General features: G+C 31.9%; 5 protein-coding genes across 10 annotated transcripts; 3 read left to right on the top strand and 2 right to left on the bottom strand.

Moving 5' to 3' along the window:
• Window positions 1-11,008: 11,008 nt before the first annotated feature.
• Window positions 11,009-49,554, top strand: LOC148618915 (RYamide receptor-like). Of its 2 annotated transcripts, XM_088578280.1 has the most exons (3): window positions 11,009-12,395; window positions 46,384-46,596; window positions 48,955-49,554. In XM_088578280.1, exons 1-3 carry the CDS (start codon window positions 11,580-11,582, stop codon window positions 49,225-49,227), a joined length of 1,302 nt encoding a protein of 433 aa, XP_088434406.1. In that variant the 5' UTR covers window positions 11,009-11,579; the 3' UTR covers window positions 49,228-49,554. The 2 variants fall into 2 exon arrangements, with proteins under 2 accessions (XP_088434406.1, XP_088434407.1); XM_088578281.1 differs by lacking the exon at window positions 46,384-46,596.
• A 17,853-nt stretch (window positions 49,555-67,407) lies between these two features.
• LOC148618914 (guanine nucleotide-binding protein G(o) subunit alpha-like) lies at window positions 67,408-87,908 on the bottom strand. The gene is made up of 9 exons (XM_088578278.1): window positions 87,519-87,908; window positions 81,713-81,804; window positions 77,438-77,530; window positions 75,460-75,620; window positions 72,362-72,490; window positions 71,609-71,738; window positions 71,178-71,249; window positions 70,638-70,725; window positions 67,408-70,350 (listed from the first exon to the last, which is right to left on the bottom strand). The coding sequence occupies exons 1-9, from the start codon at window positions 87,640-87,642 to the stop codon at window positions 70,160-70,162; spliced, it is 1,080 nt and encodes a 359-aa protein (XP_088434404.1). The 5' UTR covers window positions 87,643-87,908; the 3' UTR covers window positions 67,408-70,159.
• A 2,034-nt stretch (window positions 87,909-89,942) lies between these two features.
• Window positions 89,943-101,469, top strand: LOC148618913 (thymidine kinase 2, mitochondrial-like). Its single transcript, XM_088578279.1, has 10 exons — window positions 89,943-90,407; window positions 91,878-91,942; window positions 92,604-92,678; window positions 93,468-93,521; window positions 95,031-95,120; window positions 95,727-95,800; window positions 96,548-96,636; window positions 97,179-97,258; window positions 98,536-98,616; window positions 98,992-101,469. The coding sequence occupies exons 1-10, from the start codon at window positions 90,224-90,226 to the stop codon at window positions 99,073-99,075; spliced, it is 876 nt and encodes a 291-aa protein (XP_088434405.1). The 5' UTR covers window positions 89,943-90,223; the 3' UTR covers window positions 99,076-101,469.
• Window positions 101,470-103,031: 1,562 nt separating this feature from the next.
• On the bottom strand, window positions 103,032-148,701 carry LOC148618912 (cadherin-87A-like). Of its 5 annotated transcripts, none has more exons than XM_088578273.1 (41): window positions 148,557-148,701; window positions 147,385-147,447; window positions 146,257-146,325; window positions 145,015-145,157; window positions 144,276-144,332; window positions 142,266-142,355; window positions 141,921-142,028; window positions 140,934-140,948; window positions 138,641-138,775; window positions 138,124-138,237; window positions 133,534-133,609; window positions 132,037-132,063; window positions 130,593-130,705; window positions 128,505-128,711; window positions 127,958-128,113; window positions 125,423-125,587; window positions 124,904-124,977; window positions 124,262-124,672; window positions 123,061-123,130; window positions 122,633-122,705; window positions 121,861-122,045; window positions 121,381-121,507; window positions 120,907-121,049; window positions 120,276-120,408; window positions 119,628-119,825; window positions 119,160-119,317; window positions 117,666-117,815; window positions 116,857-116,979; window positions 116,242-116,428; window positions 115,769-115,989; window positions 113,667-113,861; window positions 113,111-113,224; window positions 112,427-112,547; window positions 111,071-111,319; window positions 110,585-110,832; window positions 110,302-110,390; window positions 109,512-109,619; window positions 109,109-109,256; window positions 108,449-108,599; window positions 107,480-107,505; window positions 103,032-104,238 (listed from the first exon to the last, which is right to left on the bottom strand). In XM_088578273.1, exons 2-41 carry the CDS (start codon window positions 147,443-147,445, stop codon window positions 103,942-103,944), a joined length of 5,535 nt encoding a protein of 1,844 aa, XP_088434399.1. In that variant the 5' UTR covers window positions 147,446-147,447; window positions 148,557-148,701; the 3' UTR covers window positions 103,032-103,941. The 5 variants fall into 5 exon arrangements, with proteins under 5 accessions (XP_088434399.1, XP_088434398.1, XP_088434400.1 ...); XM_088578272.1 differs by lacking the exon at window positions 140,934-140,948 and adding an exon at window positions 140,396-140,410; XM_088578274.1 differs by lacking the exons at window positions 140,934-140,948; window positions 148,557-148,701 and adding exons at window positions 140,396-140,410; window positions 148,408-148,537.
• Window positions 148,702-152,844: 4,143 nt separating this feature from the next.
• LOC148618911 (cadherin-87A-like) lies at window positions 152,845-199,658 on the top strand. The gene is made up of 41 exons (XM_088578271.1): window positions 152,845-152,925; window positions 156,489-156,544; window positions 157,538-157,567; window positions 158,262-158,339; window positions 160,524-160,654; window positions 161,790-161,855; window positions 164,717-164,818; window positions 166,051-166,161; window positions 166,708-166,842; window positions 167,812-167,952; window positions 168,283-168,358; window positions 173,506-173,633; window positions 175,502-175,699; window positions 175,881-176,045; window positions 176,732-176,893; window positions 177,717-177,784; window positions 178,216-178,459; window positions 178,634-178,785; window positions 179,874-179,952; window positions 180,884-180,956; window positions 181,825-182,003; window positions 182,748-182,874; window positions 183,350-183,498; window positions 183,864-184,002; window positions 185,171-185,401; window positions 185,936-186,093; window positions 186,658-186,816; window positions 188,247-188,378; window positions 188,892-189,072; window positions 190,046-190,278; window positions 190,620-190,805; window positions 191,883-192,002; window positions 192,269-192,422; window positions 192,763-193,047; window positions 193,762-194,042; window positions 194,351-194,442; window positions 195,059-195,145; window positions 195,795-195,918; window positions 197,215-197,339; window positions 197,806-197,837; window positions 198,350-199,658. The coding sequence occupies exons 2-41, from the start codon at window positions 156,511-156,513 to the stop codon at window positions 198,361-198,363; spliced, it is 5,361 nt and encodes a 1,786-aa protein (XP_088434397.1). The 5' UTR covers window positions 152,845-152,925; window positions 156,489-156,510; the 3' UTR covers window positions 198,364-199,658.
• Window positions 199,659-225,912: the final 26,254 nt, after the last annotated feature.

Here is a 225,912-nt window from a genome sequence, read left to right as displayed (position 1 = left end):
ATAATTAGTTCAGAAAACTTAAAGGTGTTATGAGCTTTCAGATAATACCTAGGTAAAAGTCTTTTGCGTTTTTCGGTTAAATTTGTACATTCAAATGTATAGTGGTATTCGTCTCCTAATTTTTGACATGAGAAGAGATGACAATGTCGGCTTTCTCGATAAATAGTTTGCCATCTGCCTTTTTCTATTGGTAAATGATGGTTTGTAGTTCTGAACCTACAAAATTTTATTGCGTCAGTTTTCTGCAAAATATTAAAATATTCTTCAAATTCAAACCCAGTCTTAAAGATTCTATAATAGAAGAAGAGAGATATATACCGGTACTAAACAAGTCTATCAAAATCTACCGCGAAAGTCCCATGATTTATACAGTAAACAACAAGGTATGAAAAATCCTTAATTTTCAAATATTTCAGAGTCAACATAAACACAGTGTTTGAAGTTGAAGGGCACTGATGATAAAGATATGTATAATTAAATGATATAAAACAGAATTAAACAACATTCAAGATATTGGCTGTCTGTCAGTTTACGTTATCATTTCTTAAAATTCACATCTTCAAAACGTCGATACTATCACAAGTAGTTCAATTAATATTTTGATAACGTTCTTGTGCGCGCCCGTGCTTCAAAGGATACAATTTTTGCAATTAATTACGCATCTCCTGTGCGGTTCAGGCAATAGAAACAACGATTTCGCCGTGGGTAAATACCGTTAATCGATAACACTTCAGTCATATCTGACTTTTTCTTCAGTTTCTTTGTAGATCCAAACATTCAGTCTAAAAATGTTGTTCAGACTTAGGAATTAAAATGTTTACCTCCAAAAAGATGTGTTATGAATGTGAAGAATTTTACCATTAAATGATGAATAAATAAGTACTGATTTAAAAGAGGACGAGACATGTGTGATTCCTTATTTATATCAAGCAGGTGTTTACATCAACGGGTCAGTTAGTCATACCGCCAAAATGGAAAGCGAGAAAAAGGATAAATAACAGATCGGTTATGAATTGAAATGTCGCGTCTTGAACGGGAACGGTTTTAAGATTTATAAGGAATAATTGTGTCACCTTTTCAGGAATCTCATTAAAACTATTACAATTAAATCAAGGATTTCTTTCAAATCTAAGATATTGAGTAGTAGATGCATTAACAAACACTTCGCTCTGCATATTTAAATATGCCATTAGACACATTATATTTTCTCAATTCATTTATTTTATTTCTGTAAAGATCCACGATCTAATTGTGTTGCATATGCTATATTGTTCATTATTTCTTCAGTGTGTACGAACATATCAAATTATATAGGTCTTAGTATTACATTTTGCATATTTTTAAAGGAATATCTTGACCATAAATTCCCGTTTAATTTCACTGTATACAGAGAATATTTTTGTTGTAATTTATATAAATCGTAAGATTGCTCATTACAACTAGATTGGTCTAGGTAAATGCACTTTTACATGGTATAAACAACTGCTTTCTTGAACAAAATTCCACAAAGTTCAAAATACGTCACATGCCGCACGACTGATAACACGTCAATTGAAATACAAACATTATACACCAGTGTTAGTAGAACTATATTGGCTACTGGACAAGTTTTACTGTCTCTACAAACCTCTAGTGCATGATCTCTATTCACGACACAGCTCCGAAGTACCTACAGTTATCTAGTTATACTGTCTATAGACCAATGAGACTGTTTCGATCGGAAAATTCTATGAAACTTCAAACGCCATGGGAAAGAACAAAAACATATAGTGATCAAGATTCGACATGGCTGATGCCAACTTGTGGAACAATTGCCCTTTTAATTTAAGAATTGTCCATACTATTGACATTTTTAAAAATCTCGATTAAACTCTCAGGGTATCATATAATAACTTTTGTTCAAGACTATTATGAGAATGTAATAGCATTAAAACCTATGATTTTTCAACACTGTACACTTCTATTTCCCATACTCAGTTAAAATTCCGACTCAAAAACATTATAAATCGCTACTTTTCCAAAAAAAGATGGTACGCGTAGACACAAATATATAGTTCTTGGTAGAGATTCCTTATACTTTGTAAGAAATAATTCCAAATCATCTTCCAAATATACAGAAGAAGATGTTTAAAATTTGCTGGAATTTTTAATCGACAACATATTTGTCCAGTGTGGTGAACGCGGTTTTCAACAAACAGTCGGCATTCAAATGGGAACAAATTGTGCTTCTCCACTTGATGACATATTCCTTCACTCTTATGAGGCTGACCTGATCTGATCTGATCCGAAAGAAAGAATATCGTCAAGCTAGATCATTTAATCTCAGTTTCCGCTATATAGATGATGTATTATCTTTAAGCAATCCTAATTTTAAGGATTTGATACATCGCATCTACCCCAAGGAACTTGAGATAAAGGATACTACAGACATTGTGAAGTCAGCATCATATCTTGATCTACACTTAGAAATCGATGGTAAAGGAAAACTAATGACCAAACTCCTCGACAAACGTGATTACTTTTCATTAAGAATTGTCAACTTTCCTTTTATCTGTGGCAACATCCCTTCAGCACCTGCGTATGGAGTGTTCATATCACAACTCATACGTTATGCCAGAGCTTGCCGAAACTAAGCAGACTTTTTGTATCGTGTTAGAATTTTAACAAGTAGATTTCTGGAACAGGGTTATGTTGCTACAATATTGAAGTCATCACTACAAAAGTTATATGGTCGTCATCATGAACTCGTGGATCGTTTTCGGTGTATTCATATCCTCTTTCGTCTACCCAGGGCTTGATTTTTTATGAGCAACTCGGCAGGTGTTTCTAGAAAAGCAGTGGAGGCTTACCCTACCGGAGCACCTGGTCATTTCGAGTTGCTCATTTGCTTTTATTACTTTGTATGTATGATTTTAGTTACTTTATGTTCTTTGTTGTGTATGTCTGTTTTCCATGTCGGGTCTTTGTCCCTGGATTACATTCTTTTGATTACCACTATAACCTTGGTTCCCTTGATTACTCTTTTGATAAGCATATAGCTTTAGTAGAGTCTATATTTTCTTATAGTATTCCTATTTAAAATTTTAGGCTAATTGTGAAGATTTATACAATTTTTTTCATATTTTATTGTAATTATGATGTTATATCTATTTTAATCTTAATATCTTAATTCTAAGTAAAGCAATTGTACTCTTTATTCAGCTAGATATTTATATATTTTTAATTCATATTTCACACTTCCATAAGTCTTTGTAGTTTGTTAGTTTAGTATAATTTTTAACTTTTAGAGTACCTTTTTTATATAATATTTAACCACAATAAGTAAACTGGAAAAATGACAATAGACGCAGTTGACGATTACACAAGAGCGTGGAAAAAGAAAGAGAAAAAGACTGTACTGTCCTTTGTACCATTAGCAACCTTAACACTGCATAAATGATCGACCAAAATCAGTGTTTAAAGGCAATAAAGCTGCAATATATCTCTTCTCCCTTCATGAGAAATATGTTGTCCCTTCAGACGAAGCTTCAAACAGCATTGTTTTTGTATGCAAAGTGCACTAATACAAATGCTTAATAAATTAATTAGGATCAACGAAAATTTTATAAAAATGTACAAAAGCAGTACATGTGACAAGGATGAAATCCAAGCTTTACACAAGTTCTTTATGGTCTCGTTGAGTATTCCTTCAAGTTGGAAGTCTGAGGACTTACCTTTTTGTATTGGATTTCAAGTAAAACATAAAAATTCATTAAAAAAATCCATAAAATAAAGAAACATAGAAGTTACATAACAGGAATAACTCCGTGTTCAACAAAAGAGCTGTCTGTTTTTTACGTAGATTTTGTACGCTGAGAAGGAGGAGGGAAAATAAAAATACTATGTAACTGTTTACTCACGCTGAATATGTTGTTTATATTTCTAAGTTGCTAAAGTATACCGATTTGTAGCAATTGTTCTAACTTATTAACACGCAATCGTTGCTTGCGAGGCTGGCGTTAAACAAGAATAAAAGAAAGAAAATTGTCACATTCTCTACCAAAAAGTTTATTTTCGGTATTCACATCTTATTGAGAAATATTCTGTTTCTGACAAAAAAATATTATACACGATGGATTTTCGTTATATCATAAATATATATTCTGTACTTTTTTTACTGCAAATTTTTGACTTTGCTCAGGAAAAAAATGTTTTGCTGCTTGTTTGTATGACAATATGCCAGAAACAATCAGCCGCGGTGTAAACCTGCTTTAAACCATTATTTCCATCTAAAATGCCTGCAGTAAGTTCCAACATTCTGGTTTTTGCCTTGACATTGTCAATTGATATATGAACTTTCTCCCCCCCTATTTTTTTTTTTGCATATGACCTAGACTTTATCAGGTTGGTAATTTTGTTATTACCCTTTATTAGTTTGTTCTGGAAAAGGAATTCATTTTCTTCACTCGGACAACACATCGTGTGTTGCTTACCTTTTAAATCAAAGAACGCATTATTACAAGTTGTTCTTTTTTGAGCAAGTGAAATTACTATTCTTTGCAATCATCTACGTCTTCGAATTCGTCATGTCCAAAAGAAACATAAAGTCATATCAGATTCTCTTCCTAGAACACTTGCCCCAGTGGAGGCAAAATGTGAACTTCAATTTCCCAGACAATGACCTTTCATTTTTAATATCCTGTTTGCATGAGACTCAACTGTGAAGTCCAAATGCCCATGTCTCTAATAACACTAGTATCATACATATTTGTCTGTGTATATAATGGTAAGGTTTGCTTGCGCATTCCTCCCTACAGATTTTTGTCGGCAGTTCTTGGGAAGATTTCAATAGAACAATATATGATAATTCTCATTCCTTCAGCGTGGTAACACGAATGGTTTCTAGATCTAGATCTTTTTTACCTTTGCTCGTCCTCTCATTCTTCAGTTCAAGGGCAAAATTGTGCATCCTGACCCAAAGAACTCTTCACATGGCTCCTCTACTCTAAAACATGATGTATTGCTGTAGGTAAGATTCTGTGTTTAACTGTGTAATTTACTTAGAACTAATGACGTTATCGTATTTATTTAATAAATTTATGTAAAAAATGATTTAAAAAAATCAATATCCTTAAATAAAAGAAATAAAATAACGGAATGGAAATAACAACATGCCACCCTTTTAAATTACAATTTAATTTGCCGTTTGAACTATTAATTTAATAGATAAACAAAGAAAAATATTACCAGATATAATACACTCCATATAGTTGTCTAGAAATATAAAGAACGCCTGCCCTGTCAGGCTACTTGTGTATCGAGTACGTGCTACAACAAAACTTGAACCTGTTGTTTCTAAGGATTATTAACGCTTAGAGGTTTAATATGTTGAAAAAATATTTCAACCTGGCAATTGTTTTCTTAATAGAATAAATCCACCACTTTATGAGTACTTAATCAAGTTGGCCACTAAGCTATATCCCATGGGAAGAGGTCAAGAAGAGAGCAAATGTACTTTTAATCGACTAAAGCAATAACTATATTTGTTGAGTTGTATGAACTTTCAAATGTCATTTAAAGTTTTATGCTACTGTAAAGATGACAGTAATAACCGTCTCCATGTATCTATAAATAGAAACGAAGCAATTGATAATATGCACATGCCTTGACATGGTATGGTTTTCTTACGAAGCAGTAAGTTACAAATAAGTGGTTTTTCATTCAAATTCTCCTAAATTTAGCTTCGTGATAAAACAAATGAATTTACGATCACACAAACAATTATTAATTTATCGGAAAAAAGAGCTTGAATACTTTAAGATCAACTTCATCTGGTCAACATCATTTACCGTAAAATTATCACATGACATTACCGGTATGGTAGTATTGTGAAAGTCTGTATTACATTTGACAAAATATGCTCTTATCGGAAAATTCTTTCATGATAGTTTCAGCATACCTTCAACACAAACTTCTTAGACAGGAATATCGTCATTACAGTTTCATTGACCGTTATAAAATGTCTACCTTACAGATGGTACAAGACACCATCAGTTAACGCGTACCCTTCACACAGGTAATGTGACATGTGCCGCTGGTGGAGCATACTTACCCTTGAACACTTTATGTCACTCCCAGTTTTTTTGTCTGTGTTCATATTGCAAGTACTTTTGTTTGTTTGTTTGTTTGTTTGTTTGTTTGTTTTTGCTTCGTTTTTTGCGTGTAGTCGTTATCGTTTTTCTTTATTATGTCTACACTGTGTATGCAGATCGTCTCTGTTTTCACGTTTTTGTAAGTCTCTGGATTATGGTGTTTCTAAGTTGTATTTCTGTTTTTGGTACTTTGGTATGTTTTGCGAATATCATGTAAGTTTTGTGTGAGTATTTTTTGTTATTGTCTTATCTATGAGTTTTATCATATGATAATAGCTTGGATAATGCAATGTCTACCGTCTTGCTTTATGGTTCTCGTGCTGAAATCTATGACCATAGATAAATACAAATTTAATGTCTCAGAATAATCTATATCAAGCTAGAAAGTCTCTATTAAACCAGGATATTACTGTTTATGTTCCCTCAAGGTTACCATAACTATGTTCCTTAATTATTTTATAATTTAACCCTTTTTGAATTAAGCCTGTTTGTTTTACTCTTTCAAATAGACAAATAAATATGCCCGGGTGGTTCTACTTATTTTTCTCCCATGGCACCAAAACGTAATCGCACATTGTGTTTTTGGATCAGTTAATAAACACACTTTGTAAATATAGCTTAAATATCAACATTGTGTAATGTAAAATGCATTAGTACAACTTATTTCTGTTTTTTTTTGGCTTGTCTGTTTACTTGGGAAAAGCCCAGTAGTATATTCAAACAGTGTATTGTGGTTTTTTTTCTTGGCAAGTTTTCCTTGAGCAAATTAATTTAATCTTTAACCTCTAATGAACACATGACCCTATAGGCAGACTGGTCTGACCACGAACTATATATCATATATTAATGAGCGAAATATATCATGCAAAAATTTCGAACCTCCTAAACCACTAAGGCTTAATCCGTTGTATAAAACAATAGAACTTATTTGTGCTTGATGTTGTCTTTATTTTGATACCTTTGGTTTTGAGCTTCTCTAAAGTACAATCCACTTTTAAATCTTGAACGTCGTAAGTAATTGGTTCTAATGTGCTTGTGAGAGGTTACTCCTTGAAACACGTGTACAGCACACCGAAGTTTAATTGTTATTTTCGTATTTGTTTAAAAGTATGATATGTGATTTTTTTTCAATTTCGATCATATTTTCAGGAATCTGTAAAAGGACCTTTCCTAATACAGTCTCAACATACAAGTCTCGTGTTCTCACAAGTCTGTTTTTGTTTACTTTTTCCTCAATATTCTTTTGAAATTAATCTTTAATGTCTTCCGAATTGTCAAGGAAACATTTTAAAGAAAGCGATATGTTGGTGTTGGAAGTAAAATATTCAAACTTTCAAAGAAAGTGGTTCAGTGTCCGCGGTGTTTTGAAATGAAAATTTAACATCAATTCCCTATAAACATCAAAGAATCAGTGACCAGATCAATATTCAAAAGTAAGCTGACACTGCAATGCACAATAGTGGAGTCTATATATAAATGTAATGACATTTGATGAAACGGTTCAACAACTTGTGATATTGTAGTTAGTTTGAATGAAGTTTGTTTACACGTATGAATAACGGTAATTTAAGATAAATTCAACATGTTTTCATTATAAAACTGGAAGCATTTTGTACAATAACCACCTAATAATACAGGTATTGATCTAATATTTAGTACTTTAAACACAAGCTTGTAGCTAGGCTATGTAAAATATACATTTGGCATTTTATCTTGCATCTGGTACAAGTAGTTTTTGTGCAATAAATTATGTAACTATTGAATTCTTTAACATTGAACTACTCTTGTTACTCACATCGGAAGTATAATCTGTAATTTACCGATTAAGTATTGATTGTTGGATGCACATGAGCAGAAAGGTTAACATGATAAAATACAGATGGGAGTATGAGTAGAGGAACAACTAACAAAAATATAATATACATATTGTTATATAGCAGCAACATGTGTTTAAAAAAGGGGGTTGTAAATTTGAAAAAGCAAGGGTGGTGTTTTTTTTAAACACTAAATTTCGGAAAAGCTATTTTACATGTATAAACGAATGAAAACATGAATAATAGAAGTGTAATGATTCGTAATTTATATTGTAGTCAGAAGGTCGCGTAATAACATTGTTTGATGGAAAAATTCCAATAATCAAGAAAGAATCCTATAATACTGCTAAAGAATGATTTAAGAATTGTGTGTATATTTCCAGTAGTTTTAATGGAAGGTTTACATGTGGTCGCGATCATAAAAAAAAATATGAGTGTTTTTTTTTAATTATTTTTTTGTTTTTTGTTTTTGTGTATGCAAGTCACGATGGTAAAATATATATTTTAAATTCCATGATGATGTTGGATAACAATTATAAGGTTTACACCCTTTAAAGTACCATTGTTTTAGGTGTTTATTCTAGAATCTCAACAATTACTTGTATGTAATAACAATACGTCTTCCTTTTCTATCAAGCAATGACAGAGTGATGGTTATTTAAGATTCCTTTAGATAGCAATTACTTTAGAAATAGTTTTAAGCTATTCTGTTGATTTTTTTTATCCTGCTAATATTATAACATAAACAATAATGCATCACTTCTATCAATTGATGACATTGAATAATATTTCCTGGAACTGTTAAGTATTAAGAGGCGTATATCTATAGAAATTAATCATAAACATATTATTATATTGTGTAGAAGAAGGGCTTCTGTCTGCAATTTTCTTATCAATATCAGGGATTTATGCACGTTGTATATACTTTAAAATGAAAATTGAAAAGCAATCGAAAATGTGAAAATATTTTTTACACGCAATTTGTAGCAGCTTTTCAATATTTTTTTGTGTTTAAATTAGTCAGGCTTTTATGATACATGTATACGTACAGATAAATAAATCTTAAAGAATACGTACAGTTATAAAGATAGAGTGTACGCAAATACATGTACTACATAATTTATTACCGAGTTCATTGGCTAGACGACAATATCATAAAACAGTAAACACACCTAAGAACATCAGATTTCAGGTAGTTTTAATCTCAAATACTATTATACCGGTATCCCGTCAACCCAGAACAATGGTAGAAAAAATGTTAGTCATATAATGGTACTTATAAAAAACATGTTCATGTTACAAAAAACAAAAACCAAATGCCAACGTATATATTGTAAACTAAAGAAAGAAGAAAACTGTTTTATAAACAAAATCATGGACCAATCAAAATACCCTAATAGGAACCAAATATAGAAACTTATTATCACGAAATGATTAAACTATGTCATAAGGAATAAAACAAACCACTTACCCGTGTATCCATAAGGCTATTAAAATGCTTAATACTTAAATGCTCACACTAACCATGTGACATAGTCGAGACATAGACTAAAAGTTAAAAAAAAAGCATTAATAAATGTATGAAATGCAATAAGATGCAAATATCATATAATATTTTTGAAGAATGTATAGACGGCTCTCGTGTACAAACATGACAAGGCTATCAAGCTACATTTAGTTCTGTATTGTCGTCACACAGATCCAACAAAATAAACACTAAATTTTCTATATTGAAACTACTATATTCAACTATTTATATTATATACGCAGTATACAACGGTTATCAATATTGAAAAATTCAACTCATCATATCGTGTTATACATCTATAAAATGGAGTATTTTAATAGGTTTGTTTTATGATACGAATACATTAATTCCTCAAATCTTCAAAAGTGTGTTACCAAAAGTGCACAATAGATGTACGAAAATTATAGATTATTATCTATTAGTATGACCAGTAAGGATCTGTGTTCTTAGAGTTTTGTTATTCAAGAATAGCTGATTTGATTTCGTTAATGCAGGGCCTTATGCTTATAAACTAAATAAATAACCCAGCGCCCTGTTCTCCCTAATATCATCAGTCCTGACTTAATTCTATCAAAAAAAAAAAAAAAAAAAAAAAAAAAAACAACAACAACAAAAAAACAAAAAAACTGATGCAACTTTAGGTCAGTAAACTTTTAACATTGACCGACAGAAGCAAGGTTTAACACGAAAATAATGTTGAAGTCAAGGAATTTTGATAGTATTAACCGACAATTCATTACTTACGGGAATAGTGAAATAGTGAAAGGGTGTTGAAATGTTGCTTAACTTGAGAATGAACTAAAGAATGGGTCAGAGAATCTATGGGCTCAATTGCTTCAAAGTTCCTTTGAAGTTCAGTAACCGAATGTCTTTTACAAACGTGAATGCGAACAGCCAAGAGTAGTTAGTCAGGCGGACAAAGACACAATTAAAAGAAGAGATAAATATTAACATAAAAAATTAAGTTAAATTTCATTAGAAAATAAATCACGAAAATGCATTTTCAAAAACAAATTTAGCATGTATTTTATATAGCTATATTCTGCAAATTGATTGCTTTTTTTCATTTTTTGTAACCAAGCGTGCATAGTTAAAAGTATATCCATTGAGGATTGTCTCTCTTAAACGTTTATACGTATGTATGGAAATAATATATTAATGACGTTTTGAGTGGCATGAGTATATTTACTCACATTTGTTTTAACTTTGTAACCTTGAAGACCTTTAATACAGATCAGAGATGAAAAGTACTATCATCATGAATAGTCAAAACATGCACATATAAATCTACAAAATACAATCAATAGTCATATAGCATGTCTCATGAGTATAACAAAATGATCACATCATCTGTATCTTTGACAATACATAGATCCTGCACACAGATACATTTCTTAAACGGTTCGATTCAGATTGTTATCTTGGGGATTAATTCTGAAATTATTAATTCTCAATAATACAACATCATAAATTATGAGCAAGCCAAATATTTATAGGTTTTGTAAAATACAAAGCGAAGAATTGAACACAAAATTACCAAGCGTCCATTTTACGGGAGCTTGAGTTATGACCGTTATGAAAATGAGAAAAAGCCTTAGTTAATAGGTTGGCATAATTCTTTAATTAAGGAATCATATATATAAACTGTATAATGAAATAGCTTAAGTTAATTATGAGGATAGATGAGAAATATCGATGATCACTGATCTATCCAATAAATGAACAAACAGCTGAATGAAGAAAAGACTATAGAAGAGATACAAGAATGATATAGAAGTTAATGAGCGGTGTGTATTGGTTGGTTTGTCGGAGATAATTATATTGATCTATCTTTTTGTACGTTGAATTCGTCCCGCCTTCAAAAGAGAGTTACGGCAATATTTCAGGAAAATAATTTTTATTTGTACTAGGATGTTAAGTGAGCGCAATTTAGAAGTATTTTGTTTCATTACACGGAAGAAGGAAAGAAAATAAGTGACAATGTTTTAAAGTCAACTTAAAGTCAAAAATAAAAGAAAACGTTGATATAACAAAGTGTAATTTTCATAATAGGAGCTTTGTATACATGCTTTGGAACAATTGCTTTTGGTTGTGTTTTAAAACACTATGAGTTTAAATATATCGTTCACATTTAAAAATGAATCTTTTTCTTTAAACATGTTAGCGATGAATTCAATTAGCAAAAATCAACAAATGAGCAGTGACGTGAACAACATATCTACGGAAAATTTCTCTATACAAGGAAACATGTCCGAAGATACTTTGATTCTTACTGACGAATCCCTAGTCGGACTAGTTGCGCTTTATACAATGACTACGCTATTCTCTGTGACTGGGAATATTTTTGCCATATTAGTTTTTACTAAAGGTAGACGATCAAGAACCGATCTGAGACATTTTTTAGTGAACTTAGCATTGTCAGATCTAGTGATGGCAGTATTTTGTATGCCATTTACCTTTGCTGATGTTATCTTTAAGGACTGGATATTTTCAGCTCCTATGTGTCCGATTGTAATGTTTGCCCAGATTTTGGCTGTTGCTGCTAGTGTCATGACTAATATGGCAATAGGAATTGACAGATTTCTTGCTGTCACTTTTCCTTTACATTTGCGCGTAACCTACTCAAGAGAAAAGTACGTTATTAGCGTCATATGGATTGTAGCGTTCTTTCTTGCGTCAGTGCAAATTTTTGTTGGACGTGCCGTTGAAGATAATGGTGGTAGGTTACGATGTGTGGAAAACTGGCAAACTGATGAATCTCAACATATTTATTCGATAATAATATTGCTTTTTACATACATTATTCCTCTTTTTATGCTGGCTATTACATACGCTATAGTAGGAATTATTTTGTGGAAACGCACAGCTCCCGGAAATGAAGATTATGCACGAGACAGATTAAGATTGAAATCAAAGATTAAGGTAAGTTAAGAAAACAAATTCATAGATACATTTATTGAGAAGGCAATCGTTTAAATTACATATATCTGACAATTTGAAAGTTTTCATTTCTACCCGAAACTTTCATAGTGTTTTTACTTTAATGTAATTACATTACTTATTTTATTGCAAGTTTTCATGTAAAAGAAAATGTCACGTGCCATATTTGTTTAGTACGCACGGTTTTTTTTGTTCGCGTGGTTGTTAGTTATATTCCATTCTTTGTAGCTGATAGAACGATGAGATACTACATATACTATTTTGTTAAGTATTATAAATCGTAATTGTTCAGGGCAGCTAGATGTAAAACAGGCGATTGCATTCTATTACTACAAAGGCAGATTGATTTGTCCTATAATAATTTGATTGCGTCTCACAAGCAGACTGAGTAATATGTCTCAAAGTTATATTATACACTTGAATTTTCAAATACTTAATAGGAATAAAATGCCTTAAAATATAAAAAAAAATAAAGATATGTGGTAATCTAGTGACTGTATTATTAAAACCATCTCCTTAATTTACAATAGAAAACATTCAATATTTAACTGTAAGCTTCACGTTATAATAAGACATACTGGTGGTAAAAAAGTAGACAAAATATACCAGAACTCCTTACATAAGTTGAAAACTATCATAACCAAAGAGTATCGATATAAAACAAACTGGGTCAATATAACCTTTGAGGCAAGGGATGCGATATTTAAAAGGTAAAAATAGACTGCAGTGATCCTCAAAATACCATGATATTTCAATAACGTGATATGATAGAAAGTAAATTAACACATGCGAGGAGTCACAATACAAAGCCATTGTAGAGTTACTAATTTCTTACACCGCATTGATTAAGAAATAAAGAAAAGATAAAATGTTGTTTCCATGAGGGGCGTGCTGCATACCTAAACACAACTGAACTTTGTTTCTTTTAATTTTGTAATAGGCGAAAAACTAAAGATAAAATATCGGAGAAATGATGTAAAAATCCTAAGATACAAACAAACGTCGTGAATAACTCAGTCATTAATGATTAACATTAGAAATACAAATGTGATATAAACTGATTATTGCATGTCATGATCTATATGATAAGTCAAAATCCCAAAACATAGGCTAAACGTGAACACATGGAACGAAGACAATCTACACACAATGTAACGAACCGAAGGAAATAGATAAAAACTGAAAAATAATGGAAACAAGACGTCACACATCCAAACCCACACATCACACTAAAGCACTAGCAATATGGACTTCCACAAAAATTGGGAGTCATATCAGTTTCTCTGGAAGGGAAAGCATGTCCTCCTCCGCCAGCCGCATCCGCCATATTGCGAGTGATTATAATTCGTTAATAATCTAGCAACAATAATGAAAACGTCACAACCAAACAGTAATGAAATATATAATTGGGATGAAAGGTTAATGCCTAATATAGTGGTAATGAAAAAGATGGAAATGGTACCAATGCAATGTATTTGATAACATTTTGTATACAATACAGATCATCATATTACTGCTTTATCGATCAACTATAAAAACAAAGTGAAGCCAAATACGTTTCGGGAACGCACACATTGTTCATTTTAATGGAAATTCGAATATTTCTTTCGGTATTCAAGATTATGATCATTTCGAAAATCAGCACTTTATATTGGTTTGTAAATATAGTTTGAAAATGTCATTTTCATTTTACAGTTTTTATTAGCACGATGTCATTGTTCCGAATACCTTGCTTCAAAATAGTATTTTAGAATATTTTTTTGCATTGGTAGACATTTTTTAATCTAGAAAGTTATGATGACATGGGCTATTATGTATATCGACCTAAAATGGCTTGTTAATGTAGATTTATGAAACAAACTTTTCATTATCATTCTGTGTTGGAAATTCTGAAAATTATTTTTTATAAAGTTCTGCTTCAAAATTACTGTTTTAATTGCACTCCCAAAAATCTAACGACAGAAAAAATACACATTATATTAGTTAAAAGAGGCTATACGATAATCACAAGAATATATTCAAAGGTAACGACTAGACATAGAAAACAGACACACACAACAAGAACATGAAATAACCAAAATAATAAGTTAATGAGCAACCTGGAGTCCACGAAAAACTGGGAGCATGTGTACCGGTAGGGTAAGCGTCTACTGTTTTTATGAAACACCCACCGAGTTGGTCATAAAATTTCACGTGCAAGCTCGACGAAAAAGGAAAGGAAAAGCATGACATGGTGACCAAATAATGCCATATAGTTGTGCATTTATGATAATCTTGACAATTTGCCCTTAATGGTGTAGTAATATTTTATATACATATACTATATTTACGTTTGAGAATGTTGCTCTTTGTCTATTTAAGTTCCATGTGAAAATATAAAAAATATGATTACCAGTTTCCAAAATGGGTAAATTCCCAATGAGAGAACTATACTAATCAAAGAGCTTCAGCAGGAATAGACATTGAAACAAAGTTTGCATTTTGTTATCAATATTTAACACATACATCATCTGTTATTTTGAGTCCTACTATTTTATCAACCAAGTGTCATTAATGTCTGTAATAATAGAATCATTGGCGACTTACTCTAAGATTTCGATAAAAAGATAGTTATTATACTATAAATAAGATTTGATTGGCATAGACGATATTGTTGTGTTACCCACATAACTACCAAAAATATATCTAAATATCGAAACCTTTTTCTCTTGTATTTTGTATGAACTCAGTAATAAGACACTTGATTTGCTCATTTGTATAGACAGCAATCAACAAAAGCAGTCGCTTTTGCTATGTTTTTCAGTATATAAACACTTCTATCGTTTTTCTTTTTCTGTAATAATATTAATGTAATGCGACTTCTTGTCATATCAAGGTCGTTTACGGTCTCAGCGTTATCATCAATTCAAAGTCGTCTAGGGACACAGACAATTAGAAGGGGATCAGTTATAAATGGAAAGGAAACACAAAATCTGAGCAATTCGAACTCCATTGTTAAATAAATAAGAAAAAAACCACGTTGCTCCTCGTATTTCCCTTTGTTATTATACCCCAGAATGAACGGAGTACAATGGATGAAATCTACAGTCATGGTGACATTGTTCGCATCGTATCCGTCGACATGCATGCTTATATTGTTGTAATGGGGTTACCACTAATCATTGGCATTAGAAACAAATACAAAGGGAGTCCTGAATTAAATTGTATACCAGAAGTACTCAAAACCAAAAATATTGAAAAAGGAAGCAAAATCCAGCTACGAGACGTTTACCAAATTCAATGCAGGGAATGAAGCCGAAGTGCTTTAGCGCTTTTGAATTTCATAATACTGAACATTTCAGATAAAAGTCTATGCAGTAAATCTACATGGCTAATGAATATACTCGAGGACCTTTGGTCCATCAACAGTGACATCGGCTCAGTTGTTGCTTTATACAAAAATACTACTCATATCAATATTGCAAGTTCCGAAATGTTGTACACGAGATACCCCTCAGGAAAGGATGATCACTACTACATTGATATCTAATGTAAAAAATCGAGAAAATAATAATCTGAAACTTTTCTGTCTCATGACAGTGCTTCATTTAGTTTTCTTCATTCATATCAATATCAAAGGCGTCTCTCAAGGTTGTTTCCTCACATCGATGATAAAGTACTGATTGGAATCATAAATGAAGATAAATCCAAAATATGACCTCAATCAAGATATTAAAGGCCGGATAAACACTAAAAATGAAGTCCTCATATAAACAAATGCGTGGTTTACATGTTCATAAAAAGGAGCTTTTCTTTTATGCAGCTATTGATAAAAAGTCTATTGAAGTCTGTTTGATAAGTATGAAGTCAGCAATGATCACGATATGGTGCAGAGTAACTAGTTAAAAGAAGATAAATAGCCATGTGATTCCTTATGATGGTGTTTCTAAAAGTTCTTTACTTAGCACATTTGTTTTTTTATTGAAAACAAACGAAAATCCTTTAATCTGAGTGTTTTGCATTCTTCAGAAATAAATGCAAGTTTGGAATTTTAAAATGAAATATATACTTAAATATATTAATGATTTGTGTTACTTATCAAAATTTGACACGAAAAAAGAATTATTAAGTACATATTCACATAAAATTAAGACACTGCCAATAGTAGAGTATGGTATAGAAAAACCCATCACACAAATAAGGCTTTTTCAATTTGCATATACTCTATATTTACATAAGAATATTTATTTCTGTATTAAGATCTGCACTTTTGAGAAATCTTACATTTATCTCTCACTAAAATGAGACAAAATCAAGAACGATAACTCTTACAATCCATGTAATTTTTATCTCAAAAGCGCAACCTCCAATTGAAAAAGTAAGACGGGTTATGTGATCATTAATGTTTCTGAACAAAGAACAAAACTGAATTCGGTGAGTTTTTGACATGCATGAACCACCTTATATTTGATCTTTATTAACACTTACTTTTGTGACAATGTATATTTTAGAGGAGGGTAAAGTAAGGATTTTATTACATTAATGTTATCCAGTTCGTAATACTAAGAGTAATCAAAGGAACCGAAATTCTAGCAGAAAGAATACTATTATTTTTCAAAAGTAGTGTGTTATATTCACCATCTGTGAAAATTGTTTCGGATTTTTTGAGCCGCCTCACACTTATTGAATACCTTTCGGTGTTCTCTAGAAGTATTGACTATTTTATAAAGGTTATGCAATTGTGCATTTGTTGCGTTTCGCCATATCTGTTCATTTTTCTATTATTTTTAGCATAACACAAAATAATCAATAACAGTCGTTGTTCGATCACGTCACTTTAGCAAAGCGATTAAGAACTGTATCAGCAGTGATATTAGAAATAAATATAAAATACGTGACCTACAAACCCGTTTAAACGTATGTGATGTATCAGAAATTGAGTACTTCATCAGACTGACTTGGAACCCCTTTGCTTTCTTAATAGACATTTTATATTTTGTCTTGTCAGACAAAATACAATTGACATTTCCAGTATTTAATTAACGTGTGTCATGACAACAAGGAAAACCCTTTGAGACATTTCGTACAATCTGAAGTATATTTGTTTGGCGTTTGACAATATATTTACGACTACTGCAAGTGGAAGGCTCATATTTTTTGTTCCTAATTGTGTGATTTACAACGAATGAATGGGAATATTAAATAACAATAACAATAGTAATAAAAGCAAAAATAACAATCAGTGAAGGAATGATTCGGATATTCAACGTAAAACTTAACGTGTATGCTTTGTAATTCCATTGATTTTAAACTGCACAAAAATTATTTGTTTATGTATTGTTCTGTATTTTCTTTCACAGTCTATATAAAAAGTCAGAGCTTTACAAAAATCGATTTTATAAATAAGACATGTTTGTGGTCATTTAAGGAATCTTGAAGACCCTTATAATACAAAGTTCAAGTTCAAAGTATTTTATTATACCAATATTTGGCTCACAGGGGCAATAGAAAAAATATACATAATTCAATATACAGATACATGTATACAGACATACGATAAACGTTTTTTTGAACAATAATGTACGATTATATTATTTTGCAAGTGATCATTCATATGATGGTGTACAGATGATATCTGTTTCTACCTCTTTTGAGCGTTTTTGTTTTTTGTCAAAAGAATATATGACAGTTCCAGAGTCAGCTCTTCTGATAGTTATACCAAAGCTGGTCCTAAAACTATTCTCGTCTCGTAGAGCTGGCACTTGTAGAAAAGTTATCGATGGGCAATCTTTTCTGACTGTTCTCACAACTAACGTTTTGTGTACGTAAACTGTTGTGAATACTTATATTATAGGTGATGATATGACATTATACATATCGCCCTCGGTATCAACTCGAGACACCCATATCACACCTAAGAAGCAGTGGAGACTTGGTACATTGACGATATAGAAAATGACATGTAATAACCTTATCATCACATATTTATATCTTAAAGTAAACAATTTGATCAATTCCAATTTGGAAAAAAATAAGTAGATAATCATAAATAAAAAAAAACATTTAGCTTTGCTCAAGAAATCACTCTTGGTTAAACTATAAATATTAGAATCTAATTCTTAATGGAAGCATGTGGAAGAATTTAAAGTATTTTTATTCATATCGTTATTTGAGGTTTTTTTTACTTTTATTACTTGTACTGTTCACTGTTGCAAGTGCAATTCGTGTTATCATATTATCACTTCCAACCTTCATACATTGTATGGTATAAACTTCCCACTCGTAACATATAACCATCCCCCCATTACCAATTCCCCATTGTCCCCATTCCCATCGATAATTCTCCATTCCCTATCGAAAAATCCTCATCTCCCCTAATCAATCCCCATTATTATTTCTTATCAAATATTTACATTTTCAAATTAGATTTTATACTTTTAAATTCTTAAACAGTTTAGCTGGTACTTCTAATTAAATTTAATGTATTTCTTCATATCAATAAACCTTATTTCCCCATTCACAATTCCCATCACCCCATACGCCATTCCCATTCCCCATCTCCCCATACACGATCCCCATCTCCCATCATCCCATACACCATTCCCACCCCCATCTCCCCATACACTATTTCCATCCCCCATCACCCCATACACCATTCCCATCACCCCATACATCATCTCCATCTCCCAATACACCATTCCCATCTCCCCATACACCATTACCATCACCCAATACACCATCCCCATCACCCCATACACCATCCCCGTCACCCCATACAACATCCCTATCACCCCATACACCATCCCCCATCCCCCATCACTCCATACACCATTCCCATCTCCCCATATTCAATATAATGGGAGGCTTTCTCAATACAAGTACTGTAATGAAAATGCTAATGCTGACTCAATAACCATAATTGAAAAACGATTATCAGCCCCATGCTGATAACTAGATTCTCTCACTACGGGTAATGTTATTGCCATGTACTGATAACTTACTTTTACACCCGGTATTATCACATATGCAAAAATGTACGCATCTATACTAAGATGTAATAAATATTTATATACATGTACCCTGTGTGATGTCCTTTTGCATTTAATGCTTTACATCATTGATATTTCTGTGTACTATTTGCTGCAATGACCGATTTTCTTTTTTATTCCTGTATAATATAAAATACAAAGATTTGAAACTATCAAAGCGAATTGCAGCTTACTTTTTTATTATGTAATAACTATAACTAAATATTAACTCCCATCATCAGAAATAAATCAAAAACAAATTCCTGATAGTGTATGCGACCATAATGTTTCTGGGAATATGTGGTGCAACTTCAATATGATGTGAATAAATCCATTCGTAAAACTTGATTATACTTGCCTTAATGTGTTTGCAGCCTTAAACATACTAAACGTTAACAAAGTGGTTTAGAGACAAATAGACTTTATTTAACTTTGTAGCTTAACTCTGCCCTGTATAGTTCTAAGCATTTATTTTGAGTAAAACATGTATTTTTTAAAACCATGTCAAAAGGAATGAAAACTGATGACGTCATATCTTGTACCAGCCGCCGTGTATCTCTAACGTGCATTTTCTTTAAAACAAACGGCCTTAATGACTTTTTTCTTTCGCACAGAGTAATCAAGAGATTCGAGCGAAATAAAAAGAATATATTCCAAGGATAAAGAATAGACAGGGAAAATAGACACACACAATTAAGAATATGAAATAACCAACATAACACGTTCAGATATACAAAAGTTAGTAGGCAACCCATAAAATGCCATGTAAACAGGTATCTAACAAATCGTACTTAAATAACTATAACTACCCATGAAAGCATATTTTGGTATATTTTATCGGTTAAAGCGATATTTAGAACACAAAGATAAAGTCCAAATACAAACTGAGCCATGAACTAATGACAATAAATATATACTGACCTAGAAAACATTTTCAACCTGATAAATAAAGATGAAAAATACGATTGTATGTTTGTAATTGTCTATACTTATCACCCATGCTGACCCCTTTAAACGGAGAACAAAATTGTACATTTGTACCAACCATAAAAATGTCAGGAAGACTGTCCAGTTGTGATTGAAATAAAAATTAAGGTTCCGACTTAAGAAAGAAATATCCGTATGAAACGCCAGAAAACACAGAAAGTTAAAGAGATGCACATGTAAGAGAGTAATAGTTTTTTTTTGTGTGATTCGTTCCCTTTACAACCACCACAACTTTACTGTAACTAGGATTTCTTTTGATGCTCCTGGTTTTAGTATAGCGGAGTTGTTCTGGGGAATCTCACCGAAGAACATGCGTATCCTTCCGGAGCACCTGAAGTCTCCTTTGTTTTTGTTTGTGAAAGTTCACACTGTTAAAATTGTGTGTTTGAATATTGTGCATATAAGCCAGAAAAAGGTAGAAAACAATATATTTATAATAATGACTCGTGAGGGGCTATGGGAGTGCAATGTAGTGTCCTTCCCCGTTAGCAGTCATTCTTTAATTTTAAGAAAACGCATATGTCATTTTTAGACTGTAACGTCAGCAACTTAAGTAATCCCTTTTGCATGAATTATCGTCAAAGGATGGGACAGCCATCATATTATTTGTTCTTAAATGGAAATTACTTGTGGAACTCCGCGCTTTGATGTCGATATTTACTACTTTAAACCAATTTGATCCTTATAAATATTACTGCTTGTCATCTGCATTACCGACAACACATTATTAGTCTATGTTTTCGTGCTCTTGACCATTTATTCATGATTTTGTTATGCCAATGTTGAAACAATAAATAACAATATCACATTGCATCTAATATAGAGAGTGGGAGTGGTAAATAAAACATGTATTTGTCTTTACACAAGCACAAAAACGTCTGATCTACTAAAATTTAATGAATAGAAATAAGTTATGAGAACACGAAGTGTGGCTACTCAAAGTAAGTGATAAATTCATTCTTGTTGTAACAAGCCGATCCTTGGAGATGAGATTGACCAGCTGAATCCTTTCAAGGGAAAAAAGTGCTACCCGCCTTTTTGGTATAGGATTTGGTTTATATTGGATGTGTCACAGAGATAGGACATCAATCGAAACCAGTAAAATAAATTGATAGACACGATTATGTAGCAATTGCTATACTTAGATAATTTCGCAATTCATAATTCGTCGGCAGCTTACTGATTCATATCATGTTCTATAAGTGATACTTACAATACACGTCTGTCTGATAAGAACAGGAAGTAATAACCTGTTATCTGCCCCAGGAGAATAATTGTTACATGTATTTTATAGTAACCTCTCCTTCATACAAATTATTTGAAGCGTGTTAGTGTTATATCCTTTATTATCGTAAGTTCTTATAAATACAAAGATAAAACAAAAATCATAATTCTATTCAATATCTTGCCTGAAAAAGGTGTTTTAATGGATATAAGATATACTGAATAAACGTTTTTGAGTCATTTGCACTTTGTTTACTTTTTGAATTTTTTGTAGATTCGGCTGGTCATATACAAATTCTATAATTTACTGTAACATGTCATTATTTTGATATCAAACAAAATTACTAACAAGAAAGTATAATTCTATTTTGAAAAAAAATATATATTTTCATTTCTAAAAAATGAATGTATGAAATAATATCCATTGTCAAAAAGCCTATCTGTTGGATTTCAATAATTGCAAGGAATAGATAATGATATGAAATTCCGAGAATAAAATCTATTACTTATGTTAATAAAGACATACTAGATCATACCAGAACTTACATCACTATATTTCAATAATCAAATCCGGAGTCATAAATAAATTGGGTTTATCCAAAGTCGTTATTTTAAATGTGATACGCTTTTAATACCTTAAAATCAAGAATAAATCTGTTCACAAATATTGACCTATTTATATATTTTGGTATATTTCATTTCATTGTAGATAAAAAGAAATAGAAATCCAAGCAACAAATCAAAATTTTGACGTTTTTATTGCAAATGCAACTTATGAAAATAAATACAAAACCAAATGAGATGTGTTCGTATATCCTGATCATTGTTGTATGATTGTGGTTGGATACATGCAGTATACATCACATAGACGACAAAATAACAGAAAACATAATAAACCGTCACATGTCAAAGCCCCTGTGACAGTTTGCTTGATAACCTTGCTGTTTTGTTTATGGTATCACATCTGTGTTACTTTATTAGCCCGTTTGGTGACTGGTGTTTTTAGTATGAAAATAGGACATATAGCATGATTGCCAATAATACAGCTCTCCACAAAAAGTCAAGCAACGAACAAATGCACTAATACAGATCACCACAGTGCAATTTAAACAAAATGTTAACATAAAAAAATTTAAGTCTCACCTAGAAATCAACAAAAAATTAAAGTTATTCAAATAACTGGATATGAAATGATATCATTCGATAGATAATACTTAAAATGAAACCCAATCGCATTTATTTTGAAGAAATGTGATGGGTAAATATCCTTACTCCTATGAAATGTGACTCAGTATGGAACAAAGAGCTCCGATTTCGTTTGTTTTCATGTTATCTGTCCTAAATAGCTTATAGTTAGAGATACTACAGTAACACTGAAGGAATCATCAAATATTTTCGTAAGTGACAATATCACGATGAGGACATATTTGATTACACGGTTTGGATATTTCTTTCTTTTTTACTTATAAACAATTTAGCTATATAGGCAGTGGATACATTAAAACCATGTTTTTATTAAAGTGTTTGGTTGCTGGGTCATACTTCGGGATATCAATTGAATTTCGATATTTTATTTTAGAACCAATCTTTAAAATATTCTATTACACATGATTAAATCAAATAGTGATCAAAAAGAGACATCCGATAAAATTAAGGAGTTATTAATGTTACTACTCTATCACTAAAAATCCACATATTTTTCTAAAACATCGTAGAAGGGCAAAGTGTATTACACAGAAAAGCAGGTTTGCGATATGCTTCATTTCCTCATGGATAACATATTTGTCACATTTGGAGGAGCTATTTTTTCAACAAGTTGGCATTCCAATGGGCACTAACTGTGTTCCTCTCCTAACCGATGTGTTTTTATATTCATATGAGACTGAATTTTTCAGAACCTTGTAAAGAATTAAAAAAATTAGAGATACTAAATCATACAGACTTTACATATAGATATATTGGTAAATGGTTACCGTCAATATATCCACCAGAGCTCGAGAAAAAGGAGACTACAGAAACCGAGTTTTCTGCATCTTTTTTGGATCTACATCTCGAATTTGACAACAGTGGTCATGTCAGCACTAAGATTTATGAGAAAAGAGACGACTTTAATTTTAATATCATAAATTTTCTTTACCTGTGCAGCAATATCTTTTCATCTCCTGCTTATGGTGTTGATACTTCACAATTGATTCGCTACGCTTGAGCAAGTACTAAATACTCTGATTTCCTTGAACGCCATAAATATCTGCGTAACAGACTCCTGAATCAGTTGTATGAGGAAATGCGTCTTAAAAGGTCTCTTACCAAATTATATTTTAGATATCAGTCCTTGGTTGAAATATACTCAGTTTCTTATAAAACAATGAGTAATAATTTTTTGGGTAAATTGTTCTGTGGTGATGTGATCGCTGATCTACGGATTATGACACTAACTAGTATGCAAATGCTTTTAATCACCACTTATATAGTCACGCCCTAATGGAAGAGAGAAGTTTAGCGGGCTGTAAAACCTAGATTTAACCCACCATTCCGTTTGATGTGCCTGTACCAAGTCAGGACCATTGCAGTACCAGCTGCTCCATTGGTGTAATATCCATTTTGCCAGATTTATATTGGACTTGAATTGAATACGAATCGGATTAGTGTTTAGTAATTTTGTTGTTACCCTTATTGTAATTGCCAGATAGATAAGATGTTTACGTACATTAAGTCGAATATATGCACGAATTTGTGATATGTGGTGGGTTGATTGTATGTTTCTTCCAAATATACAGAAAAAGATGTTTTCAAAATGCTGGAATTTTTAATCGACAATATATTTGTCCAGTGTGGTTGACGTATTTTTCAACAAACGGTCGGCATTCCAATGGGAACAAATTGTGCTTCTTTGCTTGTTGACCTATTCCTTCACTCTTATGAGGCTGACTTTATAGCTGATCTGATCCGAAAGCTATATAGATGACGTATTATCTTTAAACACACTAATTTCGGGGATTTGATACATCGCATCTACTCCAAAGAAGTGAAGTCGGCCTCATATCTTGACCTACACTTAGAAATCGATGGTGAAGGAAAACTATTGACCAAACTCTACGACAAACGTGATGACTTTTCATTCATAATTGTCAACTTTCCTTTCATATGTGGCAACATCCCTTCAGCACCTGCGTATGGAGTGTTCATATCACAACTCATACGTTATACCAGAGCTTGTCGAAACTACACAGACTTTTTGTATCGCGAATTCTAACAAATAGGCTTCTGGAACAGGGTTATGTTGCTACAAGATTGAAGTCATCACTACAGAAGTTTTATGGTCGTCATCATAAACTCGTGGATCGTTATGGTGTATCCATCTGCACAATGAGAACATATTTATTGAACGGGTTATAGTTTTCCTTTCCTCGTTTGTCTACCCCGGACTTGACTTTTTATGAGCAACTCGGCGGATGTTTCTAGAAAAGCAGAGGGCGCTTACCCAATCGGTGCACCTGGTCCATGCTCCCAGTTTTAAGTGGAGTCTGAGTTACTCATTTGCTTTTGTTACTTTGTATGTATGATTTTAGTTACTTTGTGTTCTTTGTTGTGTATGTCTGTTTTCCATGTCTGGTCTTTGTCCCTGGATTACATTCTTTTTATTATCGCTATAACCTTGGTTCCCCTGATTACTCTTTAAGGTTAGGGACGAACATCTAGAAATTTCAATAATTTGAACCACCTGCACAATTCAGTTAATATTCCATTCAGTGCAGAATCCGGCGGATGTACTTGAACTAACTGATCCAAGAAAAAGAATCACGCGGCAAAATTAATCAACGAATGTCACGAAGATGAAGTGATTAATTCAATGGAAATCTAACTAATTTGTAATTTACATTTGTGTTTATAAATCAAATGTCTTCATTGACACACAAAGAAATGAAATTCAATCTACGCAGTGCTTTAATTTGCTTCAATAGTCGCACTAAATGCGCAGATTGGTGCAGGACATTTATTGACGTTTGTACTTAATACTAAACCGTTTACACAGTACAAATATAGCTGATACCAATTACTTAGCCCTTATACATAATAGATTTTAAATGTTTACTGTTACTACTTTCAGGCTTAATTCATAAAAAGTGAGTTTAATCGAAGCATAATGAACCAAAGAATTGTTGCTAGACAAAGTTGATTATTTTGAACGGTAATTAATACCAAAAGCATTCAAACTAAACACATCATAAAAAGGCATTCAATTGGTAACTAACTGTGCTAAAAATTCGCCGTTTTTTCTGCTTTCTTCCTTTATGCGATATTTTAAGCAGTTGTTTTAAAAAAGAGCAAGAAATGCATTTGGACTTATCTAGCTTTTTGTGTAATAAAATGTATAATGATCTGTTTTGTCATCGTACCCATCAAATGGATTTTAAATAAGAACATAACCGAATCTCGGACTGTCTTACAATGCGACCTGCTCGTAGTAATCAGAAAAGATATCACGTGACAAATGATTTGTGAATTTGTGAATTTCCCCCTGGTTTAGTCTTCAGTCTTTTATACTAAAATTTTGATAAAGTTTTATGAAAAGGTAGCCACCATAGCAGAATAATTTGTTTCATTGTAATGATTCTGCTGTCTTCTTTGACCTTGAACTTCTGATATTCCATAAAATAACTTGTCATAAGTTATAACCACTCTGTCTTTTGAAATAAATTGGAAGTTATATAACCTTGAGTAGTGATTTATAGTCTTTCCAATAGATTCGGTAGAATTACTATTTACACGGTATGATGTTTAAACAATTGGGAAATAAAGTATCAGAAACAGTAGTTTGCTTCGTCATATTAGTTTGTCAATCTCTTATAAATGTAATAAGAAAGCATAATTCAATTTATTGATACTTTCGTAATTGCTAAGACATTATCAAATAACCCTTGAAAGAAAATGAGATATTAATTGTGCCAAAGACATTGTAGTCAATTACAACCACTGTGACATTTCAAGGATTGTGATAGGTGATAACAATCATTTGTATGGCAATAAAACATTGTTGTTAAGAACAATAATTTAATCTTTAACTATTGAAGGATGGAGTCTATATTTATTAACCTTTTTATAAACGTAATGTGTATCTGTAAACATTCAATAATTCCGTGTACTTTAGCAGTAACCACTCATGTAACCATATGTGTACATCATCGGATGTTTTCTGTGAGTTACGCATGAATAAAAACTCGCAGACAAAATCAAATACACATATTATAAGTGTTAAATAAAAAACACTTGTTTTGATTTTTAATTACTGTCTTATTCCAAGGCCTATTATTGATTTCTATTATACCTACACCAAATAAAACATGGACCAATTTTGAAACAAAAGCAAATATAAGTGCGTAATGTGGAGTATGCAAAATAATTGTTTAAGAAAAAGAAATAAGTACAATATAAACAAAATACATGTAATACTAATTTTAAAAAAGCAGATATTCATTAAAATATAATAGTCCATACAATAATTCTAGAAACAAGTAGAATATCATGCCCATACATTCAGAGACATTGGCTTTTATTGGCACAAATAATCATTACCTTCAATACAAACATATAATCCGATTATGACAGTTGGTGTATTGTCAATTATTTTTAGACAATTTAAGATTGCACACAATAAATATCAGATATTAAGCTGGCAGTACTATCTACACAAGTCCAATTGAATGACCAAACGCATTTCTTATCAAATGTCTTAAAGTTGTATCTTTCGCCTTCTTTTGTAAATAAGCTCAGTTGCATTAACAACCACCATGTCTAGTATTCTGCAAGACATATTGCTCTTTTGATATGGTGTTTTTGAGATGTCCGTCTCTTAAACAATCTCAATGAAGCAAGAACGTTTGGTAAGTACATTAAAACATGTGAGCTTTTCTTTATAAGCGGTCTAAGGCTTTTGACATGCTGTCTTTTGTAAACATTAATTATCTGAAGAAAGGTTTAATTAGTACATTCTGCCAGCTTTAAAAAAAAACCGGACAAACATTTGATAAATATGGCACCATGTTATGTAATAATAAGATAATATAAAACAAAATATTTACATACTATTGGCTATTTAGTTACAGGAAAGATATGATTTCTTGCATGAGTTTTATAGATTCTGTCTTTAATGAACAGTTTACTTCTGAAGAATCTTTAATGATGCAAGCTGATGCTAAATATTGGTATGTAATTGAACAATTCTATGACGTCATATCAATTATATTTCGATTGAACAATTTTGCTAAGCCCTTAACAGGTCATAGAAAATACTTAATCTTTTTGCATTGATAGATCTTGCAGAAAATACAGCCTAGAATTGAATAATATATCGAAACTTGTTCTTATCGAGCATTAATGAATGGAGTCGAATTTGTTTAAACTAAAGCTGAACGTATACTTCAGGATAATAGGAATAAAGTATAAGATATTGGAACTATTCATGGTCTAGTTTTTTTTTATTGTTTCAATTTTGTGTTCTTCGGCGGTGTATTGAAAATAATAAGAGACCGTAGAATATATAGAAAGATACAATGCACCAATCATCTTGCAAAAAAAGTGTTATTATTGAACAGAAAGATATGTGAAGTAAGAGTTATATATCATAGATCTTTGTAATATTTTTTCCGAAAAACCAGAAATTATCTATAATAATTGCTTTGTGATTAGAAAGCACAGAAAAAAGGACAAAGTGCAGTACCTTATTAAATTTCATTATCGTTAATTTTTTTGACAGGTTTCGAGATACATTATGCCCTATAACAAGTTAACGCTGAAGCCATGGCTTTAAATATGTACTTAATTTAACTTTTAAGGAAGCACTTAAGGTCATATGAAATCATATGTTGTATGAATATTTGCCAAATACTTGATAAATTACATAAGTTCTTTTGGTTTACCTTTATTCATCTATCTTCTCTCTTTGTATTTCTCTTTATTTGAAACCATTTACTTTTTGATCACGTTACCTATTTTAAGACTTTGTAAAATGACTTTAAAGTAGGAACACAGTAAAGAAAGAAGTAGTATGTCAGTGTTGATGTCAAATGTTTGATGATATTCTTGTCGGTGATTTTAATAGCAATATTTTACCTGATAATAAATATTTATCAACAATTTCTGGCCCAAATACATTTTACTCACTCTTTTCCCATCCTTCAATTGTTTCACATTTATTGTATCGCCATGATCCTTTCATACTGATATTTATCAGTTATTCACGAACTTCATTCCTATGTGTATCCTCAATATATCAGTTACAATTGAACCGGAGGGGAATGTTTAAAAATCAATTATTTCAACTTCTCAACCATAAAAGATTATGTTTTTGTAGTAATCAGATAATTCAATTCCAGACGTTTTTTACAATGATTGATTTGTTATCTGATTACTTCCAACGGAAGAATCAAAGAAAGTAGGAACAATATAAATTATTTAGAAGCAATTGGTCGAATAAAATATCTTATATATGTTCGTGAAATGATTGATGTTCAGAACCATTTGATGTTCTTGAATACAATTAATTATGTAATAGGGATATTTCTGGATAGAACTATAATTTAATAATTGGTTTTAAATATGAATTTAATTGTCATTTTAGGTCGTCTTTCCCTTTGAATATTCCAGGCCATCTAAAGAACAGAGTTAACAATAATAATTTATGTTTAGAAGTTCATATCAATTTACGTCACAATGTGCCTTACTCTTTTTTACCACAATGAAATACATATTACATGCCATTCTTACGTCAATAATTATATCCTTTTTAGAAGTTTTAGGTGAGGTATCTAATCCTAGAAATTCTGCTTTCTGTTTGTTTTTCCTTTTGTTATAAAACAGATTTTTTTAAATCATGTATATCGAACTGGTAGATATACTGTTACATTAAGTTTTTTTCTACATATGTCTTTTCCAAGATATAATTGAATGATTTTAACCACAACGTTGGTTACATTTTGTCCTTATATTTTTTCACAAAATGTAATAACAAAAACAGTGGTGGAGAAGTCCATGTCTATTAAGCTTATATAAAACTCTCGATATTCAAAGCAAAGAAACAGATAAAGATATAGAAATACAAACAAACAAACAAAAAAAAGTGGATTTTCACCTAAAGAAAATTAATAATCCCGGCTCCATACATCAATCTAAACCTAAAATCTAAAAACACTGACTTCCCCATATTCCAATTAATACAATTATTTACTTATGTTTTGTGTATTGCTATTTTGGCTGTTTTCCTAATGATATCTGGCGTGTCATTATCTTAATTGACATTGTTCCGTCTAGAGTAGTTGTTTAACATACAATTTTAAGTTGAAAGTTATTTTTTTACTTAAACAAAAAAAGCAAAAATAAAAAAAAATCTTGTGGTGTACTCAACAGTCGATAGTGCAATAAACATATACAACGTAAAAACACAAAACTAAAAAAGGGAAAAAAACACAAATCATCAATAAACAATAGAGATACCAATGAAAGTAAATTGGTGGGTGCATATTTTAAGCCAAGCAGAAATAATTGTCCTTCATTGATCATAAACAATATGTACTGTATCAACTTTCATTCATTCACAAATGTCAAAATGACGTAATTTGGTATAATGAAATTAAGTGCTTGTTATATAACGCACTTCTTGTTTTTCTGACTCCCAAGATAATACTTTAATGGACAATATTGAATGGACTTGTTTTTCTATTGAATAAGTGCTTGTTTAGAGATGTGATGAGCATTTTCACCACCTGTCAAAATGTTTCATCATTTGTAATTAAGTTTACTCGAAGGTTATTATTCTATTAGTGTCTAATGTTAAAAGACTCAACTGAGCAGCATGAGATGGTGATTATTGTGTATCTTCTTTGTATTCAAGTTACAAGTGTTACGAGTCATTTGAATCAATAGAGTCATGGTATAAGTATTTGGTAATTTTTGTCCTTACTGAAAACTCGGTATTATGCCCAGTTTTGTTTTAATATACATGCACTTTATAGCAAATGATATAGATTGTTGCTGAATATATTCACGAGAAAGAACACGTCGTGGCTTCCAATTTTTAACTCTGTCATGTCCTATTTATAAGACCCCTTTATTTTTCTCAATTAAAAGAGGACATAAGCCAGTAAGGTCAACAAAAATTGACGAAATAATGATACAATTTCCATCTATTGGAATCGACGGCAAATGTAGATTATATATGGATTTATATTTTCAATTTTGTTTCTTTTAAAATTAATGAACAATAATGAGTTATAGGTGAGACAAAATCAATTGATTTAGGTAACAATTAAGCAGTGGTTTTGCCTAATATTGGTAAAAATCTGCACCTAATGGTACAATTTTTCATGATTTATGATTGATTTATTCCATTTCGTCCATGGGTGGACATAGGGCGACTACAGTTTCTCTCCATTCGCTTCGGTTTTGGGCGATGGTGTTACAATTCTTCCACGTTAGTCCTACTCTCTTCAGTTCAGAGTTCTAACCCCTCCTCCAGGTGTTCTTTGGTCTTCCTCTTTTTCTTTGCTCTTGGGGATTCCAATCTAAGCTTGCTTTGTAGTGTTTTTATTGTTCTTCCTTAAAGTATGACCAATCCATTTCCATTTTCGGGTTCGAATGGTGTTTTCTATTGGTTGTTGTTTTGTTCTTTGCCAGAGTTTCTTGTTTGTTATTTTTTCTGGCCATCTGATATTCAGTATATTTCTTATGCACTTGTTAACAAAGACTTGTATAGATTTCATGGTGTTTTCTGTTTCTCTCCAGGTCTCGCAACCATATAACAGGACAGACTTAACATTGCTGTTGAAAATTTTGATCTTAATAGTCGTTCTCAGTGTTCTACTTTTCCATACTGGCTTTAGAATGGAAAAAGCCTGTAATGCTTTCATCTTTCTGGCTTGTACATCTTCGTCAGTGCCTCCAGTTGTACTCATGACACTTCCAAGGTACGTAAATTTATCTACATTCTCTATCTGTTGGTTATTTACCAATATTGGATCCATCTGGTTTTGTTGGATTCTCATGGCTTTGGTTTTGGCTGTGTTGATATACAATCCTGTTCTTTTAGCTGTTTCTTCGAGATGGTTGACCTGGTGTTGGGAATCTTGAAGACGATGCGATAGTGTGCATATGTCGTCTGCCAATTCGAGGTCTTCTAGACGAGATGTTAGTGTCCATTGTATACCATGAGGGTCGTTGTAAGCTGTTGTTGCTATCCAGTCGATGACTATGAGAAAGAGAAGGGGAGAGAGAATGCATCCTTGCCTTACGCCAGTTGTTACAGGGAAAGGATCCGTCAATGTACCAGCATGTATGACCTGACAAGAGAATTCTTCATACAGTAACTTAATCATGGAAATAATCTTAGGAGGAATCCCATAGTGTCCTAGAATGTTCCACAAGACCTGATGATCTATGCTGTCAAATGCTTTCTGGAAGTCAATAAAGTTCAGATATAGGGATGACTGCCATTCGATCGTTTGCTCAATAATTATTCTGAGTGTTGCAATCTGGTCGACACATGATCGTTCTTGTCTAAATCCAGCTTGTTCATCTCTCAGCTTGCTATCAATCTCTTCTTTCATTCTTTGTAAGATTATACTGCATAGGATTTTACTAGGAATGGACAAAAGAGTTATTCCTCTCCAGTTGTTGCAATTGGATTTGTCCCCCTTTTTAGGTAGTTTTACCAAGAGTCCCTTTTGCCAGTCTTTTGGAATTTTTTCTTTTTCCCATATCTGGTTTAATAGCCCAAGAAGATATTGAATGGTAGTGTCATTCATGGACTTGAGGGCTTCTGGTGGTATGCCATCGATTCCCGCTGCTTTCCCATTCTTAAGATGTTTTAGGGCTTTTCTTACTTCATTTTCGGTAATTTTGTCAGTCTCTATGTTAAGTGTTGGACCTTCTTCAAGTATTGGTGGATTTGTTGGTGGTGGTCTGTTCAATACCTCACTAAAGTGGTCTTTCCATCTGTCAAGCTGATCTTCTAGCTTTGTGAGGGTATTGTTGTTTTTATCTTTGACTGGTAAATTTTCATTTTGAGAGATCTTTCCACTGAGTTGTCTTGTGATGTTATACAATGTTTTGATGTCTCCTTTTAAGCAGGCGTTTTCAGCTTCTACTGCTAACTTTTCAGCATGGTTTCTTTTATCTCTTTTACAGCTTTTCTTCACTTCTCTGTCTTTTGCGCTGTAAAGGTCTTGCAGGTTTTTCTTTTGCTGTCTGGTTTTGGTACTCATCAACTTTTCTTTTATTTCCCTTCTTTCAGATATTGTATCCCATGTTTGATCTGACATCCATTTCTTTCTTTTCACTTGAATGAAACCAACTGTTTCTTCGCATGCTTCCAGAATGGCTGTCTTTGTTGAGTTCCAGATGTCATCAATATCATTTTTCATTTCTTCGTTGTCAAGATCTAATAAAGTACTAAATCTGTTCCTGAGTGTAATTTGGAAGTTTTCTTTCACTTTCTGATCTTTAAACTTCTCAACATTAAACTTCCTTTTTGTAGTCTCTCTTTTCTTTGTTGTTAAAAGCTTGAGTTTAATTTTTCCAATTACAAGGTGGTGATCTGATGCTGCGTCTGCTCCACGTTTTGTTCGTACATCTTGTAATGAAGATCCCCATCGACGGCTTATTGTTATGTGGTCTATTTGGTTTTCAGTGTCTCCAGATGGTGAAATCCAGGTGGTTTTATGACAAGATTTATGTGGAAACCGCCAATTACTAGACTGTTTATAGCGCAAAAGTCAGCAAACATCTCTCCGTTCTCATTCATTTGCCCTATTCCATGTGGTCCTATCTCCCTTTCTCTACCTCCTCTGTCATCACCTACTTTGGCATTCAGATCTCCTAAGATGATAAGGATGTCTCTTTTAGGAACGGCATCAACAACTGATTGTAATAAGTTGTAGAAGTCATTTTTATCATCTTCGTCTGCGGTGTTTGTTGGTGCATACACCTGCATAAATGTTGTTTTCTGGAATCGAGTATCAAATCTAGCTGATATCACTCTTGCAGATATTGGATTCCACTCCAAAAGCGATTTCTTGGCTTTCTTTGTAAGCATGAATCCCACGCCTTTGTCATGTATGTCGTCTTCATTTGGATTTCCTGAGAATATGACCGTATGACCTGAAGATAGTGTTGTCATTCCAGCTGTATTCCATCTTACTTCGCTGAGTCCTAGAATTTCGATATTGTATCTATCCATTTCGTTCGCAATTTGCAAGCTTTTGACACTTTGATACATTGTTCTAACATTCCAAGTGCCTATGGTTGTTGGTTGTTTTGGTGAGAACAACTTCATCAGCTTTTGCGTCATTTGCTGTCCTCGATGTTTGGTTTGGTCCTCTTTCTCTAGTCTTGACGAGTCCGAGGAATGACTTTTACTGTAATCGTTTCTGTAACCATTTGTATCCACTAGTTGGGGGTTGGCCCTCTAGCTTCAGCTTTATTTTAATGTGGTGGTCAGCAAGTCCCTCACATGCTTTTGTATCAGAGTCAGCTCTCCTAGATAGGTTCCCTACCATGGGTGACGACTCCTTTCTAGCCGGGTTTTACATCAGAGTTTCCTCTCCTAGACAGGTTCCTTTTCAAAGGTTTGATCCCAGTCTGACCATCGTTTTCTGTCTGGGTTGTCTCCCGTAGCCTTTGACTCAACAGTCCATCACAAGGCAGCGATCTATTTAACCCATAGGTGGGGCAAGGTTGGTAAGAGCCAGGGCGTGTTCCACGCGCCGGTGGGCCTGCACTCTACACCTCTAGGGTCCTTGTTACTCCGAGATCCCCTTCATGTTAGCCTTGAGTACTAGACCCAAGTTACCGTGTGTTACCTCGGGGAGGCAAATTGAAGGAGTCTTGGTAGTGTAGAGGCTATGTACTGGCAGAGGAAGGCTTCTGCTTACGCTGCTCCCCTTTTCGTCTACACGTAGACTAGCCAGCGTCAGTAGCGATCTAGAGACGTTCGATCACTACTGCACTAGACGCATATCACTACCCTGTGGTTATTAAGCCACCAACACACACAATTTTTCATAACATTTCAAAAATATTTATATTTACAAAAAGGAGTCATTCTGAACTTAATCATGGTACAAGTGAAGAATGAAAATGAGAGAGTTAAACTTTTTGACTTTTTGAAAACCAAACATTCAATTTTCTGTAAAACAATATTTAGTCAGCCTTTTATAAAATTACAAAATACAAAATCCCAATAATAATTTTAGGAATATTTAATAACAAAAAATACCGAAGAATAAAAAAAGGCGAATTCAGACGCATCAAAATCCAAATACATCACCAAAAAAAATGAAAATTGAAAACAAAAGTCATTATATAGCACAATAATATTCGCCATAGACGGTAGGCAGAGCGCGTGCACTGTTATCATATTGTAGAGTTAAAAAGTCATTACGTCATCCAGATTACAAAGATAAAACTTTGAGCTTTGCTGTCAAAGCAAGGACATTGCATGATCCGTTCGGAAATGCATCCCAAAAAGCGTTTATATTGCACTTACAAATTCATGCATTATTAGTCTACCCTGGAAAAATACCTATATTAATTGCAATATTAAACTCTTTTTATAGTCCTTCAAACATCTTTCAACCCAAACGATACACTAAAATAACTATTTATAACACTCAATGTCAAATTTTATTTTTCATTATTTTTTTTTTCTATTTTTGATAACTGGTTTGGGTAAAATAAAGTATATGGTATAAATCAGATATATTATGTGTAAATTGAGCAGAAAAATATTTTGCTATGTTATGTTTATAACAAATAATAATCAAAATTCGGCGATGCGTTTCTTCCTGTGTGTTTATATCTTACATCACACGTTAATACAATTAGTAATGTAACAAAGCATTGTTCTTTTATGTTTTATCAATTGTTTATGACTTAATTACATGTTTGCCATTTCGTGATGCATCTGAAAATGATGCCATTATCGCAAACTTCTACGATTTGCAGCAGCTGAACATTCGCTACTATATCTCTGCCAAGTAGGGCACCATTAGGTTAAACAAGAGAATAAATCCAACGTCAATATCATTGTTTGGCCAGACCTAGTTTAAAAAGCGAAACATATAAAACGAGAATAGGAATGGTGTATTTGTCAAAAGACAACTACCCCACCGGGATGAAAATGTCAGCCCAATGCCAGCCGTTGGTCATCAATGAAACTCTCATTCCTCAGGACAAGCCGCAGTTAGCCCAGATTATCATTACACACAGGTACAACGAAAGTGCTGCCCCTATATGCTGAAGTCACATAAAAATAAACTAAAGGTAAAAAAAAGATACCGTGGGAAAAAATTACACTATTATACACACCTAAATTCAGCTCAAACAGTCCGAGCCGTTGTTACAACAGAAATAAAGAAACTGAATGTAAATTACACAAATATACAAACACGACTACTAGCAGTTAACTGACATACCTGACATATCCATTGCTGCGTTTGACCTTAATCAAGTGTACCAAGGCTTAAATACGGGTATTGCACATGTTAGAATTCTAGATTTTGCTTCCTATTTCGACATTTTGTCGTAATATTCTGATGTATTTGATCTTAATGCTGCTGATGAGAGTTTACACATTAAAACATTTTAAGAGCATACCAAAATTTGCAATATCCTCAAATGATATTTTTATTACATGATAATACATTCAATTATGATTAGTTGTGTTATAGATTTCCTTATTTCTAAGAACGACATTAATTAATTTTGTTTTATGACATCAATTGCTACAGTGTAATCCATGACAGCTAGAACCCATTGAACACTTTTACCATGCTCATATTAAAACCAATTTTAAGGTTACTGGCTTAAAAGATACCATTAAAATGCTCAAAAGTTTTGATCATGACAAAAATTTTCAGCATTTATAAGTAACGAACTGCTACTTGAATGGATGTTGGAAGTTCATAAAACAACCATTACCAGCGTACTTTGTAGCACTAACCTTGAACATTTAGGTAATATATATAAAAAACATCATTCATGTATTTGTCTTACTATCTTATTTTTTGTTACCACATGTGTTCAATAATTGTTTGAAATGCACTACAATTAATAAGTGGAGGGCGTTTAAAATGTTGAGCACATGGTTATGTGATGGAAATTTTAGTCACAACTGTTTCGTAGAGTGATCGAAGTAATTAGAAGAGCACTATATTCTTTCGTTTATTTCAACTTTTTAACTTACGGAAAGAAAAACAAGCACGACTGGAAGTTTAAAATAAATTGAAGACAAATTAACCAACAATGGACTTTGAAGTGCATTTAAATACTTGTAATGCTTTATTTCAATGCATATTCGTTTACAGAAATGTTTTAAAGAATCCAAATCATTCGTTGACATAATTAGTGTTTTTCTTTCCCCATACTAGCAGAAGTAGTCCCATCTTCAACACGATAACGCCATATGTATACTAGCTTGCAGTAGGTAAAAAGTATGTAGACTGTATTTTTGGATTGATTTTCTGTTTTCTTCTCATGAATTATACTAATATAATATCAAATATAATATAAGGCTGAAAAGATTCAGTTTATTTTATTAACATGACTTTCAATACACATGCATATATTGTTCCGAAATATAAAAATAAGAGATGTGGCATACTTGCCAATGAGACAGTCATCCACTAAAAGCCAAGCAACGTACAATTAACATTCTACAGGTTATCTCATGATCTTCAATGATAGGCTAAACCCATACCATAAAGCAAGCTGTTAGATGCCCCAAATAAATGAAATGAAACTATTCATAAAAGACATAATCGACCTAATCTAAAAGCGTAAAACAAATAACAATGAACATAAAAAGCAACAACATCAGTGTACGACAGGTTCCTGGCTCGGGACATGCACATAAAGTATGTGGCGTTGTTAGCTGAACAATTTTCGTTTGAGAGGGACAATTTTTCTTTTAATCCGAGTTGCTCATTTACTTTTGTTACTTTGTATGTATGATTTTAGTTACTTTATGTTCTTTGTTGTGTATGTCTGTTTTCCATGTCTGGTCTTTGTCCCTGGATTACATTCTTTTGATTTCGCTAGAATCATGGTTCCCTTGATAATTCTTTCATACTACTGGGGAACATGAAAGTTTCTTTATCCATAATAATTGACGATTTTTAAGGTATTTATCTCCCGAACTGAGAATTACCATACTATTTAAACGAAGGAGAGCTCTTGCTATAATTATCACTTGCCTTTCTTACTCCGACAAAAGTATCAAAAAGCAAGCACATCAGAAGTAGTAAGGTATTTTTCTGCCATAATTTGTATGTGACACACAGGAGTGTTTTAAAAAGTAAACGGTTAGTACAAATAAATTGAATTCAAGATATACTTTTCTTTTCAGTAAAATGTTATACAGAAAGTTGTTTTAACTATTTAACAATTTTAACTATCGAACTTTATTTAATTATTACTTACCTTTGTTTAAAACTTGCTTACATACCCACCTTCATGGTGGTTATATCAAAACAGATGCCTAGAGCAACCCGCAAAAAAAAATAGGAACAATTAGTAAAATTCAATTAAAATGTCAAAAGCGCATTTAATTGATGAACATTCAATTGAACAGGGAGGCAACATGCAGAAAGCAATTAGAATAGACTAATGAATTACAACCAAGTTCACGAGTAATCATTACAAGACTAGTTAGATAGCATGATTCTCTTTAATTTGCTATAAGTATTAAGGGCTTTTACTTTAAAACATGGCATTTTCAGAGGAAGAAAAAAGAATGTAAATGCCACTCACAGATGTTGAATTTGTGAAATAATAATTGTTCTGCAGATTGAAGTAAAATATTTTATACGCATTAAAACATGCATTTTTTTTACTTAAGAATTAAATTTTTGAACCATATTATCAGGCACTACCAAAGCCTGGACACAAAGACTTTGTGCATCGGTAGGCTGAGAAAAAATACCCGGTCATGTTTTATTTCATGTACGGTATACTACCAAAAAGGCAAACTATAAATTATCAAGAAGGTAATTTAATATACTGCGTGCATGCACTTACCTCTTATCGTTTTCTTAATATCAAGGCCTGAAATTTGCAGTGTTTTTAGCACTCTGTAACCTTTTACTCGGGTGCAACTGAAAGGTCATATGGACCAAAGATAATAGGTGAAGGCCAAATGTTTCTACGACTTTCGGTTATCAAAATATGTACTTTCAAAAAGGTATGATATTTCAAGGGATATAACTCCTATAAGATTTGATAACAAAATACATGTTTATGTTTATTCATTAGGTCATCTGCTTGTGTACTCGTAGCCGTTTCCATATTGATTCTATCTATTATCATTTTTTAAGATATGAGCGATTGAAGATATTGCTTCTAAGGAACATAACTCTTTCAAAAATATTGAAATCCTAATCAGGGTCATCTTCTTATGGAACATAATATCATCCACGTGCTAAGCATGAAGAGAGAGGACCAAGTTGAAAAACGTCAATAAAAGGGAGTATTGTATAATGATTTCTTAGATGTTCACGTTGTGTTTTTGATTAAAAATACAAATACATACTGTAGTTTTCGACTTCTCATATGTCGGGAAAGACCTTAATAATAAAATTAATGTGCCCCAATAATGTAGATACACACAAGTTCTAAGGTATCAGTCGTCTATTATATATCCCTGAGCGGGTGTACGTCAAAACATGGAGGCTAAAAATATAATGCGCTTTCTTTTTGCCTTTTCCGTTTTTTGTTTCTTCGCAAATCATTTTTCATCAAAAGTACAGGGTAAATTTCAAGATATGACACAAAAAAAAACTTGTTTTTGAGGAAAAACAGTATTTTCATGAACAATAATGCTTCAGAAAAGGGGTCTATTTTATGAACTCACAATAAAAGTGAAAGTAGAAAGAGTCTATTTTTAGTTCGACCTGCTCTTGTGTACCAAAGTTCGTGCCTTTTTTCTACAATGGACCTAAAAATTATTTTTGACATTTCCGTAAAGAAAAAACATGGTCTAAAGTTAGATTGGAACTCCTGGTCTATTTTTTTTAATCATGAAAATTGAAGGTTTATTATAGAAGCGTATGGGGCAAAGAATACAAGACTGAGATCAATAGAAGCATTTCAAACGAATTATTTTCCTTATACGTCTATTGAATTCAAAATAAAAATACATCAGTAGATTAGGTTTGTTATAGGCAGAAGGTAAAATAATTGCACGTGGAGTCATTTCACAACTATGTTGTTTGTGTCTGAAGGATCGATCTTTAATGAGATCGATTCAAAAATCGACCTTTACACAAACTAAACAGAAAAGATCGATTCGGTCTTTAAAAAGTCTGTCTTTATACATAGTCCTTTACAGATCTTTAATTTTAATCGATCTTCCTTGAAGTGTGTACGCTCGAATTAAACAATGTTCAATAAGATATACAGATTTAAAAGCGATGTTGCGCTTGTTTGTGGCAAACAATTTACGTGTGTAACATAACAAAAATCGGGGATGGAAAGGAGTTGAATTTTACAAATACTTAAGATATAGATAATTAAACAACTGATTATCTGTATACCCTAAAGATACAATATATTTGCAAACACTATTATCTGCACACATGTGACAAATTAAAATTGAACTGTTTGTAGATATTTTGAGCATGAAATATTACATTTTTTTTAATTCCGACCGCCAATCTAAACGTAGTGAGTGTAATATGGTCCTTTACGATAGATCACCAAAACGACTAAACTTTCTGCAAAAGTAAACGCGGTTTTATTCCATTAAATAGTAATCAAAGGAACCAAAGCTATAGCAGTAATCAAATGAATGTAATCCAGGGACAAAGACCAGACATCGAAAACAGACATACACAACAAAAAACATAAAGTAACTAAAATCATACATACAAAGTAACAAAACCAAATGAGCAATTCGGACTCCACTAGAAACTGGGAGCATGGACCAGGTGCACCGGTAGGGTAAGCGTCCTCTGCTTTTCTAGAAACACCCGCCGAGTTGCTCATAAAAATGTCAAGACCGTGGTAGACGAAAGTGGAAAGGAAAACTATGACACGTTGAACAAATCAGTTTTCATGGCGCAGATGGATACACCGTAACCATCCACAGGTTCATGATGATGACCATAAAACATTTGTAGCGATGACTTCAATCATGTAGCAACATAACCCTATTCCAGAAGCCTAGAATTCTAGCGCGATACAAAAAAGTCTGCGTAGTTTCGGCAAGCTCTGGCATAACGTATGAGTTGTGATATGAACACTCCATGCGCAGGTGCTGAATGGATGTTGCCACAGATGAAAGGAAAGTTGACAATTCTGAATGAAAAATCACGTTTGTCGTAAAGGTTGGTCATTAGTTTTCATTTACCATCGATTTCTAAGTGTAGGTCAAGATATGAGGCTGACTTCACAGTGTCTGTATTATCCTCTATCTCAAGTTCCTTGGGGTAGATGCGATGTTTCAAATCCTCAAATTTGGGATTGTTTAAAGATAATACGTCATCCGTATAGCGGAAAGTGAGATTAAAGGATCTAGCTAAACGATATTCTTTCTTTCGGATCAGATCAGCTATAAAGTCAGTCTTATAAGAGTGAATGAATAGGTCAGCAAGTAGAGGACACAGCACAATTTGTTCCCATTGGAATGCCGACCGTTTGATGAAAAAAATGTCCACCACGATGGACAAATATATTGTCGATTAAACATTCCAGCATTTTGTAAACATCTTTTTCCTTTTCTTCTGATGATTTGGAATTATTTCTTACAAAGTATGAGGAATCTCTACCAAAAACTATATAATTGTATCTAGATGTACCAACTTTTTTGGAAAAACAACGATGTATAATGTTTTTAATTCGGGATTTTAACTGAGTTTGGAGAATAGAAGGATACAGTGTGGGAAAATCATAGGTTTTTATGCTATTATGTTTTGATAATAGTCTTGAACTGATTGTCTCCAAAAGATCTTTCGATCTTTTTAGGATCCACATTGAATTAATACCACTACGGGAGTAACAAGTGTTGTGGTAGTACTGCAGATCCTCTTTGACAGCTGTGAGTATAGAAATTAAAAGTTTTGAAAAAGGTTTGGTGGTACATTTTGCAGATCCAGAAATGTAACGTTGTTTGTATGGATTCTTGTGGAGTTTAGGAATCCAGTACATAGACGCTGAATCACAATCATCGTCCTTGGTAGAGAGACCAAAAGAGGATAGCACAGATTTATGGTTTTCCACAATCCCTTCTTTGGAGAGTGTGGTAGCAGTATAAGTCTTATTACTGCTATTATCTTCTACTTATACCTCTGATAATAAACATTGGATAAAAACGTTTTGCGGAGACAAAAACGATGTTGTTTTGGGCTTTGTCTGCAGGTACGACAACACATTTGTTATGTATAGTGGACAATGTTTTTGCTACACCGGGGTCTTTGAAAACTGGTGTAACATTGGCACCCATTGACCTACTTAGAACTTTCATTCGTTTCACTTGGCGGATGTTTCTAGAAAAGCAGAGGACGCTTACCCTACCGGTGCACCTGGTCCATGCTCCCAGTTTTTAGTGGAGTCCGAGTTGCTCATTTACTTCTGTTACTTTGTATGTATGATGTTAGTTACTTTATGTTCTTTGTTGTGTATGTCTGTTTTCCATGTCTGGTCTTTGTCCCTGGATTACATTTTTTTGATTACCGCTATAACCTTGGTTCCCTTGATTACTCTTTCAAAATTAAACCTAACGGCCTTTAACCACTTTGACAGAAAATCAATGTCGAAAAGTACGATTATTGTCATATGAATTTTGCAGTTTTAACTGCATTTTTATCTGTACTATGTCGTGATCATATGAAGACATATTTAGTAAGTTTTATTGTTGCGTTAATAATTATTAGTTTACTCTTGATTGAACAATGTGATCAAATGATTAGTAACATACATTTCCTTACATAATAAGAATTAGTATGATATTTGATAAAGTTTTACCAGAAATTCCAAAGCTTAAACTGTAAGAACGAGTAGGAATCGTTGCATTATAGCACATGATTGTAGCCTGTGTAACTGAGTATTTTTTTACCTTATTTTTGGGCAATATATCTTGTTCCTCTTAAATTAGCAGTAAAGATTCCTGACATGTTTTCAAACACAATAAAAGATGTTAGTCTTATCTATCACATTCTACCTGATTCCAACAGGAACAAAAAATAAAGTAGGTGTAACTTAAATTGATAGAAATATCAAAATAAATGATACAATATGGGGAAAACTTGTAGTTTTTTCCGTATAATATCGGTAAACTAATGTAAAGAGATTCATCTTTCAGCAGGTGATGTGTGTATATTTAAAAGTTGGTATCAATTTATTAATGAAAGTCATTTACTATCGTTACTGAATGATCTTTCTTTTTTTCTCATATGTATAGAATTTAACATTTATTGTCTTACTGCAATTAACCAGTTGTATGTACATGTATTTATAGACAAAGAATTCAATAAATGTCATATAGATCTTATTTTGTTACACTGTTAAAGCAATTACAAAAAAAGATGCCTGGTCTGCAACTTGTAATTTGTACTTGGAAAGACTTAAGTCATTTTTCTTAGTTCATCCCAAACTTGAAATCAAATAAATTAAGAGAAAAAAGGCCATATTTTAAACAAGCTGAAAGTGTTGGATAAGATTCAAATATGATAAAAGTCTAAAAAACTTTAAAATTTGAAGTTTTATTTTAGCAATAAGCAACTTATACAAAGTTGAAGAAAATGCTTATTTCTTATCCTTTGGTCCTTAATTTCAAAAGGTAAAGGTTCCATCAACATCTTGCAATAGTGGTATAATACTTAGAAAAACAATTTCATAGATAGAGATTTACTTTTACATAAGTAACTGCCAGGAAACCACAAAACAATGTCTGCTAGTTTGTCCATGTTACCAAATGTTCCTTTATAGACATGGTAATAGCCCCTAAATCAACTCAATCTTTACTTTTATGGTATGGAACCTTGTGATTTAAATTAACAAAGATACGAAAGCAAACAATATATATAGTTTAGTGATATAAACTGATTTTATTTGGTCCCTTACATACTCCCATAACAGTAAAAGGTTATCAAACAAATCAATCAAAAACTTTTTTGAGGTATTGCATCTTATAAAGTGCAACTTCACAGAGATCCATGATATTTTTACTGATGTCATGATTTTAAAACAACCAAAACGTTTTTTTTTGTTTTGCCGTTTTTCGCCGTAATTTCTCATACGATTGAGTTCATGATATCTTAGATTAATCTAAGTCGGTGTACGATTATACAGTATTGTGGTGAACAAGTGTATTCAGTGATTGGGGTTACTATATATTTCGCTTCTACGACTATGATTGCTGCCAAAACCGAGGAAACTGTATTAAAACTTAACTCAAATATCATAAGACAAAATTTTCTCAATGCAGATCACATAATTACATGCATATCTACTTACTAAGCAACTGGAACTAATTTTTAATTAGTGTGGTAGTACACCAAAAAAAAAACAGTTATATCATCTTCCTCCATTTGAATAGAAATCAAAAAGGTAGAAATACACAATAACTGGTCAATTTAGCTTTCAGAAATATTTTGCTATTGTTTCCCTCCTTGGACTGTCGATATCAATTAATTTATTTATGTAAAGGAGAAAAGAATATTTGTCATGCATATGGTGAGGAAAGTTAAGCACTATTTTTTTTTAAGTTATTGTCATTAAGAAGAAATAAATCATTGACATATTTTTTTTTTCAATTATAACAATATCATATGATTATACAGTAAATTTTATTTCCGAAGTCCCTTTTTTCTATTTTTAGTACGAGCAAAGCGTTTTCGAATAATAAAAATAATAATTCAAGTATATAAAAGAGTAATCAAGGTAACTAAGATCCTAGTGGAAATCAAAAGAATGTAATCAAGTAACAATGACCAGACGTGGAAAACAGACACACAGAAAATAGAACATGACATACTCAAAATAATATATACAGAGAAACAAAGTGGGAGCATGGACCAGGTGCACCGGTAGAGTATGCGTTCTCTGCTGTCCAGAAACACCCGCCGATTGTCAAAGAGTCAAGTCAAGGGTAGATAAAAGAGAAAAGGAAAACTATGACATGTTGAAGATGTCATAGTTTAGACCTTTTAATATATGGATTTATACACTACACCATTATCTTCCAGTTAATATTGGTAATCAGAATGGTAAAATGTTATATTAAATTCACTAATGGATATTTTTCGCTTTGTCTTCGGTAAGCGGTAACATACTCTAATTGTTTTGAATTAATTTTATGTAACTGCAACAACATACGGAATTCTCTAGCATATGTGTTTCTACTTATGTGTTACCATGATACGCAAGAGCCAATAGCCGTCATGATAATTTTATTATGTGGCACCAATCTCTGACGTACATCTGTTGAAATCAACTATTAGAAAGTATACTTCATACAGTACTTGAAAATGTTTAACGCGATATCAAATCATGTGTTCAACAGGAATACTTCTACTAAGTAAGGACCGTAACATAAGTTGACGTTTGCCATGATGTTTCCTATTCTCTTGACGGTTTTCATTAAAAATTTCGATTATACTCTTGCTTTTATCACCTGCTTTAAATAACATAAAGAGAATACTTTTTTCAAGTTAGTATACTTTTTAAGAGAAAATAATGATATTTCAATGATTGATTATTTGAGATAAAAATTACGGAATAAAAAAGGACGATAATTCGTGTTCAGCTTTGGACAAGCTACTAGTATAATTGTTTAAATATAACTGGTTCAATTGTACATAATCTTTATATTTTTTTTTAGATTTGATTGAAAGGACCTCTTGAATCTTTTTTTATAATCGTTACTAGAAAGAACTGATATGAAGTAGTTATTTTCGTTGACTTTCAAACATACATCAAGCAAGTCTGATGTTTTATTGTATAACAAAAACAGGCGTTATTTTAACAGAGTACTAAAATTCTTATACTAATTTATCTGTTAATAGTTTGTAACAGAAATGTAAAAAATGTTGTAAACATTTAAGCAGACACTCAATATTAACAGAAGACTTATCTTACAAAATAATAATGCAATATTTATCAAGTAACGAAACTTCACGAGTGAAATATCTAATAGCGATACTTCACGAGTGGAAGAGGTATCGAAGTAATCAAAGACGCAGTTAATTAATAGTAATTAAGATATGCAGGGGCGGATCCAGGATTTACGTTAAGGGGGGTGTTAATTGAATCAAATTTAGAGGGGGCGTACGCCCGACATGCCAGTCCTTGGATCCGCGCCTTATATGTATTTGTTGTCATAAATCATATTAATAGCTGATATGTCTAAAATATACTTATAATTGAGAGGTTTTCTTTAACGTCTTTCTTTTTACTACCCCATTCAAGACGTAGAAGAAGAAATCTCTAAATGCATCAACGTTCTATGTACCACAGTTGTAACAAAGATAAACATTTGAAAAGTACAGAAAAAAAATCATTTTTAAAACAGAAATTTAATTTATTAATTATTACGTAAAAATGTAAAGATATCATTGGTATAATGCGCATTAACTGATAAACTTATGTTTTCTGAAAATTGATCGATAAGTGAAAACAAACACGAACTAAATGTTCATTTTGAGAGAAAAAAAAAACAAAAACTGTTTGCTCTGCATTTTATGTAATAAAAGTCTGTTTTGTTTCAGATTGTGAAGATGCTGGTTATAGTTGTAGCGGTGTTTGGTCTTTGCTGGCTTCCACTCCATGTATTTAATCTAATCCTTGACTTTAAACCTGAAATATTACATAAATATTCTCCCATAGTGATGATGACGTTATATCTCTGTATTCATTGGCTGGCTATGTCCAATTGCTTCGCAAATCCTTTGATATATGGATTTACAAATGCAAATTTTAGGGTGAGTTTAAAGTTCATACCGAACACGAATTATATTAAATGATAAACATATTATTAGGAGTTCTGTTCATTAATCTTTTGTGTAACCGTGTACTTATATGAATTTTTACGATATGACCATTTCTCATTGCTCTGCAATACTTCATCCTGTGAAGCATTTTGCACCTTTTAACTTATATATCCAATGGATAAAACCACCTCTAGATTTTTTCGTTTTTGAAACTTGATGAGATTTTCTTCACATGAAATTCAAGCATTGACGAAAAAATCACTTTTAATTTAGAATTATTTGTTATATATAAAAGAAGGAAAGTATCTTACATATTGATACATCTTTAAATAAATTTCATTTGATACATTTTAGCATTATCAGTTCTATTGTTAGAAAAGTGTCAATATTGTTCAATTATGAATAACTGCAAAAAGCAGTGATAACAGGCTAATTGAACTCTTTAGTTTTCCATAATCTTTAATGATCTTGAACATTATAATCACTATGTATACTACTACGTAGTTTCTGCCGTTTCAATAGGTTAATGTAAACAACCCTTCAAACCTGACATAACACCGATTATGTTTTTGCGCAATACTTCAAAACTGAGTTTTAATTTATTTATGTTAAAATATTAAATTTCCGGTGAGAAGTTGGCCTACTTAGATAAAAAATGTGGTCCTTTTAATCACGTCTTAATATCAAAATATAACTTTAACAAAAGAAAACTTAATTACCATTTGGTTAAATTTATCGTGAAAGGGATGAAATCAGTTTACAAAGTTTATAGTTGGCATTCATAGACATTTCGTTCGCTTAAGAACTTGTCTGAAACGTATAGAACGTCGACTATTCTTAATGGTCGGCCAAATTTATCAGATTAACAACAACGAAAGAGTGGTACCCTGTAAATTGCGACATCATTCATACACGATGTATGGTAGTGCGGGACAGTTCATCTAGGTGTTATTATGTGGGATAGAGGATCAAATTAACGACACGTCACAACAAATCAATATTATACAAACATCTCAGAATGTGACGACTCTATTCGCTACACTGCTCCATCGGATCAGATTGATACAGGGAAGATAATGTAAACGTATAGAAAGGTCTGAAAAATTCCCAACAATAGTACTGTCCCGTACTACCATACATTGTGTACTAAGTTACAGCCCTAGATTAATCCTACGAGGATGAATGAACAGTGTAAAAAATACTAGTTGAGTTGTTTTAGGATAATAACATTTTCAAAAGTGAAATAAAAAACGGAGTAATGAGTGGTGTAAATTATTTCTCCAGTCGAGATTGTAAAATCTATTTTTTTTAACAGGCATGTTTTAGCGGGCATGTTTAAATCTTTCTTTTCGCAGTAATTTAATCAACACCCGGTGACTAAAAAGTCACGTAGACCCATTAAACTTTTTCAGATCAAAGACGATCTAGTGTTCAAGGTTACTTATACATTTTATGCTTAAAACATGGCTACAAAAATACAACTGTAAAAATAGTTAACACGAAGCAAGTATTCTTCTACTAACTGAGCAACAAATGTCTTCTCAAAATATGTTTCAAGCACTTATTTTTTGTTTGTTTGTTTGGTTTTTTTTTTTTTAATTATTCCTGTTTCAACAAACTATTATCGGTATTTGTTATTCTTTACACTTTGTAGATTCCGTACATTTCTTTGTTTTTACATTTAATGAAGCAAGAGAACTAATGATCGTTCTAAAATAAAGATGAAATTTTAGACATCAATTAGCCTATTACAGTTTAGGATAAATAAGTTTCCGCTGCCGTTACAAGTTACATGAAGTACGTCAGAAATGATATTTCAGTGATGAAGCTTTACTATATTGTAGATTTATATGTACCGATAGTATTAATCAATTTAAGTAATGTGTAAAACAACACGGAAAGAACCATAAATCCGTTCTTAAATGTGAATAAAAAATAGACTTGAAACAAATAAATCGTTTTTGTAATTAACTGTCGTAAATACGTATGCTATGATAGTAAAAACAAAAAGGTAGGTTTTATGAGTAAAAAGGTTTCATACTGGGTTAAAACTGTGGGCAGTGTATATCATTTAAAGTAAACTATCAATTTGCATTTTTGTGACGCACGAAAGAAAAATCCACAAAACTCATTTTGCTTAAACTCATATTGCTTAAGCAGTATTCTAAATTCAAATTTTCCAATCATATATATTGCAAATTTCAGTATACATCTATACCTGTTTCAAAGAATAACCTCTCATCAGCAGCATTATAATCAAATATAAAGGAAGATCTAAATCCAATCCTTTATTGTATATAAGAAGTACTCAAAACAAAAATAACCAAATGAATATATTTGTCTTTGTAGGCCGATTTAGCAGCACTGTTGTATATGTGGTTTCCATGCTGTTCATGCCTGCGAAGAGCCATTCCTAAAAGACAATACAGTTCTAGTACACGTGACAGTGTCATCATGAGACGCCAAAGTACAATAAGGTCTGCTAGAGTAGGAAACGGCTTCTATTCTACGAAGCATGACGTCAGCCGTGTAAATACAAGTAGTTCAGCTAAACAAAAACAGTATACAACATTAAGACAAATGAGTAGAGAAAGTAACCTTTCAACAGACTGTTCATGGTGAAAAGATAATGTAGTTGAGGCTTGTTAATATTAGATTGGAGGGCAAAATTACAAACATTTATATCGAGGGAACAAAGGCCTAATTATCAGTTGTCATGGTTAATGATACAGAAAGGATCGGGATGATCCGATTTTGATTGATAAAATCATTTTTCTTTTCATTTATTACGAATAGACAAATATATGTTCGTTTACTTATTTATTTTTACATTTTGTTTATATTTTATTTATTTATTTTGTCGAGTAAATGTACATTGCATGTAATATGTCACAAATTTCTGTTTCAAAAACATTATTCATTGTATAATAAATTTATGATCATTCCTAACTGAACTCCAGATAACATCTATGGATATTTGATTACGATTACAAGGTAAGAAAACGACCTCAAATTCACATTTACAGACGTAATATATTAGTAACATAAAGAAGCCACGAAACTAACAGAGTAATAAAGGAAACCAAATTTGAGCGGAAACCAAAAGAGTATAATCTCCAAAGTCAAAGACAAGACATGGAAAACAGACGTATACAAAAGTAATAAAATAACCAAAATAACACGTGCAAAGAAACAAAAAGTAAATGAACAACACATACTCCACTAAAAGCCGTGAGCTTAGACCAGGTGCACCAGTAGGACAAGCGTCCTCTGCTTTTTATTTAATATATAATGAAGCGCACAAAAACTTACACTTTGAAACACTGTTGTTGTAAAATCATAGACAATCACGTTTGATTAAAAAAATTATCATCATCTCATTTTATGCGTAACGCTTCGTGATGCGTAAATTGTCCCTAAGTTGGTTACCAGTTTTTCGCATAAACATATCAACAATTGAATACAATCCTTAACTATCATATCTATTTACTCGATAAAAAAATTCCATGGTATTCAATTGTAAGACACTGCTATTTTAATTCATGTCACTCAAAAGTTAACCGGTAGTCGAACACTTGTTACCCCAAAACTTTTTTTCTGCATTCCCTTTGTTGTTGTTGTTGTTTTTTTTTTCTTTTATAACATTGTAAATATTTTCTGTTGAATTGTTTCTTGATTTTCAAACGACGTTTACATTCATCATTAGTTAGTACAGGATTGCATGTTTTGTGATAGAACCTCATAAAACAGGTTTACTTGCCATCCGTTAATGATACAGGAAAGCTGAAAGCTTGGTTATGTTGTCATTTAAAAAGCAACAGCAGAAGGTGTAAATTGACTGTACTATCACAAGAAGAGCGATGACTCCATTATATTATTTTCTGATATGACTTTATTCATAACTCTTTAGACCACAGCAATAGTCAAAAAGTGATAAACATTTGACCAACATTTCATGCAATACATCGGCTGCGTCCTGTCAAAAATATGAAAAAAAACTAAACCCATTAGAATCGAAATAAATCATGGAAAGTCCATTTTACCATTGTTTTACCACGGGCTGGTAATTTATGTCGTTATTTAACCCCTCGTAATCGCTAGGGGTAACACAATGCGGCATAAATCGCCTGCTCGTTGTGAAAAATGATAAAATGGAGTTTCCGTGATGTATTTCTTAAGTAAGAGCTATCTTGACATCCTTATCTCTTATAATATTTATATTGACATCACAAGCATGGAGAAAACATATTGTACCCACTAGGATGGAAAATAAATTATTGATATTTATTAAAATGAAAGCAATAATTGGTTAGTTCGACAGACAATGGACTAAGACAACACAAGTCATTTTTACGATACATGTGTGTACGCAGATTATTAAAATCAATTACTTATGTTTCAAAAGGATGATATGTCATTTTTCCCGTCTACCTCTACATTGAAGATTCTTATCCCCATAAACAACTTTTTTTTATATTGGTAGATTTCAGAGGACGATTATCATTTTATGTAATGTTGCGTACATTATTGTTGAAGTGTTTTTAATGAACTCGTGGTCCATGAAGCTCAGCGTGTTTTTAATAAAACAGTTGTAACCCTATGTTTCTACCAACTGCTTTATATATGTTTGGTTGATTCTGTCTGGAGTATAATAAATAGTGGTATTTCTTTGCCTATGAAATTCGATCAATAAGTTTTAACTGTTGATGCCTTTTTAGTGTTTTTTTTTATACAATAACCTATACGAAAGCAAGTTGATTAAAGGAGGCAATTATTAAGACATATGAGAAGGTATTGACCAAGGAAAGGCCGTAACAAAAATTCAGCTATATAGAATGATTTCCTTTCCAATTTACGCAGCTCTTGGTTTGTTTTCAAAATGAATTGAGTAATTCTTTTATTGCTTAGGTTTGTTTGCATGACCAAACAAAATAATTGATGGAAATACAATGCAAAATATGACACATAAACTCATGAGAACGACGCACTGCTGGGTACGAACAATTCGTGATAAGGCCGGCGTTGCATTAAATGATGGCATTAAGAAAAGATTTCTAAGAACAGGGCAAACTACTGACTTAGAAGAGGCTGTGGTGTCGTTAAGATATGATGGAGATAAAAAATTTAAAAAATTAACCACTGCAATTTTTCATTTTGTTTTATATGATAATTGCATGAATTCTGCAGCCAATTTTTATTTCAAACTGCTGTTTGCCATTCAAACAAATCACAAAGATGTTGAGTCAGACGGAAAACCATCATATTGGAATATATCATACATTGTTCATTGCTTTATGTATTGGTGTTATTTCCTCTAGCTCGATTTCACGACATCAAGTTTGAATATATTTAACGAGTTTTGCATAAAAATCTGTAAATATCTTAATTGCTCAAAGATCGTGTTGAGGGAAAAGCCAAATAAATTACTAAAATTTCAGAAAAAAACGTGAAAGAAACTTTCAGACATCAACTAATGAGACTTACAATTGAATTAAGCTTGTAACATCTGGTCCTGATAAGTCAGGTGGGTATCTTTTCTGTTATATATGAAGACATATAAAATCTCTTAACGAAAGATAATGTTATTATGTCTATGTTTCAAGAAAGTACGGAGGTACTTGGGATAACGAAAAAACCCATAGATATAAATTGATTTCCTTACGTCATCAAAAGCTGATATAAATAAAACACAGTTTCACTGATCGGGACTAATGTACATTACTTATAGTAAATTAGCCCGACAAAAATGATATGATTAAATATGACACATCTTAATAATTTCTTTAGATCCTTCTTAAGGCTTTTTATTTAATATCAATCGACAACAGGTAGCAATAAACTCATTTGATGGGTTTTAGTGGATATTTTGCAGGTAGTTTTTTTCTCAATTCTAATTTTTACAAGAATAAAAACTGTTGATAAGGAAAATAACTACCTATTCAATACAAAAATAATGTGTCATGAAGCCAGGTGAATATTTCTTAAGAGGTGATACAACGAAAAGGTGTAAGTATATTTTGAGAGCTTAAAGTGAGATGTGAAGGCAATAAAACTTCAGGATTTTGTTCATTCTACAGCTTGATTCAATTAACAAAAATTTAACGCTTAAGAAAGAATTTTTTAAAAAATAATGAATGAAGCAAGAGAAAACACAATTTAAAAATCACTTAAGAGTCATTCGAATGTGAGTTTTTCACATACAATAGATGTCAACTGATTGTCCTTCTCTGATTTTAGTAGAAAGGAACAAAGCAGTTGTTTACATGCCGAACATTTCACTAAGATGATGCAACGTTCTTATACCAGTCTAATAGCTAATTATTCAGTCCTATAATTGTCATGATTAAATGAATTACCAGTGGGAGTAGCATAAAATCACTACATGATTGTATGAATAAATAATTAAGCTATGAAAAGCAATGAATTTGTAGTTCTCTTCGTATGTTAATACAAACAAGTAGAAACCAAAGTTCTCAAACAAAAAATAAGCATATGTCATTATCCATGTATAAATGTTCGGTCATGTTTATCTGAGTACCTATGTAATCTCTATGTCATCGGAGTTCGTGCTTTTTTTTTAATGTTTATGAAACATAAATCACCTTGACGCTGTTAACAACAATTAAGACATGCCAAATACTATGTAAAAATTCAGCTGACTTATACGAACAAATGTCAGAGAAAAGTATCTAGTTCAGTCATATTTAAATAACATGAAATAAGTATTGAGTAAATAAATGTATGTGCTTTTCTTACCCTTTTATTTCGTATAAAACAACCCATTCATTTAATAAAAAGTAAAAACAATTGACTGCAGCGTTTTGATGATAAAAATTTATACTAAATACCGTTCGGTAATTGCCAAATGTGAGCTGAATAGTCAATAATGTAACGCGTATCAATTCACTAATTCCCATACAACTAGCAAAGTCACTCGAGTATCGCTTATTTTCATAAATTGTTGTAAATGAGCAAAACGTTTTCATATCAGTTGATATATGATGCCATTACTCAACTACTCGCTTATTGTAGAAAAGTAATCAAGAGAACCAAGATTCTAGCGGAAATCAAAAGAATGTAATCCAGGGACAAAGAACAGACATGGAAAACAGAAACACACAACAAAGAAAATAAAATAACCAACATAATACAAACAATGTAGCATAAGTAAATGAGCAACATGGATTCCACTAAAAACTGGGTGCATTAACCAGGTACACCGGTAGGGTGAGCGACCACTCTGCTTTCCTAGAAAGACCCGCCGAGTTGCTCATAAAAAGTTAAATCGAAAGAGGAAAAGGAAAACTCTGACACGTAGAACAAATCAGTTTTCAGGTGTAGATGAATACACCGTAACAATCCACGAGTTCACGATTACGACCATAAAACTTCTGTAGTGATGACTCAAGATATACAATTAATTCCTTTAAACTTTGACAAATATTTTAGTCAGTAAAATGAAACAACATACATAGAAACACACTTGGCTCCCTGAAAATAGTTTTTTGTCGTTTCATATCACATTATAGTTTAAATTCATAACAAAATTAAACATACATATACATGTACATGTACAAGAAAAAAATAAATGTAACCATCATTTAACTGACAAAAGCTATGTAGCCATGACCTTGTTTATTATCATTAACCAACCTTATTATGAGAGAATTATATTAAGCTAATTTAGAAAGACAACATTCTGTATTACATGTATAACCATTTTAAAGGTATTGTATATTTGAAAGCTACAGACATTGTAATCAGAATTGTGAAAATTCGAAGCTCAAGGAAGGCTACTTCGTACCAATGGGCATATTGGTTTATAAATATGCACATACTGAACAAGGCCGATGTTACATATATTTGTTTGAACTGCTTAAAAGGGACATTGTTTTTTCAAAGCAATTTAAATCCTATTCGTAACATCATCCTTGAGTAAATTATCAGCATAAAAAATGTAAAGATTTTTCAAGAGTTTAAATACTTATCGTTATAATGTTCCTTGTGGTTATAAGCTAGTGGCCCTTCTGTTCATATTTATAGGTTGTCGAATGACGTTTCTATGAATTGATTCAAGCTACGTAAGTGGGTCTTATTAAAAAAAAACAATGCCAATGTTCGACTTCCAACTTTCTTAAAAAAAATCAAAATGCTTGTAGGGAAATTTTGATAACTAGAAGAACATTATGAACATGTAAAAGGACAAATCGTGAAATATGCCATATTAATCACCAACTATAATTTTTTTACGCGATAGTCGAGATATTCCACGTGATACTGACAGTTTCAACATCGAAAGTAATTATTATTCTGTTTATTGTAATCCATTAATTGCATTTTTAAATCATTTTAATGTGATTTTAGCAACAACAAAAAAGCAACTAATAGTGCGACGACAAGCAATTGGTGAATGACTTTACACTCACAAGTTATTCATAACGTACTTTTCAAACTGATGATTAAGTATAGAAAAGAGGCTTGATGAATTGTCTCTGGAACCGAAAATGGACATTTAAAAAAGACTCAAATAACAAACATAAGAACTTCTTCTTCATCTTCCATAGAAATGACATTACCAATAAAAAAAAATTTGATTAGTTTTACCATAATATGATTTTAGGCTATGCCTATGGCGGAAGGCGATCAATGTGTGTCCTCAAATGTTTCGTTAAAGCGCACTTCACTAACCTGTTGTGGATGGTCGCCTGTTGTCTTTGTTTACCGTAGGCCGCCATGTTGCTATGAGCGAAGTCTCTTCAGGTGAGGAGAATATGTGAGACTTTATTCTGAGAAAGCTTCAACGCCAATAATTTCATATTATTATTAAATAAGTAAATATATATAAAATCGTACCCATCGACATATTAAAAAAATAACACAAAACAGCGCCTCCGCGCTTGCGCAATCGTTTACTTCCGTGTCAACAAATTTCGTCACTTCCGTCAGAATATTTTTAGCCATTCGTAGTTCTGGTCATTACATTTTATATATATAGGAAGTCACTTACGCTCCATCCATATTATATTCAATATGAAATGAAAAGAATTAGGCAGCAGGCAAAGCCCATGCAAGCCCACTCCTAGTTGCATACTGATATCCATAGTTGACAGAAGGCATTTTATTCAGTTCTGTTGATATTGGTTCACTGTTAAATTCTGTAGTATTTTTCATGGTCCAGTTAGCCGCACATTTCTTCTATTTCTATTGGCTCTCGGGTTTTTGGCGGTAAATTCTTCTTATTCATTCTATCACACGCACTCTTATCCTGGCCTTCAAACTGTGAATACTGAATGAGATATTTCACGCTGAAACTAATTTCTTTGGTGGATAACTATTTTATAAATACATGTTAGTTTCTTTTGTTTTCTTTGCTAACTTTTCGCTAATAATCTGCAGAGTAATATTTTATCCGGTATGAGTAATGTGTGTGTTTTGTGCCGCACGACGATTGACAGATGTGTGTGGCATGAATGGTTAAAATATTAAAAATGCTCTAGTATAAGATAAATTTGTCTTAAACTCAGCTTTCAGATAAAACATACTATTTTTGTATATAACTTGGGTATTTGCAATTTTTTATAGGCTATAAATGAATTGGCGAATGAATGAGTACGTAGTCGAGCTCACCGGCATGTATGTGTTAAATAGTTTTTAAGTTCAGAGTCTTATAATAACATTTGTGTAATTGTGGTCTATGAGATTTTTAACTGTATAAGTACAAATCAATTGTTACGGTGATATAACGGTTTCGTTTACTCACAACCAATTATCTTGTTCTAGAGGTATAATTAGCCAAATTTGAGGTACACTAAGACGAATTTAGCCTTTTGCACCTTGATGCAAGGTAAGATAGGTTGCTATGATTGTAACAGTTTTTGTCATTTTGTCTTTGCTATAATAATGACCCTTGCCTAATATGGTATGTAGTATACCCTTCAGTTCAGTAATTTACTGAAATTGCGGAGTTGTGCATTTCTATTGTGATTGTAAATGAAGTAGCTTCCAATCAGTATTTTATTTTTATTTTGGTAATATTTCCTACATGAAGACACTGTACGAGTTACAAGTAGTCATAAACATATAGAACATGTAAGCATACACACTTTGTTTTATTTGAGCTAATTAGGATCACTTCATTATACGAAACACGATTTGTATACACAGTTATTGTTGAAATGTAGATATTTGATATATGGTTACCAGATATCGTATGATTGTACTTATTTTAACATGGTTTTCCTCCGGAAAAATATTGTGAATGATCCTGCCGTCTTACGAATAAAAACTCTGAAACTTACTGTATTTGATTGATCACTCCTCGGATGAAATGAAAAGATGGGATGAAACTTTAAACAGTAATCAAAATACAACATTAATACCTTTTGAATGAAAAGGAAAAACATACCTGTGAAAGATATGTACTATGAAAGGAAGTGAATTGAAATTTTAATTTGTAAAATCGTAATCGTTATTAAAGAGAAGAGGAACGAAATCACATTGACTGCTTGACAAGTTTGCTTTGACTCAATCCCTCAGAGCATGACTACAATAATAATAATAATAATAATAATAATAAATTAACTAACTATATAAAAGGTCATATAATAACATTACTATTTAATATTTAAAATAGAAATATTGATCGTAGTGTATGATTTTTTTATCAATTTAAATACTGGTCAAATGTGTGACCTTTTTGCACTTGATATATACAATAAATAAACAGAAATTACAGATAATCCTGGAGACAATAAGATCTACAACTGAATCAGTGATTAAATGAAGTCGATTGAGTCAGGTTTTCCATACTATTCCTAAATTTTAATAGATTACCGAAAAACATTTCACTTTGAAATGCTTGTATCAAGTCAGGAGCATAGCGGTTTTTTATTATTATTATAATTTTCCGGTTTATTTTAGACTTTGTATGTCCGTGTCGCTCCGATTTGTGATTGTAAGTTATATCAAATAAAACATGACGCTTTTAATAACAAAAACCCTAAAAACGCTTTCTTTCGATGATATTGAAATGGGAAAGGGTAAATTGTTTGTGACGCTGTTAGAGATACTGGCGTTAAACGGATTTTGAATTTCAACGCTGAATTTGTATAATTAATGCAGTTTATTCAATAAAATGTTTGTTCAGTAAACTTACTTTTGTTTTACCTACACCATGCCATATACGAAAACAGCATTTTACAAACCTTTATGACGTTGTTTTAATGAATGGATTGATTGTGAATTGTTTATTTAATATATTAAGAGCAATAATGTAGAAAGGTGCTTCCCGATGATTTTCAACTGATTAAAGCATAGAATGGAGAAGGAGATCACAAAACATTACGTGATGTAGCATCGGCGTTCGGTTATGTACGACTTTATCCTTACAGCATATAAAAACATGAACATAATCTGGTAGGTAGTAACTGTTTTGTAGGGTTGTCGATTCTATGTATTTGTCTTGGTATTCAGAGTCATTCTTTACCTAAATGTCGCAAGATGACTTGAGAAATAATTCATGGAGGGGGTAGATTTGTACTCATTTTAACATGGTTGCGGCATTTACATTCGATTTTGTTAAATGAGAATTTAAATCTCAAACCCATGTTAAAATGAGTACAAATCTACCCCCGGAAGGGATTATTTCTTTCCTATTATGACAAATACGGTAATTTTTGTGACAAAGCTTTCCCTAGTCGTAGCCAAAATAACGGCTGTTCCGTTTGATCCTCCCCGTATGGAAGTTGGGTTAATTAAGAAATAACATACATATCCAAGTAAACGATCCATTGAATAAGTATCTTATCAGTATCAGTATAAGATTAGATAACCTCTCAGCCATTAAATCATCCCGTAAACATTTTTAAATGAGTGTTTTGTCTCGAAGCGACAGCGAAAGTGCGCAGATGCTAAAGGTGGGGTTGTACCCACATATACTGTTTGACGATATGGAGACGTCATATTAGAATTTCGTATATATTTCCTGACTGGAAGATGGAATCATTGGAATATTTAAGCACTCTAAGTTATCTCACACAAACTTGATCATCAACAGTAATTGAATATGAAACTTGGCATATTACATACGACACAATGACTTTGTAGTGACAATAACAAATATTTGTATCTGTAGATAGCAAGTGCAGGGAAGGAAATTTCTGTAATATCATTAAACGATATATGGTTGTCATTGTCTATACGAGATTTCTCCTGAATGATTTGTGTGTCAGTAGGGGAAGCTGATTGATTTATAGATTTCTCTATAAGTAACAGTATTATCAAATTCATATAAACTGTTTTTCGAAATATGTTCAACTTATGATCAGATATCACCATACAATATCATGTTATAAAAGATGTATAGATATAAATTACGTCTGAGCTCTCGTACAATTTTGCATCATATCAAATGAAACCATGAACTATTTTTGAGTTCTATATCAGATGGTATCAACTAGCATTGTATTGTAATATTTAATGCATAGTAATGGAGTCAATTCCGCCATTCATCTAATTACTGTTATTAATGTCAAGTGATATTTTGTCGAGATAGACGTAGCTCTCAAAACAACAACCACGTTTTGTTTTGTTTTGTTGGTGTTGTTGTTGTTTTGATTTTTTGTAGTTGTTTGTTGATGTTTGGTAATGTTGTTGTTGTTTTTGTTGTGTGGTATCTTATTCAGGTACTCGTGATACTTCGTGTTTTTTTTTCTAAAAACTTCCAAGTTTTGTTTTTTTTTTATTCTGTTTTGCTTTGTTGTTTTGTTTGTATGTTGTTTATTTTTGTTTTTGTTTTTTGTTTTGTTTTGTTTTAATTTTTTGTTTTGCTTTGTTTTTTGTTTTGTTTTCTTTTTCTTTGTTTGTAACTCGATTTCATTGGATGTTTACGCATAAAATGTATTCAATTTGAACAAGCTTTCTGTTCAGTTTGAACAAACCAAGTTAGTGTGAATAAGCTGGTTTGGTACTGTCGATCTATCTGCTTTGAGGTTTTTTGTTCTTTTTTATATTATGTTGATGCTTACGGCGTCTTTAAAATGCTACCATTTGTTTTACAAAACATGTAGTTTCGTTCCTTGTTGTGATGTTCAAAATATTGATCCATATATACACTTCAAGCCTTTTTACGTTTGAAATCAGTCTGTGTGTTGCTACATTCTAGCCCAAAACGCAAACCGTGTAACGTTTTCTTCTTAATAGTCATAACCTTACTAAACGTCTTTGATCAGGAAAATATCAAAATCCTTGCAAAACATAGTAATTGTGCAGATTTTACTACTTCTAAAATATACAATTTCATAATCAAATAACATTATGCATAAATAAGAAAAAACAGTAATCAAGGTAACCAAGATTCTAGTGGAAATCAAAAGAATGTAATTCAGGGGCAAAGACCAGACATGGAAAACAGACACATAAAATAACCAAAATAACACACACAAAGCAGCAGAAGCAAATGAGCAACTCGAACTCCAATAAAAACTGGAGGCATGGACCAAGTACACAGGTAGGGTAAGCGTTCTTTTTTTTCTTTTTTTTTTATTTAGAAACACCCGGCGAGTTGCTTATAAAAAGTCAAGTCTGGGGTAGACGAAAGCGGGAAGGTAAACTATGACACATTGAACCAAATCGGTTCTCATGGTGCAGATGGATACAGGGTGTAACGATCAACGATATCATAATGACGACCATTAAACGTCTGCCATAATATATTAAGATTTTATTTCTGTTTTTTGTTAGAACGTATTTTCGTTTATATTTTTTTAGTGTTTGTTCAAATTTCATAGTGGAAAATTGTGGATTTCTTTTATCTAGAATTTGAAGTTAACACTCAGAAATTAAAAGTAAAAAACGCATTTAAAAAAAAACCTGCTTTTGTTATAATTTAGAAGTGTTTACTTTGAATTGTGATTGATTGTCTTTGTCTAGTATAAACTTTTTTCATAGCAATCCATTTAAAAGACAGGATTAGTCAAATTCATCACCAAATCTCTCTTTTTAAATTGTTAAGCCCAACAATTACTTCAGGTAACACAGATACACTCTTAATTCCAGAAAGTGGTATCAAATCTCTGTTAAATTGGAGCAACATGAAAGATATTTTATCAAATGTCAACTCGTAATTGTACATTTACCAATAAAATCCTAATAAAAAGAGTAATTTAATTTTAACTTGACACATATTACTAATATCTATATCTAGCTATTTGTTAAAACTCCACTAACTCTGTGAAAAACTAGAGGCTCTAAAGAACCTGAATCGCGTGATAAGCGTGATATTTTTGCGTAAAAGCAACCATGTTTTTTTCATTGATGGAAAATCTCAATAGACATTTTGTGCAGGAAGTTTGTAGAAAGTGGCAACCACGATACTTTTATTTATGCGTAATGGACATGATTTCAACAAAGAATCAGTATTTCGATGAGAACAAATTGTGCTCCAATTTTTATCTTCATTCCTATTAAACAGCAAGGGCAAATACATAAACACACGATGTGCTATCAATAAACAATCCTATATTCATCGATTTTCTCCATGGAATTATTCAAAATGATAAACAAAATGATTTTTTATTTCATTTCGTAAATTTCCCTTTAATATCTAGTTACATTTGTGTGAACCAAATCTACCGGTTCTGGTGAGGTAAGTGTCCTTCTAGGAACCATTGGCGAGAACAATTTATTTTAAAGTTTGTGGTAGGTTTTTTTTTGTAATAACTTGTATATGCGAACTATTTGATACAACATTTATGAATTTTATTCACAGAAACAGTAATTTGTAATAATTTAATTTCAGATGTAACTTGCTTTCTAATTGGATTAAAAAAAATGTATCATCTCATAGACCAAATTTTGCAATCTGACTGTGGCGTCATCAACCTTTTGTGCTGATTTACTCCTTAATTTTTTTCGGTCTATTTGAAATAACTTCAATGTCCATGGTAGACGCAGATCAAAATATTCAAAATATATACATGGGAAATCATTTGACAAACCAATTCCGGGGAAGGGACACCTGAAGAACACAAGAAAACCCACTAAAACAACCTTTTTATACTTCTTTTTCACCTATATTCTTATTTTCCGTATGACATGGTAAAAAAAGAATAAGTGAAATGAAAACCTTTGAAGAAAAGATAAAGTCTTTTGTACTTCCACTGTTCTTAGTAGGTCTACTATCGTCCGGTTTATAAAAGTCGGAACAACTATTGATTACTTTACTAATATCATATGTAATGAATCAGTGATTGGCATTTTATAACCATATTGATATTACTTCCTTGTCGAAAGATTTATTTGACAAAAGAAGGAAAGGGATTGATTTCATACAACTTATAAAACCTGCGAAGGTTTTCATACTTCGTGCTTGGTAATATACCGGCATTCCTTAATAACACTCAAGACTACATAGATAGCAGATTTATTACAGCTTCAAGTTGTATGTACTTTTGGTTTTCTTAATGCATATATAAACGTCATGCAAAAACTCGTGAATAAAAGTACAGACTTAGCAATCTCTATTTTACTACTCCTAGCCTTTTGATTTTCTGACATATCTAACATCTGTGACTCCCAGCGCTCCTTTATATGAAATAAAAGCATGCATTCAGCATCTAATGTGTCAATGCAGAACCACTTAGTCATAAAAGTGCATTTGAAATGTATACTTCTTGGATAACGGTTATTGTTAATCCGAACATAGGGTAAAATTTAAAAGGAAAAAGACATATATTGTCGGTCCTGTTAATTATATCACTATCAAGAAAACGTTTGTCACGTTGCGTAGTGTAGTTTTGGTGATCAGCATGATAAACAATTGGTGTGGAAAGTTATTATTCCTATACGTTTAAAGCAATGATAGAGTTGCTTCTATTTATGATCAAGATCTGTAAAAGAAAATATACACATTTCTTCAAGCACATGTACTATATAATATTATGCAAATGTTTTAGAATGTGAATTATTTGCACCAGATAAAACTAATAATGTGAAATAAAAGTCAATATTTATTAAATTAAGGTGTCACAAAGAAATGTCACTGAGAACAATACAACAGACACCAATATTATTTGTGAGCTTTGGCAGTTGTATAGATTACTTTTATTTGAGAATATTTCATTTCAAATACATGTTTGAATACTGTGCCATAAAATGTTTTTAAAATTGCAAAAAAAAAAAAATCATGAATTCATGAATTACAATAAATGCGTTTTTCAACAAATGGTCGTCATTTTAATGAGAACAAACTGTGGTCCTCTTCTCGCAGACCTATTCCTTCACGCTTATGAGTCTGCCCTTGTAGCTGATCTGATTCGAAATAAAGAACATCGTTTAGCCAGACAATCTGGTCTCAGCTTCCGCAATACAGATCACGTATTGCCTTCAAACAATCCTAGTTTCCTAGGGTTTGATACTTCGTACCTATCCCAACGAACTTGAGATAAAGGATACTACAGACAGTGTGAAGTCAGCTTCATATATTGACCAGTACCTGCATATGGCGTTTTTATATCACAACTCATACTCCACAGTTTGCTGTATGCGCACATTTTGTGCCGGTGCACCTGGTCCATGCTCCCTGTTTTAGTAAAGTCAAAGTTGCTCATTTATTTTTATTTTTATTTATTTTTTTTTTTTACTTTTAATTCAATTTAATGTTATTGTTGTTTGTTGTGTATGTCTGTTTTTCTTGTCTAGTCTTTATTCTTGGAAAACCGCTCGAACCTTGGTTCCCTACATTTTTCACGTTCTATACTAAGCTGAATCTTCATCACATATCAATTACAATTATAGTTAGCAAGTTAATAAGATAATGAAATGTTAATGAATACAAAAATAGCAAGCACAAATTGTCATTCGGTGACCGATTAGTATCGAACGTCCCTACGGTTGGATTTGTAGAAGATGTTCGAGTTCTTAAAAAAAAAACATGCTAGAAGGAATAACTAATTATGCATAAAAAATTACCTTTGATTTGTTCAATGTGTCATAGTTTTCCTTTCCTCTTTCGACCATCCCGGACTTGACTTTTTTTAGCAACTCGGCAGGAGTTTCTAGAAAAGCAGATGACTCTTACCCTACCGGTACACCTGGTCCATGCTCCCGGTTTTTAGTGTAGTCCGAGTTGCTCATTTGCTTTTGTTACTTTGTATGTATGATTTTAGTTACTTAATGTTCTTTGTTGTGTATGTCTGTTTCCATGTCTGGTCTTTGTCCCTGGATTACATTCTTTTGATTACCGCTATAACCTTGGTTCCCTTGATCATTCTTTGTTAAGGTATTTCAGAACTAGTGGCGTCTGTTGTGACTTTAATACGCCATCACTGCCTAAGAGACCGGCTTTTGAACCAAGATGATAAAAAAATTTCCCATACGCTGCCTTCCTAATAAGATATCTAGATCTTACTGTGCAATATTCTGTTTTTGTCAAAGTTTGTTCATTAACTTTTTATATTGTATTATCTCCTGTGTGGTGTTAGTAACATTTTCTTTGCTTGGTCTTTCGAACTTCAGATTTTATTTTGACGTTGACTGCTAATGAATAATAGGATAACTAAGGAGGTAGATCTAGGGTAAGGGACACAACTCTTAAAAATCATTGGAACGTTTGTATGCAGCATTTTACATCAATCTTATTTAATCATCTAATTAACTTGGATTCATTTTATTCTGCTTCAAACGAATGCTTGAGAGCCTTTGGTGAACTTGAATATAATACAAACATATCGCTGATTCCATGAGTTATGTCCCTTATCCTAGATCTACCTTTTTTAATTGGAAGGAGTGAATAACCAAAATATGATCACGAGTGCCGAAGAACGCCTAGATTTAACGAGTGTACGGAACCTGTTCGGCGCATGAGTTAAAATCTTACTGCGTTTTTGGCATGAGTGATCATATTTTGGTTATTCACGAGTGATCATATTTTGGTTATTCACGATAACCAATTGATTATCCTATTTATTATATATATTTCCTGAATTATTGCTATTTTCAACATAAATTTCAAATTTTGTAAACGGCGGATTGATTTCAAAGTTGTGACGTTTTGGCGGGAGAAAGTCCGAGAGTGAAATTACCGAATTTATTTCACAGTGTGAATTATCGAAATTTATTTTACTGGAACATTCGATAAAACACTGCTATCTATATAATAAATTGCTCTACTCGTATTATTTTGTATCATCGCCTTTTTTATTGCTTTCACGTTGATAGTTTCCTTTCTAGTGAGAAAAGAAATTAACGATGGAAATCAAGGACCACGATGTACTGTCGATTTGACGATCAGTAACACCATTCAATGATACGCCGATGTGTTCATATATGTTACCTCACTCGAAATGATCCACTAGCGTTTGCTGTGTCAGCTCAAGTGGAAAAAGGTCAAGCAATGGTTAATAATTTAAAATTCCGCTATCTGTTCCAACTTTCTCCGTTCAAATTTACGTCAGAGGATCGAAAATTTGCATTGAACGAAATGATTCCTTCGATTTTTTTTTTTTTTTTTTTTTTTTTTCGAAAATACATATTAGGTCAAGTATGTCAAATTCATTGCTATTATCAAAACGGAAAATTATTGTTCGCTAGTGCGCTTTGCGTTTTAAAACAGACAGGTCCTAAGTCAAATTCTGTAGCATTAAATGTTTAATATAATGTGTAAGACAGGTGTTCTTGTGTCAATGCCCTCTTTTTAAGTTGGAACCAACAATCAAAACAAATACATAAACAAGAAACGAATTGAATAAGGAGAAAATAATTATGACTTAGTATTCCATCTCGACTGTAAATAGAATGCAGATACAGCATTTTGTATCACATGTTATATTTTCGAGTGATACTCAATTAAGTTTAGAATGGCTGTAAATGGTTCTTTAAATAGCATTTCCATATAGTTAATGAAACACTTTCTCTGGTTTTACCTGAAGCCAAGTAGACTTGATTTCATGATCCGTTTTCAACCCACATACTGTTTACTCAATGCATAATTGCTTTATGATAGAAGCCTAAGCGGATCACTAGTAATTTGCACTCCACACTGAATTCTGGAGATGTCAGTTAGGTTTAAAATGGAAAAAGTTGGAAACAAATTAGAATAAAGATAAGGACACTTATTAAACTATTACGATATAGAGCGACAAATGGTCAATGTGTAGTTTTAATAAATGAAAATGGGACAAATTTCAAGATAATCTAAGTAAAAACTTATTGGAAGTGTATATGATATCTTCTACTCATATTTTTGAGTTACAGCAATACTTAGCAAAACTCATAAATCACATACCAAATAAGTGATTTTATCCTGAAGTTTATACTGATGTTTGATAATGACTTTTTATATTTCAAAGTTTGACGTAGCGAACAATTTCGTGGTGTGCTTTAAAAAAAACATTGAATTTTAAAGTGATGTCGACCAAGAGGAATGGCAAAAAGAAAGATATCAAAAATATAAAGGATTAATAAGTATTCATGTTTGATATGGACACACTTTATAAGACAACGAATGTGTGAATTCCTGTTGTTTAAGAACGTGGTGTAGGAAATGCAAACTTAACGAAGTCTTGTTTTTTTTTGTAAAATAAGATCGAATTTCAGAGTACGACAAAGAGGAATGGCAAAATAGATATCAAAAATACGAACGGAAAATTCAGAACTTATATTTGATATGAACATTGCATACAAGGCGACGAATGAGCAAAAATTTCCACAGATTATTACATTTGTTGTTATATTTTCTTGTCAGTTGATTTCATAAAGAAGTTTATTGGGAATTGCAAACTTCTGTTTACTATGGATTTTTATCATGTGTTTAGTTGTTCTCATCTTATGATATATTGTGTCAGCTCTTTATATTTTAATAAAACAGACAAGAATGAAATCAACAGCCTCAATTTCATCATAAGTAATCCTACTTCAACCAAGAACTCAACGGTGGGTAAGTAAAATAGCATAATAAAATGCTTCGCAGAGGACAGCTTGATACGACCAGAGAGGCCAAACTCAAAACATTTCAACCAATGTGAACATTCAAGATTGGTGAAGCTCTGAATTTTGAAGTGTGATAACGTGAAGCAAAGCATAATTTTCTGAACGAATATAAAAAACGAAAGAACATTCTGAGATAAAAAAAATCCATTTATACAAATTTGAAGAAATGCTTGTCTTGTATGGTGCATTTTCCTGTATGATTAAGACCAAAACACCATAAATCTATCAAAACCTTCCATTTTTTGGTAAGTAATATTGTATAATTTCTATAGATATACTACATACAGTCTTTCAAGTTCCCGGACACTAGAAATATGTTTGTTTTATCCTTTATTTCTTCGTGGTTAACGTCATAACCATGAAAATAAATACCAGCTTGATCTTTGTAGTACAATAAAGATCTACACAATTTCAAGCAAGTAGTAATATAAAAAGGGAAGAAAATTGTGACCGGAAATCTATTCAAGGCTCGAAAGAGAAACAAAGTGAATTTTCTACCTGTCTGTTAAGTTGTTGACATTGTTGTAAATCCTTCCTTTAAAAAGTAGCAAGTAATGACATATTTCCGTTAATAAAAACTTGCTACTTCATTTTGGTATTTCAGTATACAAGGTAACATAAAGACCAAGGTTTCTCTTCATATTGAGTTGACACAGAATTAAAATGTTCAGTGCATCTAATATTGCTCATTTTTGTATTGTTTTCTACATGTATTACTGATGGACCTCATGCCACACATTAATGAGTGTGTAAAATTTAAATCTAAATATGTTAGAAGTATATTGTACTTTGAGAAGTAACAAATAAAACATTAACTTGTTCATTGTATTATTTTATTTACATTATAGCTATTGCATAGCCATTCTTCAATAGTACAAATATAACAGGAAGCACCAACAAAGAAAGATAACTCTGTGTGCATTAACGAATGAAATGATAAGTATAACAACGAATAATCCCATAAAACTGTTACAGTTCTAACTTCAGTACAAATTGTAAAAATATAGTGATGCCTTAATGTATAAAATAAAATGAGTGTAAAAGTCACCTTTATAAATGATCTTTGTTCTACACTTCTAAAAAGAACCTCACTTATTGAACAAATATATTTATTAACAAAAAATTATCATTTATGTCATATGACCATCCAGAACGTTTGTGTATAGTACAACAGAACATTTCATCTAGGATATTACGGAAGTTCTTCACCAAAAAAAAATGTGATCGAAAATTTGTATTTAATACTAGAAAATGGTGTGTAGTTGTTTATTATTGTTTATAAATACATATCAGTATAATTTTCGATGATATCTGTACCATAAATAGATAATTATACTATGGAAGTATCTAGGCTAGATAATATATTCCATGCTTTTCTATATTCCTACAAATTTATTCTCTTTTTCTTCACAAAAAAAAGTTGTAAATTGTCTGTAAATCTAACTGTACTTAAAATTGTAACTGTTTGTAAGGCAGTATCTACATGGGAAGACCTTGATTTAAAATAAATATTTAATAAAGGAAACTATTTACAGAAAACAATAAAATTAGCACTGGGAATAACAACAACAAAAAACTGGACACATACAAACAGTTGATGAAATATTATTTTTTTTTAAATCTTTCAATTTAATACGCTTTTTTCAAAGTTTACTCACTGAAATTATGCAGGTAAATTAAAATGCCAAAATATTTCTACCCAATATTTTATATTGTCTTGCTATTTGAAAAAAAAATTTTTATCAACAACTACTTATAGCGTAAAATTTCAAAATCCACTGAACCCAAGCTTGATTGGTATTTCTAATTTTATATTACAAAATACAACTTGCTAAAATTCATAACAATATAACTCATAATAAGTTTTTAAACATTTTTTTTTAAGTTTTCTATTTTAATACCTGTGCAAGTCTCATAACACAACCTATAAATGAGACAATTTATAAAAGCAGTTATAACATTTTACAACCATTAATAAAACTAACTTATTGTTCTATTTTCAAAGACACTGAGAAAAATTAAAACAATTGTTTTTATTTGTGAGACACCATTCTAATTACTATTTGGTGTACATAAAAAAAATAAATGTGATTTATCAGAACATACCAGTAGAAAAATCACTTCAAATAACTTCAGTGTTGATAGTAAACACTACTGCATTAAATAAATGTTATTTACAAATGGCTAATGAGATCAAAGAGAAGGGAGACAACTTTTGATTTATATACCGGCAGTGTTTAGTTGTAGTGATATCAGTGTTTAATGAATAGTCTCAAAAATTGTGTGAATGTTGATGAATATAACATGTGATGTAGAGTTCACAATACATCAGAATAAAATATACATATAAAGTGTTGTTAAGTTAGTAAACCAAATATGAGAAAAAATATGAAATGAATAATTAAGGTATTTTTAACAAATATCATTAGTTTTCATACTGATACAGAAATATGTAAGAAGTCTCTTATAATGTATACATGTTAAAAGGTATAGAAAAGATAAGATATTGTAAAGTCAGTGTTTTGGAATGCTGTAATGTGAACTAAAATCTTAATTTGTCTATTTTTTTAAATGGAGAATAAAATCACCATAATTTATACATATCATCAAAATAATTTCAAATTACCATCTAATATTTTAAGCAATCAATATTAAAATATTTCAAAATTGTACAGAAATTTTAAAAAGTTAATTGTTTTTAAAGATTTATATCAAAACTTGTTCATCAAAGTGTTCTTTAAAAGAAATATAAATCAAATGAATGTTTGTTATTAATTAAAAGTAGAAATCAATGTCAGCCTACACAGCACGATGTGGTCCAACAAAGTAGTGACATATAACATACACATCTCTCCAGACAACATGTGCACACCTTAATACAGTTTCATCATGAGAGTAAAATGAATGTAAGGCAAGTTAAAACTGATAAGAAACTTAAGTCAATATTATGTTTATGACAAAATTGCACTCTATAAATATATACTGATAAGTTTTAAAACAGTTATTGACACTTAAATTAATGCTGATAGTATAAAATGATGTACATATTTCACAGTGGATCAATGCTTTGTGGCATGAAAGTGTATAACTTAATGATAATATTGTTTATAAAATTTTGAACAATGTTGAACTAATTGATAATGTTGTGTAAATGTTTTGATGCTTTGAGATCAAAATTTGACTTTTTACAACACAATCTTTACATATCACAGTTTAAAGTTTGGCAACAACATATACAGAGGCTCTGTAACAAGGGAAGTAATTCATTTCTACTGTGATTTTGACACGGTTGTTTCAACATTTATACAGCTATACAAAAAATATGCATGTTTAAAAAAAAAACAAAAAAACTCACATATCCATTCGAACAACCCTATTTTGTCTTTCCAAAATCAAGATTATTGAGATTACTTTTGTAATGAAATAAACAAAATAAAAATGTAACCATTGGCCAGCAACTTAAAATGGTACAAATTATGCCACTGAAAATAAAGCATTCAAATGAAAAAGTTCAGTGTTATAAATGAATTATTTCCCCTTACATAATAATCCCTATGACCTTGTGACATCATAATAATGTGGTACTCCTGAGATTATCTTTAATGACAGAGTCCAGGACGACTTGGAACACAACCTGAATATTGCTTGTGTCTGTGGCAGTAGTAAAATGTGGATAAATTACTTTAGATTTGACATTGTTCTGTTTCTCAAATTCTCTCTGAATGAACATTGCAGCACTGTCAACATCTCGGTCTTTGCCTGCAACAAAAAAAATGATGCATATTAAAGTGCTACAAAAAAGTAACTTTCTTCATCTTAAAAATATATATATGCATTAATAGACAAGTGGAGGATTTTTTAATTTCTCCATACAAACTTACTTACGATAACCTTCTTAGTCTATATGTCATGTAAAAAGCACCAAAATACTTTTATATGTAGTTTAAAAAGCTATTTTCAGAGTTGCCTTAAATCAACAGTTTTGATCATTTAGTAGTAATAGTTACAAATTATCTCCCCTTTGACTATTTTTTTTTATACACTACCTTGATATCTTGGGAAGAAACTTCTTAAATGTCTCCCAGAATACCGAATTTTATCTTTAAAGAGATCAACTTTGTTCAAAAATAAAATCTGAAAAACAAAAAAAGAATTCAATATATAAATAAAGATTTAAGCGGTAAGTTGATTTATTTCCTGTCTGGAGAATTCTAAGTTTTCTATACGTGCAGTAATACTGAAACTCTTTGAATAGAATTTTAATTTGTGTGTAAAAATCAAAACAGTAAAACCCATCTAAACAGAATTCCTGTCTACACCAGACACTTCTTTAAATACCCTCATGTCAGTTTAAATGTAATTTGAACCTGAGTAAACCAAACACCTCTCTAAACTGAACAAATTCTACAGTTCAAAAGGGATTCCATTTGGACAGGTATTACTGTACATATTATACATAGTGTACACCATTAATCATAAAATATACAGATATAATTTGGTTATACTGTAGAATGTTAATGATTACTAAAGATATCATCAACTGTAAATGCCACCACTTCATTACCTCCCTTTATATCTAAACATACCATACAAGTCTCCCTGAAGAATCTGTTGTTACATATACCACTGAATAAGTTCAAACTTTCTTCCAATCGATTCTGAAATAACATCATGATGTAAAATATTGGATACTTAGTTTATAATACATGTACCACTCCAATGGTAGAATGATAATTACAACTATACAAATAGCTATATTAGTTTGTAAATGTATGATCCTTATATAATCACATCTACCTTGACTTTATTTAATTTTAAGGTGTTCATTAAGTAAGCATTAATCAAAGTTATTATTGTACAAAGACCAATTCTCATTCATCTTATCATTTTAGAATCTACAAAATGTAATACTAATGAACAGTCCTGCTAAAAATTTCCATTTCATGATGACTGACCTTGAACACTGAGACAACTATCTATATGTTTTCAAGATATTTATTTCACTGAAATTACTTACAACATCAGGATCTTCAAATAGAAACATGTCATAAGCACTAAGGGCTGCTACAAATAAAACGGCCTTGACATCTCCAAAACAATGGATCCACTTCCTTCTTTCTGACCTTTGACCTCCAACATCAAACAATCTAAAATGACATAATGTTTCCAATGTTATGTAAGGATAAACTCCTGATAGAAGCAAATTTTAATTATGTTTTCTCAAATATAGATATTTAGATTTACCTTGCAGGACTTGATAGAAATGAATTAATAAAATAGTGGTTTCAAGTTACTTTGAAAAGGATCTAAAGTGAAGTTCTTATATTTTATTAGAAATTCAAGAAAGAGTTAGTTAAAGGATAAGTATACTGTACATCAACATGAATGTATAAGTCTAAAGTACCAGGAAGTAGAATATTAACATGCAAAATATCAACAAAAAAATGCATTGACTTCATTGCATTCTATTCCTCAGTGAGATAAATGCTATCTTACATGTATCTATTTTACATTGTTTAAAGAATTAACTATTTATTTCTCATGGCTATCTGTTTTCTTCTACCTTTTGTATTACTTTTTCTAAGTTATGCACATCATAAATCAGGTAAGAGATGATAAAGGCTATAAATGGCTGCAATATGAAACTTACAGTCTGTAAGATACAAGAGCCATCACGACATATACTTAGTTAATAAGTAAAATCCCTACTCTTTGTGGGCATCTTTTGTGACAAAAAATATGACTGTATTAAATAAAGCAGGTAACAAACCTAATCACATAGTTATTGATTTTAAAGCAGCTTTCAAGGATGCCTGTTGTCCTTACTCTAGCTCGTAGTACATCTTTAGCATTAGGTACAAACTGGGGATGACATATCCGATCCATATTCTCAAAATAGCTAAAAAGGAAGGCAATGCAAATGAATATATTGATTTTTTTTCATCTATAAAACAAATGAGTAAATAGAAAAAAAAACACATAGGTAGATAGGAAAAAAACATATATGTAAGTAGATGGTAAACAAGATTATACACTGTAACAAATGTCCATAAAAAGATACTAGATAGAGATCTCCTGGTTGTGAACCAGAAAAGTAGGAGGTACCACAGTATTTCTGCTGATGTAATATTCATTGCCTCTCCTTTAAATTATGCAATGGACTCTATGAAAAGATACAAACAGAAAACTTTCAAGTAGCACTAGCATTCTGATTTTTTTTTAAATTCAAGAGTTTCCAGACAAAAAAAAATTTATTTCTGATTTCTGTTCTTAAAATAGGGAGTAAAGTGGGTAAAATAATGAACAATCAATATTCTACCAAAACAAGCAATGATTGATATGAAGATTGGTAAAGCAAACAAGCTAGTCCTTATTTTAGTATATACCAAATATAAGGTTGCTATGATACTTTGCCATCCAATCAAAGCATTGATCATATTTGACTTTTTAGCAAATAATTCTCATATCTGATATTTTCATTTTTATTTTCTGTATAAATCTGGGTCAGTATAGGGATTTACATGAATATATTACAAGCCTGAATGAAATCAGATGATGCTATAAAAAAACTGGCATATCTTATGTCACATTGTGTAATAACAAGACACACAAGATAAATCATAAAAGTGGATTTTCCTGATGAATATATGAAGGAAAAGGTTAATGAACTGTCATCATTAATGTCACTCTAAAGAGCATTAAATGTTTTGTACTGAAAACAAATACTATCCTTTAAATTCCCTTAACAAACATGGGCTATATCAAATGTATAAAGTTCTCACGACATTTACTTGAGAAATGAAAAAAACATTACCTTTTTTTCTTCTCTAAACAAGATTGTGATACTAAGTGCCTGCTTTGAAAGGAACATAAGGGAGTAAGAATTTGACTTTATGGGTTTAAAGACGGGGCTAGAATAAATTTATGTCTTTTTATGGCATGACTATGGTCTCGATTTTCTATTTATCACTATAAGTCTTTTGAAATACATGTACATGTACTAGTATGACAAATAACTTGTTTAAGAATTTTGTTCACAAGTCTGGTCTTGCCTAGTCCATTTTCTCCTATAATGTATATGTAAACAAGTATGGATCAAGAGATTTTGAAAACTGGGCTACCAGACTATCATTTGCTCATTCTTGCATGTTATTTTTCAAAAATTAATCAACTTCTTCAACAAAAGACCCTTGAACGCCATCTCCCAAGTCCAGATTTGCCATTGATGTATAGCAGTGATATTAGTGAGAAAGTTAGGAATAGGGACCCTGAGATCAAATCTTTAGACAAGTTCCCTACCACATATGAAAAAAACCAATATGATAGTTTTGTTCATCAAAATTATGGTAAAAAGATATCTTAGACAGACAGTTGGACAGACAAAATCAAAGCCTCTCACAATTTGAGCAGGAGTTAATTCACCTGACATTAATGATGTACATATCCTATCAAAATAGGCATACAAGGAGTTAACATAAAAGACCAAGAAACTTGATGCAATAAATAGTTATCAGATCATACTATAGGTATTATAATACCAATATCAGTGAAGAGGGGGGTTCCTTGTAGATATTTACAAAATAAAACTATGACAAAAATCTGATAAATAAAACTCCTTTCACTTAGTTTCTTTGGGGTATATTCAGTAGCCAGATATTTTGATGACAAACATGAAACTATTGATATACAATGTAGTGAAATAAGCCTTGAGAATATCTATAAATATCCTGTGTTACTATGAGGTAATATGACCTTAAAGCCAGGATTACTGAGGTCATTACAGAGGAGGTCATACCTTAGGCCTTGATTATAACAGATAGGTATAAATGACCATTTAAATTGTAACAAACTTGTCAATACACAAAATCAAACACTTCACACCTGGTACAGGTGAAAGGAAATACCTGCCAGGTTAAAATCACCATCTTATCTATTATCCAACATTATGTCTCATCAGAGAATCTGGTAGAGGAACAAATAAGGGACTGGGTTTATTGGAGATGGGGAAATTATAGTTGGAATAATAAGTGTTGTCTGAATGTTTAAGTGATAAAATGTTCACTTTTATTAGAAGTTTTCTATTCCTATTGAATTTGAATGAATTAAAAAAATTTAAATTTGTGATTCCTAATATAACTAATATTGACTCAGACTGTTTTTGATCCCCTCCTTAACTGTATAGTATGTTAACCCCTTTTAACTGTATAATTTTCATTCATAAGACATATAGTATTACACCAATTATGGTGAACCATTTGAAGTTGGTTATTTTTACCTGCCCATGTCATTCTTATTGATCACAACACCTGGCACTTTAATCAGTCAGATGTATCATTAGAAAAGTTACTTCAAACAGAAATTTAACAGTGTCCATGAATCATTACTTATCATTAAACCAATTAATTATCTATTGACTGATGGCATCTAATTCTCTGATTTATAAGGGAAATGCCAATGATGTCATCAGCTTAGTATAGAACCATTATCGACTCCCTAATAAGATTCTCTCAATTAATGTAGGACCATTTTCAGAGAAAAAAACTCCAGTGCTGAGTTTTAGACTTTATAGTGCATAAAAAATCTTTTATTAAGAACAAAGCTGCATATAAAAGAGCTAAATTATTGAGCTACTTAAGTTTGTCTTAAAAATAGCAACCTATAATGGACTACTGAATCTAAACTTGCATTGAATGCATCATTTAGCTTTAGAGAAGAGTCCTTCACAGATGATCCATCCAATGTAGCATTTAACAGTAACAGGGAGCAAGGAAGTATGTTCTATGATACTGAAGTAAATAGATTTGAAATGTTCTCAGTTAATCCTCATGTTTTTATAAACTATTCAGGATTTATCAAGTTTGTACTTACTATATGGCTGAGTCATTCAGTTCATACTCGTACCCTCTTGACACAGCGAGCCGTACACCTCTGTCCTGCCAAAGGGTGTTCAGTGAAGTATGAACATCCTGATACATATTCTGGTTCTTGTCAAAACAACAAATACAGGTCAAAATTCTCTCCGCATGGACCTGTAATACATCAGTTTATTTTTAAATAAATCATATAAATCTGTCTAGTAAGGCCCAACTTTTGAGTAGGTTGTGTAATCTATACACTTCATACCCAGAATTCAGAAAGCTCATCTTTTTTTTGCTAAAGGGTTGTTTGTGCTTGTACAGTTCATTTCTGTTTTACTAGATGTCTGAAGTTCTGACAATATAATCTACTCTGAAGTGCTTACATCTTCTTTATATATTGGTAAAATATACAACAATAAATAAGATGACCTGAACATAATTTATGTACCTAGATATCACTATCCATATATCTATGTAAATCTCCAGAGCCATTCAAAGTGGCTTTACATTGTATTACTATATCTATCAAAGTCTCATCAAATTCTAAAATTGGAACATTTAAGTAACTAATGAACGTAAGCCAAATAAAATGATTACATATACTGTCATATATTCACCCTATCTGGAAATCTTTGATTGAATTCATAGGGATTGTCTTACATGTAATAATAATAAAACAGCTATGCATCAATGACCCCACAGTGCATAGGGCAGAATGGTATATCTGATACTTAGAAACATATTTGAGAATATCTCACGGCAAATTTCACTATTTTAAATTTTATTTTTGGTTTGACATAGTTACATCAAAATGATATGATTAGTAATGAAGTCAGAAAGACATTAACCCACAGTTAACTGGTTCATTGAACTGGGTATACATAGCAGGTATTACTATCTAATGCATTCATGATACTAGTATATCCAATAAAAAATGAATTTACATGCAATGGGTTATATTTGACCCTAAATATGAATGCCTTCATGTCTATGTGACTATTTTAATTGTTCTAAATTTTACTCTACAACAGCAAAATGAATTATTCAGAAAAGCATATTATATTATATTATATTGTATTATATCATATTATATTTTTAGAAAATACATTCCTGATTTTTATACTTGTAGTAATAAAAATAATAAAGCAAAAAAAAATTATACCAAGAAGCCTAACATTTAAATGTTGGATAAAAACAGTCATGTACTATAGGGCTATTGCATGAATACTGGTGAATACTGTCCTGAGCAGAATACTATATTGCACGAGCTTGCGAGTAATTATATATATATAATAATATAAATTACTACTTAAGGTAATATTTTATTAAATATTGATTAATATTTTCCTATTCAAATCAATAGAAAACAAAGCATGCAATATGTGCCGGTATTTGTACACAAAATTTCATTCATACATAGAAAAATTCAGAGACGTTCCGAATAGGTTTTTTAATTTATTGCACAGTTGTCGTTTGCTAAAAAAAATGGTCGAACGGAATATTGACAGGTTGTTATAAAAATGGCAATGACCTCTTTATATGGGTCAACATATTTCCGTGTTTGGTGACAGTTATTGTGATTTCATTTTTTTTTTTCAAATAATACAAACAAAAAATGCATTCCTTTCAATTTTACTACAATTTATCAAACATTCATAAATTCATATTGCACTTGTTCATATATTTATTAGGCATCATATTTGAATTAGTGCAATAAAACACATACAACATTGTCAAATGCATTATATCCAACAAATTAGTATAATGTTAACTGAAATATTTATTACTATAGAATAAAAGGGTTATTGCAAGAATACTGGTGAATAGCTCGTGCAATATAATATTCTGCTCGGGACAATATTCACCAGTATTCATGCAATAACCCTATAATGCTCAAGCAATAACCTTGTATCACTACATGTAAGATATAATACTTTATGAGTTTAGCATTATTTTTACAGCTATTTTAAGGGAGAATTTATACAAACCCTGTTTTTAGGATTTTCCAGGTTGATCCGTAACAGTCCCATACCTGTGAGGACATATTTCATAGATCCTAAAAGATTGTCTAATACTGCAGGCTGTAAGTAAAAAAAAAACAAGTTGTCAACAGAAAACCAATGGACCATATGCACTAAATCTATATTGGGGAAATATTGTATATGGTCAGTGTCAGATTAAATTAAATTAAATTAAAAAATGGCCATGTACACAAGGAGACTATAATTTGATCCAAATCTGACGAGTAGTCTCACTAAGAGCTGTTCCCTCGAGTCCAAACAGGTAGACCATTATTACAAGTATGTCCCTCTTATATGAATAGGCCTGCAGCAGCGCTAAGCTTGTCGTAAAAGGCGACTAAATAGTGCTCAGAACCCTAGCCGGGACTAGGGCGCTTTGCCCACAGAGCAACTGGGATGTGTGCCCCAGGTGGTGGAATGGGGTACCCCTGGCGTGTTACATGTTCGGGTTGTCAGGCTATAATACGGAAAAACTGAACGCAAACCACAGTAGTGCACCGTGTTGGGAAAGATGCCACACTCCTCGCATGTTAAAGAACCCTACTGTGGTATTCTCCTGGAGTAGGAACCATAGGACTCCGCCACAGGAGGCTAAATTGCCCGACCCTACCCATCTCTCCCTATTTCCAGTGGCAATCAAAATTTGTCGACCCCATTGTCCTTGTGTCCCATCCCTTTTTCATTTCATCATCATTTCATGTTCATTTTATCATCAATTTCATGTTCATCGTCTGAATATAGCTGAAATATTGCTGCTCGGACGTTAAACCCCAACAAACAAACAAACAAACTTATATGACATTGCAATATACATGATATAGGACAATCATCTTTTCCTTATTAGTCACATACTTTTAGAGGAGTGTAGATTGCCCTACAAACTGTACTTTAATATAGTATGTCTACCCTAAGACAGGTATATGGCTCAACTAGATCTAAAATTCATAGACAAGAATGAACGTATGAAGAAAAAAACCCTGAAGATTTTTATCTATTAAATCAGACAAATAATATTGGAATATCTCAATCAGAGTTTAGAAGGCATGTAACCTGACTATTTCCTACTAAATATATATATGCATTATCTTGTACACATTATATCAACACTCCTCTTATAGACATTTAAATATTTGGGCTAATATGACAAATTCTGACATTAAAACAGTCTAGTCAGAATATTATCTAGTCTTGTCTTTCATCAGAAATAAAAATACCACAGAATTCCAAATATGTAAATGAATGGACACTGTATATGTAAATGATTCTAAATGAAAACCACACAAACCTTTCATAATTAGTTAGTTTTAATGTAGGCGTTATAGATCATTGATAAATATAGATATCTCTAAGGCAAAAAAAAAAAATAAATAAATAAAACTAGACTTCATCTTTTTTGAATTTCTAAAAATGTATATGTAATGTTCCACTGTTTATAAGAAACCACAACAGTACCAAACATGATAAAACAAATCTTACAGTATTTCTCAAAGAAACAATATACACACATCTTTTCAAGGCCTAGGAAAATATCTTCCTGAAAGTGATTTTGTTTACCTGTTTAGTATTTAAAATTTTTTAAATTAAAAAATATAGATAAAGCGTGCAGACAGAAATCTGAAGAAAAATTACCTTATCAGATGAAAACAAATTAAAATATTATTGAACATTTAACACAAGTTTTACCTCATGCCTGCAGCACATACAGGTACATTTTTACCCAGGTGAAGAAGTTCGCTATCATTAAATTAGGTTTTCTATTCATAATTTTTAAAATCTTAACCACAAATAATTGATCAGGCTGACGCTATAACATATTTCCCAGTGATCTGCTTTGATGGATTATTAGTATTTACAGATTTATAAAAACATTTCTGATGTGGTAGTTATGGCAAAGACAAGAAATTCTTGTCCTTATTGTGGCTGCTATCATTTGACTGATGTGATGATGACAAACATTATAAATTATATGGATCAAAGATGTCAAATGTATATTTCTGTCAAAATAATTGAAAACAATTTTGCTAATATAAGAGGTAGAGCACACAATGACCTCTAACCTGTTTGTGACTGAAACAAATCACCAACAAATGCTCTTCCCATACCTCTCCTGATATTAAAACATCAAATGGATACTTGTAAGATGGGACATATAAACCTTTCTGCAACCAATAATCATAGAAAGCTGAACATTTCAAATGGTTTTTAAACCAATATATCAGAAGCTAAGGTAAAAATATGAACTGAAAAAAAAAAACAAATAAAAATTCTTAACATTAGACTACAAACAAGATGTCTTTGACATGCAAGATGACAGTCCAGTGTTACCTGAAGGACAGGTAAATTAGACTGCATTATCTACCTTGTCAGTTCAGGTATGAAAAATATTTACATGTTATTTACATGATACAGAAAGGAATGTCATTGTACATATTTACATGCTTACTATTGGAAAGAAAATCTTCAGTAAAATGGGTTCCTAATCAAAGCCTGGCAACTAACTAATTTAAACATTTAAGTGTGTGCAAAACATATATTGTTGTGATGTTTTTTCCAAGCAAATCTTCGCTGTCATCATCTTGTCCAAGTCTTACAAAAACATTGATGTCCTCGTCTCATGCTGTCCTTGTCTCATCCCAATCTTACCAAAAAATTGCTGTCCTTGTCTCATCCAAATCTTACCAAATCATTGCAGTTCATTTCTTTTCTCAGTATAAACCAGAGATTGTTTGATTCCTAATACTGTCCAACAGCCAGTAGTTATTGTCCTTAAATTGTCTTCCCCATCTTTGCAAAGCATTGTTGTCTTTGTCTTGTCTTGTCTGGAAGTTGTTGTACTTGTCATTCTCAGTCTTAATTAGAGATTGATATTGTTGTCTTGTCCCTATGACACTGATTGTCTTGTCTTAGTCTTAACCCATCATATTTATCTTTGTTGTGCCCCAGTTAAAGGCTGTAATTGTTGTTTTCATAATGTCTCAGTCTTAACCAATCCATATTGTCTCAGTCTTAACCAATCCATATTGTCTCAGTCTTAACCAATCCATAATGTCTCAGTCTTAACCAATCCATATTGTCTCAGTCTTAACCAATCCATAATGTCTCAGTCTTAACCAATCCATATTGTCTTTTTTGTCCCAGATAAAGCATGTTGCAAGGTTTTGTCTCAGTCTTAACCTTTTGTGTGCCCAGTTAAAGCTATGATTAAAAATGATAATTGAACCATGTTTAGTCCCCATAAAAGTAAGTTATTTTTGTCCTTAACTTTTAACCATGCTTCAACCATTAAATGATCACTTTTCTTTAAAATGTTTGATGATAGTTATGCCAAAAAACAAATGTACTACAAGAAAAATTCCTCAGTACAGATATAAATAACTATGTACATATCTGAGAAATTATTATATAAACACAGATTTAAATATGTTTTCTGATACAATAAGAACTCTTACTAACAATTTATACTAATCTTTCTTTATCTATCAATAAGAAAATTGTTATGACTGAGAGAAAGTGAACAATAAAATATGCCTATATCAGTGTCAAATTATTCCAACACATGGACAAATATGTCCTTATTCAGGTGAATTCTATTTTCTTGCATAGTAATATCACAACCACTGGTCTATTTGATCATGGTTATAAAAGACTGATAAAATGAAATCAAAGCCAGGTATTTATTTGACTGACATAAAATCTTTAAACTGACAATAAAACAGATTTCAAAGGCCATACAAACTGGTAAACCATTTAAGCTTGTAAGACTAATGTATATTACTATAAAATTGTGATTAAAAATAACATCATGCAGGTCATAATTGAAATGCTTTTGTAAAAATCAACATGAAGAAAGACTTCTTTGTCAATTTTTTTCTTTTGCAAAGTATTAAAAGCAGATTTTATTGTTAGAATACTGTAATAACATTGTATCATGAGAAAAGTTAAAGAACTATCGACCCAGGATATCTTTCATGCACTTATTCATTAAACATAGAACTATAGTTCATATTTTTTTTTACAATTTATTCATTTAATATTTTTCAACCAATGTAACCCTGGCAACACAGCATATCTTATCTTATATACATGTAATATACTGGTCCAAATGTGTGGACAGGCACACCTGTACCTTCATTAGAACAAATGTCTTACCAAGGTGTATTTTTCCATTAAAATTTCATCATGATTTATTTACTATATAACAAGATGATGAACAATATTGCTTGGAGACAAATATGGAGATACCTTAAATGACAATAATTCATCAAGTGAAAATCCGCTATGGTGGATAATCTTCATCTGTTTTACTAAGGTACTCTTTCCACTCTCAGCTGCTCCTGTAAAATATAGTTATATGATAAAAAATGTATAGGAAGACAATGCTTCCACAGTATTTGAAGATACAGTTGACTGCTAGCAATATTGCAGGTACATGTACATGTATGTCATTGAAGACCCTACAGGGGTAACTTGATCAGTGCTTGGGTTCTTTTGACAAAGGAGATGTGTAAACACTGGTACTTTCCTATTATTACAAAGGGAAATAATCTATAATTCATTAAGGACTTAAACCAAATGCACTACTTAAAGACAACTACAGCATATACTTGGTATAAATGTAAAAAATTATGTTAATATTTAAACATTTGAAGACTGAACCCTCAGCTTACCAACTAACCAGTAAAACAAGCAGTGATTTGGAATCCTCTTTACATAATATCTCCTACAAACACCCAACAAATTGTATACAGAACATCATGTCTACCTTTCATCCATCTTAAGTTTTGCAGAGTTCAGCTTGATACGACAACAGAGATCAAACTGGACAGTTGGGACAAGCACTGAATTCGGATTCTGACTAAATGATTGACAAAAATGTATGTTAATAGTATAGTACCTTTTGGTACATTTTCATAAATATCACTAATGCTCAAATTATTATATGGACACATTTTTTATGGTCATATTTAGGGAAAATATATTCTTCACTTGCTTGAAAGTATAGTGAAGGTACCTTACAGAATAGACCCAGTGGCAGTTCCAGGAAGTTCCATGCTTGTACCCCTAATAACCCTTTTCTGATTGTGAAAATTTTGTTAACTTTGCACAATGAGCAAATATAGTGTGGGAGTTACGTTCCTAATCCCCAAACTTTCTAAAATCTCTGGATACACCCCTAGGACCTTAACCATAAATTTTTTGAATGGTACTTTTTGATGCAAAACATGATTAGTTTCCACAAGGTTTATAAGGTATTCTTGTGACTAAATCAACAGATTTTCTTCCAGCAAATGAAAAAAAAAAATACAAAAAGGGGATACCACCTGTTGTATTTCTAGTTGCAACTTGAACTTATTAATCAAAAATTAATTTATCAGAAGTACATTGACAGTGTCTACTTCAATGGTGATTTTTTTACTGTAAACCTTGGTGTTTAGTATACAGATGGTCTTCAATAAAACATGATAATATAAGTCAATGAATACAATATCCTTGATCTTGTCTGGGTACAAAAGGCTTTAAGGAAACAGATGTATATTTAAACTGCTATTTGTCATGAGTAGGCGTGAACAGTAAATATTTAAAATATGTATCTCTGGAATGTCTACAAAATTTAAACATGATGCAATTTATCAGACATATTCAAGAATGACTGAATGATACAAAAAAAATTTTTTTTATCCAAGCACCTTTAATTCCTACTGATTCAAAGGTTCTTTTTTTTCCTAAAATACAAGTACTTGAATTTGAATATAAATCTGCTTTTATAAAGAAGTTTGACTTTTAAAATGAAACAAAATCTTCATGACATTTTGTGACTTTTCGTTTAATTAATGCCTGTACTATTGTGCCGCATTTAATTTTCTCTAAACTTCTTTGGCATTTGTTTTGTTATATCATTAATTCTCAATACCCTGGAAGATTAACAGGTCAATTAGAAGTATGGAATGGCATTATGACATAATTCTTTGATCTCATTACAGGTACAAAGACAGGCAAAATACTTCAAATTCTAATAAGAAAATCTTCTTTACACTTATCATTACAAGTAGCCCTTTTACATATAAAATTTCAATGATGTATTACATTTGCACAATGGAGCATTCCTTCATAGACAATTCACAAATTTGTACTTGGGAATATAGAATGATGCAAAAGTCTCAGATTTTATGATTTCAAACAAACATATCAATTCAACACATTTTAATGACAATTTGAAGTCTGCAGTGCAACTCTACCCACCCTTTAAGAACATTTCTTCATTAATGGAAATATTTCATCTAAAAGTTAGTACATAACATGAAGCATACTGCTCCACTCAAACAGCCCTGATTATGGGCCTTGAATTTGCATAGTTTTAGGGTCAAAAACAGGCTCCAGTGACCCTAATTTACATGTCTTAAAGGAAGAACAAAAGGATACATCAGTAAGGATGTGAACAATTAGCTTGAAAAGTGACAAAGAGGGATATTGAATTTTTTTGCCCCAAATGTAATCACCAAGTCAAGGACTTGTCTTCAGAAATGGTCCTCTTAAAATATCAGATATATTTACATGTACATGTAGCACATTTTATTTTACATGAAGAAATGCACAAAAAAAATTAATTAGTGATGAATGGTAAAAAATAATTTATCATTCATCGACCAGAAAAAATGCTGGTAGAAAAAATCATCAGTTACACAATTGTTCATGTCTGAAACCATCCAAGAAAATTTTGTATTTAAAATGTAGGTTGATGAGATCTTGGTGAAACAAATTATAATTTAAATCTACCACCGGATACAAAACCTTTGGTAAACATGACCACCCAATAGTACTGGTTGATCTAAAATTTGATGCACATAAACATACAGAAAAAACACAATGCATGTAATTATGTATCATTAAGGTGTAAGTTGTAGTCAGATCAAGCAGAAATAAGTTTAATGATATCAAGACATAATCTGAACTAAAGTCTGCCAGGCAAGGTTAGTTAGGAAAAGTTAATCTTAGTCCTTTCAACTATGAAAGGTAAAATTGATAATTTTATGTATTTTAAGGACTTTTAAAATTAAAGAACCTAAGTGAGCAAGCTCACAATACCCCATATGCCCACAATTGCACTCTTTAGAAAAGTTTAGTCCCAATACCAAAAAAAGTGGTGTCTCTTAATTGACTTTTGCTAAATCAAATGTATCCAAGACTTGCTTCTAACCATTCACAAAAGGTTGAAGAAAATCCTTCAAAAGATGGAGGTGCTATCAAAATGACAAGTCTAATTTTTTTTAAATCAAATAACCCCTTTCCCAAAAAAGTAGCCCCCTTGAACAATTTTGATGCCAAGCTAATTCATTCACCAAAGTCTGAAGGAAATCTGTCAGAAAATGGAAGTGGTATCAAAGCCACAATAAGGTAATTAATGGACACACAGACTGATGGAGTGACAGATCAAAAAATATTATACCCCTGAAACTGGTTCCATGGGTTATAAAAAAATATCAATATAACTACATGTATATGCTTCCTTATGACACAGGTACTTGTGTATTTACCAGATCCTTTTTGCACTATGACTATATGTGACCAATGAATTACAAAGCTATAAAATACTAAATAGGTGTGTATTTTCATGCTGTGTATAACAGAGAGATACCCTCCCCTAGTCAGTATTCTTTATTGAACAGGGGATTAGGACTCATGTAATTGAAGCTGTAATGTAAAACCAATTTAGGAGTCAAGAAGCCTGTATCTACAGGGCTATCACATGTCACTAGACAAACAATACATAGCTCAGGACAACAGGCCAAACTTTTGTTGTTAGTGAAATTGGGCTGAAAAATTAATGACTTAAATTCTTATACTTTATACTTCTGGAATTTGGTTTTTATACCAAGTAATGAAAAACTTCAGATTAAAATTTTTCTTGTTTATCCATGTAATTTATAGTTTTGAATACACTGGAGGGTCAGCTTTCTTTCCTGTAATCTTCTAATGACAATTTATGTGTATCAGAAGTTTTCATCCATGTATTTTTTGTATTGTCAGTCATTATTTAATCATTAAACACCTAAGCTGGGCATTAATGATTCATTTTCGAAGCAAATCTAAATCTGGTAAAGGGATTACTGAGGATCCTGTATACAGTCATTTATATTGTATTTCATGCTGATCTCTGACTTTGGTACAAAGTTAATTCTGGTCCTAAAAAGATTTATAAATCTTATGAGTCAGAGCTGTTTAATGACATTAACAACTTTGATCTCCTACATTTTGATTATTCATGGGTCAAGTTTTATTCCATGTTCATGATCAACAAGAGCTGATCTACCTGAAAACTTCACTTTTACATGTTACTTACATGTAGCTGCCAGGTGTTTTTTAAAATAGCTCTTGAGTCAGTAAGTCTCAAACCAACAAAGTACTGTAGTATACACATGCTAGGTTTTTTTTTAAGAATATATATACTTACATGTATTTTCATATTGCAAGAAAAAATTCTATAAGAATTCAGGCGGTTTCTGAAAGTAGGAACCTACCCACTTTTAGGATTTTTTTTTCATTAATGTCATGCAAAACATTTTGCAGATATGATCAATGAAAGCCTAGATACAATTCCCCCTTTCCCAAATCTCTAGATCCAAACCTGGAGAGTACAATATCATACATTTTGTACACAAATGTCATTGCATTTGAACATAATGACAAAATAATTGGTCAAATATATTCAAACATGTACAATGTACACTTGCATTTTAAAACTGCTATAAGGTATGTCAGTCTGAACGCAAGAGAATACCAGTACTTATGGCCATGCATTCTGCAAATATCTACACATAGAATGTTATATATTTCTTATAACTGATTGTTTATGACCCCTTCATCCAGGGTCATTAGAGTTTAACAGGACAAAATGAACTTTGAATAGAACCCATTATAAAGTCTGAGAGGGTTCTAACTGAGGATCATTATTGTTGTTCATCACTTTATCACAGTGTTTATAAGACCATATACCATATTTAACAAGTCTATGATAATAACACTTTATATGAGGATAAACATCTTACTGTGTATTGATGGCAGGATGAGAAGTTATGATAGGGTCAGGATTGAATTAGATATCAGTGGGTTGGATAGACCTGAATTATTTAATTGATAAAGGATGTTTATTTTGTTGATTTATTACTTGAATGAACTTTTCAGCCAAAATAAACAAATTAGATTGTATCACATCTCTTATATATTGTGTACCTGCAATTTTTCAGCAAATAGACATGTACAATATACAAAATGTATTATTCATTTTTTTTCTATTTTAAACTTCTGTTTTATGAGATTTTATTAGCAGTCTGGTATGACAAAGAAATATAAAAATTCCAAATATTGATATATCCTCCTGTTCATGCCTGCATTATGACAATGTACAATCATTTTGGTTCCCTATAAAAATGAAGTCTTTATTTCCACAGGCTGGTAACTATATAATTGTCAATATTGAAATTATGACTTTACAGACAATTTTTAGTCTATTTAAAAGGACAATTTTTTAATCATTTATGATTTAAATGACACTCAATACCAACTTGTAAGAACTTGATCATAACAGTTAATTTTTATTTTAAATATTTTGTTTTTGGGTTGAAGTTGATTTAATATGATAATATGTCCTGTAATTAAACAAGGACAAAACATTGATAGGGAAACATAAAAGTGTCAAGGCATGTGTTCTGTATAGTGTAAATCAATTAGAAAAATAGATTATATATGTACCCCCATTAAGTAAGTGTTATAGTCAGCCTGAAGGCCTAGATAGACTTGTGTCATATCAATAATAATGTCCTTCCTACATGCCATGGTTAGTAGATTTATATGTCAGGAGACTTGCTCTAATATCCTGTTAGTACATATCTTATATTAACACTGTAACATTTATAACTGTCCCTGTTTTAAGTTTATACAATTGTAATTGAATCCTTTAGCATTATATGTCTTTAAGAAGCCTATATATACATTTATATACATCATATATAACAAAAGTAAAAATGCTGACACACATTTTGTAAATTCTTACCAAGCAGGAGAATTTTGATGATATCTTGCTCTTGTTTAGCCCATGTCTGGAGTTGTCTGTCTATCCCTTCACTTTTAGCACGTGCTTTTAACTCCTCCTGATCTAAGCTTAAACACTGACCCATAATAATGATAAAATGTTCATTTTCACAAAAATACAGAACTTTATAATTTGATATCCGAACTGATACTAATTAAATTCCAATTACTAATGAAAACTATTTTAAAAAGTAACAATTAAAGATAAAACATACTATAAATCCAATGATAAAAATAAAACGGATAGTTAATCACTTTTTACATCCTTCTTGTCATGACGATATATCTATGCCGAGTTGTCACAACTTTTTTACTACACAGACACCCGTCAATATTTGTTTTGTGTAATGGTAATATGTCATTTGTAATGACCTAAAAAAACATGCAAATTATGTCACGTGAACAGAGTCAATTATCACGCCCACTTTTTAACGGTATCGGTACAAAATTCTGGTGTTTTAAAAAGTCTGCGTTCGAACTGTGCTTGAAACCCGGACATTCAATAATTATGCGCGCGAATTAGACATATTTTCGTTTTTTTCTCAGATATAAATACCCAAGAAGTTGCAAGTATTCACGAAATTGTAAATGCACAAAATAAAAATAGTACCATTTTTATTGAATGAATCCGTGTGGCACGAGTGTCAAAATTCATGGTTTGTGTATATTTCATATTATTTTTTTTAATTCCGTAATATTTAACATGTGCAATCATTATTGATGTAAAGTCGTATACTAGTATGACAGGTACATGTGCTCTGGAGAACCAATAATAAACAAACGATAAAAAAATGATCTAGAAACATACATACAACATACATATAGCTTTCGCTGGCCGGGTCATTCCTCCTCGTAGGATTAATCTAGGGCTGTAACTTAGTACACGACGTATGGTAGTACGAGACTATTATATGGTAGAAGATGCTTTCTTTAATTGTATAGAAATGTCCTAACATTATTTGAGTAATAAAAGAATTCAAGAAATACTTATTGAATACATAGTTACCATATACAATCACTATGAATCGGGTAGAACTTTAATACTTAACACGGAACTTGCAACCTCTCCAATAACACATGTCAGCACGAGTCATCGTGTTTCATATCTGTCAGTCAGCACTTAAACATACATCTTCAATATATTTACACTGCAAGTTTGTAATTACAAACAACTTTCTTAACAAAATGTACTCATTGTTAATATCATCCGAAAATTACATTTATATACTGCTGGAATGACTACAAGTTCAACATGCTAAAAATTCTTACATGCCAAGAAATTCGCTCCAATCAAAAGTGAAAGGAACCCCCTATGATTTAATGAACTTTTATTAACTCTTGTTCTGCATTATCCCATTATTAAAAGATGAGTATATCGCAGGGAGCAGCCCGGAAATTAATTTTGTCGAAGATTTCTTACTATTTCTTGGCCTTGGGCTGACGTTTTCTTCCCGGGGTGTTGTTGTCTCGTTGACATATACACCATACCTATTCTCGTCATATTTTTTTTCTTTGTTTCGTAAAAATCCTATCCCAGGTATAAATGGCCTGAAAGTTTTAATATTCAATTGCGAACTAGCATCTGTAAAACAGTATTCAAACACATGTTTCTGTCTCGGCTTCTGTAAAACTTTTTAAATGATGTTTATTTAAGTACCACGTGATTTTTTTAGGCATGAAATATTTGTCAAATTTTCCCATAAAGGAGTTTACAGATTAACATACTACTCAAAGTAGGTACAACGTAAAGTGACAATGCAGATTTTACAGGATAAATATATGGGATCTTTCCGTAATCCGGGTCCATGATACGCAATCTCTGGAACAGAGGTCCTTGTATCTCCAACTTTAAACAAATAGGGACGAAGGAGCGACAAACCTATTTCGGAGGTTGCATAATACGGTGCACATCTTCCCCTGGTCTGCCATGAAAATTGATGGGGTGTTATAGCAGTTAAAAACCCTGACCCCAATTCAGAATTTTTTAATGGACCTATATACCCCATGATATGGTAGATAAATGAGTGATCTTATAGACCTTTGCGAGCCGTATGGGAACACAAGATGTTAAATCTTGTGATAAAACTTATTCAGGGAAAAATATTATATATTATACATGATTTTTACAAAATTACTAACTTTCGATAAAATCAAGCCCCATTTCAGAAAATTCATACCCCAGTTCAGCTGAAACTGCACCTTCTTTGTCGGAACGTATCCGGTACAGATACTATGCAAAGTTAGTGCCCCCGTCCGGGACATCTAACACTGTGATTAGTTTAAAATAGATACCAATAGGTGGACAGAAGTACGGAGTTGTTGGTCCCAAAATCTGATATAAATGCATAATGATCTTCCATGGGCACAGAACCATTAATACGGGATCATTTTCGATTGGCACCGTTTCTCTTGGACTGGTCCTGCGCCTTGGTTAGTTGAGAGCGAAGGGTTACTGTGAGTGATGTAGAACGTGTTGCGATAATTGCGTAATGATCTAACTGTTTCCTTCTGCTTCTGTTAAACTTTCTCCATTAGCAACAGTACCACATTATTGTAGCAATATGCAACTTGATCTACGTTCCGTGTGATACATTTCAGCAGCTGATAGTTTAAGAGAAAGGTCAGGCCATGAAAGGTTACCGATAGGTGTCCGTCTAACACGGGGTCATGTTGACGATTTCTTCCAATCAATTTCGACTTGTCTATAGCGCGGCAGATTTGATGCGATCTTTTGGTGGGAAACTTCGTAGCGCCCGTTCATTTAGCTTGACAGTACAGAAAAATTTTCTGGAAGAAGCCAATAACCTCAAGATGTTTGGAAGAAGACCCTTGAAACAGTTAGATAGCAACGGTAAGTATATCTACGCATCGAAAATGTAAGAAATTGACAAGTTAATCTTATTTTTAACCGATCTTTAGCTTGATCTCTTGATCACGAGCCGATTCATAGGATCAAGTGTGTCCGAAACGAAAAACAAACCAGTACTATTACAAGATGTGCATACCAAAGAATGCTGGAAATATATTGATAACTGGTAAAATGCTTAGGTGATTTCCTTAGTTATAAAATTGTATTCAATTACATTACATGTTTTTGTTCCTCTATCCCTTTTTTGCTTCTTCTACTTCATCTGCCATCTATAGTCCAGATAATCATGAGGACTATATTCACTAATTTGCATATCATTAAGTGTCAAATTGGTTGGCAAATAAACAACTAAATAAACAATTGACAATTTCATGATTAGAACACCTATTTTCAAAACTTTATTACTTTTTTATTTTATATCCAATTTTGGTTTTGTAAAATGTTTCATTTAGATAAAATAATTCATATTTTGAATGTGAATTTATAAATCTTTTACTCGAAAAATAAATTTGTAGTGATATTTATATGTAAACCTCTATTTTCATATAAAATTTCAATTAAAATCTTATGCACATATAGTCTAATTACGGAATATTTATTCTAAAATTCAGTGGATAAAAAGAATTTTATTAGCAAATTTGGGAACCAAAAGAATTTTTCAATTATCGTTCAAAATGAAAAAGTTATGGTAATTTAAAGTTGATACCCCATACCACTCGATGGATTTTTTGCCAACCAAAACCAAATCACAGGTAAGTGATGACGACACGAAGAACTCTTCTATAACAGGGGTTTCATTATTTTTTTGCAATGCAGGTACCTTTAGTTTTGTAGGAGGTACTTTTCATCATTTTGTTTAATGAAAATGTATGAAATTTTAAAATTCTGGAGGTACCTTTCAGAAGTTTAGAAGGGTTAAAGTACCTGGTATCATCTCTTAATGATAGGCCTGCAATAAATTTGTGTAATGATAACTTACCTTACTTCATATATTAAGTAGTTGATAGTTCTTTCTTACCCAATTTACAACCAGGTTGTTCTTAGGTTAATGCATAAATGGTAAAAAAAAAAAAAGATAAAATTTGGTTGTCTATTCAGCAAATATTGAAATTTCAGTCTTTCACATGTCCAAATGGTAGTTTCACTTGTCCAAGGCATCCTTTATTGTCAGATCCTGATATATAAAATTTTCATTGTACAATAACTTTATATTGTTTATAAGTATCAATTTTATAAAAGGTTCTAATTAAAGTAAGACTGGTTTCATTCTTTCATATAATATTTTCTTTCTTTGCCAATTTCTTCTTTGTATATATACAGTTATGGGGCAGTCCTCAATTAATCATTCTGAGATGAATATAATTATTAAGATTTGTTGACAGTAGTACTAAGTCTGATCTATTTAATGTGTGAATGGCATGGTTGATATTTCACACTTAATTTTTTTTGCAGTTCTTGGAAACAAGTTAAAAGATGAAGTCAGTGCCTTATTGCCGAAGGGAAAGAAGAAGTATACGGTAAAAGAGATAGAAAATTATAACATAGCATGTTACAGAATGTAACAAACATGTAGTGATAGATTTTTATTGATTTATGCATCAATTTGTTGAAATTTGTGAAATCAGTCGATTTTGATGTACATTTGTATAAGGTAGAAACTTCTCTGTTTTGTATTTATTCTTGACATTCTGTGTTTAAAATTGTCATTTTTAATTAAAGTGCATTTTATTACTGAAATACAAAATGATGAGCTGAAACAAGGTTTGAATTTTTTGACATTCATAAAACATTTCCTATTACACACTGTTCTTTGAAAGCACATAGATTGCTTTGGCTGGTTTTTCACAGTCTGGTAGGAGTGTTATCTGACAATATCTTTGGCTGGTTTTTCACAGTCTGGTAAGAGTGTTATCTGACAATATCTTTGGCTGGTTTTTCACAGTCTGGTAAGAGTGTTATCTGACAATATCCTACATATCCACTGAGGGAAAAAATCATGGTTCACTTTTTTCAACACCAACATGTAGTCTTTAGCTTGGTAGGTAGTTAATATTGATTTTGTCATACATGTACATGTATACAGTATAGGTTTACATTAGGAACTTTACTGTACATTTTGAATATTTTTATGTATGGTTATACTCTGCACTTAATGAATTAGTTTTCTTATTTTACCAGGTCTCTGTGGAAGGAAACATTGGTTGTGGGAAAACAACATTACTAGAATATTTCAAGGCTTCTCCAAATGTGGAGGTAGATATTTTTGTTATGATTAGTTGTGAAGAAACATTATTGAACATTAAGCAAGAGAAGGCATTGTAACCATTTTAGTGGACATGATATAAATGCACATTCAAAGTTTTTTTTTTAGAATACAATAATACAACCATTTGTCTGTGGAATTAAATGAAGATAATATAAAATGCCATCTTGATGGAAAGAATAAGGCCAACCTGGCTATCATTAATTAGCCAGAAACTCCAAAAAGACAACAACCAAGTATATGAAAAGTATACAGAAAAGCCAGCAGCACTAGTATATACAAATCATCTCATCTTTCCATTTATGTCTACATACATGTATTTTATAAGCATAACATGCACATCATGTGAAGTAATATATTATTGTGCAAATTAGAATATAATTATTGGGTAACCCCTTTGAAGGGAGATAATTCTACTTCAGTTAAGATATGGAAGGTTCAAACCTGGTGGGATCCATGGCTTAAGTTAAGCCAGGAACTCCAAGAAGACAACAACCAAGTATATAAAAAGTAAACAGAGACACCAGCAGCACTAGTATATACAAATCATCTCGTACTTCCATTTACATGTCTACTTACATGTATCTTATAAGCATGTTTGTAACTTATGCATCATGTGTAGTAATATATTATTGTGCAACAAGAACATAATTATTGGGTAAGCCCTTTGAAGGGAGATAATTCTACTTCAGAGTTTTGCACATTTACCCATTGATGGCCTAGCATAGATTTATTAAGTGAAATATGATCAATAAAGCATGTTTGTATGAACTCTTCAGGCAATAAAGGAACCAGTTGAACAGTGGACCAACATTCAAGGACACAATGCTTTAGTAAGTGTTGTTTATTTCTCAGTCCAGCTCTAGTTCAAATTATATATATACAGTCATTTTTCTAAGCTTGTCATTTTTTATCGTTGACAAAAGACTTTCCAGAATGAAAGTCATAAGCCCTCGATTGGTTCATGTGGCAAAAGTGACAATTTTATTACTCCAAGCTAATTACAACTTTCAACAGGTGTTGAAATTTGTTTAAACAATCACTTAATTGGCCAGTTACACTAATCAGGCACATGGAGTCAACAACGATCTCTTGCCCACTCATGCATGAAATTAATGCACTTAGTGGTCAAATGCAGATCTAAATTTCTGCTGTGAAATTCCTTTACTTCTTGTTAACATGGCATCAAAATGACATTAATAGTTTATTATCATTTATTATTGTACAGAAGTCTGAGTATAAACCAAATGTGGGTAATTGGTCACTAACCCGTGTCACTATATTTTGTAGTTGCATGTCGGCAATATTTACAATCTTGAAAATATCATTTATGCTATTTATGAACTTTACTAAATATAGCTGTAAAATAATGACATCAATTAGTTATTGACCTGGTAATGCATGTAGTATTAGTGCATATTCAGGCTTCCTATTAATCTACTTCATAATCTATATCTACGCTGTGCCACATGTATTTTTGTGTTTATACAAAGTGTGAACCTGCACAAAACGGCCTTTTTTTTTTTCCAAAATTAAAGAAATTTGAAATCAAATCAGGGATGTAATGTATGCATGTATGGTCCCTGATAAGGTAGAAGAATATAGGCAGTATAGTTCCTTTTTGAATTAAGGCTTTGGGAATTCCTATTTAAATTGTCTGGAAAACATATATGCTTGCATTATAAGTGATCTTTGATAAAAAGTTAAGAGCTTTATTCATATACAATTTACATTAAATTTTATTTAAGGTCCTTACACAGTGTTGTAAATAACAAATGATACTGAAATATCTCATGTCAGATGTTTATATACTGCTTTTAAATATATTCTATTTGTCCCCATTTTCTCACACGAAAATGACTAAAGCTTTCATAATCCTGGAATAAAAACCCTGTATATATTTCAAATTTGATGGGCTAATTTTTTGTCATACAGCTGTGACATCTATGGCAACACCCCCTGCACAAAGTTTTAAAGGATTACTAAACGATCCCGTTCTAAGTAGTGCATTCTATGTTTAACTATCCTGTGTACAGAGACCACTTGTCTTATGTTACCATGATCTTGCTCTTCTTTTAAAGCTATAGCAGTGAAAGAAATTAGCAGTAGACCTACGGACCGAGACTATGTAAAATCAAGCCGGTCTATGAAGATATTGGCTCAATTTCCTTTGAAATCTACAATGCGGTCTACATAAAATTATGGTGGGCCTATGTTGACCAAAAATTAAGTTTCTAACACTGCTATAGTAGACAATGCTATACAGAAGTTTTCACTTCAGTGACATTATACAGTTTATAAAGTTTTTTTTTTTTATTGTTTCTCTTTTCTATCCATTGTAGGCTTTATTATATCAAGATCCTAAGAGATGGAGTTTTACATTTAATCTATATGCACAATTAACCAGAATACAGATGCATGTTAAATCTCATGTAAGTTACAAGACAGAAATTAACATAGAACTATTTTTCTAACAAAGGGTTACTTAAGGCATAGAAAAAGTTCCTGAGAACATGATTCATTTACACTGCATTTTGAAAAACACAAAACTGCATTTATCATCACAAGACTTAAATGATGACAAACTACATGTGGTAAGAAGCAGGAAAGAAATTGATGTGTATAGGTTACAAACCACTGACCTGAAATTTAGAGTAAAATGGTTTAATGCTGTAGAACCAGATGTACTGTTAGAATGAGGATTCTTCTCTTCTTTTTCCAACATTTTGTAAGACATTGCAGAATAACCACAATTTATACATATATGTCACGAAATGAAAAAAAAACAACTGTTCAGCTATAGTTAATGTCTTCTGATTCCTGTCATTAATTTCTTTAAAAATTGGAAAGAAATTATACTCAATTTAAAAGAATATGTGCATCTTTTGACAAATCAATAGAAATTATGCTGTCCATTTTCTTCCAGACATGAAAACTTCAACATTTATAATTACTGCATTTGAAGTATCCTGAACATAAATGTAATTTAGTAAGCTAACATAATTGTGGTGTTAATGGAAGATTAATGATTTTTTCAGACAAAACCAGTAAAAATGTTAGAAAGGTCACTTTACAGTACCAGATATTGTTTTGTGGAAAATGATTACAGAAGGTGAGTATAATAAAATGAACAATGATTTCAATCTTATTTTCTATTTCATCATAAATATTTAATGTCAAGTAGAATAAAAAGCTAGGTTTTAATATAGAGGAAGTTTAAGATAGGAAGTAAATGCTACAACTTGGGGTAATTATACCATACTAATACATTACAAGTACATGTATAATGATGTGATTTATTATCCATGTCCACCTTTGATTTAATGCAATTTTAAGATGAAAAACAGCAATAAAAACGATGTTCCTTTGATGCTGCTTTGCAACATGTATGTACTTATACATCTGGACTAAAAATACAATTATAATACAGGTATTAAATGAATAGAAAATCAGACTAGGCATAAATATTGCAGTTCATTGCAACTTTAGTGAATCATTTCATCCCTAATTGCTACTTTTTTCATGCATGTTTTATCACAGGATAACATGCCAGTATAACTCACCCATGCCTTATAAAAAAGTCCCTGCTCCAGTATTAGTAAGTTATATTGAAAAATATAAATTTTGTGTATGTGAATATTTTTGATTCTGTTCACATCTGTATCAGTATTTGTAATTGTAAATATTTAAAAGAACAATAAATAAGACTATCTATCAGGATGAGTGCAGTACTAGCTATTGCCAACTAATAAATATTGAATTGAATTGTGTATAGGTTACAAACCACTGACCTTATAAAAAACTTCTGTTGCCTACTTACAGAATTGAAATAATCATAAAATTATTATTCTATTTTCAGTAAAACAATAAATGGCTTAGAGGTAGCTATTCTGAATGGCTGGTTTGATTTCCTAATGGAAAGAGAAAATACTGATTTAGATCTAATTAGTAAGTAATTGTGATATTTTGTGGTAATTAATAATTGAAAACAACCTTAAGCTGCTCATTATCAATTTTGTTTTTCATAACTCAATGGAATATAAGATTTTGTGTGATAGTGAAGAAGAGAATGAATCATTAATGCACATTGTAAAGCCGAAAATAGTAGTTCACTATGGGAAGGGATAATGATGACCTTTAATTCTGACTTGGTAGATAGGGAAGTCACATGTTTTTGTTGTTGTAAAAGGTTATTATCACAGTTCCTAAAAATCCTTTTTCTCCAGATTAAAAATTAATGGTGTTCATTTAAGCTTTAAACTTGCAAATTCAACAAAATTTGGATGAAGTGGGGTTTTTTTTCAGTATGTGGCAGCTGAACAGAACTGTTTGGGGAACTTTTTCAAATGCATTAAAAGTTGTATTGGTTACAATGTCCAATTGCTAGTAGTTTAACTTTTTGGAGTGTTTGTTAAATATGATGGTGGACCATAGACTTGATAAAAATGAAATAAAACTGATGTGTAGTTTTGTACCTTTTCACCTTGCAGTATACCTCAGGGCTGACCCAGAAATTTGTTTCGAAAGAATTAAGAAGAGGTCAAGAAAAGAAGAATGCTGTGTTCCATTTGTAAGTACAAATGTAACTCAAAAATTAAGTTATACTGCAGTCCAATTTTAGGATTTTTTTTAATTTATATATTTGACTTTATATATTTGACTTCAACAAGAGAACTTTTATTTTATATTTGTAAGCTTTTCTGCGGTGCCACATAACCTAGATCAGTTATTGTAGGTGGTTTGATGAAGGACAGATGATATGGCATGATAACTTTGTTCCCACCTTGTTGGGACTTTTAAATAATACATTAATGAAAAACTCATGTAATGAAACACATAGCTTAATCTTAATTTTGGACTGAATTTTTACATAGTGAAAAAAAAATGAATTTAATTAAAGGTGCTCCTTGTCTGGAAATGGAAGACGTGAAAAATAGTAAAAATATTTTAAATCCTAAAAAATGGAAGTTTAATTGAATTTTACCTCCTTTACACCATTGTCCGTTTTGTCCCATAAAATTTTATCCCCGTGTAACAATAATGGAGTATTTAATGAACATTTTTTGGCGGGAGTTTTGTGATGATGTAATCTTCGTCATCAGGGTCTTTGTTATGTTTGATGCAATTGTTTTTTGAAACGCATTGGTACTGATTGATATTGACTGAGACAAAATGCAGTGCACATTTACAACAGGTGTTGGCGAATATACAGTGACAAAACAATAATTCGGCCATTGAATGACAACAAACCAAGAGTTTAATGTATTGCAAGGAAACATCTGGGGATATGCTACAATATTGCCTGCTATTTTTTTATTAGTAGAGCAGTACATTTTACATTGAAGGAAATTTTTTGAAAGAACAAGACCTAATAGGATACAATAATGTATTATCTTAGGGAATAATGCATGTAAAACATAACAAAATATGATATACTCTGCAATTTCTTGTTGGTATATATCCTTGAAAACTTCGGAAAAACCTTGGAAAAACCCTTGAGTTTCAAGATTTAAAAAGAGTGGCAACCCTATATCCAGCATCAGGTATGGGTCCCATATTGTGGATCCAATTTCAGGCCTGTTGGACATTTACTTCCTGATTAACGAAATTAGGCCATGTCTGACTTGGACTTATTTTTTACGGAAAGTTTCTTACCCATTTAGAGTTCTTTAGAAACTGTTCAAGTAATTCATTCATAAGCACCTTATTGATACAAAGGCATCAATTCTAAATCTTTTCTTTTAAAATAGCAATATAATACTAGCTTAAAAAGTTTAATTTTTATTTAATTGTTCTTTTTAATTTGACTTTGTTTAATCTTTTTTTTTCATTTTTAATCCTCCCCAGGAACTGATTCAGTCCCTCCATGATTTACATGAGGAATGGTTGATTCAAGGAAAGAAATTCAAAGTCCCTGCTCCAGTATTAGTAAGTTATATTGAAAAATATAAATTTTGTGTATGTGAATATTTTTGGTTCTGTTCACATCTGTATCGGTATTTGTAATTGTAAATATTTAAAAGAACAATAAATAAGACTATCTATCAGGATTAGTGCAGTACTAGCTATTGCCAACTAATAAATATTGAATTGAAGCTTTACAAAAAAAAAAACATAGCAATTTGTATTTGATGAATTGTTCAAAAGTAAAGTAAATTAACTAAAAATTAAAATTTTGTTAAATTGTGTGCTTTAAAAATATGTTATAAACTATGATTCATCAGTAGATATCAACTAAAATGTTAGGGTGAGGAATTGTGATCTTCCCATTTTTGTCGTATTCTGTTATCACTATTTTTTCAGGTGCTTGATGCCAACAAAAATTATTCAGAAATAACTCAAGTGTATGAAGATAAAAGGAGAGAGATTTTATGTGGATTTCATTGATATTATGTTTTATGTGTGTACTAAGTGTGTGTTTGTGAGAGAGAGAGAGAGAAAAAGGACATAATGAGGATTGTGCAATTGATAGAACAAGTTGAATGTTTTAGATGTTCATGTGTAACCAATTTAATTAGACTTATAAGTCAAGTACTTTTTCAGAAATAATTGTAAGGAGGTTATCAACAAATGTTCTTTTTTGTTGAACAATTTCACCATGGTAATGTTTGTTAAATTGGCCTTGTTAAAACCAATTGGTAATTGCTCTTCCATATGATTTTCAGATGAATAGGGGTTCTACCTCAACATATTTTTTTGTTATTGATAGAGTATGTTTTTGAAACATTCTAAACCCAGTTTATTAAGTGAATGAGCAAGATCCTAGTATTCTTACTGTATAATAATTACAGGGATGCCATTTTCAGCACATTTACAGATGTCTGCTTTTACGAATCCAGAATTTGTTGTTAAGATTCTTTTTACAGTAAATTTACTGCAGATTTTGCCAGTTTTCTGCTTCCCTGTTGTTCCTTAGTATATTGTCTTTTGAATTCTTAACAAACTCAGTTATGTCTCTTTGTTGTTGTTTGATCTCTGTTAAGTCTCTTACCAGACATGATTTTTTTCCCTCTTTTTAGTGGAATTCCGCTATTTTAAATTCTGATTTTACTGTTAGAATTCTCTCTTCTTTTTTTTTTTTACTTTATATTTACTTCTAATTTTGCCAATTTTTGCTTTGTTTGTTGACCTCGTAAAATCATCTCTAGTTAAATGTTAAGGATTTTTTATTCCGAAATCATTGGTTTAGAATATACACTTTCATGGTACTATATGTTTGATGATTTTTGTCAAGAACTATGATTTTAATGGTCTTGTATTGAAAACATGATTTGTTAGCCTCTTGTTTCTTGTATATTAATGAACCAATTGAGTAGAGTGGTAATATAATGCTTATCTGATAACTATCCTTTTCACCAATGTTGTTCAAGAACCTTTAGATCAGAGTCTCTTGGTGCTATGATGTACGAGGATATAAAAACGGGTTAATATTTAAAATATTACAGTGAATTATGGGTATTTATTTTTTCTGTAGTTACAGTGTTTTTGGTTGTTTTTTAATTGTTTGTTTCTTTTTATATAAAATTAATTTTGTTGAAAATATAGTAGGTTATCTACATATGTTCTATTTGTTGGAAAATGTTTACATAGAATTTTGATTCATAAACCTCTTTATACCATCTTTACCTTGTTCAGGGTATTTAGTGTTTAGGTAATGATTAAAAAAAAACTTGAAATTTGTACTTTCCCATTAAAAGCACCTTCCGTCTATATGGTGCAATTTCCTTGTGAATTGGTAGGATTCTTTTTTCAGTTAACGCTCTGTAAAATACAGCTGCATTTGATTTTTTATACCATCTAAAAAAATGGTGTTTCTTTATTTTAGTCATATTTAAAGTTGTCTAATTCAAAATATTTTGCTTTTTAAGAATGATATTTTGTTTGTTAGTATCAAAATTACAATTAGGGAAGATCAGATTGAACTTGGACATTATAAAACTTCATAAAAAACTTGTATATATTCCTAACTTACCAGGTTACTGCTATCTAAGGCTTGGAATTTAATGTTACAAATAGTTCGGAATATCCATAGACTTTAGTAGTTTTTAAAGTTATGTAACACCAGGTCGTGACCTCTATCTAATGCATTTAAGCTTACATACAGAAAGTGATGTGTTCATAATAAATCGAGCGGCATTTCTGTTTAACAACTTATTGTTGTATATATATAAGTAGTACTGACTTACTGCCATCTCATTTTCATTACAGCATTTCAGTGTTCCTTATATCTCAGGTATGATCTGTAGAACAATATCAGTATGTTTCATTTTGTCAGAAATAAAGCATCTTTTTTATTGTATAATTTAAAATAAGAACTAGTGTATATCCCCATGTAGTAGAAGAAGTCTGGCTAACATTTTTAACAATTTTTTGCAGTGTTTACAAGACTGCTGTAGAAAAATTTGTTTAAAATTGGTCATTGTACACAGGAAAAATTCTATCATATGTTTTGAATGTTTTACATATGTTAAGGATCCCCATGAAAAACATGTTTCTGACTAACAAATTATTTCATGAAAAACAAACAAAATTCATGGTATTTAAATGTTTCCATTACGGTTGTATACTAAAGTCAGATGGTATTTATGTGTTTTCAGTAGGGTTTCATATATAAAAAGGGTACTGTTTACATATGATTTATGAAGAAAAATATGTTGCAATTTTTCCTGTGTAATGTTTCCAGTCATCATCCATTTCCTTAAAATCCTTACGTCATGTGTTCATTGTATATGCATGTTATATTTTTTACATTATATTATTGAATAAATTATTTCAAAAAGATGGATTTTCTATTTCATCATAAAAGGCCTCGGGAAGTGTACTTTTCACTACACAGTAGCAGGGTAAACCAATCTAAAAATAGATAGAACTGGAACCCCTTTTTATTCAAGATAGCCCTCTGAAGTTATTGCATTCTTTTATTAACCTGTAAACTATAATTACTGATATAAGTGGAAAGCATATTGGAATCACCTTGTCCATCAGTCCAAATTCCATTGCAATTAAAACTTGACTCGATGGATTGATTTAAAATTTTGTAAGTTGATTTATTTTGGCTTTTTTGTGGATTTAATTCAGAATTTCTGGGTTTGGCATTGGATTCTTGACAGCTGCACACAGGTATACAGACAATTCAGGGGTCTTCAATAATGCCGACGGTACAAAACAATATCAGAATGATAAACTGATCACTTTAAGAACCTTTAACTTTCGTCCAAAGGCTATCAAAATCCATTAACTCATGTTGATTCTAACAGTGTATCTTAACTCTCGAATGAAAATAACATTTCATCAAAAAGTAAGCTGACCAGCACAAAAAAATGTAAATATTTGTTGTAAATCACAAATGTATTAAGATATTTTGCAACATGGAATATATAGTAAATCATTGATGCTAAAATGCCAGTACTCCTGAATTCAACAAAAGTATGTAAAACCATCACAACGGAGATTTGTAACACCTAACATTCTTATGATAATCTGAAAATGTAAACTACAGATACACCTTTTCAATACCATAGTACATCCCATCAAAGATATGTGTATTATGCTACTAAACAGAATAAAAAGCAGATCAGCCTAACCGAAGTTCTCTAGTTCCTATCAAGGATAAATAGGAACCGAGGTTCTAATGGTACATCCAAAAAACCTAGGAAAGGAAAAGTTGAAACAGGGTGAAAATACCCTCATTAAACAGGATGAGGAAATATATCTCTAACATGGAGAATGACTCAGTAACTTGTCCTTTTTGGTGAACATTGAATCCCTGTTGATGGAAAAGATAAGAATTTGAATGTGAAATCTGTATACTTTTTGTACAAACCTCAGTGTGCAATGCAATTAGAACTTTTAGCCTCTGTAACAGGTGCACATTTGGGTAACTAATCAGTACTTAACCTCTGACATAAACTATGTTCTTGATAATGTTTGTCAATATCAAATCTGCTGTATTGAGATTGAAGTCTGGAGGTATATTTAATGACATCCCCGTCGAGTTTTGAAAAGCCTTAATATGCGAGATTTGCCAAAATTTTGAAGTATTAAAAGTAAATTGCTGAAATATGGCTTCTGACAGTCTGCAAGCTGTGCAAGACTGGACAGGACTCTTATGGTGTCAATCATCCAACAATGAGAAGGTTGCTCTCATTTGATACCTTATTAAACAAGAGGTTAATTCTGACAATTCAAAGACAAATGAGACAATAAAAAAGTTCCTACCAAAGCCACACACAAATGGCAACTGCACAAGCTGAGAAAAGTATTACAAACTGACAGAAAGGTTCCGTGGAATAAGTCTCTATGTGTTTAACATTGTAATATGGCAAGAAATCAATGAATGCAAGTTCTGTTTTATTGTTCTATTTTGTATAAAAATATTGTACATAGGTGTATAAATATACAAAAAAAAAAACATCACAACCAAACAATATCACCATAAAACACTAACATAAATCGTAAACACTTCTAAAATTTCCAATGGAAAATATTTTCATTAAACACGTATAGATCTGTCTGCCAAGTATAGATTGTAAGAGCATGAATGTCAGACACAGTAATCTACATATCAATACAATAACTAGGTATCACATGTTCAGACAAGGTTTACAAAATACACTCATTTTTATTTCTTTCAATTTGGAGTATTCTTTGAAATTAGTAAAACATTTTTACTAAATTGAATTGCAATTTTACTCAAGATAAATGTATAAACTGACATGGTATGTCAGTAACGGAAACATGGTCAGCAGCACATATTTTTTAAATTAAATGTGAAATGACATTTTTTACTCAGGATTAATGTCATAGTATGTCAGTCATGGAAACATGGTCACACATCAATGTACCCTGTAACACATACCAAGTATATAGCACTATGTACTGGGAGTAGGAGTAAAAATCACTCATGGTATACACAAACATTATACAACGTGTAGATTCTAGGAATGATCAATGAAACATGTTTTCTGTACACATATTTTGATATATCTACACTATCAATCTGTACAGATACAGTAATGCTGAAAGTGTATCAAGGTCAGGCATGCCATCTTTCAAATGAAAACTGAGAAAATTGATAAAACTTTGGTATTACAAAACAGTACATTGATTTTTCATTTAAACCCTTTACAATTGGGACAATTTCACAGTAAATTACAAGAAACTGTTTCAGAATTATCAATTAGCAAATATATGCCCATATTAATATCATATAACAAGTTTCCACAACTTTTTATCATGGCAAGGAGTTTTGAATCACTGTTCTACTTCAGTTTCTATTGTGAAGTCCCCAACCTGAGGTTCAACTGGTCGTCTTAGTGATTCAGGTGAGGATTCTGGTAAACTACTATCATCACTCTGGTCATCAGATATGACAACATCAATAGCAGCTGATTCTGTCACTTCATGAGGAATAGGTTCTCTCGGACGTGTGTCTATAAATGTCTTTTGAACTTTGGCATATTGAACTTCGGGTGGTTCATCGGAGATAAAACCTTGATTATCATACATTGGGTTTAGATTTGACACTGGTATGACTTCTTGTTCCTGTATCTGAAAGTAATCAGTAAGGCGAGAAAAACATACAGTATCCTATTGTCATTTGAAGAGTAACATATCTTTATACACAATGATAAACAGAATTCATAAAAAAATACATCCTCTCCCCTCTCTGTACTTGATCAGTTAAGATGGATTATCTCCCCATATGCATGCTATAGTGTCATAAGTGGTTACATCTCTGGTCACACCAGCACAACAAATAATTTGAGAAAAAAAAAACAAAAAAAAAACAATCATTACTCATTGGTTGATAAGAAGCTGAGTATTTTTCAACCAAGGACTGAAATCTGAAAAAGAATTTGGTAAGAGACCACAGATAGGAGCATGATCATATTACAAATTATTTGATTGCCAGATTATGATAAAAGTTATTCATAAAAGAACACACAGGGTTAAAATATTTAAGTCCAGTATTTTACTAGGTAAAATCCTGGGGTACAATATTCCAAAAACAAGCATTCTGACAGTATTGCTGATGCAATACAGTGTCCCCTTTCGGCCTTTGAACTCATTGCCTTTATGAGATTTTGTTTCTATATGTGAACTAACAATGGATGGTGTTATTTTTTAACAATCAAGAGAAAATAACTCTTGAACAACAAAAGCAAATTCCATCAAAATCAAACCTGAGCTTCATTTTACAGTAGATAATAACGTTTTTGCATCACAGAAGCTGCATAAAGACATTCTCTTTCTATCATCTGGAAAGTTGAAAAAAACTTTATTATGAATTAAAGGGCAAACAACTCTAGAATGACAGCAGCAATTTGCATCAAAATGATGAAACATAAAATTTTATGTAATTTTCTATGTCAAAGGGCCATAAGTTCCATATAAACCATTCTGCCGCAATAATATTTAAATTTAATTTGTAACTTGTCATGATAAGACTAGCTAACAAATATGAAATCAATTGGATGAGGCATTACAAAGAAAAGTCCGGAAAACAAAATTTTATGAAATTTTCTATGTCCAAGGGACACAACTTCTGTAAAAATCATTCAACCTTAACATTATTTATACTTAACTTGTAACTTGTCATGATAAGACTATATACCAAATATGAAATCAATTGGATGAGACATTACAAAGAAAACAAAATTTCATGAAATTTTCTATGTCTAAGGGCCATAACTTCCGTAAAAATCATTCAACCGTAAGGTCATTCAAACTTAACTTGTAACTTGTCATGATAAGACTATGTACCAAATATGAAATCAATTGGATGAGGCATTACAAAGAAAAGTCCGGAAAACCAAGTGTGACTGATGGACTGACAGACAGACGGACGGACGGAGTGAAAACCTAAGTCCCCTTCGGCATTTGCTGAAAGGGGACAATAAAGAGCTTTGCAGGGCACAGCATGATGTAACCACAGTGGTCAAACCCTGAACAGCTGGGTAAGTGTGAACACAATATCTGCTTTGACACAATTAAACATAGGACTTATAGTTCATTATGAACACAACAACTGGTTTGGACACAGTATAACACAAAATTTGAAAATTTATTAAAAATTTTTAAAATTGGACCAAAAATTAGGTGTCAATTTTTTGGGGTGTGGCACCTTTGACTCTATTTTACTCAAAATTATAAGAGATATTTGAAATCTGACTGAGTAATGCAGGCAGGGATTTTCATAAAGAATCTGAAGTAAAAATCAGACCAAAAATAGAAAAGTTAAGTTTTTTTAGGTGCTGCCCCATTTTTTCCCCATTTTAACTCCAAATCGGTTAAAAATAAGCTTACCCTATAATAATTTTCAAAACAGAATTTCAAAAGGAACACATTGACATCTGAATCATATTGAGAGGCCTGAATCACTCACCTGGTTAAAAATTTGCCTTTCAATGGCAATAACTATAACAAGGTGTTGCTTTCAAGGGCAATAACTCCAACAAGGAGTTGTCCAACAATATTGACTCAAAGAAGACTTTGGTAGGACTTATCATAAGGAACATTCATATCATCAATTGAAAGTTTCTTTCTGTCTATTACTGTTTTCAAGATATTGGCTAAAAATTGCTCAAAAACATAATTTTTTCACCTTTCAAGGGTAATTACTCTCAGAAGTCGTCCAACAATTTGGATTACCACACACTTTTATAAGCCTTATCATAATGATCATTTCAGCAATTGAAAATTTCTTTCTATCTATCATAATTTTCAGGATTTTGGCTGAAAACATAAAAAAAATAAAAAATTTCACCTTCCAAAGGCAATAACACTAACAAGGAGTCATTTGACATCTTTGACCCAACACAGACTTTTGTAAGCCTTATAATTAAGATAAATTCAGCAAAATATACAATTTGGGTAAACCTAACAATTTTTGAGATATGTATGAAAAACTTCTGTCTGACCTGTTTTATTTTTAGTAACGGTGGCCATGTTCTTGAACAGATCATGAATCCCTAAATCAGTTCTATACAGAACACCCTAACATTCATACTAAGTTTGGTTCTGATTGGTCCAGTAGTTTCAGAGGAGAAGATTTTAAAAAGAAATAACATTTAAAATAGGGAAAAAATGTCTAAAAATGACAATAACTCCAACATAGCTTAACACATTAAAATCAAAATTTGACCACATATAGATCTCATCATGGTGAACACTTTTACCTTTTTGTCAGAATTTGGCTAAACTTAACAGTTTTGAAGATATATGGGAAAAAATTCTGTCTGATCCCCATGTTCTATTTGTAGTAAAGGCAGCCATGTTTTTCAACAGATAAAAAAATCCCCACATCAGTTCATGTTTGATTCTAATTGGTCCAGTAGTTTCAGAGAAGAGTTTTGAAAAATTGTTAATGACAATGGACAATGACAACAATAAACACCAAGTGATGGCAATAGCTCGCACAGCCTTTGGCAAGGTGAGCTAAAAATCAGATCAATATTAAACTTTTTCTATCAATTAGAATGTAGCATCTATTTTTCCCCTTATAGCCCTAATTTTCAAATGGGGTGGGGCAAACACCTCCAAAAGCTATTGGGCCCACCACCATGTTCCTAGGAACAATGTGTTAAAATTAAAAAAAAAAAAACTGGATAAGTATTTCTCAAGTTTTCGTAAAAAAACTAAAGTAAACAGACCCCAATGACTATGACAACCAGTCAGGGTGATACCAATAGATCCCCGAAAAAGAATTTTTGCGGGCATATAAAAAAGATCTTGTAAGCCCCAATCTTAAGTGCTAGATACAGTTTATACCAGAAAAAATAGTACTTACAGAATGTCTTATAATTCTCTTATGCTCTGAAAAAAAAATAAAAATACATGCAGTATGGTGTACACACCATATCAAACAGTATGACAAATCTTACAAGCTTATCCCTGAAATTTAGGATTTCATTTATTGTAAATATATTCTCAATAAAAAAACTAAATAAACCACGAAAATTGATAACCAGCAAACAACAGTTTTTCCAGTGTAAATGTTGTATAGTTTATATTCTGTTAAGGTTGTGTCAAGGTACAAGTAATTTTATTACTATTTTTTTAAACTTAAAATATTTCATGAGGCTTTTTGGAAAACTGTTATTTAAATTAGGTGTAACTGCATGTACATCTGAGAAAGATAATCAAAGCTTTAAAAGTGAACAAAAAAAAGTTTTAACATTTAGTTCAATAAAAAAATTAAAATATACTCCACAAAAAAAGTTAAGGGCCACTATAGAAAAGTCAATAAATTTAATTTTATCATTATCAGCATATCTGTAAAAAAATCTATAAATTAATCACTATAACAATAAAAACAACCTTCTTAAAAACAAATGACAGTTTAATAACATTTAAAATCACTGTCGTAATGGTGGAAATCCAAATTCTGAATATAAGGGGGAAAAAACTCAGTGACCCTTAACATTTTTTTTGTGGAGTATACATTTTAATCCATTTTTTTAAGAAAAGTAAATAATGTAAAAAAAAAGTGAAGAAAGTGTACATGCTCCCTTTTGAGAAAACTAAGACATTTATCAGATGTATATTCACAAAGATTAATACACTACATTCCATACAAATCATCTCTTCTTGACTAAAAATTAAAATGACACATTTTGAGCAGTAAAATGATACTTTTGAACATATACTGTATTCTGTTTTAATGAGAATAATAAAATTATTTGGGATGTTCAATGGTTTTATTGTTCACCTCTCAAGATATTTTTTAACACTAATATATAAACGTAACTCTCCCTACCTAATTCTCTTATCTGCTGTTGTTTACTTCTCCTGATACAGCAACAAGCCGCACATATAAAAATAATCAGGAAAAACAAGAGAATAAGAACAATTATCATAACCACCATAGCTGGTGTGTCATCAACGTATGTAGGCTCATCATCAGCTACCTAAAATAGAATTCAAATAGACAATAGATTTTTGGTTAATTTTGTACTTTATATTTTTAATTACTTAACTGGAAAGTTGAATTTTCCATCAAAATGAAAGTTATATTTTGTACATGGGGTCTTACGCATAAAAAACACAAATTTTAAATTTCTAATTATGTATGCTGATCTGATTTGATGTCGGTCTCTGGTATCTTTAACATTACGAGTACTTTTTGTGGAGTATGTGCACTCATTTTGCTACTTTCTATGACGAAAAAGGTGATAATAATAGTTCTGTGAAAAAGCTGGCACCAATTTAAAGAAAAAAGTTGTAAGTGTAAAATTTATCATAAATAATAACATCATAATAGCAAATAGTACCACGACGTCATAAATATTTAACATTTACAACTTTTAGTGAAATTGATGCCTGTTCTCTACAAAAGGATGTTATTTATAATTCCAAAACTGTGAACATCAATACAAATTTTATAACCTTTGTCCCTTCGACAATACAACTAACTTACATCTAAAGATTTGACATAGAGGAGATCAAATGGATCACTATTCTTAGATTTTTGTCTGTTAAGGACAGATAGAAGCTCTTCTCCAGAGTATATATATGAACTTCTACCAAAGCAGTTCTCACAGATTCCAGACAAATACACGTCAGACCTACAAGAAAATAACAATACAGTATTCAATTATCAAACTGTACTGTACATATGGAATTAAATAAATCTGTAAAGCTAATCCAAGTAAAATACAGAATAAAGGAATTATGTCAGCTAAAGCCATGAAAAAAACACTCTAATAAATAATGTAACCATTTATAGTTAACATTTTTCTTCTTTTTCTCTCAAAGGTCAAGAAATGTCAATTTACATCAACTCTGAAAATTAGAAAATTGATGCTGTAATCTTTGCTCACCAATAGGAATTATCCTGTTCAGCAGAAGTCACATGATCTTTTACTGCAGAGATACAGACGTATTTAAATTCCTTTGTTCCATCAGCTTTTGTTAGACTTTCTAATGTTCTAAAAATATAACATTTAATGTTTATATGTGTATTCCATGAACAAACATAAAGTGGCATGCCTTGTCAGGCTAGGCATACCCCTTTTATACAAGAAGGTGATATTGGAAAGGAACCAAAATCTTTCACACTGTATGCCTAATCAATATAAAGCCACACACCAAATTTGAAATCAATCCATCCATTTGGTGCCAAGATAATTGTGATAAGGTGATTCCAATATATACCATCCACTCTTTCAGTAGGGATACAAAATATACAAATATTTAGTATAGCTTTCACTTCTATTCCTAAATTTGATAGGCTATTTTCCCTTAAAGGTTTGATTCTCATTTATCATGGTAAAAGTACAAGATAACAAGAAACTTGTGAGTGATAGCTCATCAATGATACCCCCGCTTTGAATTGTGATATAAGGAAAATTAACAATAAACAGGAAATTGTCTAATTTTCCTGAAAATGGATCCCACTATATTGCATACCTAAAGGAAGAATGTGTTAAAAGTTCAAGCTGCTGTGATGAGTAGTTGGTGAGAAAGGTGAGACAGAAACAGGGACAAGGGTTTAACAGTATACTCTCTCTTTCGGAGCAGGGGTATAATGTGAACACATTATTTCCAGTGAACAATATACATGTAGTGACAACTGATTAGTTAGTGGTTGGTTACGAAAGCTTTACTTACGACTTGATTTGGTCAACAAACTGTCTGACTTCTAAAGGAGGCTGTGTAATTACTAGTTCAACTTCATTACTCTCTTTGGTCACAAAAATCTAAAATTACATTGTTAATGGTAATTTAACATTTGATATGGTACATAAAGATAACAGGTTGGGGTAAAATAACCTCTTCAAATGCATTGTAGAGTAAAAAAATCATAAAAATTAGATCTCAAAAACTGGGTCCTTTCACTACTAAAATCAAAATCTTATGTTTAATATAGGATGTTACTAAGCTTTTAACTAACCTGAACATTAGCATTATCTGTTAGTTGGTTATCAGTGGCAGTGACCACTAAGTTAAATTCATTGATTCCACGTCCAACAAAGTCAGCCATTAACTTCCTGTTATAAATAACTCCGGTATTACTGCCTATCTGCAGCCCATCGTCTTGGTTACCACTAGTGATATTGTAGACCACACCACCAAAGGAATCCTGGTCTTTGGCATAGACAGTCACTATACTCTGCCCTATTGGTGCTCGTGTTGAAATACCTAAATGTTGACAGCAGAAATTCATGACCTCTTATATATGAGTAATAAACAGAAACATAAAGGGCATATTATAAAGTAAAATAAAATGTTAATTTGTAGTTTGCTACATGTATGAACTGTGAATCTATTTACTATGTTTCAAAATTCAATACCCTTGATAAATGTACTATATTAATTTTTTGCAAGGCAAGCTATCACTTATTTATAACTAGATTTCTTACGGTATCTACAAACTTACATCCAGTATAAGAGGACTCTTCAAATTCTGGAGGTGCATCATTTGTATTACGGATGCTAATTTCAACTCTTACAATATCAGGAGACAAAGCACGTTTCCGACGGTTTGTAATGACAGAGAAATCACTGACGTTATTGGTAGCGTGAACATCAAGAATATATTGCTTCTGTTCCTCACTATCTACTGCAGCAGCTAACTTTAGTACTCCTGTGTTTTTATCAAGGGCAAATTTTCCTTTTTCATTCCCACCTAAAATAAAAAATAATGGCTTAAATTATAATCAGTCAGCACAGCCACATACAATAAAGTGAGTTTGGCACAGCCCACAACTCAGCATTGCACTTGTACATTTTTTTTCTTACGTTTGTTAAGTCATTGAAAAAAGGGATGATAGGTGAATGGGGCAAGATAGGATAGATAAAACAGTTGTTCATTAAAAAAAGTTATAATTAAGCATACTGGACCAAGATATTGTAAATATTTTTCTTTGTTTATGAACTGCATATATAAATTTCAAATCAATTTAAAGGCTACTTTCACTTTGAATTCACTTCCCTGATCCATTTATGTGGACCTATCTGATACCTTATCTGGTTAGTTGGACCTATGTCACAAGCCTCACATGCCAAGCTCAGTAAAATAAAACATATTCAATAAAAATAAATATGGAACTTTTTTTCAGAAGATAGAAAACTGATTAAACTCTCTAAAATCGCTGTATCACAAGCTTTTGTTGACTGATCCATACCTATTTTGAAACTTGCAGAAAAAGAAAAATATCTCTAAATAGACAAGAAAGAAGATAAGGAAACAGCTGATGTAAATGTAACATTTTCTTTGTGGTTTCAGTGAAAAGAATCAAAGACTAAAATAAAATACAACATAACGCTGCACCTATGGTCTCTCTGAGAGAAAAAAAAAAGATTGATTGTTAGAACAGGGCATTGCAGATCAAAATGTAACATAATATGAAAATGGGTTATCAGTGAATGAATCGGACACTGTATAACCATCATCCTAATTTGTTTGAATGATTTCACTATAACAGTTCATCTTTCACTCAGTAAACTAGAAAAACAAAAACAAAAAACAGATGACAAATCATACCTGTTAACCATCCCCCATATCAGGGGAGACTCTAACAAAACCAATGAAAAATTAAAAATGTAAGATTTGTAGGATATTTTAGGTATTTGGTTAATTACTAAATTTTCAGTGAAAAATACTGAATACCAGTAATTGAATTTTTACATTAAAAGTTTGCTTTTACACAAAAATTTTCCCCATTAGACAGTGCCAATTAAGGAGAATTTCTCACATGAACTGTAACAAAGGTTAAAAGGTAAGCCAACATACCAATTATATAATAGTAGATCTTTGGATTTTCATCCATATCTGTAGCAGTAATATCTCCTATCTTATCTCCCACCTTTATGCTCTCCTGTACAGTCATCTGTATTGGTCTGACACTACCATCCTACAATCAGTTCATTGTTTTAACTATAATCTGATTCTTTATGCCCAAAAATTTGGCAAAGGAACATGAGATTACCATTTTGTCAAGTTTCTGTGATAGATATAAAAAAGTTTAACTAACCTCATTTCAGTTACCAAAGGACATCAATAAACTAAAGTACTAATTTGTTGAAGTTATGGAATTATTAAATAAGAACAAAGAGGAAACCAGATCAGGCAAACTGAAAATTGCTTTATGTTCAATGAAATGCAATAAACTTAATAAGAGAAATTTGACTGATTGCCTAATGGCAGATATTTAAAGCATTTCAGGACAAGAAAAGTTAACAAAAAAAAAATACTCTTTGTACTTTGTCTAAATAATGATGAGACAGATATTTTTAAAATGTGCTATTCTCACCAAAGCAACAGCTCTCAAGTACATTGAGAATCAATAACTAACAATTTTAAAGTCTTTGGTATGACTCAGTCAGGGGTCCAACAAAAGGGCTCCTACAAGACTACTGAGGCAGTTCTAATTTATGTAAGTAATTCTTAACATAAGTTGAATGGACATTAATTTACTGGTAGCTGTGGAAACTTAGGAATGTTGTCATTCACATCCTTGATCTTAATTGTCAGGTATCGTGTGGCATCCAGTGGAGTTGGTGTTCCTCGATCCTTAGCCATTAGAAGCAACTGAAACATGAAATAATACCAATTTTAAACCTATGAAACAGTTTTCAGATTAAATTATCATCTCAGGAAACCTTACCATGTGTCTTACCAGATATTTTATTGGATTTGCAACCTACAGTATCTGTCACTCTTGCCAGAAACCTAAAGTTGTTATTACCTTTGTCCAGCAGTAACATATAGAAAAAGCTCAATCAAAGTATACCACTAAAACCGTTTGGAACCATTTTTCTAAGAAATAGCAGCAAAAACTATGTTTTACAAACTGGAAGTTGCTAAGTAACTATTATAATAAACCAGGTCCACACAAGACAGGGAATATTTCTGGATAATAGAAAATAAAAAAATTGAGGCAGGTGTGGACGAGAATCTAGGAATTTTTTATTATGGCTTAACAAAACATTTCTAAAATTTTAATATTATACATTGTATATTGGATACTGACCACATATCTATCAACTTGTTCCCTGTCGAAGACAATCTTAGCACTAATTACTCCTGTTATAGGGTTGATCATGAACTCATCTGTCTGGTTCTTAAATGTACCACCAATAAAGAATCCATAGTCAATGATTCCATTGTTACCACGATCAACATCCTCAGCATGGACATCATATACCAACATACCAAGATACTGGCTCTATAAACAAATATCAATTATTGTAAAATACTAGAACTAACTGTTTGGACAACAATAAATCCCTTAGATTATCACAGCTGCTATAAGTTAGATCATACCTAATCTTATAAATTTATGTGAAAAACACTACAATGACATTCTTTCACATTTCAAAAAGATAACTGGGTGTCATTGAACACTTTTTCTTGTAAATTATAAAAAAAAGAAAAAAATTCTATAGACAATTATCCCCCTTTGAAAGAATTACTCCACCAATTGTCTCCCCTTGAAGAGCTTTTTACAAATAATGCTTATAATTCTACCATATTAATTTTCATGTCAAAAATTCTTTTAAAATAATTTAAATATATTATTTTTACATTATTTCAAACACTATTTGTTTTTATATAAAATATATATGTGTCTTATGATTTTGCAAGATGACAGAAAAGAATGCTCCATGTAATAGCTTCCTTAAGAAACAGTTTTTGTTGTTCCACAAATTAAAAAAAACACCTGCATTCAGGAAAATGTTCTTTAAATAATATCAGAGTAAAGACTTTTTAGGTTACTCGGAGGTACATGGTGACCATGATATGTTAAACAATAGATATGACCACATCTGTCAACCTAGTCAAACCTAATTGTGGGAGATCTCCTACAATCTATCATAAAATTGCGGGAGATTTTGCATGATGACACTATCAACATATTTGTTATATTATAAATTAAATAAAACAGAGGATTTTAAATATTTTTTTGAAAACCATAAATACATGATATTCCCTACTTGCGGAGCTCGGGATGCAGCCATATTTTCCCGTATGCTCCCGTAAGAGCAGGTATAATTTCGAAGTCTCTTTAATAGATGTTCAGACTCGGGTGCAGAAAAAAGAGGTAACTCGAATGAAAATGGAATTCACAGCAGACAAACACAACGGGGTATCTAAAAATTACATGGTGTTTCATTTTGTTGGTAGGTTACATAAGGACGATTTTCATTTGTATCCCGGGTACAGAAAATTTATGACAGGGTCAGTAGAATGAGAAATTCCCTTTTGACTTTCGAGATTTTCTTAAGTATCGTCGATATCAGATGGAAAACCTTACGTGTTCCGAATAGACACCTGCTTCAAAGGGAGATAAATATTGACAAAATGTTGGTCCGCAAGTCGGAAACATACAAATGAATCAACAAAATGAATTATACATGTATTCACAGAAGTGATGCTTGGTAAGGTATAAAACAGATTTTGCCATGTTCCTTGAAATGTCAATCACTGGCATGTCAATGAATCTGGTTTTGATGGACCTGCTTCCATCTTTAAAATTGCGAACAAGAGTAGCAAAGAACTTTTTGGCACCCCTACCATTGCTTTCATCACATAAAATACTGAATGGTTTCTGTTTGCAGTTTTCAATCAAATTACGTTTGTAGCCTCAAGGCTTAGTACAATAACCTGCTTTATGATTTGGGTGCCTTTTAGTCCTTTTACATTAAAATTTCTCAGCAATTTTATTGTCAGGAAATTTTTTTTTTTCACAAAGTCAGTAAAATGATCAGCCACACAGAACAGCAAGTTGTGTTCGGCCACTAAGTTCATCAAATTTTGATGTAACTATGCATTTGAAATTGTAAATCATTTGTCGATATGAGCGAAGATAATTCTAGAAAGACTTGCATGTCAATCAGCTGTTCAAAGCTTTTTCACGATAAAGCGCTTTCAAGACCCACCTGACATAAGTAAAAATGGCGGACAAAAATTGACAAAATTTGATAAATTCAATTATGGGAGGAATTCTTGAAACAGGGAGATCGATGCCTCCCGCACGGGAGACTTTTTTTTTGAGGGTCAAAAGGTAAAATTATGGGAGACTCCTGCAAAAAACGGGAGGGTTAGCACCTATGATATGACCACAATTCTTACCTCTAGCACAGTAACAGTCATATTTTGATCTGGTGGTATCACCCAGTAAGGTGGAGAGTTTGTGGCCTCTAATACTGTTATCTGTACATGGGCTGTGTGATTATACGGTCCATTCCCATCCTGGTCTCTAGCCTCAACCAGGAAGGAATATACACCCGAGTTTTTAAGTAAACTCTTAGCCACTCTTATTCTTCCAGATTTCTCAGCTATACTAAAATATCCTATAACACAAATGAATTAGTATTTAAAGATAATTATGCTCCATCTTCTATTTATTTATCTGATTGTAAATTGAAAATTACATGTAGAAACTTGTAATCTGCATGGTCATTAAAATTAAATTAGAAATGGAGAACCTGCACTGAATGCTATTCTAATTATCATCAGGATCTAATAAATGATTGGAAAAACTTTATTATTTATTTACTGAACTATTCAGGATCAGGTAAACTTGTTCTACCTAGAACACCTACCATTAGGATCTCCCGAGTTATTAGAAATCCTGTAAGCAATCTCTGCATTAAATCCTACATCAGCATCTGAAGCAAAGACCTGAAGAACCTGAATACCTATAGGCACTGTCTCAATGATGGTTGCTACATACTGAGACTGTGTGAACTGAGGTGGGTTATCATTTATATCATCTAAAGAAATGTATACCTAAAATAGAGAAATGAATATGTAAAGTTTTACTAACTTTTTTAGGAATTGACAGAAAGACAGACTTTTTCATTTCCCCCAAATATGTATTTTTAGACAACACATGAAGGCAAGAAGTTTTTTCTGTAAATTAAAATTGTTTTTTTAATATATTTTAAATGCATCTAAACAAGACATAATACGACTCTTGTAATTTCTATCATAGAAATTTTTCAATACTTCCGCCTCAACAATTTTTTTTTCTTTTATTTATTAAAAACAAACACTGACAGGAAATTAATTTCATTTAATTTTCCAAAATTCTAAAGCTCTTAAGGCAAAATGAAAAACCATGTATATGAAAACAAAGACTACATTAAGACCAGCTTACCACCATATGATTAACATAATACTTGCATTAATTTTTACAGCTATTGTACTTAGCTTACCCAGACATTAGTAAATCTCCTAACTGAAGAATCTAGAGGACTATCATATGCTGTAACCTGGACATTAATCTGAGGAGTTAGCTCTCTATCTAATACAGCACCAGGGGCTACAGTTACTTCACCCTGTAAAATAAATTGTCTAATACAGCACCAGGGGCTACAGTTACTTCACCATGTAAAATAAACTGTCCAATACAGCACCAGGGGCTATCGTTACTTCAGACTGTAAAATAAATTTTCCAATACAGCACAAGGGGCTACATTTACTTCACACAGTAAAATAAATTGTCCAATACAGCCCCAGGGGGAAAATAGATACTTCACAGTGTAGATAACAACCTCTAACAAAGCACCTGTTATGGACAGTTGGATGTACAGATGCCATTATTGCATCCCTCTATCACTTCGTGGCAGGGAACAATACAACTCAAGTGACTATAAAGACTTTACCATGTGGAATGTACAGTACATAATCACCACAGATCATTATAATTTTTTGAATACATGTATTATCATCACAACATTTAAAAAACAAACTGACAATGTTATGGGAAACACTAAATTTAGTTTACAAATGTGTTTTATCCATAAGGACCAATTTCGCAGAAAAGAAACATATAGTTTAAAGTCAGTTATTGATATTAAAAAAAAAAACAACAGATTTACGATCAATATGAAATAGCATAATAACATTAATAACTTTATAACAAAGGCATCAAAACTACTCGTACTTAAGTTAAAATTAGTAATACTTAGGTCAAAATTAAAAAATATAAACGACAGAGATACTATAGGTATAACAAACATACTGAAATTTCATTGATCAGGAACCTGTTGAGTGGATCATTTATCTGGTACCGAACAACTCCATAGTCACCCTTATCATTGTCATTAGCTGTTACCATAGTTACTGACTTCCCAGAACCTGATCCTTCAGGTATCTGTGCATTGTATGATGTCTACATAAAAAAATGTTAGTAAATGTTTTTATGAAACACAACTTGAAGGCAACTGCAGACTTTCCAGATATGCATCATAAAATGATAATTCCTGGTAAGTACATATAACAAGCATGCTTAAATAAAAGGGTTCATATGATTCTTAATCCTACAGTGATAAAATTATTTCACATGATTTTATAATGAATTTCACATGATTGAGTAATTAATATTTGAGACAAGGTTCACATTGAATTTCATGAGAAACAAGCCTTCATGTGAACTTATGACTTTCACAAAAAAAATCATGTAAATTTCATATGAAGTTAACATAAAATTGATGTGAACCTTGATTTCAATGAATTTCATGCAAATAATATTTGTCCATGAATTGCAAATAAGGCAGATAAAACAATTAACATGTATTTTAGAAAAATGTCTTTTTTAAAATTTTCTATTTTGATAAGAACATTTTTACCGGTATATTGTAAGAGTAATCAAGGGAACCAAGGTTATAGCGGTAATCAAAAGAATGTAATCCAGGGACATTGACCAGACATGGAAAACAGACATACACAACAAAGAACATAAGTAACTAAAATCATACATACAAAATAACAAAAGCAAATGAACAACTCGGACTCCATTAAAAACTGGGAGCATGGACCAGGTGCACCGGTAGGGTAAGCGTCCTCTGCTTTTCTAGAAACATCTGCCGAGTTGCTCATAAAAAGTCAAGTCTGGGGTAGACAAACAAGGAAAGGAAAACTATGACCCGTTGAATGAATCAGTTTTCATGGTGCAGATGGATACACCATAACGATCCACGAGTTCATGATGACGACCATAAAACTTCTGTAGTGATGACTTGTAGCAACATAACCCTGTTCCAGGAGCCTGTTTGTTAAGAGTTCCAGTGCAATACAAAAAGTCTGCGTAGTTTCGGCAAGCTCTGGCATAATGTATGAGTTGTGATATGAACACTCCATATGCAGGTGCCGAAGGGATGTTGCCACAGATGAAAGGAAAGTTGACAATTCTGAATGAAAAGTCATCACGTTTGTCGTAAAGTTTGGTCAATAGTTTTCCTTTACCATCGATTTCTAAGTATAGGTCAAGATATGAGGCTGACTTCACAGTGTCTGTAGTATCCTTTATCTCAAGTTCTTTTGGGTAGATGCGATGTATCAAATCCCTGAAATTAGGATTGTTTAAAGATAATACGTCATCTATATAGCGGAAACTGAGATTGAAGGATCTAGCCAAACAATATTCATTCTGTAAATATCAGTATATGACAAATACATTTATTATTTTCATTGTCCAGATGAACAGGCTTATCTAACAGGATAATAACAGGATTACCTGTGTAAAGAAAGGGGAGTTATCATTGATATTTCGTATCGTAACATAAACAGTGGTTGAGGCACTGAGTCGAGGGACTCCTGTATCATACACTAAGGCTGTGAAGTAAGACTCTTCTATCTTCTCAAAATCTATTCTACTGGCAACACTCAAAACACCTAAAATAAAACAGAAAAGAGTGATGTCTTAGAAAATTTAAGTTTTAGAAAAATGACAACATTGCCATATATAACTCCGTGTCTTTTGGAAATAGATAAATTTTTACACCTTAACAACAGAATATATTTATAATATGCCTGCTTTAAAATACAAAATTGGAAAATAAGACACAATATCTGTGCTTCCATATCAAGAAAAAATCAAAATGTTCATCATTTGCTCACTCTGTTTCTTTCCAACTAACACTTCCTGCATCATTAATCTCCACTAAGCAAAATCCTCCACAGGATAATTATAAATATTCTATACCTGTCTGAAATCCTATAGAAAAGTATTTGTTGGGATTGTAAGGCAGGGAATATTCAGCAATTGCATCATCCTGGTCCTTAGCTAGCAATGCCATCACAAAGGTTCCGATCGGCCGTTCTTCATCTATAGTAATGTTACCATGGGGAAGAAATTCTGGGGACTGGTCATTGTATTCCAAGATATTTATAATTAAAGTTCCTACAAAATTAACAATTTTAGTGTTGAAAAGCTTTACAAAGAAAACAATAAAATAATTGACATACACTAGTTAATATGAAATATTGTGTCATAAAGGGTTACAAGTTGAAAGCAGATTGAAACAATGACTGAATATTCGATAGCAGGAGTGAAATATTTCCATGCAGTTAGGGCATCAATAGTTGAGACTTTACAACTCATAATTTTACATGCATGACCAGTGAAGCCTATCACTTGCTATATAAATAGTTTGAGTATGTTCTCTATGCAAGCTTGGTTGTGTGTCATAATCAAACTTACAACACCCAACAGGGTAGTCGAGAACGTTAAAAACCTATCATCAATAAGACATACTAGTTCCTTCCTTCTAGGTTACACAATCAAATAGATTTGAAAATGACAGTTAATTATCTGCTAATAAAAATCCATAGAGATGACAGGAATAGTGACCTGAACCAGTTTGTTGTGGTGAAGCATTGATATCTACGACTCGGATGGTCAGAGTTACTACTGAAGCCTTGTCACGATCTAACTTCGCCTGTGTCATCACATGACCTGCTTCATTGTGGACATCAAATAAATTCTACAATGAAAATAAAATGTTCAATGATCTTCATATAAACCAGGAACTTTCCAATAAAACAATAACAAATATTGAATTATGTTAAAGGCTTTTACAAAAAGATCATGAGAAGAAACTATTTGTACATGTACTATTTTTCTAAATATGAACTTCTTTAGTATACACATAGTACATGTGTATATGTCAAAATATGATAAACACCTAACACTTTCATTACTTTTTTAAGGAAAGATTGAATACAAAACAGAACTGCTAACCTAAAGCTAGATATTATTATGAGAACCATAGGGCCAATGATCATGTATACCAGATTGCATGGACATAATAGTCAATCTTCAAAAGAGACAGAGCTATGATGAATGGATCCAGACTCTGAAATTCTATTTCCCTCTTCAGTATTCTATTAAGACAATCATGCAAGTTGCATTGTTCATAATTTAAAAGTATACAATTTTAGGGTTAAGTTATCTGACTAAAACACATCAAAATATCTCTCACAGTGAAGTCATAATTATTTCTGTCAACTTCTACTCCATCTGGATTGATTGCAGACTTCGGCTCGACAAAGGAATAACGTAGTATACTGTTATCATCAGGGTCCTGGGCATTCACTCGAAATAAGGAATAGCCTATTGCAACATCTGATAAAGAAACAATAATGTGTTAAGCAATTACTTGTAATCAATGAATTTCTGGACAATTTATTCAATGAATTTGCTTTTCTGTATAAACACTGATTTTTAGAAATATAAGTATTTCAGGTTATTGGCAAAAAATAAAACCCAATGAATTAGGTATTGTCTGCTAATTCCCTCACTCTGGAAAAGCCATTCTTGCTATATTATTCATGTGTACAAAATCAGCTTTTCATGCTTTTTATGTTTTTTAACATAAACACAAAACAAGATGCTAAAGGAGACAGGTCATATACACAACATCATGAATATTAAACTAACAGATGAAATATCTTACTTTCATAAACTTCAGCCCTCATGGTTGTCGGTATGAAATAAGGATCCTTATTATTGGCATCAGTGATTTCAATGATAACGGTACTGGTTCCTGTCTGCTGAGGTCGACCTCGATCCCTCGCAAGCACCTAAAGATATAAAAAATAAAATGACAAACAATTGCACCACTCATTTGAAAATGCATGAAATTTGCAAGGCAGTGGTTTTAATATGGAGATTAAATATTAGACATTAGAGGTTCAATACTTACAGCTCATTTAAAGGATGCACATGAGTATGTTAATAAAGCATTTTAAACATTATTTTGAAGAGAAATTGTTAAAATAAATAAAAATTTAGTTTATCTCATACGTTTTCCTAGTACCAAAGCAAGATTACCGGACAATAAAATATTCTGAATATGCTTAAATCATTACAACTTTAATAACTTTTTTAAACACAAATAACAAAAAGGACCTGTATAAACTGATAGTTAATGTACCTGAATAATATATTTATCCTGTACATCATAATCAAATGTAGCATCAGGAGCAGTTTTTATCTCCCCTGATGAAGAGTTGATGACAAACTTTCCCAGAGCACCAGTATTGATACTGTAGTCCACCTTTCCCGCGTCACTGGTAGGAGAGTCAGCGTCTCTAGCCGAGACATTCAGAATTTTAAAATCTACAAAAACAAATAGGATATTTCTCTCTCATCTGTAGATATAAGTTAACTTGTGATTTCCTGTGCTTAATTTGACAAAATTAGTTAACATAAACACAGAAAATATAGTTTGAAAATGTTGTTCTGATATTCTGATAAAGTTCTAATAGATTTGGTTGGGTGGATCTTTTAATCATGCCAGAAAAAAGCACAAGTGTGACAAAAATGAAGATCACTATTTACAGTGGACCCCTAACTTATAGAGTGGGGTACAATAATTACACATAGACCAGAATTCAAATAAGGTATTTATTACAAAGAATTTCAGGTCTAGATAAATGGATGAAACCTCAGCTACACTGATGCCTTTCAAATAACAATTAATTTTGCAGAGGCTTTTATCATTAATTATAAAAAAAACATCTCAATCATGTTAATATTTGTTTTACAATGAGAGAAAAAAAAACAAGTCTTCAGATATTAATCAATTCTAGGATGCAACATCTATTCCATAATGTATATTATTCATAATTAATGAATTTCATTAACAGAAAATACAGAAAATCAAATCAATTAACAGTTCTTAATGAAACTTTTTTTATACATACTGCCTGGTGTTTTCTCATCAATTCTTTCTAAATATTCACTCAATTCAAACTTAGGAGCATTGTTGTTCATGTCCTGCAAAAAAATAATAAAAATTCTTTACTTTTACATGGTCTAAATATAGAAATGATGGTCATCAATAAGCATAAGTAGAAGAATATGAAATAAACAATTATGAAGTGTTTTATCTAGGATCTAAAATCTTCTATTAAATAAAACTGTTGTCAAATACTGTATTTGTTACAGAACATCTGAATAGGAAACATCCTGAACAACTGAAGTAATTATGAATTAGACAAACTCTTGACACCATTATTGTCTTAGATATTTGATAGAAGCAATTAGTTGTTACTCAATTCTTGCTTGCTCTGATGAGCAGAATATAATTAAACTCTCGAGCATATTGTTGACATGATGGAGCAACACTTACAATAACATATATGGTAACTCTTGCAGTATCAACATATTTCCCATCAGTGGCTTGGACTGTCATTACAAATCTGGAAATAAAGCTTCACAATTAATACCATACATGAAACTAGAGGCTCCATAAACCTGAATCACTCACCGGGAGAATTGAAATCATTTAGTTGTATAATTTGGAAGAAAAAGTTCATCAATTAAGTTTTTATCATTCCTGCTACCTGCTGAGTCATTTTAGAAACACAAAAAGAAGTACTTTCATAGAGCATTGAGGTCAACATCCCTATGTTTTGAAACATTGGAACTTGTGATTTTAGAGAAGTTGATTTTTTTAAAACTAAAACATCATAAAAGCAACAGAAGTGTCAAAAAGGACATTAACTAAAACAAGGGTTCAGAGTTTTATAAAAATAACTCCATGTTAATACTTTAACCAAAGTTCTGGCATATTAACCCAATAGTATGGAAATAGCAACAAAAAAAAGGGAAATTACTCCTACATGGGTCAACAGAATTTCATGAAAATTTTATCATGGATAGATTTGTTCTTGCAGAACATATTTAGTAATGTCTTATTTCAGAGAAATTTGCAAAAAACAGTAGTTCCAACTATTTTAGTCTCGTTTTAGTGACAATGATCATATTGGTTGACAGATAAAAAAATTCTAGGCAGACAACCCTAAAGAACATTCATACCAAATTTGGTTCTAATTTGTCTTGTAGTGTCATGCAGGAGAACACTTTTGAAAAACTATAAACAACAACAACAGATGCAATGCAATGGCAAAATATAATATGTCTTTTCTTTGGCAAAAAGTATTAAATTCGAAAACTTTATCGTTATGCATTTTTGTATTTAAAGTTTCAAAAATATTAATTTGTTATGATAGAAACTAACTTACTTTACATGTGAAAAAAAACATGTTAATTAAAAGTCAAATATGAATTAAATTTATTTTGATTCATCCTAATATTGCATAGTTTTGAATGTCAGCACTTGAAAGCAGAATACATTATATAGAGAGTAATGTATATAATTCACCACTCAACTGCTTTTTACATATCAAATTACTTTATGACTGTCATTACTATTCATAAATCATTGATGAAGTCTGAGTGTGGAGGGAATGGGTGGGTGGCTGTTATATTATGATCCATTTACATGTACTGTATTGAAGGGTGCCAGGGTGGGTGGTTGTTATACTTACGATCCATTTACACCTGTAGCATCATCATACAGAATAGGTGTTCGACCTGTAACATTCCCAGAGTCAGCATTTATCTTCCATTTCCCTGTCTGATCAATCAGACTGTAAGATATTGGACCTCCTACAGTGTCAGGATCTGTTGCCGTAACAACCACAAGTGGGTTTGGTACAGTTTTTAGTTCTTCAATGTAACTGACATAATTTGGTGTTGCAAACTTAGGCTCATTGTCATTTACATCTTCAATATGAATTACAAGGTTGGAGGTCACAGTCTGACCTTGACCTTCAGAATCTCTGGCAGTGACTGTTAGATCATAACGTCGTTTTTGTTCATAGTCTATACAGTCTCCTTCTCCAGGAGTCAAACATGGAGCAACAGTTACTTGCCCTGACACAGTATCAATTCTAAATCTGAAAATAAAAAATCCATGTCTTCATTATTTGAATAAAAAAAGTAAAACAAAACCCACACTGCCATACTTAATTTAGAGTGATCATCTAAAACAATAATAGTATAATAACATAAGGGAAAGCACTTAAAAACTATTTTGAGGGAAATATAATTAGTTTAGTAAGTCCTTTACATTTCTGACTTCTATGATAACACACTTGGTTTTATGATTTCATACATGTAAAACTTACAGATTACTGCCAGCACCAATCAAACCAAATCTAATTCCTTTATTTCCAAGGTCACCAGAGTCAGAGTCAGTAGCCTAAAATAATAGTTTGTAATAAAAGGATTAATGAGGTATTTGTTATTACAGCATATCATCATTTTCATTCAGAAGTGTGAATCAAATGACCTGATTTTGTGCATCATATAAAGCAAAACAAAGATAGATTCCACAAATGTGTACAATTTGTCTATATCTAAGGCTTAAACAAATAGTGTTCTAGGAATCTGACCCAATCTTTATTTATACCATCCTTATTTTTTGAAACACAACAATGGTTATCTAAGCCTCAGTATGTTGTAATGATATCCATTGAGCATATTTTTATCATTGCAACAATTTCTATTTCTCAAACAGAAAAACATTGCCAACTGGCATTAAAGCACATCACACTAAGCTCAATGAACTACAAATTTCTGCACTATTTCCACATCAAATGAGAACTATATCTTCCATGCATACCATGCCTGTAAATAGTTCTTACCGTAACCGTTACGACAATGAAACCACCAGGTGCTGTTTCTCGGATACTCTTGTCATAGTTGGGTGGATCAAAAATTGGTAGGTTATCATTCACATCAATGATATTGACTATAACCCTGGCGGTCCCAAATAACTTCTCATTAGACCTTGTCTCCTTGGCTATAACCTGCAGCAAAAAAAAGGCCAAATTCCCTATCTACATAAAATGGTAGATAAAAAATCAATGTTGAAGTATTAAGGCCAAGTTGTCTTTTTTATTTTGTGTCCATGGGCAATTAGGTTTGTAATGTTGAATTCCTAAAAACAAACACAGAACAAAATCCGGAAAATGTACCGGAAATAGTTTCACTTTATATATATTCATGAAAATGACTGGAAACGTGTTTAATTTTATTGGTGCCTCGAAATCTTTTTTGCGATTTATAAAACAATGTTGTAACATTCATGTAAATGGGAAAAAAACGTATTCGAAAGCGTTAAGGACACGTGCACCTGAGATGAAAAAAAAATAATAACATGACGAAGGCTGCCTCCAAAGGAGCATTAGTATGTGTGTCTGTTAAACATTACAATATGGATGTTTTGCCACCATATGCTTTCCATCATGAACAACATGAAACACATTTGCAACTGTTGGAAGCCCTTTTAATTGCAAGTGCAAGATTCTCATCAAGTACTAGTATTAAACAGCCCATAGCTATTAACAAAACATTTATTAAGTGCTTTGTGTCACAAACTGTAGATATGAAATACAGAATTGAAACAAAATTTTCTTTTAAATGATGCAAGGTTGCAAATTATTTGGTCCTTTTGTGCATATTATTCTAAAATATTACAAACATGATGAACCTGTAACAGCAAAACAAAATGCATTTGACATTCTGTTGTCTGCAGGAAAACCTGTGAAGCTTGAATACCCTGAAATATTTGGCTCGAATCCAGATGAATGCACTAGGGGAGACTAACATCTGAGAAATGACTTCATTCTCTTTTCCGGACATCCAGGCACTTCAATATCTAGGAGGTGTAGTGAGGTGAAGCTTCAAATGAGCCTTTGGTTAACATAAGTAGAACCACAAAAGCTAGTTCTTCTTTTAAAGATCTTTTGAACAGATAATCCAAAGCATTTTAAATATCATTTTTTATATTCGAAGATTTACGATAGAAAAATATTAATTTAAATTACTTCAATTGACCAATTAAATTAAAGTGTGACATCACAGCAAAAGTGAGAATATTTAGTTCTTCAGCAAAATGGTATGGGCTTCCATAGCGGGTTGGTAAAGTCTGTGGGAAACCAATAGCTGATGCATTTTCATATGTGTTGTTTTACATTTTTCCACATAACAAAAATATGCTCTAGGAGCTTCAAATTTCAAGAACCTTTTAATTGTTTCTTACTTACTGTAAATTCTTACATTCAATGTCAAGACTGTACCCTTTATACAATATACTTGAATTCAGATCTTATTTTAATATATTTTCCACATATAATCCATTACATATTTTTTTTCAAAACTAGCCATTTTATAGTATGTTGCTTTCGTTACATCCAAAATATAAACAAAATAATTTTTAATAGCAAATAGAAAGCACTTTTGTTTTAAAAATGATATAATTTTCTATTTTGTTTGATCTTGTCCCATTAATGTTAGTTTCATAATTTAACATATCGATCTAGTCAGTTTCTTTGTTTGATCTAGTCCGTTTTTTTTTGTTTTGTTTTATTTTTACATATCAATCTAGCTGGTTTCTTCATGTTATCATCAATGTTGTTGTATTTTTTTAAGTTTTAGTATCAAAGGTTGGAAAAAAGTTTTATATTTATAACAGGTTGAGAAAGAAGGCTGCACCCAAAAAATTACATTGGACCCTTTGATGGCACCTCATTTTTAACTCTACAAGGGGCTATCTTTTCATCATCAGATACATATACATAAATTTTGTGGGTGGTGGGTACTAGAAAAGATGCCTTCAAAGACCTTATGTATTTTTTCCTGGAATATCCCTGAAGGAAAAAATATGCACAAGGTTTATCTTACCAAATCAAAAGAATTCAAAATGTTATGGGTTCACCAAGAGATCTCCAACAGATGTTGGCAACTAATTTAATCATCTAATAGCAATTTAATGTCTTCCATTGCCTGATATATGTTGTCAAATGGGTTTAGCATGGAATTGTACTATCTTATTCTTTATATCTTTGGTCCTTTTTGCATTTTTGGTCCTTCAATACTTTTTGTGTTTTTCCCTGGCTGGCTGGAAGATTTTTTCCTTTTCAATTGATGCTCAACAACAACAAAAAAACCACAAATATGGCCTATTCTGATTATAAATGGTTTGCATTTTTTAGGATTCCCATAACTGACATATTTTCTGTTGTGACTTGGAATAAGATGAGATATGTCACTTATTCTAATTGTGAAATAAACTTCTGGTTAAATAATAGTAAAGTTAATATTGATACAAATTAGAAATAATCATATCTGTTCATACAGTTGTATTTTCATCCACAACAATGACATACAATACTCACATTGAAGTCATATCTTTTTGGTCCAGTTTCATAATTAATCAAATTGGTGTCCTTGACTAAAATACTGGCAGTTGTTTGACCCTGACCACTAGGTGGTGACACTTGAAATTCTGCATTGTAGTTCGATAGTTGGAACTCAAAATAAGAATTATTGGCCTAAAATAAAATGCAGAGAGATGCAACTTCCACATTTCCTTGAAGCATTAAAAAATCTGGATACTGAGGTCTTTATCTAGAGATCAGGAGAACATCAAAAATCATCTGTTTGCTACAAGATCTTGTTTTTCCGATTCTGTTTTTATGATGTATAAAAAAAAATAATGGTAGTTACTTAATAAAAGATGGGCCTATGCATCACCTCTATGTAACATTTTTGAAGTTATGCACTTCATAAAATAAGATCAATTAAAGTTTTATTCTGTTATATTACCAGTATCATTTTATGATTTTTCAATTTATTATCCACAAGTCAAATACACTAACTACATATTTAAAACAATCACTTGAAGAATAAAAAAATGTGTGTATGATAGTTTAGCCAACTTACAAAATCTGGGTCAAAAACAGTCATTATGATGTTTGGTAGTGGAGACTGGTTGGGTATATCCTCAGCAATACTAACATTGAAGAAGCTAGTGTTAAATGTAGGACTATTGTCATTAGCATCAAGAACAGTTATCCTGATGGTAGTATAGGCTGTGGTGGTCGCATCATTCCCCAAGACATCTTTTACAGGGTCTATCACTTCTCTTGCCTGAAATAAACTTAACAGAGTTATCTTCCACTACTCTAAAACATATTGCTAGTTAAGTATAGCTATTTTTATGAACCAGCCTAGGGTGATTTACAGTAGAAACTTTTAATGCAGTTTTCAACTGAGACAAGCACAAAATTAATAACTGAAATAGGTTTTGTAGATAGTTATCTGGACATGGGAGATAAAGCATTAACAAGGGAAGATAAGTCTTAATATTGCAACAGAAAATAAATAAACATCTTTTCTCATCCCAGTTCATTAAAGAATGACTTCACATTTTTAAAACATAAGAGAAATAAAATAAGATTTTTTTTTTTCAGTGGGACCTGCCTTGATTTTAGAAATAGCTTTCTTAACATGCACACTTTAACCTCTTCCCATTTTCCTTACATACAATGACTGTCATTGTAGCAAGTTTTTTTAAATTTATTTTTTTAAATCCAACATGTATAATACAATAGATTCAGGATAAATACAGAATACAACATAAAACATGTCATTAATAATAATGTTGGTTTTTGTTGTAAAATAAGTTTTATATGTAGAAGTGAAAAGAGAAATTGTTTAAAAATGGAATGATGGAGATAACTGAATTTTGAATAAAAATTTTGTATCAAACATAGTTACTAAGAAATTAACAAATTTAACATATTTGCACCTGAAGAAGGATCTATCAAGATAAAAACTCAAAACTATGCAAAAGTTATATGAATTTTTCTACACACTCATTTTTCACAGCAATCATTCTCTCGAACATATACTTCAGTCTCTTTTAAAGGCCTGATAAAAGCAACTGTGATTAAAAATATTTTGTACAATAAGTGTAATGCTTGATCCATAGTAAAACATTGTTCTGTATGTCACCTTTGCAAACATGATTTAGGATTTCCAGTAAGAAATTTACTTTAGTAAAAGGGAGGCTGACACTATTTTCCAGAAACTATACACCAATTTACACTATAAAATTCTGTACATTCCCATAACAAATATTCAATTGTTTCATTTTCATTTTTACAAAAAAAAACACCTAAAGGGTTGGAGACCTTATTAATCTTATATAAAAACTTGTTTGTGGCTAAAATTTTGAGATTAATTCTATATTGTAACCACTGTAACTTGGAACTCTTTGTAATAATAAAAGGCATTCTATTGACCTTTTTCCATTCTATATGGTTCCTTTACAACTAATATAATTTCCCACCTGATATTTCCAGTAGAAATACAATAATATTTAACAAACACCTCATACATATGATGCGACCCTCTATGACTTTTCAAAATAGTCTGTACAATAGACAGCAAAAATGGTAGGTTCAGTTAAAATCCTGAGATAAAAGCTGTTTTTTTTATTTTACATAACATGGATATAATACCATTATACTCCATAATATTTATGTTTATATAATATCTATCACACAATTGTTCATAATTAAAATAAAGCCTCTTTCATCAACAACATCATTAACAAACAGAATACCACTCTTTATCCAATCCTTGGAATAATACTGATTTTTGATTAATTTGAAAGTACATGTAACTATTCTTCTTCGAGTTCATTTTCGATGAAAAAAAAATTTGAAAATAAATCCTTTCCCATTAGACATAATATAAAATAAAATTATATTTTTACGAACAGCATAAATGAGACAGGAATTATTACTTACAGAGAAAATTAACACAAAAATCCAAATATCTTAGACTTACCCTAATTCCTAAGTCAATGTTAAACATACCCTAATTCCTAAATCAATGTTAGACTTACCCTAATTCCTAAATCAATGTTAGACTTACCCTAATTCCTAAATCAATGTTAAACTTACCCTAATACCTAAATCAATTTTAGACTTACCCTAATTCCTAAATCAATATTAGACTTACCCTAATTCCTAAATCAATGTAGCCTATAACGAGTTCTGGACTCTCCCTATCTAAAGTCACATTGGTGGTAATGTTACCACTCACTGGATCTAATGTCACTAACTGGTTGTCAACTGAAATATAAAAATACATACATACATACATAACTTAAAGAAATTAAAACATCAGGCTCGAAGTACAGAAATATAATGCTGTTTGTTAATACTGACATTATAAGCTGATTTCAATCCTTAATATTGATATATTACATATATACTAATAACATTGAATCTCATTTAAGATTTTTTTTCACAGGAACTAGAAAAAAATAGAATTTGGCACATTTTAATATTGTAGCTATAAAAAATAAAAAAATAAAATCGAATAAAAAGCAGGGGCAAAGACAAGGGCAGACATAATTTAATGAAGCAAAAATTGAACATCTAAAGCTAAAAAAAAAAAGAACTGGTTTTCAGAATTTCATAAGAAATTATTGTGATAACATAACTATATAATAATCAATCTCATGCTTCAACATTTGATAACATTCACAAAATAGTTCCACCCTAATGGGGAGGCAAAATTTTAATTTCATGCAGTGAAAAACACATGCAAATGTTAACTAGAAATACTGTGAGCAAGCTCACAAACAGATTACCCCCAGCTTCAAATGGGCTCAAATGTTAAACCATTAATTTATGATTTATCTCCCCTTTGGAGTCATCTAACAGTAATTATATTCATTCCTTCATGCACATCTACATATGATACTAAACTTTCTTATAAAATTTCATCAAAATTCTTTCAGTGGTTTAGGAGGAGTTGTGCTTACAATATTAATCCATAAATATGGATTATCTCCCTTTGGAGTCATCTGAGACTAATTGTGTTCCTTCATGCACAAATAAATATGATGCAAAACCTTCCTTTAAAACTATATAAAAATCCCTTGATTTTGATTGTCTCCCTTCAGAGTCATCAAATAGTATTTATATTCCTCAATGCAAATTTACACATCTTATCCAACTTTCCTGTAAAATTTCATCAAAATCCCTAGTGTGGTTTAATTTAGGAGCAGTTGTACTTACAATATTTTAACGTAATATCAACTCTTAATTTAGATTATCTCCCTTTGTAGTCCTTCCACAGTAATTATGTTCCTTTATGCACATCTACATATGATACTCAACCTTCCTATCAGCAAGGTTGTGCTTACATGGAATGTGGACAGATGGACGGACAGATAAGCAGACAGGGTGGTTCCTATATACCCCCAAACTTTGTTTGCGGGAGGTATAAAAATGTGTCAAAAACAAGCGAGAGCAAAAGAATATTCAATCAATTTACCAAAAAGTCAAAATGCCACAGTTTTCTCATAGTAAAACTTAAGTAACAGACAAAAAATTTTATTTGGACAAATAAGCATGCTCAAAACAGTCCAAATCCAAGCTTGAAACCAACTCACTATTAGAACAGGTGTTCACATCTTTACCTGTAAGTAAAGTACTCCCACTTTGATACATTCACAATTAAACTGACAATTCATGCAATATATTTCATTATGAATATATGACACACTCCATCTATTCCAAAAAATAGATACATACATCATTGATAAAATGTTTCTTGCACTTTTTACCACAATATCACCTTGGAGTATAATACATTCCAAGCAATACACAAAGCATTAAATAAATTCACAATGGATGTTCAAAGAGAATATTTTAGGAAACATTACAGACTCTACTCATTAGGCCAACCATGCCTAATATCGTTTTTTGTTGAGCTAGGTTACACACATTATTGATATTTGATAGTTAAAATATAATACGCAAGCCAATGTGGCTTCAAATTTTGCTATATTTGTGAATTTATCAACAACTACTTATCAACGTTGTCAGCATGCATTACTTACAATGAGGGATAGCATAAATCCCTGATTTACCAGTTTAAAATAAACAACAATATTATAAACACATTCCTACATTCCCTATACAGACACATTAGCATTACAGTGTATATTTTTTAAACAATCACCACCTAAATTCTTCTAAAGCAATGTTTTTAAAAATTGACAGCCAAATTATTTTTCAGTACAAGTTATGCGTTATAAAGAATAAGATTCTAAAAAGAAATGTTTATCATGCCTTGTTTTACCAAATGAGAGACTGCTGAAATGTATGGTATACAGGGGTTCATTATTACTCAAGAGCAGAAGGCCCAGACACTTTACCAAGTTTCAAACCAATGGTCCACAGGAAACTTAAAATTGAAGTTGGACCCATGTAAATGAAATTTCCTAAGGTCCTGGTCAGAAATTGAGAATTCCAGACCTTGGACCACCACAATTTAGAACCCTCTTTACAATTTAGGCCCAGGTTGATATGTGTCCTGGATAGAAAAGAACAAATGAGAAGCATAATCTTCTAACAGACAAGGCCAAACACTAAAGTTATGAATAATTTCAATTTTTATAAGCATACGGTAGACCACAAAAATAATCCCTGAAAAAGAACTAGAAACACAATGAGCAACCTCAATAAAAAACTTCATAATGTAAACGCTTAAGCTGAATTATCTCCCCTGGCAATTTATTCATAAAAAGTAAACCCATAAAGAGAACTTAATCATTACCCACTGGAAATTAATGAGCAGTTGATCTACAGACAGCTTAACATAGTAGATTAATAACTTAGTTAAAAGGCAGTATTTTTATATAAATTAGGTGAACAAAGTCCACGGCCTAATTTGACTCTAAAAACTAAATTTAAAGAAAAATTAAATGACAACAAAAATACAAATTGTCTGTTTTGATCTGATAATAAATTCTTATTTTTGGCTAAGGAAGACTGCTGCCCTATCCTCTCCTGAAATATTGGCAGTGTAAAGAGGGGTTAAATTAGCTTAAATATTATAGATGAACTTTAACTCAGATATGTTGTTTGTCCATAGAATCACTTACATGCCAATTCATATCTGATTTCCCTCGGTTTGACCTGGTCACCGTCAACAGCTTTGACATACTCCAGAACAACTCCCTGTAAAATATATAAAAAGCTTCACTGAGTGCAGCATGATACAACCGCAGTGGTCACACCCTGAACAGTTGGGGCAAATGTGGACACAATATTAGTTTTTTGAAACACTTAAGCAAGGAGACTTACAATTATTATAGTCACAACAGCTGGTTTGGAAACTATATTGCACAAAGATTGAAATTCAAATAAAAATTTTCAATATTAGACTGAAAATAAAAAAGGAAGATTTTTTTGGGGGGTGTGGTCCCTTTGATCCCTGATAACTTGAAAGCAGAACGAGATAAGTGAAATCTGATTGAAAATTGCAAGCAGAGATTTTCATAAGTCATCCAATAAAAAAAATTTGAAATCAGACCAAAAAATTAAAATGAGCCCAAATCACTCACCTTGTAAACCATGCCCTACTAAATAAATAAGTGACTGTTCATGTTTTGTTATCAGGTTTGACAAAAAATTACAGAAAGAGAGTCCCTGTGCAGGTCCAGGTGTTAAAAGAATAGGCCTGCAGCAGCGCTAGGCTTGTCGTAAAAGGCGACTAAATAGTGCTCAGAAACCTAGCCAGCAGCCCAGACAGCAACTGGGATGTGTGCCCCAGGTCGTGGAATGGGGTAGCCCTGGTGTGTTACATGCTGGGGTTGTCAGGCTATAATACAGAAAACCTGGCCGCAAACCATAGTGGTGCACCGTGTTGGGAAATATGCCATGTTCCTCGCATGTTAAAGAACCCTGCTGTGGTATTCGATAGGAGTAGGAACCTTTGCGCTCTGCCACAGGAGGCTAAATTACCCGACCTTACCCATCCCCCTTTTTCTAGTGGCAATCAAAATTTGTCAACCCCATTGTCCTTGTGTCCCATCCCTTGTTTCATTTCATCATCATTCATGTTCATTGTATCATCCATTTCATGTTCATCGCCTGAATATAGCTGAAATATTGCTGCTCAGGTGTTAAACCCCAACAATCAATCAATCAATCAGAAAAAGAGCATATATTGATGAATGTTGAAGTTCAACTGAGTATCCAAGGCACTGTAAAATGTTGAAAATGCCTTCAGTGTTTTTTAGAACCACTAGAACAAATTTTGGCAGGGGTTCCCCTATGACTTGTTATTCCACTGGGTCTAAGGGGACATTAGCCCAATATACATGTTTAAATAAGAACATAAAATGAAGTTAAACCATGGCTATACAACATTTTTATCATCACCATTCAACTCAGGAGACCATGTTAACTATATAAACCAAATATTGTTGAAATCAAAGAAAGTGTTACAAATTAGCTGGAAGATGGTCACCCAGAACAAACTTTTGTCATCACTATTCAAATTAGAATACCAGAATTCCTTCAGACATAAAAAAAAATCCTTGGAATCAGAGCAACTGGTAAAGATGGTTCGCAAAATGGCAGCCTAAAAATAAATCTCAATACTGCCAGTCAACTCAGAATATCATGTTTATTTTATAAGTATCTTTCATCTTCATTTTTCTTCAATAGATGAGGAAAAAATAGCAAAAAAGGCATTTTAACCCCTATGTTCTATTTTTAATAACGGCAGCCAATGAAAAATTTTAAATGGTCAGTTTGTGCAGGATACCTTTACAAATAATTATACCAACCTTCATTAAATTTTGTCGCATGGTTTCAGAGAAGAAGATTTTCTAAGTTGTACACATGAAAAACGACAAAAAAATCTGTTTCAGAGGCCGTAACTCCAACATCGACTGACCAATCATTTTGAAAATTTCATCATAGATGACATAAGGTCTGTCTTCTGATGATGAACAATATTACTTCCATAAAGAATTAGCTAAATTCAACAGTTTTTAGTTATTTGCAAAAAACTGTATTTTGACACCTATGTTCTATTTTTAGTAACAGTGGCCATGTTTTTCTATGTTTCAACAATTTTAAACAATCACTTTGTGCAGAATACCTAAGGAACAATTTCACCAAGTTTTATTTGATTTGGAATTGTAGTTTTAGAGAAGATGATTTTTGAGATAATAACATAAAAAATATACAAAAATGTTGAAAAAAAGTAATAACTGAAAACATCAGTTGACAGAGTTTCACAAAAATCAGCACAGAGGCAGCTCTTACCATGTTGAACATTTGTTCAGATGCCAGACTTTGGCCTAAGCAAATGGTTTCAAGATATTTGTGAAAAACTGTTGTTTGACACCTATTTTCTATTTTTAGTAATGGAGGCCATGTTTTTTAAGAGTAATCAAGGGAACCAAGGTTATAGCAGTAATCAAAAGAATGTAATCCAGGGACAAAGACCAGACATGGAAAACAGACACACACAATAAAGAACAAAAAGTAACTAAAATCATACATACAAAGTAACAAAAGTAAATGAGCAACTCAGACTCCACTAAAAACTGGAATCAAAAATCCAAGTAAGAACTTTGCACTGGATACCGTAAGGAACAACCATACCAACTTTCATTTGAATTCTGTGTAGAAGTTTCTGAGAAGATTTGTGAAAGGAATAACATCAAAAACAGCAAAAAATGTCCAAAAAAGGCAATAACTCCAACATGGGTCAACAGATTTTCACCAAAATTTGACCACAGATAGACATTCCTTAGTCAGAATTTTAACAGTTCTGGAGAAATATGTTAAGCTGATTCCATTTAGTTCCATTTATTAGCATGTTCCTTCATTCCAGTTATTAGCTATATCCGCAGGAAGTTGGAATCATTGTACTTTCATGGAGGAGATCGAGCAAGCGCTCAGAGAAAACGACAGAACAGACGGCCACTTGGTGAGTCTTATATGTAGCCAATATTGAATTTTCTAAATATGTGAAAAACCTCTGTCTGACCCTTATGTTCCATTTTTAGTAATGGCAGCCATGTTTTTGCACATTGAAAAATTACCACAACACAACAGTTCTATGCAGAGAACCCCAACTAACATTCATACAAAGTTTTATTCTAAATGGTTCAGTAGTTTCAGAAGAGTTTTGAAAAACTGTAAACAACAAAGGATAATGATGACAACAACAGACCGCAGGTGATAGCAATAGCTCACTTGGCCTGTGGCTCCTTTAACCCCTTATAATTCAAAATATGAAAAAGATATCTAAAATCTGATTGAAAAAAGCAGGCAGGAATTTTTATGATTAAACCAATGAAAAAAGAATTTTTAAAAGTTTAATTTTTTGGGTGTTGCCTAACTTTGACCGTCTATAACTTGAAACTGTCTAAAATGAAACAAATATGTGCTAATATATTTGTTTACCAGAATTAAATAAAGTACACAATTAAACAAGAGGGCCTATTAGCCTGAATTGCTCACCTGGTTGAATTTTTTTTATTCAAGGGCAGTAAATTTAAATAGTTTTCAATATATCAGCTGAAAACTGTAAAAATAACAGTAATTTTTTCCCCTTTCAAGGGCAATTACTCTTACAAGGAATCATCTAACAACTTTTTTGTCTTAAGACGTTTGTAGTCCTAATAATAAGGATCATTTCAGCTACTGAAAGAATATGGCTAAACCTAACAGTTTTGGGCATATATGCGAGAAACTACTGTCTGACCCTATGTTCTATTTAGTAACAGTGGATAAAAAATCCCCACATCAGTTCTATACAAGATACCCCAAGGAACATTCATACCATGTTTGCTTCTAATTGGTTAAGTAGTGTCAGAGAAGAAGATTTTTGAAAGTAACAACAAAAAATAGCAAAAAATGTTAAAAAAGGGCAATAACTCCAACATGGCTTAATGGATTAAAATGAAAATTTGACCGCATATAGATCTCATCATGCTGAACACTTTTACCCATGTCAGAATTTAGCTAAACCTAATGGTTTTGGAGATATATGTGAAAAACTACTGTCTGACCCATATGTTCTATTTTTAGTAACAACAACGATGTTTTTCAACAGATCAAAAATCTTCACACCAGTTCTATGACGGATACCCCAAGGAACATTCATACTAAATTTGGTTCAAACTGGTCAAGTAGTGTTAGAGGAGAAGAATTTTGAAAAATTGTTGACAATGGATGACAACAAGGACGCCAAGTGAAGCCAATAGCTCACATGACCTTCAGGCAGGTGAGCTAAAAAGAATAATTAAAATAAAAAAAAAATTTACATGGGTTTTAATAAGACACCTATTTTTAATCTTTTGGCCTCCTATTTCTAACAACGTTGGGGCCACCAAGTCCAAATTATATAGGAACCTTTCTTTAGTGATAAGTGAAATCACATCAAAATTTCATAACAATTAGTCAACCACAACTAAAGTTATCGCACAAAAGTTACAAAAATGAAACCTTTGATTGTTGTCAGTTTTTTTCCCTAATTACATTAATTTTCCTGAAATAAGGAAAAAAATATTAATGTACCATTGCTAGCTGTTCTAGTTTCACTATTTTATCATTTAAAAGAAAAACACATAAAAAACAGAAAAATAAAAGCTTGCAAAATTGATGTCCATGTTCTGATATAATATTTATTTTGCAAATCTGAAAAATAAAGTAAGACTTCAACTTACAGCAGGAATTCCCTCTACAACAGTAGTAGATACTGCCCTGGTGAAGTATGGAGCTGTATCCTGTACATTGAGAATTGTCACTTCAATACTCGTCACAACAGTGTGTATACCATCCTGAAATATTAATGTATGATTCTTATAAATAATTGTTGTCTTCAGGGCAATGTGTTCAAAAATATTATGAGTTAGAATCATAAATTTCAACAGGTCACTAAAAATTCTATTTCACTACTTCATTGTAACAGATTTGTTAATTTTGATTGACACTCGTTAACAATTTTACTTTTAGTTCAATCTGCAAAGTCATTCAGATGGATAAGTGAAATTAGAGAAGCACAATGTCATCATGTAATAAAGAATTAGTAAGAGTTACAAAAAGTTCATTTCAGCAGTTTTAGAAGAGTTTCAGATTACAACAGAGGACTGGCAAAAAGACAGATGGACAGCATGATCATTAATGGGGTATAATAAAAAATTGGGTCAAAATAGTTGCATTTAATCATTCCTCCTTACTTACATTAGCAACAACTGGTATTTGATAAAATGGCTGAACTTCATAATCGACTTTCTCTTTCAATGTGACATAACCTCTCCAGTTCTTGTTAGATCTCTCTATCACATTCAACTCAAATTTGTTACAGGAATCCTTGTACTGAAAAATACAATGTGTTTAATAAACATTAACTAATTCATGCATGATAACCAAATAATGATCACCAAGTCTAGAGTTCAAAATAAAATGTATCCATGGGAATTATCAAAATAAAAAAAAAAAAAAGAACTATTGAACAATAGGAACAATAATTTTCTTGAAGTTAAATTTAATAAAAAATTAAAATCTGATTTTGTGGGGACTAATTTCCATGGTTATGACATTGATTGAGCAAATATTATGGTGTTAGAATTTCATTGATAACCCCTTCCAACAAAATACCGGAAATACATTTTCCAAACAAGACACAATTTTACAATTACAAAAAATGTATAATTAATGTCTATGTCAGGCCTATTTCTGGCAAACATCAATTCAATTTTCAGACCACCACTGAACATTGATCAACCAATACCATGAAACCACCAGTATTAATAAGAAAGGGAAGGCTTTAAAAGCTCCATAAAAATGTACGTGTATGGTATTACAAGTAGCACATTTCCACTTAGTCCCTACATTGATGAATACCAGGAATTTACATAACCTTGACTATTATAGAAATCTATCATCTTAAAAATCCAAATTTCTGACACTAAATATGTTCCATCTTCTCAATGCATTTATACGGACATTGTTTATGCACTAAGTACAAATTGTGTCACTAAACATTCAGTACTTACTTAGAGCAAAGCCATACCATCATTTCTTAATAAAGAAAAAAATACAATCATCTTAGATAAATTATTATTTTTTCAACAAGAGGGAGTTTCTCAAGCTGATTTTGTCGACCAGCTTTGCTGTGAGACGAGATGAGCATGAGAAACTCCTGCGAGTAGAAAAAATATTTAATAATCTGTTTATCGCTGTTTTGCTGAATTGTAAGGTATTATTTTTGTTTTATTTTTCCTGACCTAAATATGTAAGTTTTATAAATGCTGCAAATTTCCTTTAAGGGCTATTTTTCGGCAACATGCTACATGACGTCACGTATGTTGTGCAGCTGTGATACACATCATTTGAAAAATAAACCGGTTAACTATGACGGTCACATTAAAAATTTGTGGAATAATTTTGGGATTTATTCATTTTAATCAGGTAAGTTTCTATATTTAATCATTTTCCATGTAGACTAGAAAATATTGCTACAAATTAGCCATTTTTTCATACGAAGTAAGCAAACAGACGGTTATTTGGGTGGTCAAATATTCCAATGCTTTGCTTGTATGTCACACCAGGACATAGAAACTGGCGATATTTTCATTCTCAATCAATCTGCGTGAGATTGAAAATTATCGTACAGCAAGATCAAAGGGATTTTAAACAAAATAGCAAAGGGATTTTAAACAAAATAGCAATAACAACTGATAAGCTATGATTTATGATGCTATTAAAGATGTAAAAAATGTTGTTAGTTCTGACTCAGTTAGACACTTAAGTTAAGATAAAGCTGTAACCAGAAAGTATAGCAATGTCAAATCTTTCCTCAACAATTACAAAAAAATTACGAGATTACATTAAATCTAACAAATGAATAACTATTACAACAATTAAATCAGAACCAGTTTATGACAAATGACCATTAAATGTTTATGAAGTGTTTGCCACATGCCCTAGACTTACCACTTTTTGCCCTGCCTGTCAATAAAGCACATAATTTAGTTACTTCCATTATTTACTTTTCCAATTTAAGGAACAAAATCTACTTTAAATAATTGTAGAATGAATATGCAGAATATGTGGGTGATGTATATTCATCCAGAAGACATGTTAAAACGCTACTTGCTGTTAGCAGAAATAATTTTAAAGAAAAAAAATATTGAACTAGTTTCCTGAGAGACTTGTACAAGTGTAACATCTTACTAGAGTAATAAGACACACAGCACTCAACATAGGGAGCAGTTAAGAATTTACACAATAGTGAACATATATACATATATAAAAAAAACCCAGTGCACTCAAAACCTAAATTTTCTCAGGTATTTCAGCTGATCAACACAATTCAAGTAAAACTCTTCAGGTAATACTTATAGTAGAATTTAATTTTGTATAGTGTACACCCATGGTATTACAAATGACCACAGTCAAAAACAAAACCTTGTCAGTGCTGCAATAATACATGTATAACATCACCATGGAAACACAATGAAAAATGTCTTACCAAACTCCAACTTCCCTAAATGATATATAATACAATTTATTGCAATTTGTAATGAACTGGCACAGCTTTAATTACAATTTTTGGTTAGACTTTCAAGTATTGAAATAGGTTTTATATAGAAATTTGCTCCAAATTGACCAAATTAAAATTGACATTCAAACAGACCTTTCCAAAAGTTATCATTGGTGTTTAGCAGCAGTTAAGCAGATTACATATGTAAAATGATAGAATTTTCGCAGAGAGCTACATGTAGTAAAATTACTCCATAGCCTGCTTAAATAGTGTGGTAAAGAAGGATGATTGTTTACTATTTATATCAGATATAAAGATGACAGAAAAATTTTGCAAAGCATTTCAACCAATATTATTCTTCTGCATCTTCAATTGGAACTATAAAGGTGCACTTTCGTATGTGTCTTCCAGTATTTTTGTCCCCTTGCTGCTATGTGGAAGGCGACATAGAAATACTGCTGTCTGTTCGATCACACTGATGGACCCACCTCCTTTGGTTATGGCTCAACCGATTCTGTTCAAGCTTTATTAGTCACATCTGTAGTATATTGTAACACTATTTTGACAGGAGTTCAGGGACTGTTGAATTTGTACATGCCATACTATAGGAACACTTTGTGGATGCAACTCCTCGGTTGATGCAAAAAAATGGCCAAAAACCACCACTTTCAAGTGATAGACCAATTTACGTCAGCCCACCAACCGTCCCATCCACCCCACCCTGTGACCACTTATCTTTAACTTATGCATAACAATCAGCATCAGTACCATTGTGCAACTAATTTGCATGTAATTTGCATAAGTTTGCAAAATATCAAAATCTAGACATTTTGTCAGAACAAATCAGCACAACAATTGTTAAGTTGCTGTTACCTCAGGTTAACATGATAATCTAATATTTGTGTAATTCTATGAATTGCAGTCCCTAAGGGATTACATACTTCATATAATCTAATATTTGTATCAGTATATTACCTGAGGTGCAGAGACTGAGGGGTCACACACTACAGACAGTATGCTATTACTAGAATCAATATCATTCACATTCAGACTGGTGTAAACAGTGGTACCAATAGCTGCATCCTACAAAAGAAGTTTATGGACATATTTGACAAAATCAATGAATGGGTGGCACATGCAATATCTTAAAAAAAAAACAAAGTTTTAATGACTGACAATCAAACCGTGTATCAAAATGACTGATCTCATTAATACATAGTTTAATTGCTTTGAGTTAATTTCACTGAGAAATCATCCTGCACATTTTTTCACACTAAAAGTTTAAGTTCATCTGTTATATGTATTTATGCAGCAACTTACTTCAGGAATCTGGGCTTTCATTGCATCAATTTCAAATTCAGGATCCACATCATTAACATCTTGCACAGCAAGTATCACATCTCTTTCAATCTGTTTAAGCAATAATACCCATGTTATAATACTTATCATAATTGTTATTATTATTGTAATTATTATCGCATGGATTAAGAAATAAATATGCACAATGAATCATTAACTAGTTAATTAAATATATTTGAAATACTACGTGTTCAGGACTAATTTAGATCAAAAATGAAAAAAGGCTCAATATAAATAATTAAAAAAACAGGGTCAATATGGAATAAACCGTTACCACAAAGTAAGGGGAAAACAATTCACCATATGTACCGAAATCGCTGTATTTTTTTTAGACAATTCGGTTCACTACAATGCTATTTTTAAAAAAAATTATTGGTATTTGTGGTTTGAGAAAAAAATGTATCGTTACACGATATGTCTCACCTTTCACACATGGTCACTGTTATTCTATAATTGCTAGTGATTAAATGGCCATATGCATTAAACAGACATTGTAATTTAATAAAGTGATACTTATGCAACTAGACACTCACTCAATACTAATGACCTAGCATGGGATGTTCATGTTAAACTGACCTAATCAGAAAACTTAATATCAAAACCTTAAAAATAATTTTCAAAGTCAACAGACCCTGATTACAGGGGCATATGTATGAAACAGATATGAAATTGTAATGAAGTGGTGCTAATGCTTGCCTTCTGTGACTTTCATTGCAGGAGACAAAAACCAATTTCATACAGAAAAAAGTCCATATGAAAACAACAGACCAAATGAGCCCAATATAGAAACTGATTCAATATATAAGCTGGTTATAACAGTTTTTTAATTTTTTCTTTGTTTAAAACTATAAACAAGAGGAGTCATCTGACAATTTTGTTCCAATGGAGACTATTGTAGGCCTTATTATAGGGATCATTTCATCAATTGAATGTTTCTTTATTATAGTTTCAAGATATTGGCTGAAAACAGCAAAAGAATTCATTCTTTGGCTTTCAAGGCTATTAACTCTAACATGGAGGTCCCTGAAAAACTTTCACCCAACATAGACTATTGTAGAGCTCTTCAACTTTAAGAAGAGGGGTTGCATTTATTTTCCAAAATCTCTATAGTTTTTGAGATATATGTAGAAATTGAGGACTTGACCCCCTATGGTCGAAAAATAGGAACACGGGCCACATTTTACACTTGATCTAATGATTGATACAATTTTTAAGACAGGTGGCCATTGGTCAGGGGGATCGTTTCAGAGAAGGACTTCTTATATACTCTAAGAAAGCTGGTGATGAAGTTTGGTAATTTTATCTACTGAGATGCTTCAGAGGAGAAGATTTTTAAAAAACCAAGTGATGGCAAAAACTAAAATGACCTTTGAGGCCAAGTAAGCTAAAATACAACTGTCCTTGAATATAATACAAGAACAATATGAATAAATACATTACTTGACCCTATAGTATTAACAAATATGATTTTAGTATTTGAACAATATTTAAAATCCTTTTAGTATTGAGTGTCCACCCTGAAGAAACAAAATAATTTCTAAAATTAATTATAAAAAGTAAATAATGAATACATTAGGAAGTGCATAAAGGCATCATGTTATAAAGAATGTGTAATTGAATTCTATTCTGCAATTTCAGAGAAGTTGTGGATAGGAAAATTGTTCCTCTTTAGTTTTAACAAATGACTAAGTCCATGCATCAGGAAATCCCCAAGTCATTTAGAGGGAAAAACAAAATAGGATATGTGCAATGACATAAACCAACAATTGAACAAACAGATGGACAGGCAAACAGGCAGATAGACAGGCAAACAGGCAGATAGACAGCATGACTCTTTTATACCTCCTGCTTTGTAGGTATAAACTGTGACAAATATTTTTTTCAAAATGTCATATGTGTAAAATGTTATTTGTCTGTTACAAGTCCTTGTTATCATAGAGAGAATATTCTAAGATATTTGAAAATATTTACTCTGGCAAAACTACTTGTGTCTTCAGCATAGAAGGTTACTGTAATTTTTGGCTCATCCTAAAAAAAATGAAAGTTTTTTTTCTGTTACACGCATCTAAATAATAAATACATAGCAAAGTTACCAAAACCAATCAGTGATAAAATATCACTACATGCAGCTGTATGTGTCCCCCATTGCAGGTAAAATGTTTAAGTCCCATATTACAGGTCAAATCAAATTGCAGGTGTGACATGGTCAAGCAAGCATGAAATATAGTTACATGTTAACCTTGACCACAACCATAAACATAATATGACTAAATATTAAACTTCTACACAGCCAAATGTGCCACATATGATAATCATACGGTGCTTGATTCATACAATAATAATATGAAAATCAATTGAAATTAAACATATAATAGTCAAATGATTATCATATGATTCTCATTTGCTAATTTTGCTTGAAAACATATGACAATCATATGTTTGTGAAAAATATATATCAATTATCATATGTAAACCGAACCATGTGATTATCATATGGTGCTCGATTTATATGATAATCATACGATGCAAACCATATGACTCTCATGTGTGGCACATTCGCCTGTGTATGAAGACAAATAGGCTACTGAAGTAAATGGATGAAATTTTTTTTTAAGAAGGTAAACTCAATGTTTAAATTAGCATTATTTCAAAATTGTTATGAATCACTTCTTAAGCAGAACTGACAAAAAAACAAAATCGGGTAGTATACCTCTCTGTCCACCCGTCGTAACAATTCAACTGCACCTGTAAAGGTATCAACCTTGAAAACATCTCGATAAGTACCTTCACCTTTCACACTATATGCAACATTTCCAATAGCTCCAACCGCTTCTAAGTTATAATTTAAAGGGCCTGAAAAAGACAAGAGATCCAGACAAAAACATACATATAAAATTTGAGAAGTATTTTTAAACATAATATTTTTTAATTGATGTTAGATTTAACTCTTGCTGTACATGATTTTTTTCCCCTTTTTTTTAAATAAATATTTGTAATAGAAATAAAAACTTTTCAGAAAAGGACCAAGAAATCAGCAGTGCTAATTCGTGACCATCCATTAAATAACACACATGTAACTCACTTACTCAGTCCATCCAATCTTAATGTTAAACCTTTGACAATGTGTGATGAGCGACAAAAAAAAAGATGTTTTATGATGAAGTCAGGGAAATAGTTACAAACAAATGATTTAATTATTCTGAATTATCACAACCATTTCATGAAAACATGAACATTCTATAATTTTGACTGTACTGCATTATTTAAATTGATCGTAACAATTTGGATTCTCTACACTTCATATATGGAGCTTTTTGGTAATGCATGTTGCATAATTTCATAGAAATTCAAATATAATTATAAGTTTTAATTGTAGTTTATAACAACATTCTGACTTTCTTACCAAAAATTCCACACCATTCAGGGAGAAAATGGGATGGTACTTACCAAAGACTGTCCAGCACCTTTTGGCACAAATAAGTGTTAATTTTAAGGCTAATTTAGGTCTAAAATTAGGAATTTTATGACATAAAAGTAACTAACACTGAAAAAAATTTGATCTTTCATTCATGTCTTTTGTGGAATATCTGATCATCGTGATGAAGAAAACATTTATGGGCAATCAGGGTGCACTCTAATTACAAAACATCCAGTCACTGAAAAAAAACTGCAAGGGCGATTTTCAAAACTCCTAAGACAGCAGTGAAGTAACAAGAAAATTTAGGAATTCACATAAAAAATAAGGGCTTTTTTAGAAATTCCCTATGAATTTCAATTTTTTTAACGAATTTTAGTCAACTGAAAAAAAAAAATAAGAATTTTAGGGCCACTGAACAGCCTATTACCACTTTATTATACAGACAGATGTTTTTTACGATATACACTGTACCATGTACCAAGTTGTGACACCAATTATTTACAACACATTGATGACAAAGCAACAAAAACTTACCGACAGGAGTGCTTTCTACCAAGTTATAGTCCTGCATATACTTAGTGAATCTAAAAGCTTGTCCAAAACCTATAAATGTAAATTAAAAATTAATACACAGTTACAGTACAACCATGTGCATTATACATGTGTTTATGAAATATTCATACTACACAGACTACATACAAATATACATGTAGCTGACAATTGCAGTCAGATACAAATATTGATGAAAGCTGCATTAACTTCCAAATTCATTCAGTTCTGATTCTTAAGAATTTTGCTGATTCAATGAAATAAGTTTGTAGTAATTTAATTGAAGTAATAAATGCCAATGATACCTACAGAATATTGTGAAAACGTTTTATTAATCAAAGAAGATCGATAGCCCTGATCTTATTATTTTTCACCATTTCTTCAAAGAATGTGGACAGGACAATCACCTGGGTTAAAAATACTTCCACCTTGGTGAAAAAATGACAATAACGGATACACAGGTAAGCACGTGTCTTGTTTACATTTGATTTAATCTATTTCTTAATTAGTTTTCAAATAAATAATGACAATTTCTGACCATGTTTGTGCCACATTATATCACAGTAAGTAAATTTCAATAGGATTCTTGCATTATATTCAAACTTTTTTCTTTTACAGCTTGAGTCCAATGGTCTTTCTTGATGTTGATTTGCCACTTTCACATTCCAATTTTTTAAAAAGAATCGACCCTTACAACACCTGCACGGATTAAGGTCACCTTAAGAAGTTACATGCATACAAATTTATCTAGGTCGACTTTTTGTCTTGCAAGACAATAAATGTATCAACACCTATTTCATGTATTTAAGGCATTTTATTTGTGGATATCAAATAAAATTATACGGGAAAAAGTGTAACTTAGTAGAAATTAGTCAAAGTTAAGGAATATTTCAACAGAAACTAAAATTTATGAAAATGACAGCTAAGCAACTTTAAAATGAAGATCGAGGCTTAGACCAAGTTCGAAACGTTCTCATTAACCCAATCAGTAATTTTTTTTATGAAATGTTGTGGCATCTATAAAACATGTAAACACATTAACAAATGAGCCATCATGCAGTATCTTCTTTATTATTAAAAAATAATACAGTGTACTCATTAGAATCAACTTACCTGGTCTGAGGCAACTTAACAGGACAAGAAGAAAAAGAGAAGCACTCCAAAAACACTTCATGTCTGAAAAAAATTCAAAAGTAAATCTAATATATTCATGAAAATAAAGTTGTTCTTCTCCAAAATACTGGCGTATACGAAAACATTTCCTGTACTTGTGACAATTCATATTTATTCATTTTTCAATATTCTTCCTATATTTTTAAGTGCACTTATGTGTTAGCTAGATAATTGTGCAGAAAGCTCTGATTAATGTTTGGCGACATTTAAAAAGCCATTATATACAATTTAATATTATTCACTACAGACACTGACAGAAACTTCATTTAAAGTTGGTGGCAGTGGATGATTCAGAGTGGGTACAGAGGGATGGCTGCCAACCTTTTTATTGGAAAATTTGTCACATGTAAAATTGACAAGAAATGGCAAATAATGTCCTAGCACCCCCTTTTTCTGAGGAACCTCAGCTTGCATCCATCCTTTTTAAAGTGTCTGGATCCATGGTTAGTATAGAAATTAGACAATTGACATTATCTTAAAAAAATTACCAATCATGGGCCCTTGTCAGGCAATATACGTAGATGTCATAATACAATAATTTATCATTACAAAATAAATAAGAATGTGTGCAATATCGGATATTATTACAGTATGAAGTGCTAAGTGTAATAAGTTCAGTGTCATAAGTAGATGGAAAACATATCTAAAATTTATTTTTTATTAACAGGAAATAATAGCGCAAGCAATATTGCATCTCATTACCAATAGTTCTGGTCATGATTGATGCACAGCAGCAAAGGGTTTACATTGATACTCTGCAAGATTCATCAAGGAATAGTGATCAAGAACTAACTACAGAGAAGTTATAGTTTACAAGTGATAAAAAAGGTATATAAATACAAACATATATTGTTAACTACATTTTTAAAACACAGTAAACATTGATGACAGTGTAAACAGGGATTAAATGTTCTTGCTAGAAACAGTTCTATGTCAAAACATTTAAAAAACATGTTTATTTACTTATCTATTGATCTTTTCAGAATTAAGATAACACCAATACCCCTTGGTCAGTTGGTTATCCTCCAGCTAATCAATAGTACTCAGAACTCTAAGTAACCATAAATTGCGAATTCCAAAATGGACCACTACTACAATACAGCAAAACGTACCTATACGAGAGGACTACTGTATGTAGTTCGCATATCACTTATTCTATTTTAGATAATCTCCTCCAGAGTACCATGTTGATATTCTTGTTGCAACAGTGGTGCTTTTGAATGGATTGGGTCTAAAAATAACAAAACCGGTTTTACTTAGGAGGTGTTGAACTTCTTCTTGGGCTGGACTAACCTATAACCTAACATTTTTAATTAAATATAGAAATTACTGATTCAAGTAGTAAACGAAACTTTTGAAATTATAAATCAAAACATAAAATTGCCGTCTAATTTCAAAGTTTATCTATATTTATACCAATAAATCTTTCATTTTGTATTGTTATACTTTCATATTAGTGTAGTGAAATTTTGAATGAATGAAATTTCATTTGAACAAACATGTATCTTTACGAATGTAGAAATCCGTAAAATCAGTTCTAAAAATAAAAAACGCGGGAAAAGTAGGTGTTTCCAACTTCGCTATTTTTAGACTTGTCGGACCGGTTTTCAAATACATAGGGGCTAGTAGTCTAGTTTTCAGACAGCACGTCTTTTTTTGTCAATCTCTGATGTGTGCAGAAATGTATATAAAAAACCGATTTTTTTTTTCGTTACATTCCGAATTTCATTTTTGTTTTTTTTTAAATTATATTTTAACAAAAATAAAAGAAGTATTTTCTAATACTAGAAAAGTCATTCCTTTTATAAGAAATTCATTTTCTAATGTATGTTAAAAAATTAATTTCATATTTAGAAAAAAAATAATTTCTTAATTTTAAAAGATCAACAATCTTTTGAAATATGATTTTTTTTTTCAATTATTTAAAAGTCACACATTTATCATGTAAGACATTGATTTTATAATATTAAAAATTGATTTTAATTATTTCAAAGCAATACTTTTAAATTGACTTAGAATTACGCAAAAACCATGTTTCTGATATGAAAATTTAATTTTCTGATATGAAAAAAAAGAACAATTTTAAACATAAAAAAATCTATGTTTGATATAAAGAATTCGTAGGTATTTAGAACATTAAAAGTTTTTTATTAGTGGCAAAACCATAAATCCGTGCTATCCTCTTTTGGTCTCTCCACTTGATCTACCGTCTATGTACTAGATTCAACAAGAACCCATAAACACAACGCTTCATAGCTAGGTCTGCAAATTTGCCACCAAATCTCTTTCAAAACGTTTAACTTGTACACTCAAAGCTGTCAAAGAGGGTCTCCAGTCTTACCACGACACAAATTGTTACTCCAGTAGTTGTGGATCTTGGAAAAACTCGAAACCCTTAATTCAAGATTATTATCAGAATACAATAGCATCAAGACCTATGGGTTTTAATCCTGCATACTTCGTTTACCCATACTCAGTTAATATCCCGATTCTAAAATATTATACATCGTAGACAGCACACTTAGAAACTGATACGGAGTACTTGGCAGTGATTATCATAATTCGTAAAAACGATTCCAAATCATCTTCCAAATATACCAGAGAAGATGCTCTCAAAATGCTAGAATTTTTTATCGACATCATATTTGTCAAGTGTGGTGGACGCGTTTTAAAAAAAAAACGGTCAGCATTCAAATGGGAACAAAATGTGCTCCTCTACTTGCTGACCTATGCCTTCATACACTCTTATGAGGCTGACTTTATAGCTGATCTAATCCCAAAAGAAGGAACACCGTTTAGCTAGATTCTTTAATCTCAGTTTCCGCTGTATAGATGTATTATCGTTAAGCAATCGTAGTTTCGGAGATTTCATGCATCGCATCTACCCCATGCAAAGGACTTGAAATATAGGATACTACAGACACGGTGAAGTCAGCCTTATATCTTGACCTATACTTACAGATCGACGGTAAAGGAAAAATATTGACCAAACTAAACGACAAACGCGATGACTTTTCATTCCGTATTGTCAATTTTCCTTTCATCTGGATCAACATCCCTTCAGCACTTGCGCATGGAGTTTTCATAATCACAACTCATACGTTATGTCAGAGCTTGTCGCAACTACGCATACTTTTTGTATCATGCTAGACTTCCTACAATTAGGCTTTTGGAAGAGGGTTATGTTGCTACAAGGTTAAGTCATCACTAAAGAAATTTTATGGTCGTCAGCATGAACTCGTGGATTGTTACAGTGTATCTATCTGCACCATGAAAACTGATTTGTTCAACGTGTCATAGTTTTCCTTTCTTCTTTTTACGTTTACCCCGAACTTGACATTTTATGAGCAAGTCGTTGGGTGTATCTAGAAAAGCAGAGGACGCTAACCCTACCGTTGCACCTGGTCCATATGCTCTCAGTTTTTAGTGGAGGCCGAGTTGCCCATTTACTCTTGTTACTTTGTATTTTTTTTTTTTTTTTTTGCAATTTTATATTCTTTGTTGTGTATGTCTGTTTTCCATGTCTGGTCTTTGTCTCTAGATTACATTCTTTTGACTACCGATAGAACCTTTTCTCAAAGATAACCCTGAATGGACGGTTTAATCCTGGTTTACCCACGTTTAAACATCGGATGTTTCTATATATAAGATTTCGTTTTTACTATGTAATTTCTTTTTTTATATATATAAATATAAAAAAGATGACTAATATATCTTTATATATTTTAATAATACTTCACTTAAGTCAATTACAATTAATTTAAACAATAAAAATAACAATATTGAAAAGAAATTTACTATTATATCAGATAATCATAGCACATATACATTATTTTGTCACAATTTAAGACACATAATGTTCAAAACAACATATATGAAGCACTATACATAACACAAAACAGTGAATTTACAAATAATGCATATTTCATCACAAAATATATTTAAATAAGCACTGTTGATTCATATAACAAAAATACAATATTTACAATGTCAATCAGAAATCAGTCTTTTAGTCTAAATGAAGTATATATCAGATGCTGTGTTGGCGTAGTCTACCACGTTGATGAGTCCCTGCTGGTATCTGTCTTTGGGTAGCAGAAGTCTGGTGTCTGTCACTCTGTGTCTACGTCTTTTTGGTGGGTGAAATCCTCCTGTTGCACACTGGATGATGGTGCATTCTGTAACTGCCTGAGCCTTCTGTTGTATCTAAATATGCTGTTTAATGAGGACTGTTCATTTGTATTAACAACGATCCAACTAAAAATAGTTGACCTCTAACCACTCATCAGTACCTGTTTATTTCTAAGCAACTAGTCGCAATCGGAACTACTTGGCCATTTCCGCTACACTAAAAAATAAGTTTTTCTTCTGTGTTCCGATTGCAACTAGTCGTTCACGTTCAAGTTGTCTATTTATTTTAGCCGCATGATAAACTATTTAATGTTTAGCTAGAAACGAAAACCCTGTGAGACTATAAATGTTCATCTGTCGTAGAAATAAAATATAAAGAGGAATGCTGAAGCTGTCATCAGAAATTTGACGCAGGCCCTGGCAGATCCAAATATTTACAAAAAAAGGGGAAGTGGATCCGATCAAGAAACTTATACAGAGAAAGGGGTTCCATGCTATTATTTGTTACTCATTTTTGGACCAAATTTTGTATGAAAGGGTAGCATAACCCCCGAAACCATCCCAATGTATTACTCACTGTATCTCGTATTTAACTACGGTTATCGCCACGTGGCATCGAAAGTCCGGAGATGTCAAATAAAAATATAGTTTGTTGTTCAATTACCCAGTATATCGGTGAGTTTTGTGTTCATTCATTTAAGTGTTCCGTGTAAACCGATATCGACGACGATCGAATTCAGTATGAACCACTTATAGCAATAACCTTGTGTTCAGATACGTTTAAATTCGCTCCCCGTATATTCCTTTTATCCGATCCAATTTTTGCAATTTGACCTTTAGTTGCGGCGTAAAAATTCAAACGGTCGATATAAATTGATTCTGTACATGAGTACCTGGAAGTGGGCTTGAATATTGAATTATTAGGCACACATCTTTTAGGGGGATACATATAAATTCTAAAATGTTCAAAAATTTTGAAACAAATTTAATCATCCATTGAAGAACATAATGGTTTAACATTTTCCTAATTCCTTTTTTTTTCTAATAGCAACATTGATTTCAGTTGCTGATGAAATATGAAAAAAAAATGCGCTTGTAACGTGAAAAAAAATATGTAAGTTAAATCCCAGCCCCTACCCACCAGAAGAAAAAGATGGATGATTAACCAAACTTTAAAGAAAAAATTTCTTACTCACTTACTTACGTACGTTTTCTGAAAAAAAAAACGAATTCTATTTAAATATAAGAAGCGCGGGAAAAGTAGGCGTTACCAACTTAGTTATTTTTAGACTTGTCGGACCGGTTTTTAATGACTTTTGATTGGTATCAAACTGAAATGGAAGCTTGAAGGTAAATAATCAACAACACATTGCAACATGTGATGAATAAGACTTGCTCGCCGAACACTCTAAAAGGGTCTGGCTGTATGACCATGTAGATATAGCTTACACAAAAATCTGTATATATATACTGATTGATATTGGTCATATTTTTTGTGAAAAAGACATTTCAATGTTCTTTCAACGATACCATGCATGTTTGCCGAAGAAATCATTTATTTAACGTCCATTCAAACTTGTTTAATATGATAGAAATTCAGATTTATGACCTAATCATAGACCTGTGATATAGAGATAAAAGTGCAGTAAACGGGTATCTAACCAAGACATTGTCAAAGACTTAGTCCAAATGCTGTCTTTGGAGGCTTATTAATTTTTATTTTGCTTGGTCGCCTGACATACAAGTAAACGTCAGATTAAAAAAAAATGCCTCGATGAATATAATGGATTTCTGGACTGTCAAAGACTTAATTTATGAGCAAAAGTAGGTGATATCAATTCCTTTTGTGATTTGGCACTGGCGAGATACTTTTTTGTTTTGACCACCATGGCAAATTTTTGTGAAATTCTATTCACTCATCTTGGAGTTGTTGCCCAGTTTTGATGGTTTTTTTGTTGCTCTTTTTGTGTTTATATTTATAAAAAAAACTTTTAATTAAAACTGAAAATAAATGTATACATGTATGAATTTTCCTCGAGTTATCCTACTAATGTGAGGACAGTGCTCTAGGATTCCCATTCCCCTATACCACTGCAAGTCACTTTCAGCCAACAAAAAGTACAATTTCAAAGATAATTAAGCATAGATTTTATTTCATTTGATACATGCAGGCATATAGTCAACAGTTCAGTCCACCATGTTATGTATTGAGAGACTGTAAAAAATAATATTCTTGCAATAACTAACTGTGATTGATTGGCGTGATTTGCTAATGAAGTGTAAATATTAACCCAAAACACATTTTTTTCTTATCACTTCAATGTTGCTATATTAAATGAAAAGTGATCTATTGACGTATAGACTGATTGAAAAACTTTTAACTTTATACTCGCGACTGTCAAAGAGGGACTGCAGTCCTACCACAACACTTGTTTCTCCTGTAGTGGTATCAATTCAATGTAGATCCTGAATCTTTTGGAGACAATCAGTTCAAGACTATTATCTGAATATAATAGCATAAAAACCTATGATTTTTCAGCACTGTATACTTCTATTCCTCATTAAAATCCTTACATAAAACATTATACATCGTTTTTCAAAAAAAAAAAAAAAATGGTACACCTAGATACAAATATATAGTTCTTGATAGAGATTCCTCATACTTTGTGAGAAACATTTCCAAATCATCTTTCAAATATACAGAAGAAGACATTTACAAAATTCTGGAATTTTTAATCGACAACATATTTGTCAAGTGTGGTTGATGTGTTTTTCAACAAAAGGTCGGCATTCCAATAGGAACAAATTGTGCTCCTTTACTTGCTGACCTATTCCTTCACTCTTATGAGGCTGACTTTATAGCTTTTTGTCTGATCAGAAAGAAAGAATATTGTTTAGCTAGATCCTTTAATCTCAGTTTCTGCTATATAGATGACACATTATCCTTAAACAATCCTAATTTCGGGGATTTTATACATCTCATCTATGCCAAAGAACTTGAGATAAAGGATACTACAGACACCGTGAAGTCAGCCTCATATCTTGACCTATACTTAGAAATCGATAGTAAAGGAAAACTATTGACCAAACTGTAGGACAAACGTGACGATTTTCATTAAATATTGTCAACTTTCCTTTCATCTGTGGCAACATCCCTTCAGCACCTGTGTATGGAGTGTTCATATCACAACTCATACGTTATGCCAGAGGTTGCAGAAATTACGCAGAATTTTTGTATCGCACTAGAACTCAAATAGGCTTCTGGAACAGGGTTATGTTGCTACAAGATTGAAGTCATCACTACAGAAGTTTTATGGTCATCATCATGAACTCGTGGATCGTTACGGCGTATCAAACTGCACAATGAAAACATTTATTCAACATGTCATAGTTTTCCTTTCCTTGTTTGTCTACCCTGGACTTGACTTTTTATAAGCAACTTGGCGGGTGTTTCTAGAAAAGCAGAGGACGCTTACCCTACCGGTGCACCTGGTCCATGCTCCCAGTTTTTAGTGGAGTCTGAGTTGCTCATCTGCTTTTGTTACTTTGTATGTATAATTTAGTTACTTTATGTTCTTTGTTGTGTATGTCTGTTTTCCATGTCTGGTCTTTGTCCCTGGGTTGCATTCTTTTGATTACCCCTATAACCTTGGTTCCCTTGATTATCCTTCCATGTCTGGTCTTTGTCCCAGTATTGCATTCTTTTGATTTCCTGTATAACCTGGGTTCCCTTGATTACTTCTTGGAAATTAGGAAAATGATTCTACTTTTTTGATATGTCAAATAAATTTTGATTATTGTATCAAATATGAAGTATGTTATTAATGAAGAAATACATATATGTTTTAGTAAAAAATTTCACTGCAGAGTTGAACTGGGGCAAAGACCACTGCAATCCCTGATTAGAGTTCCATCGATGATTGTAATCCCTCAAGAAATATTGAAACTTGATTGATTAGAGTATGTCTGTTTGTCTGTTAATTCATCCATCCAGGGATCAGACTGCAGTTTTTCCCATACATGTATATCTCCAAAACAGTTAGGTTTTGCAAAATTCTGACATGGGTTAACATGATAAGACCTATTTGTGGTCAAAATTTTTGTTTTTAATCTATTGAACCATGTTGGAGTTGTATCTTTTTTTTGGACCTTCTCTGCTGTTTTTGATATCATAACATTAAGAAATCTTCTCCTCTGCCAATACTTGACTTACAAGTCTTGACCAATTATAATCAGAACTAAACAGTATGAATTTTCCTTAGGTAATTCTGCATTTCAACCGATCTGGGAATTTTTTATATGTTGAAAAACATGGCCGTCATTATTAAAAATACAATAGACAGCAGTATGTTGTATAAATCTTCATACCCGTTTGACTGAGCCAAATTTTGATAGTGTAAAAGTGCACAGCATGAAGATAATTTTTTGTTAAACATCTGTTGAGCCATGTTGTGTTATTGTCCTTTATGACAGTGTTTTTGCTTTTTTTATGTTATTACTTTCAAAAATGTTCTCCTGTGTTCAATGAAAGTTGATTGTTTCTAAGGGTCTCCTGCACAAAATGAGTGTTGGATTTTTTTTTGTATCCAGGAAAAAATATGGCTGCTTTTACTGAAACTGGAATGTTCCTTGTCAAGCCTGGTGAGTTAGGTTCTTTAGAGCCTCTAGTTGCAGATTTGGCATATATTTTAAGAACCAAAGCAAAGAGGGAAAAGGTTTCAATCACTGAAATATTTTTTAGTCATCTCATCAAATATTCATAAGGCTAAGAAATGAGTTCAAGGTTAGGGATTCATGCCCTATGGGGCCTCTAGTTGTTTTGTTTTATGAAGTAAGTTGACCATCATGTTCCTGATTTTTTATCAGGTGAGTGATTTTTGGCTAGTTTGAATCATTCAATATTTCTATTGTAGATTTTCTGGAACAGAGCAGAATATGGCTGTGCCACTTTTTGTCTTTGTTGTACTTGGTAAGTAGAGATTCATATTAAATTTCAGGAATGGAAAGTACTGAGTTTTAAATCAGTGGTAATTTGGAGAAAAAACCAAAGGTCCAATAAATTGTTAATGGCAAATGTCCTGAGTACATGTAAGTAAAATTTAATGAAAAAAAAATTAAGATTATATTGACCAGAATAAATTACTGTAACTTATTCATACTAGAATATTGAAACTTACTAATTTTCACTATTTTTGCAGTAGACAGAAAACTGTGAAAAAATAAAATACACAAAATCAATTTTAAACACTATTTAATGCTGATCTTATTTTTGAAACCTGTAGAATTGATACCCATGAACATGTTCACTTGACAGGGTCTTTGAAAATAAGCAACTGCAATTAATATGTTTACAGTACTGGGAAAGTACTATTGTTCGTTGAGTACCAATTTCGTGGGTGAACTAGACCACGAAAATTGGTTCCCAACGAAATGGAGACTCCCATTGATGTGTATACATGTACTGAAAATGTCCAAACCAGGAATTCCAGAATCCACGAACTTGTGTATCTTCCCTAATCCATGAAAATTGGTATCCACAAATTAAAGTACTTTCACTGTATGTTGAATTATTAGTTTATCAGTTAACCCCTGCTGAAAAAGAGGGGTAAACAGGAATTATACAGTCTCTATCTCAGTCTCACAAATCTACTTATAAAAGACTAAGTCTATGATTGATGATCAAATGAAGTCAAGAACAAAGCAACATGTGGGCAATTATATGTGTACCTGAAAATCATGTATAAGTTTTGTTTTTATCATTAAAACCCTTTCTTTATAAAGTTTGAGTGACTATAATTAAGTCTTAAGTCCTGATATTGTTTAGTCTCTTGTATTTATCTAATAATGGACTATAGCCTATCTATTCCATACCTCTACAAAGTTGGAAGTCCAAGTAATGATGTAAGATTTGCAGTGTATGAGTAATAAATATTGGCTGTTATTTACTTCTATATGTTTACAGGCTACATATTCAGTGTACACGGACAGACTGGTAAGTTATAAATTTAAACCAAGATAAACTATGTAGAATAGTGCTGTTTTTTTTTGGTGACAGAATTAAAATCAAGTATAAAAGGTTACCGCGTGGTATGAATGTTACTATTGAGATCTGTACTGTTATATACTACAAATACTTCCAAATGAAATGCCAAATAATAGACCTTTTTCATATTCTTTGTTTTTTTTTTAAATTTTGAGCAAAGGGAAGTAACTTTTCAACTTGACAAACTGATTTACTGTCTAATTGGAGCAAATTTCTGCTGTAGATTTCAAATTCAAATATTTGACTAATTACTGGAGTTGTGGTAAGAACATGGATAATTAAAAATAATTTATTTCAAACCATTTAGCTACTTACTGAAGTGAAAATAGTTTTTAAGTTTCAAAGAAAAATGTTTGCTGTTCTTCCTTACCCTTATGGGACTGCCATCCAGGTTGTCATGTATTGGTGGGTTATGTCCCTTTTAAAAACTTGGTACAATGGCTAGCATTCTATAAATATGAAAAAGGACTATTGCAAAAGGCTTTTTTTATACTTCTTTTCCTTTAATTAACAAGAATAATTCATAAATTTTTCTGTGTGTTCCTTTTCACCTGTTTTACAGTAAAATCTTGTTTATCTTCCGCCATTTGTCATCTGACAGTGAACATTGGCAAATTACATGTATTTGATTTTGCATTTGTAGCCCCTGTGTTTGATTTGGCAAATGATGGTAATTTACAAGGTGTACTTAGTCAGGGAATCAAGGAAGGGACTCCTGTTGGTATGTTTAATCCAAATTAATACTGTCATATGTAAGCATGAAATACAACAGACATATCTTACAGGGATCACATTTTGGAAAATGTAGGCAATTGCATCCAGCTTTTTGTCTGGAATTATTATCCATCATTCCACAGATAACTGGAATTGGCCTGAAAGAAATTTAAACGAACTATCTGAGAAGAAACCTAAAGTCACAAGACACTCATTGTTTTTGAGAAAACTAGGTTCAAGGCCTAAGTGGTAGTTTAATAGAAATTGTTAGTCCCTTACTGGCTTTAGCTGAAAGGGACTTAAGATTTGCACTCCGTCTGTCTGTCTGTCTGTCCAGAACAAAATTTAACTTTTCCACAATTTTTTTCTTAACATTTGTGTATGTTGAACTGATTTTTGGTATGTGAGTCAACCTTGATGAGTAACAGATCAAGTTTACGTTTCATTTTGCTTCGCTGTTTTTTGTCTGAGTTGTGGCCATTGAACTTTGAAAAATTTACCGAAACTTAAGTTTCAGGCACTTTTTTTCTAAACATTTGCAGATATTGAGCTGACTTTTGGTATGTGAGTCAACCTTGATGAGTAACAGATTAAGTTAAGGCTTCATTCTGATTTTTGTGTGAGTTATAGCCCTTGCACTTTGAAAAATTTACATAAATTTAAATTTTCCACACTTTTTTCTAAATGCTTGCAGACAATACAAAATACAAATGCAAATACTTTATTGGCACATACTCAATTACAGTGCATATTTATGGCCTATTACAACAATAAATGTACAGTGAAACATAATAAATTTAAGATATAACATTATAATTGGTTAATATTTCTGTCATATTCAATATTATTGGAGACTTATATCTCTAATTTTAAAGCAATTCAGTATAAATGTGGAGTACATTCTCAAAATATTTTATGATTTACTATTTAAAAGAATATTGATTTTGGATCTAGTCTTGTAATCTGTAAAGCTAGGAACCAAAGTATTTACTTTATCGATTAATTTCTGTCATTCATGTTCATAACGAGGACACTGAAATAAGAAATGTTCTTCATTTTCAACATGACTTAAATTGCATACGCTACACAAATGTTCTGAAACAGATACATTACTATGTCGTCCCTTTTCTATCATAAGATAATGGGAGCTTGTCCCCATTTTTGAAATAGGCGCATGTTGTGAAACATTTACAACAATATCTGGATAAGTTGTTCTTTGTCCCATCTTGTATGTGGTTCTGAAAAAGTCTGATTTTGATAATTGAAGTATTTCAGAGTTTTGTACTTGCAAATTTTGATCTACTGTTCTTTGTTTTACAGTTTTAATTTCTTTTTACATTAAGCTGATTTTTTATATGTGAGTCTACCCTTATGAATCACAGATCAAGTTTACTTTTTGTTCAGCTTTGCTGATTTTTGTCCCAGTTATGGCCATTGAAGTTTGAAAAATTTACTGAAATTTAAGTTTCCTGCAGTTTCTTTCAAAACACTTGCAGATATTGAGCTGAATTTTAGTATGTGAGTCAACCTTGATGAGTTACAGATCAAGTTTAGGTTTCTTTGTGCATTGCTGATTTTTGTCTGAGTTATGGCCCTTGAATTTTGAAAAAAATATTGAAATTTTAGTTCTCCACACTTTTTTTCCTAAATGCTTGCAGATATTGAGCTGATTTTTTGTATGTTTGTCAACCATGATGATTTGCTGATTTGTGCACTTTTTTTCTAAAGACTCAAGATATTTAGTTGTTTTTTGTTTTTTTTTCCAAATAGTCAACTATTATTTGAAACCTAACTATCCAATTGTCTGTGCATATAACTTCACAAATCTGCTTCATTTATGGATTTGAACGTCTTTCTTGTCTTTGTCCATATCCCTTCTTTTGTTCAAAATCAAGGTCATTTCCTCGGTTTGTCATTTATAAACTTTATGATTGAAGTTAGTATTTGGGTAAATGATATAAACAGCTGGTAGGGGCAATAATGTATTTTGCTTTGCAATACTCTCAAAGTGTTTGTTTTTTATGAGATTATGTTTCTACTATTCAACTGTTGAATGGATTTGATTGATGAATGTATAGATGGAATCTGTATGATATCAAAGATATATTACATGTATTATTATTTAGTTTAGAATGTTAAAAGGAATTGAATTATGTCTCTTTCTTTATACATTTAAAATTTTTTTCTACAGGAACCTATATAGGAAGATTACGAGCCTATGTACCTGAAAATCCTAGAATTGTGGTACTATTTAGAAGTGAGAGTTCCACTCTAACAGCAACTGAAGATGGAAATGTGACACTGAGCAGAGAGTTAGACAGGGTATGAACTGGTTTTTACGTCATATTTATACCCCTGGAATTAAGTTTGGGGGATTTATAGGAATCATCCTGTCTGCCCACATTTCTTATCAGTGCGACTCCTCCTAAACAGCTTAAGTTATATTAATGAAATTTTATAGGAAGTTTGAGTATCATATGTAGATGTGCACGAAGGAATATATATATATATCATCCGAGGATTCCAAATAATCCAAATTAAGGGTTTTGCATGTTTAAACCTTGTATGTGCGACTCCTTTTAAACCTCGAGGAATTTTATTGAAATTTTGTAGGAAGGTTAGGTATCATTTTGTAGATGAGCATGAAGGAATATAATAAATGTCAGAGGACTGGCAAGGTTGGTAATCTACATTAAGGGTTTTACATGCTAAAACCTCGTAAGCGCAACTCCTCCTTAATCGCTCTAGGAATTTTGTTGTAATTTTATAGGAAGGTTGGGTATCATATAAAGATGCTCATGATGGAATATAATTACTGGCGGAGGACTTCAAAGGGAAATAATTCAAATTAAGGGTTTAACACGTCCCAGTGTGACTCGGACCATGTACAATACAATACAACATTGTTGTCCGACAAAGCTTAGATATATAATGGCCTTGGTGATTGGTTAGTAGAAATACATTTGAGCAATAGCAACATTAACAAATCGAATCAAAGGTTATTATCTAGGATGGCTACTGTCACAAGGGAAACAACAACAGCATCAGGAATCAGTGAAGCCAGTATCAAACAATGAATTAAATGGTAATCCATTTAATCAAGTCATTTTAGGCTCAACATGTGATGAGTATGATGATTCAATGGACAAAATCTTAAAATAAAAATTTTCCTTCCTTGTGGTGTTCTTATTTCGTTTAGTGAGTATAAGATATTGTCAAAGGCTGACCCTCATTTCAGGCACTGTAGACTTACAGTCAGATCCATTAATTCTCAAGAAGTCAAAAGTGTCATAAGATACAATGTCACAATGCACTTTTCTGCTATGATGTAATACTTTAAAAAAAGAGTATCAGTAGTGAGCAATGTCTTACTGTACAATTTGTTCATTGCTATGTACCATTGATATTTTTTGCCATATAATGAAAGTCAATCATATTTGTGAGGTGTTAATTGCAGGATGCCAATCAAGAAAGCAATGATTTACAGGCCAAGTGGATTGCTTCTTATGATTATCCTGGTGTTGTAAGTACATATAATAGACAAAATAACATCTCCAAATAGTTTTTAAAAAATTCAAAGAATTAACATTCTTTGTCATGTTTCATTATTTGACCCAACATATATTCTCCCAATTATTATAATTTATATCAGGAGCGAAAAGCACAGTTCACCATCCAAAGCATTTTTGCTTAATCTAGAGTGAGGCAGCCTACCAAAATAAAAATTTGTCTCTCGAGATGTATTCATTTGAACTGATCTTGAGGATCTTTGCTGTAAAAACATGAACAAAAACATATTTTTTCAGTTATTGGATGTATGACAATTCTGACGCTCAGAAGTTGCCAGAGGCTAATATTTTGCATCATTCAAAATTACCCCCCTGTTGTCAAGTGGGTAGTATATTGGAATCACAGTGTCCATCAAATTGTTTACCATAGTTATCTCTGCATGCTCTCAATTGATGGATCAGTTTTAAATTTTGTGTGTGGCTATGTATAGATAGGGCATACATTATAAGTAACTTTGGTTGCTGACAGATACCAACTTCCTGTTTTGTGTCACTTAGCCATTTTTCACTCTATGGAATGATCAAGAAAATTTTCTTCACAAAAATTGATGGTTTCACTGGATGAATTCATCTCAAATTTGGTTTGTGACTTTATGAAGATTGATTTCAAATTTGGTTCATGACTACTGTGAAAGTACCTTAATTTGTGGATGCAAATTTTGTTTGATTAGGGAAGAAACACAAGTTCGAGGATTCTTGAATGCGAGATTTTGAGGTTTTCAGTATACATATCAATGACAATTTACTTTTCATTGGAAACTAAATTTTGTGGTTTGGCCTACCCACGAAATCCACAAAAATTGGTACCCCACGAACAATAATACTTTCATAGTATATAAAGATGAGGCATATGTTGTAAGTAATCTTGGTTTCTGTCCAATATCAATTAACTTCCTGTACAGATACATGGCTTACCATGGCAAGGTTTTAGTGAAATTGATTATGATACAAACATATCACTGATTTCCAGTGTTATGTCCCTTACCCTAGGTCTACCTCCTTAATACATATGTAGCCACCTCAATTACTTATTTTTTTTTTTGTTGAACTTGAACAATTAAAAACCGTGCTGTAATTACACTAGCTTCATTTATTTGTTTTTGTAGGAAACATACTATTTAACTTTTTTTCAATCTTGTGGTATATCAAAACTAAGTTTGTGTGTGTTTTTGTTCAGATACTAAGAAAAAACTAACTTCATATCATTTTGATAACATTTTTTATCTGACATAAACAAATACTGTTAACCAAAAAAATGTTGCATGTATTTTTAAGTACCATTCTGTGTAAGAATCAGGCAATGAGTGGCATATCATTTTTCTAAATTTGGTGTTTTTTGCCTCAAATATACTAATACATCTAGAAAACAACTGAAAAGCTATATAAATTTATCCTGAAGCATTGGTGATGTAGATATTCTTTTACTGCTTTTATTAGGAAAAAGTTGGGGAAGATGTAGTGTATTTCAACTAAATTTTAGCTATCAGTATCTTAAAAAGGCAAAATTTACAAACACTTTGACAGCTATTTCTTGAGGTTATGAGGTATAAATACTTGGATAATGCAATTAAATCTTTGTGTATTTTTACTTAATGTGCCATTCCTTATACACATTTTGCCTGATTCTTAGTCGGAGAAGTACTTAAAAGTACAATTATTAGTTATGTTTATTGACTGGTTTACTAAATCAGGAATCTTACAGTTATGTTTGGAATTTTTGGTAAGTTAAAATAAGGGAGTTGATTAAATTGGAAGATAATCTCCTACTTTCTGCAAAAAGTTTTTTCTGTCATATTATGGTATCACCCTGTCCTCATCATTGTCCATTAACTTTAGTTTATTTATGAAAACTTTAGTCAAACTTATCCAATCTTTTTGAATTTTTAACACATTGTTCCTAGGGACATGGCAGAGGGCCCTATAGTTTTTTTGAGGTTTTTTGCCCCACCCCTTTTGGAAATAAGGAGCTACAAAGGGGAAAATAGGTGTTATCATTAGACCTGATAGAAAAAAGACTTTTTGCTAATCTGATTTTTATGATTCAGATGCCAATCATTTCCTTTTGAAATTCTGTTTTGAAAATTTTTACTGGGTAGATTTATTATAACTGTTTGAGAGTTAAAGGAGGTACAAAATTGGGATATGCCCATAAAAATTAACTTAATTTTTGGTCTAATTTCAAATTTTTTTTATTGGATTCCTTATGGAAAATCCCTGTGTGAATTTTTCAATCAGGTTTCCGAAATCTCTTACTGTTTTTAGGGTACAAGGGGTCAAAGAGGCCATACCCCAAAAAATCTACTTTTTTTTCTTAATTGGTTTCCTTATAAAAATCCCTGCCTGTGGTTTTCAATAAAAAATTAAGGTATCTCTTACTGCTTTCGAGTTAGAACAGGTCAAAGTGGCCACGCCTCAAAAAATCGAGTTTTATTTTTGGTCCGATTTTGAAAATTTTTAATTGCATTTTAAGTTTCCTGCTATATGTGTGTCCACTCCAGTTTTTGTGTCCATAATGAATTGTAAGTCCCTATGTTTAAGTGTGTCAAAAATAATATTGTATCTACACTTGCCACAACTGTTCAGGGTTCGACCATTGTGGTCATATGCTGTGTTCCACAAAGCTCTTTATTATGATAATAGTAGAATAGATGATGGAAAAACACTTGATGGTCTGTAACTGAACTGAAGAATCCCTTGAAAACTGATCAAAGAGTAAAATCTTGAGGCTTTTAAGGCTTTCAAAACAGCAGATTACTGTACTATGATTTTCCTAATGGAAATATTTGATGATTTTCAGTTTTATTTCTAATTGCAGGGTGAGATCTCTAGTATTGCTACAGTTACTGTGACAATAAATGATGTAAATGATGAAACTCCACAGTTCAAAAACATTCCATATTCAGCGCAGATTCCAGAGGTAAATAACATAATGCTTTTTTGTTAGGTAGATACTCAGGTGTCATTTGTACAGGTTTATTATACCACCACTCATTAGAGTTGGGGGCTATATTGCAATTACCTTGTAGTTGTCCTTTACATTTTGCTGTAACAGATTTCTCAGCTTCTTTTGGAGGGAATATGTAGATATTTGAAATAGTAAATTTTTACTTGTACATTATTTTCCCTTTTCAGTTTCTTCTTGTATCTGCTTTCTGTTTACCATATGAATAAGTAATTTTTTTAGGTAATGCATAATGGAAATTATTGTAACAGATTTCTCAGCTTCCATTGGATGGAATGTTTAGATTTGGTATATTGCCTTTGTATACTCCTTGAAACATTCACGTTTTTCATTTTAGCATTTGTGCATCGTTTAAACGCATGATGCACGCACAATACAAGCATTCATTTATTTTTGTACTTGGATTATTTCCTTGATTCAACTGTTCTTACCTGGTAAGAGATTTTTTTTATAATTTTGGACACTTCATTCATTTATTGCAATCTGATCATTTCTTTGAGTTATAGAAATTTAATTGCCACAGATAAAGTGCCATTTGTTACACATGCTGTTGTGGAAAATCATCTAACAACTGTTATTTTTATATTATTTGCTATTGTTAATTTAAATATTTTCAATTTAATTTTTCTATTTTTTCCTATGTCATTATTTGTTGATTTTATTATTTTTCATCCTTCATCTATCATGTGTTTAAACACACGCTATGAGTGTTCGTCTATCGTGCATTTAAACTCACACTAGGAGTTTTCATTTATCATGTGTTTAAATGCATGCTGGGACTGTTAATTTATTGTTCGTTTAAACACACGATAGGAGCGTTTGTTTAAATGCATAATAGAAGCGTCAGTTTATCATACCTTTTGGTATTGTGCGTGCGGGAAACTTTAACATCTCAAGTAGTGTATGAAGACTTATACTGTCTCTTCTTTCCAGGTTTGATAGAAATATTTGAGTAAGGGTATTCTTAGTATGCCTTAGCATTCAACATCTTGTTTTATCTTTGGTAGCAATGTAATTTTTGTCTGTCTTAAACCTATAAGTAAAGAAATGTATAATTGGTATACTCACAGTTTTAATGAATGATCAATAAATTCTGGTTGAGTTTTTATAGACCTAGCTTGTCATCCTAATGTTGTACTTTGAAGTAATCTGCTAATAATAATTTGACCTCTAGACTGATTTTGTAGGATACACCAGTTGGTACAACAGTATTTAATGGAATACGAGTAATAGATGGAGATATTGGCTTCAATGCTGAAGTTGAATTGAAATGTTATGAAAATACAAATGACGTTCAGGTAAAATCTTCATTGAATTAGATAATCACGACTTGTTCACCTGAAACAGGAGTATTGGTATTTTTCAGCTTGCTTGATGATTCATTTTTTTTTTTCAAGTTTTTATCAAAGCAGTCAACCAAATACCCTTTCCAAACATTCAACCATTCAAATCCTATTTTGATGCTTTAGTTATGTAGCACAAAAAAAAAAATATCTAGATCTGGATTTTGATGGTTTCTAAAGCTGATATTCTTCACTTTTTAATCTTTCTAGATATCAATCATTCTGAGTTTTTATTGGCTAGTATTTTTACTGATGTATTATGGTATACTGTTATTTGTTCATCCACAAGATTTACAATAACTTAAAAAGGGTTTGATGAATTAAAAAAAAGTTTTCTATAATTTTCATCATTGTTTTCCAATTATTTGCAACCAAGTTATTGGACTTTCAACAGATAAAATGGTGATATACATATCATGTTTTATTTGTTTTTTTTTATATTACTTTCAGTTTTGCCTTTATCTATTTTATGTTTGCTTTTCAAAAATGTGTGTTTTTCAGACTGTAGAGGCTTGTGAATATTTTGGGCTGACATCACAACAACAATCTCAAGGAGACTATACTGGGGCCATCTTCCTGAAGAAAGCTCTTGATTATGAGTTGAGGAAGGGATTTACAATGACCATTCAGGCAACTGTGAGTAGGAAATAAAACTACAGTTAACTATAAGGGCTGTTAAATTCACACTCAACTATTTCATGTAATGAAGAGGATGATATATGTATACACACTTACTTAGGCTATTTATGATATTTACTCCTTGTCTGACAAAAAAAAATGAGAGAACTTCTTACATGTGAAACCTGTTTTGTTTTTCAAAAAGGTTACTTTACAACTTTTTGTAGGGAGTTATTGTTCTTTATTCTCCTATAGTTCACTTTAAGGAACTTTTTATATTATTGGTACATGTAAAATTACGATTTGATTTCTATTTACCTTTTTTTCTCATGAATTGATTTGTTAGTCTTAAAGATGTTTTTTATGTTTCTCATTGTGGTCCTAAACATAGGAAGAACATATGAGAAACATAAATTTTTCAAGTGTTTTCAAGACATATGTAAAACATATGTTGCAATTTTTCCTGTGTACATAAGGTTTTCTGTCCCCCACGACGCATCGCAAGGGGATATGGAAATGCTGGGTGTCGGTCTGCGTTTTCTGCTTTTTTTTATGTTATGCTTTTTCCAAATAAGTTTATTTTTGGTATCTGGCCTTATTATGAAGAGTTACAGATTAAGTTCGACTTTGGTTACAATTGAATGATTTTTATGGAAGTTATGGCCCTTGGACTTAGAAAATTTCACTGAATTTACAGTTTTCCACACTTTTTTGTATCACTTTTACCAATCAATTTTATATTTTGTATGTAGTCTTACTATGAGAAATTACTGATTAAGTTTAACTTTGGTTATGGTTGAATGATTTTTACGGAAGTTATGGTCCTTGGACTTAAAAAATTTCAGTGAATTTAAAGTTTTCTGTACTTATTTTTTTCGCGGGGGACATTAGAACACTGTTCTTTTATTTTTATATTATCTACTCTTTTCACGTAGAAAATATTTGAGCCAGTTCTATGTGATCAGAGTGTAAGTTGACTATTCATAGGATAACTTCAAGCATGAAGGCAATGAACCATCATTAGTAGCCAGTGTTAATGTACTACTGGAGGTAGGAGATCAGCAGGACACATTACCTCTATTTACTGAAGTACCAATCACCATATTTGTGGTGGAAAATCTGCCAGTGGTAAGTATAACATGTAAAATAGTTATTATTGTTTTGATATGAGTACTAGTACATAAAGAATTGCAGCCAATTTCTGAAAAAGTCATAAATATAAAATCCTAAGTGTAAGTTTTGATGGCACGACTGCTAACAGGTCAAATACAAGGCTTCAGATATAGCTGTGCTTTATTTTCTGTAAAGATACGTTTTTGCAGGGAATTCTTCTTAGTTTTAAAAAGTTATTATGGTTAAACCTCAAATATTATTACATGCTTCATGCAGTACACTTTAAATATAGATATAGGCTTTTTTCCCTTATTTTCTGTACTTCAAACTTTCATTATCTTCAAGGGCAGATCAGTTCACTCAGTAACAGCAAAAGATGGAGATGAAGGGTCTCCTCGACCAATCAAAATCATTAACAAAGGTATGTATGTAAATATTGACAGTCTGTTGTCATTAACTGTTATCATGACTGAAAACCAGGTTGAGGATACATGCCTGTAATTATACAATACCAGTCAGTGTGAAATTGATAATTAGACATAATAGTAAAAGAATATTTCTTGTGAGTGTGTGACTGTATCACTTATGATTGTTTTACATGGTCATCTATTTTTTTAGGGGATGAAATCTGCTATAGAACCATATAACAGTTAAGGAGTTTCGACCATTGCAGTCTTAAACTGTATATGTTCAGCAATTAGTTCATTTGGTGTTGACAAAATGAAATGTGTTAAACAGCAGATTGATTGTTGGCACTTGATTTACTTATTTTAGTTCAGAAATTAGTTTAGGGATTAGTTCAGAGATTTTTAAAAAGGGGGTTCTAGATAGGTTCCATGCTATCATTTGCTTCCTTTGTTCAAAATTTGCATGATATTAACATAATTTTCTAACAAAATGTGGAGAGTCCAACTCCGGATCTGCCACTGTATCATCCCTAACTTATAGAACCTCTACTTTTGAAGAATGTTGATCTTTATTCATGATGAGTTGTTCTGTGTAAAACACAGTAATTTGCATCATCTGAAGGAAGTAGGAATTCTCTATGACAGTACTATAGTATTATTGCATAAGGTTTTCCATATTGGCTTAGCTATTGGTCCAAGGCTAGCCATATTGGACTGAGGCGTAGCCAAAGTCCAATGTGACTAGCCGAGGAACAATATCTCAGCCAATATGGAAAACCTTATGAAATTGTACTTTTATTGACTAATTAGTCCAATACATCATATTGGCCTAGGCCAATATTGATCTTAACCAGGCCAATATGACGTATTGGATGGCTTAATCTCGTATTGGACTGGTAAAATTCATATTGGCAGGCTAAATCCTGTATTGGGGCACTTTTGTATTTTGTATAGTATTGGCAGTTTTCATCATATTTAGGCTAATATTCGATCATTAGTCAATAAAACACCACATTCAATATCTTACTCAAGTTTGAGTAAAGTGAAATCAACCTCACTTTGGCATTCAAATTATTGATAGTCCTATTCATTGGTAGAATAATATAATACCAAGCCAATGGTTCATCCAAATGAATATATATTCTATCTATTATTCTATCACATTTTTTAATTCACATTATAAACAAAATTTTGCACTGATGTACTCATTCACAGAAAGTAACAATTAAATATTTGAAACATTTTTTTTTAACATTAGTTTTCAGTCATTGAATCTGAATTGTATATATCAACGTCTTAGTTTCAAGATTAAATAAAATAGTGCCTACGAGAGAGAGGTATTGATTAAAATAAATACATTTTTCCGTAAATATTTAGTTCTTTGTATTTTCTGTTATTTCAACAGAGAAAGTTGTAGTCTAAAATGACTGCATCATCTGTGAAATGTAGTTGCACTACAAAATACACATAACAAAAGGTTTAATTTGAACATGTTAGAATTTCTTAATTCATAAGATGTGTTAATTTTGTATTGCTATTAATTCAGCTTACGGTAAGTTTTTACTACTGCTATCATATATTATAAATCAATGGTACACCAGAGTGATACATTCTTTAAAGGTCACATGTACTTTTGAATTGTAACCTCAATTCAGTGTCCCAATTTTTAATTTTGTATTTTTGACTGAGAAAGTAAGTCAGAAAAGCAAAGTCAGAATATATTATTATTGAATATTATACATAGTACATGTGACCTTTAGGCTTGTAATAATGTTTGCTTCATACTCACATATTGATAGTTAGAAGAACTATGGTGAAAGACCCCTATTTTACCATGGTAATGTGGACCTTTTTATCCCTATGATTTATAATACAGTCTGTGGTGGCCCACAATTACCCTGTCATTTCCTGGTGTTGTATCCCAATACTCTCATGTCCTGTCCTTCTCTAAAGTGCAAATTTTTAAGGTGTTTTTTAAAATTGATTCACCCTATAGTTTTTTTTCCCAAAGATCCTTTTATTCTTAATTTATTCCTGTTCTCTAGGGAAACAATACAATAATAGACTTCTTGTGCATTAAATACATGAGCAAAATGTTTTGTGTATTATTTGTCTACACTAACACTAATGTTAGACTACAGTTAGACATTAAAGTCTTTCTGTCAAGACATCTCCTCCAGATAAATACACTAAAGTTAGGCTACAGTTAGACATTGAATATAACTCAAGTCTTTCTGTCAAGACAGCTCCTCCAGATAAATACACTAAAGTTAGGCTACAGTTAGACATTGAATATAACTCAAGTCTTTCTGTCAAGACAGCTCCTCCAGATAAATACACTAAAGTTAGGCTACAGTTAGACATTGAATATAACTCAAGTCTTTCTGTCAAGACAGCTCCTCCAGATAAATACACTAAAGTTAGGCTACAGTTAGACATTGAATATAACTAAAGTCTTTCTGTCAAGACAGCTCCTCCAGATAAATACACTAAAGTTAGGCTACAGTTAGACATTGAATATAACTCAAGTCTTTCTGTCAAGACAGCTCCTCCAGATAAATACACTAAAGTTAGGCTACAGTTAGACATTGAATATAACTCAAGTCTTTCTGTCAAGACAGCTCCTCCAGATAAATACACTAAAGTTAGGCTACAGTTAGACATTGAATATAACTCAAGTCTTTCTGTCAAGACAGCTCCTCCAGATAAGTACACTAAAGTTAGGCTACAGTTAGACATTGAATATAACTCAAGTCTTTCTGTCAAGACAGCTCCTCCAGATAAATACACTAAAGTTAGGCTACAGTTAGACATTGAATATAACTCAAGTCTTTCTGTCAAGACAGCTCCTCCAGATAAGTACACTAAAGTTAGGCTACAGTTAGACATTGAATATAACTCAAGTCTTTCTGTCAAGACAGCTCCTCCAGATAAGTACACTAAAGTTAGGCTACAGTTAGACATTGAATATAACTAAAGCCTTTCTGTCAAGACAGCTCCTCCAGATAAGTACACTAAAGTTAGGCTACAGTTAGACATTGAATATAACTAAAGCCTTTCTGTCAAGACAGCTCCTCCAGATAAGTACACTAAAGTTAGGCTACAGTTAGACATTGAATATAACTCGCGTCTTTCTGTCAAGACAGCTCCTCCAGATAAATACACTAAAGTTAGGCTACAGTTAGACATTAAATATGACTTGAGTCTTTCTGTCAAGACAGCTCCTCCAGACAAATCGCATAAACAATACATTTCAGAGAATTTAATGGTATTACAAAACAAAAACCAATCAATCAATCATATGATTTTATAGCATTAAAGACAATAATCAATCAATGTTAGGATTTAAGGACACCCTATGTATTAACTGATTATGTTGTACTGATACCTTTGAAATCTGTTTTACTGTGGATAGGGACATTTGACCAGAGCAGTCTTATTACAACTGGTTAAACTCTTGTTTTATATCCACTATAGGGTTAAATTATTTCACTGAAAGAGCACATTTCTTTACACTTTGGTTATAGTATTTCCAGGTATTGGGATCTGATTAAAAATTCTCGTTAGGACATAAAACCACAACAAATCAATTAAGTGATTTGCATACTGAGTGAATATGTATTGCTTTAGAAGTTTAATATTATACATACATGTATTAGAAATTGATCAAATAAGTAATATACTAAATTCCCTTTGATATTCTTTGCCAGTTACATGAACCTCTAATCAAATGTAAAGCTTTTGATGAAAAACTATGTAAATTTTGCCTTATATTTACAGAAATATACATTGGCTTATTTTAATGGATGTATAAAATGTATATTGCTGCTATGTATCATAAATTTATATTACAGCATGGTATTGATTAATAAATACATCTATTTTTTTTCAGCATGGTGTGTCTTGCATGTTGTCTCTTGTATATATTTAGAGAATGACAAGTGAAAAAGATATACATTGTATAACTTTGCAAGCCTGTCTTTTTTACAATACAATGCACATGTGTTGCTTTTGTATTGGATCATATTTTGTCCATCTTTGTAGAAGGCTTTTTTTTTGTCTGATTTCACAAATATTTCAATGCACATTTATTTGTTGATAATAAAAGCATATGAATTTAAAATCTTATTTAAATTTTATATAATGTCTAGCATTACCATATACTAGATTTATATCTAAAAACATATATCAGTATCAGACTTTGTACTGAAAAGTTCTAAATTTGCACTATTGATTATTTTAAGTACAGTAATCATGAAAATGTATTTTAGGATATGCATGCATTGTGTATTGTTTGAAGCTGTGATTTAGAATCTTCTGAAAATACTGCAAAATAACGAAAAATTTTAAATATTGTTCTACCTTAATATTTGAAAAATTACAGAAAAAGAGGCAGTGGTTTAGCTCAATTGGTGTACGTCGTTGTGTGCCATTGTCATTAACAATTTTTTAAAACTCTTCTCCTCTGACATTACAAGAGTTATTGTCCTTGAAAGCCAAAAATTAAACCAGGTATGCGATTCAGGCTCCTAGGAGCCTCTTGCTTTCTGTCCCCCCACTTAAAGAAAAGGCATTTTTACAATGCCCAAATGGCCATGTGAGCTATTGCCATCACTCAAAAATGAGGCATTCGTCGTCCTCATTGTTATCCTGAAATTTTTTTTCAAACAATTTATGCGGTTTTTAGCCAACATTTTGATAACCATAATAGAAAGAAAAAAATCAGATTTTATTGATAAAATGATCTTTACAATAAGTCTCCATTAAATCAAAGATGTAGGATGATTCTTTGGTAGAATTATTGCACTTGAAAAGCAAAAAAAAAGAACAAACCAAATCTTTCAGCAGAGTTTTATTTTGACCTAGTAGCCCACAGCTTAAATTTTGGTAGATATAATGCATATTTCTTTACAACCATAGTAAATATTTTAACAGGGCACACAAACTATAAGGGGCCATTGGTGATTGGGCCTTTGCTAATTTCAAATCCTGTGTTACATTAAAGACCAAGTTGTAAACCTACTTCTTGTTAGAGTTGAAATGTAAATAATGTACAGGTGAGCTGTTTTAGCTCCTGGGAGCCTTTATTTCCATATTGAAGTTGATGTATATTTTGATGTTTTGTTTCATCTGAAATTGTAAGTTATTACCTGTATTTCAGACCCAAAGCAGCTTTTTAAAGTAGGGAATGCTACACAAAGTGCAGATAACACATGGACAGCTCCTGTCTTGGTCAATAACCCTATAGATAGAGAGGTCCTTCAAGCCAGATATACATTTGATGTTGAGGTAGGTAGATAGTGAGATCCTTCAAGTCAGATATACATTTGATATTGAGGTAGGTAGATAGTGAGATCCTTCAAGTCAGATATACATTTGATGTTGAGGTAGGTAGATAGAGGATCCCTTCAAGTCAGGTATACATTTGATATTGAGGTAGGTAGATAGAGAATCCTTTCAAGTCAGATATACATTTGATATCGAGGTAGGTAGATAGAGAATCCCTTCAAGCCAGATATACATTTGATATTGAGGTAGGTAGATAGTGAGATCCTTCAAGTCAGATATACATTTGATATTGAGGTAGGTAGATAGAGAGGTCCTTCAAGCCAGATATACATTTGATATTGAGGTAGGTAGATAGTGAGATCCTTCAAGTCAGATATACATTTGATGTTGAGGTAGGTAGATAGAGAATCCCTTCAAGTCAGGTATACATTTGATATTGAGGTAGGTAGATAGAGAATCCTTTCAAGTCAGATATACATTTGATATCGAGGTAGGTAGATAGAGAATCCCTTCAAGCCAGATATACATTTGATATTGAGGTAGGTAGATAGTGAGATCCTTCAAGTCAGATATACATTTGATATTGAGGTAGGTAGATAGAGAGGTCCTTCAAGCCAGATATACATTTGATATTGAGGTAGGTAGATAGTGAGATCCTTCAAGTCAGATATACATTTGATATTGAGGTAGGTAGATAGAGAGGTCCTTCAAGCCAGATATACATTTGATATTGAGGTAGGTAGATAGTGAGATCCTTCAAGTCAGATATACATTTGATGTTGAGGTAGGTAGATAGAGAATCCCTTCAAGTCAGGTATACATTTGATATTGAGGTAGGTAGATAGAGAATCCTTTCAAGTCAGATATACATTTGATATCGAGGTAGGTAGATAGAGAATCCCTTCAAGCCAGATATACATTTGATATTGAGGTAGGTAGATAGTGAGATCCTTCAAGTCAGATATACATTTGATATTGAGGTAGGTAGATAGAGAGGTCCTTCAAGCCAGATATACATTTGATATTGAGGTAGGTAGATAGTGAGATCCTTCAAGTCAGATATACATTTGATATTGAGGTAGGTAGATAGAGAGGTCCTTCAAGCCAGATATACATTTGATATTGAGGTAGGTAGATAGTGAGATCCTTCAAGTCAGCTATACATTTGATGTTGAGGTAGGTAGATAGAGGATCCCTTCAAGTCAGGTATACATTTGATATTGAGGTAGGTAGATAGAGAATCCTTTCAAGTCAGATATACATTTGATATCGAGGTAGGTAGATAGAGAATCCCTTGTTCTGTTTCACGGGTTTTCACTGAAATTATGGACCTTAGACTTAGCAAATTTTACAGAAATAGCAGTTTTCTGGACTTTTATACAAACACTTGCAGATATTGAGCTGAATTTTGGTTTGCAAGTCTACAATGTACCATGATGAGTTACAGATCAAGTTTATGTTTCGTTGAGATTTTCTATGAATTAAAACCCTTTGAATTATCTTTTTTCACTTATTATTTGAGTGTATAATTGTGGCTGTACTCACTAAGGTTTTTTTCATTTAAAAACTGGTAAAGTAGATTCTGTTATTATTGTTATGATTCTTTTTAATTCTCTTTATTTCTTGTTGAGTCACCTTCTTCATTTTCATACACAATTTACTGTAGAGTTGTAATTTCTGCATGATGATAACAAGTCTAATGGAATTCTTGAGATTCTGTCAACAATTTTAAGGAGAATGAACAATAAATATTGAGAAGCATTTCTTTTTTAATATCACACAGAGCACATTCTTTTTCAAACAACTAAAAACTGCAAAGCACTAATAGATTAAGAGAAAAACACATTGTATTAACCTAGCATTTCTAGGCAATAGAACTTGACAATGGTAACGAGACAGACCAGAGGAAGACCACTACAGTCACTGTCAATATACAGGATCTTGACGACAACCAACCATTGTTTGAGTTTTCTGAGTACTCAGTTAATGTCACAGAAATGGATTCCCAGACAACAGGAGCAACAACTCTTCCAGGATTGACCATGAAAGTTACTGACCCTGATGATGTAAGTTACTAGGGCACTTTAAGAAAAAAAATGTGATATAGCTCTCAATCTTTGTCAGTTTTTAGTTATAGATTTTTATTAAGTGATGATAAATCAGTAACCTTATTAGCAGTTTTAGTCTTAAAAGTTGATCTTGTACATTATAAATTGTTTGAACAGCCATATTTATTATTTATTTCAGGCAAGTTTTGCAAAGTTTGATGTTAGTATCAGAAGTGCTGTTCCCCATGATAACTTCTTGATCTCACCTGAAACAGGAGTTGGCTCTGCTCTCATCAGTCTTACAATAAAGAATCCATCACTACTAAATTATGAAGCAGTGAATGACAGAGTTCAGACAGTCACAGTGAGTTATAAATACTGAAAACATACTTATTTTGGCTTTTTTGTGAGCTAGAAAGAACCATGATAATAGACCACTGTGAGAAAGTCTCTTTATAATAGAACACATCTTTGAGACCTTGTAAGACATGAAAATTGATAGTCAGGAAATTGGATTGACATTGCGAATTGCAAAAATAAATATCCATGGAAATCATTTGTTTACAATGGTTGTCGGGGCAACTGAAATCCAAGTATTATTGAATAACAAATTAATATACATGATATCAGGATACTGTATGAAATGCAATTTTAAAGATATTTGTTTGATATACTTACTGCATCATATTCTAGCTTATTGTGTGTCACACATTTAAGAAAAATGATTAACTAAGCTCCTTCATTATAGAACTTAATTTAGAAAGAATAATCAATGGAACCAAGGTTATAGCAGTAATCAAAAAAATGTAATCCAGGGACAAAGACCAGACATGGAAAACAGACAATAAAAAACATGAAGTAATTTAAATCATACATACAAAGTAACAAAAGCAAATGAGCAACTTGAAAAATGTATGAAATTAATATTCTTTTTTTTAATACAATCTGCTTTGAAAATTATGTAGTTAGTGAACAACAAATTTGAGTTTGAATATGAGTACATGTATAACTATATGTTCAATTGAAATTTTTGGACAATACCTTTTGCAGGTTGAAGTGAAAGATTCCCGAACAAAAAATAAAACAAATATTGCCACGGTTACAATAAACCTTTTAGATGCAAATGACAACTACCCTGAGTTCTTACAACTTAACTACTTCCTTTCTGCCCGTGAAGATTTAGCTGTTGGACAGCCTCTTGGAACAATCACAGTAAGATTATGACATTTCTAATATTTTATAGATAATGCTAGTAGAATACTACATTATCAGAGTATTACTATTTAACTATAAGTTTTTGTAAGAATAAGGAAAAATCAGAAACATGATCAGGTGAATGGAAATGGTGAATATGTAAAAAAACACCTCCAGGATGAAAAATGTCAGCTCAAGGCCACCCATGGGTCTTCAATGAACGATGAGGAAACCTTCACATGACTGGGTTGGCTGCATCTGGTCTCAAAACAAAATTATACAAAGATACAGATGATAATTGCCTCTCTGTATTCCAGCGGTATAAAAGTGTGCATGTCAAAAACCCACTATTTCACTCCACAATGCTTTCTCTATTTGAAAAAGCCATAACTTGATCTCTGCATCACTGGATTTACTCAGAAAATTTTCACTAGAAAGTAATATAGAAAAATTAGATTTTTGGCAGAGCTATCTGCCTTTGAAATGTTCATTTTCAGTGCTTTTCAATGAAATTATAAATATATTTACCAAAGTGATATGGAAAATCTTTTTTTCCGATGATTCTGATTGTGCAAATAGTCAAATAAAACTTTCAAAAAGGTAGGTGTTTCATACCATGTTTCAACCACTGCCTGGTTCTTACAGACTGACACTTAAAAAGCTTATATGTAGGTATTAATGCATAAATGGTTAAGATTTCGGTAAAACAATGGTAGCATGACAAACAAGTAAATGCTTACTTTGAGAGCAATTTCATATCTTAAATAAAAATTCTGGAAACAGAACTCCAGGTTTTGTCTTACTCTTTCATGTAGTAGATATTGATATTTGTGAATTACAGGGAACAGATAAAGACAGTGGCTTGAATGGTGAATTAAGATACAGTTTATCTGGCACAGGAGCTGACGTGTAAGTTGTCAGATTCTTCAAATCTTTATGTGTTTTAAATTAAGGTTGTACACTATTTTTGTATTTTTTTTTTCATTATTAAACACAATTAGAGATTGAAAAGAAATGAATGAATACCAAAAAAGTAACTATAAGTCCTTTTTTGTCAAGCCCTCCTTGTTAAATGCTTTACCACTGAAAATCAGTATTTTAAAATTTATTTTGATTATTTCATACTATTTTATTCATTATAAAATGTTTCAGTTATTGTATTTATACTGCAACAAAATTTTAAAAGAAAATGACGTAGTAAGCAAGAAATGTGTATTATACACATTAAAATATGGTCTAACAAATCCTTGAAAGCAGATTAATATCACAAATGGTGAAAGTAATTTCAACAGTATCTTGTTTAATTAGGTATGGAATACTATCTTTCTATTGTTTTCCAGATTTAATGTTGACCCTGTTAGTGGCACTATTTCTTTGGCTAAAGCTTTGGACTTTGAGAGCACTCCTAGATATGAATTATTGTATGAAGCTAAAGACCTTGGGCCTTCCCCTCGCCAAACAAGGGTCCCACTGTCTATACAGATTGACAACTATAATGATTTTGGTCCAGTATTTAATCCTGCTACGTACACCACATCCATCCGAGAGACTGACACTACTTTGCTTATACCTGTTACGGTACAGGTAAGTGATTGTCTTGTCTCTGTTTCAGAACTGGCAAATATTCATCTGGAAACTTCTTACTTTTAAATATTACATATAGGCAAATAATACAATAGCAAAGTCTTATTAATGCACACTTTATTGGAATATTGAAAGCATTACCTGTGAATGCCTTCCTAATTTTGTATTTTACAGGCCACAGATAGGGAATCAGGGACCAATATAACCTACAGAATTGTGGCTGGAAACTTGGTAGATCGTCCACCATTTGTCATGGGATTACACTCAGGTGTCCTTTCTGTAATTAGAGAGATAAATTATGAAGAGACGCCTAACAAACAAGGATAGTAAGTATTTTGTTGAAGATAAGATTTACTTATAAGTACTCACAGTTTTTTGTCCAAGAAACCTTAGCAGCCCTAAGATTGAAATTCTTGTTCAATATTCTTTTGAATGCTAGGGATGAGGAGGGATAGACAAGGTACTTTTAGTTTTTAAAGTGTTTCTGATGCTCAGCAGTTATGTTACTTTCACTTTCTATGACTGCAGAAAAAACTTGGGTTTAATGGGGCTGTTGTTGTTTGTGTAAACCTTTGTGTGATTACTTGAAGATTAGTTGATTGATCTCTATGAAATTTTATAAAAAGATTTGAAACCACAAGTGGAAGATGGATGTCTATGATATTATTCTCCAATATTTTTTACCAGGAAGGTCAGACTTGGACTGATTTAGGGGTTTAAGACTTGAACTGTTTAGAAATAAGAGCCCACAAACAAGGATCATTTTTCTGATGTCCGGACAATAACATGATTTTTGTATCTAGATCTCATTGATATTGTACCACAAAGTGTCATACCACTAAAGGATGGCTGTGTTTAATTCTAGGGGTTATTACTTGGACCAATTTGGAATCAGGGTCCTAAAGGGACCAGAAACAAGTATTTTATTGCTGTCCAGACATCAACTTGAGTAAAGTGAATAGATATCTTTTAAATTGGACTTTAAGATGCCATACGACTGAAGGAAGAAGGGTTGGGACATGAGCTGAGCATGAATTTAGGGCTACAAAGGGGACAAAAACATGCTTGTTTTTTTTTATCTGGATGGAAACTTGAGTAAAAGGGAATAGATCTCTTTCAAACTGTATCACTAGGTGCCATACCCACAAAGTAAGGTTGGGATTAATTTTGGAGGTTTTGGCTGAAACCATTGAGAAATTAGGGGCCAAAAAGAGGCCACATTGATTCTTATGTAATGACAAATGTTTAATCTTAAACAAAATACTAAGCTGTATCAAGCTTAAATGGTATGTCCATACTTGCCATAACTGTTCAGGGATCAGCCTTTGTGGTCATTTCAAGCATTGCCCTGTGAAGTATTATGTTTACATGAAGTATTCATCTCCAATAGATTTATTGAACACTTTTATTTCAGTTTTATTTTAACAATAGAAGCAACAGATGCAGATCAACCTCCACAGAAAACCAATACCACCATCACAGTTTCTATAATTGTAAGTAATAGGTCTTACTGACATAGGTTTACCTGATCAGGCTGGGTCAGTCACATGATGAGTGGACTTCAGACATCCCATCAGATGACTATCCTGTAAACTTTGAAACATTTAATGTGGAAAATTCTTTCCCATTACCACTGTCTCATGTGGAAGATTTAAAAAAAAGCATATATTTTATGTAAAAATTCAATTATTTAGTATTTTTACAGAAAATATAGTATTTTAATCAAAAACCCTTGCAAATGTTGTATTTTTTATGTGGGACATTCTAAATTTTTCATTGATATTGTGAGAGTCTACCTCCCTATATGGGAGGGTAAATAGGTATGTACTCAGTAATGGTTAGTCACCTGGACATTACCCAGTTATCTAGTTCCTTTTTAGTACATTCATATTTTGTCATTGATAATGAAGCTTTACGATAGGGTAGAGTTGCATCTGGGATGGGCGTTTGTGCTAATAACCCCAAATTTCAAAAATGCACTCCTTTATGATTAATCTGTGGGCTTAGGGATATGTAGGAAACAGGTATTGTACACAAACTGATGATGACCAAGCACTCAAAATGTTTATCTATAATGATGTTGTTTACCATTCAGACGTTTCAGTGTTTTTCAAATGCCTGCATTCTTGCCTTTCCCCTTATTGTCATTGTGAATTCTGATTGCAGTTATCAAGATCATCTCAAACTAAAAGCAAAAAAAAAATACATTGGAAATGAATAATTACAAATTCATATGATATTTTATTGTATAAGATTCTGTTTTATTCTATTGAAATAACAGGTTTAAATTTTCATACTTTTATAAGGTTTGTTAAATCCTAGATTTGCTAAAATAGAACCATACCATACATACATTTGAAAGGAATGATTGTATTTGAATTTAAATTTAAGTTAGAAGCCTTATTTTTGATGTTCTACTTTCAGGATGAGAATAATCATGACCCAATATTTGCTCCTTCTGAGTACAATGCAACAATTAGTGAAATAGCTAATGCAGGTATGAATATGACTGTAGCTTCTTGCTGCTTCTCAGGGCATAAGTCGTTTTCTCCTCTACCTGATTTTGCCAGTCTGCCATTGGGGTTAAATCACTTGAAAGATCTCTAGATATAAACTGATATTTTAAAGCATATATCAATGTGATCTTTTCATCTTAAAATCTGGATACTTTCTTTTGGGAAGTTCTGCAGGAAAATTGTATAAGTAAAATATGAATCAACAAAATGTGAAGCCAAATATAGGACAATGATGAAACAGACTTTATCCAATTATATTTTGGTGAATCCTACAATGAAAGTAAATTTGATGGATTTGATGCGGATGACATCTATGATTTATTTTAGTTGTTCTCCAAGAAATGGAATTTGATAGGCTAGAACTGAAGCAGAAATGCCTGAGAACATAGATCATTGATCGATCCCTCTTGACGGTCCCATGTTTTGTGCTTTATGCCTAGATAATAAAATATTGAACCCAGGTGCTAATGTGCAACATAAGTTCAAATTAAAGTAAAATCATTATGCCTAGGAAATTTTTTTTTTGTATCTCCAAAGATAGGAAAGTTATGAAGCTTAGAATAAAGTGTACAGTTTGAGCATAGATATATCAGAAAAGGGCAGCAGAATGCTGTGCAGCATTTTCAGTTTCATACTGAATTTATCTTTGAAATAGGTAACAAAGTCAATCCTGACTTATGAAAATTAGGTTGCTCAAACACAGTATATTTAGAATTATGAAATGTGGTAACTGACGCTTCATTGGTGCATTTCATATTATCATGAGTTTCAGTCATACAATTTAGAAAAAGTGAAAAAAGTATTTTTTAGTCTTTATTAAGTTCAAGTGTACTGTATGATTTTATACAGGAACCTACATTGAGACAGTGACTGCGACTGATAATGACTTTGGTTCTAACGGAGAAGTCAAGTACTATATCTGGAGTGGCGGTCAGGACAATTTTGCCATTCATGCTGACACAGGACGGATCTCTGTTACTGATAGAAAGTCCTTGGATTTTGACAACATTAAAATGTACAATGTCACGGTCAGTATTTAGGAATTTAGGATCAGTTTGCTTAGAAAAGTACTTTGTAATGTTGATATTGTTTTTTAGCAAAAATATAAAAACCTTCCTTATTATCGCTCCTGATCCAAAGGGCCATGTGAGCTATTTCCATCACTTGGCATCCACCATCATTGTTGTCTTTTGGCGTTGTTGTTTACCATTTTTTTTTAAAGCTCTTCTCCTCTGACACTACTGGACCAGATAGAACTAAACTTGGTATGAATGTTCTTGTGGTATTCCGCCTAAAACTGATGTGGGGATTTTTGAACCATTGAAAAACATGGCTACCATTACTAAAAAAAAAAGAATACCGACACAAGAAGTAGTGTTCAGCATGATGAGATGTTTGTTTGATCTTTGTGTGGTCAATATTTAGTGTGAATGTGTTTAGTCATGTTGGAGATATTGCCTTTTTACATTTTTTTTTTGCTATTTTTAATGTGATTACTACCAAATTTTCTCTCCTTAGAAGCTACTGGACAGAATTCAGTGAAAGTTGGTATGATTGTTCCTCAGGTGTTAGTGTTAGGAATTTTTATTCATGGCCATTTTTTACAAAAAATAGAATGTGGCTTACCAAGCCAGGTGGGCGATTAAGGCTCTTTAGAGCCTCTAGTTTTTTACATTGTCCTTGCCTACTTTGTGGAAGCACTGAAAGTGAAAATAGATTCAGATCAATTACTGAAGACAGAGATGGTAATTACATCATTTCTTTTTTTTTAGATCCATGCTAGAGATCAGGGTGGTCCTCCAAGGACTGGTACTGCCTCAGTTCTGGTTAAGATAACAGATGCTAACAACAAACTACCTCAGTTTGTACCACAGATATATACAACTAATATACAGGAAAGTAAGTCTTATATCAAGGCATTTAAAATGTAGAATTGACAGTGTGTATTAGGCTTAAAATAAGTTATATGTAGAAGGCAGCAGCCTTGAAACAATAATATAAAACTTCATACCTAAAAAGGTTGTGCATAACATACCCAAAGAGTCAGATTCAGTTATGAGTTTGCATCAGTGTGATAGGGGACAAGTTCGTGTAAAGATGTCCCTTGCAAACTTGGGATTTACAAAGGAATTTTACCTTATAAATTTAGTTCTGCCTCTTTAAAGTCTTTCAAGCACTTTTCATGGTATTTTTATATTTTTTATCCCTAAAACATTAGATTAACCTCAACTGGGTGTTGAAACCTGATGAAACGTTTTTCATGTGGTCTTTATTTACATTCTAGTTACCAAGTACAATAACTGACTTCAATTTGATGAATATTTTTGTCAAGTTTTCTCTCTTTCCTACCATTTAATATTGTCTGTATTTCCAGATGTTACTATAAACACATTGGTACAGACAGTGACGGCTACAGACCCTGATTCTACCAGTAGTTTACAATACTCTATCAGGAGGAGCTCCATCATGGCAAGGGACAGTAATGGTGCTATTATACAGTCTGTTTATCCATATGATTATAGGGTAGGATTTTATATCATTTATTTACCTTAGTAAGGATGATAAAATAAAAACTGACATTTTAAACAATTGAAAATACACATACTATTTTTTGACCATCTAAAGTTCCAATTTCCCTGGCATTGTCCTGAGTGTACTGTCCTTAACAACCTACATTGTAAGTATTAATGAATACTTTTGCTATGGAAAGAATTCATTTAGAGAAAAAATGTCAATTTGTGATGTTTTATCTAACTTTGATTTCTTTTTAAAAAATCATATTAAAAATTATATCATTAATACACAATTATTTGTAAATAAGATTATTTCAAATCAATTTGTAGCCTCTAACACTAATTTCAATTATATGCCATTATATTATATTATAGGATGTTTTCGCTATCAATGAGACTTCTGGTGAAATAAGAACAGCTTTGAAGTTAAGTCGTGATGCTACTGCCACCATAGAGTTTAAAGTAGAAGCTAGAGATTTGAAGGCTGAGAATCCACTTGTCCAGACTGCTACTGGTTGGTATTTATTATATTGCTATACTATCAGTTATTGATATATGTATGAAATCCAACCAGGTATCCATCTATTTCCATTTTCGTAACATATTTCTATTGGATGAAATGTATTTGTATTTGATGTACAGTCTTGGCATGGAGAATTGAATTGTGTCCCCTTTTCCAGGTTTCCTGCACATCTACTCTCTATTTACAGTGCTACTAAAAAGTGTTAATGTTTGTTTATTCAAAGTTAGGAAATGTCTATCACTACAATATGCGCTACTTCTTTTTATACTCCTCGCAACGAAGTTGCAGAGGGTATAATGTTTTTGACCCGTCCGTCGTAAGTTTTGCTGACTTTTTTTTGAATGCTTGCAGATATTGACATGATGTTTGGTATATAAGTTCACCGTGATAAGTTACAGGTCAAGAGTAAGTTTTATTTTGCTTCAATGATTTTTATCGAAATTACGGGCCTTGATCTTTGCAAAATTCACAGAAATAACTGTTTTTTGGACTGTTTTTTCTAAATGCTTGCAGATTATGACTTGATTTTTGATATATAAGTTCACCATGAGAAGTTACAGATCAAGTGTACGTTTTGTTCCGCTACGATGATATTTACTTTGGATTAATTAAAACTCAAAGAAATCAGAGTCAGGAGTTTGAAACTACCATTCTGAGTAATAGAATTTAGTTAGAAGATGAAGGTCTAAAGCCTAAAAAACATTCTTATTCCTCTTTTTATCGGGGTCCTTCTACATGTATTTCTCTCACAAACAATTATTTGAGTATCCAACATGGGGACACGGGGTATGTGAGTGCGTTCACTAAGGTTCTTTAATTGTTCATGAAAAATTTGAATATTGAAAAAAAAGTCTGGTGTTAAATTTAAAGTGTAAAAAAGTATTTTCTTTTCCATTAGGGTATTAGAAGATTCAATTTCATGTTTTTTTAGTGACAGTGTGATTACTGGAATATAGAAACCAGTCACTCTTCATACTTGGTTTTCAGTTATATTTCATCAGTGATATATAATACAATTTATCTGTAAATTGATCTAGCTGAAAATCTTAAATTTGATACTTACTAATTTTATCTGTTTCAGCTGATGTGTTGGTCACTATCCCTGTTAATTGTATCTGTTTCAGCTGTCACTATCCTTTACTATTTGTATCCGTTTCAGCTGACGTGTTGGTCACTATCCTTGCTGATGCTAGCATAGAACCTGAGTTTGCAGCTCCATGGACGGTAAATAATCCCAACTATAACTTCAGAATATCAGAGGAAGCTAATATCACCACTATGATAACAACTTTGATAGCTACAGACCCTGTCTTGACAACTAATATTCAGAACTTTGAAAAAGTTCCTGGTTCAGATGTTGGTGATTACTTCTTTGTTGATAGAACCACAGGTAAAATACTGTGTATCAAATGTTTTTGCTACAAGTTTTTAGAATAATTAATTGACTTTTCACAGTGACTAATTTTTCTTTTATTGCCATGAATAATGTGTATTAACTGTTTCTATAAGTGCTTCAAAGCTCTTCAGACCACAGCCATGTTAAAAAAGTGGTCAACACATGACCAATATTTTGTACAACACATTGGCTTCGTCTATTAAAAAAAATGATTAAAGTGGTCATCTAGAATCAAAATAAATCACTGGAACTCTATTTATCATTGTTTTACCATGGGCTGGCCATTTGTGTTGTTATTTAAAACAATGCGACATAAATGGCCCGCAAGTGGTAAAACAATGATAAAATAGAGTTTCCATGATTTATTTCCTAAGTAATCATTCTGGAATAATAATATAATTGAAAAAAAATAGGCATACTTACAAATTTCTGCTAACAAAATTTATTGTGATTTAGTCTACCTTAATGTACTATGATTCAAAAAAAAGATACAGTAATTTTGTTCATATTGTTGCTTTCTTTTCACAGGTCAGATCCGTATAAACAAAAGACTGGACTTTGAATCATTGAACAACAAGTTCCTGTCCTTTGGTGTAATTGCTATTGGCTCCAAAGCACAAGCCACAGCATCAGTAACCATACAAGTCTCTGATATAAATGATAATGCACCACAGTTTCTAGCTAGTGTAAGTTCTTATGTTTGTGTTTTTGTTTTTTACAAAACTTTCTTATACTGAGTTTAAAATGTATGTTTTTTTTTTCCTCAATTATTTTTATAACCCTTATAAGGTTCATCGTAACTGACATTAGATTCCAGTCTTTATCTCATCTCATATGCTATCTTAATAGCCTAGACATATTTTTTTCTCAATTTAGATAAAAATTAGATTTTTATTAGGAATGAATTAAAGTATTGTTGGTCTTTTTATAGTATAGTTACTTCTGAATTTTTATTGGCTCTTAAAATCATGTTTGGTACTTAGCTTGATGATTTAGTTGTTCATGTGAGTTCATTTATATTTTATGTACTCATTAATTTCCAGGTGTGAACTAAAGAGCCCATAATTTTATATTTTTAAACTTTTAACGCTGTGCTGTTGAATAGGAAATTTAGATATTTCAGAGTTACAGTTCTTATGCACATAAAAAATTTAGAATTGGGTGTCTGTGATTACCAGATAAACTTTCTATAGACCTTCCAATGACATCAACTGAACTATGTATTTTGATATTAATTTATTATTTTCCAGTCATACTCCTTCTCTATTGATGAGGATCGTGTGTTTCCTGCCCAAGTTGGAGCTGTATTTGCCTCAGATTTAGACAGTGGTAGTTATGCCACACTGAAGTACTCCCTTACAGGTCAAGGTGCTGGAGATTTCCTCATATATACCACTCCTAGACAAGAGGTATGTATACTTAATGAATGTATTCAATTTCTGATTAGTTTATTCGCTATAACCTAATTTGGGTCCGTTTACGCGGAATTATCCGCGAAGCGGATTATGTTTCAGCGTAAACGGACCCAAATTAGGTTATAGCATATAAACTAAACAAAAATTGAATACATTCATCATATTTTAATTAAAAATTAAAAAAATAATATATCCATCACTTTTATTAACACTGAGTAAACAGCAACTTTAATTTTTTCCACCGTGTAGAAATTCTAGTAAACAAATTGGCCGCCATTTTAAAATCAGTGGCAAGACGCTGTCATTTCATCACTGGGAAATGTTCAGTTATTTTCCATAATTGAAGACACAGTTATTAAAGCAGGAATTTGACATAAACCCGGCGGACGTAAAGTTAGATGATAATTTATTGTCACAAAAATGTTTCAACGTTACAATGTGACTGAAAACGTTGTTTCAGATGTTGACAAACAAAAAGTAGTTCCGCAAAAGGTGGGCATGCCCTAAATAGCAAGTTAGTTTATACAATTGAAACAATGTTGATTTTTGTCAACAAACCAATCAGATGGCAGGATTCTCATCAAATTAAAATATTTAGCTATAGTATATGTCTTTCTAAACTTCAGGCAAAATTTTTGAAATCTAAAACTAGAGAGACTAAAAACCAACTAAATTACATACTTTTGTTTTAGAATTCCTTAGAGAATGTTTCTGTGGTATTTTCTTTTTGGCCATAGGCCTTCTTCAATTTCCTTTCCAGCTCTTCTTCTACAACTGTCAGTTGGAATTTTTATTACACTAATATACACTTTGTGCTAAAATTACTCTTCTCATGTCTAAATGGCCACTATTAGATCCTTAAAACATTGCCGAAGTCAACAAAAATTGCTACTCTTTTGAGTTATCTACCCTTGGAATAGTTCATTTTATGTGCATTTTACCCATAAGACATGGCAAACCTGGTCTTAGTCTTTAGTTCTTATTGTTGAAGTAGATAAATGTTTTTGTCTACATTGTTTCATAGATTTTCTAATTTAAAGACTGGTTTGTAGGATCCAATCTTTAATTACAGGTATATTTTTATTATCAGAAGGATCGATATATAGAGCATCATATGATTTTCCAAAAATACAACTATCATCCCTTATTAAAGAATCATAATGGAAGTAAAATGGGGGGATTGCATGTCATATCATGTGCTTTAAGTGCAGCTATTTGCCATCTCATCATGCTGATGGGCTTTTCTCTGTTTATACATTTTAAAATCATTACTTTACTAACAAGCATCAAGAAATACTTTTGAAGTCAAGATTTGATTGAAGAAGAATCGAAATTGATATTGCATGCATATTTAATCACTTACTGACAATAGCATGTCAAATTACTGATACACTCTCTTATAGTAATATCCTATCTTTCTACAGGGTTTGATCTTTATCAAAGAGGGCACAAAGCTTGACCATGAGTCAACACCAGTATACAACCTACAAGTTGTGGCTACAGACAACTACCAAGCAGACATAAGTGCTGAAGTTCAACAGACTAACACAGCTGCTGTGAGTATTAATGGATGTCACCAACACCATTAGAGTTTACTAATACCATAATTTGGGATACATACAATGCTTGCTAGTGAACGTTATTACTATTGTTTTCTTTTGTTGAAAGGAGCTCCCTTTTGTTTTGGGCATTTCCTGGTAGTTTATTTTTTAGTTAAAGGTTTGGTGAAAATGTGGACAGGTTTATAATGTGATTTGAGACTGTTCATTAATATTTATGTTGTATTTTCTTTTTCTGTCATTAATCTATCAATACTGTGAAAATGTGGACAGGTTTATAATGTGATTTGAGACTGTTCATTAATATTTATGTTGTATTTTCTTTTTCTGTCATTAATCTATCAATACGGTAAGAATGATTGTGACAGTATATTTTCTAGCTCTTACCACGATTCACCTCTAGTTCATGTATGTAGGTTGTTTTATTAGACTTATTTGGGTCTGATTGTTCTGCACTGCCCATATTTCCTATGAAGCAGTTGTTCATATGGCATATGTATCTTCTTACAGCTGACTATTACAGTAAATGATGTCAATGACAACACTCCAATCTTTCCTGGAAATTATTCATTCTTCACTGTGGAAAGTTATGAAGTCGGAAGAGTCATTGGTATGGTATCTGCTACTGACGGTGATAGAGGATTGTATGGTGAAATTTTGTATACACTGAAGGCCATGGATGAACAAGATGGTAACTAAATATTATTAGGACAGCATATAGGACAGGAACTGCATGGCTGTGGTTTCATAAAAAATCTAAAATTTAGATTTCCATTGAATTCATGAAATTCACTAAAACTATCCAATTGGTTGGAATTTTGTCTTTCCCAGCGAGATTCTGGTATTGCTCTTCCTGTGTTAGTTTCCTTGTTAGGATCTTATGGTACAGTTACCTGATTACATCAGTTTAATCACTTGTGCTAGATTGCATTAGCATTACTAAATCGAAATTCCATGTCAGTTTCATTGCATGTGCCCCCACAGTCACAGTCTATTGACTTGGAAATTACTTGTGTAGATTTAAATGTTAAGTTTACTTATTACATCAGTTAAACATGAATCACTTGTGCTAGGTCAGCCATATTTGCCTTTGAATGACTACAACAGATCCATGCTTCCAGTTTTTAGTGGACTCTGGGTTGCTCATTTAGTTTTGTTTCTTTGTATGTGTTGATTTGATTATTTCATGTTCTTTGTTGTGTTGGTCTGTTTTTTCCCTGTCTAGTCTTTATCCTAGGAATATATAATTTTTTTATTTCTGCTGGAATCTTGGTTCCTTTCATTACTCTTGGCATTATCATCACTATATCACAGTTCTGTATCTGTCACAATGATCATGTGTTACCATTGAAACATATTACTGTGATAACAGTTTGTTAGTTCAGGAAGGGTTTCTGAAAGTTCTCAATTTGAGATTTTTTTACAAAATTGGACCCTTAGATTCTAAAAATCTGATTGATATTGTGTATGCAAAATTTATTCTACCAGATTTAATTTGAAATTTAAGCAGTTTTCTTATTATGTCGGAACCTTTGATCATGGATGTAATTAATCTTTATTAGTGTTTAATATTTTTGCAGTATGATTTTATTTTGATAAGGTGTTTCAAATATGGCCAACATTGCATACAGCTGGTGTAATTTTTGTTGTATGATATTTCCCAGATCTAAACAGATTCAGTGTACATCCTGACACTGGAGCTTTCAGCAGTAAAGCTTCCCTAGAAGGTCTGTCCAAGAGAAGTCCAATTCACTTCAAGGTGTCTGCTATAGATCAGGGATCACCCCCTAAAATTGGTGTTACATATGTTGAAGTTAATATCACCAGTGGACAACTGGATGATGGGCTACCTTATTGGACAAGGCCAGCTCCTGATACCATTTGGGAAATTCCAGAGGTAACTAACTCCTTACATTCAACATTAAGAAAGGAAGGAATTTTGCATCACTATATGATATAAAATTAGTAATTCTATGATAAATTGTGTATGAATTCCTACTTAAGTTGTTAGATTAATGGTATCACTGGTAATTGTTTGCCTTTTTTAAAATTTCCATTGAAAAAAAAGAACTTAATAGATTGTTCAGCTATTAAGTTTGGACAAAAAGAAATTCAGCTAGAATAGCATAACTACATATAGCCTTCTGTATTAAGAGTTATTTATTAACTTTGACTGTTCAAAATTGGTGGAAGACTTCAGTTATTCATATTTTAAAGTTTGACTTTGAATCTTTTTAGGGACAAGGAATTGGAACTGTTATATATACATGTAAAGCTACTGCAGCGACACCTGGTGCTTCCATTATATATAGTTTTGTATCTAGTTCTGATCCTGACATCGAGGGTTTGTTTAAGATCAATGGAACAACTTGTAATATTGCTTTAAAACAAAATCCAGACAGGGAGTTCAGAGAAAATTATGATGTAAGTACCTGAACCGAACCGTGCATTTAAAATTGTGATCTACCGATCAGTCAACGATCCGTCAAATCGATCCATTTAACCGGTAATCGCATCACGTGACCACTGAGTGGTCAATATATTATACGGATTCCGGTGTTTCGTTTGTCAATTTTTACCCATATTTACATAATGCATTAGATTTAAACATCAATTAATTACTTTTATTTTGCATTTGTTTTATTTTTTAACAGAAAAAATAACATATGGATTTGATATAAAAAAATTATGGTAAATTCAATATGGTAGTATTTTGGATTCGTTCCAATGGAAATTCTTAAATTTACATGAACCTATCCTCCGTCATTTTAAATAACAAAACTGCTGTCAGATCGGTCAACGGTCATCTGTTATCCATCCATCATCGATCAATTAGTCAGTAGTCATCGATTTGTCAATTAGTAAGCTTTATTCAACATCTTGTTTTACCTATAAGAAATCTAAAATGTAAACAAGATTAGTCTTGTTGATAACTGATCCTAACTTATAAGGTTAATATTTTATTGATATATAAATTTATTTCTGCCAAACTGTGAAAGTAACTATTACAACATTCTTTTGGTGTAATAAGATTTATTGAAGTAGAAAAGAAAGCTTTGGAGAATAGCATAGAACAGCAACCAAAATGCCTAGGATAAGGGACGCAACTCTTACAAATCTTTGGAATGTTTGTATTCAGCATTTTACATCAGTCTTGTATAAGCATCAAAGTAACTTGGACTGATTTCATTCTGTTTCAAAGGAAAGCTTGAAAGGCTTTTATGAAATTGAATACAATACAAACATATCACTGATTTCAAGAGTTATGTTCCTTACCCTAGGTCTACCTCCTTAATTGTATCATACAAATTCCTCTTTTTTTCAAATATTAATACTAGGAGGGAGTTACATGTCTGTTTACAATTATCTTGATCAAGGAATCTCTTTTGAATTTTTCATGATAAAAAAGTCCTCGTTGTTTGCTGACATCCCTTCTGCATAAACTTGAAAATTCGCTTATTACTAGAACACTGCTTGGAAACATATTTTCTATATTGGCAGTTGATAATAGTAGCCCAGGACTCAAAGAATTCTACATTGAGAAGTTCACGAAAATTGACCATCCGCTTAACAGATATTGATGACGAACTTCCTTCATTTAAGAACTGCCCAGATAGACAGGTATGAAATAAGCATTATAGACAGGTGATCATTCTAAACTATTAAGTGAAATGTTTGAAACCTTATATATTTTCTGCAGCTTTAATCAAGCATGTCCTTAATTGAAATTTCAGTATGAAAAATAGCTCAAACTCATGAAAATATCCTTTTATGACATAACAAGACAAGAGAAATGTACAGTTCTAGTTTCAGTATATATAGGGATATATGTGCTCATTACAGTAGAACACATGACTTTGAGACTTTCCTTGATTATCTGTTTTCAGTATGCTGTAAAACCTCCAGAACCAGCAACAGTAGTAGAACAGTCCCCTCCAGGTACCTTGGTATACACTGTGAAAGCTTGTGATCGGGACAGTAATCCATCTTATAGCGCTGTCAGATACAGATTCCTTAATAATCCAACTAACTTTTCTTACTGTAAGTATATGATCCTCTGTCAACTGCATGATCTATGGACACTTAATCAAATTTAAATATTATTCTACAATTAGAGTTTATATCAATCCAAAAGTATGCATCATGAAATTACCTTTTTTCAGAATTATTTTAATACTTTTATATAGACATTAGACTTGCTTTACATCAATTTTTGTGAATTACTCCTCACCAAATAAATTACAAAGGAAAATAGTAACCGATACATCCAGTACACCTTTAGTAGCAATTAATTTGTTTGGTATTATTAATAATGATATCAATAACTTTGTTTTGCTTTCCTCATTAAACCATATTTGTTTATTGATTGTTCATATTTTAGGTTATCAAAACCCATGGTATTACTTCAATTTGGATGCTTCAACTGGTAGAATCACAACAACTTCTAATATTATTGACCGTGAAAGTTCCTGGCCTAATATTCTAGATAACTTTGTGTTGTGTGTCTACGCAGAGCAGGATTATAGTGCTGGTCGTAGGAGGAGACAGTTAGATAATGTAAACTGGTCGAATGTCAACACTGACCAGTATCTCTATGTCAAGGTCAATGTTATGGACATTAATGACAAATCTCCTTACTTCACAAATGTGGATGAAATTACAACTGGTAAGAACCTGTTGGTTTTAATCTTACATGGGAACACTTTTTCTTTTATGATACGTCAAAGTTTGTTTGTTTGTTGGGGTTTAACGTCCGAGCAGCAATATTTCAGCTATATTCAGACGATGAACATGAAATTGTTGATAAAATGAACATAAAATGATGATGAAACGAAAAAGGGATGGGACACAAGGACAATGGGGTCAACAAATTTTGATTGCCACTGGAAATAGGGAGAGGTGGGTAGGGTCGGGCAATTTAGCCTCCTGTGGCAGAGCCCTATGGTTCCTACTCCGGGAGAATACCACAGTAGGGTTCTTTAACGTACGAGGAACGTGGCATCTTTTCCAACATGGTGCACCACTATGGTTTGCGGTCAGGTTTTCCGTATTGTAGCCCCAGCATGTAACACACCAGGGGTACCCCATTCCACCACCCGGGGCACACATCCCAGTTGCTCTGTGGGCAGAGCGCCCTAGCCCCCAACTAAGGTTCTGAGCACTATTTAGTTGCCTTTTACGACAAGCTTAGCGCTGCTGCAGGCCTTTCTTTCAACACCCGGACCTGCACGGGGCGATACGTCAAAGTAATTTTTAATGCACCCTGTATTTTTTCTAAAGAACATGAATACAATTGTTTACACTAGAAGAGTATTCTATTGATAATTCTATGGTCCAACGTATGTTGTGCTCTGAAATATCTGTATGGTTTATCTTTCAGCTGTCCTTAAGTTCCCTACTCGTGATGATGTTGTAAAATTGGTAGCCATTGATCAGGATTCAGAACTGTACAATAAAGTTCGCTTCACCATCACATCAACGATCTTCCCAAGTCGTGGCAGAAATCTGCCAATAGATGGTGCTTTCACAATAAATCCAGAGACAGGACAGATAAGAGTTGGGATGCCAGCTTACATTGCTTTCACTGATGGATATTTTATTGTTGATGTAAAAGTTGAAGATCAGCTTGATTCATCTAAGAGTAGTGCAACAAGAGTTCGTGTGAGTAAATATGTAACTGTAGACTTTTTTTTATTCAGAACTATATTTGTCATAAAATCATATGTTTTTATTGAAAAGAGAGTGGACATTGCGTTGTTACCTTATTCCATACAAATATCTATTTTGGTTTTATAAAAAAAAATATAAAATGAAACTTTGGAGGTTAAAGGTTGTTCATTCCTTATACTTACAGCATACCACTTACTAATTTTATTTTATCATTACCTTTCATTTTCTGCATGTCAACTTTTTTAAACTTAAGTCGTCTTTTGAATTTTAAAATAGAGACTGTTATTTTGTCTTTGTAGGTGTATGTATCTGATGAAGCTAGTCAGGTAAGATTAGTTGGACAGACCAATGATTTAGAAGATCCTAGTGATACAGCTGACAAACTTATAGAGTGAGTATATCTTTATTGAAGTAACAAAACATATTTCTTTATATATTTAGGGTCACTAAAGTTTGTATGGTCATTCCTTCAAGTTGTTGATTTCTATGCTGAGCATTAATGGTAGTGATGTCAATTAGTTAACTACATATCTATCCCTGGTTAAACATTACATCTGATATTCATTCAATCATATCTTCTATTTTACCAAAAGGGAGATATACAAAAAGTCTTTTCAGATTTAAAAAAAATTCCCAAAAAATGAGTTCCTCTGAAATGGACTATTGAGACAAAAGGAAGAGTTATTTTCTATGAAATAACGTAACCAACATGTGACAAGTCAGCCTAACAATCAACACCATTCAGAACCTCACTCCCTAATTTTAGAATTTATATAAACCACAGTTTTGAAGATTTTTGGAAAATTAGGTTTGACCTTTCCTATATTATTATGTTGTATTTTTGTCAAGTTGAGACAACTTTTTTTGACACTCCTCATTACATCTGTAACTATTGAATGGAGAATTTTATTATACATACTTGTTATTGTACATGTATGTTATTATGTTTCTGAGAGAAAACAAGATTGATGTGGTTTTATTATTAAATGCTTTCTTTTTATGTTTAGATCATTGAAAACCAAGAGTGGAATTGGTATACAGAAAACGAAAATACAGTATCATACAACACTTTCTGGGGAAACTGTTCATGCACAGTAAGTTAATACCTCCAAATAGGCAAATATCCTCAGATAAATAAAAAAAAACCACTTAAATGGAACAATATGTTAAGATGTATATATGTGGGGTTACAACACTATCCAATGGATGTGAATACCATCAAATAAGATATTGTCTGGTTGGTGATGTTGGACTAAATAAATAATATTGAAGTTCACAATTATTTTCTTTTTAAGAACGTATGTGTTTAATATATTAGTTTATGCAGTTTTTATTTCTGAAAATTTTTAGAGATATATTAAGCAACCAAAAGCATTGCTCATGTGTATTTAGTCCTGGGTTGGGCATTTTTATATTCAAATTTTAATCCCCAGCGATCAAATATAAGTATTCAGTCCATGATTAAAGAGGTACATATTTGACAAAGATGAATATTCAATTCAATGATGATTATTTGATTTTGTTTTGTTGTTGAAATCTATCTAATCTCCATTTCAGACCTGACATTTGTTTTTTGTTGAAATCCATCTAATCTCCATTTCAGACCTGACATTTGTTTTTTGTTGAAATCTGTCTGTTCTCCATTTCAGACCTGACATTTGTTTCATTGTAGAACTCCATTTTTTCTGCATTTCAGACCTGACATTTGCTATGTTTTTGAAATCTATCTGTACTCCATTTCAGAACTGATATTTGTTTTGTTGTGGTATACAACAATCGTGTCTTAGACTCACAGGAGGGTACAGCTGAAATCACTAAATCTAAATATGCTGAAATATTACAACAATATAAACTTGGAGATCCTGGGGTATGTATAGGTACTCAATCTTTTCTTACTAGATTTGTCTGCTTTTTTCATTGAAATATGGTAACCATGAGTGATCCTATTACATCAGATATAGATTTGTATGGAAATATAGATTCTCCTAAATTTTTTGTTTTAATGTGTTAAACCATGTTGAAGTTATTGCCTTTTTTTTATGTTTTTTATGCATTTCTTAATGTTAGATCTGTCAAAATCCTTCTCCTCTGACACTACTTAACTAATTGGAACTAAACTTGGTATGAATGTTCCTTGGGGTAACCTGCATAGAACTGATTTGGGGATTTTTGATTGGTTGAAAAATAGTACATAGGGGTCAGACACTAGTTTTTTATGCATATATATCCAAAACCGTTAGGTTTAGCCAAATTCTGACATGGTTAAAAGTGTTCAGCATGATGAGATCTACCTGTGAAATTTTTTCTTTTAATCTGTTAAATCATGTTGGAGTTAGACCAATTGGAACCAAATTTGGTGTGAATGTTTCTAAGGGTGTTTTCCATAGAATTGTAGGGATTTTTTATCTGTGGAAAAACATGGCTGCTGTCACTAAAAATAGAACAATGGGATCAGTCAGAAGTTTTTCTCATACATCTCCCAATCCATTAGTTTTAGCAAAAATTTTTTCAGTTCCTGAAACGATCCTTATTATAGGGCTTACAAAAGTTCCAAGGGATCAAAGTTGTCAGATTGCTCCATGTAAAAATTATTGGCCTTGAAAAATGATGTGGTTTTTTTTTGGTTTTTGTTTTTGCAGTATTCTGCCATTATCTTGAAAACTAAGATAGATAGAATGAAACTTTCAGTTGCTGAAATAATCCTTATGATAAGGTCTACAAAAGTTTGTGGGGATCAAAAGTTTTTGGACAACTCCTTGTTAGTTATTGGCTTTGAAAGGCAAAAAATTATGTTTTTAGCAATTTTCAGCCAATATCTTGAAAACTATAATAGATAAAATGAAACTTTCAATTGATGAAATGATCCTTGTGATAATCCTACTAAAGTCTCCTTAAAGTCAAAATTAACGAACAACTTGTTAGAGTTATTGCCCTTGAAAGGCAAAAATTTAACTATGTGAGTGATTCAGGCTCCTGGGAGCCTCTTGTTTTTAGAAGTGTTAAACTTAGTACAGTGTATTTAACTTATGTTTTAAAACTATACTATCTGTTGTATAATTATGTTGATCTAGATCTATACATAACATCCAGAATATAAATAATAAATACCAATTTATAATAGAATGTCACTTTCAAATATACTACCATGTAATTTATATTTAAGCCATGTGAACCTCCAACCAGGAAATCTACCTATGATGCCTATTGGTGGGTCTTGGTGGCATTTGCTATATTTATGTTCGTATCCATTTTGATCCTGATAGTACTGGTGTGGTATTTCTATAAAAAGTAAGTTAATATATTGGGTCAACTTAAATGATAATTTTACAAAAGTAGTAATATGTTTGCATTTAAGGAACAAGCAGTTTTCGTTTCATGACACGTAAATAGTAATTCTGATATTAAAGGTACTAGTTACAGGAACAACTTCTTTTTAAAATTGATATTCTGGGTTCCCTTCAGCCTGTTAGACATCATAAGCCTTCTTATAGTCTTCATTTACATTTTTATTGCCTTTTGATATTAGAAAGAAATTACTACCATATTATATTTTATTTTTATTTGTTTTTAAAACTGGGGGAGCTCAATGCAACCCTGTTCTTTTATTAACTTTAAAATATTTCTTGTTTAGAATGCCATTGTTTAAGCTATATTGCAGTATTTTACAAAAATAATGGACAGAAAATATAACAGCTGTATAATAAAACATCCTGTTTTTTTTAGTGCATTGAATACTTGATTATTTTTGTTGTAGTTATAGACAGTATATGGACACTAGAAAAACATGTAAGTATTGAATCAAATACAGTGACACCAGTGTCAACCAAATCCTAGATAAACTGGAAATCTGTGTAAACTAGATATCTCATGAAGTACGTTCAGTTTCAATATGTTTTGTTCTTGTTTAAACCAAGCACCTGCCAAACAAAAAAGGTCCACTTTAGACAGGTTTTTACATTTATTAATACATGTAGTAGATAGGAGAAGTTAAAGACATTGGTGTTCTTTTATTCCATGGCATTTTCAATGACTGTAAACATATTTCAACTTGATGGTAATAGATCATCAAGTTATAGAGATTGAGAAAGGATAGGACACTTAATGTCCATATAAATTGTACTATCAATCTCCCATTAGTGATTGTGCTGTAAGGTCTGTAAACAGTTTAATTAATTAATCAAAAAAGAAAAGACAGTTTTCATAAGTTTAAGCTAGTCCTCAGAATTACTGTAATCATATATCTCATTTCAAAGTTTTGAAATGAGCCTGTAAAATATGTATGTTGATATTTTTTTCAGATATGGTTGAGTAGTGAAGTAAAAAAGGATTAGAGTTCATAATATATGTCTGATCTGTGATATTTAGTATTAGTACTCCAATGGATACATCACACCACCCTTATAAACATAATACAGAATAATAAAGCAGCATACTGTTAATTTCACCACTGCAGTTACTGTCAAAGTGTAGTTCATCATAGTTATGAAGGGTAGAAAATGGGTACTGATTAGATCATTTCACATGATTCTCATATAAAGTGCCAATATCAATCAAGCACTTCAAGTACATCTTTTGTATTTTATCTGTTAAAATTGTAAAAAAATGAAATTTTCTATAAAGTTCAATATTTATGGTGTACTCAGGAAGTATCACAGCTCCAGCTTTCTCCGAGGGGAAATGTTTGTTAAGCTTTCAACCATTCCAGTCCCTAATCAGTGTGTGTGTGTATGTGTGTTCCTTGCCAGCATTATTTGTGTATGTTAAGAGTAGAATGAGAATGCGTGTGTATGTGTGTGGTTGTGTGTGTGTGTTAATTAATTATAGAAAATAGGTTACTTTACAAACATGAACATTTCTATGATTACAGATTTGAATGTTGTGATAGAAAGTGAAATTGATTGATTTTTATTCTTGTGAAGATTGTTGGTGATATCAATAGTTATTGTAATAAACTGTTGACAAAATAGAATGTTTAGAATTGGAAGGACTTGGGTTATCTTCACAGGTCTTGTGCTCATATAACTTTACAAAAGGACAACATTTTTTGTGATGCTATAATTCACAATACTTGGTGTATATTTCCCAGATTTATATCAACTACATACCATAATTATACAGTGAAAAGTACTTCCTTAAAAATAGCAATTAATGAAGAAAAAAATATATATTAGTCCTGAATGATTAAGTGAACATCCTGTTCAGGAGGATTTTTAGTCAGTTGATTAATTGATTTATATATGTTGGTGGTATATAATATATTTTGTGTTTCACTGATAGTGTTGATTATGCTCATCTTCCAATAATTCACCACAGTTTTGCATCTCAAGTTGAAATTTTGACAACTACGAACATGTAAAACATACATTTAAGTCCCCTTAAGGTCGAAATTGTGATTTTTTTGTTCATACAACAACCTTACTCTTTCACATGTCTCAAAATAACCAAGATGATGTCTTTTGTGTGTCTTTTGTGTTTGGTACATATCTTGTGAAGCATAATAGTTTATATTGTTGTTTATACACATATTTATGGTTTTAAAGTTTGTATTTAATGATTTTTTTGTATACAATTTTGTACAAGCATTCCAGAATAAATTTTATATTCTATCATTTCAGTTTCTTTTTTTGGGGAGCTCTTCAGACTTGAAATTACTGGAATGCTTTCATAGTCACATCAACAATGTAAGAAAACATATACAATGTGCTTGTAAAAATTACAAAGTTGGCGATTATTCCATTTAAATATTACTAAATTACAAGAAACATGTGATAACAAATGATCTAAATACTGGCTTAGTATGAATGAATGACTGAATAAATACACCAGCAAGGCTGATTTAGAGTTATGGCTGTATCAGCCTAAGTTTTTCATCACACTGAACAAAAGCAAAGAAAATATTTTAGGACAAATAGAACGAAATTGAGATGAATTGAATTACTGGGAATTGGTCCCTAATCAAATACCCAATTTTATGACACACTGCATAAAAGCAATTGAAACATTTTGCTGTCAATTACACTGAAAACGGAGATAAATTGTCCGTCAATTATTCATGTTATGCAATACAAGGAACAATTTAGTGGAAAGATATGGAACTATTAGTGTTAATTGCAGTGTTATTTTGATATTGCAGTTTTGTTGTCCCAGACAAATCAGAAATGGTCAATTCATGAAGATAAAATGTTTGCCCTTTGCTTTGGCAATGCAATTATTTTTGATTATTCAATGTTGGTTCTATAAATTAAAGCTGGAAATAATTTTCATGAAATATTGCTTCCGTAAATCATTTATCACGTGGTCTGGTAGTAATAGTCTATAGCGAACGCCATATCGGCTTTATCATGGTTAGATTTAAAAAGATTGTCCATAAACATTTTATCTTTTTTTTCTGTTGGTTATTCAGAAGACCAAGATTTCCATGTATCAGATTTTGGAGTCATTGATGCCGCAGCTGTATTATACTGTCTCACTTGCTAAATACAACAAGCTTGAATAAAGATAGACATATGTACAGAATTAGATTTGTCCAGAAAGTATGTAACTATATAAAAGCTCAGATGTAGTTGTAACTTAACAAATGGATATTGACCAAATAAAGTAGGTGACAATAGATTGTCTCCAGTCGTTTCGGGTATCTATTTGTGATGCCAATTAGTCCGATACAGATTTGTCTTTTGACACAACTGATATTTGGTGATGGTCCAGAAGGAGTATCAGTTGGAACTTCCGCTTTGTCATTGGAGTCAAGTTTCCATGAGTCATCTTTATACGTGACACAATGATTTGATATAGGGCTTGTTCAAAGGTAAACCTTACAGACAGAACTCTTAATTATGAGTCGGGAAGGAAATAGTAAATGGTACAAACTGGAAAAATCCAGGATAAACAGGAAAAAAATGGGATTAAACACTATGTTCCTGACTTGTTACAAATAGGATGAGTCACTATGTTCTAGACTTGTTACAGGCATCCCATTGTGATATTATGGTTTAACAAGGTTTTATGCCTACGCAAACCTACCACTGCCATATGTTAATATTGTACAAGTAATATATACATTTCTATACAAATATCTTCCTCACGGTTACTTTTCAACAGACATACGAATTTGCATAACTCACCAAATGAACCAACTATAGTATGCCTATTTAATGGACATGAAGTTGCCCCATTATGTGCCCAAGACCTGGAACTATTACTAGACTCATCTGTTCCTTGTGAAATAATTGTCTGGAATTAGATCCCGCGAACTCTTAAATAACAGCATCCAATACCATTATATCTTGGATGATTTTTACTTATCAGATTAACTATTCAGTTTCTATTTCTGCAACACGATGATAAAAAGGTTAAAACTAATTGAACAGAGCTTCATTTAGTAATGATAAAGTCAATATAATCAACTTGTCTGATACAGTATTATTATGCATCTAAAGACATGTATAAAGGGTTCAAGGAAGTAACAAATCAGCTGTCTTTTTGAGTCAAACCACCTGTTCTCGTTTTAATGTTTTAACACTTCTATAGTTGTATATTCTTTCTTCACATCTTTAGTCAAGAAGATAACAACCACATGATGTTTATGATATTATAAACGGCAGAACACTCACTCCACTCGTCAATATATATATTTCAGTTCAAATTTCAAACCTTTGAAGAACTCGAGAGACATAAAGTAGGTATGTCTTCAAAACAATAACGTTACCATCTGATAAAACAATTGTATGCTATCATTTCTGGAAGAAAGAAATTCATCAGCTACAACTATTTCGTTGTTTAACAAGCATCCATAACCATTGTGTGTTCGTAAGTCACTGAAGAATCTTGATAATGGAGCCTATATGCTTTGTTAAGTTTTCGATTGAGTGAATGCATTCAGTATGTCCCATTACTGATTTGAGAACCAATGAGAGTAACCAATGTGATAGACTACATCAAAAAAAATGTTTAGTGCATGGCGAAAAATAATTTTCAATATAACTCAACACAACTGTTAGTGGTATTTCTACCATTAATGTGATACTATAGCTGAAATATTTTAGGTTGTTTAAAAAATTAACAAAATATTTTCAAAAGTTATTTGAATGGTAGAAAAAAGTGCACTGCAAAACAATCTAAAATAATTTTGGACAACAATGACATGAAAATGGAAGGCGTTGAAAATAAAAAAAAAAACCAACTTATTTTATAGTAAAACAAAAGAAGGGTTCTGTTACTGAGTATTGTTTAGGAAGAAACAGACCGTGAGAGGGTATAATAGTCTGTATTTTCATTTGTCGAGATAGACAGAAAGATGGAAACAAACGGAAATTAAATCTATAGAACGATAACAAGACTCATTAGATTGTAGCCATATATTCAGAAGTTGTGATTGTGTTTACTTTAGTGGAATGATTTGATATTCCATGTCATATTATTATACACTAGTATTTGATCAAGACTTGATATCTGAATAAAAGACAGAACTCACCGCCATGGAACGTACGTAATAGTTATGTACTTGCTTCATTGTTTCTTATATATTTGATGAAATCTGAAATTTATTGAAATATTTAATATTTCTGATTGAATCACATGTCTAGACCGTACCTTAAAGATTTGATAAGCGATAGAAGCCAAGACATTATAGAGAAAGACATTATTTTTCACGATGACATAAGCGTTGAAACAGAATCCCCAAACCTTCTGAAAATCAAATAAGATACTATTTGATCTTGATGTCTGACAGATATTGTTATTACTTATAAGATTAACTTTGATGATCATTTATTTTGTATCCTTCGACAGGAAAAAGAAAAAGACCTTTAACTTATCTAGTGGTATCATCTGATTTTAAACATGAGGCATTTATAGAATAAGACGAATTTGAAACATGATAGAAATAAGGGCCAACATTTGACTGATGTTTGTTATTACCAATCATTAATGTTATAATATAAAAAAAGACTGTTGATGATATATATTATTTAGCGCTGCAGGCGTATTCAAAGAAGCAGAGATTAGTCACTCTCATTCTTCTTGGGCATGCTCGTCCTTAAGGTGTTTCCGGCGTTGTTTTGTCGGAACATGCCCAGCGTTTTTACATTTTTGGTAACTTACCGACTCATTATTGACTAGCAAATCTAAAAACTAAAATACATTTTATTAAACAAAACAAAAAAAAACAAAAAAAACAAAAAACAAAAAACAAAACAAATTAAAAACAAACAAAAACAAAACAAAACAAAACAAAACAAAACAAAACAAAAACAAAAACGAAAAAAAACAAAAAAACAAAACAAAAAAAAAAATTACAAAAAAAACCCAGAAATTTTATAAACGATACATTAATGAATAATTTCTGAATATAGATCTATAAGCATGCATTGTAGTTTGTTACTATACTTATCAACCATGTCCATGTTATGTCGTTGGAAATGGAATTTAAAAAATGAATGCAGTAATAAGCCATGTGGGTGATACCTTGCCTTGATAACAATATACATTTGTTTAGTTCTATACTCCTATCAAACATGTATGCTTGTACCTGAAAATATTCAACAGAGATTCTGTTGCCACTCCCTGTTTTTAATTTCTACCTTAGCTTATTGATACCAATGTAGAGTAGACTCTTTATTTTGGTATGGTAAGTCAAGGTCTATAATACTTACCAGTGATTTTTAATATCATCATTAGTTTTTCAATTTTTTTTTAAACTAACTCCTCAAGAATCCATACAAACAACGCTTCATAGCTGGATCTGCAAAATGTTCTGCCAAACCTCTTTCCATACTCCTAGTCCACAAAGATGGTTTCGAATCTTACCACGGCACTTGTTACTTCCGTTTTGGTATCAATTCTATGAGGATCCTGAAAAATTCGAAAGATCTTCTAGAAACCCTAAATGCTAGATAATAATTAAAATACAATAGCATCAAGACCTATGATTGTTCAGATTTTATATTACTCCAAATCACATCAAATCAAATCAAATAAGCTTTATTTAAAGTCGGCAAGTTATGTAACAAAACAACATAAGCTCTTAAAGAGCTTTTATAACCGACATAAAGTGAATTATAAAACAGTGAGTGCATGCACACATGTAAGACAATACATAAAACGAGACATAAATAAAATATGACGAAGACAAGTTAAGACATTTACAAGCACTTATAAGCAAATTAAATGCAAAGCAAGCAATAAGCTGTTTAGTAAAACTAGTAGCGTAAATTTAAGCAAGATAAGCAAGCAAAGCATCAATAAAAATAAACAGATCCACACAGAGAACAATAGGTTTAGGTGCGCTGTTTCAGTCATGGTAACACAAATCATGTTTTACAGGCAACACAGGAGCAGTTTTTTCCCTCCCAGCTCGAAATCATAGATTTAAATTGATTGAAATTTGAGCACTGTCTGAACTCATCAGGAAGAGAGTTCCACAGGACTGGAGCAGCGTACCTAAATGATTGTTTCCCATACCTTATTGTTTTTACACGAGGGATCTGTAATAAGTTACTGTATCTGAAATTATAGTATGATTTTGTTCACAGATTAAATCGGATAATACAGGTGGTGCTTGATCAAGTAAAATTTTAAAAGTTTCTAGTGCCATGGCTCTAACACGTCTTATATGTAGTGAAAGATCCTCATTAGAAGAGTTATAATCATAATATACATACCGTAATGCTTTTTCTTGTATTTTTTCTATTTTTTTTTTTTTTTTTTTTGTATTGGCCATTGAACAAAAGTGCCAAGAAAGAGGGCAACAATTAAGTTTTGACAATATCAATGTATGAAAAATAGTAAGTCTACTTAGTTTACAAAATTTCTACCAAAAATTTTAAAAAAAATATTCAGCTGTTGTTCAGCTTTTGTACAAATAGTTTTAATATGACTATCAAAATTTAACATAAAATCTATATCAACACCTAGGAGTTTGACTGTCTCTTCACATGTCACATTAATATCACCAATTTCTAAAAGAAGGAGACCTTTCAGCAGATTTCTTACCTACAGCAATCGCCTGAATTTTTTCAGGGTTAGCCTGCATGCAGTTAACATGAAACCAATCAATTAAAATTTTACTTTCTGTTTGTAAAACATTTACTAGATCATCATAATTAGAAGAACAGTATGACAAAGTATTGCCATCTGCATAATTATAAAGACTACCCTTTTCAATGAAATAAAAAATGTCATTGATTAATACATTAAATAGTAAACGCCTTAGTATTGATCCCTGGGGTACACCTTTTTCAATATCTGCCCATTGGCTTACAATACCACCTATCTTTATTTGTTGTTTTCTACTTGATAAATAATATAAAAGTAGATTACGGGCTTCTTCAGACAGGCCATAGGAAGACAGTATACATATCAAAATATTGTGGGAAGGCAGTCGAACTCTTTAGATAAATCCATAAGAATAGCAGCCAAAAAGTCATTTTGTTCCAAAGCAAGTTTCCAATCTTCCAAAAGTTTTAGCAGAGTTGTTTGACAGCCATGTCCTTTCCTGAATGCACACAAAAAATTATCAAATATATTTTCGATGAAGTTTTAGAGTTGCTCTGCCAGCACTTTTTCGAAAATTTTAGAAGGAATAGGGAGAATACTGACAGGTCTATAGTTGTTTTTCAGGAAAGGATCGCTCTTTTTGTAGAAAGGTGTAACCTGTGCTTCCTTTAGCCTGTCTGGAAAAGAACTAGTTTATATAGAAAAATTGATCATATCAGTAATTGATTTTACAATTGATGATCTGCAACATTTTATTAATTTTCCAGAAATTTTATCGACACCTGTAGCCTTTTTTGTATCAAATTTGCTTATAATTTTGACCTTTTTTTCCTCACTGGTGGGTTGAAAAGTAAAACAATTTTTTTCATACATTTTATCTTCAATTGTCTCCAAAAAAGGATGATTATCGTTGTCAAAATTGTAATCTTTTCAATATCTTTGGCTAAGTTTACAAAAAAAGTATTAAAAACTTCTGCCACTTCTTCATTTTTTGAAATAACATTTTCATTTTCTTGCAGAATAATTTTTGAATCTGAGCTTTTACATTTCTTTGAAAAATAAGGCTTTATAGTTTGTCAGAAATCCTTTTGTTTACATCCTCCAGTGCATCGTTCTAAAAACTACTTATTCTCTGATTTACGTTTTAGTTTGTTAACAAGATTTCGTCTAATTCTATACTGTTCCCATGTTTTAGAATTCTTATTTTTTTAAATATTTGGTATAATACATCTTGTCATAGATTGCCCTCCGCAATTCCCTGTTCATATATATAAGGAACCTGATTTTGCTTCCTGTACAATGTTTGACATAGGAGCATGTTTATCAAAAATGGTTGACAGGTTATTTTCAAAAGACTCATAACACTCAGTTATGTTGGTACTTTGCTCTTGGTAGGTTAGTTTATCGACATTTGCAATATCTTCATTGAACGCATTGATATCTAGTGTGTTCGGAAACTTCTATAGTTTATTTTCTGTTTTTCTTGGACAGGAATAGAGTTATTGATATCTGTACAGATCATATTATGGCAGTCACTAATTCCTGTTGAAAAATTTAGTGTTCTAATGCATAGTTTCCTGTTGTTTGTTAACATGACTCAATCATTGAAGGTGTACAGTTTTTCATAAAACATGTTGGTTCCTTGATTAAGTTGGATAAGTCAAAAAGCTCAATTAGATCAAAAAGTACTTTTCCTTTCTTGGGACACAAAAGATCATAATTTATGTCACCAATTATCAATAATTATCATAATGCGTAATACATTTGTCGAGAGTTTTTGTAATATTCTCACTAAAGATCCTATCATTCATATTTGGTGGCCTATAGACACAGAGTATACATCATTTAGTTTTATTCAGGATTACCTCATATATGATGTTTTCAAGGGTCTTGCACTCTAGGTCTGGTGGTCTCCTTGCATATCTGATCTGATGAACGTCGCAATATCTCCGGCTCGGGAATCTCTATCTCCACGTTCTATTTTGTATCCTGGAACTTCATATAAGCTATTTCTGTTAGATGGATCAAGTTTGGTTTCTGCTTTAATTAGAAAATCGACAATTTTATCAACAAGCAATTCTTTAATTTCAATAAATTTTGTTTTTTAAAATGTTGATATTTAGATGTGACACAATAAATTTGCTGGGGTGATCTTTCCGTACATTGAACAATTCATCGAAAACAGAATGTTCATTTTCACCGGATGTAAAACTTGAATTTCTAAATAAGTATTGATTTACTTCTTCTGCGAAGAATGAATCGGTAAAATGAAACTTGTCACACTGATTACAAATCCATGGTTCTTTTGAACTGGTTATCAAAGTATATTCTGATGGTGTTATACTTGCAAACTTTATGTGCCATTCGAAAAAGCAGACATCGCATCGAGCAGATCTATGAGTTTTGGCAACTGCCTTATGGCAGCCCCCGCATGGGTTCTTTATTGGCCCAGGATTAACGGACACGTCGCCACTTATAATGACCAGCTTGAAGTGATCTTTCCTTATGTTGATTGGTATTGATAGGGCTTTGGTCTACTGTGTTTGATGTGATAGAAAATGGTGACGAATCGGTTTATCTCAAAATCCGGTGCTAAAGTTATGTTGTAAGAAAGTACATCATTCATATAGTCATTGCCCATACTCAGTCAAAATTCCGACTCAAAAACATTGTACATCGTTTGGTCCATAAAAGACGGTATACCTAGATACAGACACGCAGTGCTTGGTAGAAATTCCACATACTTTGCAAAAAAAAAATAAAACGATTCAAAACTATCTTCCATATAAACCGAAGAAGATGTTATCAAAATGCTGAATTTTTTTAGTTGACAACATATGTATCCAGTGTGGTGGACGCGTTTGTACACAAACAGTAGACATTCCAATCGGAATAAAATCTGCTACGCTACTTGCTGACTTATCCCTTCACTTTTACGTGGTTGTCATTATAGCTTATCAGATTCCAAACAAGGAACATCGATTGGCCAGATCTTTTGATATCAGTTTCCGCTATATAGATGACTTATTATCATTAAACAATCATAGTTTCGGGGATTTTATACATTACATCGCATCTACCCCAACGAACTTGATATAAAGACACTACGGACACTATGATGGTAGTCTCATATCTTCACCTTCACTCAGAGATAGATGGTACGGGAAAACCATTGAAATATACAACAAACGTAAGTACTTCTCAATCCGTATCAACTATCCTTTCATCCCTTCAGCACCTGCGTAATGAGTTTTCTCATACGTTATGCCAGAGCTTGCCGTAACAACGCGGACTTTTTGTATCGTGCTAGACGTATTACAAGTAGGCTTCTTGAGCAAGGTAATGTTGCTACAAGATTGAAGTATCTCTACAGAAGTTTTATGGTCATCCTCATGAATGTGCTCGTACGGTGTATCCATCTGTACCATACCATGAGAACCGTTTTGTTCATGGTTTTCATTTCCTCTTTTTTCCACCCCTGACCTGACATCGGCGCGTGTTTCTAAATACGCAGAGGACGCTTACCCTCCCGATGCATCTGATCCATGCTCCCATATTTAGTTGAGTGCCTGTTTTCTTTGTCTAGTCTTCACCCATTTTTACATTCTCTTGATTTCCGCTCTTGGTTCCCTTGGTTACTCTTTTTTTAAAAATTGGAAGACGAAAATCAAAATCAAATAAAGGAGATGAAAAATCATGAATATGAATGCCGTGTAAACAATCTTATATATAACAGAACATGTGGAAAGGGAGTATTGTTTTATAAATAACAGTTAAAGTAAAGTTAAAAAAATGGTACTGCATTCGTTTTGATTGTTTACGTATTTACATTTTTTGTACCTCTGTCTCTCCAAATGTTGAAAGTAAAATCTTTCATGGTTAAATTGATATAACTCATAATTCAAGGTACAAGGATTAGATAGAGCAACGAATAATATATAGAGAAAACCAAAGTAGACTTCGTCTTAAGCAGGTATTTTGAGATACCTTTCCCAATGCTGTACACGGTCCAAGCTTCCAGTTGTTTTAGATGGTACGGTTTGTCCATTTTCACTTTAATTTTTTTTCTTTCGGACTTAACACGCAGTTTGCATAACTCTCACGTTCCAGCTTTGAAAATTACAATAATCGTGTTTATTTTTAATATATTTTACTTCATATAAGATTTCTCAATAAAATCACATTTGACATATTTCAGCTCTACTATCAGCCCCGATACCTTTGTCATAGTTTTTGACAAGTGGTTTATTAAAAAGAACGTGTAAAGTGGAACTAATTTTCCAATCTGACAGAACCTGTCATTCATTTCAACTTAAAACTCATTATAAGGTGGTGTCAATTTGTAGATTTACAACAGGTCAATGTTTTTATCCCAGAATATTTTCGTTTCATTTTTCACAAAATTCGAAATCCATAAAACCCTGAGGTGATTTAAACATGATTGCACACTAATGTAGCTCCTTTGACATATTCTGGTAGAACTTATCAGTGCTTGATTTGGCTTCTTATTTTTAAGTACCAGTCCATATAAAATTCTGGCAATGCCTATTGTAGAGGTGACTTACTGAAAATTATGTTGAAAACACAATGCTTTTTTCAGTCTACATATGATAAATTTTCACTTACCAATAGTCCTTTCTGTAATAAGTTCTGTTTCTTTTCTTTTCTTTTTTTTTCCTTTTTTTTTCTTTTCCTTTTTCTTTTTTTTTTTTTTTTAGAAAACCACACATTTTAATTCCACTAAAACCAACCAAATCAAAAATTAAAATTTAAAAAATGATAAGTCCTGCAAAGCGCCAGTTTCACACACAATATGTAGAAGTTTTATCTTGAAAGAGCAACAACAGCGTGACAAACTAAGACTGGTTATCTAACTGTGACTGAATGGAAAATAAAAGTGAATTTGGTGGGTTTTTGACATGCAATATTCATTTTATAGAGACTGCAACTTTGAAATATGTTAAATACATTCTTAATGTTTAATATAGATAAGTAAGAAAATAAATTTATTCCTCAAAAGTTCTTATTAGCCATATGTAAGAATTCTGAAACGTGTAAACTGCCTTGTTTAAAATTCCGTTGAGTTGAATATTTAACGATAAAATGGCTTAAAACTAGTTCAATTTAAAACATGTAAAAAAAATAATAAAAACGAAACAAAACAAAACAAACCTATTGCATGACGTTTCGTTTGTCTCCGATGTGTTATTTCAGAAAATCACGTCTTCTTGTTGAATAAATGTACGAATCATTTCGTAGACATAATTTATCAAATATGACATTGACGTCATCAACCGTTTTTGAGGATTTTAATTTTAAAAATCGTCTACACTTAAAAATGATTTGTTTCCCATGTTATTTAGTGTGCACCACTCAATTGAGAATTTTTACAGCATTACCTAAATTACGTTTGCGATGTATGGTTTTGCGACATCGTGAAAATGAAAATGAAAAAGAAACAATTGAAAAATGAAAAAAGATAAACTTCCTTCTACTTGAAATTGAATAAAACACAGAGAAAAAATGAAACTTGTAAAGTTTATTTGAATAAAGAAGATTACGCAATTGTGTCATTTATAAAAGTTTTAGATGATTTTATTGAATTTACGCATTCTCGCAAATTCGATTTATGACTAAGACGGATTAATTTATCGGTTAAAAATTGTAATGTCGTACTCAAGATTCCGTCTTAATCTCATATTTCAGATAGGATTTGATTTATCAACAAGAATTAAGAAGAAATGGTTCCGGTGATTTTTCAGAATTGGGTGTCTATCTAAGTTTATACAGTGTGTTAGACTTATCGGTGTATACAATCTGTGTTGTTTGTACTAAAACTTGTTTTGTTACAGCAGGATATACTTACTCTTCTGGAGCATTTGATGGCACTCCCGTATTTTATTATGCTACATTTTGTATGTAGATCGTTTTTTGGCTATATATGTTGATTTTGTCCTATTGTTCACGCTTCTGTATTTCTGTTATTGATTAAAATATTGCTACACCTAAAACTCGTCATTCCCCCTTTTCTGCCATTTATTTGAACCCTATGAATGTTTTCATTCTTTCACTTCTATTTTATTTTTATTTTGTGTAATTAAGCTCTATGCACGGTTTTTCCCTGACATCTCTCATGCCCATCACTCTCTCTATTTATTCATTTTGCAGCTTCCAGTGACAAGTGATTCTAACATTAGAGGATTATCGACACAACAAAACGACATCTTTCATTCATTATGCATCATTTACACGCTGTTTATTGAGGATTAATGTCTTCAGAAACATTATTCTACGGGAAATTAAGTTTACGTGTCTGAAATAATCCAGAATTTTCTGAAAGTTCGCAAATGTGAATAAAGTCATTATTTGCTGTATTTCCTGATACCGAATCTAATCTCACTCTAGTCATTTTCCTTTATTTTTGTTTAACACTATGATTTTGCAAAACGAAAATGCACGGGAGTATGTTGTACATATATATAATTTTACACCAATTTTATATTGAACAAATGTACAATAATGAACTCAACTATAAAATTATGATCGTGTTCATGTTGTGATACATCCTTTTTCTCTGATTGTTGTTAATTCGTATTTCATATACACATTGTCATTAATTAGGAAAAAGTTTTCATCTGAGATGTCATTTATATATTTAGATATAAATTTTCCCTCATATTTATAACGTTACCTATAAATACATGCAGATTCTACATTATTCAATATTTAACTGTAGATAGCCTTGAATTATTAATTAAATAATTCCTGCATTTTGACTGATTATGAATGGTGCTAAATATTGGTAGTTTTTATTTTAGTAATTCATTTTTAGTCATCTACCATTTATACAACGAAATATCTGCTGAACCTAAATTTCACTAAAATTTTACTGAAAACATTGTATACGTGCATTCTGAAGGGTTTAAAGGCATGCTCTTGTGCTAAAAGTATGCATGGTGAAACTTTTTTAAGTGATATTTGTAACAAAATAGAGTACCGATTTATTTATGTGGTAGACAGAGAACCTTCTTTCAATGTATCAACTGAATTTCTCTTTTGGCATTCTTTGTTATTTTAATGGGTTAATATATATTGAAATCTTATTTAACTACATTTTTTACTAACTTGCTTCATTTTATCATTGTTACTAAAAGTCATTGGAAATATGCTTCAGGCCATCAATCATCCTAAACTTCTTTTTCAAGGTTTAAGTAAATCATTAAAACCTTTCGTAATGCATTTCGCCAATTTTCGTTCTTCATAAATGAGTTTTCAAAATTAAATACATATAAAATGAAGAAAGGGACATTAAATGATTACAAAACATTTAAACTGTACGGAAAATGTTAGCCTTCTATCTTAATGGTATCTATGAAGACGTCGAAGTTTCTGCTAATGATACTCTAAAAGTAGGAATTTCAAATGATTCAATCCAAATTTTAGAACAGAGCACTTCTGAATTTAGTAATAGTGATATTTTGCATGGAATCATTTAACCAAATTTACATTATTAGACATAGCTTCCGTTTGACATCCACAAACTTATTTCAGTTTACGATATTTTCGTATCACATAACAAAACAACACTGAAAAATCAATATTAAATAGAAGGATTGTCCTATGTTTAATATACATCAAAGGGGTTGGTTTTATTATAGCTTGTACTGTTTATCATATTTTTTTTTGAAAAAACTCACATATATCAATGGCAATCATATTGCATTTATCATTTGTAGTGTTTTGTTGAAATATGCAGGCCTTAGGTGGATATAAAATCATTTCTTGGATAGTTTAGTTTGAAACACAGAGGAGACAAACTTATGTTGGCAATTTTTTAGACAATTTTGCGGAATTTTAGTTCAAATGACGTCGTGGAGTATAGCACTTGTTAGGCTTTGAAAAAGAATAAGATACCTGATGAACCAAAACTAATAATAGTGAATAAAGTTTAGACGGAATATATCGACTGTTAGTAAGGCTATTTCTAATGGTAACCCATCAAATGTTTATCCATTATGTCTCGCACTTGACTAACTCTGACAGTGATTCGGATGCATATTTGGCTAGACAAGTTATCGAAAACTGACGTGAAGCATAGAATCCTGATTAAATAGCTTTATATCTTGCAAGGTGCTTTACTGTTTACTAAGTTCTTTCGTTGTTCTGTACATACATTTTAAAGAGATGACCGAAGATTGACTGAACGAAAATTTCAAGCTGAAAACAATTGTTAATTAAACCGGCCTTTGTTATGGAAATATAAACCATTTAAAGAAAGAAGCCACAGAGGTCATATATTGGACAAAATGTTAATTTGAGCATGACACAGAGTGCAGCTTAAATTACTATTCGAGGGACTTCACTAAATTTGATTAATATGAATCTGTGCGATGTCATATAAATGGAAGACAAAGAATTAACTTATTCTCCGGCACATCATATAACCAAGATATAATTGCTGAAAAAGGAACCCAGAAACGTTGCTATAATTGCATTGGATATGACTCTCTCCGTCTATCACTGCTCAGATCAGATTACCGACTATGGCCTGGTCCCTGACATGATATGAAATCTTGTCATGGGAATGTTAAATTCGTCTCTAAAGCATACAGGCAAAGTATTTATCGGAAATGCACTACTAATTCAAAAACCAGAACGAAACAAAATCATTTCAACAAAATAAAAGAATCTCACGAAATATCCAATATTTGATTCATAAAAAGAAAGAAAAAACAATTGTCTGAAACTCAAAAGAAAGACATTTTCGAAAAGTAAGGTATTGCCAATTTCTTCATTCAATAATTTGCAACAAAATGTTTGATGTTAAAAAATTATGTAGGAACTATTGAGCCACCAAGCGAAAAACAACATACACTTAAGCAAATATATATGTAAAAAGGTACATACTCTATTATCGTTGAAGAGAAACGGGCTACAGATTGAATGAAGTGCACCGGAAAAAATGAGGCATTGATGCTACTGTCAAGTGGTGCAGAACAAACTGGATACAAAACAAGTGATTGTATAAGTCCATGAAATCAGACACTTAAAACAAATACACCAACTTAAAATCATAATGTTAACGAAGATATCTTTTTAAATAATGCCTATATGGTAAAGTATAAATGTAAGAGGAAATAGAATCCGGATATTGACAGAAGACCAAAATGATGGCTGTTCTGTCAATAATTATGAATCAACTGCTATAGTTATAAATACAAAAATACCATTTATATAATTATTGCAGGTGCAGATATGCTGCACATATGCTCCAAGGAGTAGCCTCTCTTGATTAGCATTACAACCAAATACAAAGGAAGATGTAAATCCAACCAGAGGCAAAATACCCCAAGGAACATTCATACCAAGTTTGGTCTCAATTGGTCAAGTAATGTCAGAGGAGAAGAGTTTTGAAAATAAATGTTAACAACAAGACGGACGACGACGACGAAGGACACCAATTGTTGGCAATAGCTCACATGGTCTTCGGCCAGGTGAGCTAAAAATGAATAATTTACAAGAAGTACTCAAAACGAAAATTGTCGAATAAGAAGTCAATCAAGAACCTATAATTTTTAATAAATATTGAATAGAAAAAAGAACAGATATAGTGAAACGCCACGAATGCTCTACGGTGAACAGTTAAAAAAAGGCTGAATTTTAACCAAACTCTTCAAATTGAAGTTGAGCTGTCTACTTGTTGAAGTTAAAATTGACGGGATTACACTGATATCAATGCTTTCAATAGATGTTGTTTTAATGATACTGCAGGCTATTGAATAATTCGGTAATAATGTAATACATCTCAAAATCGCGCGCCTAAATACATTTAAAATATCTGATATACATGTTACGATTTGAGGGATACGACCATCACACTTGCTCACTAATATCATTTTATTGGTAAGATCTTTCAAGGCTATATTTTCTTCGACAATACGAAGGAGACATGTATAGACAGCCAATCAAATTTGTGTGATTTGAAGGTCATACAAAACGACGATCATTTTGTTGGTAAAACACTTGGTATAAGTCTTATAAAGAAGCATCTGAATTTATTTTCATTATTTGCTTTGTTGTTAGGTATAATAATGCCGGATTTTCAATCTTTGAATATCTTTAATGCTAATCGAAGATATCTTCCTATAATGTTTGTACAGGCACCAGGGTTTCTGTAATAAAGAAACTCCTTACACAAGTCCCAATACGATTCATTTTGTATCTGTTTAATCAAATTCTTTTGATGTTTTGATCGACAGATATATCTGCAAGTCACTGGAGACAATGGCATTTACACTGGCGACAAAAGATTCTGTCTGCCTAAAAGTATACCGCAAGGCAGGCCACCAATCGAATTATTGAAACAAACCACGTATAACCAGTAGTATTAAATTAATCGGAAGTATTTTAATGAAAAATTCGGTAATTGGTTGGAACCATTACAGTTAATCACAAAAGGTTTATTCTATATATGTCAGGCAATCGTTCTCATGAAGGATCATTTTATAGGTGTAGTTTGAGTTGTCGTTTACTATTTGATTGTAATGAATGTACTTTAAATTAACTTTTTAAAGCACCAACAGAAATGTGTCTAACAGCAAGAGACTTCTGACAAATACAATGCAAAAATAATAAATAAATAAATAAAATAAAAATAAATAAATAAACAAATATGCGAGTATTATGCGGAAAAAGTATCATGTTGAAAAGTGGGTCGAATTTTCAACTGGATATTCAAAAATATGATATTTAAGCGTACCTTAGATGATCGGCAATTATCTTTCAAGATGTCGAGGTCAAAGTACCAAAAAACATGTAGTTTAGAAGATAATGGTATATGGTCATGAGAAACATGTGATATTTTAGAGTTTCTGGCTTCTTTATCAATTTTGAATGTTACGTAATGATTGAAAAGTTATCGTCTTAAACACCATCTCCCTGGAAAGTATTTCCAGATACAAGATATTATGAAAAGCAAAGTCTCGATTTGCTGTGAAATAATATGATTACAAGTCTATACATCCATGATATATTAACACATCAGGGCATGTAAATGGGATTAAATTGACTGCAAAATACAGAATTAACATTAATAGTAACCTGTCAAAGACCTATCTATTATAGCTTATGCTTGCAAGACTTTGGATGTTGTTTGACTGATCTATGTTTTCATCGATCATGGAAGGCGGATGCTGACTTGTTAGAAGACTAAGCCTTAGATTTAATTATCATCTACTGTTCACTATCTGATTTTTTTCATAAACAAATTAAAGATTGTGTATCATAACAAGGCTTTCTGTTGTTAATTAAGTTATATCACATTACAATCTAGCTAATAACGTTCGTGGTAGTATAAATTTTCCTTTTACAGAGCTCTACTTTGGAATATATAAAAGTATATAGAAAATATATGGAATATATGATAAAATATGCATTAATCTTCCAGTTATATCCATAATAATTCTTGCCATGTGCCAATTTCACGTACAATCGGTACAATTTTTATTTCAAAAGTGCAACAACTAAACGAAAACTGAAAAAGTGGTCTGTAACTGTTTGCGAATAAGAGAAATCAATAATCGAGCAGAAAACAAAAGAATTTTTATATGCAAGGATAAAGACCAAACAGGGGAAACAAAAACACACAACAAAGACCATGAAATAGCCAAATTAATACGTACAAAGAAACAAAAGGAAATGAGCAACCCGGACCCACAAAAAAAAACAACAAAAAAACAAAAAAACAAAAAACTGGGAGCATGGACCAGGTGCACTGGTGAAGTACATTTGGTAGGTTTATGTCATGCATGAATCATTCCTGTGTAATATTTAGAAAGACTGATACTTAAAACTTCGCTGGTCACGTACATGCAATACTTTTTTTTTTTAAAATTAAGACCTGTAGAAATTAAAAGTATAAAGTCAGATGTCTGTGCAAAAGGCTACATTATTACGATGATTATTTAATAAGAAAAACAACACAAATCAATACGAACATATTTTTTTAACCGACAGGGCACAAAATGTAACTACCAACAAAAATGTTTGAATAAAAATTGAAATAATAAGTTGTTCGACTGTGTGTATGGGCCATATGGTTGTAACAATGAACAAAACAATAACAATAGGGAAATTGCAATATCATATTCAATATTTTCGATTTGGTTCATGTATATTAAAATATTTGCATATTTAACAAGATTCCGAATTTGTAGCTAATGATCGAAAACAAGTTTGGATTCGATTCTTTATCCGTGAAGATGGTTGGTTCCAGTGATGACAAGAGTACAGCGGAGTAACATGTCTGACACAGTGTAATGAAACTTTCTTTGCGATTTTTCAATTAAACAAAGTGTAAATTTATGACTCTGAAAAGAGACTGATTAAGGGTTATATCGATCAAGACATCTCAGTTTAATCACTATACTTAATACATTCAGAGATATACGACTTAAAAGCATGAAACTAAATGGTGAAAATAAACGGTAAAAATAAAGGACTAAAAGCGCGTTGATAGATTAATTTCTCCTTGTCACCGTGTCATGACAGCGTGATATTTGACATGTTCAAGAATTTGATGGTGTGAAGAAAGTTCAATAGCGATAAGTTATGAAACATTTAATTAAGAATATCGATGAAGGCCATAATCCAAGCGCCAAACATCATCTTAAAGTAACACCTTAAAATAAGTAGAATGCACATAACAAACAGTACAACACGACCCAAAGTATTAAACATTTGAGTGGCAGACAAAATGTAGCTTTGGTACATTATAATTTGTTATTATAATTTTATGACCCTTGATATGCTGAATGATGTGCTTTCTTAATATGTTATTTCGGAAGAAAAGAAATTGAAAACGATGAACTGATAGTGTTGTTAACCACCAGAGATATTCCACAAACCGACCATTGCTCATTTGCTTTTGTTACTTTGTATGCATGATTTTAGTTACTTTATGTTCTTTGTTGTGTATGTCTATTTTCCATGTCTGGTCTTTGTCACTGGATTACATTCTTTTGATTCCTGCTATAACTTTGGTTCCCTTGATTACTCTTTTAAATTATTTGGCAGCGAACTTGAATTCTTTATAATCGCTGACAAGAAAAACATTTGACCCATTTTTGAAATTTTTTTTTAAAATAAAAATCCCATGACTCAGATGACGAACGCTAAAGCCGATTGGCTACTTTTTATTACCATGACAACTCCGATTTTAAAAAAAGCAATATTTAGGTACGAATTTATCAGTTTTTGTCCATGTACATGTCATCCATAATGATTTCTGAAAGTTGAATATGTTTCTGAGAATCTCGGTTTTTGCCATCTTTGAGAAAACGTTTAGGCTCATACAGAGGAGAAAACTATAGAATAATAATAATCAGGAGAAGAGAGTTGCGGAACTGAGTAAAAACAAAATGTCATCTAAAAAATTGTATGTGGAACATACATATATAAAGAGCATGAAAACTGCTATCATTAACTGTTTATAGAAACAGAAAACTCCTAAGGTTTGAACTAGGTATCCGCTCATTAAATATGCTGGTTACGAATAGAGCAAAGGGTTTATTATTTACATTTTGTCGGACAAAATACTCATAAATGCCTCGATTGATGCTTGAATGGCATTAAAGCTGGTTTTGTGATATGGGTAGTCAAGGTAGGTCTAAAAGGTTGAAAATAGCTGCTCTAGACAAAATAATGTTTAGCTCTCTACAATTATAAAAGCATATGTGTTATACCAAGCATGTTTTAATTGCTGTGAAAATAATTGGATCTTTTAGAAGTCAATTATTTTGGTAGTTGAAATGTAATTTGTAGCAAGATAAATAATATATTATTGGATATTTTTCTTGTTAACGGGCTGCAGAAATCATTATTACACACCCATCTTCAATTAGAAATGATCTGCGATTGCTTATGCTCCTGTTACCTCATTTAAAGCATTAAATCATCATTTCATTTACAAAACAACTTTTTTTTTAGCCACAAGGCTGTCTAACTTTGAAAGCGTATAAAAATGCTGACTTAAAAAAGATTACGAAACGTTTTGCTCGATTAAAAAACAAAACAAAAAATACTTCAAATCGAGATAGTTTGCCAATTGAGAAAACCGAAAGAAAAATACTGTGAGTTCCCCATTTGCCTGTCACGACAAAGAAAGAAACAGTGAACACTTGATAGCTGGGTTTATTTGTTGACAAAGTAACATGTCTTTCTGTTAAAACTATTACTTCCATTATAAAAAAAAATCACCGTTTAAATGATTATGATACGTTTCTAAAGATCTCCATGATAAAAAAATCTTAAGTTATTTAAAAAACGTGATGAGACAAAAAGAGACTTTCACCTATAACAAATTTTATTAATGCTTCTGTTACAAGAAAAGTAGTGATAGCAAATGTACAAAAGGGGAAACTTAGTAAACAAGACAACGTTTTGATCTCCAAAAGAGCTAATTAAAAGTCCCACGACACAACTGAACTAAAAAGAACAGAAGTGAGCAAGACAAAACTGAGTTAGTTCTGTTTTGTATACAGATGTGTCGCCGTATTGGTAACTACATGCAAGTTACAATATACAGATGGGATTGAGTTGCGCTGTTTCGTGTACTAAGTTGACCCAATCTTATTTAGTTAACTTAAAAATAAAAGGTGAAATATTGACTGTTTGTAGTAGAGCATTCGTACATTCTTAGATGTAATACTTGTGAAAATAAAGGGGTTAAAATTGCATGATTTAAACTATCCGAAATATTGATGACAAAATATAAGACAGTATCAATCGTCTTAATGGATCTCCATAACGGATTAGAAATATATATATTTTTTTCACAGGTAAAAAATGTTGTATTTGCTTGTTTGAGTGTCTTAATATAGCTTAATTTCCACAAAATATTATTTATATATTGCCATTTATAGAGTGGAATCTAAAGTCCGGTAGGAAGAATGCATATGACGGATCATATCATGGTGACCACCGTAGAAAATATTCATCTTTCTATGCTAAATACCATTTGATTTCGTATCTTCTTCTTTTACTGGGTTTGCCTCTGTGGTTAAACTGACCAACATTGAAGTGAACGCAGCAAGAGACACAATTAGATCGGTTGTTATTTCACAATGACGAAAATATTAAGTTTAAGGTTTGCAAGTACAAGAAATAAATAGTGACCCAGTTTTCCTCAGTTATTTCCTGCTTTTTGTTTGTCAAATACATAGAAGTATTGGATTTTGTAATATATCGTACTATTTGTAAATGAAATATTTATAAAGATTTAACTATTTTTCTTAAATGTAGTTAAGCTAACATAAAAAAAATTGTTTCGGAAGTTGTTAGATGTGGAAATGTTTCTTTTGAAACGAAAACCATACTCTGCTAGTTTTACATTAGAACGTGAATTCAATATTTTAATCAAACAGACACTTGCATCATGATGTTATTATTGACAGGTCGAAACACTTTGGGTGCTGATTGATAAAGTAACCACATCAAACATAACAACAACGCTGGATCTATTCCGGTAAATATTTATTGTTTTGATTTGTTGTCGAGATTTAACCTTTGAAAGATGAGGGTGAGACGTATAAAGAGACAAATATGGAATAAAAAGTGTGACATCACAGTTATACTTATTTGCAGGTGACTACAAGTTATGCTGATATTTTTCGGATAATGGATACTTATCGATACTGTCTAATATATGGTAAGTCGGACTGCTTTTAATCATAACCATATCGTAGGGGAGATGTAAAACATACGAGTTGATTGTGAGCAGATCATTGGCCATATAGCACGATAATTTAAAACTGATTTAATATCCTTTACCAAATAAGATAATATTAAAAAGTTAAGGAAAACTTTACCGGAAAACAATTCAATTCGTTGTCATAAAATCCAACTTGTTAACCTGTGATCGAATTTCAGACTTGACTTGAGGTTTCTTTTAAAAGCAGATGATGATGACCGTAGCAAACACACCTATCCTCAATCCATCGTATTGTTTTTTTATTAAATGTTTTGATCGCTTTGTTGTTCTGCGGTTGTTGTTGTTTTTATTTTTTATATGTAAAGATGTGATAGACGTTGTTTTAGGGATTTGTATACATAACTGAATTACATTGTACTATATTTCATAATCAGATGCTGTTTAAATGAATAAAAATTGCAGTAAAAATGTGATCACTTTTAAACTATTTTGTATCAATGAATAAGGCTTGTAAATGTAATCAAGGGAACCAAGATTCTATTGGAAATCAATAATTGTAGTATAACTTCCAGAATAATGAATAGTTATATTAATAATAATCATAACAAAGACTTTGTTAAAAAGTAGACAAAAAATATAAATTATTTACAAAAACTGACTGGATGTTACAAACACCTGTGAGATATAGGATTTTTGAAAACAGATGTTTTTGTGCTCCTTTTTTATCGAAATATAGCTCACTGCTGTCAAGGAAGAAAACACTGAAACGTTTATTTGACAGACAATTGTTGCTTAAAGCACTCAATGTAATTGATATACCTCGAGGTAGTTTAAACTTTACCTCCATATCAATTGTGCCATTGCAGTGGCTCATTGTATTTATCTCAGTTTTGAATATAGAATTCAGGTGAAATAAAATTTAAAATGATGAATGTTGCATTATTGAATAACGTAACATTTAATGATGTTATGAGATGACAGTCTTCTTTATGTTGCAAATCTCGCTTACAACAGAGTTGATAGTAACTTTAAGATGTTTTATGTAATTTCATCAGAATTGATGACTCACCACTAACGTTGTAAATCTACAGACTGAAAATGTAACTGTAAAGGTAATTAGACTGATGTTGTTTATAAAGCAATAATTGTGGGGGAAATTGAATTAGACATTTCATAAATTGTCTTTGTATCTCCATTGTTAGGTTAATGTTGGTTATTCGAGCGTCGGGATATTTTCATGAGGTAATTTTACTTAAACTACTTCCCAAATAAGATCATCGAATTAATAATATCTACATAGATCTATAATACTGATAACATTTCTAGTTAACCTTCTTTACTGCATGTTTTTGTTTAGTTCAATGTCATGTAAATACAGTTTGTTACTTCTTTCTTATTCAAACTCTGGCAGCTACAACACTAGGATAATTATCAGAAACAATAGAATCCTGTAAATATAGAGGTCTATTAGGAATAAATTCTAAGCAACGGAATGATAGTGACAATTCTGATAAATCATTAAAAGAAAGGCTAAGCAGAATTAATTGAGGACGGACGTTCGGCCTCAGGCTGATACGATGTAAATATTTTATAAGGAGAAAAGGCCAGCATTACTATCGTGATTTCTTCATTAGGTTTATAGTAATGATAAATTATCTGTCATGGACTAGATTACATCTGGCTCAAACATACACTCACAATACTTAAAATTGATTAATAACCAAAGTCTGAGCACCGCGTTTTGTTGAATGTTAGAAACTTGTTTAAATTGCCAATCTTAACCGTATTTTTGCAGTAGTCATTCCGAATTAGTATGATCAGATGTGCGTAGAGCGCAATAGGATTAGTAAACAAAGTGCTTTCCGGTTTTACTTGCTAGACGAGGAAGTTTTTAACGAATGCTTAAACTTTTACTGGTATTTTTTTGTAAAGTAATACCCAATTCAAAGACCACGATTACATTTTACTGTTTTATAATGACAAAACGATGGCATGCACAAATAACAAAACAATTGCAGTCAATGCACCAACAGGTTTTAACACTTGAAGTTACATAGAAAAAAAATAACACACAGAAGCACACAACGGATGATGCATTTTCCGTCAGGATTTATTCAGTATTAATTTCCTTTTATTTGCATTATACAGTAAATTTTGCTTCATCATTACACCCAGACTATAGTGAAGTTTGAATAGTTATCATAGTTACTTGCTATACTAATCATATGGTAACGACAAATTTCACAATTATCAAACGCTCTGCAGAAAGTTCTTCAAAATATCTTTTTTAAATGCTTTTAAAACGAGAACAAGAAGACAATGATTCTCTGTCAGAGTGGTTAAAGGCCGTGATGTCTTTAATTTTGAAACGAATGAAAGTTTTAAGTAGGTCAGTGTGTCAAGTTTTCAAAGACCCTGATGTAGCAAAAACATTGTCTACTATACATTACAAACATGTTGTCGTACCAGCAGACAAAGCCCAAAACAACATTGTTTTTGTCTGCAAAACGTTTTAAATCCCATGTTTATTATCAGATGCAAACGTAGAAAATAATAGCAGTGATAAGACCTATGCTGCTACCACATTCTCCAAAGAAGAGGTTGTGGAAAACCATAAATCTGTGCTATCCTCTTTTGGTTTCTCTACCAAGGACGATGATTGTGATTTACCCGTCTATGTACTGGATTCCTAAACTCTGCAAGAATCCATACAAACAATGTTTCATAGCTGGATCTGCAAAAAAGTACCACCAAACCTCTTTCAAAACTTTTAACTTCTATACTCACAACTGTCAAAGAGGGTCTGCAGTCTTATCACGTTACTTTTTACTCCCGTAGTGGTATTAATTCATAAGATCTCTTGGAGACAACCAGTTCAAGACTATTATCTGAATGTAATAGCATTACAACCTATTATTTTTCAACACTGTATACTTCTATTCCCCGTACTCAGTTAAAATCCCGACCTAAAAATATTATACATCGTTGTTTTTCCAAAAAAAGATGGCACATCTATATACAAATATATAGTTCTTGGTAGAGATTCCTCATACTTTGTAAGAAATAATTCCAAATCATCTTTCAAATATTCAGAGGAAGATATTTACAAAATGCGGGAATTTTTAATCGACAACCTATTTATCCAATGTGGTGGACGTGTTTTGCAACAAACGGTCGGCATTCCAATGGGAACAAATTGTGCTCCTCTACTTGCTCACCTATTCCTTCACTCTTATGAGGCTGACTTTATAGCTGATCTGATCTGAAGGGAAAAATATCGTTTGGTTAGATCCTTTAATCTCAGTTTCCGCTATATAGATGACGTATTATCTTTAAACAATCCTAATTTCGGGGATTTGATACATCGCATCTACCCAAAAGAACTTGAGATAAAGGATATTACAGACACTGTGAAGTCAGCCTCATATCTTGACCTACACTTAGAAATCGATGGTAAAGGAAAACTATTGACCAAACTTTACGACAAACGTGATGACTTTTCAGAATTGTCAACTTTCCTTCCATCTGTGGTAACATCCCTTCAGTACCTGCGTATGGAGTGTTCATATCACAACTCATACGTTATGCCAGAGCTTGCCGAAACTACGCAGACTTTTTGTATCGCGATAGAACTCTAACAAATAGGCTTCTGGAACAGGGTCATGTTGCTACAAGATTGAAGTCACTTCAAATGTTTTATGTCATCATGAACTCGTGGATGGTTATGGCGTATCCATCTGCACCATGAAAACTGATTTATTCAACAGGTCATAGCTGTCCTTTCCTCGTTTGACTACCCTGGACTTGACTTTTATGAGCTACTCAGAGGGTGTATCTAGGTATTCATTCAAACACGTTCAGAGAACTTCAAATAGTGCGCGGACTTGTAATATAGAAATAAAGAATCACCAATCTCAGAGTTAAATTTGAAATAATTATTGACCTAGTGAATACAAGGATCTTTTAACCATCAAAATGATCATACTGATCTATAATCGGTCACATGAATCAATTTATTTACATTGTGTGCTAATATTCATCGTCAATTTCTTAAGAATCACACACTCTCTGGTGCAAAATAATTTAAAGTTGTTGCAAGAAAGTTCAAGTGTACTAGCAGTTTTAAATACAATTGTTTCTTTTCAAGTGTAATTAAAATGCGATGAAAAATATAAAACAAAACAAAGAATTTTATCATGTTTTACAAAAGTTAAATGCTTGTTTTCTTCCATGCAACAATAACACAATAACATAGACTATAACAATAATTAAATCTGTCTGGGATTTTATTGGTTACACTTCCTTCCAAACAGAAGATACACACGGTTCTTAACTTAATCATCCGATGTTAACTTGACTTAGTTTGTTCAACAGACTGTTGATATTGCTATATAATTATGCTAGATGCTTTATATCGTTAGTTACTACAATTAAACACCAATTTGCATCTAATCAGTATTTAGTGTTTATTGAAAGTAATTCAAGCATGTGTTAAATAACCCAACAATCTACTTTTGCACAATTAGCTTATTCCTATATTATACGTTACCTGTGACCTGAGTTTGTGATTGTTGAACTCTTGAGAGAGTAATCAAGGGAACCAAGGTTATAGCGGTAATCAAAAGAATGTAATCCAGGGACAAAGACCAGACATGAAAAACAGACATACACAACAAAGAACATAAATTAACTAAAATCATACATACAAAGTAACAAAAGCAAATGAGCAAACTCGGACTCCAATAAAAACTGGGAGCATGGACCAGGTGCACCGGTAGGGTAAGCGTCCTCTGCTTTTCTAGAAACATCCGCCGAGTTGATCATAAAAAGTCAAGTCCGGGGTAGACAAACGAGGAAAGGCAAACTATGACCCGTTGAATAAATCAGCTTTCATGGTGCAGATGGATACACCATAACGATCCACGAGTTCATGATGACGACCATAAAACTTCTGTAGTGATGACTTCAATCTTGTAGCAACATAACCCTGTTCCAGAAGCCTATTTGTTAGAGTTCTAGTGCGATACAAAAAGTCTGCGTAGTTTCGGCAAGCTCTGGCATAACGTATGAGTTGTGATATGAACACTCCATACGCAGGTGCTGAAGAGATGTTGCCACAGATGAAAGAAAGTTGACAATTCTGAAAAGTCATCACGTATG

Source organism: Perna viridis, chromosome 4 (genome assembly GCF_037379345.1).
Source record: "Perna viridis isolate PV_CMFRI_1.1 ecotype Kerala chromosome 4, ASM3737934v1, whole genome shotgun sequence".
Taxonomy (NCBI): Eukaryota; Metazoa; Mollusca; class Bivalvia; order Mytilida; family Mytilidae; genus Perna; species Perna viridis.
Note: the sequence above shows the minus strand (reverse complement) of the source record. Positions and strands in the feature narration are given on the sequence as shown.

Coding starts and splice junctions, on each gene's coding strand:
- LOC148618915 (XM_088578280.1), top strand. CDS start 11,580: ATGAGTTTAAATATATCGTTCACATTTAAAAATGAATCTTTTTCTTTA. Junction 12,396..46,383: donor GATTGAAATCAAAGATTAAG/GTAAGTTAAGAA, acceptor GTTTTGTTTCAG/ATTGTGAAGATGCTGGTTAT. Junction 46,597..48,954: donor TTACAAATGCAAATTTTAGG/GTGAGTTTAAAG, acceptor TTGTCTTTGTAG/GCCGATTTAGCAGCACTGTT.
- LOC148618914 (XM_088578278.1), bottom strand. CDS start 87,642: ATGGGTCAGTGTTTAAGCTTAGATCAGGAGGAGTTAAAAGCACGTGCT. Junction 81,805..87,518: donor CATCAAAATTCTCCTGCTTG/GTAAGAATTTAC, acceptor TATATTTTACAG/GAGCAGCTGAGAGTGGAAAG. Junction 72,491..75,459: donor CTGAATGACTCAGCCATATA/GTAAGTACAAAC, acceptor CTTCCTTTTTAG/CTATTTTGAGAATATGGATC.
- LOC148618913 (XM_088578279.1), top strand. CDS start 90,224: ATGTTGACGATTTCTTCCAATCAATTTCGACTTGTCTATAGCGCGGCA. Junction 95,121..95,726: donor AGATGCATGTTAAATCTCAT/GTAAGTTACAAG, acceptor TGATTTTTTCAG/ACAAAACCAGTAAAAATGTT. Junction 98,617..98,991: donor AAGTCCCTGCTCCAGTATTA/GTAAGTTATATT, acceptor CTATTTTTTCAG/GTGCTTGATGCCAACAAAAA.
- LOC148618912 (XM_088578273.1), bottom strand. CDS start 147,445: ATGAAGTGTTTTTGGAGTGCTTCTCTTTTTCTTCTTGTCCTGTTAAGT. Junction 128,712..130,592: donor ACATTGATTTAGGAATTAGG/GTAAGTCTAATA, acceptor AGTTTATTTCAG/GCAAGAGAAGTGATAGACCC. Junction 121,508..121,860: donor AGGATAAATATATTATTCAG/GTACATTAACTA, acceptor TTATATCTTTAG/GTGCTTGCGAGGGATCGAGG.
- LOC148618911 (XM_088578271.1), top strand. CDS start 156,511: ATGGCTGTGCCACTTTTTGTCTTTGTTGTACTTG. Junction 176,046..176,731: donor ACAGAGTTCAGACAGTCACA/GTGAGTTATAAA, acceptor TACCTTTTGCAG/GTTGAAGTGAAAGATTCCCG. Junction 194,443..195,058: donor ACAGCTGACAAACTTATAGA/GTGAGTATATCT, acceptor TTTTATGTTTAG/ATCATTGAAAACCAAGAGTG.